The sequence below is a fragment of the Hyperoodon ampullatus genome (assembly GCF_949752795.1).
Source record: "Hyperoodon ampullatus genome assembly, chromosome: 13".
Classification (NCBI taxonomy): Eukaryota; Metazoa; Chordata; class Mammalia; order Artiodactyla; family Ziphiidae; genus Hyperoodon; species Hyperoodon ampullatus.
Window position 1 is genome coordinate 31,344,638 of NC_136926.1, and position 288,358 is coordinate 31,632,995.

The 288,358-nt window shown below is 46.2% G+C and overlaps 4 protein-coding genes, 1 long non-coding RNA gene and 1 pseudogene across 7 annotated transcripts; 1 reads left to right on the forward strand and 5 right to left on the reverse strand.

Annotated features, from left to right (window-relative positions):
* Positions 1–36,538: 36,538 nt before the first annotated feature.
* Positions 36,539–36,798, reverse strand: LOC307062026 (small ubiquitin-related modifier 2-like; the record flags this gene model as incomplete). Its single annotated transcript, XM_079717464.1, has 2 exons — positions 36,539–36,594; positions 36,690–36,798. 2 exons carry the CDS (start codon positions 36,796–36,798, stop codon positions 36,539–36,541), a joined length of 165 nt encoding a protein of 54 aa, XP_079573590.1.
* A 15,345-nt stretch (positions 36,799–52,143) lies between these two features.
* On the reverse strand, positions 52,144–52,634 carry LOC307062071 (large ribosomal subunit protein eL28-like). The gene has a single exon (XM_079717555.1). The coding sequence runs from the start codon at positions 52,596–52,598 to the stop codon at positions 52,185–52,187; it is 414 nt and encodes a 137-aa protein (XP_079573681.1). The 5' UTR covers positions 52,599–52,634; the 3' UTR covers positions 52,144–52,184.
* Positions 52,635–94,580: 41,946 nt separating this feature from the next.
* Positions 94,581–218,636, reverse strand: MTCL1 (microtubule crosslinking factor 1; the record flags this gene model as incomplete). Of its 2 annotated transcripts, XM_079717202.1 has the most annotated exons (15): positions 94,581–95,098; positions 100,293–101,760; positions 103,348–103,379; positions 105,226–105,522; positions 110,214–110,468; positions 115,156–115,323; positions 127,472–127,669; positions 128,881–129,111; positions 131,916–132,038; positions 139,203–139,358; positions 140,414–141,688; positions 147,010–147,069; positions 206,242–206,400; positions 207,809–208,033; positions 217,581–218,636. In XM_079717202.1, 15 exons carry the CDS (start codon positions 218,634–218,636, stop codon positions 94,904–94,906), a joined length of 5,898 nt encoding a protein of 1,965 aa, XP_079573328.1. In that variant the 3' UTR covers positions 94,581–94,903. The 2 variants fall into 2 exon arrangements, with proteins under 2 accessions (XP_079573328.1, XP_079573329.1); XM_079717203.1 differs by lacking the exon at positions 131,916–132,038.
* On the forward strand, positions 186,979–187,351 carry LOC307061728 (large ribosomal subunit protein eL33-like; annotated as a pseudogene). The gene has a single exon. The product of its transcript is annotated as a large ribosomal subunit protein eL33-like (transcript).
* Positions 218,637–254,868: 36,232 nt separating the features above from the next.
* LOC307061729 lies at positions 254,869–258,983 on the reverse strand. Its single transcript, XR_013811199.1, has 3 exons — positions 258,855–258,983; positions 256,887–257,290; positions 254,869–255,075 (listed from the first exon to the last, which is right to left on the reverse strand). It is a non-coding gene; the product is annotated as an uncharacterized lncRNA (long non-coding RNA).
* Positions 258,984–259,005: 22 nt separating this feature from the next.
* On the reverse strand, positions 259,006–281,807 carry RAB12 (RAB12, member RAS oncogene family; the record flags this gene model as incomplete). The annotated part of the gene is made up of 6 exons (XM_079717291.1): positions 259,006–259,119; positions 260,057–260,161; positions 260,773–260,862; positions 262,604–262,742; positions 268,429–268,489; positions 281,324–281,807. 6 exons carry the CDS (start codon positions 281,805–281,807, stop codon positions 259,006–259,008), a joined length of 993 nt encoding a protein of 330 aa, XP_079573417.1.
* Positions 281,808–288,358: the final 6,551 nt, after the last annotated feature.

Here is a 288,358-nt window from a genome sequence, read left to right on the forward strand (position 1 = left end):
CGGGTTATTTAAGGCTCTGTTTCCCCTTCTGCCAAATTAGTTGGTAAAACCAGTCAATTTCTCAAATGGCTGAAACTGCCTGGTTCCGCCATTGGAAAGTTTATATTTTTTTTTTTCAGGCTGCTTTCTCTTACCTGCCGACCTTGCCCATCTCAGGACCACATAGCAGAATAGCATAGTGCGGAAATGCTTTGTGCTCATGAATGAAAGAGGATATTTAAGGGTAAAGCCTAAATTCCTGCCCTTGTGAGGTTTTCTTTTTTTGTTTTGGTGACATATATACACCTTACAAGTTACTATTTTAGTCATTTTGAAGTGTTCAGCTCAGTGTAACTAAGAATGTTGTGCAACACTCATCATCCATCTTCACAACTTTTTTTTTTTTTGCAGTACACGGGCCTCTCACTGTTGTGGCCTCTCCCGTTGCGGAGCACAGGCTCCGGACGCGCAGGCTCAGCGGCCATGGCTCACGGGCCCAGCCGCTCTGTGGCATGTGGGATCTTCCCGGACCGGGGCATGAACCCGTGTCCCCTGCATCGGCAGGCGGACTCTCAACCACTGCGCCACCAGGGAAGCCCCATCTTCAACACTTTTTCACCCTCCCAAACTGAAACTACCCACCCATGAATGACTCCCCATCCCTTGCTCTCCCAGCCCCTGGCAACCACCATCCTACAATCCCTTCTGTCTCTATGAATTTGATACTCTACATGCTTCATATAAGTGGAATCATACAGTATTTGTTCTTTTGTGACTGGCTTATTTCCCTTAGCATTATTTCCTCAAAGTTCTTCCATGTCATAGCAGGTCAGAAAGCCCTTCCTTTTTAAAGGTTGAATAATATTCCCTTGTATGGATGGGCCACATTTGTTTATCTGTTCATCCATCGGTGGACACTTGGGTTGTTTCTGCTTTTTGGCTATTGTGAATAATCCTGCTATGAATTTTGGTGGACTCACACTTCTGTTTGAGCCCCTGCTTTCAATCCTTTTAGGTATACACCTAGAAGTGGACTTGCTGGACCATATGGTAACACTGTTTAATTTTTGGAGACACTGCCAAACTGTTTTTCTAACTCCTAATGGTTTCACGTCTACCATGTCAGAGTCCGGACCAACAGGGTTTGGTTATAGGGACTGTTAGGTTACCATTAGAATTGGCTTTTGTCTGCAAACTAGGAAGAGGTCCTCACCAGACACCAAGTCTGCTGGCACTCAGATCTTTGACTTCTCAGACTCCAGAACTAAAAGAAATAAATCTCAATTAAAAAAAAAAGGGTGGGTGGTAGAATTTGAGGCCCAGGCCAAGTACGAGAGTGGGACAGCAAGTGCTTTAAAAAGAGACTTGGGCTCATCACATCCCAGCTGCACGATTCTGGGGAAATCACCAACCAACTTGGCCAGTGTTTTCCTCACCTGTGAAGTGAGCACAATGCTTTACTTCCCAGGACCAGAGAGGGAAGTAAGACAGATGAAAATGCACAGAAAGCATTTTGTGCAGCACCTGGCACAGAATAAAGGCTCAGCAGAGGCTCACCCCTTAGTCCTCTGCATTGTGTGCCACACCCTCTCCACCCGGGAGCCCTTTCCCCTCGCTCTGCTGCATTTTCTAGAGAACACGCACTCCCTGCCCCATCCCCGTGCTTTCCGGGCCTCCCTCTCTGCAGGTGCCGCTGGAAAGGCGCCCCTAACACATCTCACCAAGGGGTGAGTGGGGTATAATTGAATGTGGGGGGCTCTCTGGGGCATCTGACTTCTAACAGCGCTCAGGCTCTCACCCTAAGGATGGATCCCTGACGATGATGATGCTTCAGACGCAGGGACCGGCCCTGGACAACAGCGACGGAACAGCTGGGCTCCACCACGCGCTTCAGATGCCCACTCTTCACGCGCTGGGAACAGTGTTGGAGCACAGGGGACGAACAGCCTGAAAAACTGAACGTGACCCGTCAGCCTCTGGAACCCGAGAGGCAGCACATGTTTCTAACCAAGCTGCTCAGAGGCAGAGTGACATTTCCATGCTTGAAATGTGCATCTCACAAGCCCCTAGGATGTGCTACTCAGTGGCAAGCAGAGAAGAAACCTTTCTGCTCAAGGATGGATGGAGCCACTAGTGACTCAGTGGGGTCACACCCTGCAACGCTCCAACCTTCAGTGACTCGATGTGCTGCCCTTTTGGCTGGAATTTCCTGGGGCAGAAATAAACCTCCTTCTCATATAGTTTGCTGGTATGTGAAGGCCAAGGGAGTTAGTTTTGACCAAAAATTGAGGCACAGGCTCTCAAAATGAATTTTTGTATTGCTTCCTAGTGTGAGAAGTTGTCTGATAGGTGTAATTTTGTATGCTAAATTGTTGGAATTTCTGGGACATTTTAATGGGTTACAGAGACAAGTAAAATATTAGAAACTGGGATGGTTTCGGAAACACTAGAGCATGTGGTACCCATCCTAGTAAAATTCACTGCCAACACAGGAACCGGAAACAAGTGGAATTTTGGAGGAGGTAAATTTAGAGACACTGCCAAAAAGTGGACTCTTCCTGTCCTTGCCCTACTGCCTGTCGTGTCCGGCCAAATGCCATCATAGATGAGAAACAAGGTATCCTGGGAGGCGCTCAGTGGGTGACACCCTGCAGCACACCGCAGACTCGACAAGCCACATATGGTGCTCGCTCCTGCAAATGTCAGCTTGTCGTTTCAAAACCTAAAAATGAAATAGAGTGCATTTTAAACATTTATGCACAGATCAGTCGAGGACATGGCTTCAAGGATGTGAGGATGACGCTGTTTTCAGAGTGTGTCTTGAGTATTCCCCCAATGATCTGTGTTCTAACTTGCGGTGCTGCAGGGCACTGACTCACTGTTCCAGCTGTCACACAAGTGAGACTGCAGGGTGGGCAGCCTCCCTCAAGTGGCTTTTGACCTTTAGATCTTGCCTGAGTAATGCGATGAGGCCACAGGACAGCCACAGTGTGAAGCATTTGTGCATTTTACAATGTATGCAAGCCTTTGTCTTCACCTTTAAGTGGCTATTGGCTGTATTCATCAGAATAAGCTAAGTTAGATGGCGGAACAAAAATCCTTCAATGAGCATGTATTTCTTGCTCATGGTATAGCTCCAACACAGGTCAGCAGGTGTGTAGGACTAATCCTTTGCACATAGTCACTCAGGCTCACAGAGGCTTTGCCAGCTGTAATGTGGCCTGTGGCCTAAGCGAGAGGAGAGCCTGCTTGGAGAGCTCATATCCATGGTTCAGACCAGAAGTGACACACATCCTTTCTGCTTGCGTGCATTGGGCAGGACCAGTCACACTGCCCCCTTGAATGGCAGGGAGGTTGACACAGGGTCTTCCATGCACCTGAAAGAGAGGAGGCTTGGAGGTGAGCGCTGGTAACATCTATCAGATTTTAGAACTTCATTCATTCATTCACTCAATCATTCATCTAAAGATGCTGCACTAAATACAGTGCTAGGCCCCATGAAGGATATAGGCACATATAGAATACACCCATCCTCAAAATCAGGAGACACTATCTCAGGCTGGGAAAGGTAAGGTCTGAGACCCTTGACAGCCCAGACTCAAACATTTACATCATTTTGAATAGCTCTTTCCTAAAAGATGGAGAATGATTGCCCGGAGGAAGGGCAGATCAGACAGTGCTTACATGCAAATGCAGGAATTACAAATGACCCCTCCCATCAAGGACTTAGCAACCACCATCTCCGTGTATCTGCCAGAGCTCCACTCCTGGGCCTGGCAACCAAAATTGGGCGGGAAGAGGCTGTATTCAACGAAAGTTGGAAGTGAAAACAAGAATACCCTGGTTGGTGATTTAGAGTTGGCTCTGAGGCAGGGCTGGATCTGCCATCATGATGGCTTCTCATAACATTGTCTCAAGAATTTCTTTTGATTTTGTCATCATGCTTGAAATGCAATGGATTTGAGATTCACCTTGGTTATTGGGCAGCTTCTTTAAAAAATATACATACTGCTCAGAGGATTCTGAAGCTGATGGTCATCGAGTGTGGACCCATTCAATCAGATATTATTCTTTTCTAACACCTAACTGAGCTTGGGGAGAGGGGTTTGGTGGAGGGCTAAGGATAGCAGGAATATTTGGGTAAAGGTCTCCGGGTACCAGTAGTAAACTGGGGGCCTGGGGGAAGAAACACACTGATCCAGGGAGAGAGCTGGCTGTTCAGACTCTCCTCTGGGGCTGACTGCTTCTCGGATGGTGGGGAGGTCAGGGAGAATAGTTCTTTGAGCACCTGTTCGGTGCCAGGCACAAAGCCAGCATCTTCACATACATTCAGCTCATCCTATCCTCACAACAGCTCCATTTTACAGGAGGGCAACTGAGGTTCAGAGATGATAAGGAGTTTGTTCAAAGGGCTGGCAAGGGTCAGAGTAGAAAATGAAGGCCCCATGCTCTTTCCCAGATGCCACCTTCCTTCTGCTCACTGACCTCCTGACACGGAGCAGGACTCTGCAAGGCTCTCCCAGGTACAAGCGCCTCCGGGTCCCCACTTCTTGTTTGTAGAAAAAGTTTTTGTCTCCTAGGCCTTCCCCAAGTTCCAAAGAGCAGACTTAAACAGTTAATGCTTAAAGGAGTGGAAATGCAGGAACATGGGAAAGCAGTCAAGCAAAAAAAGTAATAATAGGTTGAACAATAGGGTCACAGGACTCCTAGTTCCTCCTGAAGGGATATACATAACAATCTGAGGCATATCTTTGAATTGTTCTGCAGAAAATAATACCCCACCAGGTAGAGGATGGTGACTACATGTTGACCACAAGCATGCAGGCCCCAGATTGGTTGGAACCAGGAGGTTGATGATTAAGATTCCTGGAACATCACCTTTTTATCTCACCACCAACCAATCAGAAAAATGTCCACGAGCTGATCACACAACCCATAATCCTCACTCCTAATGTTGACTTTAAAAACCCTTCCCTAAAAGCCATTAGGGAGTTCAGGTCTTTTGAGCACGAGCTGCCTGTTCTCCTTGCTTGGTGTCCTGTGAATAAATGTTGTACTTGCCTTCACCACAACACCTGATGTCCATAGACTGGCTTTGCTGCATGTCGGGCAAGTGGATGTGAGTTTGGTTCAGCAACACTCTCTCTCATTCCTGCAGTGGTGGCCTCCTGGTGTCCAGAGATGACTCAGGCCTGGAAGGACCAGAGTTCTCCGACCTTGTAGTCCTTGTAGTCCTTGATGGGCCAGCTCAGAAATCTCCCTTCTGTGGTGGATTTTCCTGTGGCAGAAGGCACACTGAGCTGCAGGTTTGCTTGCTTACAAAAGCATTTGGGAGAAAAATCCAACTGATCATGCAGCCTGCTCATATAATTAACCTCCTTAAAGATAGCCAAGTTGTCTTAAAATGTTATTTTAATAGACAGTTCTGTAACATTTGACTGTCAAACACATGACTCTTTATTCTCAGCTAACTTCTTGGGGTGAAAAATTTGGAGTCTGACTTAATGAGTATCCAAACCCTCATCTTTCCTGAGTTTGACAAACACCACATACTTTTCTATAATAGATTCAGCTGGTTCAGATCTTCTCCCTGTTATCTATTGAAATTGGCTGGGACTGAAATGAAATGTCTTCATCCTAGTTCTGAAATAATAGAATATAATAATGAATAAAGATCACTTTTTCTTGTTAAGTTTGCAGGTAGAACGCCTGGATTCCTTCTAGAATTGGATCTGCTACTAGTTAGCAATGAATTGATGGGGATATTCTTTAACCTGTCTGGGTGTCAGATAGTTTAAACCTCAGCCTGAAAAGTGAGTGTCCTGAAGTGCAGGGTTCCTAAGTTTGCTCAGCACTCTGGGATTCTAGGATCTGTGAACAGTGGGATTGCTGAGAAGACGAGCTCAGGATTAATGTGAGGTTCTGGGCCTTTAAATTAGGAGATGCCACATTCTGGCCAACTTCCTGCTGCCTGGGTGGACATCTGGTGGATTATTTTCCCTTGGGCACCTGTTCTGGTGTGTGATCAAATATTCTAGACAGAATAATTTCTCAGAGCAGTGGAAAGGCTGCCCTTGGTTCTCCAGGGACTTGGAAGGTAACAAAAACAGGTGCAGGAAGAAACAAACCACCTAACGCTGTCACAGCCTGTTCTTTGGGAGGACTTGATCATCATTATTAGGCTACTAAGTCATCTTTTTGAGGACAAAGGAGCCACAAGAAGGTGACCTGCTGACAACTGCCTGTTCAGACAAGAGACTCAACAAAGGACTCTTTTCATGAAGGTCCAAGGACTTCGGGCTTAAAACAAGGATGAGAATTTGTTGTCCCTACACTTTTCTGTACCTACACTTCAGCGCTTTTGGAAACCTTCCTGCTCAAAGATAAAACTTCATATGCTACATGAAATTTACTTGTTTTCCTTTTTCTTTTTTTTTTTAAAATCAAGCCTTTATTTATTTATTTATTTTACATCTTTATTGGAGTATAATTGCTTTACAATGGTGTGTTAGTTTCTGCTGTACAACAAAGTGAATCAGCTATATGTATACATATATCCCCATATCTCTTCCCTCTTGTGTCTCCCTCCCACTCTCTCTATCCCACCTCTCTAGGTGGTCGCAAAGCACTGAGTTGATCTCCCTGTGCTATGCAGCTGCTTCCCACTAGCTATCTGTTTTACATTTGGTAGTGTATATATGTCATTGCTACTCTCTCACTTCATCCCAGCTTACCCTTCCCCCTCCCCGTGTCCTCAAGTTCACTCTCTATGTCTGCGTCTTTATTCCTGTCCTGCCCCTAGGTTCATCAGAACCATTTTTTAATTTAGATTCCATATATATGTGTTAGCATACGGTATTTGTTTTTCTCTTTCTGACTTACTTCACTCTGTATGACAGACTCTAGGTCCATCCACCTCACTACAAATAACTCAATTTTGTTTCTTTTTATGGCTGAGTAATATTCCACTGTATATATGTGCCACATCTTCTTTATCCATTCATCTGCCGATGGACACTGGGTTGCTTCCATGTCCTGGCTATTGTAAATAGTGCTGCAGTGAACATTGTGGTACATGTCTCTTTTTGAATTATGATTTTCTCAGGGTATATGCCCAGTAGTGGGATTTCAGTGACATTTTCTTTTTGGTCAATTCAGGCTGTTTTGAGATCCCCAAACTATTGTTTACTCAAGTCAATTCAATAATTAAAAAAAACAAGTGAAACCAATTATTTGGCATTCTAAAGACAAAACCATGTATTGCATGAATTACAGACAACTTCTACTACTTCCTAGATGAGATGGACCCAAAGTGGACACTTGCCTTTGTAGGGGAGGAAAAGTAATTTTCTCTCTACACTTCTAGGTTCTTGGCTGAGATGTTCCTATAATAAAAAAAATTTTTTTTAAAACAGATTAACACGAGAAAAACAAAGAGAAATTTAATAACATGCATACCTCCTGTATACATGGGAGACATCCAGGAAAACTGAGTAACTCCCTGAAATGGCCCAAGCCACCCCCTTAAATACCATCTTCAGCTAAAGACAAAAGATGTTGGGGCCAGGGCACCAGTTATGAGAGGTTTTCAGGCAAAGCACAGCAAAGGAAGGTGAGATTTAAGTCCTGCCTTATCCACTTGATAGAGTTTCTAGAGATTTGGTCATCCTCTCTCTGGTACAGAGAGAGGAGATTTACAAATGGAGATTTCTCTTATATGGTTTTTTTCTTTTCTTTTCTTTCTTTTTTTTTTTTTTTGTCCACGCCACGTGGCATGCGGGATCTTAGTTCCCCGACCAGGGATCAAACCCATGCCCCCTGCAGAGGAAGAGAGGAGACCTAACCACTGGACCACCAGGGAATTCCCAAGATTTCTCTTGTAAATGTAAATGTCTCTTACAAAAGGGTAACTTCTAGTCAGTTTTCAGAGTTTCTCCTGTGTCTGCAGTTTGTTAAAAATAACCAGCTCAAAATAATTCTTATACCAAAGAGGCATATTTTGGGATGGCAAATTCTGCTTCTCTTCTCCAAATTTATGTAAAAATCAAGAGAGGGAGTGAACAAAAAATTAAGAGAGGGAGGAAAACAAGTTGATGATCTACACATGGGGCTCTGCTTCACAGAGCTGGACACTTACAGAGTTACAAACGGTGATTCTCATTCCTGTTAAATGAATTCTTCAGCTTGCAAAACTATCTTGCTCTTTTGTTGCTTTTATTTGATTGATTCAATACAATGTAGTAAACCCTCTGCTAGGAGACGTGGGGACAGAGATGCTGATGAGACAGAACACCTACAGAGTGTTTGTATGTGTAAGGACCATGTCACCATTTTATAGGTTACAAAGAAAATCCGTGGAATTCAGGGGTGGAGGGGAGGAGCTGGGATTGAAGGGGGGCGGCTCTCAAAGGGCAGAGATAGAGCAGGCTGCACACAGCCAGGTGGTCTTCCATTCCAGGGAAGCAAGAGGAGAAGCCATTCCCCCTAAGCACGATTAAACCTCTTTTAAGGTAGGTTTACATGACCATTGTTAAAATCATGATAAAAGGATGTGAACATGGACTTCCCTGGTGGCACATTGGTTAAGAATCTGCCTGCCAATGCAGGGGACACGCGTTCAATCCCTGGTCCGGGGAGATCCCACATGCCGCTGAGCAACTAAGCCTGTGTGCCACAACTACTGAGCCTGTGCTCTAGAGCCCACGTGCCACAACTACTAAAGTCCGGGTGCCCAGAGTCCATGCTCTGCAACAGGAGAAGCCACTGCAATGAGAAGCCTGCGCACCACAATGAAGACTTGCCCTCGCTCACCACAGCTAGAGAAAGCCCGTGCACAGCAAGGAAGACCCAACGCAGCCAAAAATAAAATAAAATAAAAAATTGAAAGGATGTGAACAGAAAGAAAAAAAAAAACAAAGCAGGAGGATGAGACAGGCAGACGAAGAGGCCTTAAGGGTGATGTGGTTTTATGTTAATTATTCCAAACCCACTGAAATGCAGGACCTCCACCTTTCTTATGATCACCTCACCTCAGGTTGGCTCCTCCTAAACATTACACCTGGCTGAGCCTCTTGGGTGGAGGGGAGGGTGTTCCTGAAGTGACATCAGCAGAGGCCTGGGAGCAGAAAAAGCCAGCAGTGTGCAGGGCATATGGACTGGTTCTGTTTGGTTGGGAGTCTGAATTGCTGGAGGGCATAGCAGGAGGTAAACCTAGAAGAATGAAAAGGGATCTGACTTTGGAAAACCTAAAATTTCAGCCTGAGGACTTTGGACTTTGATCAGGAGGCATTGGAAAGTTTTGATCAAGGGAGTAATACAAATAAAATAGTGTTTTAAGAATAGAAACACCCTGAGTATATTTAAGAGTTTGTTTACAGATTAACCACTTGGCAGAAAGTCTTGAGTCAGCAGGGATGAGGCAGATATTCAGAGCCAGAGGCTTAGCAACCACTGCTGGTGAAACCATGCAGGACCTGTGTGGTCCTCCCGGGTACAAAAGCCTTTCTGTGTTCCCCATTTCTGGTTTGTAGAAAAAGGCTTTAGTTTCCTGGGCCTTCCCTGGGTTTCGAAGAGCAGATTCAGGCAGTCATTAATTAGGGAAGTGAGGGACTGCAGAAACAAAGGAATAGCAGCCAAGAAACAATAGTTCAGGGATAAAACAGAGTCCTAGTTCCTCCTCAAGGGATACACATGACAATCTGATGCATCTCTTTGAGTTGTACTTCAGGAACTAAGACCCCCAGGAAGGTAGAGGAAGGTGACTACCTGATGACCACAAGCATGCAGACCCCAGACTCTTGGAACCAGAATGCTGATGATTAAGATTCCTGGAACACCACCCTGTTACCACCAACCAGTCAGGAGAAAGTCATGAACCCTGCAGCCCTCACCCCAAATGTTGCCTTTAAAAACCCTTCCCTGAAAACCATCAGAGAGTTCAGGTCTTTTGTGCACGAGCTGCCTGTTCTTCTCGCTTGGCTTTGCAATAATCCTTTCTGGACCCCAAACTCTGGCATTTCGGTTTGTTTGGCCTCACTGTGAGCCTGACACACGATCTTGGGTTCGACAACACTAGGACCCTTGCTGACTGACCACTCAGGTGGCATCAATCACCCACTCTTTTGGTCTATAATTACCGGAGAGCTATGACCAGGCAACTAGCTTACAAACTCACTGGAATAATCAATGAATAATGCATGGTAAACACTTAGGACATAATTCTTATTAGAAATGATGATGAGACATGCAATTAAAATGGAAACCAATGGGAAAAGAACCAGATTTGTGAACCCTTGATTTGTACTCAACTATCTGTTGAGCAGGGAGTAGAATTTGTGCCAAATTTGTATGTGAGATATAAGCAGTATGTATGAAAAGTTATGCCTATTTCTCGTTATATGAGTATATTTTTGAACCCATAAAAATACCATTAAAAAAACCTGATCATGAATAACAACAGCAAATAGATAAATCTTCTGATAGGTTTAGCTCTTTTTTTTGCTCACATAACAATGATGCCCAAATGATCAACTTGGACAATGAAGACTAGTGCCAATGTGGCCAAAGTCTTCATCCACAAAAATGGACATTCTTATCAAAATCTGATTTTTCCTCGAGGTGCCCAAATAGCCCCAGTATACTAGATATTGTTCTTCACATCTCCAGTACAAGCATTGCATATTTGGCAACTATTTCAGAACCTGGAAAGGCCAGCCTAAAGTTAGTCATTAACTAACCACGATAAATCTTTTTCAACCAAATAAGTGCAGACAAAGTATATAGGATTCTAGCTAAAGGAAAGAGGGTGGAGTCATCAGAGGATGCTTACAGGAGTAGGAAATTCATTAATAACAATCATTATTGGGCTTCCCTGGTGGCACAGTGGTTGAGAATCCACCTGCCAATGCAAGAGACACAGGTTCGAGCCCTGGTCCAGGAAGATCCCACATGCCACAGAGCAACTAAGCCCGTGCGCCACAACTACTGAGCCTGCGCTCTAGAGCCTGCAAGCCACAACTAGAGAACTCTGCAACAACTCCGCAACAAGAGAAGCCACCGCATTGAGAAGCCCGTGCACCACAGTGAAGAGTAGCCCCCGCTCGTCGCAACTGGAGAAAGCCCGCGTGCAGCAATGAAGACACAACGCAGCCAAAAATAAATAAATAAATTTATATAAAAAATAATAATACCAATCATTATTTCCTCCCTTGGGTGAGACAGCCACTCTTTTCTTGAACCTCAAATGTGAAGTGTGTTTATTGGTATATTTCCTGATTTGTTTCTTTTATGTTTCCTGTGTTTTCTCTGTTGAGAAAAGGAACCGGTTGGAACTGACTCAGGTCAGCCACATCATAGGTGAATAAAGTAAAAAACAAACCCAAAACAGGTCAGCACCACAGTGAGAAACGTCTACTGTGTTAAATTTATTCTATTACTATTATCCATGTCTTTTTTGTGTTGACAGTGGTCTTCCCAAGGAGACCACCCAAAACACTTGTTGATCACGTAAAGCTAAGTGTATTAGACCTGCACCAGGAGAGAGAGTACCTCAGTGTCTGTCTCAGCAGTGTCCCAAATGGAGGAATTAGGGCATACGGCGGGCATTACGTCCTGGAGTGAGTGATCTAAAGGTGTATCTTGGAATGCCAGGAATGGGATGAGGTTGGGCAAAGGTTAAGACATCACAGCTTTGAAGTGAGAAGCATATGACTAGGGTCTTGCAGTGACTTTTGAGGAGCAAGCTGTTAGTTTTGATAAGAAGCTACTTTAATTGCTTCACAGTTTTAACTTCTAGAAGCAAGTTCAAAGGTGTTTTTGCTTGCTCCCAGTATTGTTTAATGAAGGGGCAGTTCTCACTGTCATTTTTTCTTTTCCACATTAAGGCACATCCCAGGAGCCAGGAGAAGAGAAGAGGTGGGGCTGCTCCCTGGGGGTGGGGAAGGGGCCTCTGCAGCACCTGCCTCACTAGGGAGGGGCCCAGGGGCACCGTAGAAGCAGCATCCTCAGGGCATCCATCCAGACGTCCCCATTTCAAGATCCCAGGTTTTCCCCACAGGGCCCTGTCTTGGCTAAGCAGTGGCACCTCTCCGGAGCGCCAGGACTCCAACAATGAGGTCCTCAGCCTGCATCCCGGCTGGGTCTGTCCTTCCTCTGCGGGAGATAGAGGCCCCTTTGTATGCTGTCACAGAGCCCCGATGTTGAGAGGCCTCAAAACAGCTCAGCGGCATCCAGCCCACCCTGCTGTTTTTGCAGGCATTTTTCCACCCGTACTTTTTAAATGCATGCATCAAGGCACCTGCCATAGCATCCCTTCCACCCGAACGTTTTCTAGGTCACCATCGGTGAAATCTTGAGCAATCAAGTCACTGCCTTATGCCAGGGGCTCTCAGCGCCCCACCTGCTGACAGGGACAAAGCTCCTACCCTGCTGCGGGGGTGGACCAGTCCACATCTCCATCTAATTGCTGTTTACTCGGAGCAGTCCTGCCTCCGCTTGTGTTCTGATTGTGGTCAGTCGGAAAAAATTCTCTGCTTTTTTCTTTTCTTGTGATATTTAAATTGAGATAAAATTCACATAACATGAAACTCATCATTTTAAAGTATATGACTGTGGATTTTAGTGTGTTTACAATGCTGTACAACTATCACGACTATCTACTTCCAGAGCATCCCCATCATCCCAAAAGGGGACCGGGTACATGTCCACAGTCACTCCCTGTTCCTCTATCTCCCTGTTCCCTGGCAACCACCAATCCTCTTTCTGTCTCTATGGATTTGCCTATTTGGGACATTTCATAGAAATGGAATCGTATGTGATCTTCATGCCTGGCTTCTTTCATTCGGCATGTTTTCGACATTCACCTGGGTTGTAACATGTACCACACTCCATTCCCCTTTATGGTCAAATAATATGCCATTGTGTGACTGTACCCCACTTTTTTAGCCATTCACCAGTTGATGGATATTTCAGTTGTTTATATCTGCAGCTATTGTGAATAATGCTGCTATGAACATTTATGTACAAGTTTTTGTAAAAACATGTTTTCATTTCTCTAGGAGTGGGATTGCTGGGTTATAAGGTAATTCCATGTTAAATTTTTTGAGGAACTGCTGAACCGTTTTCCACAGTAGTTGCACCATTTTACTTTCCTATGAGAATTCTAATTTCTCTACATCCTTGCCAACATTTGTTCTTTTTCTTTTTTTTTCTTATTATAGTCATCCTAGTGGAAATCTCCCCTTTTCTCACTTTCTACACTTCATTCATTGTCAAGTCCTCTGATTTTACCTACTAAATTTCATACATATCTGTCCACTCTCTCTACCTCCACCAATCTGATCCACCTCCTACTCTTACTAGTATTTTGACTTTTAATAAGTAACAGATATTACTACAAGTGTAACATATCTCTAAAGACTTCAGAAGTGTGACTGGTGCATGGTCAGCTTTCAGTAAGTGTTAGCTACTTATCGCTGTTGTTAGTTTCAGGTAGAGACAAAATGCCTGTGAGCCCTGTGTGGCTTGGACCCTCATTCTCTAACTTCATCTGGCAGCATCCCCCTTGCTCTCGGCTCCATCCGGGACCACCTTGCTCTGCGTCCTCCTATGTCCTGGGCTTCCTCCCACCCCATGACCTTGGTCGGCACCTTGCTTCTCTCTTCTCTTCTTCACCGGTAAACTCTCATCCTCTTCAAATCTCAGTGTAGGTACCACTTCCTCAGAGAAATCCTCCCCCTCCTCCTTAACGAGGCCACCTACCTTAGGCTCCTAGCATCATGCATGGCTCCTTGTAAGACTACAGTTTTACATTTGTTTGGATAATCATTTGATTTACAACATTCTCCCTAAGGAGACTAGAAACTCACCAAATGGCTCTAGCATCTAGCACTGTGATTGGCATGAAACTGGCTGCACAGTAAATATTTGTTGAATAAATATTTAAGTTTCTGTAGAATCTTCAAACACTGGGGCCATAGACTGATCACCTAACCTAGCACTTTCTCTCTTTTTTTTTTTTTTTTTTGCGGTACGCAGGCCTCTCACTGTTGTGGCCTCTCCCGTTGCGGAGCACAGGCTCCGGACGTGCAGGCTCAGCGGCCATGGCTCACGGGCCCAGCCGCTCCGCAGCATGTGGGATCTTCCCGGACCGGGGCACGAACCCGTGTCCCCTGCATCAGCAGGCGGACTCTCAACCACTGCGCCACCAGGGAAGCCCTCCTAGCCCTTTCTTATGTGGAAATAATGGAAGATCACTCAAATGAGAGCAAGTAAAGGCTGTTTAGTCAGAGCTTAGAAGGTAGTCAGCCACTGTCACTTGTGTTTTGTCAGAGACTCAAAGGCAGGTGGAGGAGTGAAAAAGCTTCTCAGTGGAAAAGGGGAAGGTTTCAGGTGTGCCCTGCCAGGAAGCTGTGGGCATGGGGCTGCTGTGGGCAGGCTAACCAGAAGCAGGGCATCCCATGTGGTTGGTTAGGGGTGCATTCTTGGTTTCCTCTGGTTGTTCCTAAATTGGAAGCAGGCACAAAAATTAGGGAAGCTGTCAGTTATTAATCAAGTCCTGGCCATTTGGGGCCAATTATTACAGAAGTTGCTGTTTGGCTTCCTGGACTGTTTGCTAGAGACAGTGGTCTGACTTCCTATGAGTCTGATTTACAGATAGTATGTTTGCTTCCTGGACTGGCTGTTATAGATAGTGGATGGTTTTCTGGGCTCCTTGCTGCAGATGTGGGTCAGAGCCCTATTTTTATATATGGTCTGGCCATTGTCTGCTTGCATGTTCAGACTCTCACTTTTACATACAAGAAGAGGGATCTAGGAGGGTTAAGAGACTTGCCCAAATTCACACAGCTTGTTAAGAACATCTGTCTGGTAATGTACACCTCCCCGCTCCCCACGTGGAAGGAAGGCATTCTGTGTCTGTGACACAAGTGATAAACTTCTGTCCTGTAATTTACAAACCAAGGGCTGGGAGTCTTTTACAATATTCTTAAGAGATTGAGGAGAGACAATAAAATAGCTTTGAGCTGAGGGTGATCATACGCGTTTAGTCCTACTGTTATGAAAATCTCCACATCTCCCCTGACCCAGGAATTTCCTTCCTTCTTCCCCGTGCAGGAGGGTCACGCTGACATTCAAACGCACCATTTCCCTTCAAGTATCTCAGGCCTGAGTTGCAGGATGCAGAGGGCAGTGCTGGGCATACATGTGTCTTAGGAAGGTGATGATGTCAGACATGGGAATAGAGACCTATAATTTGTGGACCTAGAAAAGGATCATTTTTAGTCAGGGACTTTGTCAAGGAAGCTCTTGTCTAGAAGTGGGCTGACTGAAAGTTGAGTGCATGGAAAATCTTAGTCCCTGTGGTTACCACCAGACCCCGTGGGGCAGGTGCTCCATGGAAACTGCATCGCTGAAGTATCTGTGTGGGTGAGTTCATTGGGGAGGGTGAAGGTGTGGGGGGAAGAGACTCTCGAGGACCCACTGAGTCCTCTTCAAGGGTGCGCCTGGGACACGCTCTGACCACTGCTGATGTCAGCCTAGTCTGGCTTGTACCAAGGCCTAGTGGAGAGAAAAACGCCTCCAAAATGATAAATATTCTCATTTTCAAATCAATATTCTTTAAAATTTTATTTTAAAATATAATTTAATTTATTATATATGTATATAATAAATTAAATACATAAATTAAATAAAATTAAATACATAATACATAAATATAAAATTATTATAGAATTTAAAAATAAATATTTTAAATAAAAGTATTATCAAAAGAACCAAGTGCTGCTTTGTATGATAATGGCCTCACAGGCCCCTAGATGTGGCGGGGGGGCAGGAGGTGAGGGAGGGAGTGGGAATTCACATTTTAGGACAAACCAGAAATCATGTCTTTTCACTTGTGAATACTTCACTGTGTATTTTTAACAGATGAAAACTTTTAAAACATTAAAAAAATACCATTATTACACTAAAAACCTCAACAATTCCTTAATATCATCTAATCCTCTGTCTGTGTTTGAACTTTCCATTGTCTTAAACATTTTATTCCAGTTGGTTTGTTTATGATTCATTGTCATAATGGTTTGTTTATGGTTCATTGTCATGAACCAAACAGAATCCACATATAGCATTGGTTGACGTGTCAGGAGGCCCTTTTGAATTAAGGAAAACATTTTCTTCTAGTTGGTTGACACTAGGGATAGAAACTCAAATACCTATGAGTCAGGCAAGTAATTGCAAATGAGTGAAATAAATTAAAAAAACAATACTCTTTCATTACTGACACACTTTGCATATTAAACATCGAAGAATGTACTTCACTTCCAAAGAAATACAAACTCTCCCCTCCCTCTCCCCACCCTGTTTGGGGAAGGGGTTCAGGACATGCTACCCAAGAATATGGCTCCTTGGCATAGTGAGAATCTTAAGCTGAAGGATTTTGAGAAAACGGCAGAAGCAAAGTCATTCTGACCTCCCGCCTTCTCCCCTGAAACCCTCATGTGAGAGGGGCTCTCCCTGTACCCAGAGGAAAGCATCATCTCATCTCCAAAGGGACTTGAGAAAAGTCCTAGCAAAGAGGCCTTGTTAAGTTTCCCCAGTTACTTACACTCCTCACCTGTCGTGTTCCTCCCCCTGCCCACTCGTCCTGGAACCCAGCAGAAAAGTCCACAGTCTGTGCCTTCTGGTCTCCATCTCCTTATGAGGCTCTCGTGTCACCTAAAACTTCCAGTCAATGAGTCTGCACACTTTTCTCCTGTAAATCTGTCTTTGTCAGTTTCACGTTCAGATCCAGCCAGATCCATGCTAAGAGGGCTAAGGAAACCTTTTCCCTCCCCTACATTGGTCTGTTTTTGGTTTCAATCGAGATGTGGGGACAGGAATTACCTCATTTTTCTGATAGCTCTGCATATATCAGTAATTAAACTGCACAATAACCATAAGACAGTTGACAGTCGGTCTTTGCCTCTCGTGGGGAGACCATGGGTTGTTGGACCATCAGTGATAAAGGAAGACCATCTAAAGGGGGCAGGTGTGCTCATGTCCATGACATGGCCCTCAGGAATGCTGGCCCCGTGTGGCCAGGCTTTCCTAGCCTTCCAGAGAAGATAGACATCCAGATATTTAGGGGGAAGCTCCTTAGTCGAAATGCTGACAAATGATTGAAATGGAAAGCAGTGCAGACATGCCCACTTGCCGTCTTCTGGCTATTTTTCTGATCAGAGTTTCCCCTGGCTGTTGTAGAAAAGTGGATTTTTTCTGGAAGAAATTTCCAAATGGGCTACAGGATAGTCTTTGCATCACTGCCATCAGCCTCATCAGGCTGACTGATCAGGCTCAGTAAAAAATGGTGTTTTTCCGTTGAGATTCAATACGTTTTCAGTCTTTCCAGCCCCTCTCAGAACAGTTCAATTGCTTAAAGTTACATCCTGACCACTGTAAACCCTCTTACTCGTTGCAGCTTAAAGAATCCAGCTACTTCTACCAGTCATGAATGTATGCAAATAAAAATATGTTTTTGCATATTTAAACCCAACAGGTCGTTAATTGAAATGATAGAAACTCAGTTTCTTGGTGTCTATATTCACACTGTGAACAGATAAGTTGCTGATTTGGATTTAGTGCGCTTGCTGGAAATCCTCAGGCTGGTCTCTGTGGCGAATCAACACATATAGAAACATGGTAAAAGTCCTCAATTCATATTGACTAATTTGATGCATGTTGTGATCTAGGGGGACTGAGGTTAAGTTTATATTTGGGCTCTCTGTGGGGGACACACTAAGTAGTGGAACGACTGGGGAACAAGATGCCTCCTAAGACAAGTTATTTTCAAGCATCACGGAAGCATCTTTCAGGCACGAGCAGCTGTGCCAACTGTCCATCCTTTTATCTGCACATTAAAGCAGCGCCCCTCAATCATGCAGAATTTGGTTAGCCCAGCCCAAGTCATTGTTTGTGCCTGAAAATAATAAAGCCGCATTCCCTAAAAAAAGAGAAGGAGAAGGGGAAGGAGAAGGGGAAGGGAAAGGGGGAGAAGGGGAAGGGAAAGGGGGGGAAGGGGAAGGGGAAGGGGAGGAAGAAGAAGGGGAAGGAGAAGGAGAAGGGGAAGGGGAGGAAGGAGGAGAAGGAGGAGGAGGGAGAGAAGAAACAGTTTGGAGTAAAGACTGAGTACTGCTTCTCCAAAATAAAATACATTACAAGAAACACGGATTCTCTGGTTTGTGTTGTTAAAAGATAAAATGAGGCATACTGAAAATGTTAAGAGTTTATTTGAGCAAAAATATATTAGGGTAGCACAAAACTGGAGATGGTTATCTACCCGCGGACAGGAGCTGGGAGAGACGGATAGAGAAAATGTGGAGGCAAAGCTAGGAAGTTACAGATGGGCTGCAGCTCACAGCCTGGCTGTTTGTGACTGGTGGTCCTCAGGTTTTGATTTTGTAACCTGGAAGCATTTATAGGCTTAGCTTTGGGTACCCTTAGGGAGGCATGAGAGCCTCCTCGTTTAATTAATTTTCCATCATCCTGGTCGGGCTCGCAGCTCTGGCTTCAGGTGTCCCCGATAGAATCCAGGTGCACCCATCCACCTAAGATCTCCTCGGCCGCCCCAGCCCCCCGCCATCAGGGTTGGAGGCAGCTTCCCCATCGCCTCCTAGAGGCCACTTCTGGGCGGAGGAGAGCTGCAGGGAGGAAGGCTGAAGCTGAGTCATCCTCCGTTTCTCCGGCTGAGAACATGTCGGTAGGTGGAACTCTGGCCACCAACAGGCCCCAAACGATGCTTCTGAATGGCCCAGAGTGAGAGTCCTGCCAGCGCGTCTGAACTGCGCTGCCTACCTTCAGGGTACGCTGCTCCCAGGGGGGTCCACAGGCCTGGTCTGGAGGAGATCAGGTCAGTGGGTGGCTGTCTGCTCCTGGGCTGACTCCGGAGGAGCACAGCTTCCCAGGCGGGCACTTCCTCTCCCTCCATCCCTCCTGAAGTCCTTCCCCTCTAGTCTTTCCTCTAGCGGTGAACCCCTCACCCCCTGCCCCCTTCTCGGGTTCTTCCACGCCAGAGGGAGGCCCAGAACCTGGTCTGGTCCTGGATCTTGTAAATCCTGCTGCTTCAGGGGTTTGCAGAATTTCAAAGGCTTAATCCTCAGCTCAGGACAGGGTGAGATCTGTCACCACACCTGTTCCGGGAGTCTGTGTCTTTGGTTTTCTCAACTCGTTATAAAGACATTTCTTCTCTCTGACCCTTGCTCCTCAAAGTGTGCCCCTAAGTGAGCAGCACTGGCCAGTCTAATCTCACTAGAAACACCTGGTATCAAACTCCAGCCCAGACCTACCCAAGGAAAACTTGCATTTTCACAGCAACCCAGGTGATTCATATGCACGTTCAAGTTCGAGAAACTCCACTCAAACAACCAGGTGAGGCCCGGTTCCTGAGGATGGGGCGGAGGTGTGAGGAGGAGGGATGCCAGGACGGAATCCCACCAGCCTGTCAGCAGGTGAGACCTCAGTGAGCCCGCCGACTTCAGGCTCTTAGAAATCTAGGCCCAGCTCTGGGCTTGTGGGTCTGAGGAACAGACCTCAGTGCTCTCATGTTGAAACTTTTCTGCCAATTAGTCTGTAATGCCCAAATGACTCTAAAACTGACCTTGACATAGCAAACATTTAATCCTGAGAAGTACTGGTGTTTTGCCTTCACACTGTCTACAGCACACCCTTCCAAGTAGTCCGGGTCCTTTGAGAGCTATTTCAGAGACTTTCCTGGTGGTTCAGCGGTTAAGACTCCACGCTTCCACTGCAGGGGGGCGTGAGTTCAACCCCTGGTTGGGCAACTGAGATCTTGCATGCCCCGAGGCATGGCCAAAAACAAAAAAACAAAAAAACCCCCCAGCTATTTCACAGTTTTGTGCCCTCTTGGGGGCTGATGGATTCCGTCCTGTCTTGTAGAGGTTCGGCCTGCTTCCCTCCCCCACTGTGGAAGCCCAGTTTTGCCTCAATTTGCATATTAACTTCAATACACCTGATCTACAAATTTGTTCTTCAGTTTTTTTTTTTTTTTTGAATTGGCTATAACATTTGCTTCTCTCATGAGTTAAATAAAATCTTTATCATGGGTTCCTTTTTTTATCTGTATGAGAGTCATGATTTTATCTTTTTTTTGAACATTCTCTCTTAACAGTGATACCTTTCTTCTCTTGTTTTAGTTTGTGGTAGGGTTGGTTTCTCAGCCTCTGCACTGGTGACATTTTGAGCTGGCTCTTTCTTTGCCGAGGGACTGTCCCCAGTGTAGGAGGTTTATTTAGCAGCATCCCTGGCCTCCACCCACTAGATGCTCATAGCATTCCCCTCCCCGAGTTGTGACAACTAAAAATGTCTCCTGACATTGTTAAATGTCCCCTGGCGGGGAAAATCACCCCCTCCCCACCCCCAGTTCTGAACCACTGGTTTATAGTTAATAAATGAGAACCCACGTCTTATCACCATTAAACTGACTGAAAGCCCCGTTGACATAGAAGTAACATTTTTCTCTTGATATTTTCCTCATTGGAGCAGGGATGAGCAAATCTGCAGGAAATATCACGTTTCAGATGTTACCAAAGGTCGTGAGAGCTTTGGGAAAAACAAATGTCACTGAAATCCAAAACGGAAGCCAAGGGATTCCTCTTTCTTTTCTTTTTGCAGAAAGCCTTTGGTTTAAGGGTAGCTTGGGAGGTTTCAGTGCCCTGAGGTCCCGAGGAACCGGCTGGGCAGACCGCCAGCTGCCTACTTGGACTTCGAGAGGCGGAGCACCTGCGGTTGCACGGGGGGGGGGCGGGGGGGGTAGTTTACCTAGACTGCTCCTCCCCTAGGAGAGCCTCCTGGACAATAGGACCTTCATTCATTCACCCACTTGCTCATTCATTCATTCATTCACTGGCCATCTGGCATGGGTAGAGATGTGTGTCCTGCAGGAGGGGAGAGGCAGAGATGCCGAGGTTTGTTTCTTCCCTCCTGGGAGGATTCCATCTACTAGCAGAACGGAGACAAGGTCATCACAGCCATGAGTGTAGCCCCTATTTGTTGAGGGCTGTGAGCTCACTGTGGACATCCTTTTATGTGGTGAGAACCTCATGAGAACTCTAGGAGACAGGAATGAGCTGTGATGGTGTCCTTGTCAAAAATCACTTGACCACACGTGCGTTTTCTTCTGGATTCTCTGTTCTGCTCCATTGGTCTGGTGTGTCTGTCCTTCTGCCAGCATCACACTGATTACTGTAGCTTTGTAGTAGGTTTGAAATCAGGAGTGTGAGTTCTCCAACGTTTATCGTCTTTTTCAAGCCTGTCTTGCCTATTTGAGGTCCCCTGAGATTCCATATAAATTCTAGAATGAGTGCCCCTGTGTGATATAATGGCACAATCTCCAGAGCACTTTCTGGTATTCAAAAGTGTGGCTTCTCTCTGATGCTTTGAGTTTTCTCTCCTAAACTACCTGACCAACAGTTTACCTCATTGCTTTCGATTCCTCATCCTTTTGATTAAAAGAAATTTCACATTTTCTGGGACTTTCCTTGTGGCGCAGTGGTTAAGAATCTGCCTGCCAATGCAGGGGACATGGGTTTGAGCCCTGGTCCGGGGAGACCCCACATGCTGCAGAGCGACTAAGCTCATGTGCCACAACTACTGAGCCTGCTCTCTAGAACCTGCGAGCCACAGCTACTGAAGCCCTCGTGCCTAGAGCCCGTGCTCCGCAACAAGAGAAGCCACCGCAATGAGAAGCCTGCGCACCACAACGAAGAGTAGCCCTTGCTCACCACAACTAGAGAAAGCCCACGTGCAGCAGCAAAGACCCAATGCAGCCCCCGCCACAAAAAATATTTTTTTCACATTTTCTGAAGATTAGGTTATACCCCCGATTGAGAATTACTGACTCCATGTATCTCTAGAGTCTAGAAGCTTGTTTTGACTAATTTATTTTATTTCTATCTTGAAAATATTTTTTTCTGACTTTAGAACACTGTAGTATAATAATGAATAGGCTTTTAAAATGCGATACCCCCTTGGTTCCGACTCGGTGATACAGATTCTCTGCCCCTCCCCCATTAGAATGGCTGACCTGCAGGACAAGCTGGACCCCACTGTAGACAGCAATTCCCGTCAGAAGGCTCTCAACCCTCTGAGGGCTGTGACTAGAATCATCGTGTTTTGCTTCCTCAGGTAAGAGCTGGCTATGAGGTACTTTCTAAGAAACTGGGTGCTGCCCAGAGACCCTGTCCCCACCATCCTCCTCCTTGGCTATAAATTCCCCTTATCCTTGTATCTGGAGTTGAGCCCAACCTCTCTCCCCCATAAAACCTCACTGCGGTGGTCCTTCACCCATCATGACAGTTCCCTGAACGAAGTCTGTCTGACCGTTCTTTAACAAGTACCATGAACGATTTTTTCTTTAACAACCTTTTCATGGGGAGAAATGGAACCACTCTGCTCAGGTCCCAGCATCAGAAAAGTTGTGCTTCTTGTGAATATCTGGTTTGTTTTAGCTTCTGGAAGAAGTAAATATCTCGCAATATGGCATTTTTTTCCTCCGCCAAGTGTACAGAGCTATATGGCACATATCTCTGTGTTATTCTCATTTTATTTTCCTACCTATTGTTTTTCTGACATCAACTCCCTCAAAAATTTATTTGTCTTTAAATATCATATGTATTTTTTGGTAAAGCTGTCTCAAACTTTTATGGAACAGACTTAACATAGGTTTGAAGAAATAGATTGAATTGTTGTCATTCTCAATGAAACTTGGTCTCACTTTTGCCCCCAGAGCCACACCAAACCCACCCAATTCTGTGTCGGTTTGAAGGGTCGCTACATGTTAACGCTAAGCTTTTCTGGGATGAATCTTGGTTTAATATAAAAACAGGGGAAACTTGACTTCCAAAAAGAGTTTCACATGGATCTAGTTGTCAGCGGGGTGGGTAGAGGCACCTGCTAAGTCTCTCCTGGTGTGAGCACACAAGTGGCCTCCCCACCCTGCCCCGAATGCGTTTGTTAATGCTATGGAGCCTGCCTTTTATTTCCACAGAACAGTGTTTGTTTGGAGAGAATCTTGAGGCATCTGAGCTCTTACAGTACAGTGTAAAACAAAACGTTCTTAAACCTGTCAGTGTTTTTAAAATGAAAAACAACCAAACACAACTTCAGTCTTTGGCTTTCTTAGAGAAGAAAACCAGCATCTGCCGGTAACAGGCTGCTCTGGGGACGGCTGATCACAGGCCCCAATGCCACATTCGTAGTAATTAGTGGCAGCACAAGAATGGAAACCTCAGCAGTGCTCTTCCTGTTGCTATGGTGACAGCCCCCCAAACAGCCCTCCCCTCCCCTCCCAGGCACTCAGCACTCCCCCTGACCTTCCATCTGTTGTGCGATCTTGTTGAGAGCAGAGAGATTAAATTGACTGCTCATTTGTCATCCAGAGTTTGTATGTTTGTGTGTGTGTGTGTGTGTGTGTGTGTGTTGGGGTGTCAGGAGGAGGAGGACGTGGATTGGAAGGAAAGGGGTCTGGGGGCTGGCTGTTCCCTGTGCTGAGCAAGAGGGACAGGAGAGCAGCTGGCACGTCCGCCCAGATCACAGACAGGTGCTGTTGAGGGGCCCAATTCTCGCGGCGGCCCGTAGTGCCTGGTGATGATGAGTGAGGCCCCGGCAGAAGCAGGCTCTTGACCTGATGGAGGAAAAGCGGAGCCCACACCCTCCGTTTTTACCAAGACACCCTCCACACTTACCCTCTATTGCTGGTTTTTGAGTAGTTTCCACAGGTTCTTTAGAACCTGGGAAGTGCCAAAAATTCTTGTTGCTCTGCTAAAAACCTAAGAATTTGGCCAGATTTGCTAAAGATATGTAAAGATTGTAAAGTAGAAATTGGGATGCTTATTTTCCTGGGGGTCTTGTTTGTTTCGGAGGTGGATGTGAAGAGTGTTGATCTGATTCGCGGTATTGTATGCTGCTGTCAAAGGACCGTCTCTCCAGGGGCCCCCAGGGCTGTACACTGAGACCCTGTAGGATGTCCTCCATTACCCACCAGGAATTATGGGGATGGTACACGGACGTGCTTTGGAAGAAATGAGTGTTGTGCTCGGGAAAGGGCATGGTTTGCCTGTGGCATAAGATCAGTAGGTTTTGGTTGTTTTATTCCCTTAATAAATCTTCCCTGTACTGTGCTGCCCTGTGGCCTGGAATGTTCGTGTACTGCGGAGCATTGAGACCATTTGTCTGGGCTGCTGAGTGAAGAGATTCCTGAGATTTCGGGGTGGAGGGAACACACCTGCCCTGCTGGGTATGAGTTGCAGCCTCAGGTCTGCCAGTTAGATGGTTGGTGTCTTCCTTGACAAGTCTTTGTGATGTTCATAGCCAATTGTGAGGTTCCTGCACTTGATGTGTCCGGGTTTATCTTCATATTTCCGTATTTAGGAGCCAGACTCTGCAGTTCATCACACATGCTTATTTCTAAGGACACATCTCTGGTGTGACGTTTTTAAACAGGGCCTTGTTGGGGTTAATAACCTCCACATAGGTTGGAACGGTCCTGTGAGAGGGAATCGTTTGTGTAACAATTCCTGAACCGTAAACTCTCAGAGCTGCAAGCAATTCGGGATCAACCAGTCACATTTGGCAGAAACGCAAACTCAAGTCCAAGGGCTGCTGCCTGGCGTTGGAGCTGAGCTGGGGTCTGGGTAGCCCCTCCCATCCCTCTGCTGTCCACTTTCATTAGAGATGTTTGCACAGGGACAGTGGAGGAGGGGTGCCATCAAGAGAGAAGGCGTGTCCATTCCTGGTCTAGTCAGAATGACGGGGCTCAGGATCACGTCCCAACTGGGGAGGCTTCCAAGGCTGCAGGAAGCCCAGTTCTTGTAAGGATGAGTGCTGGCTCCGAGTCTGTGGACACACCCACCTGCTGACCTGCTGACCTGCCTTGTAGGCTCGGACGGCCTGGGCCCAGCTCTCCAGCCACCTATTGCTGGCTCTGTGTTCCTGGGAAAATTACTTGAACTCTGTGACTTACGTTTTCTCAATTGTAAACGGGGACTGAATACCATCTTTGGAGGGTTTTTGTGAAGATTTGATAACACAGAGAGTCTGGGCGTCCTGCCAGCTCGGAGTAAATGCGCAGCCCCCTGGTTATCCTTGTTAGTCAGCAAATCCCCATTGCCCCTTCTTCCCAGCTCTTTACTCGCTCATTTCACAGACTTTCAGCCTCCCCTCAGGTAAGTAAAGGGTGTGCTCTGCCTGCCCACCTGCTGCTTGGATCCCAGTAGCAGACGGCCAGCATCCTCGTGCCGTTAGCTTCTGACAGTCTTTGTGAGCCGTGGTTTCTTGACCGGCATGACCCACAGCTTCAGCACCACTACCCCCAGTTCCTGTTGGCACTTCCTGGCACCATGGGGCCCATCCAGCCTCACCCACTGGGGAGGGAGGCTGGTCCATGGAGGCAGGGAGCCAATGTGAGTCCCTGGAGCTTCGTTCTCCAAACTGCCCGCCAGTGCTTCTGGAAGCCTGGGCTGCACACCTGCTTATCTTTATCTTTCAGGGTGAATTCATTCAACAAATATGTGCCCAGCACTAGGCTCAGTGCCCAAGACACAAAACCGAGTAAGACTTTGTCCCTGTCCTTGAGTTGCCTGTGGTCTATGAGCTGGATGCCTAGGCAACAACTCAGGGAAGACAGCCATCTGTGGAGACTTCGTGGTGAGGTCCAGACGGAAGGAACACCTGCCACAGGTTCCGGGCCAACTCCGGGTCCCGCACCATCCCTACAAGTTCTTGTGTCATTAGGTCCTCTCCACACGGCTCTGACGCACGTGCGTTAGCCTCACGGCACAGGTGGAGAAGCTAAGAGGTTAACCCTGAGCAAGGCTGCCCCGGTGTGCATCACAGTGGAAACTTACAAGGCTCCTCTGCCTTCTGTGACCAAGCGCATCTACGCTGGATACTGCTGCTGATTGTAGCATGAACTTACAGGTGTTTCTTACCTGTATCTCCACCTCTCCCAGCCCGTTTCAGTTGAAAACAGTAATTTGAAGTTCAACTCCCCACCTGGGCTCTTTCTTCTTCCTTCTCCTCCTTCCTAAGATGCATCTGTGTCCGGGAAAGAGCTCGAGTTTCCTCCTGGCATGTTCTTCTGCACAGGCTCCCGCTGGCCGAGGAGGGACCCCTTGGCCCTGGCATTTGGGTGATGGCCTGGGGATCTCTGCTCAGGTATGAGTGGTCCCGCCTGATTCTTTGGTAGCTGTGCAGGCCCTGGTGCTGCAGCTGATCTGAGTTGAGGTCTGGTTTCTCAGCATGATCAGAGTCTAGGGTCTCTAGAACCCACCCCCTTCCCACGATCCTATGTCTCCTTCCCTCCAGCGGACATTCCCCCCACCCCGGCCCTGGCTGGTGCAACAGGCCTTCCTGGTCTCAGCCCTGACCTGCTCTGACGCTGAGGGTGACCATCCAGCTGTCCTGCTCCGGGTCAGCCCAGCCTCACCTCGGAGCCCCATAGTGGGCCAGTGGTCCCCAAGTCACAGCCCCCTGCAAGCCTCCTCCAGAGGTCACCTAGGACTATCTGGACCCCAAACTTTCTAGTTCAAGTTGGCCAAGCCTGGCTATTGAGCTGTTAGGGGAGTTTTTGGAATTTAGAAAACACTTTTTCTCTCTGTAAGAGAGAGTTCTCCCACTATGGACTCCAGAAATTCAACTTGTGGCTCATAGCAGACGAAGGACTGTGTTCCAGAAGCTCCTGCCCATTCGTCTTAGTTGGATGAAAACCCTCATGGCTGCATGTCAAGGGCGGGAAGGCTCCAGGGGAACAAGCCTGTCAGTGACGAGGGAGGAAACGTTAGCAGATGGTCAAAGAAACTGTCCCCCCGACACGCAACGGAGGCCCGATGTGCATCCTGTCCTCATGTGCTGTCCCTGCTGCTGTCACCCACGTCCATGCACAGCTGTTGGGGGATGTGTGGGAGGGGCCTTAATGACCAGGCTGGGGGCGGGGGAGCAGGGGTCCCCTGGGAAAAGGGGACTCCCAGGTTAAAGATAAAGAGTTAAACTAATCGATCAGGAGTGAGATTGTGTTGGAAGAGGCAGCATGGGGAGTAGAAATGTGAGAACTCAGAACCGCCTAGGCTCATTGATCCTTCCAGCACCCTCGCCAAGCCAGGTCCGAGTCCTGGGGAGGGAATGACATTGGTGTCACAGCTGAGAACCTAATGCGTTTCCCCCTCCCCAATCCTGTGGATGGTAGTGCAGAGCTCACTAGGAGGGGCACGGGGTGGGGGGGATGCAGGCTTTGGGAAGATGATTCCTTCAATTGTAACAAGCTGAGTTTGTGAAGTTAGTGGAAAGTAAGGCAGACATGCCATTTCTGATGGAACTGGTCTGGGTCTGTGTCCTAGTTGTCTCTGGGGTTACAAACCACGCCACCACTCGGTGGTTTCAAACAACACTTTATTACCTCCCATGACTCGGACTCATCAGGGCGGTTCTTCTGCTCCTGTGATGTCAGCTGGGTTGCAGTCACCCAGGTGCTTGGTTGGCCTGGAGAGATGGCTCACGCCCTTCATGGGTGGTTCCCGCCCATGAAGCCTTGGACGGGATGAATGGAAGTTGGGGCTCAGCCAGGATGTGGGGCGGCCAGTCCCCCTCCCCCTCTCTTTGTACAGTGATGGGGCTTCTCCTTCCACATGGTAAGTCCATGTACTGTGTCCTGTGCTCTCCCCAGCAAGGTAGCCAGACCTCTCAAGGCAGTTTGAGGGCCCTACAGGCACTTGAGCTAAGCTGAGAGGCAGGTGCTCGCAGCCTCTTGGAGGCTGGAGTTGGCCCAGTCATTCCTCCCACATTCTCCCGGTGGATGCGAGTCATAGGCTGGCCCAGATCCAGTGTGAAAGGGGAGTCTCCAAGGCAGGAATCCTGGGAATGTGGGTCACTGGGGGTCATCTTTGGAGACAGCGATTCTGTCTGTGACTGTGGAAATGCACAGAAAATGAGGAATGGGTTGTAACAGTATAGTTTTCAGGGAACAGTAACAGTTTAGTTTTCACTCATGTGTGTTATCCCATTTAGAACTCACAACAACTTTGTAAGGAAGTCAGGAAAACTTTCAGAGATGTGGAAACTCAGGCTCATCGAAACTAAGTGAACTGTAAAGGTAAGTATCAAATGTGTCAAAATATTCTTGGTCCGTTACATTACCTCTTTTTTTTTTCTTCCAGTTTTATTGAGATATAATGGACATACAGCACTGTATAAGGTTAAGGTGTACAGCATAATGATTTGACTCACATACATCATGAAATATCTATTGCCTCTTTGAGGTTGACCACACATACACACACACACACACACACACACACACACACACACACACACGGAAAGGGGGGCAGCTGTTTGGCCAGAGCTTTATATGAATGATTTTATTGAGTATTTCAGCAACCATTTTGGAGTTGGTGACATCATGTGACCATTTTACTGATGAGGAAACTGAGGCCCAGGGAGGTGATATAACTTGCTCAAGATCACACAGGTAGTATTGGCAGAGTCAGGATTCAAACCTAAGTCCCTCTGACTCTGGAGACAGAGCTTTCCCTATTATCTTACTACCTTATCATGTAGTGATTTGCACAGGTTGTCAATATAGAGAGAATATTTGAATAAATAAATGTTATTAAGTTCTTCAGATACTTTTGTCAACAAGTAAGTTCATCAGTGTCATTTCCAAAATAAGTTACCATGATGCTGTATTTGTCTTTGACAGGAAAAATGAGGCATAGTGAACACACAATTAATATTTTAAAACTCTATTTTCCTGGTATTCTGAAAAGTGACGTGTTGTCTGGGGTTTTTTTTGTTTTGTTTTGTTTTGTTTTGCGTTACACGGGCCTCTCACTGTTGTGGCCTCTCCCGTTGCGGAGCACAGGCTCCGGATGCGCGGGCTCCGGACACGCAGGCTCAGCGGCCATGGCTCACGGGCCCATACGCTCCGCGGCATGTGGGATCATCCCGGACCGGGGCACGAACCCGTGTCTCCTGCATCGGCAGACGGACTCTCAACCACTGTGCCACCAGGGAAGCCCCATTGTCTGGGTTTTGATCATGACTTTCTAGTACGAAAAAATAAGAGAATCCAGAGAGATGTGCTAAGGTCCCTTTTGCTGGCTCTCTGAAATTTGGAGGCAAGCCAGGATTCCATAGAGAACAAACGATAGAAACCATTATTTCAGAACTTGCGTCTAGGCTAAGCCTGGAAGCAGAGCTGCTTTGGTTACTTTATATTATTTCCTGAACACGCTTCCTATCTCTGGTTAGTCCATAGCCAACTCAAGTGAATCCCTGTAGTTACAATTACAATCAGATCTTTAACTGGTAACCAAAGCTAAGGAGTCCATTATGTCATGCTGAGTGGATGGTGGGCTGGGACCCTGTGAGGGGCTCAGGACATTGGAGATAGGCTGTGACTGACTTCCAACACTACAGTGCTGATCACTGAATATTTAATTCTTGGGGAAACAAGAACCTTTTCACGTTCAGTTACTACTCTGTCATTGGAGTTCTATCACATACCTAGGTTTTATACTTCGTAGGGTTTTAGGTGCATCTCTGGATATATATTGAAGTATTCAGTAGCATAAACAGAATGTAAAACAGGCTTCATATTATTAAAGACATTATATTATTAATATAATGCTTCTTTGAGGGTTTGTGATAAGAACTGGCCTGCATATTTCCCGTGGTAATGATTAAATGAGACAAGCTATGTGAAAATGCTTTGCATACCACAATTATCACTCAATAAATGAGTGCTCATGTACTGTTGGAGATTTTCCCTTCTCTTGTGTGTTGTTTAACTTCATGTTTTGGTCCCTGGATCACATTTTCTTGGTATTTGGGCAGACCCACTGGCCGAAAGGAAGTTGGACCAATTTATGCAAATTGGCAATATTTCTAGATACACATACCAAACAAACAGCCTTTGAATTACAAGATGACTCAGAATTGATGCTGGCCATTTTCCAGCTACACTGACTCACATTTTTCATCAGTAAAATATGAGCCAAAGTGTATGCTTTGAAGAGTAGTTACAAGAAATAGATGAGCTCTGTGTAAAAGCACTTCGCAAACATCTAGCACCGAACAATTGCACCCTTTACTAGTTGCTATTATTATTCCTCAAAATATCCTGGGGTGAATTTACCAGTCCTGTTGTCTATACTCTACATTGTTTCAAGAGAAACTGGGAAATTTATTTTTATCACTGAAATTTTTTAAATCTCAGCTTTATTTCCCCATCTTATGGCAATACAGGATGTATTATGTAGCTATAGCTAACTTATGAAAATGTTGTTCAGCTACACATATCTTAGTCTGAGTGAACATACATCATTATGCACCATACTTTACTATTTGTAAAATAGTTGTCAGCTACAAACACATTATCCTACGCAATAAAGCTAGTGACAGAAAAATGCTGTTGTCACAGAAAATTGGACTCTGAGAATAATACATGTCCAAATGCTTATTTTGAAAATAAGCATTAATCATGTGACAACATTGGCTTCCAGTAGCTTTAATGCGACTACGTAAGTGCCAGGCAGACAATTATCAGCCTTGAAGAATGTAAGGACTAGTTCTTTCATCAACAGAGAAACAGTCTTCCCATTAAATGCCAGATGCAGTCTGAAGTCCTACATGCCAACTCAACTTCTTTTTTTTTAATATTTATTTATTTATTTGGTTGCATGAGGTCTTATTTGCGGCAGGTGGGCTCCTTAGTTGTGGAGTGTGGGCTCCTTAGTTGCAGCTTGCCAGCTCCTCAGTTGCCGCATGCATGTGGGATCTAGTTCCCTGACCAGGGATCGAACCCGGGCCTCCTGCATTGGGAACTTGGAGTCCTATCTACTGTGCCACCAGGGAAGTCCCCCAACTCAACTTTTTAATTTAAAATTTAAGAAAGTTGTATACCCTTTTGATCCATAATCTAAGTAATGATACAAAATCCAGTAGCTTCTAAAGGGTAAGGAATGAGACATCTCCCTCCCCTCCCCATCCTCCAGCCACTCATGTCCCATCCTTGGAGGCAAATAGTGTTCATGGTTTCATGTGTATATTCAATAGATATTTTATTCATATACAGACATGTATCTGTATCTATAGCTATCCCCCTTTTCTACCCTCTTAGGGACTGAATTGCCCCTGACCCCGCAATTCATATGTTGAAACCCTAACCCCCAGCACCTCAGAATGGGACTGTATTTGGAGAGAGGGACTTTAAAGAGGTGATTAAGGTAAAGTGAAGTCTTATGGGTGGGCCCTAGTTCAGAATGGCTGGTGTCCTTATAGGAAGAGGAGATTACGACCCAGACACATACAGAGGGAGGATCGCAAGCCAAGGAGAGAGGCTCAGAAGAAACCAACCCCAATACTGTGATATCAGTGCTCCAGCCTCTAGAACAGTGAGAAATATGTGTCCGTTGTTTAAGCCCTAAGCCTGTGGAACTTTGTTAAGGAAGCCTGAGGAGACTCATGTACCCCCTCCTTTCACAAACTGCCTGCTTTGCTGTGCCCTCTTTTCACTTACTGTATTTTAAAGAAGCACATAAAGCAGGGGTCCCCCACCCCTGGAAGGGGTACCGATCCGTGGCCTGTTAGGAACCGGGCCACACAGCAGGAGGTGAGCGGCAGGCAAGCGAGTGAAGCTGCATCTGTATTTATAGCCGCTCCCCATTGCTTGCATTACTGCCTAAGCTCTGCCTCCTGTCTGCATGATGGTGAGTTGTATAATTATTTCATGATATATTACAGTGTAATAATAATAGAGCTAAAGTGAACAGTAAATGTAATGTGCTTGAATCATCCCGAAACCATCACCCCCCCACCCCAGTCCGTGGAAAAATTTTCTTCCACAAAACCGGTCCCTGGTGCCAAAAAGGTTGGGGACCACTGCATAAAGCCTTCTTACTTCATTTTGTTGTCTGGATACACAGATTCTTTTTATTGTCTGGATGTTGCATAATTTATCTGACCTCTCTCCTACTGATGAACATATAGATTATTTCCAATATTTTGCTATTAGAAATAACACTGCCATAAATAAATAAATTAGCTTGTACATAAATAATTTTACACATGGACAAGTCTATCCATATGATCAATTTCCAGAAGTAGCATCACTGGGTTGAAGGTCATGTGCAGCAAAATTTTTGTAGTCATTGGCAAATTGCTCTTCCTGGAGGTTTCACAGATGGACTCTTCCACCAGAAAGAGTGAGAGAACTTAGCTCCAGCTTTTCCCACAGGCTGTTTGTGATGCAAACTTTTGATCTTTCCCAACCTGGTAGGTAAAAAAATCATGTCTTGGGAAGTATCATTTTGCATTTCTCTTATTATGAGTGGTGTTATATCTTTTTATAAGTTTAAAAGATTTTTGTATTTCATGTTTTGGTTAAGCTTCTTTTTCTAATGGTTTTGTTTTGTTTTGTTTTTGTATTGTAGATATCCCTTACTTGTTAGAAAATTTGGTCATTTTCTGTGGTATGAGTGGCAAACATTTTCCCAGTTGGTATTGGTCTTTTTACATTCTTCTGAGGAGCCCATGTAGAAAATTCTGGCGTTTAACATAAGCAGTTATTAGTCTCCTTGTTAATGGTGCCATGACTTCTGACTTCAACTACAGAGTCAGGCCAAACCTTGCAGGTGAGGGCGCCATCCCCTTCCAGGCTTCAGATGTCAGTCGCGGGCTCGGGGCTCCCCAGGCATCCATGCTTCTGACCAACAGGCTACAATTTGGGGTCCCCACTCCCCACTCAGTTTCAATAATTCTCCAGAATGTCTCACAGAACTCAGGAAAGTGTGATACAGTTTTTTTTATTTCAGTTTATTATAGCAAAGAGGATACAAATCAAAAGCAGTCAAAAGTAGAGACACTGAGGGCAAGGTTTGGGAAGGTCCCAGATGTCCTCTCCCTGTGGAGTTGGGATGCATCACCCTCCTGGCACAGTGATGCATGACAACATGCTTAGGATTGGCAGCGAAGGGTCCTCACCTGAACATTGATGTCCAGAGTTTCCATGGTTTCATTGTGTAGGTGTGAGTAAGTGAATCATGGGCCACTTGATTGAACTCAACCTCCAGCTCCCCCTCCCTTCCCCAGAGGTTGGGCTGATATCATGTGACTCAAAGCCCCAGCCCTCTAATCACCTGCTGGTCTTCCTGTCCTGGCCAGCCACCATCTGAGTCATCTCCTTAGTATAAACTCTCAGGGTCCACCAAGAATGACAAAGACATTCTTATGACCCAGGAAATTCCAGGTATTTAAAGGTTACCTCCCAGGAACTGGAGACAGGCCAGCCCATTTCTTTATTACCTAGGATAATAGGTAATAATTTCTGGATTTTGTATTGTATATAGAAGATTTCTGGATTTGGATTTTGTATTTCTGGATTTTATATTGTATATAGAAGATTCTTCCCTTTTCTAAGGGAAATTATTACAAAAACAAATTGCCCATGATTTCCTCTGGTACCAGAATGATTCCACTTTCCCCCCAAATGTATTATTTCAGCTTTTTGAGATGTAATTGACATCCAACATACATTTTTGATCCATCTGGAACTCATTCTAGTTTATAGGATACAGATTCAACTTTATTTCTTTTTTCTAGATAAGTTGTCCACAAACCACTTATTGAATAAACTATTTTTCCTCCTTAAATTGAAATGCCAGCCTTATACTGAATTCCTGTATGTATACAGATCTACTTCTAAACTGCTTAGTGTGTTCCATTGATCTGTTTTTCCTGTGTAGCTCACGGTTTTAATTATTGTAGTTTTGTAAGTTATTACTTCAAATTGATACCACTAGTAAATTTCTTAAACTTTTATAAAACATTCTTCTGAAACTGGATTTAAAACCAAATACCGGGACTTTCCTGGTGGTGCAGTGGTTAAGAATCCACCTGCCAATGCAGGGGTTCGAGCCCTGGTCTGGGAAGATCCCACATGCTGTGGAGCAACTAAGCTCATGTGCCACAACTACTAAGACTGTGCTCTAGAGCCGGCAAGCCACAACTACTGAGCCTGCATGCCACAACTACTGAAGCCCACGCACCTAGAGCCCGTGCTGTACAACAAAGAGAAGCCACTGAATGAGAAGCCCACACACTGCAACGAAGAGAAGCCCCCCGCTCGCTGCAACTAGAGAAAGCCCATGTGCAGCAACAAAGACCCAATGCAGCCAAAAATAAATAAATAAATAAATAAATTTATATATTTTTCAAGAAAACAAACCAAATGCCAATTAGAGGTAAGACACCAGTATAGCTGTCAGATGAGTAACCAGCAGTGCATTGATCTAGCTTGCGAGCCACTTAGCAGCTTAGAGTAGGAATTGTTTCCAAGGCATTGCTTACTTTATATGCCAGAATGTAAGGGAACTCACACAGTTGTGCCCCATACATTTGCCTTTTATAGGAAGTTATTCAGACTTACATGGACAATTTTCACTGCACTGGAAACAGCCCAGCCACCTGCAAGGCAGTGGGAGCCTTTGGCCTTCTCAACAGTCAACTGTGGCATGAGCTGGGCACATGCTTTCCTCAGAGCATCTCACCTCCTGACCATCCTGACCTGGGCTGAGTCACTCACTTCCTCCCAGCGGGATCCGTGGTCCTCCCTCTGCTCCTCACCAGGATGGGTCTGAGTCAGATGGTCATCCTGCTCCAGGGTTGGCAGAATCTAGTTCTTTGGTTGTCAACTCTGCTATTTTCATCTTCAGGCTTTCCCTTCACACTGGGCAAAGAAAATTCGTGGAATCTTGCAGAACCAAACCACTGTTTTACAAGGATGACAATTTTTTTTGGAGAAGCATAAAGTGACATTATCCTAGTTATCCTCATACCTGTTCAATTTCAGATAAATTACTGAGCAAAAATTTTAAAGTGGTTTATTAAAAACTTTTCATTTTTATTTTGGCTATAGATGTGTAATTGTCACAAAAATTTTAGGATCATTTTGACTGTTTTAGACTGTATATTTCTTTAATTCTGCTTACTACTTCATGAAGAAATATCAAGAAATTTCTCAATTAAAAAAAAGGTTTGAGATCAGCTCAGTGCTTTGTAACCACCTAGAGGGGTGGGACAGGGAGGGTGGGAGGGAGATGCAAGAGGGAGGGGATATGGAGATATATGCATATGTGTAGCTGATTCACTTTGTTATAAAGCAGAAACTAACACACCACTGTAAAGCAATTATACACCGATAAAGGTGTTTAAAAAAAAAAAAAGGTTTATGGGTGAAATAATATAATGTCTGGGATTTGCTTCCAAATAATCGGGTTGGGGTGGGGGATTAGTCGGTTTATAGAAGACACAAGTTTGGCCATGAGTTGATGACTGTTGAATCTGGGGTGATGGGGGCATAGAGGGGTTCACTGTATTTGTTCATTGTGACAAATACTTAATCCCTTTTTATTTTGTGTGTTTGAAATTTTTTCTTAGAGAGAAGCCCACTTTGGTCCCACTCTGGTTGGGATGACTGCAGTGCAGCCTGGCTGCACCCAGTGGGCACTGGAGCCTCTTGAGGGCTGCATCCTCCCCAGGCAGGCGCTGGCGGAGGCAAGAGGTCTTTCCCAGCTCCCTTTGTTCCTCCCAAGGCTTCTGGCAGAATTCCCACTGCTCTTCCTTCACATCATCTTTCTTTTCTATTTCTGAGCTCCATTTTGTGATTTTTCTAATTATTCCCAGCAAAGAAGAAACTTGAAAATCACATATGCTGTGACTGAAAATCTTTTTGCTGAAAGCACATTCAGAAATAGCCCGAGGAGTAAAATTCTTCCCAACAAGAGCATCTGGGGAAGGATTTCTGCCTTAGTTTTCCTTAAAATAAGGTGATTTAACAGTGATCTGAAGAAAGCATAGTGAGCAAATTTCCATTTTCCTGTTAATTACACACTTGAGCTGAGAAGCAGAAGTAAAAAAGCATTAAAAAGAAACCCACAAAGTTTATTTAAACAACAAGATGCTTGACCTGAAGGGGAAAACTATCTAGGATTCATTTCTTTTACAGTAATTTATCCTTGCTTAAAGACAGATTGTCCTACCTGTAACAGCTACATACAAAAAAGTTACAAAATTGTTCTTGGTTTTGAAATGAAAATGAAAAACATTAAAATCCTCCAATCGAACAAGGTATGCAATAATTTTTACATTGTTCTTTTCTCGTTAAACAGGGAAATCAAAAGAACTTACTGGCATATAAAGAGATGAGCTGAATGAGCATGCCAATAATGGAGAAAGGGACTATTTTCACAGAAGCAGTATTTTCCCCCATCCCATCTCCTTGTGATGTTGATCAAAATGTACCATTGGCCATTTAGTTAAAAAAAATCAATATGCTTGTGCACATACCTCCATTACTTAATGTACAACAAAGGAGTGGGGGGGTGGAAATGAAAGACTAGAGAAAACTGTACTGCAGCAGTCACAATGCGGCGAAACCAAATTGTGGTTTTCTAACTCAGAATGACTTCTTGATTCTGGAGTAAAGCAGCAGGTTCTCTCTTTAGTAGACACCTCCTGTCTGCTATTGGGACACATCAGCTGTATCTTCATCCTTCATTTCCAACTGTGCAGGTGTGTCTGTTTCGTTGATTGGCTACCCATCAAATCAGAATCTGATCTGCCTCATGGACAAACCTTGTCATTCACAATAGGCTTTCGTCAAACGTGGTTACGCCTCCCAATCTCAAACTGCACCACAGAACCATCGTGCCTCACCACCTTCATGTTAATGTGATCGTGGTCCTCTGTCTTGACTCCCTCCTGGGGCTCTTCATTGGCCATGGTAACCTCTGGAGCCTTCTCAGTGGCTGCTTCACAAAAAAGGTACCAGGATTGGCACCAAACAAGCACAGAGCAGCACCAGTAGTGGCAGAAGGAGGAGGTAGCAATCAGTCAAAGGGAATTTTCTAAAATAAAAAATAAGTCCCTTGAGAACATAAATTTAGTTAGAACCTGTTAGACCAGGGCAGGGGAAGATCTTTATTATGGAGTTTATTTCCAGTTCATTAATTATGAAATAGCTGAGACTTAACCAGAGAAGTTTGAAACTCCCAGATAACTGAAACACCTGTGTCAGACAACGCTCTTAGCATGGAAGGACTTCTCCATCAGCTGAGAAACAGGAACTGCTCACTTACAATAGCTCCAAAGAGAATAAAATACTGGGGAATGAATTTAACAAAAGGAGTGCAAAACTTACACTCTGAAAACTGCAAAACATTGTTGAAAGAAATTAAGGAAGACCTAAATAAATGGAAAGATATCTCAGGGTCAGAAGACTTAATATTGTCAAGATGGCAACACTCCCCAAAGTGATCCACAGTCATTTGATGCCATCAAAATTCCAGCTGAGTTCATTCAAACATGGACAAGATGGTGCTAAAATTCATGTGGAAGTGCAAGGCACTCAGAGTAGCCAAAACAATCTTGGAGAAGAACAAAGTTAGAGGACTCACGCTTCCCCAAATCAAAACTTACTATAAAGCTACAGTAATCAAGATGGTGTGTTACTGGCATAGAGACAGACATATAAGTCAATGCAGTAGAATTGAGAGTCCAGAAATAAACCCTCACAGTAGCAGTTCATTGATTTTCAATGGGTGCCAAGACCATTTAATGGGGGAAAAGGATAGTCTTTTCAATAAATGGCTCTTGGGTAACTGGATAGCCACATGTAAAAGAATGAAATTGGATGCCCTACCTTACTCTATATATAAAAACTAACCCAGAATGGATCAGAAACCTAATCGAAGACAATAAGACTCTCAGGAAAAAAAAAAAACAGGTGTAAATCTTTGTGACTTTGGATTAGGCAATGGTTTCTTAGATATGACACTTAAAGCACAGGCAACCAAAGAAAACATAGATCTATTAGAATTTATCAAAGTTAAAAGCTTTTGTGGTTTGAAGGACAGCATCAAGAAAGTAAAAAATGACAACCCACAGAATGGGAGAAAATATTTGTAAATCATATATCTGATAAAGGGTTGAGATCTAGAATATATAAAGAACAACTCAGTAGTAAAAACACATATAACCCAATTTAAAATGGGCAAAGGATCTGAGTGGACATTCTCCAAAGAAGATTTTCAAAGGGCCAATAAGCACATTTTGAAAAGATGCTCAATATCATCATCCATCAGGGAAATGCGAGTCAAAACCAAAAGGAGATAACACTTACATACTAAGATGGCTATAATCACAAAGACAGATAATAAAGTGTTGGCAAACCCGCATACATTGCTAGTGCGGATGTAAAATGGTGCAGCCATTGCAGAAAAGAGGTTGGCAGTTCCTTAAACGGTCAAGCATAGAGTTACCACGTGATCTAGCAATTCCACTTCTAAGTATATACCCAAGACAAATGGAAACGTATGTCTACACAAAAACTTGTGCATAGATGTTCACAGCAGCATTATTAATAGTAGCCTAGGGTCTAGATGACCACTTCCAAGATGGCTTCCTTACAGGGCTAGCTATTGGCTGGGAGCTCAGCTGGGTCCACAGGCCTGAGAACATGGGACCACTCATCACAGGCGTCTCCGTGGGCTGTTCAGCTTCCTCATAGCATGGTGACCAGGTTTCAAGAAGGAGAGGGGCACCCCAAGAGACAGGCAGTAGAAGCTGCTAGTTTCTTGGGGCCTGGGTCTAGAAACTGGTACCATTACTTCTGTTGCATTTTTTTGGGTCAAGCAGTCAAAGAGCCTAGATTCAAGAGCAAGGAACACAGACTTCAGCTCTTGATTGAGGAGTGTTTAAATTCAGATGACATGTTTTATAACTGCCACACCCCACAGTAACTTCCAGAGCTGGGATGTGAATTCAGGTATGTCTGAATCACGGAGTTCATAGTCTTAAAAATTCTGCTTTGCATTGCAAATAGGATGGGTGGAAGACCCTGGGCTGGAATAGTGAGAAAACTACTTAAAATATTTTTAGTTGGCATTGGGAAGGGTGGTGGTTGTTGCTGTGTTACCTTGCTCGTAGTCAAGATCATTTTGGGAAAATATTTGCACCATTTATGGCAAATTTCAAAGATATCATTTTAATGCTGAGTTTCTAGAGGTGGGAAGGTCCTTATATGGCGCTTTTAAAAGAACAAACAGGAGAAGGGCTTTTTTCCCCTTTAGCAATAGATCTGAAGACAGGACTCGCCATGAGCAAAAATAACTCTGCCTATGCTTTGGTTTCCACAGTGAAGAACAGTCTCTTTATTGTGGGCATGCCTTAACTCAATACCACGTTACTCAGCTCGACTTTAATCCTGGGACTACAATCCAACCATTCAAAACCCCATTATTATAGCTGAGAGGTGGGGCAGTGCCAGCATGATTCAAACCTGGTAGCACATCAAAATGAGGCCTCAGGGCTCCATTCAGCTGTTGGTTTTAAGATGCAGGTAGAATCCAGGCCCTTTCTCGTTCTATTGTTATGGTTCCCAAAAATTGCTGCCCAGAGGGTAGGGAAATTCCAGCCATTGCCCACATTTGCTTTGGGGATCTTGGATTTTGATAGCACTAGACATGAAGATTTGCATACATCACAGCTGCTAAAGGATGGGTAAAAGTGAATACGAAGTGCTCAGTAGGATCTTGCTGCCCGGATAACAGGAGGTGCTCTGGGGTGAAACTGTGTGGTCGTGCTGCGGTATTGGAGGTCACGACTAAAAGGACGCACTGGGAGGTCTGGGGTACAGAAGGATGACTGTTTAAACAGACAATTCCACTAAAAGATCAGGCGAGAAAGCTGCCTCGTGGGGCGACTCTCTGCCAGGCATTGTCTCCTTAGGGCCAGGGAGGAGAAGGAAGCTGGCACAGGACAGAGCAGAGGGCCCAGAGAGAAGCTTTTCCCTTCCACTGTGCCCTGTCCTGAGTGCTCAGGGAACTACGGAGCATTCCCGGAATCTTTCCCTGGTGGGGCCGATAAGCAACTTGCTGCTGCCATGCACAGGCTGGAACCCTTTCACCCCTAATGGACCAGAAGCCATGAGCGCCATCGACCACCGTGCAGGATGCACACCCAGCCCCTCCCGGGTGACGGATGAGATGGGTGCTGAGGCAGGAGTACTGACTGACAGATGGCCTTTCCAAGTCGTGGTCAGGATGCGCTAGAATCCTTCCGCACAAGCCTGAGTCAGGAGCAGAGACCTCAGAAGTGGACGGAGGAAAAAGAGCCGGGAAGAATGTGAGACTGACACCTGACATAAGAGATGGTCTGAGGCAGCAGACGTGGAAAAGCTGCTGAGGGGTTTAGGAGAACCTGGCTGGTAGAAAGGGAGCCATTGGATGAGCAAATTCATCTCAGGGAAATTCAGGGTCAGGAGTAAAGTCTCAAAGGCCCCATCCATCTCGCCTTCTCTCCACAGCCTCTGCCTTCCCCGTTGCTTCTGGACGAGACTGTGTCCGTCACCTCCAGGCTCAGTCCTGTGGGGTTTCTGCTCCAGTCCTCGCTGGGCCAAGAGCACTGCAGGCCCAGGGGATTTAGAGATCAGAGCTTTCCTGGGGGGCAGGGGGAGGCCTATTGGTTACATAGTACAATTCCTTTTTTATTATTGTGGTAAAATATATATTAACATTAAATGTACTGTTTTAATCACTTTTAAGTGTCTAGTTCAATGGCATTAAGTATATTCACATTACTACACAACCATCACCCCCATCCATCTCTACAACTTCTTCATCTTCCCAAACAGAAAAACTGTCTTCATTAAATACTAACTCCCTATCTCCTCCCCCAGCCCTTGGTAACCATCTTTCTACCTTTTGTCTCTATGACTTTGACCCCTCTAGGTACCTCATTTAAGCAGTTTCATCTATTTGTCCTTGCATGTCTGGCTTGTTTCACTGAGCATATTGTCCTCAAGGTTCATCCATGCTGTAGAATGTGTCAGAATGTCTTTCCTTCTTATGCCTATATACTATTCCATTAGATGTTTACATCACAATTTCTTTATCTATTCACCTCTCGATGGACATTTAGGTTGTTTCCAACTTTTGGCTATTGTGAATAATGCTGCAATGAATGTGGGTGTACAAATATCTTTTTGAGTCCCTCCCTCTTTTCAATTCTTTTGAGTATAAACCAGAAATGAAATTGTTGGATGGTGTGGTAATTATGTGTTGAATATCATTAGGACCTGTTGCACTGTTTTCCACAGGGGTTACATTCCCACCAGCAAAGCACCAGAGTTCCAATTTCCCCACATGCTTGCCCACACTTGCTTTTCTCTGTTCCACCCCTCCTTTTTTTTAAAATGATAGCCGTCCTAGTGAGCGTGAAGTGGCATCTCACTGTGGTTTTGATTTGCATTTCATGTTGAGCATCTTTTCATGTGCTTATTGGCCATCTGTGTATCTTTGGAGAAATGGCCATTCAAGTCCTTTGCACATTTTTTAACGGTTTTTTGTTTGTTTGTTTGTTTGGTCTTTTAGTTTTAGGTGGTCTTTATATATTCTGGATATTAAACCTTTAACAGATAGATGATTTGCAAATATTTTCTCCCATTCTTTGAGCTGCCTTTCATTCTGTTGATAGTGTCCTTTGATGTATAAAGTTTTAAATTTTGATAAAGTCCAATTTTCCTATTATTTCTTTTGTTGCCAGTGCTTTTGGTGTCATATCAGAAATCATTGCCAAATCCTATGTAATAAGCTCTCCCCTAGGCTTTCTTCTAAAAGTTTAATATTTTTAGTTCTTAGGTTTACGTCTTTGATCCATTTTGGGTTATTTTATATATAGGGTATAATGTAAGGGTCCAACTTCATTGTTTTGCATGTGAATATCCAGTTTTCTCAACACCATTTGTTGAAAAGACTGTCCTTCCGTCATTGAAGGGTAGTACCCATTCTGCTTTGACTTCGGTAGATTTTGTCCCCCTAAACCCTACGGATTCCATGTAGCTCTAGGTAGATTTAAATGTCCCTGTTGCAAGTCTGACTGTGCTTTTTACCTTTGGGATCTGCCACCCCCTCCCGGCATTCATAGGAGCCAAACCTAGAGTGGACATTAGGTTGTCCGGTCAGTCCATACGGTAAAATTTACAGTTAACATTAGCCTTGAAAATCCTTATATCACCTCAAGTTACACTGAATGACACCTCTCAGTGAGACAGTCAGAGCTGGTTTCCCCTCCTGTGTTGGAACTGACTGCTTGAAGTGGGGGAGGTGGGAGAGTACTGAGCATCAGATGCAGTGGTTGGCCTGCATTATTAAGCCATTTTTTAATTAAAAATATGGATCTAGATCAACAAAATCACTTCCAGATGGCAAGATGCTCACAAGGTGTGCTGCCCAGATGCAGAGGCTGCCCGCAGGAACAGCAGAGCCCTTGCTCCCACTCACTGCTCGTCCCAAGACACCTACCCGTGGGGTAGCAGGTGTGCTGGCGGCACCAGAACGTGGTTTTCTCTCACTCTGCAGCTGAAAGAGGTTTAATTGTGCCAGCTAAAAGGCATCTAGTGTGTCTCCACTATGAGCCACAGGTGTGGGCCCCTGGCTTGTGGATTTGAGAATCACTCCTGGTCTACATTTGTCCTGCTCCGCTTTGGGGATACCTTGCCCTTCCGACCTCGGTGTGGCTTTGGCCTTGGCTCCACTCCTGGATTAACTGCTCCCTGTGATTTGGCTTCTGGATGGCTGGAACTCTTTGGTTCTTGGATTGTTGTCTGTTGAGGCTTGGTTTGCCTTCAGATTAACTTCTCGGCTTGGACTGCCGGGTGTGGAGCTCAGGTTCACAACTGAAGGGGCTGCCCTGCCTACTGTGCCAGGTGCTTCTCCTCCCTCCCTCCTTCTCCAGAGAGCCCACGCTGGAGGGTTCCCAGACTTTTGGACTTTCCCACATTGGCCCCATTGCTACTTGGATTCTCGGGGCTGGGCTCCTCTCTGGGACATCGTGGTCCCTCCTGAGTGAGGAAGAAAACTGTCCACATCACTTCTGAAATTCCATCTGAGTTCTTGTTACCCAGCCTCCTAGTGGGGCCCCAACAAGGGTCCTCCTGCTGGTGTCACTCAAGCCAATGGAAGGAGGCTCTGGAAGATGTGATCTTGAGTCAGGCGGTGGGCGGGGCTGCTCTGCAGGGGTCCAGTCCTCGGGGAGGAGCGGGGAGGAGCGGGGAGGAGCGGGGAGGGGAGGGGCCGTCTCACAGGGCTTGCGCAGGTACAGCTGCTGCTGATGGCCTTGATCACACAGCACGGCGCAGCGTCTCTGCACGCAGCCCACCCGCGCCCGCCATCTTGAACTGAGTGTGGTGGGCGGATCTTCTACACACGGCCCTGAGCCGAGCGGTCGGCGCCGCAGTTTTGCGCCCGGAACCCCGGTCTGAGGTGTTGGCGGTTTGCGAGGCTCCTGCACGCGGTTCCCTGGGCGCTGGTGGACTAGACTCAGCGCAGAGGAAACAAGGTTAGACTTTGTTTTTTTACCCAGGTTCTATTTTTATTTCTCGTGAGTTGTTAATGGAATTTGCCAGTGACAACATGAGTGGCCACCGTGGACGCTGAAGCCACCTCTTCTGGATTCTGTTTCCCTTTGCTCTTGGTTTGGCTCATGTATCCACTAGTGAAAGGTCACAGCTGGCTCCTCAGGGGGATTCTGCCCCCGGGGAGGTTGGCCCTTCCCAGTGCCGCCGCGGCCTGAGGTTCCGGGCTGACCGGCTCATTCCTCCGCGAACCCCGAGGGCCTCTCACCACCGGTTCACGGTCAGAAGCCAAACCCGACAAACCAAATCATAGCAATAGTTTCCAGGTGCGTGGTCACGGCTGTTTCTGCCGAGAGGCTGGGCCTTCCATCCCAGGTTAGGCCGCCTCCGGGGCTGGTGGGGAAGCCAGTGAAGCAGAGGCTGCTCCTCAGCGGCGGGAGCGGAGGCGGACACCTGTGGTTCCCGCCCGTTCCCAGCGCCCAGACTTCCCGGTGGGGTCTCCGCGCAGCTCATGAGGGGCCATTGCCTGATCACCTCCCCGCGCCATCCCTGTGTGCGATGGACAGTGGCTCACCTCCACCACCCATGGAGGGAAGGCCTTGAAGTCCCCAATTCGTGGTCAGTGGGAGCAGAGCTCCAGAAAGCTCCAGCACCTTGCCCCGGGCACCCAGCTGGTGTCCGGACAACCCTGTCCTGCCTGATTGCAAAGCTCGTCTTCTGACGCCCCACCACACAGGTGCCCAGCAAAATGCTCTAGTAAGTAAATCTCTGCTGCTTTCAGCCTTTTTTGCTCACCCCTCACACTCCATCCACGAAGCCACAATTCACTACAGGGCCTCATTTGGCCCTGGGCTCTTGGGTGGAATCCTAAACTACAGTTCTTCCCCTCATTTTTCTCCTCTTTCTGAAATAATTGGCCCCGGGGCCATCCCAGCAGGCTTGGCGCTGGACCGCATAATTCACAACTCAAAATGGCTGCAGTGTTAATAAGAGATAATGGCTCCAGATGTCTTCCCTTTTCTTAAAATGTTTCCGCTTTAACAAAACTCTAGCTGCGAGGACTGTTGGGAGGAATTCAAGGTAGGTCACAACCCTGGAATGGAAAATATTTTTGCATACGCCTCGTTGATATCCTGCAAATCTCAAGTCACACAACAGGCCAGTGCAGATGGGTGGGGACCACAGCTTGACAGGGAGAGGGAAAGCCATCCTCTCCTTCCCGGCTCCCTTTCCGTAAGTGCTGTGACTAGATGGAAGGATTTTGTGGTCAGCACGGTAAGCACTTTGATGGGATATATGAGATCAGAGACATTGAAATCACCTTCAAGGAGCCAGACAGAAAGGCAGGGTGATAGAGCGGCAGGCGACCAGCCTGGAGCAGGCAGACGGGGTTTATACCCAAGATCTGCATATGCCCTGTGCAGCCACCACCCTCTCTGGGCCTTAGTTCCTTGAGGCAGGGATACTACTACTTACTTCACAGGTCTGCAAGATTAAGGGCGTGCTCTGCACAATTAGTTACATTAGTTACATGTCCTGGAAGAGCCTTCAGCACATGACATCTCAGAAAGCACAAAATGCCACTGAACTGTTCATTTTTCATGTTATGTGTGTGTTATAGGCCCCCCCATTCACATGTTGAAACCCTAATCCCTAATGAGATAATGAGATGGTATTTGGAGGTGGGGCCTTGGGGAGATTACTAAGTCATGAGAGCAAGGCCCTCCTGATTGGATTCGTGCCCTGATAAGAATAGCGGGGAGAGAACTAGCTGCTTGTCTCTGCTTTTCACCAGGTGAGGGCTCAGCAGGAAGATGAGGACGAGAGCTCGTCGGACAGTGGATCTGCTGCACCTGATCCTGGACGTCCAGCCCTGAGAACTGTGAGAAGTAAGTAACTGGTTTAAGCCCCGCCGTCTGTGGTATATTTGTTATGGTGCCCGAGCTGATGAAGATGGTGTATTTTAGCACAGTTTTAAAAGTTCGAGTGACACAGTTGACCTTCTGGAGTCCTTTCCTTGTCCTTCCCAGTTAAGATAATTCCTTGGGGGCGATACCTACTCCTTCTGTCACATTTTAGCCAGATGTCACAGTGTCTGGGGTGCAGGCTGGATCTCCTTTTCTGGAGTGGCGATTTAGGACTTGTCCAGGCTGGGCCTCGTTCTCACCCTGAAGTGGCAGTTCTGACATAGACGATGGCAGAGTTGATACAGGCATGAGCATAAGCCCTTTGTGGGCCTTGTGATGGGAGGGGGCAGCACATGGGCTTGTTCACCCAAATGTACACTGAAAACCAGACGGAGTGACTCTGCCAGCCAGGAAGCCACCGTCCCTGCATCACGAGCATTGGCCGGTGGGAGCCGGCCCATCATTATCAGGTGAGATCACCTGAGAACCCCTAAGATGTAGCTGGCACAGAGCGCTGCAGAGCCAGCAGCCTCTCCCTTTTGTGTGGCTCCAGTCACACTTGCCTCTTGGCAATGAGTGGACATGAGCCATAGCAGGACATGGGCCCAGAGGCCCCTGGAGAGGTGACTGTAGCTGAGGCTCAGGAAAAACAGATTTGCAAAGAAACAGTGGAGATGACATCTCCTCCTGACAGATGGGGGCCCTACATGGGAGCATAGAACCTTGGAGCTGGACAGCAAGGTCTTGGGGAGGTGGTGGGGAAAACAGTCAGGAACTATCTGCTTTCTGAAGGTGGCTGGAAGGCACAGCGGCGATGTGGCGGAGGCAGAAGTGCCAGCAAGAAAGAGCGACAGGGCTTCAAGGGAGTTCCTTGATTTGTGAACAACCTGATAGCAGGCAGGAAGCAAGCCCAGGAAGTCCGAATGCCGTTGACTCAGGGAAGCCCGGGGCTGGTGTAAAGTCCAGTAAAGCAGGGCTTCCTTCCCACCATCAGTGGATTCTTTAAGAGGCTATTTCTAACATGTGGCAACATGGATGAATCTCAAAAACATTACATTGAATGAAAGAAGGTAGGCAGAAGAGTACATGTGGTGTGATTCCATTTATGATGAAGTTCAAGAAGAGACAAAACAGATCTAGGCTGGTAGAAATGTGAGCAGTTACATTCTGGCTAGGGATTGGTTGTTGGTAGGGATTGGCTGGAAAGGGAACTAGGGAACATCCTGGGTTGATGGGAATGTTCTCTGTCTCTATTGGATGGTGGTTACCTGAGTGTAAAATTGAATGAACGGGACACTTAAAATCAATGCGTTTTACTGATGTAAATTATAACCTAATAAAATTAATAAATACAGACACAGTCATGTCCAGTTATACAGAGCATTGTGCTAGGTGTCTATAAGCTACAAGCATAAATCAAACAAGAACCTGCCTTAAGGAAGTAGAGAGTAAACAATTGTATAGATAAGATAAAAGACATGGTGCCCACAAGTCGTTGTACAAGATAGCCGGGACTTCCCTGGCGGTCCAGTGGTTAAGACTCTGCATTTCCACTGCAGGGGACACGGGTTTGATCCCTGCCTGGGGAACTAAGATCATGCAGGCTGCTCGGCATGGCCAAAAAAAAAAAAAAAAAAAAAGAATGCCTGGGGCACTCACCTGGGCCTGTACTGCTTGTGGTGAGCCCCACAGACATTTCCCCAGCTGGAGCCAATGTTGTAGCTGGACGCCCTTGTGGTTCTTATTATAAAAAGAAAGATAGCTGATAATATTGTCCCTAAGAGAGGTAGGTACAAAGTGACATGTCAGAAGTCAGAGGAAGGAGGATGACTTCTGGCTGGAAGAACCGTGGTGGGCTTCATAGAGGAGGCAGCGTTTGAGCTGGACTTGGAAGGAGTTGGGAAGGAGTTGGGCAAGAACATTCTGGGTAGAAAAAGCAGCAGAATAAAGGCAGAGTGAGGGAATGTCTTGGAAGCCGCAAATAGTTCCATTTGGTTGAGATGTAGATCATGAGACAGGAGCAATGGAAAAGATTAGGAAGCAGAGAAGTAGGTGGGATCTATTTGTACAAGGTCTTGAATGTCGGGCAAGAGTGAATTTTATTAGTAGGCAACTGAGGGGTTTTTATTTTTGCATTGCAGATTTGTTTTTATTATTTTTTGGTTTATATAATTTTTAAATTGTATAAAAAATTTTCCATTTATAGTTATTACAAAATATTGGCCATATTCCCTGTGTAGTACAGTACATCCTTGAGCCTATCTTACACCCAGTAGTTTGTACCTCCCACTCCCCTACCCCTATATTGCCTGCCCCTACCGTAACCACTAGTCTGTTCTCTATATTTGTGAGTCTGCTTCTTTTATGATTTATTCACTAGCTTGTTGTATTTTTTAGTCTACATATGGGTGATACCATACAGTGTTTGTCTTTCTCTGACTTATTTCACTTAGCATAATGCTCTCCAAGTCCATCCATGTTGCTGCAAATGGGAAAATTTTGTTCTTTTTTATGGCCGAGTAGTATTCCAGTGTGTGTGTGTGTGTTTATCCATTTATCTGTTGATGGACACTTAGGTTGTTTCCATGTCTTGGCTATTGTAAATAATGCTGCTGTGAACATTGGGGTGCATGTATCTTTTCAAATTAGTGTTTTTGGGTTTTTTTCGATATATATGCAGAAATGGAATTGCTGGGTCATATGGTAGTTCTTGTAGCTTTCTGAGAAACCTTCATACTGTTTTCCATGTGGCTGTGCCAATTTACATTCCTGCCAACAGTACACGAGGGTTCTCTTTTCTCTACATCCTCGCCAACATTTGTTATTTGTGGACTTTTTGATTATACCTATCCTGACAGGTATGAGATGGTATCTCGTTGTGGTTTTGATTTGCATTTCCCTGATTAGCGATGTTGAGCATCTTTTCACGTGCCTGTTGTCCATCTGCATTTCCAACTGAGGGGTTTTGAGCAGGGATGTGACATTGGTGTGATGTGCAGGTTAGACTTGGGGAGGGGGGATCGCTATGCTCGGTTTTTATGGCCATCTAGTGTCTTGCTACCCAAAGAGTGATCCATGACCAGCAGCACTGGTACCGCCTGGGAGCTTATTAGAAAGGCCCACTATCCAGTCAGTCATACCTAGTGAGTCAGATTCTGCATTTTAATGAGATCCCCAGGTAATTCTCATGCACATGGAAGTTTAAAAAGCACTGGTCTACATGTCAGATAATGGAATCGTGGTCTTGTGTGGGGACAGGGGGCTCTGAATTAGTCCTTCGTTACCTAAAATCCTGAGCACTATAGTGGAATATGTGTGGATGACAGATCTTCACGGTGTCTTCTGAAGTGACTGGAAGAATAGTTCATTTCTGGAGCCTGGGGAAAAGCAAACAAAATCCAGGGTAAGGAAAGGGGTAAAAGATCCGAAGCAGAAATGCTATGCTCCTCCATTTCACTGGCTTCTTACAGTGAAAGCCTCTGTGGGTTAGTAATGGGAGAATCAATATTCCTGTACCACGGTGAGTGGAAGCCAGGATTATTTCATTTGAATAATTTATCATCCCCCTGCATTAGAAATTGAAGACTTGCCAATTATTGAGGCTTTTAAAAGGTTATGGTCCCTTTCTGTCCCTTCCTGGCTTCCATTTTAGACCAGCTCTCCATATGCTTTGCCAAACTTTGTCAAAATAATTCCAGTTTAAAAAAAAAAAAAAAGGGGGCTTCCCTGGTGGCGCAGTGGTTGAGAGTCCGCCTGCCGATGCAGGGGACACGGGTTCGTGCCCCGGTCTGGGAGGATCCCACATGCCGCGGAGCGGCTGGGCCCGTGAGCCATGGCCGCTGGGCCTGCGCGTCCGGAGCCTGTGCTTCGCAACGGGAGGGGCCACAGCAGTGAGAAGCCCACGTAATGCAAAAAAAAAAAAGCAACTTTCTCCTCTGTGAATTCTTCTGCTTTGGATCCCCAGTTGGCCAGCACCATAGTCTTGACTTGTTAATGAGGAAGCAAGGGCAAGGAAAAGATAGGTCTGCTCCACTCAGAGACCAGCTCCCTTCTCCTTCTTTCACAGGGTGGTCAGCCTCACTGGGACTCTTGCATTACCTCCCCGTGAGTGATGGAGAAAAGACGGAAAGGGAGAAGACTGGACTGCTCTGAACACACTAGGCACACAGTGCGGGTGTAGGGATCTACATTTTCTATCCCACCCAGACTCACAGGGAATATTCTGGAAATGTCATGTTCTCCTTGACCCCAAATCTGACATCAAGTCTCGGGGAGTGCCTGATGGTTCCTAAATAAGTCACGAACTAAATAGCAAAAACCCACAATGCTGGGTACACACTCCCAGCCTGCCCTCTGATGAGCTTTAGCAGGTGTGCTTTAGTGACTGGATTGGGTCAAACAAACCCGTGTACGACAGAGAAAGGAGCTCACTGAGGGCAGGACATCTCGCCTGGGCAAGGGGTCAGCCTGCAGCATCGTTGTGCTCTTCCTGGAACCAGCTGCATGACTTTGATGAATTATTCCATTGATTGGAGTCTTAGTTTGTCATCTGCACAATGTGGATAAAACAATGCCATGTCGTAAGGACTAGGGGAGAACCACTGAGATGGGGTTCTACAGCCACATTAACACCAGCAGCCACTGACAAAATCCAGGCCCATACGAGCATCTGTGGAGCCCACGAGGCTCTTAGTTAAATGCCATGAGGAGCCCATTCCTCTTGTACCAAGAAGCAAATAGGCTCCCATCTCCTTCAAAGAGTGGCTTGGGGGCATTGGGTGAAGAAAATGGAAATGGACTAAATTTACTTTGAGTTTATCTTTAGGGGAGGTATTCTTTTCCATGACCCAGCCCATCAAACACCACTGTCCCCAGATTGGCTCAGGCAGACCACGCTTCACTGGATGCCCAGGATCTGGACCCCGACCTCCCTGCCCTTGGAGGCTCCCTCAGCAGCTCTCTCCTTGGGGATTGTGGGTAGAGCAAGAAGAGAGCTCTGGGGTCCTCATTCATGTTACTCCTGTTGGGTTAGAACCTCCCCAGGAAAGAGGGAGAAAAGTGATTACAAGACTCTTACCTTGGCTTCCCTGGTGGCGCAGTGGTTAAGAATCCACCTGCCAATGCAGGGTTCGAGCCCTGGTCCGGGAAGATCCCACATGCTGTGGAGCAACTAAGTCCGTGTGCCACAACTACTGAGCCTGCGCTCTAGAGCCCACGAGCCTAGAGCCCGTGCTCCGCAACAAGAGGAGCCACTGCGATGAGAAGCCTGTGCACCGCAACAAAGAGTAGCCCCTGCTCACAGCAACTAGAGAAAGCCCATGTGCAGCAACAAAGACCCAACGCAGCCAAAAATAAATTAAAAAAAAAGAGTCTTACCTCCTACATTTGGTAAGTTGCTAACCTAAACCATCTCTAAAGACCTTCCAAAAGTCAAAATTGTGGGACTGTTTCTGAACTCTTACAGATTTCCTGGTCTGTGTTAGAATGTGTGAAAACTACCTCCAGTGTCAGGAAAAGAAGAATCTTCCCAAGAATAAGTCACTCAAAAGAAGTTACATTCTTTGGGGGGAATCTCAGAGGTGCAGTTTTGTTGAGAAATAAGATTGACCTAGAAAGATGATTTTTCCCATTCATGTGGTCACATGTCTGCTTGTGAATTTATAATGTCTGCCTGCATTCCTGTTTCTGTATGTATTCAATGTATGTATTCATCCATTCAGTAAGTGTGTTTGCCATGCACTGTGCCTGTGGGGTGACAGCAGAAATGAGAGAGAGAGATGGTCCCTGCCCTCAGAGAGCTTACCCTGCAGGATGTCAGGCCGTCGGCCTGGTCCTAAGCTCCGGAGTCCATCCTTTGCCCAACTGGAAGAAAGTTAAAGCACTCTCGATGGCTTCCCATGTCATCTTCGCTGTCAGCCCCGCTCTGACCTTGAATGCTGGTTTCAGTAAGCAGGCGCTCATGTTCCCTCTGCAGGTGTCAGGTGGACCGTGTGGTGGGCGACCTCTGGGACCTGACAGGTAGGGCTCCAGCCATGTCTCAGCTCTTTACGAGCTGTGGGGTTGGACTTCGGATGAGTTACAGAAATCCTCTAAGCTTTAATGTCTTGGCTGTCAGATGGGTTTGTTGGGAGGCTTACACGAGCTGACTTTTGAGAAGTGCTGGGTTCAGGGCCTCACACAGTGAGTATCTGATAAATGATGGCTGCTGTTGCTATTATCCCCTGTGTTTATTTGACCGGTCCTGTCCTATAACCGGGTGCTGGAGTCTCTGCCCTAGTATCCTGGCCTAGCTGAGACTAGCATCTTGCCATCAATTTCCACATCAACTTAACATTATGAAATGTGCAGACATGAAGAAAAGTTGATGGAATTTTAGATGACCACCCATCTACCATCCACCTAGACTTTGCTATTAATATTTTACCACCCTTGTTTTTTCACATATTTATCTATTTATCATCCCTCTTTTCATCCATCAATACTTGTATGTTTTTGGATGTGTTTGTTTTTTCTTTTGAGGTGGTTGTTTTTTGAGTTTTGATAACTGCCGGAGTCCAGCTCCAGCGAGTCCAGGGATACCCGAGGGATGGATAGCGTCAGTGAAGGAAATAATTCTATTACACTTCTTAAAGTATCAGCATTGCATGTTTCTCTTTCTCATTTCTTTATTCTTCATTCTTCTTCTGTTGTTTACAATCACAGGTTTATATATTGTAGTTGATTACATTACCAGGTACGTGGCCAAACAATCTTAGCACAATCAAACCTCAAAATGTTGTATAAAGATTTTTTTTTTTAAAAAAAAAACAGCTGGCAGCTTTATTGCATTGAGGAAGGGGACAGATTGCTCAGGAGCTCTTGGTGGGGCGGGTCCACTTCCTCTTCACCATCACAGGCTTCTGGCTATGCAGGATGGCACTGGCTCTGCGGATGGCAGCCATACGCAAATCCGGGCGGTACTTGTTCTTTCGGATCATGTGCCGGATGCTGCTGAGGGTGGCCCGGGCGTTCTTGTTGATGGTGGTCCGCACGTAAGAAGTGGCCGGCTTTCGCTGGCCGGATCTCCGCTTCATGACCACCACGACCCCTTTGCTGTCCGCCGCCGGCTCCACGCCCACAGTCTTGCGGTGAATGAGCCCGTTGTAGCGAAAAGAGTTGCGGGCCTTCAGGTTATTGGGTTCAGTGCTGTACGTCTGCTTATTCCTCTTGATCAAGAAGCTGGAGCAGTTCCGCATGACCATCCATTGCAGATGCGCGGACATGGCGGCAGCACCTCTCGTGGCGGCGGCCGGATACGGAAAGAGTATAAAGATTTTTTAAAACAAATATCCCCTAGTTTCTAGATGTCCTATTAAAATATTTCCCCAAGTTCCCATTAATCACAGGTTGTTTCTTAGTAACCAAGTCAAGCAGTTATATGATTATTTCAATTGTAAAAGTTGGAGCTACTTGTTCCTATTTCTCTTCTTGCATGGGCAACCTATTACAATGGTTCCATGAAAATATTTACAATATACCCTGCATGCTCTTTCTCGTTGTTTCCTTCAACTGAGACAGCGTTTTCTCCCTACCCTAGCAACCAATTCTGCTCTAGTCATTTGCTTTTCTATAATTAATCTTCCTTTATAATAGAACCATAAATTTCCTATGTCATCAGAAACTCCGGCCCATGGCCATAACTCCATACTAGAGGGTGTTTTTCATAAAAACATCCCCTTAGTTCCAGGCTCTTAATTCTTTACCTATTTCCCCGGGACTTTAGTGGGTACTTCCCATTCTGTGGTAGTTTCAGGAAGGGGAGTCCTAGAGGAATTTTTCTTTCACGTGGAGCAACATCCCCCCAAAATTGCCCCTGTAGGTAAATTTATTATAAAACATAACAACGGAGCTGTAGTCCACCTTCCTGGCATGGTGCTGCCTTGCAGTTTCGCCTTCCATTGCTCATGACTTTGTCATGGTGCAATGGCTCCAGGATGGCTTCCGACAGATAACTGCCTAAATCAGTGTAACTCAAACTCCGACCTGTCAAGGTCAGGACATTCACATACCCTAGAAAGTCCCCTCACACACTTTCCCATGATTCCCAGCTCCTCCCTCCCCAGAGGCACCACTGATCTGATATTTTTTGTATCGTAGTTTTCTTTTTTTTTTTCTTTTCATACAGTAGTTTTGCTTATTCTAGAATTTCAAATAAATGGAATCATACAGTACATACAATAACACGTGCTCTTTTTGGTCTGGCTTCTTTCACACAGCATGATGTTTTTGAGAATTATCCATGTGGTTTTGTGTATCACTAATTTGTTTCTTTTTCTTGCTGAGAACTGTCACACTGTATGAACATACTGCAGTTTGTGTATCCATCTCCCTGTGGACAACACCTGGGAGTTTCCAGTTTGGGATGTTATAAATATGAGTGATCTTTCATAGGTCTTGTGTGGACAGATGTTTCATTTCATTTGGATAAACGCCTAGAATGGAATTGCTGGGCTATAGGGTGGGTATGTGTTTAGCCTTACAGGAAACTACCAGCTACTGCTCTACACCCTCCAGTGGTACATGAGGTCTAGTTGCTTCACTTCCTCCCCAACGTTTGGTGTTAGTGATTTTAATATTAGCCATCCTGGTGCCTGTGTAGTGGTATCTCTTGTGGTTTTAATTACTTGCATCTCCCTGACAACTAGTGATATTGAGCAATTTCTCATGTGCTTATTGGCCATTTGTATACCTAAAGTATCTGATCAATTCTTTGACCATTTTAAATTGGGTGTCTTTTTATTATCGAGTTACAGGATTTCCTTATTTATCCTAGATTCTAGTCTTTAGTTTTCTGTTTTATCTACGTCTATGGCTTGCCTATTCATTTTCTTAACAGTCACTTGATGATCAAAAGTTTTTAATTTTAATGAAGTCTAATTTATCTTTTTTTTTTCTTTTATGGTCACTATTTTCTGTTTACTGCCTAAGAAGTGTTTCCCTATTTTTAAGGCATAAAGATGTATGTTTTCCCCAAAAAGCTTTATTAACATTTTCTGTATAGTGGGAGGTAGGTTTTGAGGTTTATTTTTTCTGTGTATCGGTTATTTCTACACCATTTGTTGAAAAGGCTTTCCTTTCTTTGTTGTGTTGCTTTGGCACCTTTGTCAAAAGTCAAGTGAACTTTGGCTTCTGTCCAAGATGGTGTAACTGGCACCAGATTTATCAGAGCCATAAAACACTACACACCTGGACAAACTCTAGGAGACAGTGGTTTCGACACTGGACAAGAGGCAGCACAGAAAAGTCAGCCCTGAGTGAGGGGAGACGAATGAGGTGAGCCCACGATGGCTTCCACTGACCACCTGGAGGGTCTCCAAGCTGCAGCACAGGAAGAGGGGGCCCAGACAGGGCCTAGTGGTCTCCCTGAGTTGAAGAGTCAGAGGAGAGGGGAGGTGAAGGCAGGTAGAATTTCTGAGGCAGAATGCCAGGGAGGGGAGAGGGGCTCTGAGAGCTGCAGAGGGACTGGAGGTGGGACTGCGCTGGCCGGGCAGTGGGTGAGGATGGTCAGCCCATGATGTCGGCACAGGTCAGCTTTGGGTTTGTGGTTCCCCGGATGCTGCATTGTCCTGCCCTCCAGTGCTGGGCTGCTGGTGCTTGCACCTCCCGTGGGGTCCGTGGTGTCGGGGGTTTCCTGGGTGCCCCTGTGCCCACCTCGCAGAGGCCTCTCTCCAAGACTGTTGCGGTTCCGTACCCTGTGTTAGGCTTGTGGGGGGAGGTGGGGGCTCTTGGTTCCTCTGGTCCTTCCTTCTGCTCGGCCCCCATCTTTGAGTGATGCCCGATAGAGGCCATGGAAAAGAGCTTGTTTGCAAGTGCAGACCACCATCCTTGTGCCCGGGCATCTGGTTACTCTGAATTGTCATGCTGAGGCCACACTTAAGAATTTGTTCACATTTTAGCTGTTTTCCTCCCCCCTGATTTCTGTGGCAGCCGTGCCTCCCTCCGCCTACGCCAAAGGTGAGTCAGCAGCGTGTCCTGTCTTTCCTCAGGGGACTTGTCACTCTGGAATTATGTTCACCTCTCTGATGGGCTCAAGAAAAGCTGTGATATTTTACTGTCTGGCCTTTTCCTGTTGTGGTGGTGGAAGCCGAGTTCTCTCCCTGAGCAGAGGGGAGCCCTGCCTCACTCATTTTAACAAACACTTGCTGAGAGCCTTGCTTGCCAGGCTGTGCACATGCAGAGGAGAGAAAACATGGTCTTTGCTCTCTGGTCACTGAGCGTCCAGTGCATCGGGCGACTGGCAGTCACAACGGGATGTGTTCGCTGCTGGTGTGATGATAATGCTGGGAACGAGCCAGCACGGGGACCCACCAGCACCGGGACCCATGGGGCCGTGTCAGTGCCAGTGTCTCACCTCATGGCAGAGCAGCAGTTTCCAGGAGGATGAAGGGGGTGAGCACATCCTGGGCAGAGAAGCACCACATGTGTAGGCACCATGGGATGTAAGAGCACGGCTGTCCTTGTGAGATTCCGGTCCTGATCCCCAGGTTTGCTGCTGGAGCACCCGACAGTCACTGCCTCAGAGCCCAGGCTCTCCTAGATACCACCCGGTGATCCCGATTTTCTACCACACAGCACCCCACACAAACACAAGCTCAGGCAAGTGGGCTTCCCCTGTCCTTGTCACAGCCCTGTGTCCTTGTCAACCCCACCAGATCACACGCCTCTCAAGGGCAGTGAGGGTTTTCCCGCCTTGGTACGAGCCCAGAAAGTGCCGGATGAACTGAAATCAAATAACCTTCCTGTGCGCCCTGTTGGGGTGGTCGGACCCCTCTCTGGCTCTCAGGTCTGAACGGTGCTCCTATCAAAACAGCGGGGTGTCTGGATTCTGGGGTCAGTTTATTTATTTATTTTTTTTGCGGTACGCGGGCCTCTCACTGTTGTGGCCTCTCCCGTTGCGGAGCATAGGCTCTGGATGCGCAGGCTCAGCGGCCATGGCTCACGGGCCCAGCCACTCCGCGGCACGTGGGATCTTCCCGGACCGGGGCACGAACCCGTGTCTCCTGCATCGGCAGGCGGACTCTCAACCACTGCGCCACCAGGGAAGCCCGGGTCAGTTTATTTTTAATTGAAGGGAGGAGATCATCTTATTCCAGGCTGTCACTCCCTCCTGGAATTTGCAGGCCTGGTCTTTTCTGAATGTTACCTTTTAGTGAGCTAAATTATTCATCCATCCCCTAACCCAGCGACATTCTGATTGCGGCACTTACTGTGTAAATCTGGAATGATTTCAGATTCTATTTGAGCCCATCTCCACATAGGAGGGTAGGGAATTGCTTGCTCTGCAGCACAGGTTTCAACTGTGATTTTATAGAGCAAGTAACTTAGGCTTAAACCCAGGAAACCACGGGGGCATCTGTTTTCAAATGTGACATTCTTTCCTGTAAGAACTGCTCTCAAGTGTGTTTGTTTTCTGTCTTTTGCTTTCACCTGCCTCCTTGCCTGTTACCAGTGTCATATTTTTCCAGAACATATGTAGCTCACTCTTGGGTACATGGGAGAGAAGGATGACTTGAGACAGAAAACACTACAATTTTCTTAACTGGTTAATTGTGGAAAAGTTTAGGTTATCAGATGAAATGTAAAGAATAGTTTATATATGCACAGTTCAGTAATTCCTCACATGTTTAAGATAAGTAAAACAACACTTACTTATAGTGATACTCATATTCATAGTTGTTGTTACAGAGCTGAGGGAGAAATGAGATCTGGGCCAGTAGGATGGGCACATCCAGAAATGGCTCCGGAGCAGTGACAGCGAGGCTGGTTCTTGGAGGCGGAGGGAGAGCTGGCTGGGGCTGGCCCTCCAGAGAACGAACAGCAGGTGCTAGGGCACTGGGTTAGCTCCGTGTCAAATTTTACCCACCCAGTTGTAGCTAAATGCCCATTTTCTTTATGTCTCCCATCTTATGTCCTCTGTATTTTTCCTTTTGTTTTTAAATGAAACCACTCCCACCACCTAAAACATGGACTCTTCCCAGATTATAGGCTCACATTATTATCTCCTTCCTTATTTAAACTTTCTGTCTCATTTCCATTTGACTCCCATTCCTTTGGGGGTTTGTCTTCACATCTCTTCCCACACACTCTTGAAACCCACTTTCCCTTACTGCTGTCACGTGGCTGGTGTGCAGTGAGCCAGCATGGAAGGCTCCATGTGAAGATGGAAGTAGCCTAGTCTGAGAATGGTGGAACAATTAGCAAATGCACAAACCTCTGTTTATGTTTCCATTATTAACATACATTTAACAAATGTTTGAATACCTACTGTTGAGACCAACGTATGAACAGAAATCCTTGTTTGTCTTATCAAATCAGAGGTGAGCTGGTAAGCCATACTATAATGTGTGAGGGATTGGACATAAGAATAAAGTGCTCAGGGACCCCAGAGGGCTTCATGTTAGGGAGGTCCTGGAAAGCTTCACAAGTAGTGATCAGAGCAGATCCAGGCTTAGAAGGGTCTGAAGGTTATACAGTTGGATGGCCCTTCAACAAAAAAATCTTAATCCTGTAATTTTACCTAAACAACAAATGTCCATGTGAACACATTGCTAGAATCTCTCCCTTGGTCTCAGTAGAGGCCTATGGAAATGCAAGGCCTGGAGCTTAAACTTCATTGGCTTCACAGTAAACCTACCTGTGGAGATGACATTTCAATTGGGTTTTGAAGGTTGTCTAGGAGTTTGCCAGACAAAGAAGGACTAACCCACCTGGCAAAGCTATTAGTATTTGCAAGGGCCAAAGATGTGAAAATGTTGTGTATCACAGCATTGATTGCATAGGGTTTAGTGACGGGGGATGATGTCAGAGGAATGGTCCTGGGGTCAGATTGACCATGACCTGATGTACTGAGGAGCTTTGGTTTTAGTCTGTGTCATGTGCTTCAAGAGAGTTTTACACAAAGGAATAATATGACAACTCTTCTAGAGAAGGATGAATAATAGCTTTTCATTGGAAGTGCCTGAAACTCTTGAAGACTGGTATCTATCATCTAATTGCTGAGGCTGGAATTACTATACTGAAGTTTCAGTGAATGAATTAGAGCTATGTTTCCATGTAAATAGATCTTGAAAACACAATTAAGTGGGTAAAGCAAGTTGTAGAACATTGGAAGAGTGTGATATCATTTACGGAAAAAGATGTATTAACCTACAGAACCATACCACATTCTGTTTATGAGTACACACACCAGAAGCTCCCAGGAACCTAACCGTACTTCCCCTAGGAAAACCGTGTTTCTCCTAGGAAAACTGTATTCCCCCTAAGAGCAGTGGTTCAGTATTATCTAATTAAGGGGTTCATGGTAAACTTGTAGAACATAAATACTGTGGAAAATGAAAATCAGCTGTAATTTGTATAATAACGTAAATGTTAACAAAGTTAACCATTCATTTTTAATAGTGGTTACGTGAATATTGTTTTTTAATTCTTGGTTATTATCTCTATTTTGTCGTTCAAAAAAAAAGAGAAACAGTCTGCTTTGGAGTGTAAGCACAGGATAATTTAAGAACTATTTTCTTTTCTGTTCTCGATATTAGCTTGACAAATACACTTAGAATGCTCACACTTTAAAAAAAAAAAAAAAAAAAGAGGGGACAGGGCCTTCCTAACTCCTAATCAAGGGTTTCTAGGGAGAAGACTGCCAGGGCAGTCTTCACCACCACTTAGACCATGAAAGGCTCTTTTTCAGTCTTTGTCTTAGTCTCAGATTAGACCTGAACCCCACTCACTGTAGAATCTGTGTTTCAATTTGCGCGAGGCACTTTCAAGGTTCTGATCTGTCTCAGCTGTCCAAACCTCACCTGCTTGTCTCCTAACCCTGACTCGGAACAGATGAAGCCTGTTGTCATGAGAGCAAAGGTGTCCACCTGCCAGAGAGGGGAAGAGGGAAACCAGTCAGAGGAGGCCCCAGCCTGGGGCACTGTCCAGGGCTAGGTCTGCGGAGCAGGCGGCAGCCAGGTGTGGAAAGTGGCCCCTCCACCTCCAGGCTGCTTAGATGGTTGTCTTTTAAGTGCACAGTTTATACGGAAGCCAGTAGGTTTGCTTATCATCTTCACAGTAAGGAGAAAGAAGTTGCTCTGTTCTTCTCTTCCCAAATCAGCAGTTCTGTTATTTAGTAAAGAACATAGGAAGTGAATCCCCTTCGGTTTGGCTATTTTGGTAACAGGTGCTGCACTGAGATACTTGGGCCTGTTCTCAGTCTATTACAACAACACAACACACATAAAACTTCCTTATTTTTTGTTTTATTTCTTTTCCTTTAGACTATTTTCAGCCTTCAAAGAACAAATGGGTAGCCTGTTAAGCTGGGCAGTTTACCAAATTGCTGCACCAAACAGAAAGAGTGTTTATCATTTTTCGAATGCTGAGTCAGTGAGTGTTGTGGGAAAGAGGACATATTAGGTTATCTTCTGGGCCCCAGCGAAGTGTTTGGGATTCACTGGCTCAACTGTGTGTTGTGTGCCATGCCTCTAGGACTGCAGGAAATCAAAGGGGATGTAGCAGAGACAGTCCCTGATTCCTTAAGGTGTATATGCGTCTAGTGAGACAATTAGATGAAGTAATTTTTAGGATAAACGTAAACCAGTGGTCACGTGGTTTCGAGGTCTGCCTTGCTGCCAGGATTTCATCCCAGTGGCCTCGGGGTCCTCCTCTCCACCCTGACTCCTTCAGCCAACCCATTTGGCTTCATCTTCTACGCTGTTAAGGATCCACTCAGTAAATCAACCTCACTGTCCCCAACTTCAGTATGTCCATGACCTTCACTTTGTCTGCCTTTCAGCTGCCTACTCCTGGGGTCATATTTATCATTGTGTTAGTACCTGGAAGTGCTCCGTCTCTGAGATCTTAAACTTCACCGTTTGGCCTTTTGCAGAGACTGCTAGAAAGCCTTCAGCTACCACAGAAGGGTACAGGCTGTTCAGAAGAAAGCCTGTGTTTTCTAGTCTCCCTTTCAATTAGGTATGGCACTGTGACTAAGTACTACTTCGATGGGATGTAGGCAGAAGTGATTGATGCAGCTTCTGAGAACCGTCCCCATAGGAAGGGGGCAATCCATTCTGTACTCCTTCTTTCTGCTTGCTGGGTGGAATAAGGCTCTGATGACAGGGACTTGAGCAGCCATTTTGGAGCATGAGTTAGAAGCTAGCGTGTTGAGGGTGATAGAGCTACACTATGGAAGGAACCTGGGTTCCCTGTGATTGTGGTGCCCCATCCCAGCCCTGCATTGCCTGTGTTTCCTTGGGAGAGAAATAAGCCTCAGTCTTGTTTAAGGCAATGTTCTTTTGGGTTTTCTGTCCCTTGCAACCAGTTTCAATCCAAATTATAGCTCTTTTTTCTCTACTATGTTTATATCTCAAGCTTATCAAGACTTCAGTTTTGCTTCATCCACATTTTCTCTCGGTATTATTTCTTCCACTATCCATACCCTTTCCAGTCTCTGTAGCGGATGTGATACACATCAGGAAGTGACTCAGAGATACACTGACCTGTGATTCAGCAGGGTGCACAGACATTGTTTCACTGTCCTTGTGTCTGTGCAGTGGGGGATCTGTCTGCAGAGTAGATACCATGCTTCTGTCATGGCTGCAGCTACAGCCCAGAGGATGGCAGTTTCACCAGGACCCCTGATCCTGCAGAGGGGGCAGTGGCACCAAGCAGCACTGGGGCTGGGGTGTGGGGTATGCAGCTGTATTGACAGCATGTAGTAGAGCCCACTGGTCCAAGGAGACCAGTGGATAAAGACAGTTCCATAAGTAGTGGCATCAGCAGAACTGGCAGCTGAGACAGGGAGTGTTGCAGAGAAGGTGATGGGACTCGACCCTGCCCCCGCCACGCTGGGCAGGAGGGTCACCGCCTCCTTGATGAGAAAGAAGGCGGCCACAACCCACAGTCAGTGTTCACGACTCACTCATGGCCTCTAATGTGGATATATGCTGTAACACTTCAAAATTTAGGTGTGAGTTCATAATTTAGGTGTCAGTCTTATAAATCCTTTTGCTCTCTTCATAAAGTTCTGAATTGAACCTAGCTAGACATTTTTAATAATATCCAGAAAGACTGAATTAGAAGGGGTTGAATCAAGAGTCTCATCCCCAAAGTGGACTAAACTGAGACAGTGATGTCTTGGTGGGTTTCACTTTTTTTCGAATTTGCTGCCCCTGAGGTAGAACTAGGCCCAGCCTCCTCTGTGCTCCATGATACCCTATGGTTTAGTGAAGTGCAACTGTGCCTTTCTCTTCCCCTGGTCTACGAGGGGCTCGAGTCAGGGTCTCCAGTGACTCATCTCCACATCCCTGGAACTGAGACTGGGATGTAGTAGATGGTTAATAAATGTTTGTTGATTGGGTGAAAGAGTCTTGGCAACAGTATGGATGTGTAATTATTCTTTACACTAAAAACATAATCACATGATAATCCAGCTGACTGGATTTACTGGAAGGGGACTACGCACAGGCTGTGTCAGATGTCAAATGGGTATACAGTGCAATTCAGTAAGAGCATGTGATCAGAAGTTGGAAGGATTACTGTTGGAACTGTGTTCCATGTTGGATGGTGTTATGGTGTAGAATGGCACCAGGGCCCCACACGAGCTGTATTCATGGCTGTCTCGTGTTCTTCATGCACGTGAGAAAAAGCACAGGGTACAAACAGCATAGCTCCTGGCCCCAGAAGCTCATGAACAGGAGATACCTGGGAGGGAGGGGAAAGGTTTGCCCCAGCTGCTCAGGGCAGGGGAGTCACCTGGCCCAGAGCCATGACCCCCTGAGACATGGGCTGGCCCACTCAGGAGGGAGGTGAGGTTTTGGGGTGACGTCCCTAGGGGGCGTCTTTGGTGGGACATGACTGCTAATGCCCAGGTGGTGGTGACCACATGGCTCTTCCTTGTGGTAGCCATGGATCTATGGTCAGGGCTTTCCAGAAAACATCTTCTCACAAGCTGCATCAGTGTTCTTTTATTACTCACATAAGCTTCCCCACTATAACCTTCCTCATTTCTTATTCTGACCTGGGAGGATGTACTGGGGAATCTCTTACTAACTGGTGCCCCGGCATGAACAAGAACAAGAAATGAATGGAGGATGGACGGATGGGTGGACAGAGAGATGATTGGACTAACAAGAGGAAATGAGTGATAATAATAATGAGGAGGAGGATGATAGTTAAACCAGGAATTGAGGCAGAGGCATTTGTTTCTTTATCATTTGGCTTGGATGGCACGTCAGGCACCTCAAGTTATCAGTGCCCTACAGTAACTTAAAACACAGTTAGAATTTGAAGCACACCATCCAGGAGTTGTAAAGTCTTCATGGTGGCTTAACCTGCATAATTTTTTTTTCCTCAGAAGTTATGTTTATTATCCTACATTACCTTCAGAAGTAAAGAAACCGAGGGGAGGGAGATTACATTTATAACAAGTATGTAACAAAGCAGTTCAATTACTGCATTCTCAAGGAGTATAGAAATGGAGCCAGGCGGTATATACTCTTAATTTTTTATTTTTATTTAAAAAATGTTTTCTTGGAGTATAGGTGATTTACAGTGTTGTGTTAGTTTCAGGTATACAGCAAAGCCAGTCAGTTATACATATATCCACTTTTTTAGATTCTTTTCCCATGTAGGTCATTACAGAGTATTGAGTAGAGTTCCCTATGCTCTACAGTAGGTCCTTATTAGCTATCTATTTTATATATATCAATAGCATGTATATGTCAATCCCAATCTCCCAACTTATCTCTCCCCTGCTACCCTCCTGGTAAACATAAATTTGTTTTCTACATCTTTGACTCTGTTGTGTAAATAAGTTCATGTGTACCATTTTTTTAGAATCCACATATAAGCAATTCATATTTATCTTTCTCTGACTTACTTCATTCAGTATGGCAATCTCTAGGTCCATCCATGTTGCTGCAGATGGCATTATTTCATTCTTTTTTATGGCTGAATAATATTACATTGTGTACATATACCACATCTTCTTTATCCATTCATCTGTCATTGGACACTTAGGTTGCTTCCACGTCTTGGCTATTGTAAACAGCGCTGCAGTGAACATTGGGGTGCATGTATCTTTTCTAATTACAGTTTTCTCCAGGTATATGCCCAGGACTGGGATTGCTGGGTCATATGGTAGTTCTATATTTAGTTTTTTAAGGGACCTCCATACTGTTCTCCATAGTGGTTGTACCAATTTACATTCCTTTCTGCAGTGCAGGAGGGTTCCCTTTTCTCCACACCCTCTCCAGCATTTATTGTTTGTAGATTTTTGATAATGGCCATTCTGACTGGTGTGAGGTGATACCTCACTGTAGTTTTGATTTGCATTTCCTTAATAATTAGTGATGTTAGCCATCTTTTCATGTGCCTGTTGGCCATCTGTATATCTTCTTTGAAGAAATGTCTGTTTACATCTTCTGCCCTTTTTTTTTTTTTTTTTTTTTTTTTGCGGTACACGGGCCTCTCACTGCTGCGGCCTCTTCTGCCCCAGACGCGCAGGCCCAGCGGCCACGGCTCACAGGCCCAGCCGCTCCACGGCACGTGGGATCCTCCCAGACCGGGGCACGAACCCGCGCCCCCTGCATTAGCAGGTGGACTCCCAGCCACTGCGCCACCAGGGAAGCCCTTCTGCCCATTTTTTAATTTTTTTTAAATTGAACTGTATAAGCTATTTGTATATTTTGGAGATTAATCCCTTGTCGGTTGCTTTGTTTGCAAATATTTTCTCCCATTCTGTGAGTTATCTTTTTGTTTTGTTTATGGTTTCCTTTGCTGTGCAAGAGCTTTTAAGTTTCATTAGGTCCCATTTGTTTATTTTTGTTTTTATTTTCATTACTCTAGGAAGTAGATCAAAGAAGATCTTGCTGTGATTTATGTCAGAATGTGCTGCCTACGTTTTCCTCTAAGAGTTTTATAGTATCTGGCCTTACGTTTAGGTCTTCAATCCATTTTTAGTTGATTTTTGTGTATGGAGTTAGAGGTGTTCTAATTTCATTCCTTTACCTGTAGCTGTCCAGTTTTCCCAGCACCACTTATTGAAGAGACTGTCTTTTCTCCGTTGTATATTATTGCCTCCTTTGTCATAGATTAGTTGACCATAGGGGCATGGGTTTATCTCTGGACTTTCTAACCTGTTCCATTGATCTGTATTTCTGTTTTTGTGCCAGTACCATACTGTTTTGATTACTGTAGCTTTTTTTTTTTTTTTTTTGCCACACCGTGTGGCATGTGGGATCTTAGTTCCCTGACCAGGGATCAAGAGTTAGTTACCCTGCAGTGGAAATGTGGAGTCTTATCCACTGGACCGCCAAGGAAGTCCTGATTACTGTAGATTTGTAGTATAGTCTGAAGTCAGCGAGCCTGATTGCTCCAGCTCTGTTTTTCTTTCTTAAGATTGCTCTGGCTATTTGGGGTCTTCTGTGTTTCTACACAAATTGTAAAATTTTTTGTTTTAATTCTGTGAAAAATGCAACTGGTAATTTGATAGAGATTGCATTGAATCTGTAGATTGCTTTGATTCTTCCAATCCAAGAACATGGTATATCTCTCCATCCATTTGTGTCATCTTTGATTTCTTTCATCAGCATCTTATAGTTTTCTGAGCACAGGTCTTTTGCCTCTTCAGGTAGGTTTATTCCTAGGCATTTTATTCTTTTTGATGAGATGGTAAATGGGATTGTTTCCTTCATTTCTCTTTCTGATCTTTCATTGTTAGAGTATAGGAATGCAAGAGATTTCTGTGTATTAATTTTGTACCCTACAACTTTACCAAACTCATTGATGAGCTCCAGTAGTTTTCTAGTAGAGTCTTTATGATTTTCTCTGTATAATATGTCATCTGCAAACAGTGACAGTTTTACTTCTTCTTTTCCAGTTTGGATTCCTTTTGTTTCTTTGTGTTCTCTGATTGCCATGGCTAGAACTTCCAAAACTATGTTGAACAAAAGTGGTGAGAGTGGACATACTTGTCTTGTTCCTGATCTTAGAGGAAATGCTTTGAGTTTTTCTCTGTTGAGAATGATGTTAGCTGTGCATGTTGTCATCTGTGGTGTTTATTATGCTGAGGTATGTTCCCTCTATGCCCACTTTCTGGAGAGTTTTTATCATAAATGGGTGTTGAATTTTGTCAAAAGCTTTTCCTGCGTCTATTTTTTTTTTTTTGCTGTATGCAGGCCTCTCACTGTTGTGGCCTCTCCCGTTGCGGAGCACAGGCTCCGGACGCGCAGGCCCAGCAGCCATGGCTCACAGGCCCAGCCACTCTGTGGCATGTGGGATCTTCCCAGACCGGGGCATGAACCCGTGTCCCCTGCATCAGCAGGTGGACTCTCAACCACTGCGCCACCAGGGAAGCCCCTTCTGCGTCTATTGAGATCACATGGTTTTTATTCTTCAGTTTATTAATGTGGTGTTTCACATTGATTTGCATATATTGAAGAATCCTTGCATCCCTCGGATAAATCCCACTTGATCATGGTGTATGATCCTTTTAATGTGTTTTTGGATTCGGTTTGCTAGTATTTTGTTGAGGATTTTTGACTCTGTTTCATCAGTGATATTGACCTTTAATTTTCTTCTGATATCTTTGTCTGGTTTTGGTATAAGGGTGATGGTGGTCTTGTAGAATGAGCTCAGAAATGTTCCTTCCTCTGCAATTTTTTGGAAGAGTTTGAGAAGGATGGGTGTTAATGCTTCTCTAAATGTTTGATAGAATTCACCTGTGAAGCCATCTGGTCCTGGACTCCTTTGTTGGGAGTTTTTTAATCACAGTTTCAATTTCATTACTTGTGATTGGTCTGTTCAGATTTTCTGTTTTCCTGGTTTAGTCTTGGAAGACTGCACCTTTTTAAGAATTCTTCCATTTCTTCTAGGTTATCCATTTTATTGGCCTAGAGTTGCTCTTAGTAGTCTCTTGGGATCCTTTGTATTTCTGTGGGGTCCATTGTAACTTCTCATTTTTCATTTCTAATTTTTTGATTTGAGTCCTCTCCCATCTTTTTTTTGATGAGTCTAGCTAAAGGTTTATCAATTTTGTTTATCTTTTCAAAGAACCAGCTTTTAGTTTCATTGATCTTTTCTATCGTTTTCTTTGTCTCTATTTCATTTATTTCTGCATGATTTCTTTCTTTCTACTAACTTTGGGTTTTGCTTGTTGTTCTTTCTCCAGTCGCTTTAGGTGTAAGGTTAGGTTGTTTATTTGTGATTTTTCTTGTTTCCTGAGTTAAGATTGTATTGCTATTAACTTCCCTCTTAGAACTGCTTTTGCTGCATCCCATAGGTTTTGGATCATCATGTTTTTGTTGTCATTTGTCTCTAGATATTTTTTTATTTCCTCTTTGATTTGTTCAGTGTTCTGTTGGTTGTTTAGTAACATTGTTTAGCCTCCATGTGTTTGTGGCTTTTACAGTTTTTTCCCTGTAATTTATTTCTAACCTCATAATTGGAAAAGATGCTTGATATGATTTCAATTTTCTTAAATTTACCAAGGCTTGATTTGTGACCCAAGATGTGATCTATCCTGGAGATTGTTCCATGTACACTTGAGAAGAAAGTGTGTTCTGCTGCTTTTGGATGGAATGCCCTATAAATATCAATTAACTCCATCTGGTCTAATGTGTCATTTAAGGCTTGTGTTTCCTTACTGATTTTCTGTCTGGATGATCTGTCCATTGGTGTAAGTGGGGTGTTAAAATCCCCCACTATTATTTTGTTACTACTGTCAATTCTCCTTTTATGGCTGTTAGCATTTGCTTTATGTTTTCAGGTGCTCCTATATTGGGTGTATATATATTTACAATTGTTCTGTCTTCTTCTTGGATTGATCCTTTGATCATTATGTGTAGTGTTCTTTCTTGTTTCTTGTAACAGTCTTTATTTTAAAGTCTGTTTTGTCTGATACGAGTGTTGCTGCTCCAGCTTTCTTTTGATTTCCATTTTCATGGAATATTTTTCCATCCCCTCACTTTCAGTCTGTATGTATCCTTAGGTCTGAAGTGAGTCTCTTGTAGACAGCATATTAGATGGGTCTTGTTTTTTTTTATTATTATTTTTTATTTTTGTCTCAGGGCCTCTCACTGTTATGGCCTCTCCCGCTGCGGAGCACAGGCTCCGGACGCGCAGGCTCAGCGGCCATGGCTCACGGGCCCAGCCGCTCCGCGGTATGTGGGATCCTCCCGGACTGGGGCACAAACCCGTGTCCGCTGCATCGGCAGCCGGACTCCCAACCACTGCGCCACCAGGGAAGCCCCGGGTCTTGTTTTTATATCCATTCAGCCAGTCTATGTCTTTTGGTTGGTGCATTTAATCCATTTATATGTATGTTCTTATTGCTGTTTTCTTAATTGTTTTTGATTTGTTTTTGTCAGTCTTCTTTCTTCGCTTCTTTTGTTCTCTTCTGGTTTGGTGACTATCTTTAGTGTTGGGTTGGGTTGCTTTTTCTTTTGTGTGTGTGTAACTATTGCAGCTTTTTGGTTTGCAGTTCCCATGAGGTTTTGATATAACAGTATATATGTACAATGTTTTCAGTTGTTGATCTTTTAATTTCAAATGCAATTCCTATTTCTTGCATTTGTATTCTCCTCTTCTCATGGTTGCTCGTTTTGGGATCATATTTGTGTGTGGATGATTTCCTACTTTTACTGTGTGTTTGCCTTTACCTGTGAGTCTTTACCTGTGAGCTTTCTCATTTGTGGCCTCTTTTTTTTTTGTTTGTTTTTCTGCCTAGAGAAGTTCCTGATTTGTTGGTGGTGAATTCTCTCAGGTTTTGCTTGTTTGTAAAGCTTTTGATTTTGCATTGAATCTGAATGAGAGCCTTGCTGGGTATTCTTGGTTGTAGGTTTTTCTCTTTCATCACTTTAAATGTGTCATGCCACTGCCTTCTGGCCTCTGCAGTTTCTGCTGAAAAATCAGCTGATAACCTTATGGGGATTCCCTTTTATGTTGTTTGTTTCTTTTCCCTTGTTGCTTTTAATATTTTTTCTTTGTATTTAATTTTTGTTAGTTTGACTATTATGTGTCTCAGCATGTTCCTCTTTGGGTTTATCCTGTAGGGGACTCTCTGCACTTCCTGGACTTGGGTGACTGTTTCCTTTCCCATGTTATGTAAGTTTTCAGCTGTAATCCCTTCAAATATTTTCTCAGGCCCTTTCCCTTTCTCTTCTTCTGGGACCTTTATAATGCTAATGTTGGTGCATTTAATGTTGTTCCAGAGGTCTCTGAGACTGTCCTCATTTCTTTTCATTCTTATTTCCTTATTTTCTGTGGCAGTGATTTCTACCACCCTGTCTTCCAGCTCACTTATTCGTTCTACCTCAGGTATTCTGCTATTGATTCCTTCGAAGGGTTTCGGTTTTCTTCAATTCAGTTATTGTGGTGTTCATCTGTTTGTTCTTTAAATCTTCTATCTCTTTGTTAAACATTTCTTGTATCTTCTCAGTCTGTGCCTCCATTCTTTTTCCGAGATTTTGGATCATCTTTACTGTCACTACTCTGAATTCTTTTTCAGGTAGATTGTTTAGCTCCTCTTCAGTTAGTTTTCGTGGGTTTTTATCGTATTCCTTTGTCTGCAGCATATTTCTTTGTTGTCTCATTTTTGTCTAACTTTCTCTGTTTGTGGTCTCCTTTCAGCAGGCTGCAGGATCATAGTTCCTCTTGCTTCTGGTGTTTGCCTCCGGGTGGATGAGGTTGGTCCAGGAGCTTGTGCAGGCTTCCTGGTGGGAGGGACTGGTGCCTGCCCTCTGGTGGGTGGAGCTGGGTTTTGTCCCTCAGGTGGGCAGGGCCATGTCAAAGGGTGTGTTTTGAGGTGGCTGTGAGCTTAGTATGACCTTAGGCAGCATGTCTGCTAATGGGTGGGGCCGTGTTCCTGTCTTTGTTTGTGTGTGTGTGTGTATGTGTTTGTGTGTTTGTGTTCCTGTCTTGCTGGTTGTTTGGCCTGAGGTGTTCCAGCACTGGAGCCTGCAGGCTGTTGGGTGGGGCTGGGTCTTGGTGCTGAAATGGCAACCTCTGGGAGCACACACACTGATCAGTATTCCCTGGGGCCTCTGTTCCTGGTGTCCTTGTCCCAACAGTGAGTTACAGCCAACCCTCGCCTCCCCAGGAGACTCTCCAAGACCCCTAGGTAGGTCTAGCCCAGGTTCCTGTAGAGGTACTGCTTTGTGCTGGGTCCCAGTGCATGTGAGACCTTGTGTGCGCCCTCCAAGAGTGCACTCTCTGTTTCCCTCAGCCCTTTGGAGCTGCTGCACTGAAGCCCTGCTGGCCTTCAAGGCTAAATGCCCTGGGGGTTCTTCCTCCCAATGCCAGACCCTCAGACTGTCTTGGAGGGCTATTTTTATGTGGGAACATCCCTGTGTAACCTTCGTGGGTTCATTTATTTATTTATTTATTTTGGTGTGAGGCTTGTTTTTAGTGTGGATGTCTGCCACCTCTTTCCTCAGTGTATGCTGGCTGTTATCCCCTTGATAGGTGTGACTGATGTTGTGGTGACCAGAGCCTGCACTGTATATTGATTAGTGGATATTGAGCAGGGCCTCACCTTTGTTCTGTGGTTGTCACTGTCCTGTCAGGGGTGGGGGCTGCTCCCTAGTTGTTGGAGTAGAGACCCCCAGGTCTGTTTCTTAGCTGTGTTTCTGATCTGTGGTTCAAGGTAGGTGGGAATGGAGCACTGCCACTGGGAGAGAAGCCACTGAGTATTCCTCCTCTGGAGCTGTTCACCTGTAGGTGTGCTCTGTTGTGTCAGTGGCGGCCCCTCCCCTTGCACATCACTCAACAAAGGCACTTCACTTCTATGGTGGTCCGGGCTTCCTCCACGAGCATTCCTGGTTGAAGAGCTCCTCACTCCCATTCCCTGTGCCAACAGCAGTCCTCTCCCTGGGACTGCTCTCCAAACCCCATGTTCCAGCACCCAGCCTCTGTGCACACCGGCAGACACCCCTCTTAGGCTGGGGCGTGCAGGGCTGTGGCCCAGACCATCTGAGTGGGTCTCACTCTGCCCTGCCTGCCACAGACCCATTGCTGGGCTCTCCTCTGATAGCCCCCGAAGGTCCCCTTCTGTTCCAGCTGATCCGCTCTCCGGTGAGGGGGCTCCCCTGGATGCAGGAACCTCTCCTCTCCTTCAGCTTCCCACCAGGGGTGCGGGTCCTATCCCGCTTCCTTTCCTCTTCCTTTTCTATTTTTTCTTTCATTCTGCCTGGTTACACAGGGATCTTTCTTGTTCTCTTAGGTGTCTGAGGTCTTCTGCTAATGTTCAACAGGTGCTCTGTGAGAGTTGTTCCATTTGTAGATGTATTCTTGATGCATTTGTGGGGAGAGGTGACCTCCATGTCCTCTTACTCCTCTGCCATCTTGATTCCTCAACCCACACAGTGAATAGAAGAATAGACATTGGAGGATAGTGATCAAGACAGGAAGGAAATGTCTGTTTTCTAGAAGATTTTGAGAAATGGGCTTATTCAAGTGGATCACCTGTTTTTGACAAAACGTCGTCTTATGGAAGCACACCACTTGACAAATGTCAGCACATCACTGCTCTTGGTCCCAGGCCACCACAGACACTGGTATCTCTGTCCTCCGTCACCCTTGGCGTCTGGTGCAGTGGCTCCGGTTTAGAGCAGCTTTGTTTGCAAGCTCCTATGAGCCAGCATTTGCAGATTGCACCACAGTAAACCTCCGTATGTGTTGATGCCTTAGCAAATGCCAGCTGGGCAGGTTCTCTGTGTGGTAAGTCTGGTAACAAAGCTGTCTGCCCTCTGAGGGCAAGAGTCGGGTCTGTCCTGCTCCTGCCATAGGCCCAGCCCCTAGCAGAGTGCCCACTACGTGAGAGAGGTCAGCTGTTTGCTGACTGGCTGAATGAAAGGGACCACTGTGGGGAAACCAAGCAGATGGTTTTGTGTTTTCAGGACTAAGGGAACTGTCTGTTGTAAGGTCTCCGAGTCCGAGCCCCTTATGTACCATCTGTGGGGCTTCGCCAGTCTTCTGTGACGTCACTGCTGAGCCACCAGCTGAATGGCCAAACCTTCCTGGGCCCTGCGGCACTCGGCCTGCTCCTGTCCTGTCTAGATGCTGTTCTGAACAGATTTGCTTGTGTCTGTGTCTCCTTTTCCCAAGGGCAGGAACCAGATCTTATGTGACTCCTGTCCTGAGTCCAGCAGAGCGACCCATAGGGGTGGGTCCTCACTGTGTGTTTGCTGAGTGAGTGGACAGATGCAAAGCCTCACCGGGGACCCCCCAGATGATGTGGGGATAGGGAACAGATTACCAGCGATGTGTTTCTGGAGATACTCAGCGATGCTACAGAGGGATTTCTGCACTGAGCCAGGGCAGGGGATAAGCAGTGCAGGAGGAGCGCATGCTGGCCACAGGCTGTGAGCGTGGCCTTGGGTCAGATGATCCAGGAGCTGGTTCCATTCTTAACTGCCTGTGAATGACCTAATCTCTCTCAGCCTCGTTTCCTCATCCGAGAGATGGCTAGGATTGTTGTATTAAATGGGACAGTACCTGGGACACAGTTAAGGGCTCAATAAATGATTGTTATCATGTTTATTAGTAAGTAAAATTCCTGGGCATATCAGGCCCAGCCAGTAATGGTGGGGCCCTGGTGGAGGAGGATTACAAATTGGAGACAGGGGCTCGGAGACGTGAGTTTTCTGACGCCTCTCTTTTCCGGTTACCCCATCCTTCCCCTGAAACAGCTCAGGGTCTGCTTCTGAGTCTCCTGGGTGCAGGGTGGGCCAGTGCCTCTGAGGCTCCTGGAGAGAGCAGTTCATGGCTTGGGAGGCAGCCAGGTGACGTGAGCGAGAGGGAGTTGTAGAAAGGGCCGGGAAAGAATGACTAAAGGGAAACAGGCTCGAATGAGGCGCCCAGATCCTCACTGTGTTAAAGGAAAGATGCGGCATAACAGCACTTTGTGAAACCGTGAATTTGTATGCAGACTAGCTGTTAGCATCACAGTGTTCTTATCCTTGTGTTAACGGGTATTTATGCTAGGCAGTGGGTCTTAAGTTTTAATGTACCTTCTCTAAAAAATATTTGGAAACGAGAGTATTGGATCCCACAAGCATTTATTTCTTGAGGGTCTACTACACTGTGCAGGGCACTGAGAGGTTATAGGGAAGAGACCCCTGCCTTCATGAGGCTCACAACCCACTGTGCCTGTGAAGCCATAGGCATTAATTCAGGGATCCACCGAGGCCAGGAAGAAGTCTCCTTAGCTTCACCTCACTGCAGGTGGCAGAGCAGAATTAGGCTGGAGGAAGCTGGAAATATAAATTGGCTTTCCCGGGCAAGAGCACAGCAGCCTACCAGGCCTGCCACGTGCCTGGGTTGCATGGGGGTATGCTCCTGCCCGGGAAAGGGAGATCAGGCCATTTTTAATGCAGAGGAAGAGATAGGGTTCCGGCCTCTAATGCACATGCCCCATCCGCTGTATCTCCCACCTGGAGCAGTGACTCAAAACCCATTGTACGTTCTGTTGAAATGCCAGAGTGATGTCCTCATCAGGTATGGTACTGATGCTCCTGAGTGACATCTGTGTGGTGTTACTAGGCAACAAGCCGCATGCCTTCATCATGGTCCAGCCCACAGCTGCCCCCCAGATACCACTGCACACAGGTGCTGACCAAGTGTGGCCTTGACTGCCACAGAAGCAGTTTGCTGCTCATCTGGTCTCCCAGGTGGTGACTTAATATTGGATCTAACCTCCAAATTGGTCACTGGCTGCTTTATGGGCCTCTGTGCCTTGAGTTCAGTGTCCCAAATGTCATTTTAAAAAGGTCCACTTTGTTCTGGCTCCTCCCCTAAGTGGGTCAGGGTAAATTTAGATAAGATCTTTAATGGCTCTGAGAATTCAGTTCAATTTGGACTTGACTCTTGAGGACACAGAGTTCTTAGGGGGAAGATGTTCCTGCCTTATTTTGAGACTCTGCTTTAACCAGTATGGTCTGGGTATGACCTCCTTCAGGACTGAGATCAAGGCAAAAAGTGACAGGAGAGGTTCCCTCTGTGGCCTGGAGAACGGTGGCTTTTCACACCAAAAATCCCTTCTGCCTTCCTGGGGCGTGAAAATTGTGTGCACAGGCTGCCTTACAACCCTGCAGCCCATAGCCCATGGGGGATCCTGCCTTAGCCAGGCTGCGGCTGCTCCAGGGTTCCTAAAGAGGGGCGACTTAGGGGACTAGGGAATGTCCTTGAAACTGTGTTCATATCACTTTACGTAGTAGTGAGAAGTCAGTTATTCACACCTGAATAAAGTGTAAGGGGATGATGGAGATGAGACGAGGTGGGCTACACGCCCGTCTCCCCCCACGCCAGCCCACCCCAGCCAAGCCTGGTGCTGCCTCCACCAAAGTCACGGTTTCAGCTCCTGCTCATGAAGGTGTGGGGGTGGGACAGTGCCAGGACGACCCCTCCTTAGTGACGAACACACATTTTAAGTAAACGAAGTACTCCTGTGGTCACATCTGTGGCTGCTCAGTGCCCCCTCCAATCCTGTGGTCTGTGTTTTTCTTCACTTGGGTCAAGGTATTACACTTCAAGTGGTAGCAGTGCTTTAGGCAGTTTCCCTGCCTACATCATCCATGCAGATATAAATACTGTGTCACCTGTGTCCGAGTTCATCCTTCTGTGTCAGTTATGTTAGAAAGAACACCACATGAATAGAAGAAACTGGTAGGTAACTGCTGCTTTTTGAGAACACATTGAGAAAAGAATTCAGGTCCGACAGGTTGGTTGGGGCTATTTTACAACCTTGAAATAAATGAAGTCAATGAAATTCAAGACATGATTTAGTCTGTTAAGCTCCAGGACAGAAGCAGGTGAGCTGAGTTGGGCCAGGTCCACCTGACAGCCTAGGCGTGTCCCACAGCAGGGCCAGTTCAGCCCCACTTGCTCTGTGGGGGGCGTGTGGGTGTGGGGCCCCTGCAGCCTCTCTGCTCAGTGAAGCCCTGGGCTGAGTCCTGCTTTCCAGTTATTATCGTGTAATCTTGAGGCAGCCAGTGACCTTTCTGATCCTCAGTGCCTTTAGCTATCAGATTAGGACAATCACCTTGATGTCCAGGATTGTCCACTTATATGAGACGATGCTGTTTGTTGAGCAAGTGTCATCTGACAGGCCCCGTGCTAACTCACTGTCTCCTCCAATCCTCACAGCCACCTTGTGAGGTAGCTGTTGTGATTCCCACTTTACATAATGAGAAAACCAAACTCCAGACAAGGTGAGGAGCATGCCCACGACTGCACAGTGAAGAACCCATGCCTGTCTGATTCAGACCCCGAGCTCTTAAATCTGGTTGAGACTGGCTCTTGAACAATGCTGCAAAACAGAATTAGTTCCAGTGGGGATTAATTCTTTAAAAAATTCCAATGCCCAGGTCTCACCCCAGACCGATTGCATCATGAGGTCTGGGATGGGAGGCAGGTGTGGGATTTCCGAAGGCCCCCCAGGTGATCCCAGTGTGCAGTAGGTTTGGGAACGTCTAGGTTAAGCAATTCTGCTCTACTAGTAGTTCTCAATCTTGGCTGCCCAGAACCAGCAGGGGAAACATATAGAATGTACTGATGGCCATGCCTAAGGGAGTCTGATTTATTTGATCTAGGAAGGGTCTTAAGTTACTCCCGGTGACTCTGATGCAGCGAGGCAGAGGCCATTGTGCTAAGTTTCAGGGGAAGCACCCTCTGAAAATGGTTGCCGTTGTTAAAATCATGTGTTAAATGAGGGCTTGGTGAGGACGCTTTTTACCGTCTCTTCCAATGTGCACTTGCAACTCCTTAGGAAAACCACTTTTCACCTTTTATCTCAGTTTGCTGGCTCAAGGGAGGGACTCAGTCCGTACTTTTCCAAAAAATGTAGCTGGAAGGAAAAGGGAAGGGGCAGGAAGCGGCATCACTCGACCCGTTTGCCTCTGCTTTATCCATGTAGTCACTTCAGTTCAGTAATAACATCTACCCTTTTAGGTAAAGGAACTGGAAGTTTCTTCTACAGTGAATTTAAAGAATTCAATAAGGAAAATAATAACTGTTTGCATAGCTTTAAATTCTCATACATCTTTTTTTAAAATTTATTTTATTTATTCATTGGTGGCACCACGCGACATGCAGGATCTTAGTTCCCTGACCAGGGATCGAACCCATGCCCCCTACAGTGGAAGCGCAGAGTCTTAACCACTGGACTGCCAGGGAAGTCCCTCTTACCTCTTTGTTAACATGAAGTAGCAGTTTTATCGATACATGCTGTGAAAATTTGATCTTCCCTTTTTTCATACTTTTTAATTGTGTGATTATTTATTGAAGTATAGGTGATTTATAATGTGTTAGTTTCAGGTGTACAGTAAGATGATTCAGTTATGTATGCGTATGTATGTGTGTATATTTATTCTTTTTCAGATTCTTTTCTGTTATAGGTTATTACAAGATACTGGATACAGTTCCCTGTACTATATAGTAGGTCCTTGTTTATCTATTTTATATGTAATACTGTGTATGTGTGAATCCCAAACTCCTAATTTATCTCTTTCCCCCTTTCCCCTTTGGTAACATAAGTTTGTTTTCTATGTCTGTGAGTCTCTTTCTGTTTTGTAAATAAGTTCATTTGTATCATATTTTATATTCCACTTATCATATGATATTTTGTCTGACTTATTTCACTTAGAGTGATGATCTCTAGGTCCATTCATGTTGCTGCAAAAGGCATTATTTCATTCTTTTTATGGCTGAGTAATATTCCATTGTGTGTATATATATATATATATATATATACCACATCTTCTTTATCCATTCATCTGCCATTGGACACTTAGGTTGCTTCCATGTCTTGGCTATTGTAAATAGTGCTGCAGTGAACATTGGGGTGCATGTATCTTTTCGAATTAGAGTTTCCTCCACATATTGGGTCGGCCAAAAAGTTTGTTTGGGGGTTTTTCCTTGAATGAACTTTTTGACCAACCCTGTATATGCCCAGGAGTGGGATTGCAGGATCATATGGTAGCTCTATTTTCAGTTTTTTAAGGAACCTCTATATTGTTCTTCATAGTAGCTGCTCCAGTTTACATTCCCACCAACAGTGTAGGGAGGGTTCTATCTCCATACCCTCTCCAGCATTTATTATTATTATTATTATTATTTTAGAGCTATGATGATTTTATTTCATTCTCTTGGACTTTGACAAAGAAATTATTTTCCCAAGGAAATTAAGTGTTGTCTTTTTTTTTTTACAACTTTATTGGAGTATAATTGCTTCACAATGGTGTATTAGTTTCTGCTTTATAACAAAGTGAATCAGTTATACATATACATATGTTCCCATATCCCTTCCCTCTTGCGTCTCCCTCCCTCCCACCCTCCCTATCCCACCCCTCCAGGCGGTCACAAAGCACCGAGCTGATCTCCCTGTGCTATGCGGCTGCTTCCCACTAGCTATCTACCTTACGTTTGGTAGTGTATATATGTCCATGCCTCTCTCTCGCTTTGTCACAGCTTACCCTTCCCCCTCCCCATATCCTCAAGTCCATTCTCAAGTAGGTCTGTGTCTTTATTCCTGTTTTACCCTTAGGTTCTTCATGACATTTTTTTTCTTAAATTCCATATATTTGTGTTAGCATACGGTATTTGTCTTTCTCTTTCTGACTTACTTCACTCTGTATGACAGACTCTAGGTCTATCCACCTCATTACAAATAGCTCAATTTCATTTCTTTTTATGGCTGAGTAATATTCCATTGTATATATGTGCCACATCTTCTTTATCCATTCATCCGATGATGGACACTTAGGTTGTTTCCATCTCCGGGCTATTGTAAATAGAGCTGCAATGAACATTTTGGTACATGACTCTTTTTGAATTATGGTTTTCTCAGGGTATATGTCCAGTAGTGGGATTGCTGGGTCATATGGTAGTTCTATTTGTAGTTTTTTAAGGAACCTCCATACTGTTCTCCATAGTGGCTGTACCAATTCACATTCCCACCAGCAGTGCAAGAGTGTTCCCTTTTCTCCACACCCTCTCCAGCATTTATTTATTTATTTATTTATTTATTTATTTATTTTCATTTCCCCCAAATTTCTTTTTTTTTTTTTTTTAATTAGTTTCTGCTTTATAACAAAGTGAATCAGTCATACATATACATCTGTTCCCACATCCCCTCCCTCATGCATCTCCCTCCCTCCCACCCTCCCCATCCCACCCCTCCAGGCGGTCACAAAGCACCGAGCTGATCTCCCTGTGCTATGCGGCTGCTTCCCACTATCTATCTACCTTACGTTTGGTAGTGTATATATGTCCATGCCTCTCTTTCCCTTTGTCACAGCTTACCCTTCCCCTTCCCCATATCCTCAAGTCCATTCTCAAGTAGGTCTGTGTCTTTATTCCCGTTTTACCCCTAGGTTCTTCATGACATTTTTTTTTTTTAAATTCCATATATATGTGTTAGCATACGGTATTTGTCTTTCTCTTTCTGACTTACTTCACTCTGTATGACAGACTCTAGGTCTATCCACCTCATTACAAATAGCTCAGTTTCGTTTCTTTTTATGGCTGAGTAATATTCCATTGTATACATGTGCCACATCTTCTTTATCCATTCATCCGATGATGGACACTTAGGTTGTTTCCAGCTCCGGGCTATTGTGAATAGAGCTGCAATGAACATTTTGGTACATGTCTCTTTTTGAATTATGGTTTTCTCAGGGTATATGCCTAGTAGTGGGATTGCTGGGTCATATGGTAGTTCTATTTGTAGTTTTTTAAGGAACCTCCATACTGTTCTCCATAGTGGCTGTACCAATTCACATTCCCACCAGCAGTGCAAGAGTGTTCCCTTTTCTCCACACCCTCTCCAGCATTTATTGTTTCTAGATTTTTTGATGATGGCCATTCTGACTGGTGTGAGATGATATCTCATTGTAGTTTTTTTTTTTTTTTTTTTTTTTGTGGTACGTGGGCCTCTCACTGTTGTGGCCTCTCCCCTTGCGGAGCACAGGCTCCGGACGCGCAGGCTCAGCGGCCATGGCTCATGGGCCCAGCTGCTCTGCGGCATGTGGGATCCTCCCGGACCGGGGCACGAACCCATGTCCCCCGCATCGGCAGGCGGACTCTCAACCACTGCGCCACCAGGGAAGCCCTCATTGTAGTTTTGATTTGCATTTCTCTAATGATTAATGATGTTGAGCATTCTTTCATGTGTTTGTTGGCAGTCTGTATATCTTCTGTGGAGAAATGTCTATTTAGGTCTTCTGCCCATTTTTGGATTGGGTTGTTTGTTTTTTTGCTATTGAGCTGCATGAGCTGCTTATAAATTTTGGAGATGAATCCTTTGTCAGTTGCTTCATTTGCAAATATTTTCTCCCATTCTGAGGGTTGTCTTTTCGTCTTGTTTATGGTTTCCTTTGCTGTGCAAAAGCTTTGAAGTTTCATTAGGTCCCATGTGTTTATTTTTGTTTTTATTTCCATTTCTCTAGGAGGTGGGTCAAAAAGGATCTTGCTGTGATTTATGTCATAGAGTGTTCTGCCTATGTTTTCCTCTAAGAGTTTGATAGTTTCTGGCCTTACATTTAGGTCTTTAATCCATTTTGAGCTTATTTTTGTGTATGGTGTTAGGGAGTGATCTAATCTCATACTATTACATGTACCTGTCCAGTTTTCCCAGCACCACTTATTGAAGAGGCTGTCCTTTCTCCACTGTACATTCCTGCCTCCTTTATCAAAGATAAGGTGACCATATGTGTGTGGGTTTATCTCTGGGCTTTCTATCCTGTTCCATTGATCTATATTTCTGTTTTTGTGCCAGAACCATATTGTCTTGATTACTGTAGCTTTGTAATATAGTCTGAAGTCAGGGAGCCTGATTCCTCCAACTCTTTTTCGTTCTCAAGATTGCTTTGGCTATTCGGGGTCTTTTGTGTTTCCATACAAATTGTGAAATTTTTTGTTCTAGTTCTGTGAAAAATGCTAGTGGTAGTTTGATAGGGATTGCATTGAATCTGTAGATTGCTTTGGGTAGTAGAGTCATTTTCACAATATTGATTCTTCCAATCCAGGAGCATGGTATATCTCTCCATCTATTTGTATCATCTTTAATTTCTTTCATCAGTGTCTTATAATTTTCTGCATACAGGTCTTTTGTCTCCTTAGGTAGGTTTATTCCTAGATATTTTATTCTTTTTGTTGCAGTGGTAAATGGGAGTGTTTTCTTGATTTCACTTTCAGATTTTTCATCATTAGTATACAGGAATGCCAGAGATTTCTGTGCATTAATTTTGTATCCTGCTACTTTACCAAATTCATTGATGAGCTCTAGTAGTTTTCTGGTAGCATCTTTAGGATTCCCTATGTATAGTATCATGTCATCATCTGCAAACGGTGACAGCTTTACTTCTTCTTTTCCGATTTGGATTCCTTTTATTTCCTTTTCTTCTCTGATTGCTGTGGCTAAAACTTCCAAAACTATGTTGAATAAGAGTGGTGAGAGTGGGCAGCCTTGTCTTTTTCCTGATCTTAGTGGAAATGATTTCAGTTTTTCACCATTGAGGATGATGTTGGCTGTGGGTTTGTCATATATGGCCTTTATTATGTTGAGGAAAGTTCCCTCTATGTCTACTTTCTGCAGGGTTTTTATCATAAATGGGTGTTTAATTTTGTTGAAAGCTTTCTCTGCATCTATTGAGATGATCATATGGTTTTTCTCCTTCAATTTGTTAATATGGTGTATCACGTTGATTGATTTGCGTATATTGAAGAATCCTTGCATTCCTGGGATAAACCCCACTTGATCATGGTGTATGATCCTTTTAATGTGCTGTTGGATTCTGTTTGCTAGTATTTTGTTGAGGATTTTTGCGTCTATGTTCATCAGTGATATTGGCCTGTAGTTTTCTTTCTTTGTGACATCCTTGTCTGGTTTTGGTATCAAGGTGATGGTGGCCTCGTAGAATGAGTTCGGGAGTTTTCCTCCCCCTGCTATATTTTGGAAGAGTTTGAGAAGGATAGGTGTTAGCTCTTCTCTAAATGTTTGATAGAATTCACCTGTGAAGCCATCTGGTCCTGGGCTTTTGTTTGTTGGAAGATTTTTAATCACAGTTTCAATTTCAGTGCTTGTGATTGGTCTGTTCATATTTTCTATTTCTTCCTGATTCAGTCTTGGCAGGTTGTGCATTTCTAAGAATTTGTCCGTTTCTTCCAGGTTGTCCATTTTATTGGCATAGAGTTGCTTGTAGTAATCTCTCATGATCTTTTGTATTTCTACAGTGTCAGTTGTTACTTCTCCTTTTTCATTTCTAATTCTATTGATTTGAGTCTTCTCCCTTTTTTCCTTGATGAGTCTGCCTAATGGTTTATCAATTTTGTTTATCTTCTCAAAGAACCAGCTTTTAGTTTTATTGATCTTTGCTATAGTTTCCTTCATTTCTTTTTCATTTATTTCTGATCTGATTTTTTTTTTTTCTTTTTGCGGTACGTGGGCCTCTCACTGTTGTGGCCTCTCCCGTTGTGGAGCACAGGCTCCGGACGCCCAGGCTCAGCAGCCATGGCTCACGGGCCCAGCCGCTCCGCGGCATGTGGGATCTTCCCGGACCAAGGCAGGAACCCGTGTCCCCTGCCTCGGCAGGCGGACTCTCAACCACTGCACCACCAGGGAAGCCCCTTCTGATCTGATTTTTATGATTTTTTCCTTCTGCTAACTTCAGAGGTTTTTTGTTCTTCTTTCTCTAATTGCTTTAGGTGCAAGGTCAGGTTGTTTACTCGAGATGTTTCCTGTTTCTTAAGGTGGGATTGTATTGCTATAAACTTCCCTCTTAGAACTGCTTTTGCTGCATCCCATAGGTTTTGGGTCGTCGTGTCTCCATAGTCATTTGTTTCTAGGTATTTTTTAAATTTCTTCTTTGATTTCTTCAGTGATCACTTCGTTAAGTAGTGTATTGTTTAGCCTCCATGTGTTTGTATTTTTTTACAGATCTTTTACTGTAATTGATATCTAGTCTCATAGCGTTGTGGTCAGAAAAGATACTTGATACAATTTCAATTTTCTTAAATTTACCAAGGCTTGATTTGTGACCCAAGATATGATCTATCCTGGAGAATGTTCCATGAGCACTTGAGTAAAATGTGTATTCTGTTGTTTTTGGATGGAATGTCCTATGAATATCAATTAAGTCCATCTTGTTTAATGTATCATTTAAAGCTTGTGTTTCCTTATTTATTTTCATTTTGGATGATCTGTCCATTGGTGAAAGTGGGGTGTTGAAATCCCCTACTATGAATGTGTTACTGTCGATTTCCCCTTTTATGGCTGTTAGTATTTGCCTTATGTATTGAGGTGCTCCTATGTTGGGTGCATAAATATTTACAATTGTTATATCTTCTTCTTGGATTGATCCCTTGATCATTATGTAGTGTCCTTTGTCTCTTCCAGTAGTCTTTATTTTAAAGTCTATTTTGTCTGATATGAGAATTGCTACTCCAGCTTTCTTTTGATTTCCATTTGCATGGAATATCTTTTTCCATCCCCTTACTTTCAGCCTGTATGTGTCTCTAGGTCTGAAGTGGGTCTCTTGTAGACAGCATATATATGGGTCTTGTTTTTGTATCCATTCAGCCACTCTGTGTCTTTTGGTGGGAGCATTTAGTCCATTTACATTTAAGGTAATTATCGATATGTATGTTCCTATTCCCATTTTCTTAACTGTTTTGGGTTCGTTATTGTAGGTCTTTTCCTTCTGTTGTGTTTCTTGCCTAGAGAAGTTCCTTTAGCATTTGTTGTAAAGCTGGTTTGGGGGTGCTGAACTCTCTTGCTTGTCTGTAAACGTTTTAATTTCTCCATCAAATCTGAATGAGATCCTTGCTGGGTAGAGTAATCTTGGTTGCAGGTTTTCTCCTTCATCACTTTAAATATGTCCTGCCAGTCCCTTCTGGCTTGCAGAGTTTCTGCTGAAAGATCAGCTGTTAACCTTATGGGGATTCCCTTGTGTGTTATTTGTTGTTTTTCCCTTGCTGCGTTTAATATGTTTTCTTTGTGTTTAATTTTTGACAGTTTGATTAATATGTGTCTTGGCGTATTTCTCCTTGGATTTATTCTGTATGGGACTCTCTGTGCCTCCTGTACTTGATTAACTATTTCCTTTCCCATATTAGGGAAGTTTTCAACTATAATCTCTTCAAATATTTTCTCAGTCCCTTTCTTTTACTCTTCTTCTTCTGGAACCCCTATAATTCAAATGTTGGTGCGTTTAATGTTGTCCCAGAGGCCTCTGAGACTGTCCTCAGTTCTTTTCATTCTTTTTTCTTTATTCTGCTCTGCAGCAGTTATTTCCACTATTTTATCTTCCACGTCACTTATCTGTTCTTTCTCAGTTATTCTGCTATTGATCCCATCTAGAGTATTTTTCATTTCATTTATTGTGTTGCTCATTGTTGCTTGATTCATCTTTAGTTCTTCTAGGTCCTTATTAACTGTTTCTTGCATTTTGTCTATTCTATTTCAAAGATTTTGGATCATCTTTACTATCATTATTCTGAATTCTTTTTCACATAGACTGCCTATTTCCTCTTCATTTGTTAGGTCTGGTGGGTTTTTATCTTGCTCCTTCACCTGCTGTGTGTTTTTCTTTCTTCTCATTTTGCTTATCTTACTGTGTTTGGGGTCTCCTTTTTGCAGGCTGCAGGTTCGTAGTTCCCGTTGTTTTTGGTGTCTGTCCCCAGTGGCTAAGGTTGGGTCAGTGGGTTGTGTAGGCTTCCTGGTGGAGGGGACTAGTGCCTGTGCTCTGGTGGATGAGGCTGGATCTTGTGTTTCTGGTGGACAGGTCCATGTCTGGTGGTGTGTTTTGGGTGTCTGTGGCCTTATTATGGTTTTAGGCAGCCTCTCTGCTAATGGGTGGGGTTGTGTTCCTGTCTTGCTAGTTGTTTGGCATAGGGTGTCCAGCACTGTAGCTTGCTGGTCGTTGAGTGAAGCTGGGTGCTGGTGTTGAGATGGAGATCTCTGGGAGATTTTCACTGTTTGATATTATGTGGAGCTGGGAGGTCTCTTGTGGAGCAGTGTCCTGAAGTTGGCTCTCCCACCTCAGAGGCACAGCACTGACTCCTGGCTGCAGCACCAAGAGCCTTTCATCCACATGGTTCAGAATAAAAGGGAGAAAAAGAAAGAAAGAATTAGTAGAAGTAGAAAGAAAGAAAGAAAGGAGGAAGGAGGGAAGGTAGGAAAAAAAGAAAGAGAGAAGATAAAGTAGAATAGAATATAGTATGATAAAATATAATAAAGTTATTAAAATAAAAAATAATTATAAAAAAAAGGACGGATAGAACCCTGGGACAAATGGTGGAAGCAAAGCTATACAGATAGAGAATCTCACACAGAAGCATACACATACACATTCACAAAAAGAGGAAAAGGGGAAAACAATCATAAATCTTGCTCTCGAACAAAGTCCACCTCCTCAATTTGGGATGATTTGTTGTCTAAAGGAGGGAAGGAAGGAAGGAAAGAAAGAAAGAAAGAAGATAAAGTAAAATAAAATAAATATAAAATAAAATAAAGTTATTAAAATAAAAAATAATTATTAAAAAATTTATAAAAAAAAAAAAAAGGACGGATAGAACCCTAGGACAAATGGTGGAAGCAAAGCTGTACAGACAAAATCTCACACACAAGCATACACATACACACTCACAAAAAGAGGAAAAGGGGAAAAAAAAATCATAAATCTTGTTCTCAAAGTCCAGCTCCTCAATTTGGGATGATTCGTTGTCTATTCATGTATTCCACAGATGCAGGTACATCAAGTTGATTGTGGAGCTTTAATCTGTTGCTTCTGAGACTGCTGGGAGAGATTTCCCTTTCTCTTCTTTATTCTCACAGCTCCCGGGTCTCAGCTTTGGATTTGGCCCCGCCTCTGCGTGTAGATCGCTGGAGGGTGTCTGTTCTTCGCTCAGACAGGACGGGGTTAAAGGAGCAGCCGCTTCAGGGACTCTGGCTCACTCAGGCCGGGGGGAGGGAGGGGTACGGAGTGCGGGGCGAGCCTGCGGTGGCAGAGGCCGGTGTGACGTTGCACCAGCCCGAGGCGCGCCATGCGCTCTCCTGGGGAAGCCGTCCCTGGATCCCGGGACCCCGGCAGTGGTGGGCTGCACAGGCTCCCCGGAAAGGGGGCATGGACCGTGACCTGCACTCGCACACAGGCCTCTTGGCGGCGGCAGCAGCAGCCCCAGCGTGCCACGCCCGTCTCTGGGGTCCACGCTTTTAGCTGCAGCTCGCGCTCATCTCTGGAGCTCCTTTAAGCAGCGCTCTTAATCCCCTCTCCTTGCGCACCAGGAAACAAAGAGGGAAGAAAAAGTCTCTTGCCTCTTCGGCAGGTCCAGACTTTTTCCCTGGACTCCCTCCGGGCTAGCCGTGGTGCACTAACCCCTTCAGGCTGTGTTCACGCCGCCAACCCCAGTCCTCTCCCCGTGCTCCGACTGAAGCCTGAGCCTCAGCTCCCAGCCCCGCCCGCCCCGGTGGCCGAGCAGACAAGCCTCTCGGGCTGGTGAGTGCCGGTCAGCACCGATCCTCTGTGCGGGAATCTCTCCGCTTTGCCCTCCGCACCCCTCTTGCTGTGCTCTCCTCCGCTACTCCGAAGCTTCCCCCTCCGCCACCCGCAGTCTCCTCCCGCGAAGGGGCTTCCTAGTGTGTGGAAACCTTTCCTCCTTCACGGCTCCCTCCCACTGATGCAGGTCCCGTCCCTATCCTTTTGTCTCTGTTTATTCTTTTTTCTTTTGCCCTACCCAGGTACGTGGGGAGTTTCTTGCCTTTTCGGGGGTCTGAGGTCTTCTGCCAGCGTTCAGTAGGTGTTTTGTAGGAGTTGTTCAACGTGTAGATGAATTTCTGGTGTACCTGTGGGGAGGAAGGTGATCTCCGCATCTTACTCTTCCGCCATCTTCCCCTGAGCTCCAGCATTTATTACTTGTAGACGTTTTTTGAAGATTTAAAAACTTTTAAAAAATTTTATTGAAGTATAGTTGATTTACAATGCTGTGTTAATTCTGTGCAGCAGAGTGACTCAGTTATACATATATATACATATACACACACACATATATATATTCTTTCTCATATTCTTTTCCATCATGCTTTGTCACAGGATATTGAATATAGTTCCCTGCGCTATACAGTAGGACCTTGTTTATCCATCCTATATATACTAGTTTGCATCTGCTAATCCCAAACTCCCAATCCTTCCCTCCCCTCTGCCCCCAACCCCTGGCCCTTGGCAACCACAAGTCTGTTCTCTGTGTCTGTGAGTCTGTTTTTGTTTCATAGATATGTTGATTTATGTCGTATTTTAGATTCCACATATAAGTGATATTATATGGTATTTGTCTTTCCCTTTCTCATTTACTTCGCTTAGTATGATAATCTCTAGGTCCATCCATGTTGCTGCAAATGGCATTATTTCATTCTTTTTGATGGCTGAGTAATATTCTATTGTATAAATGTACCACATCATCTTTATCCATTGTCCATCTGTCGATGGACATTTAGGTTGTTTCCATGTCTTGGCTATTGTAAACAGTGCTGCAGGGGACATAGGGGTGAATGTATCTTTTCGAATTATAGTTTTGTCTGGGTATATGCCCAGGAGTGGGATTGCTGGATCATATGGCAACTCTGTTTTTAGTTTTTTGAGGAACCTCCATGGTGGCTGCACCAATTTACATTTCCACCAACAGTGTAAGAGGGTTGCCTTTTCTCCACACCGTCTCCAGCATTTGTTATTTGTTGACTTTTTAATGTTGGCCATTCTGACCAGTGTGAGGTGGTACCGCACTGTAGTTTTGATTTGCATTTCTCTAATAATTAGTGATGTTGAACATCTTTTCATGTGCCTATCGGCCATTTGTGTGTCTTCTTTGGAGAAATGTCTAGGTCTTCTGCCCATTTTGTAATTGGGTTTTGTTTTTTTTTGTTGTTGAGTTGTATGAGCTGTTTGTATATTTTGGAAATTAAGCCCTTGTTGGTCACATCATTTGCTGTTTTCTCCAAGTCTGTACATTTTTGTTTTGTTTTGTTTATGGACTTTTTTTTTGATGTGCAAAAGCTTTTAAGTTTGATTAGGTCCCATTTGTTTAGTTTTGCTTTTATTTCTATTGCCTTGGGAGACTGACCTAAGAAAATATTGCTATGATTTATGTCAGAGTGTTTTGTGTATGTTCTGTGGTGTCTTGTCTTATATTTAGTTCTTTAAGCCATTTTGAGTTTATTTTTGTATGTGGTGTGAGGGTATGTTCTAACTTCATTGGTTTACATGTGGCTGTCCAGCTTTCCCAACACCACTTGCTGAAGAGACTGGCTTTTCCCTGTTGTATATTTTTGCCTCTTTTGTTGAAGATTAATTGACTGTAGATGTGTGGGTTTATTTCTGGGCTCTCTGTTCTGTTCCATTCACCCATATGTCTGTTTTTGTGCCAATGCCAGGCAGTTTTGATTACTATAGCTTTGTAGTATTGCCTGAAGTCTGGGAGGGTTATGCTTCCAGCTTTGTTTTTTTTCCTCAGGATTGCTTTGGCAGTTCTGGGTCTTCTGTGGTTCCATATAAATTTTAGTATTATTTGTTCCATTTCTGTGAAGAATGTCATGGGTAATTTGATAGGGATCACATTAAATCTGTAGATTGTTTGGGTAATATGGCCATATTAACAATATTCTTCCAATCCAAGAGCATGGGATATCTTTCTGTTTCTTTCAATCATCTTCTATATCCTTTAGCAGTGTTTTATAGTTCTCAATGTGTCTTTCACCTTCTTGGTCAAGTTTATTCCTAGGTTTTGTTTTTGTTTTTGGATGTGATTTTTAAAGGCTTTTTTTTTTTTTTTTTACTTTCTCTTTCTGATATTTCTGTTACTATAAAGAAATGCAACAGATTTCTGTATGTTAACCTTGTATCCTGCTACTTTACTGAATTTGTTTATCAGTTTTAATAGTTTTTGTGTGGGGTCTTTAGGATTTTCTATATAGAGTACCATGTCATCTGTAGATGACAGTTTTACCTCTTCCCTTCTGATTTGGATATCTTTTATTTCTTTTTCTTGTCTGATTGCTGTGGCTAGGACTTCCAATACTATGTTGAATAGAAATGGTGAGAGTGGGCATCCTTGTCTTGTTCCAGAATTTAGTGTAAAGGCTTTCAGCTTTTCATCATTGACTATTATGTTGGCTGCAGTTTTATTTTATTATGTTGAGATATGTTCCTTCTATACCCACTTTGGTGAGAGTTTTTATCATAAATGGATGTTGAATTTTATCAAATGTTTTTTCTGCATCTATTGAGATGATGTGGTTTTTGTTTTTTCATATTATTTGTATATGCATCCCCATTTTTTGACAGTTATTGCAGTCAGGATGGACTAAGTTGTGCTGCCTTAATGAACAGTTCCCAACTCTCAGTGGCTTAACACACGAGGACTTATTTGTCCCTCATGCTACATATTTAAAGTGGGTCTGTGTATGACAGCCACTCAGGGGCCCAGATGGAGGGACATATGCTCCCACAACTGCTGAGGCAGAAAAGGAACATAGCAAGTGGTGCATTGGCTCTTAAAACTGTCAGCAGAAAGTGACATGTGTGGCTCTTGTTCACACTTCATTGGCAAAGAGCCACACCCAACTTCAAGGGGCAATGGGGAAGGGTGATCTTATAATGTGCTCAGAAGTTGATGGAATATTCATGAACAGTTCTAATGACTACACAACAAAATTCATATGTATGTCATTTTTATTAGCACTACCTTGAGAACGTTGACACCTGTTCAGAGTCTAACTCACAAACAGGCATGAACCACAGGAAGACAGTGCAGATGTGGCTGCTGGTGTCACTAGGAACACTTCAGCAGTGAGAGTCTTTCAGTGGATAAAAGCGACTCTTCCTGTGAAATGCCATAGCAGATGGGTGCCCAGGAAGGAGTAATTTGCTTTCTGGATATGGCAGCCCTTATTATGGGATTCTTGTATTGAGATGGGTGGCAGGGTCCTGAGGGGGTCAGGATGGATGAGCTACTTTTCACCCTTTGCTTTTCTTTCCAGTAAAGCTTAGCATGGTGTCAACATTTGATAAAAACACCAGTCCAGTATACAAAAGTAATTGAAAATAAATTTGAATCTCTCTGCAGAGACCCCAGAGGAGTATTACATGCACAACCTAGGCAGTATTTCTTGAAGTTCTCTTTCTCAGTCTCGTCCCTCATCAGTTCCTCCAAGACTCTTACCATACAGGTCAGCATGAGGTCTTCCCAGACCACTCTTCCACCCACCACCACCACTCCTGTGCCCCAGCCCCGGGCAGAGTCAGTCCCTTTTCTGTGCCCACTCTACACTTATATATACTCTTATAGCACGTATCATATTGTTTTATAATGTGACATTTGTATAATCATTTTACTTAACAAATCTTAGTGCCAGGCACTGTTCTAAGTGCTTGACAAGTATTAGCTTATCCAGACCTCATAACTTAACCTAATTTAGCTATTAGGTGATAATTATTAATGCTTTTATTTTGCATAGCAGAAAACTGAGACTTAGGGGGCACAGGTAACTTTCCCGAGGGTGTTTTGTTAGAAAGTGGTGAAGCAGGATTCGAGCCCAGGTAGTTGGACACCATTGACCAGGTGATGAGCCTCGTGGGGGCAGTTGCATCACATTTATGTTTGAGTCCCCACAGGTCCATCCAGTCCCTGGTCACTAGGAATGTTTTCTAAGTGAAGGAGCACAATTTTCAAATCTGTTGATGAACCATAACTTGTTTAGCCTGTTTGCAGATTTTTCTGTATAATTTGTGCTGTTATGAATGTATTATACAAACTACATTGGTTTCACTGGAGTTATTTGGGGTAAGTTCCTCTAAGTGAAATGACTCAATAAGTATAAACAGTTTTATGGATAATTGCTTAGTGATTCTCAAGAAATTTGGAATTCAGAATTTATAATTCTGCCAGCTATTTTCAGGTGCACCTACTTCATCATAGTGTCTTCAGTGCTTTGTTTTTATTTTAATCAGTTAAAGTCACATGTACTAGGGAGGCTGGAGTTGATGAATAATGAGTGGTGAATTTGTCCCAGGATTACTATGGGGATTGTGAGGTTTGGATTCCTGGTGTCCTGTTGAAGTTTATTAGCTCACTAGGAAGTTATAGAAGCTTCTGTCTTTGAAATGGACTGGGTTCATTGAATCTTATGGACAGAACTGGGCCTAGAACAAATGAAGTCGGCTTTGTGTTCCTATCCCATTCTCTTCTATTTCATTGTGCAGCACTTATAACTGGGTGCCTCCCCCACCATCTGCACACCCAGAGCCGGAACCCATTTTTACTAAATCACAAATGACAGTAGCTTAGAAGGTGCCACCTTCCTTTTGGAGAAGGAGCAGACCTTAAAAACAAAACAGAAATGAGAAGCTTGCTGTGTGATTTTGTGCCCCGAAGGGAAGGGGGCTAAGAGGGTGACTGTTCTTCTTGGCCCAAGGCCACTGACAAGGCTGCTGGCCCAGCCTGAGAGGCAGCAGAAGAATAAGGGCTTCGTTCAGCTTTTATCTGAACAACTGCAGTAGATTCTGGAGTTGGGCAGTGGGTCCCGCGGAATCCTCAGCAGCAGATCCTAAAGCCCAGCTCTTGATGAGTGGCATGCGGCAAGCCTGGCGGTGTGATGCTAATAATAACAGTAGCAGAAACTGTCCGAGCCGCCGCCAGGCTTCTCTGGGCCAACACCACAGTCTTTTGTCGGGAAGCCTTCCAATCTTGCCCCTCCTTATCCTCACATCACAGTAGTCTTCCAGAAAGTAACTCCCTTGCTTAATACCTTTCAGTGGATTTCCCCCCACCTAGCGTAAAATTCACTCTTTCCTGTGCACCGTGAGGCTTCCCCTTCCCCTCTCAGGCCACAGTACCCGTCCTTCGCTTCCAGGAACAGGCAGGCTCTGCTTCTCGTCCCAACTTTGCACCAGCTACGTGCTCTGCCCGGCTGACAGCTGCTTCTTGCCCAGGCTTTTAGTTAGCTATTCTCCATCACAGTCACACCTGTTTACTACACATTTCTCATCACCAGGACATAAGCTCTGTGAGAGCAGGGAGCCTCTTTTCTGTTCCTGGTTGAAAGTTGGTGTTCACAACTCTTAGCGTAGTATCTTGCACACAATAGGTACACAGTAAACCTTAATCCTTACATGTCTGGGAAGTAGGTATTGTTGCTATTTTTCACATGAATCTCAAAGAGATGGCCTAAGGCTGCATTACTTTGTGTTCAAACCAGGATTCAAAACCAGATTTCTCCACTGAGTGGAGTGGCCCAGAGTTTACTAAAGACCCAGTGTCATCAAATTCACTGAAATGGCCAACTTGCTTATGACTCAGCTAGATTTCCTGCTATTACTGGTTTCCAGTGCACACTGCATCAAAGAATGATGCTGAAAGGACTAAATGCAAACAAAAGCATAAGTATAATATGTACTGGTGACCCCTGGAAACAACTATGTTTGAGTTAAAGATGCCAAAGTGCCTTAATTTTGCAAACTGATTGATGAGTGTCCTGATTATTCATTGTGACTTGCTTCCTTTTGGGGAATAATCAAGGCTGTTTAAGGTAAATAAAGCATTTTGTTTTAAAAATGAATAGATAAACAAAATGCAGTAATCCATACAATGGAATGTTATTCAACTCTGAAAGGGAAGTACTGACACAGGCTACAGTAATGTAGGTGGACCTTGAAAACATCATGCTTGGTGAAAGAAGCCAGACATGGCCACACTGTATGATTCCATTTATATGAAATGTCTTGAATAGGCAAACTCACAGAGACAGAAAGCAGGTTCGTGGGTGCCAGGGACTGTGGGGGGAACTGCTGTATTTCCTTGTAGGGTGATGAAAGTGTTCTGGGATTAGGCAGTGGTGATGATTGCACAACATTGTGAATGTTCTAAATGCCACTGAATCATACACTTTAAAATGGTTTTGAAAGATGGTTAAAATGCTAAGTTTTACGTGTATTTTACCACAATTAAAAAAAGAATCAGTGAATTAGAAAAAATGATAGTTGCACTTAACTATTTTTTGAACAAAATAAAATGCATAACTGTGGCAAGCTTAATAAAAAAGTAGATGAAGCACAACTGTGCTAAAGAGAATCAGAATTATGATATGCACAGATATATTTTTTGAGAAGACACGTAATACTGAAAACCTTAATGTCACAAGGTTATCTTTTCATCAGAAGAGAAAAGGAAAGTTGCACTGTGGCTGCCCCCAGCCATACTGACAGCAGTTTGGTGAGAATGTCAGGCTGGTGCTGGGTGAGACCAGTGGGCAGGGCACGCCCAGCGTGTGTGTGTGAGGGCTCTTAGCTGGGTTTGAGGAATCTGCTTCTTTGTTTAGAACATAAAAGCGAATTGCACATTAAGGATGGCGGGTGGGGACATGAACAGACAAGCAGCTGCTCTTACCTACTTAGTGCCTCGCCGTCCATTTGGATAGGAGCATAGAAAGTGATTTCATCCTCTGGTCTTTGCCTTTGCAAAAGTTGGAATGGTTCCACAGTAAATGGACTCAAGAATACATATGCCTAACAATTAGAGAACTGGATGGTTAGAGAAGTTCCAAAGTGCTTTCAAGGCACTGGTGCCACACTGACGTGGCTTTGTCCCTGCAGGTTCTGCCTCCAGCAGTGACCACACCCCTGCCCTGCTCAGGGGTCCCATCACCACCTCCCCACACCTCTGCCCCTTCTCTTCCCCCACCTGACAACCCCTCCTGCCTTCACAGTTAAATCCTGCTCTTCCTCCCAAGCCCAGCTTAAGCACCGCTTGGATTTAAACCATGCCATTTCTGCATTTGTGCCTGGGATTCATCTCCTCCAGCCAGAGAGCAAGTTCCGTGATGACCAGAACCTCTCCTTGTAATTCCGGGGTGCCCCACCATCACATTCAGCCTTCCCTGCCTTCTAGGCACCCTTTCCCCTCTATCCTAACCACTCCGGTGGTTTTCCTTTGCTGGGCCAGTCTGGCAGTGACAGGCTCAGGGTGAGATGAGTGAATTAAAGCAGAACCATGAGATTCTTCATCCTGGGGCTTTTGTTGGTGCTACCGGTAAGAGATCCTCTTCCTCTCGGAGTTGCTAAACTATAAGAGCTTCTGGGAACGAGGGTTGCCAACTTTTAGGATGCTTGTCTGAGAATAAAGCGACACAGTAGAGCAGAGCCGGGAGACAGGGCATGTCCTGACGGAATGATGAGAGTCCTGGATTGTAGCTGTGCTGGGTGCTGGCACTCTTCCAGTTATGAGCACCAACAACTGGCCTGCTTGCTTCCGACTGGAAGAGTGTTGTTGCACCTCCCAGCACTTACTGTGGGCAGAGGCTGGGCCTGAAAGAAATCTTTGTCAACTTGCTGATAGTTTGTCTACAGCTGTGTCTAGGGGGTTAAGTAGAATATTTCCTTTTTTGCATTAAAAATTATTACTGTGGTAAAATATACACAACACTCACCATTTTAATCATGTTTAAGCGTAGAGCTCAGTGGCATTAAGTACATTCATATTGTGCAACCGTCACCATCATCCATTTCCAAACTTTTCTACCTTCCCAAACTGGAACTCTGTACCCATTAAGCACTGTCCTTGTTCTTTCCTCTCACTAACTCCTGCTAACCCTTATTTTACTTTTGTATCTGGAATTTGACTCCTCTAGGTACCTCAGATAAGTGGAATCATACAGTATTTGTGACTGGTTTATATCACTTAGCATAGTGTCCTCACAGTTCATCCACACTGTAGCAGGTGCCAGAATCTCCTTCCTAAGGCTGAAGAGTATTCCAGTGTATGGATGGACCACATGTTGTTTATCTGTCATCCATCGATGGACACTTGTATTGTTTCCACTTTTTGGCTACTGTGAATAAAGCTGCTATGAACATGGGTGAACAAATATCTGTCCAAGTCCCAGCTTTCAGATCCCCTGGGCCTACACTCAGAAGTGGAATTACTGGATCATATGGTAACCGTTTAACTTTTTAAGGAACTGTCAGGCTGTTTTCCGCAGCAGCTACAGCAGGCTCCAATGTCCAACAATACTTTGTGTTCATAAAAAAAATAGTTTAATGGAACTGTGGTGATACTGGGAAAATAACTCATACCATAGCCGGTTTGTTACTGAAAGATTACAGCTAGAAGCTTCGGCCTGAAATAGTTCTTGTTTTCTTCATCAGCACCACTTCTTCATAAACTCCTACTTATCAAACACTGGCAGCTTGGGCTGCATCTCGGTCCAGGGATGGAAACGGCCTCTCCCACCTTCCAAGGAGGGAGAGGGTGGGTGCATTCTGACTGTGGATAACTGTTTTCCTCACACCGCCTCGCCCACCCATTTTGGCTTTTTTTAGCAGAAATGTAGTCGCCTGTTTATCTATTCCAGGATGCCCTTGCAGAGAAACTGCAAGGTCGTTGTGCACTCACAGTGCATCCCAGTCAGATACGTGAGTGGCTGTATGACCGCCCCCCCGCCCCCGCAATGGGAAACTCTTGCGTGAGCCGTTAGGAAAAGGTGGAGGGTGTGTGAGACACAAGGTCTGGGACAGGCGCCGTCTTGTAAAGGCTTTATTTCTTATTTCTTCTTCATCATCGTCTCATATAGACTCCGAGGCACCACCCTCTCTCTTTCCATTTGGTATCCTCAGGACTTTCTGTAGTGTTTTTCCTTAAACAAGGAAATTTGGAGTAAACACTGTATTGCCTGTTAATCTTTTAACAATAATTTTAAAATGCCATTGCTGTTGTATCATCAATGTGAGAAGACAACAACAGTACAGTACGAGGGGGTTCACACCGTATCACAGCGGGACAGAGGGCTCACACATAGGCGGGGCGAGACCACAGCAGCGGTATGTACATGCACCCCAGTGCTTCGAACCCAAAGACGTGCAGGTCGAGAAGAGTATGTGGATTATACAGCAGGTCTGGGCAACCCGGCTGAGGCCTCTCTACCTTTCCAGAATGCTGCCATCTATCCCCTCAAGGGTATAGGAGATCTGCCTTGTCTACTGGCTTCATGGTTTTTTCATTACAAAAAGTTCACTGAATCATACAGTCTGAAGCATTTCAAAAATTCTTAAAAAACAAGAACACTGACAAAATAAAATTAACTTAAAACACTCTAATTCAACGTGGAAATAAACCAAACCAAATGTTAACAGTGCAAATTTAACAGTGAGGCAGTCAGTATCGCGCGCGAGGGTGTTCAGAATCTCTTAAAAACTTTGTTTTTAAATGTATATCTTATTTACTTTTTTGTTTAATATACTTTCTGTAAAAAAGATGGAGACAAAAATAGTTTTCTGAGCTATGAAAAAAATTAAGTTCTTACAGGCACGTTTACTGTTTCATTCTAGAAACATCTCAGATTCACAGGTTGAACATTCAGCAGCTGTGTTATTTTTTTAAAATAAAAACATTCTTTGACCTTGGGAAAACCAGATCTCTCCTTTTGGGGCAGAGTTCGGTTGATGATGACGGTGTGGTTATGCAATTACAGTGAATTATTCCAGATAATCCATGCGAGCCTGCATCACAGGTGTGGCTTCTCCCCGGGCGGCCCCTCGTCGCCGAGCTCCTCCAAGGAGGTCGGGTCTCCGGGTGACAGAGCCGGTGAGGCAGTGGGGGAATGTGGGGCCCAACGGGACGGAGGGCGACGGTTTGCTGGTCTCTCGGGCCTGGAGAAGCAGGGTTCTAGGGATGGAGCTAGTGCAGAACAAGGGAGTTCCTTCAAAGCCGAGGAAGAGAAAGACAGGGTTACTCAGAGGGACAGGTCCTCCAGGCGGTGATTTCCCCCAAACAAACTTCTCAGTAGACTCAAGTGCAACAGACCAGGGTGTCTGCAACTTCTGAATGCTAAGTTATACATTGCTCATGGAGTATAAGTTAAAAAGGTAAGTAAAAAATTCAACACGAATGACCAGTGACGACAGTAATGGGAAGATAGCAAATTATGATGAAAACGAGGCATGAGATGGGTGTGTATACGAGGTGCCTTCGGAATTGGGCTGCAGCGGATGGAAGGGGGGAGCCTGAGTGGCCTGCCCAGTCCTAAGAGGCTGGCCATGAAGGGATCTATGACTCCATCAGGCTGCACCAGCAACGGGGCTCACCTTCAAACCAACTCTGCTACAGTTTATTCCAGGTTGACTGGCACTGGGTTAAACTCCCACAACATGGAGATAATGCTGCAGGCAGAAACTTTAATTTAGGTGGTTTTATCTAATGACTCTTCCTGGCAGCAGCATTTAAAAAGTGGAGCCCGGGCTTCCCTGGTGGTGCAGTAGTTAAGAATCCGCCTGCCAATGCAGGGGACACGGGTTCGAGCCCTGGTCCGGGAAGATCCCACATGCCACGGAGCAACTAAGCCCGTGCGCCACAACTACTGAGCCTGTGCTCCGCAACAAGAGAAGCCACGACAATGAGGAGCCCGCGCACCACAAGGAAGACCCAACACAGCTAAAAATAAAAACAAACAAAAACTTATAAAATTTTAAAAAGTGGAGCCCAAGTGTGCTTGTGCTTCTACGCTGCAGGCTCCTGCACCTTCTGAGGACCAATAACCCCGGGATCAATCACCTACAGTACGTCCTCTCGAGGCTGCTGCTCCTTTTTTGGTGTTAGAGACTGTTGAGCTACTTGTCCTTACTCTGCACGCCAGGACACTGACTTGGGATCTGTGGGCACAGAGGTGTGGGCAGCTGTGGCCTGAGGAAATGGTGAGTTCTATCCACCCAGACACCCACACGACAAGAGGCTGAGGTGGGAAACCACTGTGATGGAGAACACAGAACAAGGACCCTCAGAGCCACTCAGGAAGTAAGTCGAGGGATGTAAAGAGATGAGCAGAGCAGAATGAGGAGCATGTAGTTATCAGAGCGACAAAGAGGCAGGGAGAAGATGGAGGGCGGGGCACAGGAGGGATGGGGAGTGGTCGCCGCCCAGGGGCAGCAGAAAAGGAGCATCGACACACACACGATGACTCTAACATCCCTAGACGTGCTGGTGGCACTTTATGTGACTACAGGGAGGCCTCCTCAGCAGAGCACTTATACTAATGGAAACCATGACAACCAGAGATACCTCGCCTGTGAAAACACATCAGCACTGAAACAGCCAAAATTAAAGGAAACGTCCTCACCTTAGTCCAGCCCAGGGCACGAGGGACAGTGGCTCAAGAGATGTGTGGTTTGTGTTGTGTATATAAATGTGTTGGTGTGTTGGTTTGTAATATGTGTTGTCTAGCAGTGTGTGGAGGTTGCTGGCATAGGATTTTTGGACACCACTGCAGCCTGTTTCTACCAAGTGTTGCTGAGTGACAAGGGTTTTCTGTTAATTTGTGCCACCTCGTCACTAGCGTCTGTGTGCACAGAAGAAATGCTGTGTGGCCATGCGTTCAAGGGGACAAAGTTCTCTTTAGTATCACACCAGCACATCTGAGCAAGCAGTGCTGTTTTTTCCGGAGAAGCCCCTGCCACAGGCTCTGGGGGCGTCTCATCCTTGCAGCACCTCTTCTGGAAATGGCCTCTGGAGCCATTCTTTGTCATTTTTCGTGGGGCATGTGCTTAGTCTTTGAGAGCCAGTTGTATTTCAGGCCAGTGGATAAGGGGGGTGGGTGACTATATATCCTTGATCAGAAACAAGGTTGGTCTTTTCTCACAAGCCTTGATTCAGGCTCTGAAGGTGATTCTGCAATTTTGGAGCAGGGACGATTGTGTTGTTTAGTCAGTTACCACAAATCTCTTGAGCACTTACTATGACCCCTATGGTGACCACTGGGAAGGACAAGATACATTTGTATTTGTTCCCTCTGGTGTGGTTTTTGAAAAAAAAAAGAGAAAAGCGTTATGCGTAATGGTTACACCTTATTATAGCACATGGCAATGCACAGCCACCGAAATGTCAGTGAGCAGGCAGGCCTACTGGGAACACGCTCGGCTCAGAGACCCTGCAGGCTGGACAGTTCCCTCGCTGGCCAATGTCCTTTTAACCCCTTCGGGAGCATACTGGCTGCAGACTGAACAGGAGAGGGGAGATCTCAATAGGATCTCTCCTGAGCAGTCAGTACCCCGGGGGGCAAGTGGTCCTGTCCAGGCCTGCCATGGGTCCCTGCAGGTGGACCCTGGGCCAGCCTGGAACAGAGCTGCCCGGGATGGTGGTGCCTCATTCTGTGGGTCAGATGCCAGCCCTGAGCTGCATGACAACCTCTCCAGACAGTGTGGAAAGAAGGAAGAAAGCACTTACGGCGTGAGGCAGGCAGGGCTAGAGTCCCCAGGGGGCAGTTAGTAAGACAGTGTGGTTCTGGACAGAACAGACAGACAAAGAAGAGAAAAAGCAAGTAGGTTGGAAAGTACTTTTTAAAAAAGAACAACAGTAAAGGTTTAAAGTCAACAGGCCTGGTGGCAGCCATCTGGAGAAGCGAGGTCCTGCAGAAGCGGGCACACAGGCCGGTCCCCGCCTGGCCAGAGCAGGAGGGGCCCTCACGACAGAACAGCTCCAGACCTCTCCCTTCCGCTGGCTATTCTTCTCTTCTTCCCGAGCTGCCCCTTGGCATTTAACATTTCCAACACCCTACGACTGCTGTTTTTGAAACAGAGCCCATTAAATAGCTAGATTGTTTTAGTCACAATGACCAAATGACTGCAGCTCAGACTAAAACTTTCCCTTCGAATTTTCCACTGAGACATTTCCAGATTATCCTCTCTCTCCACACCAGACCTGCTCACAGCTTCTCTCTGCATTGTGCATTGGTGCTATGTCTTCAAGAGAAACAGAGGAATAAGTAGCTTGTGGGGTGAGAGTGAGGGGAGAAAGGGAGTTTCCTACTGTGCCCGTTCCTGGCTAGGGATGACTCCATCACCCGCGTTTAGATGTCCCATTGAGCACTCCGGGAAAAATTCTCCCACATGGGCTCAGAGGAGGGTGGGAAATCTGAATTTGTTCTGATTTTGAAACGAAAAAAACTACCACAAGTCTAGGGAGGGATGGGAAGGGGTCTCCAATGGGCCTAATATAGTAAGTCAGTTCAGGTGAGGAATAATTCCACTGGAGTCTAGAATAAGCCAAATTCCAACAGTAAAGGAAAAAGAGCCCATGACATTTAAACACTGCCCGTGAGAGCTCCATGCCAGTTCTGAACCCCTGACACCGTGCCTCGGCCCCCTTTAAATCAGCCATCACCTCTTTTGGTAGTAAACACACCGAGTGAGAAGAAAATCTACACAGACACTTCACAGAGCACCAAAGCGGGGCACAGCTTTATACGGATAAAGCCATTTTCATGCCTTGGTTTAATGACTCAATCACAGCACTATTTTCTTTCTAGTCTCATAGATTGCCTGCAGCATTCATTCGTGACTCAAAACGAATTTAGTCGCTAATATAAATGGACCCCACAGACAAGCCAGTTAATGCTTGGGACAAAGCTCTCATTCCAAGAAGGTGTGGCACTCACCCAGCTAGACCCTCTGCAGCAGCAAACCACTTACCTGAGGGGCCCTGAGGGGTGGGGTAACAGAAGCCTGCAGAAGACACCATTTGCTACCTGAGAACACAACCTCCTTCTCAGAGCACACAGATTTATCACAAAGACGCGTACCTTTGGCAGGCGTAGGCCACAGACTGTCAATATTATTAGGTTGAACCATATGGTGTTGCCATTTCTGTAGGGCATTGGCAATTTCACATGGTTTAATCTATTTCAGATTTAAACTCTATATTTTGAGTTAAATGCCTCTTGTTGGGTTATACTGGGAAGCTGAGCATTCCTTTTCCCACTGTGGGAAATGTGGGGCAGCAGGTGGATCAGGTGACACAGGAAATACACCTCCTCCTCTCCTCACCTGTGCATCTGGGGCTGCAGAGCCTTGGGAGGGAGCGTGTATGTGTCTTTCTCTAACCTTCGCCATCTGCTGTCTGCCCAGCCTGGAGAATGCCTACCGTTGTCTGGATTCCACTGCTGTGGAGGTTTTGCATCTGGGTTCCTGGTGGGTCAGGCCTCATCCCCAGGTCTACACATAAGGGTGTCTGACCAAGGGCTGAGAAACCTCCTCTGGCACTGCGTGAACGATAAGGCTAACGTCACCACCGTTTTCACCCCCGGCATCATCATCTGGCTTTGTTTTATTTTGCTCATCCTTGCCGTGGTCCAGTTATACCACATGTGGGTATGATCAGGGCAGAATTCAAGATCGACTGATTTGCAAATAACCTTAAGCGGGAGGGATACAATAATAATAATAATCACATAATAATATGTGACTATGGATAATAAGTGTGGTCATAGGTAACATAATAATAGGTGATGTTTAAGGGGATAAGGATAATAATCGCGTTGTATGAAGGCAGGATTTTGACCTTATCCATTCGTCTCACCCGGTTTTACTGCTAAGAGAACGCACGCACACAGAGTGGATAATGGGATTTGTGAGACGTGAACCCGCTGTCTGCACTGAAGCCAGCGCTGGGATCCAGACACCCTTCCTGTAGGTCCTGACGAGAGGTGTTCTATGTCCACCCTGTCAAAACCCTCTCTCTTCATCACACACACAGCTGGAGCAGAAAGCCTGATGTTGCCCACACACGCTCCCAGGACACAAACTCATACGGAAGGAGGGGAAATATGACCCCCAGCGAAAAGCCCTGATAAACAGACAAGCATGGATCACTGAGGCCAGAGTGGAGGACCTGAGTCAATCCCCGAGCTACTTAAGGAAACCATCTCATGGTCCTCAGAGGATCACTGACGGAAATAAAACCAAGTTCTCTTTTAAGAAGCAGCTCAGGGTTTGCGTTCCTGCTTTCTCCATCCTCCCCTGAACCTCCTGAACTCACGTAACCTGGTACAGCCCCAGGGTCAGCTGTGCTGACACTGAAAAGGACGAGCCGCAGGGGGAGGGGGTGGGATACTCAGCCTCCTTTACCTCGATGGACCCTGGCTCGGCTCTGACCGCCATTTCTCCTACAGGGCCGTTGCTGCTGAGACTGGGGGTGTCGTGGGCGGCCTGCCTCTGCTCCTCCTTTAAGGCGTGTTCCAGCAGCTTCCGGTGGAGGATCCGGGCGACGTTCTCGGTGAGTGTGTAGCCGGGGGGAGCGGACAGGTCCTGCCTCGCAGGCGTGCCCTCTCCCCCTTCCTCCCTGCACGTCTCGGAGCCACCCCCGACCGGGCTGGGCGACCGGCCTCGGGAGCTGGGGCTCGTGTCCTGGCCCGAGCCCAGCTCCAGCGGGGGCTCTGCCGAACGAGACCGACTGGCGGCCCGCACCCCTTTCTGGAAGGGGTCCTGCACCATAGGGCTGTGGTCGATGATGCTGAAGAGGCTGGAGAGGCCGTCGTTGATGGCGGTGTGCACGGGGCTCTCCCGAGTGGTGGTAGAACGGGCCCAGGCTGACTCACCGCAGCCCTTCGGGGCCAGCCCCGGGGAGGTCCTGCTGCTTGGCTGGTCCACTCTGGGGAGGGGCTTCCTCTGCAGCTTGGGAGACCCGTACTTGGGGGAGCAGCATGTGCGTTCAAACTTGGCCTGCACCTTCTCGATGGCGGGGGCCACCTGCCTGTTCCTGAGGCCGCGGGAGGGAGAGGACACGGGTGTGGTGCTACCCCCTGCCTTGGGTGTGAGACACTTGTGGGGGCTGCTGGTGACGGCGCTGCCCCGCAGGGCTTCGGTCTGCAGGCCGATGCTGATGGTCTGGATGGTCTGCGTCCCTGTTGTCCGGGACCCATTGGTCTGGCAGGCCGTGTCCTTGACCAGAGGCTCCCCGGGGCTGGAGCAGACGGCACTGACGGAGAAGGCCACCTCCTTCATGTCATCACTCAGGTTCTTGGACATCTCCAGGCTGTGCAGCGGGGAGGAGAAGCCGAGGGTGCTGTCGAGGGGCCAGAGCCCACCCTCTGTGTAGTCTCGGGGGTGCTTGGAGGGGGCACAGGGCCACCTGCTAAGAATGTGTTCAGAACAGCTCCCCTTGGTGTCCCCCGGGCCCCCTCGGGCCCTGCCCTCACCGCCTGCCACCACGGTGCCATCCAGCTTCCGGACGGCGGGCGGGCTGTGCAGCATCCTCACCCCGGCCTGCTCAGCGCAGACGAGGCTCTGCGGGAACTGCTTCTGGCAGTGCTCCGGGCTGGTCACGGTGTCTGTGGTCAGGGTGATGCTCGTGGTGAGGCACCAGGAGGAGTCGGAGAAGGGGTGGGTGCTGGCCTCAGTCCTGTCCGCCCAGGCGTCTGGGGGTCTCTCGTCCCAGCTCCTGCTGCTGAACTCCTCGATGTACTTGAGGTCATCGGGGGAGAGGGGCGGGGTGACATCCTCCTTGCTGCTGGTGGCGGGCAGGCCCTTCTCTGGCAGGAAGGGAGAGCCATCCATCAGGCGCTGGAACTCAGACATGGATGACACAGACACGGCCCTGGGGAAGGGGAAAGGAGAGGTGTCAGCTGCCACCGGCTAGGGAGCCACGGCCCTGGAACCCCCGACCCCGCACAGCCTGTGTCCTGCCCACATCTCCACCTGAAGGATCAGGACACATTCCAGCTGCCTGATGTTTTCCACTCTTGGGCTGACCCTCTGGTGTCCAACAGGCTTTTATGGCTCTGGAATTGCTGCAGGAGCCTTGTATTGGTCAGAATTTACTACAGCCGACCCTCAAAACCGTGGGAGAGGTGGGGCTCCAGGGCAGTCAGAGCTAAGCTCTAACCCTGCTCTGCGATATTCTAGTTCAGTGCATGGATGCTCCACAGGAAGGAGGGGGAGCCTGGCTGTGGCCTGGCCTCTCCACGTACTTGATGGGCACCTTCAGTGTCGACGCTGCGGGAGCTTCCCGAGTTCCCGCCATTAGAGCAGGCGCGCATCCCACAGACGTGAACACACCACAGTCCCAATCCAAACGAGAAACTGGAGCGGCGGGGAGGGAGAGATGCCACCACAAAGCAACTGTGACCTGAAGTCTTCTCCGCCCACGGGCCTCATCCTCTATTGGCTTAAAGCGCTAACAGTCTCCCAAGGCCAACAAAAGATGTGGAGGAGAGTCAGGCTGGCGAATGATTTCAACACCATTTCAAACAGAAATCCCCTCTGGCCCTGCCCAGACCCACCCACAGGCTTAGTCCTCCCCTTCCTTCTCTACTCAGTTTAAACAAATTTGCTTATATGTGCCTTTTCAGACCTGTCCGGCCATACATACATGGGTTACTAGAATCAGACTTTAAATTAGAAGAAAGGGTTTCCATGGACTTTTCAAATACCATTTAACACAATCATCTCCTTATATACACAACTCTAATCACACAGCTCTTACTGTGACACTAACACACACATGAATGCAGCATAGCACTGGCCTTTTTGTTGCTAATAATTTAAAATACCGTATTTATGAAATTAATAATAAAGCAACTATCCAGAAGTTTTACTCTAAGTCATTTTTTTTTTTTTTTTTTTTTTTTTTTTTTGCGGTACGTGGGCCTCTCACTGTTGTGGCCTCTCCCGTTGCGGAGCACACGCTCCAGATGCGCAGGCTCAGCGGCCATGGCTCACGGGCCCAGCCGCTCCGCGGCATGTGGGATCCTCCTGGACCGGGGCACGAACTTGTGTCCCCTGCATCGGCAGGCGGACTCTCAACCACTGCGCCACCAGGGAAGCCCTCTAAGTCATTTTTGAAGAGTGTCACAGTACACTGCAGTGACAAGATAGAATTTTAAGACCAGGAGGTTTTTTCAATTTTTTGTTGCATTGGGTCTGTGTTGCTGCATGCGGGCTTTCTCTAGTTGCAGAGCACGGGCTTCAGTAGTTGTGGCTCGAGGGCTCTAGAGCACAGGCTCAATAGTTGTGGCGCACAGGCTTAGTTGCTCCACGGCATGTGGGATCTTCCCGGACCAGGGCTCGAACCCGTGTCCCCTGCATTGGCAGGCAGATTCCTAACCACTGTGCCACCAGGGAAGCCCAAGACCAGGAGGTTTTTACTGCAGTAGTCTACTATCATTTCATCAATCTTACTTACCTTTGAAGATTTCCCTTGTGATTTTCTTCTTCCTATAAAGAAGAAGTAAGTTTATCTGAATTGGTTAACATTGGCTGCCTAGGGGCCTTCAGGGTGCTAAGTGATTTGTTTTTCTCTTAGGACAATACCATTTAAAACGTACATGGGAGCCAAGTGTGGGCCAAGAGTGCCTCTGCCTCTCAGCCCTTTGAAGTACAGTAATGACACCAGAATCCAGGGGTGATGAGGGGTTAGAGCCTCTGAGTCCAGGGAGGGCCCACGTGAATGAGAAAAATTGTCTATAAACATTGTCACAAAGTGGCTCTCCTGTGCTCCTCAGAGGGCATCACTAAGCACGTGAGCTTCAAAGCTGCCTCGTTAATGACTGAATGTGTGTGTGTATGTGTGTGAGAGAGAGCGAGCGAGCACAAACGCATGCAAGAGAGGAGGGGGAGAACGGGGAGAAGGAGGAGATGGAGAAGAAGGAAGGGAAGACAAGGGTGAGAGCAAGTTAGGGGAGAGACATCTCTTGGCCTCAGCCTGTCTATAGAAGTCGGTGTGAGAGGTATAGACTACTACATATAAATAAGCTACAAGGACGTATTATACAGCACAGGGAATACTGCCAATATTTTATAATAACTAAAGGGAGCATAACCTTTAAAAATTGTGAATCACTGTTGTATACCTGCAACTTACATTGCACGCCAACTGTACTGCAATAAAAATGCAAAAAAAAAAAAGTCAGTGTGACGTCCTTAGAGGGCTCTTTGTTTTAAATATCGCCCTTGGGAATCAGGGAAGGTACAGTGACCTCTGCTAAAGAAGAGAACATGCACACACACGGTCCTCCTGAGGACACCCCCGTGCGGACCAGTCCTGAGGGAGCGAGGCCCAGTGAGCCTTGGGGGTATTGCGACTGAGTCCTGGCACAGCAAACCACCTGAGCATCCGCCAGGGAGCCCTCCCATGGGATCTGGCCACTGCTTTGAAGATGGCATAGGAGACGATACCACTAGATCCCCGGGGTGGCATGCTGGTGCTGTCACCTCTGCTGGGTACAGGTGCTGAGGAGAAGGCACTTGACCTCGCCGACCTGTGACTGAGGGTGATCCCCCACTTCAGCATCCCTGCCTGACGGGCACCCCGTCTGCTGAGCATGTCAAATGACAGGTGCAACCACTGTGAGATTGGCTCACAGGTATGATTCCTAAAATCAATTTTTAAAACCCAGTTTTTCAAAAGTCATAACCAGAAAAACCCAGTGCTGTGCCGTGCAGATTTCTGCACAGAGCTAAGCTCTTCTATTTGCTGATCTAAGTTACATAGGTTTCTAGTGTTGGATTTTTTTCCCTTTGCACAGATAAGGTATTTATTGTATGTCATTGGTTAGTGACATTTGTTACTTTCTTTAAAGCAAAATTTTTTTTCTATTATTAATGTTTTCTGGAATCAGAAGGCCGTACTATGATTTTAAGAAAACTTGCAGCTGTACACTTCCCAGGATGATCTATTTGGTTTGCCAGAAAGTTCGTTTGGTTAATGAATACGTCGTTAAATAAAGTTCTTGCTGAAAATGAAAAATGTCTTTTATTTTTACTTAAAACTGAACGAACTTTTTGGTCAACCCAATATTTCCTCTTGTGTTTCACTGGACACTCCTGTTCCCTAGACTCCCATTCACACAGGACACAAGCCCTGAATTTCTGAACCTGAGACAAGCAGCTAAGTGAAGCAGGGAGCCTGGGGTCAGGACCACCAAGCAAAGCTCCTGCATCATGAAGGGTTCGTTTTTACTGACCCCAGAGGCCGTGATATGCAAAACCAGGGGCCTGCCAGCCACTCGGCCGGCTTCCCAAGCCCCTGCCGCAGGTAACTAGACCCCAAACCCAGGCTGACCTCGGGGAAGCAGTTCCTGAACTCCCTCTCGGGCTTGCGGTCTGGAGGCTCCTCTGGCTCGTCGTCCAAGGACAGGGCGTCCAGGTAGAGGTTCTCCCGGGCCGAGCACCTGTCCGATTCCTTCAGCTTGGACAGCGGCTGGTCCTCAAACGTGCTGGAGTCAGTGTCCATGCAGGGCCACATCCCCGTGGGGTGGGGTGCCCAGGGGCTCCCCGTGTGGGCACAGGGGCGGACATCACCTTCCTTTTGATCACAGAGGAAACTGCCACCTCTCCGGGGACTGTTTTCTTTCTGCAACTTGAGGGTTTTAAAAATGAAAACAATTAGCCTCATTTTTCTGTCTGTTGCTCCCTAAGGTCATGGTTTCTCCACAATTTGGAATTAACATATGGTCTGTCTGAAAGACGGTGAGAAGTCTACGTTCTTAAAGTTCTGACCTTAATTTCAAAAATAACACATGACAAATGCTTTTTGAAAAGAAAAATCACAATTTTATATGGACTAGAAAAATCATTAACCACACGCAAGCCAGCTCCTTCTGATGAGAATATGTTATTGTATATAACTGAGTACTGTGCTCACAGGAAATTATACATGTAGTTTTTTAATCTAACATTACCAAATGACACATTTAGAACTCCCTTTTAGTAATTACCTTCAGAACGTAAGGCACACTCAGTGGAAAGCCATCAGTGATAGCAAACTTCTGAGGGTGAATCTGATTTTCCTAACTAGCAGGGTTTCTAAATAACAACAGAGCATGGTCTCCAAATTATTTGAAATGGGTCCTACATAAATCCCGAGTGATCACCTGGGTTATAACCACTGGGTGTCGAAAACATCTTACACTTTGCTTGAGAGGATTAAAATTTAGCTCCAGAGGTAATTAAAGATCTGGTATGACTAGAAAAAGAAACAAAAACATGAGCCACATAGTTTGGAGTCATACCTTTCTCTGACTTGGTAAATGCAAGCAGCAGCAGTGGGGAAACCTCAGGAGACCGGGAACCAGTGTGTGTGGCTGGTCGTCTCAGCTCAGTGTCCCCACCTGTAAGAGGGGTGCCCCTCTCTCTGGGGCTGTGGGGGGGCTGCAGGCCGGGCCCAGCGTAAAGCTCGCTGTTCGTCAGCGGGACCACCACCGACCCCCGCCTTGAGGCCTGCGTGATTCCTCGGGCCTGGGTGCACTGATAAACGAACACCTCATGTCCTCACAGCATGGGGGCCCTTCAGGAGGAGCCGCGTGGAACCACAGGGACGGGCAGGGACACGCAGCCTTCAGTGCCCTCTCCTTGGAGGAGCCCTGAGGGGCTGCTCTGGACCCTCCCGAGCTCCCCTCCAAAACAGGCAGAAAGCACCTTTGACAGGTCGGCTCACACACTCCCCTGCCCTGGCTGCTCTTTGGACTTGAACTCCAGGGCGGGGGCAGCAGAACTGGTGCTGAGACAGTGCCCGGAGGCGACCCTCCCTTGGAAGCGCATTCATTTACCCTTCAACAAGGCATCTTTCACAAACTACACCTCCTGTCCTAACTCAAGCCTTCATCAGCAAGCTGGATAAGTGTGGCCTGTGTGTCGTAGGGAACAAAGCCATGAGGAGTCATGGGGACTTTTACTCATTTCTAGTAATTTCTGAGGTGGTGGAACCAGTCTCAGAGTATTTTCATTTTAGGAGAAAGATGGAGATTCAAGCAGCTGGAGCTTAAATGTTAGAGTTTGAGGCAGAATCCCAGTTGAATTAGGGAACAAGCAAGTCACCGGGGGTTTCAGCTCAGCCCCCTCTGCTCTCTACCCCCTTCCCAGTGACAGAGCTCTCAAAGATGCTAAATGCTTTCTTTTTTTAAAAAATGAAAAGTTTTTTATTATGTTCATCTAATGCATGTCAGTGTAATTTAGTTTCAACATATGATCATCTCCAAGCTATTTCGGGCACAATTAAAATGCAAGAATCACATTTGAAGCTGTAAATGTGCACGGAGGGTGTGTGTGAAGAGAGGGGAGAATGACTGACTACAGGGGAGAGCTATGATCCAGCACATTCTCACTCAGCAAAGTGGGGTTTCAAAAATAAACCTGGGCAGCCAGGAGCAATGTGCACTAAAGCTGTAAGAGTTAGGTTCCCTAAAAATGAGCTGGAGTGGTTTCATCTGGAGGTGCCTGCTGCCAAGATGCCTCTGCAGTGCTGTCATAGAATAAATGGTCCCTAAAAGGATAGGGTTTCCTAGGAGAGTCATTTCAAACCAGGCATCAGCACCTACTGTACTTAGAGTCCTGCAGTAGAACAACTTATAAAGCAAACGACAAATTTACAAGATTTGCAGGCAACAGTAAACCCTTGAGAATGTCACTTTACCTGAATTGGTCACAAGAAAAAAGGTTACTTTGTACACAGGTTTTAAAAGAACAGCCTTTCATGCTGTAGAGGTAACTGATTTAAGGAAGTCACTGGAAGAAGAATGGAATGACATGTGAGCTTTCGTTTAGTTCTTTAACACAGCCAACTCCTAAGGCCTCTGCAGGCTAACTGAGACTGAACAATTCGGAGGAGAAATGTAGTGTAACTCCAGGAAAGTTAACTCTCACCCATCAGATCTGGGTTGAGACAGATGCTGATAAGATAGATGGTGTGTGTTACATGACCTTAACCACATTCCCACAGTCATTCGTCGTATCAGATGCCTCACATGGCACAGAAATTATGTAGGAATTCAACACCACCGGGCAAGTACGAAGCATGTGTTCTCAAAGTGGAAAATGGATTTAGTGTTACTTCTTTCACCATCTGTATTAGGTCATCACAGACAAGGTTACACGGCCCACCACACAGTCAGATATCGAGGGGCATACGTTATGAAGGATGTTTGTCTACGTGTCTTGTTGTAGGTGTCTGCACATCTACGGAATGTGCAGCTAAAAGTTAAATGAATGAACAACTCAATAACTGATTAAAAAAAAAAATCTACACACACTACACTTTAGCCAATTTCCTCTTTTACAGAGAATGCCTATAACTGCTTTTCCTCATTTTCAGGATTGGGTACTGTGATTTTTTAAATGTCAAATATTTGGGGGGGGGGAAGGCTGGATTTATTTTTGAAAGCCACAATTGCATATCTGCAGCATCAACAAACCCTCTTCTAAAAACAGCAATGAAATCATTGTACAAAGCCTGTGGGATCCACCACACAGATTTCAGGAACAGATGAATGAACGCCCAGAACCCACGTGTCTTGAGTCCCTTTTGCTCAAAGATGTTAACCTTGATGACTGAGGTTCTGAGGCTGTCATCGTGGTAGGGCCATGGCAGTAGTGACAGTCTGGAAATGGAGTTCAGCTCCTGCCCACTCACCTTTCCAAAGATAGTCTTAAAATGGGGTGGCTGTTCATCCCTAGGGCATTAACTCTTCGAACATTGAATGTCACTGGATGTCTTACTAATTTTTCCTTTACTAGAAATACCTCATTCCCCAAAGTAAAATGAAGCCCTTAAAGACTTGCTTAACTTACATCCAAGGTGTGACTTCCAAAATGAAGCCATGATGAGACCAACAAGCCTACAGCTCACGGGCAAAGGGGTGATGACGATGGCCTTGCTGGGGTGCGGGAGGGACAGTGTGTGCGGTCCTGGAGGGACGGCCAGGAGGGGCCCTCCCTGATCATGAGGTACCTGGAGGAGCCAGGATACTGGTTAACGAACATTGGATGAATCCGTGACCACTTTGTAAGAGTACGTGCTGCATCTGCCCCTACGATTCCCACCCGACAGCTGATCCTCTGCATAGAGCACAGGCACACAGGGGATTTAAGAGAGAAGATTCTTCTCAGGTGCCACATTTCTAGGCCAAACAGGAAGTGGCCAACTTTCCTTCGATAGAATTTGGGGAATTTTGAAATGAGCCATATCATCTACCAGTCTGGTGACTCAGCTGTGTGAGTAACCAAACCCAGGAAGGACATCGGGCCTCTTATCTGCAGTGCACTTCTGCTCAGAGGTTTCAGACCCAAAGGTTCCTGGTCCTTTTCAGTTCTCTCCCTCGCCCCCTCCCTTCTCAGCAGTGAGCAGAAACGGACCTTTGTCCCTGCACCTGCAGAACACAGGTCCCATGTCTAGGGATAATACAGCACATTTTCCAAAAGGCAGCATGGATATTTATAATAGAATAATGAAGTTATTTTTCCTGCATTCAGCTTATTGATTAATACATTTCCTTGAGGCCTCCTGAATTTGTAAGTGTGACAGGCTGAACTACAGTGCATGCTATGTAAAAATCCAGCCAGGGTAGAATCCCAGTCCTTCATCAGTTTCATGTGAAAATTTAATTTGTGCACTACTCAGGCAGGACTGCAGCTACACAAACTGTCCTAAGTCTGACGCAAGGCAGGGAGTGATTAACTCTAGAACAACAACTCCCCCTTTCCCACAGAACTCATCTACATTTTTCAGTGTTTGTTTAGCTGAAGATGATGAACGATCAGTCACTTCCCCTGACTGTGTCCTGTCTAATCACAGCTCCACAAGATCCACAGCAGGTGCAAACAGCCTGACTTCCTACTGACTTCAGCAATTTCTTTACTAGGACAACAATTCCATTCAAGCTGGAGCAGTCACCATGACCGCATCTTTAGTGGCAGACTTAAAAGCTAGTTTGCTTTTTGGTAGACATCACTTCCTAAGGCCTGAAATAATCTCATCTTTCAAGTTTAGTCTTTAAACACCTTTAAAAAGTTACCCCCCAGCCGTACACACACAGGGAAGTTATGCACAGACTTTGCAATGAAAAGGTCTGTGTCATGGGAGGGCTGAGCCTAGGTCTCCAACACCAGAACTCCTAGGATTTCTTCCTCTTCCTCTGGAAGCCCCTACATCAGCCTGATGCAGCAGAGACCTCCAAGCTGTCTGATTTTCCCCTTCTGAGTGCTCTGATTTCCAGGTCAGGCGTCTCCACCTCCTCCCCTGGGGCATCCTCCCCTCCTCCCCTGGGGCATCCTCACCTGTTCGATTCTCCACAGGAGCTCCTTCTCCTGCCGCCCCCACTCCTGCCGCTCCCGGTCCAGGCGGTCGAGAAGCTCTACCTTCTCCCGCTTCCAGTTCTTCTCGCTGTGGTGGATCTGCCATCGCAGGTCCATGACCAGCCCATGACTGTCGGCCAGAAGCTTCTGCTGTGCCTCCCTCTCCTTCCTGAACACCCCTTTGCTGTCAGCAGAGGGGCCCGGGTCTCCCAAGTTTTTCTCAGTCTTTGCTTCCAGCTGTCAAGGAGAACACTTAGGAACTTAGTCCCTGACAGTCTCGCGTCAGTAGGTGAAGAAAATCTCAGCACGATCATGTATTATCCCTGGAAACATGTTTAAACCAAGATCTGACCAATCTTATGGAGGAAGCAGTTTTCATCTTTAAAGTCCTAATTAAAAACATCTGACATGGGAGAAAATGTGTAAACAAAGCAACTGACAAAGGATTAATCTCCAAAATATACAAGCAGCTCATGCAGCTCAATATCAAAAAAAAAAATCCAGTCCAAAAATGGGCAGAAGACCTAAATAGACATTTCTCCAAAGAAGATATAGAGTGCCAACAAACACGTGAAAGGATGCTCATCACTAATAATTAGAGAAATGCAAATCAAAACTACATGAGGTATCACCTCACACCAGTCAGAATGGCCATCATCAAAAAATCTACAAACAGTAAATGCTGGAATGGGTGTGGAGAAAAGGGAACCCTCTTGTACTGTTGGTGGGAATGTAAATTGATACAGCCACTATAGAGAACAGTATGGAGGTTCCTTAAAAAATTAAAATTAGACCTACCGTATGACCCAGCAATCCCACTACTGGGCATATACCCTGAGAAAACCATAATTCAAGAAGAGGAGTGTACCGCAATGTTCACTGCAGCTCTATTTACAATAGCCAGGACATGGAAGCAACCTAAGTGTCCATCAACAGATGAATGGATAAAGAAGATGTGGCCCATATATACAATGGAATATTACTCAGCCATAAAGAGAAACGAAATTGAACTATTTGTTGTGAGGTGGATGGACCTAGAGTCTGTCATATATACAGAGTGAAGTAAGAAAGAGAAAAACAAATACTGTATACTAACACATATATATATATATATATATATATATATGGAATCTTAAAAAAAAGTGGTTCTGATGAACCTAGGGGCAGGACAGGAATAAAAATGCAGACATAGAGAATGGACTTGAGGACACAGGGAGGGGGAAGGGTAAGCTGGGATGAAGTGAGAGAGTGGCACGGACATATATACACTACCAAATGTAAAATAGATAGCTAGTGGGAAGCAGCCGCATAGCACAGGGAGATCAGCTCAGTGCCTTCTGACCTTCTAGAGGGGTGGGAGGGAGACACAAGAGGGAGGGGATATGGGGATATATGTATACATATAGCTGATTCACTTTGTTGTACAGCAGAAACAAACAACATTGTAAAGCAATTATACTCCAATAAAGACGTTAAAAAAAAAAAAATCTGACAGAGTCACACAGAAGGTGAAGCAGTGAATCCACCCAGCTTCCCAGAGTCTGCTTCTTACTCTTCCTTCCCAACTGTGAGTCACCACATCTCTTGCCTGTCCTGCTGTACAGCTCCTTGCAGGCAGGCACGTGTCTGTCCCTACATCCTTAGCCCCCATGTGGAACCTGGTGATGGGAGAGTGATGTAACCTAGCAGTCTATAATAACACCCAGGAGATTAAAGACCAAAAACTCTAACAAGCAAGCAAAAGAACTCCCATCTAGACATCACATGCAAACTGCTGAAAACCAAAGAGGAAACCTTGGAGGCAGACAGAGAAAAAAAATAAACCACACATGGAGGCGCACAGATGAGAATGACAGCAGACCTGTCCTCAGCAAGTATGTAAGTCAGGGGAAAATGGAGTGACATCTTGAAAGGGCTGGAGGGGGAAAATGTCAACCTCAACAGAATTCTATACTCAGCAACAGCATCTTTCAAAAATAATAGAAGAAAAATGCTTTTTCAACAAATGAAAACTTTAAAGCAGGCTTACATTTCAAGAAACAATAGAGGAAATTTTCAGGCACAAGGGATATGATATCAACAAACACTTTGCACAAAAAATGAACACTGGAAATGACCTAAATAAATGCAAATATAACTCATTTTCTCCTGTTTTTAACTGCTTTAGAATACTACTGAGTGAAGTAAAAATAGTTTTGTCTTTACAGAATGTGTAGAAGTACACTGACAACAGCACAGAGGACAGGAGGAGGGATGGGGGTGCACTGTTGTTGGTGAATGTGATAAAGTTTAGTGAGAGATTCATGAACATAAAGATGTATCCTTTGCCTATTCTAGTTCAGCACATCCCTGAGGTCTACCCATGGACCCATGTTAATCCATTCAATTCTAATGGTTTCTAATCCATTCTCTACCTCGATACCAGAATAACTTCTTAAAAATGCAAGTCAAAATGCTTTACTCCCATGATAAAATCAGGATTAATATTTCAGTTCCTTGGCCATTCTGCTTTCCACTCGTATGTGACAAGGTGCAGCTCCTCCGGTGTGCCATGCTCCTTTCTTCACGATGTCCCTTTTTTGTCCGAAACACTGTTTCTCTCCTTTTCCATGTGCCTACTCCTGTTCATCCTCCGAGATTCATTCTAAGCGGGGCTTTCACAAACAACCCTTCCCTGAACCCTCAAGCCGAGGTGTGTGCCCTGCATGCCCCGCCATCCCTGAGAGCCTGTGTACAGGCCTGGTGGGGCACTTACCACACTAGTAATAACTATGGCCCTTGTCTGGTGTCCCACTGCACTGAGAACCCTTTCAAGATCTGTCTTATTTGTTGGGGGATCCCTGGCAGTTAGAGCAAGGTCTGACCTAGGAGTCAATTGAAGGAATCACAGATTTGGGAACTGACACAAGATGGCCTCCACTGAGAGAAAATACTTCACTTTTGGTAGAATTCAACTGTTTTGCATTTAAGTAGAAAAGGATAAAGATGAGTGAAGTAGCATCAGCCCACATCCATCATTCCCCGGGCTCTAAATGTTTGAGAAACTGGCTCACATCAAAGATTATGCCTCCTCTTTTTAGCTATGCTTACATCTCTGAAAATATTTAGGTTTTTCCACTATAAACATAGTTTTAAGTAAGTTTAAAGGCAGCTCATCAGAACGTCCTTACTCATTTCTTCACTTCCAGCTCTTCAGACTGTGAACTAAGATAAAGAGAAAATCTAGTAAGAACCTCCTACCCAGCAGTAGGCAGGATTCGTAACTGGGTTAGCAGCTGCATCCCTTGCCCAGCCTGGCCCGGTGCTTTGGTCCAGCTATGCTTTGTTGCTTCCCCTGCAGAGGAGGCTATGCCTGTGCTCCACCCAGGGATGTGAGCCAGACACTACTGCTCCCTTGGACCAGGCAGCAGTGCCCGTGAACGTGTGGGTACCACAGGAGCTGTCTTTTGACAGGACAGGCCCTTTAATCTTTTATCAAGGCCATTTGGAAGATGTCTTCTTTCCAGGCAAGTTTTTTCTTTCATGACTGAGCCAATTCATATAAAGTTCTGATTACTTTATGGTTTGCCTCAAAACAGGGCCTAGAAAATAGATTATCAAAGACGTGCAGGCCTTTCCTCCCTTATCATGATCAAGGGGCTGGAAGAAACCTGGAGAAGCAATCTGAGCGAGCAGACCCTACATGGGAAGTGACACCGCTTTCAAAGATTTCCAGGGAGAAAGCACTTAGAAAACAGCGTTCCTGGCCCAGCCCGATCTTAACGACCAGGGCCGGGGTCTCAAATCTCCGAGAGGCTCTGCTTTCTTGTGGGCAGTGGAGGCAGTAACCTGCTCTCAGCTCCAGTCGCACTAAAGGCTCTGTGGTATGAGACGACACGCTTCCTCTGGGCCTCGGGCTCCTTCCATGTAAATAAGGACACCGAAATTGATCAGACTTCTAGGGCTGTAGTGGGAGGTCTACAAGCTCTTTCTGGTATTGGGAGAAATCTAACGGAAAGCATTCATTTCCTTTTTTTCAGAGGTAACTAAACCACAATCTGCTTTTTCTTTGCCCCTGTCTGAATTCTGTCAGTGCACTCTGGTCACGTTTTTCACCCTGGCTGTGCTTCAGTGGCACTAAAGACAGCCTTGCTCCCTTCTCCCCACCAACACTTGATATTTCTAGTTTTCCTGATAAGAACCATTCCAACAGGTGTGAGGTGACAGCTCATTGTGGTTTTGATTTGCATTTCCCTGGTGATAAATAACGTAGAACATCTTTTCATGTATCTTGTTATCTGAAGAAAACGAAAACACTAATGCAAAAAGATATCCCCCATGTTCACAGCAGCACTATTTATAATAGCCGAGAAATAACGCATAACCTAAGTGTTCATCAAGAGATGAATGGATAAAGAAGATGTGATACATTTGTATAATGGAATACTACTCAACCACGAAAAAGAATGAAATAATGCCATTTGCAGCAACATGGATGGACCCCAAAGGCATTATGCTAAGTGAAATAAGTCAGAGAAAGATAAATACTGTATGATTTCTGGTATATGTGGACTCTATAAATATTATAAATGAAGCCAAGCTCAGAGATGCATGGAACAGATTGGGGGTTGCCAGGGGAAGGGGGCAGGGAATGGGTGAACTCTTTTTGCTTTTAAATAAATTGAATAATAATAATAAAGAGAGACAACCTTGTTCTACACAGAATGGGAAAATAAACGCTACTTTTGAAATGCTGCTGGGTTGGGGCAGTGTTCCAGATCTGGGAGAGGTAATAGTAGGGAAAAGACAGCACTGTGGGAAGGCAGGGACTTTCTGGGGTGGCAGAGGCAGCTGCTCCTGGCTTTCTCCTCGCACCCTCTTTCCCTGGCAGGGCCCTGGGATCCGGACCCTCCCCACGGTCAGAGCGGAGCCCTGGCGGCCATACCTGCTCCAGGCGGCATGTGAGCGCGGCCCACTCCACGTCCCAGGAGGCCTTATCGCCGGCATATTGTTGCTGCAGCCGCCGCCGTGCACGTTCGTCCTCCCGCAGCTCCACGCGCAGCTCCTCCAGCAGTGCCTTGAGCGCGCAGAACAGCGGCTGGTTCTCGGCCACCTGCAGGGACACCGGGCGGCTCTGCCATCTCACAAGGGCGAGGACAGGAGCCTGGCAAGCAAAAGGGCACTGGTGCCGGGCTGTCTCCAAGGTGGGTGGGAGGGAATTTGCACAGTTAGTGGCAGAGCTGGGTTCCCTGGTCGCCTGCAGGCTCTGGGGCTGACGGCTGCCAAGGGCTCATTCCATTAGGATGTTAGCGCCACAGGAACCCGGAGCAGAGACGGGAGGAAGCTGTGGGAGGCCAGGGGGAGCCAAGCCAGGGCTGCCAGGACACTCTGCTTGACTTCAGATGTCCCTGCTCTGGTTGAGGAGCAGAAATAATGAGATACCTACACTCACATATGTACACTGTCATTTGAGTGCCAGCTGTTGAACCAGAAGGGAATTAATAAAGGGCTCGTGTCTCCCATCAACATAGGTGGTCATACTCAGACTTGTAGTTACTAAGAGGTCATATATTACAATATATGACAAGCATAGTCATGGGGTGGGGGTGACTTTTGAGGTTTAACAATTAAAGCCAAAGGTAGAGGGTGTGGAGAAAAGGGAACCCTCTTGCACTGTTGGTGGGAATGTAAATTGATACAGCCACTATGGAGAACAGTACGGAGGTTCCTTAAAAAACTAAAAATAGAACTACCATACGACCCAGCAATCCCACTACTGGGCATATACCCTGAGAAAACCATGATTCAAAAAGAGCCATGTACCACAATGTTCATTGCAGCTCTGTTTACAATAGCCAGGACATGGAAGCAACCTAAGTGTCCACTGACAGATGGATAAAGAAGATGTGGTATATATATAGAATGGAATATTACTCAGCCATAAAAAGAAACGAAATTGAGTTATTTGTAGTGAGGTGGATGGACCCAGAGTCTGTCATACAGAGTGAAGTAAGTCAGAAAAACAAATACTATATGCTAACACATATATATGGAATCTAAGGAAAAAAAATGGTCATGAAGAACCTAGGGGCAAGACGGGAATAAAGACACAGACCTACTAGAGAATGGACTTGAGGATATGGGGAGAGGGAAGGGTAAGCTGTGACAAAGTGAGAGAGTGCCATGGACATATATACACTACCAGATGTAAAACAGATAGCTAGTGGGAAGCAGCCGCATAGCACAGGGAGATCAGCTCCCACCTAGAGGGGTGGGCTAGGGAGGGTGGGAGGGAGACGCAAGAGGGAGGTGATATGGGGATATATGCATATGTATAGCTGATTCACTTTGTTATAAAGCAGAAACTAACACACCACTGTAAAGCAATTATACTCCGATAAAGATGTTAAAAAAAAAAAGGCCAAAGGTAAACAGTTAACTTGTTCATGAAGGCTTCCTCATGGTCCCCGAGATAGGATCACTACCCCTCTCTTTTCTGCTCACTAATGGCAGGAAGAACCACTGCACCTACTTGTTTATCCTGTTCCTCCCGTCTCCCAGATCTGTAAGTTGTGGGAGGAGACAGTGCTTAGCTCATGGGAAGCATGCAAACAGGTCTGATAAATGAAGAATGGATTTTTATTACTAATCTGCTTATACCTAAAAGATTTTATATTTTCTAAAACCTGTCCAGCCCTTTGGACACACATTTCAAACCTGTGATTGCTATCTTAGTATGCTTCAGCATGGGCATTTTCCCAGAAAGGTTTGGCCAAACGAATTAATACACACTGAATCAATTATGGTACCTGGATGATAAAAGCCACACGAGCCCATCTCTTCCAATCAGACAGAAAACACTAAAAGCCTATCTTGAGCTCCCAGACCGGTCTCAGGGCAATCCTGTTTGGTATATTTATGAGGCAGGAGAAATAAAAGCTCTCTCAGTCCTGCTGGAGGCAGGTTGTCTGTAATATGGGAAGACAGCGAATCCCCTACATGGTAAACCTCCAGTGCCAGGGCAGCGAGGAGTGGACCTCCAGCCTGGATCTGCATATGCCCATCAGCCTTCTGTCCTCCATCAGCTCGAGAGCCAGTTGTGCTGCTAAAACCATCTAGTCAGTGCACGAAACATACATGTACATATACAAAAATGGCTAACTGCATTTGGGAAGAATTTGAGATACTTCACATATACGTTTGGATTTAAATAAAGTTGAATTAGAAAAGAGAAATTCCTTAACATGAGCTTTACCACTGAAAACACTCTAGTTTTCTCCATAGTTTATCTGAAGAATTTTAATATTAGATACAGTAGACTTTTGGTTGAGTGGAGTGGTCTGTTTGTTAGCATTTATTGCTCCTTGATTTTTCTCACCTTGAACAGCAATTTTCACTTTTAGCTCTGAGATGAAAGGCACTAGAGGACAATTCAGTTAACATTTGCAAAACTCAGCAGATAGAGAACATTCTAAAAATCCTACATGTTCTTTCCAACCATCTGAATATAAGTAAATTACCTCTATTCTCAACGAGATGCTCATAAAATGTGTGAAATTGTATTGATAATAAATGCAGAAGTTCCTTTCAACTCTACACCAAAAGTATTTAAAAATGGTATAAGTGCAAGTGAGTGACAAGACGTGTTGCAACAATCTTTTCACAAATACACATCTCCCTAAGTACAGGATTTGTTTGCTGAAAAATTAGATATGGTTTATGATAGATTGATTTGATTTTTTCATCTTTGGATTTTAAATTTTTAAAAAAATCACTTCAAGTCAAACAGTTTTAAGCATAAAATAACTAATAATTTTGATCCACTCTTTGGAGTAGTCATCTCATTTTCACTTTAGAAAAAGCAGAAAACCACATAATAAATTCTTACATGTTATCAATAACTCCCTGTGAAGCCCAAGTCGTGTATGTGGTCAGCTGTGGGCTTCTTAGGCATATAACAAACAGCCGTGACAACATTAGGACCAGAACTTTGTGCTCCCTGAAAGCAGGTTCACATGACAGTCCTTTTGCAGATTGAAAATTTGCTTTCTCTGGAAGTAAGTACTTTTTGGCATTAACAGATATCAGATTAAATAAAATTAAGCCTTAATGTTTTCATGCACATTTGGGTCAGAGTAATCAACATAATGTCCTGTTATACCAATATTATATTTAATCATCATGGAATGAGCTCAAAATTGCTTCGGGGTGAGGGTGGCCAAAGGGAACAAGAGCCCAGAGAATTGATGCTATTTGGTACCTGTTCCCATAGTCACCCGGGAGCAGCAGTGTGGCCTGGCAAGCAGCCAGCCTAGCTCTGCCACTGGAGAACAATGGCAAGAGCTGATGTCCCAGGGAATAAGCCACAGATGGGCATGGTCCTTCCAAATGACCATTACACACACAAAAACCCAATGATAGTAACTAATGCTAATGGTTTCTAATGGGCCAGGGTGTGTTAATCATTCACCTACAGAAAGTTGCTTGCATCTCACATCTATCCTGAGTGCACACTGTCACGTGCCTGTGTTACAGGGGAGGAACCACAGTGACTGGGGACCTGTCTGGCCGTGAGGAAGTGTGGAGCTCGAGTGCAATCCAGGCCTGTGCCACCTGAGGCCAGACAAGCCCACCAACATATGTGAATTCTGGCATCATACCCTACCCGGGCTTCTTTTTTATTTTTTATTTTTTTAAGATGCCTAATCTCCGTGAAGCAAATTCCATCCCCCCACATCAGGAGAAATAATAATAGTGAGCCATCCTGAAAGAATGCCTAGAAGTTACTCCTCTCACTTTTTCTCTCAGTGGTGGCCCTTTGCTGGGCTATGTTTTTTTTTTTTTTTTTTTTTTTGTGGTACGCGGGCCTCTCACTGTTGTGGCCTCTCCCGCTGCGGAGCACAGGCTCCGGACGCGCAGGCTCAGCGGCCATGGCTCATGGGCCCAGCCGCTCTGCAGAATGTGGGATCTTCCCAGACCGGGGAACGAACCCGTGTTCCCTGCATCGGCAGGCGGACTCTCAACCACTGCGCCACCAGGGAAGCCCTGGGCTATGTTTTTGATAAAAAGACCCAAATCAAGTCGAGAATGGAATCAAGACTCTGGTCCATTTCGAGGTCTTCAGGTGAAAGTCTTGGATACAGAGCTTTCTGAACCTTCTGTGCCAGGGGCAAGGCTCTGCAACCTTTTAACTTATATATCTGGTAAGTGTGGTCAATTAAAAAGACCAACTTTTTGATCTCCTTAAGATCAGCTGGTTGGTTTTCTTGCAAAGAAACAGGATAAAATGGTTCCACTATTTCCTTTTCCTCGTTCTAAGGGCATTTCAGCCCTTCCAAGCTCATCTCTCTTGGGGAAGGCTTAAAATAATCCCAAAATTGGCATCAGGAGCTTGACTGTGCTATAACCTTTTAAGCTTATAACAGGTTCAAGGTTGGGCTTCAGCCAATAGGACTGCTACCCAATTATAGGACATAAAAAATATTAATAGAAAGTGAAAAAGAAATTTATAGAAAGGTAGCATACCAATTGGTGAGACAATACTAGCTACTTTACAGAATCACTTTTGCCTAAGATTTCTAAGACATGTGCATCATAATTCTGTGAAAGAGCTAAACTACCATCAACTACTTTGCTTGCATCAGAGCCATTAACTTGGAGATGGGTTTAATCTAAAGTTGGAACAGAGGTACTGACCTGCTGCTATGGGCTGACCCGCAAAAAGCCAGTCACAAAATAGAGGTGCTGGCCTCCACTCCTACTCACTTGGGCAGAGAGTTCTGGAATGCTGTGGTGGCTGCCCCTGACCCCCAACACAGGCATGCACAGTTCCTACTTGATACATACAAAGAGAGGGGCCTCCTGCAGGTTCAAAATAAAAGTAACTCTTCCACCAGCAGGAGCCCCAAGACAAGTCCTCTACTGAGATTAGCCAGAAAGGATACATTTACACATCCAGCAACATTTTAACAGATAAGCCATTTGTCATTCCTACCTTCATTGTTACATTCAGATCAAGATTCTTTTCTAAAACCCGTATTCCCCCACAGATAAAAGAGAATGAGTCATTGAAGACTGGCCTTGAAAATATAATCTATGATGGAAGTTTGCAGAGATGACGGACTCATCTATGGACAGAACTCCTGTGTTCACTGGCTGAGGATACACCAGGTGGTTTGGGCCTTGCAGGCTCCGTGCCTGCAGGTCACCATAATTTTCACCAAGAGCCTCTGGGGAATAAAGATGGGTGTGTGAGAGAACAAACAGATGTAGGTTGAATAACGTACAAACCCAGAGCTGTCGCCAAAGACTTCAAAGAAACAAGGGTAGGTCTGATGAAAGTCAAGTGGCCAGATGGGAACAATGAGCTTATTAGCAAGCTTCTTAGCGTATTTAGATTCTCCTGACACTCTCTGAAAGATATGTCACAAACTGCCGGCCACAGTTAGCTCTGGGAAGTGGGACTGGGGCCAAGAGAGTATTTCCTCGGGTACCTTTTGGTACTGTGACCCTCCACGTCCTGCACATATTATTTTCACAGTAATAGAAACAAACAATACACAGCAAGAATAAAGTGTTTCCTAACCTTAAGCTGTGGTCTGGTTCCTTTCATACAGAGTTAGTTGCATGTCTCCTAGGCAAGGTTATAAAGTTGAAGAGTCTGAAGAATAAATCTGGTGCAGCGTACACAAGTGAAAGATAAAAGCTACCTAGGCTCAAGTGGAGCACTTTCTTATTTCAAAAATTAAATCAGGGCAGATCACAGTCCTGATGTGCAGAAGTGCTCTTTCCAGAAGTTTTTGCATCTTAGGCAGAGCAGAAAGGGTGGGCTGCCAGCAAGTGGGCTGCTGGGCACCAGGTGAGTCCAAGTCCAGGAGGTCCTGGAACCAAAGGCATTCTGTCTACAGGGGAAAGGCTGGCTTTGACCTAGGGCAGCCCCCAAAGGCCCTATACTGAAGATGGGTCCTGGGTCACTGGCCAAGGTCCAGGGGATCAGATTCCACCTGGTCCTCAGGCTGGATCCCTGGTGAGGCTCCTCAGTGACCAGGGGCAGTGGAAGGAAGACTTGAAGATGAACATGAAACATAATTGCATTAGATCATGCTCTGAAGTTTAGGTTCTTCACATTTACACTTAGATGCTTTATCAGATCAGAAATAAATGAAAAAGAAATGAAGGAAACAATAGATCAATAGATCAACAAAAGATCAATAAAACCAAAAGCTCGTTCTTTGAGAAGATAAACAAAATTGATAAACCATTAGCCAGACTCATCAAGAAAAAAAGGGAGAAGACTCAAATCAACAGAATTAGAAATGAAAAAGAAGTAACAGCTTACACTGCAGAAATACAAACGATCATGAGAGATTACTACAAGCAACTCTATGCCAATAAAATGGACACCCTAGAAGAAATGGACAAATTCTTGGAAAAGCACAACCTTCTGAGACTGAACCAGGAAGAAACAGAAAATATAAACAGACCAATCACAAGCCCTGAAATTGAGACTGTGATTAAAACTCTTCCAACAAACGAAAGCCCAGGACCAGATGGCTTCACAGGCGAATTCTATCAAACATTTAGAGAAGAGCTAACACCTATCCTTCTCAAACTCTTCCAAAAACTTGCAGAGGAAGGAACACTCCCAAACTCATTCTATGAGGCCACCATCACCCTGATACCAAAACCAGACAAAGATGTCACAAAGAAAGAAAACTACAGGCCAATATCACCGATAAACATAGATGCAAAAATCCTCAACAAAATACTAGCAAACAGAATCCAACAGCACATTAAAAGGATCATGCACCGGGCTTCCCTGGTGGCGCAGTGGTTGAGAGTCCGCCTGCCGATGCAGGGAACACGGGTTCGTGCCCCAGTGCGGGAAGATCCCACATGCCACGGAGCAGCTAGGCCCGTGAGCCATGGCCGCTGAGCCTGCGTGTCCGGAGCCTGTGCTCCGCAACGGGAGAGGCCACAACAGTGAGAGGCCTGCGTACCGCCAAAAAAAAAAAAAAAAAAAAAAAAAGGATCATGCACCATGATCAAGTGGGGTTTATCCCAGGAATGCAGGGATTCTTCAGTATACGCAAATCAATCAATGGGATAAACCATATTAACAAACTGAAGGAGAAAACCCATATGATCATCTCAATAGATGCAGAAAAAGCTTTTGACAAAATTCAACACCCATTTTTGATAAAAACTCTCCAGAAAGTAGGCATAGAGGGAACTTACCTCAACATAATAAAGGCCATATATGACAAACCCACAGCCAACATCATTCTCAATGGTGAAAAACTGAAACTATTTCCTCTAAGATCAGGAACAAGACAAGGTTGTCCACTCTCACCACTATTATTCAACAGTTTTGGAAGTTTTAGCCACAGCGATCAGAAAAGAAAAGGAAATAAAAGGAATCCAAATTGGAAAAGAAGAAGTAAAGCTGTCACTGTTTGCAGATGACATGATACTATACATAGAGAATCCTAAAGAATCTACCAGAAAACTAATGAATGATACAAAATTAATGCATAGAAATCTCTTGCATTACTATACACTAATGATGAAAAATCTGAAAGAGAAATTAAGGAAACACTCCCATTTACTACTGCAACAAAAGGAATAAAATACCTAGGAATAAACCTACCTAAGGAGACAAAAGACCTGTATGCAGAAAATTATAAGACACTGATGAAAGAAATTAAAGATGATACAAACAGATGGAGAGATATACCATGTTCTTGGATTGGAAGGATCAATACTGTGAAAATGACTATACTACCCAAAGCAATCTACAGATTCAGTGTAATCCCTATCAAACTACCAATGGCATTTTTCACAGAACTAGAACAAAAGATTTCACAATTTGTATGGAAACACAAAGACCCCAAATAGCCAAAGCAATCTTGAGGGGGAAAAAAAAAAAAGAACAGAGCTGGAGGAATCACCCTCCCAACTTCAGACTATACTACAAAGCTACAGTAATCAAGACAGTATGGTACTGGCACAAAAACAGAAATATAGATCAATGGAACAGGATAGAAAGCCCAGAGATAAACCCACGCACATATGGTCACCTTATTTTTGAAAAAGGAGGCAAGAATACACAATGGAGAAAAGACGGCCTCTTCAATAAGTGGTGCTGGGAAAACTGGACGGCTCCATATAAAAGAATGACATTAGAACACTCCCTAACACCATACACAAAAATAAAAAAATAAAATCCACTCAAAATGGATTAAAGACCTAAATGTAAGGCCAGACACGATAAAACTCTTAGAGGAAAACATAGGCAGAACACTCTAGGACATAAATCACAGCAAGATCCTTTCTGACCCACCTCCTAGAGAAACGGAAATAAAAACAAAAATAAACAAATGGGACCTAATGAAACTTCAAAGCTTTTGCACAGTAAAGGAAGCCATAAGCAAGATGAAAAGAAAACCCTCAGAATGGGAGAAAATATTTTCAAATGAAGCAACTGACAAAGGATTCATCTCCAAAATTTACAAGCAGCTCATGCAGCTCAATATCAAAGAAGCAAACAACCCAATCCAAAAATGGGCAGAAGACCTAAACAGACATTTCTCCAAAGATATACAGACTGCCAACAAACACGTGAAAGGATGCTCAACATCACTAATCATTAGAGAAATGCAAATCAAAACTACCATGCAGTATCACCTCACACCGGTCAGAATGGCCATCATCAAAAAATCTACAAACAAATTAACAGTGGAAAGGGTGTGGAGAAAAGGGAATCCTCTTGCACTGTTGGTAGGAATGTAAATTGATACAGCCACTATGGAGAACAGTATGGAGGGTCCTTAAAAAACTAAAAACAACTACCATACAACTCAGCAATCTCACTACTGGGCACATACCCTGAGAAAACCTTAATTCAAAAAGAGTCATGTACCACAATGTTCATTGCAGCTCTGTTTACAATAGCCAGGACATGGAAGCAACCTAAGTGTCCATCAACAGATGAATGGATAAAGAAGAAGATGTGGCACATATATACAATGGAATATTACTCAGCCATAAAAAGAAACGAAATTGAGTTATTTGTAGTGAGGTGGATGGACCTAGAGTCTGTCATACAGAGTGAAGTAAGTCAGAAAGAGAAAAACAAGTACCATATGCTTACACATATATATGGAATCTAAAAAAAAATGGTCATGAGGAACCTGGGGGCAAGATAGGAATAAAGACGCAGACATACTAGAGAACGGACTTGAGGACACAGGGAGGGGGAAGGGTAAGCTGGGACGAAGTGAGAGAGTGGTATGGACATATATACACTACCAAACGTAAAATAGATAGCTAGTTGGAAGCAGCCACATAGCACAGGGAGATCAGCTCGGTGCTTTGTGACCACCTAGAGGGGTGGGATAGGGAGGGTGGGAGGGAGGGAGACGCAAGAGGGAAGAGATGTGGGCACATATGTATAACTGATTCACTTTGTTATAAAGAAGAAACTAACACACCATTGTAAAGCAAGTATACTCCAGTAAAGATGTAAAAAAAAAAAAAAAAATTAAAAAAAGAAAAGAGAGTATTAGGTCACAGCCTTAAATGAAAAAGTAACTTCTCTCTCTCTCTCTTTTTTTTTTTTTTTGTGGTACGCGGCCTCTCGCTGTTGTGGCCTCTCCCGTTGTGGAGCACAGGCTCCGGACGCGCAGGCTCAGCGGCCATGGCTCACGGGCCCAGCTGCTCCGCGGCATGTGGGATCTTCCCAGACCGGGGCACGAACCCGTGTCCCCTGCATCGGCAGGCGGACTCTCAACCACTGTGCCACCAGGGAAGCCCAAGTAACTTCTCTTTTAATTAATCCAATTCTGGGAAGATAGGCTGTTGGAACCCCAAGGTCATACTTTTGGCCCTATTAACCATCCTGTGTTTAAAAACCTGATTTCAGGACTTACTAATAAGTATAAAATGCATACATAGCCATAGCAGTTCTGGCCTCAGAAGCTTAATGCAGTGGCAGGCGTCTTGGAGCTCATCCCCAGCCTGGGCCCTTCCTTGAAGGCTGGGCGAGCTCGAAGTGCTCACTGCTCCCAGGACAGTTGGGTCCCTGCCGCACCATCAGTCAGCAGGGAATGTTCACAGAGCCAGACATTTTCCAACCTGGTGGTTTTTTATCAACTATTTCCAGGGTCAACTCGGTACATGTAAATTTTTCCCCCCTCATTTTGACATGATAAATGTTGCCATCCACTGTGTTCAACTATAAGAATGTTCAGTATGACACAAAGCGAGGCCTGGGAAATTCTGTTACTTGCTAAGTTATCCTTGGGAAAGAAGTCAGGCCACGTTTCCCACTCTGCTTATCACCTTGGGAGGCTCTCTTGGGAGTTTCTGAGAAGGTGCGGCTCTGCGGGGCACCTCCCTTGAGACACATGCTCGGCTCTTGCATCCAGGCTGCCTGGCTGGTACCCACTCCGCAACAGGGCAGACAAACCTCCTCCCGGGGAACGTGCACTCCCGGGGAGCCAGCTGTCGTTGCGGTGGAGCTCATTAATCTTGTGTCCTCGGACAGACGGATGGCCTTGTGCACTTGACTGCCATGGGCAGACGGGTCCAGTAACGGCAGATCTGAATCTGCCATCTGGAAGCCGCCCTGTTAGCTCATCCACAGCCTCTGCCCCACACCATGCAAAGTGGAGAGTCACTGGTCATTCCAAGCAGAAGAGCTGAGAAGTGAATGTTGGAAGGAGGCGGCAGCAAAGAGAGAGGATGTTAAAATACACTGAACGGGAGGTTCCAGATGAGTGACTTTCCATAATTTTCCATCTCACGGGGAAAATTTTCCATGACTGTTGTTTGGGAAACCAGATGTGTTACATTGTTTTCCTCCCCCCGCTTCCAAAGCATTTGGATGCACGCGTGGGAAACACCCAATAGGCGCCCTCAGAGGCAGTGGGTTTGTGGCTAAATGGCAATTGAGGAATACTATGTGAATTAATCACAGATACTTCATAGGACTGATTGACAACATCGCTTTTAAAAATAATAAAACTGGTAGATTTTAGAGGACGTTTTTGCAAAGTAGCATTTTACTTTCTAACTGGATCTTTGCTGGAAAACACATTCCATGAGCTAAAAATCTCCCCATGGACACTGGCCTAATGACAAACTTCCTAGTAATGGTAATTAAAAGTTCCTTTGAAAGTATAACCTCTTTCTTGAGTCATTATTCTGGGAAAAATGAAGGGTGGATGAGTATGTGTAGAAATCAGGTCTTCAGTTGTGAAAATCTGAGTTGTACACGGAGAGAAAGCAGTAGGGGAAAGGCACACTCCCTCAGGCCTGAGCTCAGACAGCGCCACTTTCCTCCTCTGGATCTGAGCCCAGGTTCTGCTGCCATTCCTCACCCCCTTGATGCCCTGAGGCTCTGGGCGGAGGAAGGGGCCGCAGCTGTGGAGCCCGGTGTGTGCGCAGGGAGCACCCGAACACCTGTGGTTGAGCAGCTGCAGCTGTGTCGGGGCCACCCCGCCCTGCGCCTCACCCCAGAGCCAGGCTGTGCTTGCCGGACCCTCAAAGAAGCAACACAGGGTCAGGAGGGACTCAGGCCACGATGCCCAGGAGCAAGAAAGCCTTAGTCTCGCAGGACCTCAGCACTCCAAACCCTCTACGGCTGCCATTTTGTAGAAAAGCGCAAAAACTCTGGGGGCCATAGTATCTTTTGGCTTATTCAGCAGGGTCTGTCTACTTATACAAATGAATGGGGCGTTTGGCAGCACTAATTATTAAGGTTCTACACTGAAATCCCACCTCTCTACACACGCTTTAATTTTTTTTCCAAGTGTCGTCAAATATTTTTATTGGGGACATTATGTTTCACGTGGCTTAAAAAGATCCTGAAACACTTTATACATGTTTTAGGATTAAAAAAACCAAACTTGTTATGTCTTTCCTCCTGTGCGTTATGTTGCCAGTTTAGTGATGATGCCGATGCCCACTCAGCAAACGACAGCAAAGCCCTAAGTTCCTTTTTTGGCCATGGTCATGGCACTTCCTCCTTGGAAGAATGGTCAACCTTTATAAGGCACAGGCTACTCCATCCAATACTGTTTTTTCTTCCTGCTGAGGTACATTCGCTGGCCTTGAGGGGACACAATCCATGTGACCTTATCATGTCCTTATTTATGTGAATAAGCCAAATAAACGAGACCTTTCTGCCCTGGGAACAACAGCACGTGAACTGATGACAGACAGACTAGGGGTCTCCTCCCCCCGGCGTGGGCACCCACCTGCCTGTGGAGCTGTCCCCCGTCTGTGGGCTGCAGCCGTGATCCGTGGTCACCGATCTGCACACCAAACTGTGGAGGATGCTCCCCCAGGGAAAAGCCACAGCCTGGACCACCGTCATCTTGGTCTGGACTGTCCACCTTTGCATCCTCCTGAACGCCAGGCTCCCCAAGCCTGTGGAAGGTCTCTGGAAGCTCGCTCTGAAACGGCAGGAGGGGATGATCACAGCTCCACCCGAATCCTTTTGCCCTGAAGCCTGATTTTTAGTGTTTGAGGATAATTACCCACTTTAGGGGTTATCATGTCTTTGCTTCTCAGCCCTTTACCCTAATAGGCTCATTCTGGCCATGGCACTCATTGGCTACTTTCTCCATTTAAATTTCATAGAGTGGGTGCCCAGGTTTATTAGAAGAGATTAGAAATATTACTATTTATAAATTATTACTGCTCACAGTTAACAGTTTTATAAATTAGAGGAGGAGGAACTCCAAAGTACTGATCAACAGAAAACTTTACAACTATTACTAGGTTTTGCTTAATGGTGGTTTTCTAGGTCATGGCTATTTGGAAGCAGGTTGAATTCATTTTTGAAGACATCCTTTACCCTGAGGCAAGAGCATCACTGTATCTTCCCATTCATAGGGTGTCCTAAAATTACATACACTGTTTGTGAGAGTAGGAAGCAGAGGAAAGGTGTTTAGGGGCTAAAAGGAACCAACACACACACAGAGCCCCGAAAGCAGCCGACAAGGTAGCCAGCGGCATGGATGTCCAGAACACATGGACACCAGTGGCTCCAGCCCTTTGTTCACCAGAGAGCAAGGCCAGGAAGGAGCCTGCAGAGCTAGAGGTCACTCTGCCTTAATCAATAAAAATCAGAAAGCAAATAACTCAGTTCTGGTTCTGTTGTGAATCTGGGAATTGAGGCGTAAGAAGGAAGTGTATACAGATTTCAGAGGTGGCAAGAAAGTACCCCCTGGAGCTCAGAGAGACAGTATGAAACTGCACTGGCAGAACGGGCTCTGGCATTTAGAACCAAAAATTGAAATGGAAGGAAGAGAGAACAAGTTAGAACTAGGTTTTACAAACCATCACTGTGGAAGGAACCGATAAGGACATTCCACAAATCTCTCGGTGGTAACTAACGAATTCATCTATCAGCAACAAAAGACACGGCAGCAACACTTGTCTGCAGGATGATGTTACAGACCAGCGTGCTCTTAAAATGAGGTCAAAGGGCAGCACCGGACAACCCACTGCATTTCCACTGCCTGGATTGGACTTGACAAAATACTCTGAAACAGCAGAACATGACTGTACGTGTCAGGGGAGGGGGACAGCAGGGCCTGGCTGGGGGTGGGAGCAAGAGCAAAACAGACGCAAAGAAAAGGAACTCCCCAGGCAGAGGTACCTCCGTGAAATCCTCTGTGTCCTCCTCCGCCTGCTTCCCTTGCCGCCAGTGTTTCAGCAGCCACCTGAGTTTGACGTAGAAAAGGAAGATGTTCTGCTTCAGGGAGCATAGCTCCCGCTGCATTACGTGCCTCTCGTCACTCCAGGTCTGCTCGTGCAGCGAGTTCTGCAGGGCCAGGCTGTGTACCTCCAGCTCCCGCCGCCGCAGGGCACACAGGTGCTCCTCCTCCATCTTGAACGGAAGAAAAGAGACGGTGTGACAGGTACCTGTCCCGACCTGGCACCCAAACCAAGGGTCTCTGCAAACTGCCATCCAATCTGTGTCATTTTGCACGTGGGACGTGAAACGCAGAAGCTCCCCCACGTTTAGTAAACTCCTTGAGAGGTTCGCTATTTACAAAACCTTGAGCGTTTTCTGATTCAGAAGCAAGTGCTCTTTCAAGGGGACGTGTCAGGATCAGTTTTCATTACGGAGTCTCTCGTGGTGTTTTTAGATGTTTCTAAACTCCGTCAGGAGAACTGTCTCTTGGATAGAGGGCTCACAGGTGACTTATATGCAGACTCCGTTTGCCTTCCACACAGGGGCTGGTGCCCAAGGCAGATTGCACTTGTCAAGGCCGAGCAAGTGGGAATCCTTCCCCTTGACTTCCTGGGCCCTGTGGTCCCCATAGCCCCTGACAGAAAGAGGACAAGCTAGTACTAGACTGCACACAGGGTGAGCGCACAGAAAAGACCAACATGCTACTTCCACGCTTGAGACCTCACCTTCCCACCAGGTATGGAAGACACTCAAGGGAAACAAAAGCATTGCTGGGAAAGAAACGTTTTCCATCATTATGTTAGTTGCTGCCTTTTCCACATGGGTATAGACACTCTTCCAAGCGGTAAACAACTGTTACGTGTCAATAATGACTAAGCAAAAGGGTGTGAATAAAATCTTAACTTACAGATAAGGGCACAGGAATAACACCCATAGTAGCTAAAGGGATACCTGGGATGAAAGCTTTCTGTTCCACAGACCAAAGAGAGGGTTAGAACGCCAGTCTTATCGTTATCCTAACTTAATACCCCCTCTTGTGCCAAAAGCCAATGGGTGGGTTTGGTTTTGTTTCCCTAAAGAACTTGATGGGTGCTCAGAAGCCATGGGACCATGGGAGCATGACTGTGGCTGCCTGAGGTCGATACCGGTCTGATCGACGTGCTAAAGGCCGGTGACCAGCGAGGCCACTCTGTGAGGCCCTGGGCTATGCCGTCACTTGCATGGCCACTGTTGTGATACCAGACCGAGTTTGCACTTGAAGCTGGGATAACATAAAGCACTGGCGATTTCATTCACGCTCTCAGCAGCCCTGAGTCCCACCACCGGCTCGCTCCCCTGTGGATGCAGGACAGGACGGAGTGACGAAGCGGCAGCCCACCTGCTGGAAATCCAGTGTCTGTAATTTATTTTTGTGTTATCTTAGGCTATCGACTGACCCTGGTAAAGTTCCAGCTGCTGAGTGCCGCTACCTCATGCTGTGCAGCGCCCAGTGCATGGCGGGTGCCCCAGAGGGGCCCCAGGATTGGCCGCTGGAGGCGCAGCCCTGGGAAGGGGCTGTTCTCTTGGTTTTTTCATCCCTAACCTCCTGGAAACGACCCTTCCTGACTCGCTGGCTCTGACCTCTCCTCCAGGACCCCACACACTTCCCAAGTCTCAGAGTTCTGGTCCTCTACCCTCGGGGAGGTGAGGGGACCCCTTCCATTCCCCTCTGAACAAGCCTAGATGCCATCTCTCCACCTCCAACTGAGGACTGGGATACTCTTCACACCCACGCCTTTATCCTGAATCCAAGTACTAGAAACACCTGGGACCCTGCCATTCTGCTAACGGCGTCTCCAGGGATAAATTCACTCAAACATGATTTCTGGTGCAATGCAAAAAAAAGTTAAATTACATAGTTTACCCTTTACAAAAGGAAAATTATTTCATGTTACCTAATAATACATGAAACTTGACCTATAAATGTAACTTTTAAAAAGGGGTGCATGTCTAGTGGTAAAGGAGGGTACCCGGCTCAGCTCTGCTCTGCGTGGCAAGGTGTAGAAGGGGCTCCCTTAATCAGTTTTTTGACCCATTTAGATAAGCACGACCACGGCAACACGGGGCTTCGGTGTAACGCACATTCCTTGCCAGAATAAGTTCTTGGATACACAGGTACCTTATTTTGCATAGGACATGCATTTAAAATACCATGGTGCCATTTCAAGATCAACTGGTTTTTGGTTTTAAAGATACAGATATCTTTCCAGAACAAATACAAAAAGCAGCAGCCATGGCAATTCCGAGCCTGGATATCTGTTTACAACTCAAGTAGATCCGGGGTGGCAGGAACTGGATGGTCCTCGGAGGCCTGTGGGCAGTGAAGTCCGTGTCCTAGGAACTCTAGGGAAGGACTGAGCCGGTGAGGGATCAGGGGCCAGGAACAGGTCACTCTAAAGCAGCTGGAAGAGCTGATAAGGCCACAGCTCAGTTAACAGCAGCTTTCTGAAAACAATGGGTGAATTGTTGATGTTTCTCAGAAAATTAACCTAATACTGACAAAACATATCAATCTGCAGGACTGTGAAAGTTATGGACACACTTTAATGTCCGGCGTTTAGGGCCCTTACTTTACTTTGCTGGTTCTGGCTGCAGGAAAGTTTAGATTAGATATTAGGAAGACCTTCCCGAGACCACAATGTCAGCATGGAAATGCATGTTTTCGGGCAGGGAGGGAGATAGTGATCTTTATGAGACCCCCAGGGGGCAGCTTGAAGGGATGTCCCTTCCACACGCCCTCCAGCCCCGAGCCCAGGCTGCCCAGCCTGTGTGGGAGACAGAGTCCTTATAAAACACCTCTTGTTCTCTCTCTCTCATCTCTCTCGTCTCTCTCTCATCTCTCTCGTCTCTCTCTCTCTCTCTCTCTCTCTCATCTCTCTCTCTCTCGTCTCTCTCTCTCCTCTCTCGAGGGGCCCTGCAGACAGAGAAGGTGGTACTGAACCGTGGTCCGTATTTACCTTCCGGATGGTGTCTGTAAATCTCTCTGCCTCCTCTCGATGCAGTCTGGCCACCTGCGCAAGCTGACCCTGCAGCTCCTTTATCGATACACTCTGTTCAGGTAAAACGGGGGAGCCCCTGAGCTGATTGGTGGGACAAAGGAAGGGGTTTAGTGGCAGCAAGAACTCGGTCTGAGCTGAAGACACAGGACAAACGTGCACAAGGCAGGGACGCACATGGAGTGACATGGCACGCGTGGGCGTGGCGGCAGAGGAGTGACTCTCGGCAGCTCCCCCAGTGCCTCACCTGGGCCCCGCCTGCCCTGCATCTCTCACCCAGCAGACAGGTGGGTAAGCGGTACCCATCACTTGAGCTTCGGCCACCACAGTAAGACAAACCAGGCCGAGAGGAGGCAGCCCCCATAGCAGCTTCGAGGCGGCTTTTTAAATGCTGGGGGCACCAGAGCTGGCAGTCCTGATGGTCAAGCATGACCCCCTCACACATGGCCTCTTAGATTCACTGCCCAAGTTCACATGTGCCTCTCAGTTGCATCATGAGTTCGTACACTTTCCTGTTAGAGTTTTCCCTGCCCCATGGGAGGCCTGTCTTTCCTCCTCACATTCCCACCCAGGATGCTCTAGGTAACCGGCCTGGGGCTCCTTTGCCGAACAGACACACACGGTGCCTTGGAGGAGGAGCTACGTAAGATCTCCTTGCTACATTTTAGGTTAAAATACTTAAAGGAATCTTTAACATAATTGTTATTGGTAAAATCCATCTTTTATGTGCAAATGGCAATGATAGAGGCCGAGCTTCTCCTTTTGAAATGTTTTTTAGAGATGGAAACGCTGTCCTATTGAAAATCTCAGTCATCATTAAAATTGAGGCATGCCGTGCTACTCACTGGTTTCCGCTGCGTGAAGGTAAGTGATTTATAAAGCTGGGGATTAGAGTGGTCGGTTGCAAGAAAAACAGTTGTCACTTCGCTAGTTCATTCTGATTACATTGAACTAATCTGTTACTTCTCACCGAGGGTGCCGCTGTTCTCCTCTGATATAAGCTGGTGTTGCCTGGATCGTCATGAGTGAAGATCACATCCCAAGAGTAGGAAATGCAGACAATAAAAGAGCACAGCACCTGCCCTAGCACAGGGTTGACTGCAAGAGAACTTACAGAAAGGAGGACGGAGACCGAATGTCAGAGACACTGGGAACTCACCACTCTTGAGATACAATTTTTGAAAGCTACAGATTTAAGGTCATCCTCTTTTCAAGAAACTCAAGAACTACTGAGAACGTGAATGCCTCCGTACTTTGCTGGTTACTAGATATTATTACTGCAGCCTTTTATATCTACTAGGCAGAGTCTGGGGTTCTCTCTGAAGAGGGGTATTTCTCTACACATCGAATTTACCCCAGTGACTAATTTCTCATTTCTAAGAGTTCTATTCTTTTTTAATATGTGGGACCTTTTACAGTTACAACTTACTTTTTTGTCCTGTTTGCTGGCCCTTGGTCAATCTGAGAGCGCTTCTTTTACAGTCTCTATCTGCTAATTCTAGGATGTGGAGGTCTCAGAGTGGCTCCAGCTGCTGCTGCGCTAGCGCCATGAGCGCATCTGCGGTGGGGCATTAGCTAGGATCTCGAGTGTGGCCTGGGCTGAGGATGTGCCCACAGGTGGTCTTGAATTTGCAGAAGCCAGCAGCTGAACAGAAATTCTCCTTTCCTCGGGGGTTCTGCAGCTCCAGGTGGCATCAGCTTAGAGCCTGGTCCTGGTGAGGCCGCTGTCCTGATGGGTACCTGGGGAGGCTCCACGCTGCTGAGCAAGCTGTCCTATTGCCCCCCCACCCCCCGTCATGGACAGATGCTTCTTCAGCCTTTCATAAAGGGCAGTTTGCGGGGGTGGTCCTGGTTCATTTCTCTCCCTGTCCATTTTCAATTCTGAAGTCAATTCCAACCCTTGAAGATTTTCCTAACTTTCTTGGGAATAGAGCTCTATATTTAAAAGGACATTAGATATTTTATGCAGCACTTTCTATCTACTGAGTGCCTATAGCTTTCGACTCTATGCTGGGGACAAAGCAGTAAGTAAGCGGCCCCCGACCTCTGCCTTCCTGGGGCTTCCCTCCGGCCCCTCTAGGAGTTTGGCACAGGAGTGCTTCCAGGTCACCTGGTTGCTCTACGGCCAGCTTTACTTTTTTTTTTTTTTTCCTTTTGGCCATGCTGCACGGCTTGCAGGATCTTAGTTCTCCAACCAGGGATTGAACTTCGGCCTTCAGCAACGAAAGCGCTGAGTCCTAACCACTGGACCACCAGGGAATTCCTCCAGCTTTACTTTTTCTTTTTTTTTTAAAATAAATAAATTTATTTATTTATTTACTTTTGGCTGCATTGGGTCTTCGTTGCTGCAGGCGGGCTTTCTCTAGTTGCAGTGAGCGGGGGCTACTCTTCGTTGTGGTGCGCGGGCTTCTCATTGCGGTGGCTTCTCTTGTTGCGGGGCACGGGCTCTAGGCGCGTAGGCTTCAGTGGTTGCGACATGCAGGCTCAGTAGTTGTGGCTCACGGGCTCTAGAGCGCAGGCTCAGTAGTTGTGGTGCACAGGCTTAGATGCTCCGCGGCATGTGGGATCTTCCCGGACCAGGGCTCGAACCCATGTCCCCTGCACTGGTGGATTCTTAACCACTGCATCACCAGGGAAGTCCCAGTTTTACTTTTGAGTTACATGCTACTCTGTACATTTAAAATATGAAAAGCCTCCGTATTTTAACACGTTTGGTACCAGCCCAAAGCTCTGAATTATTAGATGTTAAAACAAGCATTGAAATCAAGCTGATCTTTTAAGAAAAGCAAAGACCTATTAATTTAGTTTCTACATATTACACTATTTCGTTTGGTTGTCATCTTAATAATTATATAAACTTTTTATTTTGAACAAATATACAGGCCTCCCATTTCAGTGTTGTTTGATTAAAAATGTGTTCCTCTGTTTGAACCTCACCTTTGAAGGGTCACAGAAAAGGACCCTTGAAGTCCTATGAGGATGTTCATCTGGGACATTTGATTCACCTACAGCGGCTCCCGTGTCGTCTGTGGAGGCTGGTCAACGACAGAAACTTCTAGATCCTCATCTACGACACATTTTACTCTTTTCTGGTCTATTTTTGCTAATGGAACATTAAACTCTATGGACAACTAATTGCTCCTTGTCAGGATGCCGTTATTCCATTGTTACAAAAGCCAAAATACAAACAGGCTGTGGCAGAAATTTCCATCCAGGGCCACACAACCGCCACATTCACAGCATTTTCACACAACACAGAGATCGCCTCCAGAAAATACATACTTCCCCTTTCATCGCCAAGTTCCCGAAGGTTAGATTCTGAAACCATCCTCCGCCCACTCACCTGAGATTCTGATTAGACATCGAACGCACTGACCTCATCCTGTGCAGACCGTTTACGTGAATGGACACCCTCCTCAGTGGCCCCCAGACTGTGGGCTCGTGTTCGTCTCGACACCACAGCCACCTCCCTGTGTTACTGCTGGGAAGCCCGCAGCCCACACCTGCCCCTGTGTGGCGTGTCCCACGCCGATTTACACTAATTTCCTGGCCATCTTCAGAGATAGTGGCTTATAAGTTACTTTCCACACTTAAGGAGACAACTTCACTATCTCGATATACCAAAAACAAACAAAAAAGCTTTTCATTGTAGCCACTTACTAGACACTAGCAACACTACTTTCTAACTAGGACTCCGTTCCGCCTGCATCCCTGTGACCTCATCTCCCGTGACTTCCATTTTGTTCTGGCCGATTTTGCTACTCCTTCTTCCCAAAGTGGTTTATGGGGTCAACACCTGCGCACACATACTTGGCATAAACCCCACGTCGTTTTATCGAGGCTGGTATGTCACAGCTGAGGCCGAAGGGATAGCTCGTTGATTAAAGGACAAGAGGAGGGGCTCAGGAGAAGATCTCTGAGATTTCTGACCCAGAAACTCAATCCTCTGGGCACAGGCTCGGTGTCATTTATGTGTGTAATCTGACCAGTGCCCGTGCTTGGCTACTCCTCATTCAGAACTATTTTTAAGGCACCCCACACATTCCAAACCACATATTCCGTACCCTGCTCTCCTTAACAAGTGGGAATCTCTCAGCAGATTTGCCGGGAGCCGCAGGGAGCAAAGTCAGGGAAGAATCCAGTGCCACATGAGAATCTTGCTGATATCTACCGAGAGGAACGGGCAACAGCAATACTGGTCCTTCTGAAGTCTGGTTGCTTTGTTCTCCTCTGAGCAGCTTTTATGTGGTTGCATTAGTAGGTTAGTGGGTGTTAGCAGGTTGTGACTCCGGCTCTCTCTGGCTGTGACAGTTCTGAGAGGCTGGGCAGATACACCTTCCCCTCCCCTGAGCTTATCGTGTGCAGTCAGGGGGCAGGCCTCTCACTGCACAGATCTGTTACCTGCTAACACAGTACCCTGGAGGAAGGTAGTTTTTTTTCTTTTTCGCCTTGTTGTTACCGCTGCTACTGGTACTGCTAGTACCAGTAGTAGTTAAGTTTGGGTGTTTGGCCAAACACCCATATCTTGTCAAATAAACACTTAACTTCTTTCCCCTTTCCCCAAACTTGAAAATCTATAAGGCAAGAAACATAGAAAGCACTTCACAAATGGAACTTGAGAAATTGGAATTGAGAAATTTTCTGAACTCCAGCTTAAATTCAGAAAGTTGTTTCTTCTTTTAAGCCACTGATCCTGGGTGTCCTATCAGTCCCTCCACCACCCCCTCTGAGAAGCTAAGGGCCAGGAGCTGAAGGAAAGTCACACGTGTACAGGAGTAGTTGGCTATGCAGACAAACCACGGTCATTTCAAGGGCAATGGAAGAGGTAGTAAAGAAAACTGCTAACAAGGGGGAGGGATGGATTGAGAGTTTGGGATTAGCAGATGCAAACTACCATATATAGAATGGATAAACAAGGTCCTACTGTATAGCACAGGGAACTATATTCAATATCCTGTGATAAACCATAATGGAGAAGAATATGAAAAAGAATATATATAACTGAATCACTTTGCTGTACAGCAGAAATGACACCCATACCATGTGACGTGTGTCTTTAACCCAGAGCAGCTTCTCTGGCTGGGCTTCCCTGCTACCTGACAGAAGCTTTGTGCACTGTTTCCATTAGAGCCTCACAGGAAAGCAATTGTTGGCAATGAATTCGGTTACATTTTCATTAAAAGGTTTTAAGAGTTCTGCTCCCTAGAACTGTCCATTGTACAATTCTTTAATCCAAAGTAATATTCAAAGACCAAACTGAGCAGTCTGTCAGGGTGATATCCACCCCAGGGACGCAGCAGCTCCACTGAGTCCAGACCCTACAAGCGATCTCCGTGCGGCTCTTCTCATAAAAGGGAAAACTATGGAGCCATCAGAGGGGTCCTAGAATATGTTTCATCTTTTAGAAAGTATTTTAATATACAATGTGTTTGCACCCATAATTGAGTTTTCTCTTCTGTGTGAAATGCCTTGGTGAATAAAAAATGAGAACAAAGGATGTTTAACTCCTGAGTAATTCTATTTCCCCTTCTAGAAAACGATGCTCCTGGACCTTGCCTTTCACTTTGAGTTTTTTTACTTCCTCATTAAAATGTACAAAATTAAAGGAAACCAGACAGATGCTTAAAAGAAGAAACATTCCATGGCAAGATAGCTGGCCATACAATTAGTCCCCCGGGTGATCTGCATTTGGAAATACTGCCCCCAAGGAGACAGGGCTCATGTTGGAGGTGTCCAGGCCCAGTGGGGACCAGTCCCTGCTGTACAGGCAGCACTCCTCACAGGAGGGGTCGGGGTGGGGAGAGGACTGACCAGGCCCGAGGAAACGGTTCTGGACCCAGTTCCACCACCAGCCGGCTGGGGGGGGTGGGGAGAATTTGCTGACACTGCTTCACACTCTTTCTTCTCATTTGCACAATGAGGGTATTCGTCTGAAGATCCCTTCTGAGCTACACTGTTCAGTGACCCTAAGTCACACGGCAACAACTAACTCTGCTAATTGACCTATTACGAAGGTTTAGTTTTCCCACAACATTGTTTGATTCAACGAAGCATCTCCCTCTGTCCAAAACCACTGCCAGTTTCTGAAGCTCTGCAAAGCACACGTGTCTGGGCAAGCGAGGAGCACACTCATCACTCCCGCAGGATCCAGCAGGGCCTGGGGTGTGTGTGGAGAGGAGCCCTCTGACACTCACCAGAGTGAACCAGACATGGTTACATGGGACACGCCCTGAACGGTGCATCAGAGGAAAGAGGGCTCCAGGGACAGGACCAGGGAGCAGCCCGTGGAAAACGAGGAAGGGCCACTGTGGGCAGAGAAAACTGGTGTCGACACCCCGCCTCTGGCCATGGGTTTTGGTGCCAGTACCCCGTGTGCAGGACAGGATGCAGACGGGCCGGTCGTGGCCTTACGTGTCCCATCATTTGATGTACTCTGATTGACTAGTTTTTGCTGTACATTTATAGTTATAAAATCACACAGGAAAAAAAAGAAAATCGGTACCAGCTACAAGAGCCGCAACACTCCTCGTCCTCTCCCCTGCCTTTTGGGAACTGCTATGATGCCTCAGAGCTGAATGGTAACATCCCCGCTGGGACTGATGACTGAAGACCCTTCATCCTGACCTTTTCTAATGCAGAACATGCGGCTCTAACCCTGCAGTAACCTGCCTCAATGGGCAGTACCAGAGCCAGACACTCACTCCTCGGGGCCACCTGTCCTTCTGTACTGGGTCGAATTACTTGCAGGGAAGAGCATTCACTGAGAGGACAACTGTGCATACAATGGAGTATTTGTGGTGGCTGCGAGCTTTGTGGACATGGGTTGCTATGACAACAGACTGCTGAAGAGCCGCCGGGTCAGGAGAGCATCCCTGATTCTGCCCTACGACTGGAGCACCGGCATGGAAAACGCGGGGTGGGCCCACAAGACACAGGAGGGACATGCTTGGTTTTCAGTCCTGCTTTCCTTACTGCCCGACAAGAAGCCACAGAGCACTCACCCATCGGTCTCATACGCTTTGCCAGCGGACCCAGGAGAACCAGTGCCCCTGCCCTCACCCTGTACGGACCCCTCAGTTCAGTTGCATGCAATGGATTCTGATTCAGTTAAGTCTCCCCTGGTTCCACATCGCCCCCCACACCGTTCCATAGGGGCCTCGGACCCAGGTAGGAACCCTCACACCGACACACGGCAAAGGAGGGGTAGGAGGGGAGGGGGCGTGGCCACTGGGACCCGCCCCTGCTGACCTCCAGGTTGAAGCAGCTCTGGGCTCCGGGCCGGCAGCTCCCCGCGTCCCCGTCCGCTCGACGGTGCAGCTCCCGTGTGTCTCGGAGATGCAGGGGCCCCCGCTCCTCCCCTCGCTCCTGCCCGGGCTGCCACTCCAGCTGATCTCTCAGTTTGGACTGTTAGGTGCACGGGAGGGATTTGTTTTTTGTTTTTGTTTTAAAATTTTAAACAAAACACAAAGGACAAGAGGGCAGGGTGGGGTGGGGAAGGTAGACAGACGGCTGGAAAACTACGGGATGAGGAAAAGCATGACCAGAGAAAACAACGTAAACACAGCGGCCTCAGAGAGAGAAGAGAACAGAGCCAAGATGAGGCTGAGCAAAATGGCGGGCTGAGAGATCTGAAAAGCAAAGAGAAAGAGGGAGAAGGCGGCAGCACGCTGGTTATGAGGCGCATGCGATGGGGACGCATGAGTCAGACTCGCCCGCAAGCGCACTACCCACGAAGGATACGGAAACAAGGCTCCTGCTGCTTCCTCTCTGTGGTCGCGCAGCGAAAGCCACAGTCCAGGGCGGCGGCGCACACGAGAGCAGTCCCGGGGCTACTCCACTCGCCGCCCGCTGCTCCGGGGGTTCTCCGCCGCGCTCCTCGCCCGGCCGGGCTGTGTCGCAGAGGGAGCGGGTGGGCTGGCTGCCTACGGCCTTCAGGGCTGGACTGTCCCTGGGGCAGTGAACCCAGGCAGGGGACACACGCGCTCCCAGGAAGTCCGCTAATTATCCTGACTGTGAAGAGCGTTTGCACTGCGTCTTAAACTCCTCTTTGCTTCTTCGTTGGGATGGCTGGTCGTTCGGGACGCCAAAACAAAAAAGGGACAGACTGCGACGATCCTAGCGCTGCCAGCAGGATTAGCCTTGTGTCAAGAGGGAGGAGCTCTCAGCTAAGAGCGGTGGCGGCGCAGTTAAAAATAAGAGGAAAAGGGGGAAAGAAGGCGACAAAAGAGAGCTAAACCAAACCAAACCAAACTGGGGCAGGGGGGGTGCAGGTAAAGAAAAAAAAAAAAAAAAAGGAGAAACCCAACCAATAGAAAGGTTTTGGTTGAAACTTGAGGCTTTAGTACAATGCAGGTTTGCGATCATAACCAAGCAGCCGTGAGCAGGATGAGCTGGAGTGCGGCAAGGCCAGCGAGGAGGAGGAGGAGGGAGCAGGGAGGCAGAGCCGGGAGCCCCCTTACCTGCAGGCCCGGGCCCAGCTCCTTCCCTAGGTTCCCAACGGGGGAGTCCCGGGACACGGAGGTCACAGAGGACAGGAAGCTGGAAGACTCGGTGAGGTGGGGCAGAGGGGACAGGCCCTCCCCCAGCCGCTCCACCTGCTCCAGGAAGGCCTGGAGCTCCTTCCTGAAGGCCTTCATCCTCGCATTGAGGGTCCCCAGCAGCTGGGGCTCCTCCTTGGTGCCCTGGACGCCGGCTCCCGACAGGGCCCCATCGCCCTGCAACGCCGTGTCCGTGAAGCCGTCGGTGTCGGTGATGATGCTCTCCACGGTCCGCTGCAGCCGCTCGGCCTCGTGCCTGAGGCTCGCCAGGCGCTCCGAGTCCTCCCGAGCGCGGAGCAGCTCTGCCGGGCACTCACCAGCCTCCGATGGCTTCCCGCTGCCGAAGCCCGACGTCTTCTCGAAGGTCTCCTCGGAGTCGCTCTCGCCGCCGATGGGACCCTCCCGCCGGGTCTGCAGCACGCGGCCATCCTCCCCGTCACTCTCTTTCTTGCCCGCGTCGCTATCAGCGTCGCTGTCACGGGGGCTTGGGGCGCGCGGGCCCTGGGGCGCGGCCGGGTCACAGCGTGGGGCGCCCAACAGCAGCGCCTGGTTCTCATGCTGCAGCGTCAACACCTTCCCACTCAGCTCGCTGATCTGCAGCCGCGCCGCTTGGAGCTCGTCCTGCAGGGGCGCCCCGCCGCCCGCGCCCCCCGCCGGCCACGCGGGCTCCGGCCGCGGCTCGAACTTGAACTTGCTCAGCTCGTGGGTCAGCTGTCGGTTGTGGTCCTCGATCTCGGAGATGGACCTCCGCAGCAGCTCCGCCTCCTCCTCCACGAACTGCAGGTGCCGGCGCAGCTCTGCGGAGGACTCCAGGGAGTCCCCGAAGGGCGAGGTCGGAACGCCGGGCAGGGGCTCCCGGCCCGCAGCGTCGCGCTCGTGCTGGCCCCGCAGGTCCTCCATCTCCGCCTTGAGGCCCCGGTTCTCCACCTCCAGCTCCACGATCTTCCGGCCCAAGATGCTTGCTTCCTCCTCCACCAGCTTTAGCCGCAGCTTCAGCTCGGCCTCCCGAGTGCTGGGCGGCCCGCCGGCCTCCCCCGTGGGGAGCGGGCTGTCCACGTCCCCGTAGAGGGCCTTGTACCTCTGCAGCTCCTGTTCCAGCCCGTCCTTCTCCCGCCCCAGCTTGGCCATCTTCCTGAGCATCAGCGAGCCCTCCTCTTTGGCAAACTGGAGCTGGCACCTCAGGTCGGCGCTGTCATCCTGCCAGGAGAGAGCAGCCCAGAGGACGGTTACTTGAAAATACCTAATGTTCTTGTTTGTGACGATTTCCCTCGCACCTCGCCCCCAACACACGCACACACAAAACACCGATCTTCCCGTCAGTGCGTGGAGTCGCTCGTTAGAGGGACCACGACAGAGCCAGGGTGAGCCCGGCGCCTTCACGGGGGCACCAGGGACTGCTAGTGGTGGCTTTGTCACAGAACAAAGGAAACCAAACAATTAGTTTGGAAAAACGTGCACATGAAAACCATCACCCAGGAGATGAGTGGAGAGGAGTGAATGAGATGAAACCCAGCCCCGTCAGCAACATGGCGACCCCCACCTCCGCCCCCCATTACTTTGTGGGTCCACCCTGACCAGTAAGAGACCCCAGACCCGTTGCTCAGCCTGGGGCAGGTAGACAGGCCTCTGTGGCCACTTCCACCTGTTGCCACTTACCTCCTACCTCATCAGAAGGGCGGGCCAGCACCTCACAGGTCTTAACAGGATGGGGAGGCCAGGTGACCCCAAATCAGAGCCCAGCTTTGCTGGAACCTGAGACACGGCAACCCAACTCTCCTCCTCCCCTGCCTCCCCTCCCCCAACGAATCACAGAGATGGCATGAGGACAAATCACGAGATGATGGGCATGAGGGTGCTTTGGAAGCCGAGTTGCACAGTAAGTACCAAGCTCTGACGGTTAGTATGAAATGGTTACTGCAAACCTAAGCCCGGGTGACTCGCACCCTCCTCTCCCCATGCGAACTTGAGTTTGGTTACGTTCTGCGCCTTTAGTGGCTGTAACACAGCAGGAAATTAAACTCAGAAACCCAAGGCAAGGTGTTAAGTGGTTTAAAACCTGAGAAGTGGTGGTCATCGGGATCCCAGAGGATTCTGGAGGGTCACTGGAGCAGGCTCGCGGCTACTAAAAGCCCACACTGCTCGGCTGAGGTCAAGAAGGCAGGTTCTGGACCAACTGGAAAGTGGACTCTGCCTTCGCAGTGCAGGTCTCAATGCCCTGAAGCTGCATGAACTCTTCATATTCAGTGGCTGGCAACAGTGACCAATTTCATGAATCATTCCTCTGTGACTGGCTACCAAGTTTCAAAAGGCTGTCATGGGGACAAAGACTTAGGCGAAGGCTCCCCCTGCCACACAAATTCAGTGATGCGCTGGGTGGTGGTCACACCCCATCAACCCAGGGGAGGGAGAGTCATCAAACCAATCTCCATGGCAAGTCAGCCCCCAGGGGAAGGATGACTCTTCCAGATCACTTGTGCGCAAACAGGCCAGCAGGGCTGGCGCAGCTTCATCCTCAGAGAACGTGGCTCATTCTCCACCCTGTTCTTGCCGCTCGCTTACCATTGGGCACAAAGACATAGAGACACCTCCCCGGGTGCCCGCACCTTTCCTCCTTCCACCCCTAGACCCCTCCTGCCCGAGCCACAAACCCATGAAAGGAAAGAAAAGCAGAGTGACAGGTAAGATTCAAAGAAGAATCACAGGCCAGCTGTGAGCCAGAACCACACGGAAAGCAGCCCTGGTGCTGCCCGCGCACCCTCTGAGGGACTATCTCTCACGCCACCTCTTAGCAGAGGGCCTACCGGTCCCACTCCTTCTATCCATGGCACCAGGGGCTGAGCGCAGAGCCCTGGGGAACCGGCCCCTTTTGTCCAAAGCAGAACCCTCAACTCAATGAAGGTTGTTGTGAAGGTCAAAAGGAACAGCATATAGCTGACCGGTTTGTATGTGGTCAATCTCCACACTCTAGCACGCTGAAGCCAACCTTCTGCTTTGTCTGAAACTCAATTAATTTGGGGAAAAGGAGCCAGTAATTCTGTTTTTTATTTTTATTTTTCCCTGTTCGCACATCAGGAGAGTTATATATAAATGTCACTGGGAGGAGAGCACGGTCTTCGTGATCTAAGAACTTATCACATTAAGGATCTGGGTTGTTTTTGGTTAGGCAGACATAACAAGGGTTTCTGTGACTAACTGGAAATAAAGCTGTCTGCTCTGCTCAGTGGAGCAAGATGGGTTATCACTGCTGGGGTAATGATATATATTTTTAAAGGGCCCACATAGAATACACGGGCTGTAAAAGACATACTATATTTAATCCTAAGGGGAAAAGCATACTTATTTGTGGATTCATTCATTCCTTCGGTAAATATTGAATACCTACTATGTACCAGAAATTGGCATGTTAAACAACCCAGTTTCCTACAACTTTTGAGAGTAGAACAATCAAAAGCATCTTTTCAATTTTGGTAAACATAGATTTGTAAGAAATCTATTGTATCCAAATACACAGAGAGGTCTTTGTTGTCACAGGAAGGAATGGAGTTTGAATAAACTAAAATACATATCAGTGGAGACAGATTGTCAATACGTTGTAAATGAATCAGTTTGGGGGTGACAAGTCTGGGATAGGAAGACCCTTAGCCCCATCATTAACTTGATAGCCAGTGTTTGTCCTGTGTGCAAAATCACCTAAACGATCCTATCTCCCCGGAAGCACAGAAATTCACCTTCGTGCCTGGGGACAGACGCGGAGATCGGAGAGGAGAATGTTGCCAGCCACAAGGGAACTCCACCTCCAGCCCAGGACTCAAGCCTGGGCGGACCCAGGAATAGGCAGGGCCCCAGCCGTGACCAGTGTCCTGACCCTACTTCCCTGGAAACTCACAACTGGTGAGGCCTTGAGACGGTGGAGGCCAAGGGGCAGAGTCACCTGCACAGTTCAGGATGCTTCCGTCTCAAACCAAGATCAGAGGGTCTCAGGCCATCTCTCCTGAGGGTTTCCCCCAAAAGTTGAACTGAGAAATCGGGGAAGGCACACGAGAGGCACATGGAGACTGGGCCTTCCCCAAGGGTTCTGTACTTGGTTGTAAGTACTCATCTGTACCCCCCTTATACAGGTAAAAAAAAAAACCAGAGAGCCCTCAAATCACTTTGATTTCTAAAAACCTCACACCATCGCCCCCCACCCCGCCATTCCCCACAGTCTGATTATAAACTACAACCATCCTTCTCTGTCTCCTTGAACTTAAACCCAGGTCAGGTAAAGAAACAAGATTCTATGATAGGGCTTCCCTGGTGGCACAGTCGTTAAGAATCCACCTGCCAATGCAGGGGACATGGGTTCGAGCCCTGGTCCGAGAAGATCCCACATGCCGTGGAGCAACTAAGCCCGCGTGCCACAACTACTGAGCCTGTGCTCTAGAGCCCGCAAGCCACAACTACTGAAGCTCGTGCACCTAAAGCCCGTGCTCCACAAGAGAAGCCACCGCAATGAGAAGCCCGCCCGCCGCAACAAGAAGCCCACTTGCCGCAACTAGAGAAAGCCTGCTTGCAGCAACGAAGACGCAACACAGCCAAAAATAAATAAATTGAAAAAAAAAAGATTCTATGATATACCCTAGTGAGCGTCCAATTCATAGATTACCTGAGGATTGATCAAATATCCAAAAAGCCTTCCTGTTCCTTAAAGAAACTACCCACATACGAGAAATTCTAATAGATGATTAAAGCATGCTTCATTTCTATGCAACACCCATGCATTACTAGGCCTGACTAAACCAAGACTAATGCAGTTTTTGACAGAAAGGCCATCTTTGAAGCCAAGGGAGTATGTGGCTTTAACAAAGGGATCAGACTTCCTCACTCAGTGGAGGCGGCTGGAGCGGTGTTTTTGGGGGTGGGTGTGCGGGGAGCTGGACTCAGCCTATTCTGGGGCGGGAAGCCAACTCCTTCTAATAAGATGGGGAATCACAGCCTCAGCTAAAGCAGCACGGGCTGGATACCCATCTTATCTTGTAACTGAAGACTTTCTAAAACTCAGCCAAGACTCCAGGGGAGGGGTCTAGGCTGATCTCAGGCTCTAGTTTCAGGAGATGGTCCGATAGCTCCAGGAATGCAGTATGAAAGCAGGTCCAGTAACCTTCCCACGTGACGCACCTGGTGCAGGCAGAGAAGGCAAGCCGGGCATGGAGGGGAGGACACACACAGGGCCACCGCCAGCGGAAAGGCCTTGACAAGCGACAGAAATATATCGCTACGGGTATATATTCTTTGGCTTGCAAGTCTGCCGTCTGGTCAGCCCCCCAGCACTGACTGCGCGTGCGCCTACCTTGCGCCGGGGCGCCAGTTTCCTCTGAGTTCTGGCTGCAGACCTGCAGTTCCCAAGGCGCTCCGTTCCACCGCTCTGCCAGACAGAAACTCCTTGCTCAACGATCCCGCAGGCTGGGCACTTAACCTGCTCCCGAGCCCGGGTCTCCCCTCTCCTGTCCCCAGCCTGACTGACCCTCGGGTGAGTGCACTGCACGCTGTCCATCCCGCGATGGGTAGAGATGACCCTTTTAAAGAGAAGCTCTTCCCTGGTCAGGAGCCAGTACGTTGCAACAGACTCAAAGCCCAAGGGGGTTGAAGCTCCCAGTAGTGGGGACGACAGATTTTAATGTCGCCCTTCTTAGCGGATTCCAAAGTGAGATTTGGGGAGCAGAGACGTGGAGAACAGTTAACCTCTGGCATTCCTCCAGCTCACGCAGCCAGGCCCTCCGTGAAGGCTGCTCTGGGGATGGGGGACTTTGGAGAGGGGAGAAAGCAAAGGGAATCAGGTGTGGGATTCACAGGGAGGCCGCCCCGGGCCTCAGAGCTCATAGTTTCCTGGACTTACTGCATCTCTCTAATTAGTCCTCGCTCTGAGAGCTCAGGAAACTGACACCCCAATGATGCCTTGTTCTCGCCAGCACCTAATACTAGCAGCAGTTTTTTTTTTTTTTTTTTTTTAAAGAAGGAATGCAGAAAAGCGAGTGTTCAGAAGGCCACGTGCCATGTGCACAGAAAGGGCCCCACTCTTACCACCTTGGAGAGAACACCTTGTTCTCAATTAGGAAAATTTAAGACACCCTTCAGTTTGTGCATTAAAAAAAAAAACCAACACTCAAAACGATGCTTTTACGGATGACCCGACACAACGGCAGCTGTGCTATTTTACTACTTTACTGCGTAAATGTCTTCGAAGGCCAGAACGCCTGCCACCAGCCGTGAGCACGGCAGAGCCCTGCCTGAACGGCACGCAATTATGCTGCTCAGGAAGACAGTTTGCTCCTCTCCTTCTTGAAGAAACCACCAGCTAATCGGTGCGAGAAACAAAAGAGCTGTTGGTTTGGGAAGACAGTTTTCACCCCACAGAGGCTCTGGATGAGTCCAGATGTTTGGGCAGCTCATGTTTCTTTGAAGATATTGAAGGTGACACTAACACTTGAGAAAATGCAAAATGAGGAGACGTCGTAACATGAGAGTGGAACGCTGCTTACCTGAGTGAAGGCTTTCTTTTCTTTGTACATTTCCCGGCTGCCTCTTCTCTTCAGGGAACTCTGAAATAGATCCAGGTGACATTCTGTTACGGAGGGGGGTGGTCACACGTGGGAGCCGGCACTAGGTGGCAGGTCCCCACTGGGAGGGGACACACACAGTGGACGGAGGCTCTTTTTGTCACTGGAATCAAGAAACAAACTAGTACACCATTGTGAAGCAATTATACTCCAATAAAATCCATTGTGAAGGAATTATACTCCAATAAAGTTGTAAAAAAAAAAAAACCCCAAACTTGGCAAACCAAAAACAAAAAAGAAACAAACTAGAGTCAACAATGTAAAGGCAGTTGGGGGAATTCCCTAGTGGGTCCAGTGGTTAGGACTCTGAGCTTTCACTGCCGTGGCCTGGGTTCAATCCCTGGTCAGGGAACTAAGATCCCACAAGCCACGTGGCACAGCCAAAAAAGTATGTAAATATAAATACAAAAGAATACAATACAACACAGTAAAGGGAGCTGGGTGAGCTCAGGGAGGTCTTCGCATCCTGAGAGGCTTTAAGTCCTGATTATTGGATTTGGGGTTTTCCCCAATCCTTCAGTTTCATGAAGGAGGGAGTCTTGGGTCATTGTGACTGTGGAGGGGAGATGGGAAAAGGAAGAGGGTGGGAAGTTTTGGGTAAAAAATATGTAATGTTTCTGGAGCTGCCTTACCTTCCGAATTATGTTTTGTTTGGGCTAATATCAAAATTAATTGCCATTTCCTGAGTACCTGTGGTAAGCAGTGAGGTAAAAAGTGGTAGGAGGGAGAGACGGTGGCCCTTGTTTACGGCGAATCCGGGTTGCGACATTCTCCACGAACCCACGCCAATTCCTGATTAAACATACCTCTTAGGTCTTAGCGAGTTCATCATTTCTTCATGTGGGAAGCGGCCAGGCTGGGTCCCGGCCTAGTTTTACATGCGTTACAGCGCACCTTTGCCTGCTATGGGCAAGAAGTGTGTCTGAAGTAAATCAAAGGGCCAAGAGATGTCTGAGACAGGAGCACAGGGAGGCATGGCAGCTCCTGCTCACGCCAAGTGCGGAGACAGAAAGAAGGGTTGGAAGGAGAGCCAGAAGCTCTGAAGGGAAGACAAAGGAACTTGAAACCTGAAAGGATGGGTGTAATCACAGCACAAGTTAGAAGAAAGCAGTTCGGAAAGTTAAGAGACTCCCCCCCGCTACGGCCACCCCCTCCCCTCTGCAGCTTCACCTGAATGAGGGGGACCGGGGTCCCCTGGGAGCCGACCCAGAGAGGGGCAGTGCCCTCCCTGCTTCGTACCTTTGCTGCACCCCGCACACCGCCCAGCCTGGGAAGGAGGCTCTTCTGCAAGTCGCCTCCATGACATCAGATCTTAACGTTAATTCACTCAGTTCTGTGTGCATTACAGTGTCTGGATGTCAGAAGGTTAGACCGTGCCATTTATTGGATGAATTTCAGGATTAAGAAACAACTGAAATTCTAGCTGCCCCTGAGCCTCTCAGAGGCTGGAGGCCGGGGGGAAAGGTAACTGAGAGAAGGGATGAGAAAGTAGAGAGTCAGCATGGGGTGTGGGCGCTCCCCGGCCAGCCAAGGCGGGTGGAGGCTTGTCCCTAAACCCCAGCTGCAGAAGTGGCTTTCTTTCCTTTAGCTTTTTTTGTAAAAGGAGGGTCAGACTACAAAGAGAACCACCATCTCCTCCAACAGGTGAAGTTGAGCCTGTCTTAAGAAGGGCTTGAGTTTTTGCACCCACTGTAAGTAGGTTTTCCAAGATTCTTCACGCTGCAGTGAAGGAGTTTCTTTGATCTGAATGAGCTGAGTAGGATTCACTATAGAGAAGAGTTACAATAAAGCATCAGGGAGAGAGGCTGTTCCCAAGGCTTCAGCCTGAGGGGTTTAATTCTGGGACTGTGGTCGCAACCAGGGCCCACAGTGACTGCAGCAAGCCAGCCTTCTGCAAGCCGCCCTCCCGCATCACATCTTCCAAGGAACAGAAAACAGATTCTGCACTTGCTGAAAGAAAACTGTCTGGAAGCCAGAGGAAAGCTAGAAGTGGAGACAGAAGTTTCTGAAAATCTATGCAGAATCACGGTTGCTGCATTTCGGTGCTGGAGGAAGGGGCGCTTTCTGGGGGAGCTCCTGCTGGAGGGGCCCGGGCACAGATTCCTCTGACCCGCCCGGGTGTCTTTTTCCCTTGCCCTGCCCTGAACAAAACTGCCTGAGTCCTGTGATCCTTCTAGCAAATCAGGGAACAGGCAGGAGTTTGTAGGACCCCCGACACAGATCTCAGCCACAGTGGCAACTACAATAAAAAGCACTGCAAGGATTGAGATTAACCAGCAATTAAGAAACCATAAAACTTTGGTGATGGACATAAATGAATGCTAGATGTTGTCTGATAGGAAGACCTATGTTACAAAGATGTCACATTTTTCCCAAATAATTTTATAAGTCATTTTAACCAAACTCCTCTCTGTCTCCATATATACATAGTGCAACATATATACACAAAGTATGTGTGTGTGTGAGTATATATACATACACACACACATACTTTTTGTATATTTGTAAGGGAGATAAGAGGATGGACTTGACAAAAAGATTAAAAATTCAACTAGATCAGGGATAGGCAAACTTTGGCCATCAGGACCAATGAACCCACAGCCTATTCTGTGACTAAGTTTTACTGGAGCACAGCCTCACCTATGGATCAGAAAAAAATAGATCTATACCATGTATTTTTAAAAATTCCAGATGATTTAAAAATCTAAATGTAGAAATCACACACACACACACAAAATCCCAGAAAGAAAGAGATGAATTTCTATTTGTTCTGGGGGCATGAACTTTAAAAATACAAGAAATAAAAGCTGAAACATCCAAGGAAAAGATAGAGTGGATTTATAAGATTAAAATATTTTTATATTATCAAAATAAACCACTTACAGTATTAAAAAGCAAATGATAAAATGGAAAAAAAGATTTTTCAAACACAAGACAGACAAAAGAATACTATTTGGCAAGCAATAAAACCATCTTAATAAGAAAATAAACAAATGGCCAATAAACACGATGACTAGTCATTAAAACAAGGTATTGTTTCTCACTTCGAGATTTATGGACCAAAAGAAGTATGACATCCAGCGTTAGCAAGTATCCCCAGAGGCAGCCGCCCCCCACCGATCAGCATGAGTCAGGGGCCGGCGGGGGGTCCTACAGAACTTCCAGTGGGCAGCTCAGCCTGACAAGTGCATATATCGTCAGCCAGGAACCCCACCTCTGGGAACGTACCCTAAGGAAAAACGCAGAGATCTGTGCGAAGATTTGAATGAATCAAGAGTGCTCATCACAGTACCTTTTATAATAGTAAATGAATACCGCGCAGGTTATTAAAATGATGTTTTTGAAGAATACTTAAAGATTCCAGAAACATAATACATTAAAAGGAAAATGCAGATGACAAACACCATGTATTTTGTGACTTCACTTTATATCTAATAAGTTATAAGTATGCATATGGGGAAGGGGGGTGGGATGAATTGGGAGATGGGGATCTACATATATACACTACTGATACTATGTATAAAATAACCAATGAGAACCTACTGTACAGCACAGGGAACTCTACTCAATGCTCTGTGTTGACCTAAATGAGAAAGAAATCCAAAAAAGAGGGGATATATGTATACGTATAACTGATTCACTTTGCTATACAGCAGAAACTAACACAACATTGTAAAGCAACTATACTCCAATAAAAAAATTTTTTAAAGTATGCATATGCATTACATGTGTCTGTGAGAAAAGTAAACTAGAGAAATGTATATCAGAATGCTAATAGTGATCCTCTTTGGATGATAGAATTATGAGTGAGTCAATAATTTTCTTTTTTGTGGCTTTTCAAAGTCTCCAAATTATCTACAGTGAACACTATTTCCTCTGCAATTAAAAAAAACCAAAAAAACAGGAAATTAGAATCCCTTTGAAAAGAGGTCAGAAGAAAGAGGCTATCGCTGATGTCTTACGTAGGGTTTCAGTAGCACTTCATTAGAAGTTATCTGCCAACTTTTGGGTCTCTTTCCATAAGTTTTTATTAGTCTGGTCCTTGAGGTATGACTGGTACATATACGGTTGATGAAAAAGACCAGGAAGCCCCCTGAGGGTAGCAGGAACCGGCCAGGTACCCCACGGCACTGCAGGCAGGTGCCAAGCCGTCCTGAGCCCCCGGCTGGGGTGCAGGCCCCTCTGCGCTTGCGCCTCGAGTCTCACCCAGGCAGGGATCTGTGCTCTGGGTGCACTGGCTTGGGACCCTGGGTACAGGAGGAGTTGTATGAGCATCATGGCCGGTTCACCCCTCTGGATGACTCAGATCCAGTGGAGTGTCTCTACCAAGAAACAGTAAGGAAAGGGGTGAATGCTGACTATCAAGTAAACACAACCCAGAAGGGCGGCTCCCCTGTGATTTAGTCCACTCTTCCTTTATAGTCTGGCCAACTGCCAGCAAATCAACTCTCAGTTCCTACTGAGAAGGGAAAAAAATTGAGTTTGAATCCAAATTGAATCCATCTACGCTGATGCATTTGCTGAGTACTGAATGTGATTAAATAAAACATGAAGTTAGGCAATTTGGACTTGAACGTCAATTCTTAACACTTCCTACTTTAAGTGAGCCAGTTTCTTCCAAGCAATTTCAGAAAAACTAACAAGCTCTCAATTGCTACAACGTTTCAGAGACAGGCTTTGGGCTTAAAATTTAGATTGGGAGTAAAAGGAGGCAGACAGCCCCCACTTGCCACAACTAGAGAAAGCCCTGGCACAGAAACGAAGACACAACACAGCCAAAAATAAATTAATAAATAAATAAATTAAAAAAAAAAAAAGAGGCAGATGAAATTTAGAATGCTGTAAATCATGAGTCAGTATGGGAAAGAGTAGGGATGGAAGCAGAAGATTTCAGAATTCTTACAGATTCTTATTATTTAGAAAGTTGTTTGGATTTGGGGGGCTGATTTGCAGCACACAGTTATACCATCAGAATAAGAAAATGAAGGTGCCTAGATCTTCTTCCTTTTAGGAGGACATTATCAGGATTCATTTAACCCACATTACAGTTCTCGTTATGTTAAGAGATGTGAAGGAAAGGGATTAACCAGGTTCTCCTCCAGCCGGAAGCACGAGGTCCCGGCTGGCAGACGTCTCCTTCCCTTTCGTCTTCTCCACTGGCCCCTACACATCTCCCAGGGAGACTGGTTCCTTCACTCTGCTGAAGTTAGCTGCACCACAGTTACACTGCCGGCTCCAATACACAAAAGCCCCTGGGATTCTGTGGAAAACCCTCCAAGGCGGCAGTGGGAAGGACACCTTTCTCCTCGGCCTGCCTGGGAGGATAGTTACGATATTAACAACTGCCTCTTGCTGGATACTTACTCGTGTCAGGCCGGATGCTGAACTTTCTCCATACATATAACCTAATTTACTTCTCACAGAGCCCCGAGATATATAAGGTATATGATATGCTCTTATCACTGGTTAACAGACAAGAAGACACAGAAGTCAGGTCATGTTTCAAGGTCCCCCAACTTGGAGGTAGGGCACCAGCCTGACCCTGACTCCTAGCCCTCTGACCCTCAGAGCCACGCTCCAGGCCCAACAGCCCAATCTCCCCATTTGGTCTGGTTTTCTTTTTGTCTTCTTGAGGCTTCTGAGCCCCAAATGGCTGGGGTTTTTTCATCCAACTAGTCTCTCCTTTCTTTAGCAAAAGAGCACCAAGGACTATTACAGGAATGGTTGCAAACTGCTAAACTCACGAGGTACCTCGAAGCAGTGAAATATTTGCTGGCCCTCTTGATGATTTCCGAAGGATCTGAGGCTGCAGACAGCAAAAGTCCTTATTTGGAAAAGACAGAAAACTCATTATCAGAGGACAAAATACCACAAAGTAAATGAGGAGAAGAGGAGGAAAGTTATACTGAGCCGCTTCGGCAGAAGAAAGGTACAGCCATCAGAGTCGGAGCTGGGTGGGGATCCCTCAGCCAAGACTCAGAGGGGGAGGCCAGGGGAGCAGCTGCCCGGCCACACGCCACACCGTCCAGGGCCACGAGGCCCACTCGGACGGATGGGGACCGCCAGCACACCCAGCCTATCAGACGCCACTTTCTCCTGGGAGAAGAAAGAACATGATGATAAAAATGACAATTCGCTGCTCATGCAAATTTGGGGACTGTGACATATAACATGATTTGTAATAGGGCTGGTGGATTCATTTTAAACCTTAGAGACACGTGTCTGGAGGCCCAGTAATCAGAAAATTGGCTGGTTAAACCATGTCACAGCACAGTACTCTCAACCAGACATCACAAAATAGAGACGGTAAAGTAAAACTACAAATTATTATTAATACGTGAAAAGAAACATGAAAAATCATGACTACTGGAAGACCAAAATGATGACTACAGCAAAAACAAAGTGTCCGTTTCCCAGATTATAGGAATCTCAACTCTCGTTGTGCACATACACATGTAGGCACTCAGCCACACCACCAAGCATTACATGAAATACTGAATTAGAATCCACATTTCAGAAGCCTCTGACTCACTTAGTAGGTGATCAGTAAGGCCCTTGGGCATTCACGGAGGCTGCAAATCTATAGAAACGTTTCCCATTTGCCTGTCAGAACTGAAGAGAAAGCTCGTGCATTTTTTAAAATAATCTGTTCCTGGCTCCCACTGGTCTACTGGAAAGAAATATACTCGCCCGTCCTTTAAGAGAGGCCAATTATTTCCTATTCTGATGAATTACAGAAGAGTTAGAAGTACTTTGAAAAACAAAACCAAAAAATACAAATAAATGATATATTCAAGTGTTGCCCCCTTTTCAGAGAACGTTCATCACTGATTTTTTTTTATTCAGGTGCATGACACATGAGAAAATACTTGGCACTCGAAAAGAGCGTAGGGAACAGTTCTGATTTACTTACGATTCTATTTCATAATCTGCCATCGCACCCTGTGGACCTTCTAATGTGACTTGAGTATTGTTCTAAATAATAGACGTCACTGTTATACTATTACAGTGTATACACATATTTGTCAAAACTCAGGGGGCTTCCCTGGTGGCGCAGTGGTTGGGAGTCCGCCTGCCGATGCAGGGGACACGGGTTCGTGCCCCGGTCTGGGAGGATCCCACATGCCGCGGAGCGGCTGGGCCCGTGAGCCATGGCTGCTGAGCCTGCGCGTCCGGAGCCTGTGCTCCGCAATGGGAGAGGCCACAACAGTGAGAGGCCCATGTACCGCAAAAAAAAAAAAAAAAAAAAAAAAAAAAAAAAAAAACTCAGGGAATATAAACTTAAGATGTGTGCATTCAGTATACGTAAATTAACTCAAAAGAAGTATCAGCAAAAATTAAGCTCCAGTTAACAATGTGTATTGAGGGAAAAGTGAATTGGTGTCTACATTTTCAAATGCATCAAAAAAATAATATGGGTTAATAGATGGATGAATGAAGATATTTGATAAACAAATACAGTAAAATGCTGAGGTAGAATATAGGTGGTGACTATACAGGTGCTCACTAGAAAATTCCTTAAACTTTATGCTTGAAAACTTTCATAATATATAGAAGGAAAACATGCACGTTTCCAATTTTACTGAAAACAGTTAATATAATATTGCATCGCCATTATAAATGATTACTAAAACATTTTAATGACATCAGAAATTTCCCACAAAATGCCAACCTTTGAAATGCAGGATGAAAAACAAATTTAATATAATCTCATCAAGATTAAATATTTTTGTCTTTGAAATGTTTAGAAGCAAATATTACACTAAAATGATAACAGGTCTGGGCTTCCCTGGTGGCGCAGTGGTTGAGCATCCACCTGCCGATTCAGGGGACACGGGTTCGTGCCCCGGTCTGGGAAGATCCCACATGCCGCGGAGCGGCTGGGCCCGTGAGCCATGGCCGCTGAGCCTGCGCGTCTGGAGCCTGTGCTCCGCAACGGGAGGGGCCACAACAGTGAGAGGCCCGCGTACCGCCAAAAAAAAAAAAAAAAAAAAAATGCTAACAGGTCTTATCGATGGGCAGTAGAATTATGAATGACTTCATGTTTTTCTTCATAGATTTAAAAATTTCTCTAAAGAGTCAAAATTCATATGCTATTTTTTTGGATCAGAAAAGATGTTATATTTTGGAAACAACAGAATTGACTCGTGATGCAAACACCCGGCTACACCGAATGCTGCAGTGGACAGATCTGATGGACCGAGAGCCCTGAAGCCAGGTAGAAGTGAACAGGAAATGAAACTGGAGGATTAGTCCCCTGGGCAGGATTAGCACTGTGCTGCTGGGGATTATCAAGTGCATCTTTGCACAAAGGACAAGAAAGGGACTAATGGACATTTGGGGACGGCAGATGGCTCAGATTCTAATTGCCCTCCCGGGCTGATGGCTTCCTCTCCAAGAGGCTCCCCCGCAGACCAAGGCCGACTTGCTGACCCATGTCTGCCCGGGAGCCCTGTTGTCTGGAGCCACCACTCAGCTCCGTGAATCACTCACCAAAAGGCTCTGAAATCTCCAAGTGTCCCTCCTAGCGCTCTGCACAAAGCCACTCCCGTCCCTTGGGTAAATCTTCAGCGATTCTCATCTCTAAGCTGTGGCTACTTGGATTCCCAACTGACACCAAGCACACGCTCCACGCGATTTAAGGGCAGGGGGGATGCCTGCACCACGATTTCACGAGGGAGCAAAGGCTCTCCGTATTCTCCACGAGCCTCCAGCACCTTCGGGGAACTACAGATGATTCAATTAGCCAAGGGCAGGATGCTGCTTGCTGTTGCAGTGTGAAAATAGCCCTGGAGGCCTGAGGGCTGCTGGGGCCATGGACGGGCCGCCAACCCAGCCTGCTGAGCTGGGCCAGCAGTGAGCACTGGGGGGAGAAAAGTGCTCCCAGGGGGACGTAACCCCGGGCTCAGGACAGGCCGGAGAAGCAGAGGGAGGGCGGCCCTGCTCCCGCTGCCCAGCCGGACCCAGCCTTGTCCCTGGACAGCCCCTGGCAAGGCTAGAGCTATGGGGCTAGGAGCAGGCCTCCTGTGGAAGAATAAAAACAGCCCTGGTTCAGGTGATTAAAAGCAAAGAAGCCAGGTTTACTGTCTAGGTGGTGCTGTCTTTTGTGAACACACAGGCTATGAAGCCGGCCGCCCAAACCACCCATATTTCTGCCAGCAGATGACAGCATAGAACTTCCCAGACGGTGTTTACAAGCCCGATTGGCTGCCAGACCAGGTGTTTCCACTGCAGCCCCTCAACGGCCAGAGCAGGGTGGCCAAGGTTAGAGCCGCCATCACCTGCAAGTCCCCCCTCGGCCCTCCAGGCCCGAGGCTCTGACTCGGCGGCCACGTCAGAGAGCCCCAGGAGCTGTCCTGCAGCCGAGTGGCACTCCCTGCAGGGAGCTCTCCTCTCCCCCAAAGAGCCCCGACAGCTCGTGTCTTGCCGAGGATGGAACATCCTGGATGAGACTCTCTGGGAATGATGGAGGTGGCCTGTGAGGTATCACTTCACGGCGTGGCACTGGGGACACGCAGGGCTGCAGGCCTGCTGCCATCTTGTGTGTGGCATCTGTTCTGTGCTGTTGCAACCACTGCAGTCTAGCTGCTTGTCTTCTAAATGACACCAAATCTATTACCAGCTTCTCCCATGAAAAGCCAGTCGGAGAAAATCCAGATGTTATTAGATGTTTACACGCAAGCCATCAAAACAGAGATGACCTCATCTAGGTATAAAGGGCAAGACGGTTCTTTATTGGTGGAGCATCTTATGACAATGGCTCCTCCCCGGCTGCCTGTAGACCCATTTGTTCAATCAAGCCGGGTTCTAATGGTTTCTGAATTGACAGAGGAAAGGGCTTGATCAGGAAGTACCATCTGCCTGAGAGCTTGGTCCTGCCTCCTCCCTGGACGCAGCTCCCATGGCCGTTCCTGCTGGGACAGGCTGCTCACCCCTAATAAGCCTGCGTGCCCGCCCTGAGCCATCGCCTGCCCAGAGGTGAGAGCAGATGTGCCAGGTCCTTCTAACCTCTAGATTCTCTGATTCTGCCGTTCAGCAAAACCACTCCCACCCAAAGCAGACTGGGGTAGGGGAGGGTGACACGGGCCTGGAACCGCATAGGTGTTGGCACTGCACCAGGATAGAGAGCAGGGCTCGTGGTCCCCCAGGACCAGGAGAAAACCGAGGCTTGAAAGGTTGCCCAATGCGCCCAGGACATCGGGAGGTGGCGGGGGTGGAGTGGGGAGTCCCAGCTCCACCTGGGGTGCTTGGCTGGACTCGACCACCACAGCTGCCTCTGGAGGGCAGGAACGGGGCCACGGAGAGCTCGGAGTTGAGGGTCTCTGCTCTGCCCACGCAATTTACATAAAAAGGAAATCCTGACACATGGATGAACCTTGAAAACATTACACCAGGTGAAATAAGCCAGACAAAAAAAATGGCAAACGTACGAGTCCACGTATATGAGATACCTAGATTAGGCAAATTCATAGAGATGGAAAGTAGAATAGAGGCTCCCAGGGACTGGGTGGGAGGATGCAGGGGGCGGCTATTATTTAATGGGTACAAAGCTTCTGTTGGGATGATGGATGAGTTCTGAAAATAGCGGTGATGGTTGCACAACACTGTAAGTGTATTTAATGCCACTGAATTATACACTGAAAGAGGATTAAAATTGTAAACGGGATGTTACATATATTTGACCACAATAAAAAAACTAATTATGTCCAAAATTAAGAGCCATGACAAAGCACTCCAAACAAAACTCTATGGATTGCTATAGCTTCCATTTTGGGTGTCCCTGTAAAGTCCCTTGATTGATTTCACTTTCCATGTGTACAGTACTATGCATTCTTTTTCTCCTTTTATGGCCAAGAAGCTAAGATTAGCCAGTACTGTTTTTAACCTGTAAAATATACATTCAGATAGACTCAAACTGTTTATAAATGTTTTGAAGGCAGCTTTTAAACTGTGACCTAAGCCTTAGCAAGCTTTTTCTCCAAGAGACTTATTTTTTTTTAAATAATGGCACACATTAAAAAATTTTTACTTTATATCTTGAAGGGTAGTTTCTCCTCTACTGATGTTTAAAGTCACTATATTTTAATCAACTATTACTATTACACGCATGGTTTCTTCATAAGAAGTCAATACCTTCTCTCATTGATCGTAGTTTATTTGTAGAAAAAAAAAATCTAAAATTTACCAGAGAATACTAGTGGTAGAAATTTTACTTGTTTTCACAAGAGTTCAAAATCTTAACACTCAGTAGAAGCAAAGCAGGAGTACCTTCTACAATATTTTATATTTGCTTCTTATACACACACACACACACACACACACACACACACACACATATTTTGCTTCTTATGGAAATAGAGGAAGAAAAAAATGAAAGGGGTTAAGGAAGTTGGAAAGAAGAAAGGGAAGTGAATCCAAGCGTTATATTCTAGTTCCAGACAGAGCTCTGGCTGACGTGGACCTTGGCCTCAGGGTCAACCGACACTTTGAGATAATGACCCAGCTTTCTGATGGGGGAGTCAGGCAAACCTGATGAGGTGACAATACACCCACTGGAGGGTCGTCACCAATGTACTGTGTATCTGATGACGTGTTCCATCAGAGCCAACGCGATCCGCCACCTGTCCTCACGGCATCCCCACCGGGGGGTGTTACTGTTCTCATCTCAGATGTGAGGGAAGCTCGGAGAGCCTACGTTGCAGGATCCGCACACACCACTCCCAGCCTGACTCTGCACAGAAGAGAGGCGGCCTGGGTCCTCGCCGCTGCCCACTGCCCTCCCACTCCAGGTGGCCTGGGAAACCGGCCCCCAACCCAGCAGAGGATGCAACAGGGGACGGTGCTCTGCCCTTCACGTCTTGGGGGCACAGAGGGGCCAGAAGCACAGACTAGAGTCGTCTCACGTTCGCCTCTCGTACAAATGGGAGAAAGGACTCCATTCTGCAGCGTGCCCAGTGAGCAGACCAGAGCCCCCTGCGAGGCGGCCCCTGGAAAACCCTGGGTCCCACCCCATGCACCGCCCCCGTCGTGACCCCTTCCAAGCTCCCCCACTGTCCCCTCTCCCCGCTTCCAGTTTGGGGACCCTGCAGACCTGGTCTAGTGTTTTCTGGGTTACTGGTGGGCACAGAAATATAATATATATCATAATAATATATTATAATAACAGCTGGTCATGTATGGATGTGACACCCTAGAAATTTATGCCAGTTACATGCTTCTCCACAAATCCTGGGTTGGAGAGGACCACCGCCTTCTAATTAGGGTCTCATGACGGCTGGCATTCTGCTCTGTGAACCTCCTTTCTTCCCAGGAGATTGTTTTCACATCGTGACAAACGAAAGCCTCTCCAGCTGCCCCATCAGAGGGGTCTCAGGGGGTCCTTGGGGGAAACAGTCCCATGACAAAGTAAGGACAGGAGGAGGTTCAGCAGCTCTGTCGGAATTGAATGAACCCGGCAGCGGGAGACCAGCTAGGCCTGAGGATGGACGAAAGCACTGAGCTCCGGAAGAATCCTGAGGACCCGTCACGATTTCCTCCTGCCTGCCTTCACTTCCAGACCGTAAGCCACACAGATGGGTGCGCTTCACAGACAGGCCTGCTCGGCAGCCTGGCAGGCTTTACACTGAATTTCAAGGCACTCAGTGGAAAACAGTATGGAGGTTCCTCAAAAAACTGAACAGAGAGTTGCCATATGATCCAGCAATCCCACTCCTGGGCATATATCCTGACAAAACTATAATTCGAAAAGATACATGCACCCCTATGTTCATAGCAGCACTATTCACAATAGCCAAGACATGGAAACAACCTAAATGTCCATCAACAGATGAATGGATAAAGAAGATGTGGTACATATGTACAATGGAATATGACTCAGCCATAAAAAAGAATGAAAGGATGCCAGTTGCAGCAACGTAGATGGACCTAGAGATGATCATACTAAGAGAGAGACAAATACCATATGATATCACTTATATGTGGAATCTAAAATACGACACAACTGAACTTATCTACGAAACAGATTCGCATAGACAACAAACTGGTGGTTGCCAAGGGGGAGGGGGTGGGGGAGGGAAGGATTGGGAGTTTGGGATTAACGGATGCAAACTATTACATATAGGATGGATAAACAACCAGGTCCTACTGTGTAGCACAGTGAGCTATATTCATTACCCTGGGATAAACCAAAATGGCAACGAATATGAAAAAGAATATACGTATAATTGAGTCACTTTGCTGTACAGCAGAAATTAACACAACACGGTAAATCAACTATACTTCAATTAAAAAATTTTTTTTCAGTTAAAAAAAAAAAGCGCTGGGCTTCCCTGGTGGCGCAGTGGTTGGGAGTCCGCCTGCCAATGCAGGGGACATGGGTTCGTGCCCCGGTCCGGGAGGATCCTGCGTGCCGCGGAGCAGCTGGGCCCGTGGGCCATGGCCGCGGAGCCTGTGCCCCGCATCGGGAGGGGCCACAGCAGTGAGAGGCCCGTGTACTGCAACAACAACAACAACAACAAAAAGCGCTCGCATCATCTGTGTGTGCCATCTGCTACTGAAGTCTTTCCACTCAAGGCACTTTTCCTCGCAAAGTGATCCCAAGTGCGGCATAAAACAGTAACCCCACCTCACAGTACATTCCCCATCCCTCTGGGTCCTCTCCTTCTGCTCCTCTACTATTACTATCCTGGACTGAGGTTCCGGAGGAAGTATTTCACCATATTTTACGGTCTGCAGTAAGGGGAGAAAAAAGGAGGACTCTTTGAGAGAAATCTACCATGTTGGTATATTCAGCTCCCCCTCATTCTCTATTTTGAAGGCCCTGCATTGGCTTGCCAGGGTATCAAGGACAATCTGCAATAATAGGGTTTTGTTTCCTCGTGCCACTTAATGATCGTCTATCTATTGTTTGATCGCAAACACCTGATAACAAGAATTCACAATTCATTGAGGCGCTGGGGTTCCTGAGAGAAAAAGTGCCTCCGTATGTAATTAGCACAAATGGTTTTCAGGAAAATGTCAACAACACAAAGTCACCCAATCGTAGTTCATGCAAGATCAGACTTTTATCGACGTATCAAGTCCTATGAGCCTAACTAGTACCCTAAGGCAGAAATGCTAAGCTCATCACAGATGAGATTAATCAGCCTGAAAAAAGTATCTACTGTCCTTGACCCTAAATCCTAAGGATTAAGGAAAACCCAGGTGATGGCTCCACCGTGATCTATAGAAGAACATGAAATTATTTCCACCTGGGAAATGTGAAGTGAGTCACAGATAACTAGGAAAACCTTTCCGGGATGTCACGCATAATTCCAGAGGGAAGGATTAGCAGCGGGGGTGCTACCATCTAGTTTGAGTCATTTTTGCAAACACTTCTTTTATCTTTCTTGGATAAAAAGCTGATGAACCAATCTTTAAAAACCTTGTTTAGCCAAATCTATAGCTGTAAAACCAGTTACAGGGGCTTCCCTGGTGGCGCAGTGGTTGAGAGTCCGCCTGCCGATGCAGGGTACATGGGTTCATGCCCTGGTCCGGGAAGATCCCACATGCTGCGGAGCGACTGGGCCCGTGAGCCATGGCCGCTGGGCCTGCGCGTCTGGAGCCTGTGCTCCACGACGGGAGAGGCCACAACAGTGAGAGGCCCGCATACCGCAAAAAAAACCCAAAAAACCACCACCACCAACAACAACAACAACAAAAAAAAACAGTTACAGGAAGAATGTCTATATCAAAAGAACATGGACATTTTATTGATACCAACAATACTGAAGACAACGACAGTATCTAATACAGTAAAAACATATTGCTTTTAAAGAACTATGACACTTTACCAGAGCACCTTCATTAGAAGACAATATTCCACTGTGATACTGTGATGTATAATAAGGAATATATATTTGGTCTTCACTGATATTTGCTCTTTCTGGCACGAAGCTCCAAAAACCCTTGGAATTTCCTAAGTGATGAGAGCAATAAAGGTGTCTTGATATTCCTAATAAATGCCTATCAAGCACCCTGAGTTTATGTTAATGAGGTGACTTTTGGACCTAAGGATGGGGGCTGGTTGCCAGAGGAACCAATCATGTGATTAGGCGATGGGAACTTTCAGTCCCAGGTCTCTGACCTCTGGGGAGGGGACACAAGCTGCAGATCGAACCAACTGCCAATGTCAATGACTTAATCACAGTCGTGCCTACGTAACGAAACCTCCATAAACCCCCAGAAGGATGGGGTTCAGAGAGCTTCCGGGCTGGGGAACGTGTGGAGATTCAGGGACAGTGGGGCCTGGACAGAGCACGGAGGCTGTGACTCCCCTCCTTGTGCCCCGCCCTGTGCACCTCTGCCCCGGCTGTTCCTGAGTTACATCCTTTTCTAATAAACTGGTATTGCAGGGAGTAGAATGTTCCTGAGTTCAGTGAGCCACTTGAGCAAATTCATCAAACTGAAAGAAGGGGGTTGTGGGAAACTCCATCTATAGCTGGTCCATCAGAAGCACAGTAACCACCTGGACTTGTGACTGGCATCTGAAGGTGTGGCTGAGCCCTTAACCTGTGAAGTCAGACGTCACCTCCAGGTAGACAGAACTGAGTTAATTCCTTGGTGGTGCGGTTGGGGGGATCACACGTTGGAATTGGTGTCAGAATGAGATCCTCACAAACCATTTCAAAACCACAAATGACCTCCTTTTTCTACACGTGCATCTCCGAATATACCTTTGTGTTCGCCGCAGATGTGCTTCTGCACCAGGACGTGGGTTAGAAGGTGGAGCCTTAATCCTTCCTGTTCCGGAGCCACTATGACCTCCCAGACCCTCCTCATCGCTTCTGACTGACCCCCAATAGCGGTAACACTTGAACTCCACTTGGACACAGGTCTCCATGCCCCCTGCCTCCTTAAAGGGGTTTACAGGATACAGGTCAACCTGTCGTCCTGTCTGGAACCCCATTACCAGCCTCGTGGGCTCTGCCACGGGCTCTCTGGCTGACTGTGCCCGGGGCCAGAGCTGCCCCCTCAGTGGTCATTAGGACATCAGTGGAGCCTTTGCCTGGCTCCAGCTGACCGGCTGGTATCAACTGATTAGGGGCTGGGGGACCGGATGAGCACGAGCAGGTAAAATCCAGCCAATATCAGGGAGAAGGGCTCCAGGAGGAGACCTCGCCCCACCAGATGCGTCTCGTGGCATTCATGACAGCGCCTTTGGGGCTTCGGGGCATTTTTTAAGCACTTTGTGGTTCGTGACCATGATCTAGGTGTTTAAAGCTGACAACACCTGAATTCCAGGTAAAGACCCCTTCTCTCCTCTTTCACAATCTATCTTCTCCCTCTCCCTCCCTTGTAAAGTCTGTAAATTTTTTATATCCAAAAAGTTTGCCTCCCTCCTTCAATAGTCCTGAAACTCTTGAGTGAGAAGTTTAATCTCTTGCCTTTGCTACACTCAATTCTTCATGGCTGGCGAGGGCTGAAATCCCACACTGTTTTATAATGGAAAGAGACAAGAGGCCACAACAATGAGAGGCCTGCATACCGCAAAAAACAAACAAACAAAAAAAAGAGATGAGGGCCCAAGTCCCCAAACTGCCTCGCTCCCTCTGGAAAGGCCCAGCTCCCTATAAGAGAGGCCACAGCCTCGTGTGCTAAAGCTCAGGCACCCTGCTCCCAGGACAGAGCCTACGGCCCTCACTCCACGCCTGCTGGTTCTATCACTGAATACAAGCCCAGCACAACAGATGAGGGTAATCACACTTGTGTGATGTGTTGTAACTTGCTGTATGAACCCCCATCCAGCCTGCTCCACACACGGCTCCCTGTGACCTCACGGGACTATGTTCTCTCAGAGGGGGCTTGGACACTAAAAATAGTCCTGACCCTTCACAAAATAGGGCAGGTTGTCTTGGGGGCCCCGGAGAGATGTCCTGGAATCCTAAGAAGCTGTAGTGGCTTCCGGGGGATTTTCTGGGACAGAGTTGGTCCCAGGGGAGGCAAGGACACGGCTGCGTGATGCCCTTGGAGTGCCCCCAGCAGAAAGGAAGCCCTGCCGGGTCATAGCGCCCTCATAAGGAACGGCGCCTGTGCATGCTGTGTCACCACTGTCCCCCACCACTGACTAAACTTGAGCTCAATGAGGGGAGGGCATCAAGGACATGCCAGCGTTTTGCACTGACATGGCAGTTTTCACCTCAAATAAATCCTGGTTTACAAAACAACAATAACAGCCAAACACCCAAAAAGCACTTGGGACCTTGGCATCAGAAAGCTTGAGTCCTGGACATTGTCCTGCTGCTAGTTGTATGACCTCAGGCAAGGCCCTGGGCCACGCCGTCTCATGGGTGGACGCCCCCCAGAGTGGAGGTGGGGAGGGATCGCGTGGCACGGATGTGCTCGGCATGACTCAAAGGTGCTACATCGTTATGTAGTGTGTCTACGTCACAGGTTCCCGGAGACTCTAAAGTAATGATTTCAGTGATTTCAGCTTCAGTGTCGGCTGACCCCCTCCTGGTCAAGCCAGCTGCTCCCAGCCAGGGGGCTCTGACACTGTCGTGTGAAAAGGACCAAAGAGCCAGTGTGGCCTTGGGGACATTTTCTGATGTGTGAGTTCCACCCGCGAGCAATCTCCTCCCACCAGAAAGCCTGAGGAACTAAACCCCTTTCCCACGGATACCCCTATGCTTTGTGCCTGGGAGACAGAGACAGAGAACAAGACAGCACACAAGACACAGAGAGGGGAGTTGGGTGGCACTATCAGGTAGCAGATATGCTGCAGAACTGCACGCACCTGCACTATAGCTGTTAGGAACCACGGTGCCTATGGCTACGGGAGTGCAGACCGATTAAAAAATATGGAACCGAGGGCTTCCCTGGTGGCGCAGTGGTTGAGAGTCCGCCTGCCGATGCAGGGGACACGGGTTCATGCCCCGGTCTGGGAAGATCCCACATGCCACGGAGTGGCTGGGCCCGTGAGCCATGGCCACTGAGCCTGTGCTCCGCAACGGGAGAGGCCACAACAGTGAGAGGCCCACATAACGCAAAAAAAAAAAAAAAAAAAAAAAAGGAACCGGGACTTCCCTGGTGGCGCGGTGGTTAAGAATCCGCCTGCCAGTGCAGGTGACACGGGTTCAAGCCCTGGTCCAGCAAGATCCCACAGGCCAAGGAGCAACTAAGCCCACGAGCCACAACTACTGAGCCCATGTGCCTCAACTACTGAAGGCTGCGCACCTAGAGCCCGTGCTCCACAACAAGAGAATCCACCGCAGTGAGAAGCCCACACACCACAACAAAGAGGAGCCCCAGCTCGCTGCACCTAGAGAAAGCCCGTGCGCAGCAATGAAGACCCAATGCAGCCAAAAATAAATAAATAAAATAAAAATAAATAAAAGATAAAAAGTATGTAACCACTCTTGATGGAAATCGTACAAAATAATTTGGTTCACTTTTCTCTGGCCTCACTGGTATTGCATTATCAAGCACTTGATAGATTTATTTTGGCTGCTTCACAGAAGCCTACCTCATCATCCTAACGTCATAAAACCAAGAGCTAGGACTGAATCACCTACTTGCTTCATAGGCCCAATGGCACCTGGGAGAATGCTGTGCACACAGCGGATATTTTATACGTGATTGTTTAAAAATAAAGGTGAGAGTAAGAGACGGAGGGGAGAACATTTTTCAAGCAGTTGTTTATAACACAGTCTGTGGGAAAAACAATAGGATTTTCAAATAGTTTGAAATAAGAACATATATTTTAAATTTGAAATATATAGCCAAATTACATGCTGTGAAATGGTCCTTTATTAAATGCACAAATTTTTAATACTCTTCCCAGATGTTCACCTATAACATCATGATACTTATATTTTTATATCATTAGGAGATGGTATCTGTGGGCCTCTCACATACCTACACATTTTGTTGGGTGCGCCATGGATGCAAGGCTCAGGCCAGTCTATACCTGGACCATTTTTCAGCACTGTGTCTGCAGGAAGCAACCTTGAGGGATTCGGTAACATCTCCCTCTGCAACAGACAGCAGGCTTGCCTACCGTGTGCTATGAAATAGTGGGTCGCTGCAGCTCAGTTCCTCAGCAGGGACACAAGCCCACTGTGAGCGCAGCATCCATCTGGGCCCATTGGGTCCTGCTCCCTAGACCTGGGGACCTGACTGGTGATACTGCCTGCTATGCCCTGAGTAATAAAGTCCTCTGTTTCTGACCCCAGAGTCTCACGTCAGCATCCCTGGAACACTAACAGGCTAGCTTGTTGGCTTGTATCAATAAATCCCATGTCTGTCAATATCTTTATTTCAAATAATGATTGCATGTTTCCTATGGACTTTATATTTGAATGAAAGGGAAACCACTAGATTCAAAGGTCATGCCTACAAGAGAATTTAGCATCTGATCCTTTAAAAAGGGATTTGAACTGGTGGTGAAAACTGCCTTGCCTACCCCGGGCTCCTCCACGTGCGGCTCCGAGCGTGCATGAAGTCGCCCGTCGGGGACGCCATCAGCCCAGCCAGGTGACCCTACTGCCTGACTGGGGGTTTAGCCTCACCGCTTCTCCTCTCATCCCCCTCTGAGGGCCCCCTGGCTCTGCTACGCCAACTGGTTTCCTGGCCTAGGGACCAAGAGAGTAAGAGTTCAAGTGTAGCCAGCCTCTGCCTTGGCTCAGTTCCACCCTGGCTCCCTGCAGAAACAGATCAGAACGGGCACAGTAGGTACGGCAGTGGTGCCCAAGTTCACCCTCTGCAATCCCTGAGGCTTCTCACAGCCCAGTGCTTCTGCCTCCCCTATGGTTTCTGGATAAACCCTCCCCCGCTCATCCCTCTTGCAGGGCAGGGGCCCTGTGGTCCTGCAACAGCCTATGTGTCCGGCAAGAGGGTGCCTGCACCCCCAAAGCAGCTCCACCATCCTTGAGGAGTGCCTAGATCAATGATCATCATTTCTAGAAATCACCTGCGACAATACTCTTCAATAACATTCTACTGGGCTTAAAAAGTGGGAAAGTAGCCAGTAAGATTTTTAAACAGTTACCCCCAGAACCTTAGAAGTACTCTGCAGCTGGCGTAAAAACTACAGTGCACCTAAGACTAGACATATTTTCACTCTTTGTTTCATCTGCTCTTCTGTGTGGTTTTCTCTGAGACAAAGAGCCAGACCTGCCTGGCCTTTCTTAAACCTTCCTCCAAATAAACCTGGAAAAACAAGTCACAGTTGCTAGAGACAACTATAAAACTTAAAAAAATGTTTTTTCTACTGAAGTTATCAACTGTCAGCTCTCTTTCCGTTATTATGCAACTAGTATGTGGAAGCTTTAATGTTAAAAAAAAAAAGTTTAACAGTCTGCAAAACTACTATCCAGTACTTCTAATATGCAGATGATTCTTACACAGAGTAATGAAATGTACACATCTTCATCAAAATAACATTATTTAGCTGTTCTCACTTAAAACATTGATGATGTTTGATCTTCTCGTTCTATAAGCCAACCCTGACCCCAGCCTCTTCACCCCAAATCAGCCCTCTCCATTTGCCATCAAGATGTTCCAGATTCAAAGCACTGGAGTCCTCATAACCTCTTCTCTTCCGTTCCATCTTATCAATTCATCAACAGACCCCCTTTCAAGATACCCCCACCATATGTATCAGTCCCCCTCACTTCCAGCATCACTACTCTAAGCTAGGTCTTCAACACCTTACACCCAGGTTAATGAAACAACTTTCCAGAGACAATATCATCAACTTCACCTGTCCCAGCACCAAGCGTTTCTAATTTAATCTCATCTGCAACATGACAACCAAAATAGAACTATCTTTTATTGTGATGTCCCCTCTCAAAAAGCAGTGGCTCGGGCTTCCCTGGTGGCGCAGCGGTTGAGAGTCTGCCTGCCGATGCAGGGGACACGGGTTCGTGCCCCGGTCCGGGAAGATCCCACATGCCGCGGAGCGGCTCGGCCCGTGAGCCATGGCCGCTGAGCCTGCGCGTCCGGAGCCTGTGCTCCGCAACGGGAGAGGCCACAACAGCGAGAGGCCCGCGTACCGCCAAAAAAAAAAAAAAAAAAAAAAAGCAGTGGCTCCTCTTTGGGCAGCGGCGGACCTCACTTGCCCTTCCTGCAGACCCCCTGTACACCCCTACACCTGCCCTCCCCGCACTGGATATGCGGGATTCAAAACAATGAGAAAAGTTTGCCGAGTGTCTCTTTGGCTGTTGAAGGGCAAGGAGCAAACCCCTCCCCAAGAACAAAAAGCACTTGTTTTTAGTGTTGACGTATGGGCAATGAGTGTCAAAAACAGCATCCCAGTGAGAAATTTTACAGCACAAAATTTAAATGATCTTGTTCCCAAACACCACCAACCTATTCTGGAAGGGCTGGGACGGCCATCTTTTGAGCACAACCCAGAACGGTAGTAACGGCATCGGTCGCATCGCCAGAAGCACAGATAAAATATCACGTTACACTCCTGGGTGGTCATTGAAAGAGACGTGTTTAATGTCTCCTCACACAAAACTTAAAACAGAGAACCAAGCGCCTGGTGGAATACTCTTCTGGACCCTGCTTTTGACAGAGCACACACAAGCTATGTCCAAACATGTTAAAATTCCTTATAAACGTTCAAGTCAAAGAGCAAGGTCGGTGGCAGCGTGAGCCTTACAAATCTCTTATTTAACAAATATTTTCTTCTCAACAGAATCCAGACACACACAACCCGAGTGCGGAGAGGGGTGCACGTGGAGCATGAAAAGGCACAGTCACCTGTCCACACGCACTTGTTCTGCTTTGGGTCCGGTGCCCAGAGCACCGCGCATCGCATCTTCCCCGCGTGGAGGCCGGGGAGGGACCCGCGGAGCTGCGCACGCGTGGTGAGGCGGCACCGCCCCCCCTCCACCCCCCGCAGCTACTCCCCCACCCTCTCCAGTAACTCTCTTCCGATGCTGGTCCAATAAACACATCAACACACAAACAGAAGGCAGCTCCGCAGGCCTCAACCCCAGCAAACCCACAGATGCCTATCTTGTGACTCCCTAAAATAAACTTCTACTGGCAAGTCGCTAAACTGTAATGAAGAAAAGGCTCTTTAATAAACCAAGAACTCCCTCAAGTCAGATGAATAATCTGATTATAACCGCCATGCATTCAAAAAGCATTTCAATAATCTTGCTACGACTCCTCCCACGCTGAGAAAAATTGTTCTCAAGCCTGTGGCAGAGCGGCATCCCTCCAGATGTATGCATTTGGGGTCCAGGTTTGCAACCCCAAGGAAGAGCTGGGCCATTCTCTATAGCTGCTCCCTGCCCTGCATCCGGTCAGATAGAAATTTCCTTCCTCGCCCGGCCAGCCAGCCAGGCGACAGCTCCTGCGGGGCTGGGTACTGGGTGCCCAGCCCCCAGGTCTGGGCTCTGTCCAGGCTGGTCCGGCAGTGGCAGTCTCATGGCCAACTGGCTGACAACATTAATATTCTCACAGATTAACAACAACGAATTCAAAATATAATTTTATGTTAGCCCAGACCTCCTCTTGGAGCAAAGCTTTATCTCACTTAAACGCCAGAACAAGCTTACGAGGTAGGGACAAGTCTATTTTACACTTGCAGATGCTTAAGTTCTAATAATTAAGCAATCTGCCTGAGACACATGGTTAGGAAGTGACAGGGGAACAGACCCTGGGCTCCCCGGCACTGTACACTGAGGCTGGTGCCACTACAGTGGGAGGTACTGTTCTGATGGGTTTTAGCAGGTGGCACAGCCTTTACGAGCTCAAACCCGTCACTGCTGCACCTGCCTTGGTCCAGGCTGGTGTTTCCCGTTTAGACTGTTCCAACGGCTTCCAAACTGGCCCTTCTCCTCCGGCTTCACTCTCCTGCTGGTCATCTCCCAAAGAGGCAATTCTAATCGTGTCACTCACCTTTTAAAGCCCTCCTGGGCCAACAATCCGAGCTGGACACGCGTCTCATGTGGTCTGCCCTTGCCCAGCTCAACCCGGCCACACCACACCCTGTGCCCCCAGGGCGGTCACACTGCATGGCCTGAGGCTCCGCTCAGGCGGTCTGACCCCTCCCTCTCATTCCAGCATATCCCTCTCTGAAACGATTCCATCACTGCCAAGGCCAAGGCCGGAGGCTGGGCAACTGCAGCCAGTGTGCCACAGAGCAGCTGTTATTTTCTAATGGCTTTTCGATGCCTTTATGAAATGAGTTTGGGGATACTGCACAGGGAAGAAAGCCTCAGAAATTAAAAATGCTGCTGGTTGATCAAAACCCCCACATTTTACTGCCGCCAAACAAATAAGGTGAGTGGCCAACTGTCTCCTGAGGTCACCCGAGGCGAGCCCTGGGTCTCCATTTATAACAGGACTAAAAGTAGAGATGAGGCCTGACACTGCGATGGTGGTGTCATGTGCTGGTGGTGCTACCAGAGGACACTTCTTTTGTCCTTGTGCATGAAAGTGCTTTGAAAGGACAGAACCCCTTAGGTCACTGACAGCCCCTGAAAAGCAGCTGTGACCACCTATGACCTCAGGTTGTAAGATACGAGGATCTGGTGTCTGTCCCAGTTTACAAACCAAGTAGTTCCCTCACCAACATCTCACCCTCGGGTCCAGTGATTCCACCCTAAAACACAGAAGTGGTTGACCCTGAACTGACGTAAAAGAAATTCTGAAGAATCTATTCTAATCCATCCATTTCCATAGTTCCAACAGAAATACATGTTACACATATTTATATATCTTATATATGGTATATATCTCACACCCTAGCATCTGAAAACGTGAGTCAGTGATATTTTTCTGTAGCTCTGAATTTTCATTCATCCTGTTATTAAATAAGTTGCCATCAACTATTTTCGTTTTCTTTCTCTTGGTTATAAATATTTGGTTTCTTTAAGCTTGTCGAAATTTTTGTTTAGTATTTTCTCCAAGTGGGAGTTTACCTTGCTCATTATATGTATTGTACCAAAGTCATAAAACATTTCACTGTCAATAAAAAGCAGAAACCATGGTGAGTTTTAAGGGACTTAGATAGAAATGTTTATACTTAAAAAAATTATTTTTATCAACTTAGTGTGTTGGTGCCAACAGCTAATGTAGTGGTGATGCATGATGGCCCTGTATTCTCAGCGGGGGAGGGAGAGGGTCTCCACCTGCCTGCATGGGGGTGCACGTGCCAGGGGCCCTCACCTTCACCAGAGCGGTCTCAGCTGCTCAGCTTTAGTTTACACAGATATTCATTCATTCAGCAAATAGTCATTTGAGTTTGACTATATGTTAAATAAAACTCCACTGTGATGGAGATAAAAATGCCTAAGACAGTGCCTGCCTTCAAGGAGCTTAGGGTCCAGCAGAGATGTCCAGATGCACACCCAAATAAGAACAAAACAGGGCAGTGTGTGATGCGTGCTGGAGCTCCCAGGGGGGAGCACTCACTTCCAGAGGGTTCTTCAGGGATCTGGGAGCCTCAGCACCAGGGACTGGAGGGGAGAGGGCCCTGCAGGGGCAGCCGACCAGGGGGCTGCAGCCTGGAGGCAGGAGCAGGTGTATGGCACCTGGGCGGTCACCAGGGCTCCTGGGGATGGCGTGGAAGACAAAGGTGGAAGGGGCTTCCTGATGCCCGGCTAAGGAGTTTACTTCATCCACCGGAAAGCCAGTCCCCAGTGATTGCTGGGCCCGGGAGAGACTGTGCAGAACTGGTTGGAGGGCGGGGCCGGGGGGGGGATGGGACCCCTGCAATAGAGGCCGGAACCAAAGGGGCAGGACCAGGAGACCCTGCGGTGGAGGAAGCTGACTGGGCCCGCGGGGCCCACAGAGATGGCAGTCAAGGGCAATTCTGAGGGTTTGGCTTTGAGAACTGAGGACTAGTGGACCCACCACGACATGGAAGTGAGGAAGGGGAGCTGGGGTGACGTCCAGCCAGCTGTCCTGACCCCCGTGGGAGGCCTCTCTCGGGGGACCCCAGCGTGGGGGACTTGGGGGGGAGGCGGTGAGGGCCAGGCAGCCCTGCTCAGGCAACCCCTCCAGTTTAAGAGAAGTACAGTAAAATGAATTACCAAGAGAAGAAACGGAACATGCAAGCCCACTGACCCTGCGTGTGGATGTCACATTCCTACGAGAGTTTCCGGGGGCTTTCTCTCCATCTCTGGGCGTCCAGTGCTGTGGGGTGAACTGTGTCCCCCAGAAAGATCTGCTCAATGGGACTTCCCTGGTGGCTCAGTGGTTAAGACTCTGCGCCCCCAATGCAGGGGGCCCGGGTTCAATCCCTGGTCAGGGAACTAGATCCCACATGCCGCAACTAAGGAGCCCACCTTCTCTAGCTAAGACCCGGCGCAACCAAATAAATAAATAAATAAATAGATAGATAGATCTGGTCAATCCTAACCCCCGTACCTGTGCATGTACCCTTAATTGGAAACGGGGTCTTTGCAGATGTCACTGAGGTAAGATGCGGTCACTGAGGTAAGATGCAATCACCTGGAGGAGGGTAGGTCCTAATCCAGCGTGACTGGTGTCCTCGTTAGAGGAGCAGAGAGAGAGAGAGAGAGAGAGAGAGAGAGAGAGAGAGAGAGGAGGGAGAGAAAGAGAGCAGCTTGTGGGGCGCAGACACATAGGGGAAGATGTCTTTGTGAGGACGGAGGCAGAGATGGCAGTTAGGCAGCTGAAGCCAGGGAGCCCGGGAGCAACAGAAGGGCAGAGAGGCCTGGACAGACCGCCCCCCGCCCCCCGAGCCTGCAGAGACAGCGTGGCCCTGTGGCACCTTGATTCTAGACTCCACAACTGGGAGAGAATAAACTTCTGGTTTTTAAGCCAACACCCAGTTTGTGGCACTTTGTGATGGCAGCCCAGGGGTCCCTGGTACCCGTGTGGATTGGCAGCACCTGGGGACCCGCCAGGGAAGGTCTAAGGCTGTGGACATAGTCACTCCAGAAAGCTGAGCATCCTCTCAGATTTCCACTGGGAAGAGCCAGGCCACTGCAGGACACTCAGGAAGAATGACCGCTGTGATTATCAGTGGGCCCTAGGCAACAGTTGTCATGGAGAGAAGTGAACCTGCAAGTTTAGCCAGATTCCCAAGCTAAACCTACAACTGGCTCCCTCTCCATTCAGCTGCTGTCTGCTTTCTCTGAGAACAGAACACCCCCCTTTTTTGCATTTACAGTGAACTTGGCGTTTTAAGTCTCTTAAGGACAGAGTTTCCCCATGGGAAGCCCAGAGAGGTCAGTCCAATTAAAAAAAAAAATCCCATTGTAGGCACACCCAATCCTCAGGTATTTATTCATTACAACCAGATATCATGAGATAATTATCTGTTTAATCATCCTGCATCAATAACCCACATCCATCGCTCCAGGAGCTCTGGGCTCGGCCACAGTGAGGACTAAGCTCTCCAGGGGTGGGGGATGGTGAGCAAGTGTAGCGGCGGGGAGGTGCCAGCAAGGTCTGCAGCTCCTAAAAGCACCTTGGGAGAGAGACTTCCTTACAAGAAGGAAGACCACTGATTTACCCCCAACCTTTACTCCAAAGAGGACAAGGAACCACATGGGGGAGCACCCACTTTAGCATCTCCAGGGTTTTGTGGATTGGAATTGCATGGAATGCCCCCCATCATGCCCCTCACCCTGGCCCAGAATAACAATGCCGGTAACAGCAGTGACAGCCATGGCTGTATCCCCTAGGCAACCTAGACACGCCTCCCAACTCCTCATGACCACCTGCCTAGGGAGGGAGGCAGGAATGACCCCAACTAAAAAAGAAAATGCTGGCCCCCTAGGAAACATCATCTCCAGGGAGGACGTGGGGGGACAGGTCAAGAAAACATCTGCCAGGTGGGAAAACCAGTGCCACCACCCCTTTGGCTACGCACAGCATGCTGCATCCTTACATCTGCCTCGTGTTACCTGTGATAAACTTGCCAATCAACCCTCTTCATTTCTTCAGAACACAGACATGTAAAAGTATGTAATACAAGACAAGGTTCCAGGTCCAACCCTGAGAGGGCAGCCGGTTAGCTCTGAACAGAGCTGAAGACACGTGACTAACAGACCAATCTACTAATACACTCCAGCAGCCCGTCAACAGGTGAGATATTCCCCCTCGTGGCAGCGGTTCCCAGGCAAGAGCAGAGCTGAGTCCACTGGGTGTTTTTTCACAAACACACACACACACACTTCAGGATTCACTTGTCAGAATAGGGGGAAGGGGTGTACAGTTTGCAAAAGGTCCCTGATAATGGGCAGACTGCTCTAAGAAACAATTCAACAGGTCATCCACCTGGGGAAATGAGAAAAGCTCCACGCACACCCTACCTCACAGCTAAATCCTATTTGGGTGAAGAACCTAATTGTGAAAGTTGGCAAACCTATAAATAATTATAGGAAAATATGTTCATGACCTGGGAGCATGTGCCATAAACGAAAAGACTGATCAATTTAACCACATTAAAATTTAAACTTCTGTTCATCAAAAGATATTACCAAAAAAAATGAGAACGATACATCACAAACCAGAAGATGACACTTTACAGCATCTGCAAGCTAAAACCATAAGGATATATCATTTCATTCAGCAGATGGCAAAAAGTCTGACCATACAAGAGTTGGCACAGATATGCATAATGAAATTTTCATAAATTGCTGGTTAGGTATAAGCTGTTACAACCACTTTGATAAACCATTTGGCATTTCTTAGTAAAATGGAACATATGCAAAGGACTTAAATAGACATTTGTCCAAAGAAGAGACACAGATGGCCAAGAGGCACATGAAAAGATGCTCAGCATCACTAGTCATTACGGAAACGCAGGTCAAAACCACCATGAGATACCTTTTAACACCCATTAGGATGGATGCTATGAAAAAATTAGAAAATAACAAGTGTTGGTGAGGATGTGGATAAACTGGAACTCCTTGTGCATAGCTGATGGAATGTAAAAGAGTTCAGCCATCATGGAAAAGAACAGAGGTCCCTCAAAACATTAAAAATAGAATTACCATCTGATCCAGCAATTCCACTTCTGAGTATGTACCCCAAAAGAATTGAAAGTAGGACTTGAAGAGATATTTGTACACCCATGTTCATAGCAATATTGTTCACAACAGCCAAGAGGTGAAAGCAACCCAAGTGTCTGACAGATTAATGGGTAAACAAAATGTGGTCAATACACACAACAGAATATTATTTAGCTTTAACAAGGAAGGAAATTCCAACATGTGTTACAACATGCATGAACCTCAAGGACATCATGCTAAGAAAAATAAGCCAGTCATAAAAGGACAAATATTGCATGATTCCACTTAAATGAGGTACCTAGAGTAGCCAAATTCATAGATACAGAAAGTAGAATGGTGGCTGCTAAGGGCTTGGAAGGAGGGAAAATAGGAAATTAGTGTTTAATGGGTACAGAGTTTCAGTTTTGTAAGATGAAAAAAGGCTCTGGAGATGGATGTTGGTGATGGTAGCACAATAATATGAATGAACTTAATGTCACTAAACTGTGCACCAAAAAATGGTCAAAATGGTAAATGTTATGTTATGTATATTTTGCCACAATTTTTAAATAATAAAAATAACATAACTTGAACACGTACACATCCTATAGCCCAGCACACCTCCTCTTAGGAATATACATTGAAGAAGTTATGACACACAGGAACTGGGAGATGCCAAGGCATGTTTTTATGGCATGGTTATATAATAACCAGAAACACGGTTTTATAATAACGAGAAGCAACCAAACAACCCAAAAGACAAGAGGAGAAATCCAGACAGTGCCCATAACAAAGAGCAGTGACAATGAATAAACTACAGCTACCTGCATCAGCATGGATGAATATCAAAACTGTACCATCCAGCGATATAATATGTCACAGAAGACTATCTACAGTATGACTCCATTCCATTGCTTATTCAAAAATACGCAAAACTAAACAATATACCTTAGGAAACACGAAAAACCTCAAATCAACAACCTAACCTTACACCTAAAGCAACTAGAGAAAGAAGAACAAACCAAACCCAAAGTTAGTAGAAGGAAAGAAATCATAAAGATCAGAGCAGAAATAAATGAAATAGAGACAAAGAAAATAGAAAAGATCAATGAAACCAAACGCCAGTTCTTTGAAAAGAAAAACAAAATTGATAAACCTTTAGCCAGACTCATCAAGAAAAAAAAGGGAGGGCTCAATTCAATAAAATTAGAAATGAACAAGGAGAAGTTATAACAGACACTACAGAAACACAAAGGATCATAAGAGACGACTGCAAGTAGCTATATGCCAATAAAATAGACAACCTAGAAGAAATGAAAAAATTATAGGAAAGGTACAATCTCCCAAGACTGAACCAGGAAGAAATAGAAAATATGAACAGACCAATCACAAGTAATGAAACTGAAATTGTGATTAAAACACTCCCAACCAGAGTGAAGTAAGTCAGAAAGAGAAAAACAAATATTGTATATTAACGCATACATGTGGAACCTAGAAAATGGTACAGATGAACCAGTTTGCAGAGCAGAAACTGAGACACAGATGTAGAGAACAAACGTACGGACACCAAGGTGAAAGCAGTGGGGGTGGGGGTGGTGGGATGAATTGGGAGATTGGGATTGACATATATACACTGATGTGTATAAAATGGATGACTAATAAGAAAATAAATAAATAAACATTTTTTTAAAAAGTTGGCAAAAGCCTTCCCTTTTACTTTTAAAAATATCACTAATATCTAAGTTTATATGTAACTGCAAGTGGAATTGTACAAAAATTTATGAAACAGCTGGCATTTTTAAATTTGGAGTTACCTAGTTTAGAATATCAAATTTCCCAAAAGGGTGAAAAGAAAAAAAAAACTCCCAACCAACAGAAGTCCAGGACCAGATGGCTTCACAGGCAAACTCTACCAAACATTTAGAGAAGAGTTAACACCTATCCTTCTGAAACTATTACAAAAAATTGCAGAGGAAGGAACACTCGCAAACTCATTCTATGAGGCCACCATCACCCTGATACCAAAACCAGACAAAGATACAACAAAAAAAGAAAATTACAGGTCAATATCATTGATGAACATAGACACAAAAATCCTCAACATGATGCTAGCAAATTGAATCCAGCAGCTCATTAAAAGGATCATACACCATGATCAAGTGGGATTTATCCCAGGGATGCACGGATTTTTCAATATCCGCAAATCAATCAGTGTGATACACCACATGAACAAACTGAAGAATAAAAATCATATGATCAACTCAGTAGATGCAGAAAAGGCATTTGAAAAAATTCAGCACCCACTTAAGATCAAAACTCTCCAGAAAGTGGGCATAGAGGGAACATACCTCAACATATATGACATACCCACAGCTAACATCATACTCAATGGTGAAAAGCTAAAAGCATTTCCTCTAAGATCAGGAACAAGACAAGGATGTCCACGCTCACCACTTTTATTAAACATACTTTTGGAAGTCCTAGCCATGGCAATCAAAGAAGAAAAAGAAATAAAAGGAATCCAAATTGGAAAAGAAGTAAAACTGTCACTGTTTGCAGATGACATGATACTATACATAGACAATCCTAAAGATGCTACCAAAAAACTGCTAGAGCTCGTCAGTGAATTTGGTAAAGTTTCAGGGTACAAAATTAATACACAGCAATCTCTTGCATTCCTATACACTAACAATGAAAGATCAGAAAGAGAAATTAAAGAAACACTCCCATTTAACATTGCATCAAAAAGAATAAAATACCTAGGAATAAACCTACCTAAGGAGGCAAAGGCCTGTACTCTGAAAACTATAAGACAGTGATGAAAGAAATCAAAGATGACACAAACAGATGGAAAGATATACCATGTTCTTGGATTGGAAGAATCAATACTGTCAAAATGACTATACCACACAAGGCACTCTACAGATTCAGTGCAATACCTATCAAATTACCAATGGCATTTTTCACAGAACTAGAACCAAAAATTTTTTAATTTGTATGGAGACACAAAAGACCTCAAATAGCCAAAGCAACCTTTAAAAATGGAGCTGGAGGAATCAGGCTCCCCAACTTCAGACTATACTACAAAGCTACAGTCATCAAAACACTATGGTACTGGCACAAAAACAGAAATATAGATCAATGGAACAGGATAGAAAGCCCAGAAATAAACCCATACACCTATGGTCAATTAATCTATGACAAAGGAGGCAAGGCTAGACAATGGAGAAAAGACAGTCTCTTCAATAAATGGTGCTGGGAGAACTGGACAGCTGCATGTAAAGAATGTTCTAATTTCATTCTTTTAACACTATACACAAAAATAAACTCAAAATGGATTAAAGACCTAAATGTAAGACCTGATACTATAAAACTCTTAGAGGAAAACATAGAAAGAACACTCTGACATAAATTGCAGCAATATATTTTTTGATCTGTCTCCTAGAGTTATGGAAATAAAACCAAAAATAAACAGATGGGACCTAATTAAACTTAAAAGCAAGGGGCTTCCCTGGTGGCGCAGTGGTTGAGAGTCTGCCTGCTGATGCAGGGGACACGGATTCATGCCCCGGTCCAGGAAGATCCCACATGTCGCGGAGCGGCTGGGCCCATGAGCCATGGCTGCTGAGCCTGCACGTCCAGAGCCTGTGCTCCGCAACGGGAGAGGCCACAACAGTGAGAGGTCCGCTTACCACAAAAAAAAAAAAAACTTAAAAGCTTTTGCACAGCAAAGAAAACCATACACAAAACAAACAGACAACACTCAGAATGGGAGAACATGTTTGCAAACAACGTGACTGACAAGGGATTAGTCTCCAAAATTTACGAACAGCTCATGCAGCTCAACATCAAAAGAAAACCCAATCAAAAAATGGGCAGAAGACCTAAATAGACATTTCTCCAAAGACATACAGATGGCCAAGAGGCACGTGAAAATGCCAACATCACAACATGATGCTCAATATTGTTAATTATTAGAGAAATGCAAATCAAAACTACAATGAGATATCACCTCACACCAGTCAGAATAGCCATCAAAAAGTCTACAAACAATAAATGCTGGAGAGGGTGTGGAGAAAAGTAAACCCTCCTACACTGTTGGTGGGAAGGTAAATTGATACAGCCACTATGGAAAACAGTAGAGAGGTTCCTTAAAAAACTAAAAATAGGACTACAATATGATCCAGCAATCCCACTCCTGGGCATATAACTGGAGAAAACCATAATTCGAAAAGATACATGCACCCCAGTGTTCATTGCACCACTATATATTACAGTAGCCAAGACATGGAAGCAACTTAAATCTCCATCAACAGAGGAATAGATAAAGAAGATGTGGTGCATATATACAATGGAATACTACTCAGCCATAACAAGAATAAAATAATGCCATTTGCAGCAACATGGAAAGACCTAGAGATTATCATACTAAGTGAAGTAAGTCAAACAGAGAAAGACAAATATCATATGATATCGCTTATATGCAGAATCTTAAAAAAATGATACAAATGAACTTAGTTACAAAACAGAAATAGACTCACAGAGTTAGAAAACAAACTTCTGGTTACCAAAGGGGAAAGGTAGGGTGGAGGGATAAACTGGCAGTTTGGGATTGACATGTACACATTGCTATATTTCAAATAGATAACCAAGAAAGACCTACTGTATAGCACAGGGAACTCTGCTCAATATTCTGTAGTAACCTAAATGGGAAAAGAATTTGAAAAAGAATAGATACATGTGTACGTATAACTGAATCACTGCTGTACACCTGAAACTAGTACAACATTGTTAATCAACTATACTCCAATATAAAATAAAAATTAGAATAAACAATATACTTCTTTGGGATACAAACAGTTGGCAAGCTATGAAGAAAAGCAAGGAAAAAAATAGAATTCAAGAGAATGTTGACCTGAGGGTGACAGATTATCTTACATGGATGGTGAAACAAACTGGTAACATTCTACTGCCTAAGATGAGTATTCTTTTTACTTTCTTCTTTAAATTTTATATATATTATATGTAATATATATAATGTATACATACATATATGTATACATATTTTAAATACATTATTTTTCTGTATAATATAGTTTGTAATGTTTTTTAAAAATAGCATTTGCAAAAGATAATGAGTTTAGTTTACGACTGAGACACTCCAAATCTCAAACCCTCTCACACATTAGGAGGTGACTTTGTCCCTCTGATCCTTTGTGACCAGCCCAGACCTCTCCCCAGCTCTTATCCCCTTGTGGATCATGGGATTAGTGGAGACCAAAGACCATGGCTGGACAACTTTCTGTGGGGTTGGCTGCCCTGTTCTGGTCCCTGCACAGGTGTCAGAACAAGGGAACCTATGGGGCTGGGTGGGGGAATGAGGGACTCTTCAGATTTTCAGTGCAGCTCAGCCCAGAGCCTTACAAAGATTAAAAGGAACAGAAAACAGGGCTTTCCTGGTGGCGCAGTGGTTGAGAGTCCGCCTGCCGATGCAGGGGACACGGGTTCGTGCCCCGGTCTGGGAGGATCCCAACTGCCGCGGAGCGGCTGGGCCCGTGAGCCATGGCCTCTGAGCCTGCGCGTCCGGAGCCTGTGCTCCGCAACGGGAGAGGCCACAAAAGTGAGAGGCACGCGTACCACAAAAAAAAAAAAAAAAAAAAAAAAAAAAGGAACAGAAAACAATATGTGAGGACCCTGGTCTTTGACAAAGGGGCTGCTGTAGCTTTTCACAGAACCTGACAGATACTACACCAGGGTTCAAATGGGTCATACACACATCGGAGTTCATACATTCATTTTTAAAGTATCCAAGCTTGTTAAAGAAAAAACAAAACAGACAGAAGAAACAAAACAGACAGAAGGAATGTGCCAAAGACAATAAAAGAAATACAGGATTCAGTCCGAAGAAACAGCAGGAGGTAAGGAGAGGAATGGGGACCAGGTGAAGTTTTCATCTTAGAATTTCCACATAAATAAATCTTCTGATGTGTTTGAACTGGGCAATTTATCAATACAATAAAAAATCATGCTCCGAGGGGATGAGAAAAACATGGTGCCCCTTAGAGAAGGCAATCAGGAGTTACAAAAGTTTAAAAGGCTTGAAATACCAATGATACTGCAATCTTCCTTGAAAAAGGAACTTCTGGAAAATGTATTATTGCTCCATCACTGGAGGAAAATGTGAGCTGGCAGAATGGTATAACGGAAAAAGAACACCAGGCAGGAAACCGGCGATCTGTTAGGGAACTACACCCACCCAGCATGTGGTATGTGGTAGGAAGGGTATGGATGGGCTGGGCCCTCTGACACCTGGAGGTGTGAGATTCTCAGCTCTGCCACTTACCGGCGCTGTGACACAGGGCAGGCTGACAGAGGGCAGGCTTGTCAGCCGTGAGCCTGTTTTCTTATCATTGAAGTGGGAACATAAAAATGCCCACTTCAAAGGGTGGTCGTGAAGATTAGACAAGCATTGGAAGCATTTAATACCCAGTGGTGCATAATAAATGTTACGCCCCAGGCCTCAATTTCCCAAGTATGCAATTGCAGGAAGGAATAAATGAGCTCTAGCCTCACCAGCTCTAAAGTTGTTTCCCTGCCGCGGTAGGCAGAACAATTCCCTCCTCCCACAAAGGCCCGCTTCCTTAATCCATGGAACCTGGGACTGCATGATGCCATATGCCAAAGGGTAATTACAGTTGCTAATCAGCTGACCTTGAAATAGGGAGACTCTCCTGAGTTATCCCAATGAGCTCCATGTCATCAGGGTCCTTGGAAATGGAAGCAGGAGAGAGAATCCTGCCATTGCTGGATCTGAAGATGGAGGAAGAGGGTTTGAGCCCAGAAATGAGGATGTGCCTGGGGGCTGGAAAGGGCAAGGAAACGGATCCTCTCCTAGAGCCTCCAGAAAGGAACACAGTCCTGAAAAACCTTCATTTTAGCCAGCAAGTGACTTACTTCTGCTGCAGCCCCCCAGGGGGGAGCTGGACAGGCAGCAATGGAAGCAGCTCGGAGCAGGGGCGAGGGAGCCTCCCGTGAAGAGCGCGGCCAGGCCCCGGGACACAGGACCCAGCTCCCAGCTCCTCCAGCCAGCCTGTTTCAAGAGCCATTTAACTCTCCATTAACCTGATGTGATGAGCACAGAGAAATGAACTCCCGGCAGCAAGCGCATCGCCATTTACGGCACCCGCTAACTGATGTGCGAGTTTCTACCGCGTAAGTCGAGAGTAAACCATTGGTTTGCTTACTTCCCTCACGCCCTTCCTGGACGGTGGGTGCATCGGGCCTTCTCCTCTCATCTCCTGCAGTTTTCTATTTAGCTGTTATTCTACTGACATTTCCCATCCCGCAGTCTTTTCTCGGTTGTGCAGTTTGCCATCAGCACCCATATCATTTTTGCAGACCTGACCGAGGTTTCACAACAAAAATCCCAAGACCCTCCAACCTTCCACTCATCCCACTTCGAAGCGTTCGCCAAAAGCAAGTATCCTCCCGCATGAGGCGTGCGGTGAGAAGACCACTCGGTTGGCACTTGATGCTCCGTTTTTAACTTCACTGACCAAGTATCAGAGCAACTTCTGGCCCAGGCACCACCTTGGCATTCAGGACACAATGACAGCCACAGTCCCTGCCCTGAGCAAGCTCACTCTCTGCAGCCACAAGGCTCTCGCAAGGAACTGTCTTAGGTTACACGCCTTCATCTCCTTGGGCTCGGGGGCATCTGTCCCATGGGAGTGATGAAACAGTTCCCCTCACAGGGGCTGAAAGGTGCAAATAAACCCCAAGCCTGAAGCACTATCTTAAAATGGCCATTATCTTATTTGTTAAGGATTTCTCATACTTGAGCAGGTTTCCGCTTCCCTTAACGCAGTAAGAGAGCTCTAAAGACTGGACTTTGGTTAATGGAAAAAACAAGCCAGATGGACATGAGTGAGTAAAAGAGCAACATACAACTATTTCTTTTTTTTTTTTTTTTTGCAGTACATGGGCCTCTCACTTTTGTGGCCTCTCCCGTTGTGGAGCACAGGCTCCGGACGCGCAGGCTCAGCAGCCATGGCTCACGGGCCCAGCCGCTCCGCGGCATGTGGGATCCTCCCGGACCGGGGCATGAACCCATGTACCCTGCATCGGCAGGCGGACTCTCAACCACTGCGCCACCAGGGAAGCCCACAACTATTTCTTTACTAACCAATTACTAGGACACATTCGCCTCCAAACTCGCTCAGCAGAACAGGCTCTGGGAGACGCTCAGTTGTTTTCCAAGGAGATGGTTGTTTTAATAACCCAGAGACAAGCTACGTTACTCCCCCCTCCTCTTTACAATCACAGCCATCGGGGGCGACCCTCCGTCCAGCACATCCACATGCACACAGCCTTCCGTGACCAGACTTCACCAAAATAAATAATGCTCTCGTCCGTTCTTGAATTACTCTGACCTCTCTGACAGATGCTGGCATGCACCTCTGGAACATGCGTCCTTAATAACGAGGGAAGAAACATCCCAGGCAGCATAGGATCTCTTATAGACGCCACAGATAGGCAGAGGGATTTCTACAGGAAGGCACGTTCATGCTCCTGGCAGGCAGCCCTCGGTCACTGCCTCTCCCCTACTGTGCACACACCCCAGTCCTGCCGGGGAACCTGCCTCCTGGCAGCAGCCCTCTGCCACCCCTTAGTGTCGCCCCCACCCCTTAGCTCCCACATTTCAGGGATGTTTTCTCAGATGTGCGTGACAAGCACTGAAATCCACCAGCAGTTCCAGGCTTCTGCGGTGTCTTCCACGAGTTAACTGGACCCTCCCTCCAACACAGCACCTGGTGCTGAGGTTTTCTTCTGTGATTTCTCGCTCCGTGGAGCCTGGTCTGTGGATACGCTGTAGTGGCAAGAGCCAGGCAGGGTAGAAGTTGGCCAAGAAGGAGTCGTTGAGCTTCCCTCCCAACTCTCAAAGCGCCGTGTTCTACTCATCCATGGACCGGGTCAGTCCAACCTGACTTGAAAAGGCAGCTCTTGGGCAGAATGTGTTCGGGGGCGGGGTGTTGCAGGGCAAGCTCACAAGAGGCAGCTCTAGTTTCCGTTCCAAAAGCAAACGAAACACCATGCTTTCATTCTCTGCAAATGGTCCGCTAGATTTCCCAAATCTCCCAAGGTAGTTTTCTAATTATTTGTGTTTACTGGCCAACTTGTCTCCAAATATTAAAGACAAGCTCCTCAAAAATCATGCTATCAACCCACGGGGCTTTGCATTAAGAGTACATACAGTGCTGGGAAAACTGGACAGCTGTATGTAAAAGAACGAAATTAGAACACTCCCAACACCATACACAAAATAAACTCAAGATGGATTAAAGACCTAAATGTAAGACTGGATGCTATACAACTCCTAGAGGAAAACAGAACACTTTTTGACATAAATCATAGCAACATCTTTTTGGATCTGCCTCCTAGAGTAGCGGAAATAAAAACAGATATAAACAAATGGGACCTAATTAAGCTTAAAAGCTTTTGCACAGCAAAGGAAACCATAAAGAAAACGAAAAGACAACCTACAGAATGGGAGAAAATATTTGCAAATGATGCGACCAACAAGGGAGTAATCTCCAAAATATAAAAACAGCTCATACAGCTCAATATCAAAAAACCAACAACCCAATTAAAAAGCGGGCAGAAGGGCTCCCCTGGTGGCGCAGTGGTTGAGAATCTGCCTGCCAATGCAGGGGACACGGGTTCGTGCCCCAGTCCGGGAAGATCCCACATGCCGCGGAGCGGCTAGGCCCGTGAGCCACAACTACTGAGCCTGCACGTCTGGAGCCTGTGCTCCGCTGCGGGAGAGGCTGTGACAGTAAGAGGCCCGCGCACCACGGTGAAGAGTGGCCCCCGCTCTCTGCAACTGGAGAAAGCTCTCGCACAGAAACGAAGACCCAACACAGCCAAAAATAAATATTAAAAAAAAAAAAAAAAGCGGGCAGAAGACCTAAATAGACATTTCTCCAAAGAAGACACAGAGATAGCCAAGTACATGAAAAGATGCTCAACACTGCTACTTATTAGAGAAATGCAAATCAAAACTACAATGAGGTACCACCCCACACCGGTCAGAATGGCCATCATCAAAAAGTCTACAGATAATAAATGCTGGAGAGGGTATGGAGAAAAGGGAACCCTCCTACACCATTGGTGGGAATGTAAATTGGTGCAGCCACTATGGAGAACAGTGTGAAGGTTCCTTAAAAAACTAAAATAGAGCTACCATATGATCCAGCAATCCCACTCCTGGGCATATATCCAGAGAAAACCGTAATTTGAAAAGATACATGCACCCCAATGTTCACTGCAGCACTATTTGCAATAGCCAGGACATGGAAGCAACCTAAATATCCATCAACAGATGAATGGATAAAGAAGATGTGCTGTATATACATATACAATGGAATATTACTCAGTCATAAAAAAGACTAAAATAATGCCATTTCCAGCAACATGGATGGACCTAGACATTATCATACTAAGTGAAGTAAGCCAGGCAAAGACAAATATCTTATGATACTGCTTATATGCAGAATCTTAAAAAAAAGATACAAATGAACATATATACAAAACAGAAATAGACCCACAGACATAGAAAACCAACTCATGGTTACCAAAGGGGAAAGGACTGGGAGGGATAAATTAGGAGGTTGGGATTAACTGATACACACTACTATATATAAAATAGATAATCAACAAGGACCTACTGTACAGCACAGGGAACTATATGCATTCTTTTTTAATAACCTATAATGGGAAAGAATCTGAAAAAGAATATACATATATATACATACACATATGTGTATATATACATATATAACTGAATCATTTCGCTGTACACCTGAAACTAACACAACACTGTAAATCAACTATACTTCAATTAAAAAATAAATTTAAAAAGAGCACCTATAAAAAATAACTATTTAAGAGAAAACCAAAATCGCCTACTCACTCACTCTGAGTTTCCTACTTTAAATTGGGGACAAAAATACATCTGTTAGACCCATAAATGCAGAGACTTATTAGTATATAGAGTAACTTAGCTAGAATGACAACATTGCCCTCTAGCAAATGGTTAATGCATAAAATTATCTTTTAAAAACTGCACTAGTAAGCTCAGAGCAGAGGGTTCCTAAGCTTTTTAGTTGGATGGCGGTGGCAGCTCCAGTGAATAGCTACAGACAGAAAGGAAAGTCCTCCAGTATGGGAAAGGGAGACCAGGCAAAACGTTTTTGGAGGGAAATGCTGTTGACTATGAAATTGACTAAAACTGTTATTTCATGAAGAGCATTAGAGGTGAAATAAGAAAAGTGAAATATATTTATTCTTTTAGACCAATGCACTCCCGTAAGATTTACACGGTGGCTGCCTCAGAGAGCCTGTATTTTGGGGACACAGATCTTCACTTCCAGAAGCTCCGACTGAGACCTTCTGCTACCAGTCTCTGCGTCATCAGCTATGCCTGCCAGACACTGCCGGGCAGTTGGACTCAGACATCAGCAAACATATCCTGAGCTAGACAGGCTGGGCCACCACAATCAATAAGAAATGAGAACACATTGCAAGTCCCAAGGTGGATAAATAAGAAGAAATCCACATATAGGACATTTGTTCTGAGTAAATCCTAAGAGTTCTCATCAGAAGAAAAAATATTTTTTTTGATTTCTTTAATTTTGTATTTATATGAGGTGATGCGTGTTTACTAAACTTACTGTGATAATCATTTAATGATATATGAAACTTTGGGAGCAAATAAGTGGGGTAGGCTCGGCTATATGCCTCAACGAGGCACTGGCGTGGCTCCGGGGCTCCACCAGCTAATGATTTCTATGGAATCCAGCAACAGGGAAGACAGAATGGAGGAGATATGGGACTGACAGTGCTGGTCCCCTGAACTCCGAGAATGGGTGCTCCAGCCTGCTGGGAACAGGACTTCTAAAATGACAAATATGTCTGGAAGGCTGTGGTCCAAGGCCATTTTTGCTGACTATAAGCAGGGTCTGTGGAACCAGAGGGAGCACACAGCTCTCCTGAAAATTGAAGGTGTATATGCTCGAGATGAAACTGAATTCTATCTAGGCAAGACATGTGCTTATATGTACAAAGCAAAGAACACAGTAACTCCTGGTGGAAAACCTAAAACCAGAGTAATCTGGGGAAAGATAACTCGCACTCATGGAAACAGTGGCATGGTTCGTGCCAAATTTGGAAGCAACCTTCCTGCTAATGCCACTGGACACAGAATCCGTGTGATGCTGTACCCTTCAAGGATTTAAACTTATTGAAAAGTAGATAAAACTGTGGATTTGTTCTCTTGTAAAAAAAAAATGATATAAGTCAAATCATTATGCTGTACACCTTAAACTTATACAGTGCTGCATGTCAATTATATCTCATTAAAACTAAAGTAAAAATTACAAAAAAAAAGAAATCCACATCAAGATGAATCACTGCACGTGAAACTGCAGTGGTAACAAGAAAAACTTAAAAGGAACCAGAGGGAAAGTCAGATTACCAGCAAAGAACAATTAGGCTGACAGTTGCTACAACAGCAACAGGTATCAAAAAATAATGGAACTGTATCTTTAGAAGTGCTGAGGAAAACAACTGTTAACCTAAAATTCTCTACCCAATTAAATTACCATTTGAGAGTATTTTTTAGATAGACAGAGGCCTCTGTGCAGAGATTACCTCCTACTTATGCTTACTGAAATAACCCTGAATGCATCCCAGCAAGAAGAAACAGAACCTGGAAAGAAAAGTGGTAACCAAAGTTGGTAAATTTAGATGTAAAAGGTGAATCAGCATAAGTACTTACAACTAAAATAAAATGGAAGCTTAAAATGGGGTAGCGGGGATTTGACACTAAATTATTTTCAGCAAGTCACAGTGTCAGAAGGAGTTTGTGTCCTTCAGGAGAATGGTAAATACACTTTTAAGTATGTTTGTTAAAATCTGCAAAGAACAGAGATATAAATTCTAAACCAACAGAGAGAGAATTAAAAAAACAAGCCCAGTATTTTTGATGGAATGCAGGGAGGTTAAAAAAAGAAGAAAAAAAACATGGTGGCAGGAAAAGTAAATAACATAGCAGAACAAGTCCAACTCTAAGTGCAATCACAATAACTCTAAATGGAACAAACTCACTTATTACGATAAACGTCAATTACCTCTCACACACACTCAGCCTTAAACTGCTTAAAACATGACACAGAAAAGTTGAAAACAAAAAAGTAAAAAAATTATACCAGCAAACAATACTGCAAAGAAAGCCGATGTAGCAATATTGGTACAATGTGATACTGAGAGCAGCATCAGACATATTGGAATCCAAGGCAAAAGCACTAACAGAGATAATGCATTTAATAATAGAAGAACCACCTACCAAGTTATGATAATCGTGAATTTTTATGCACCCAATAATAAAGTAGCAAACACTTTCCCAAACCAAATTCACTTATTCTGCTGAAATGGCCCCAAAAGCAAGAGACAAGAAAGCCAACCCACTGGTCAGATGGGCCCACTGGTGGGACAAATCATGGCCTTGAGTGAGTTTGACCATTATAAAAGAATCATTATTTTAATTACAGAAATGAGACTATTTGGGGGAGTTAAAAGTGAACAGAAGGCTATGTATTATTCAAGAGTGACCATAGAAATTATAGATCTAGACTTCATTCAAGAAGCAAGGAAGGGGCTTCCCTGGTGGCGCAGTGGTTGGGAGTCCGCCTGCCGATGCAGGGGACACGGGTTCGTGCCCCGGTCCGGGAAGATCCCACATGCCTTGGAGTGGCTAGGCCCGTGATCCACGGCCACTGAGCCTGCGCGTCCGGAGCCTGTGCTCTGCAACGGGAGAGGCCATAGCAGTGAGAGGCCCCCGTACCGCAAAAAAAAAAAAAAAAAAAAAAAAAAAGAAGCAAGGAAGGACTAGACCCATAAGGTAAATGAGAATTAGGCAACTGTGGGGTTCAGAAATCAACTATTTTATGTTTTCCCTACCGATTCCCGTTTGTTTAATGTAAAAGTCATATTTTTATATACATTAAATTCAAGAGTGTCCTTTTATTCCCTTTTTAAAAATTAAAAAGAAAATTTTTGGCCTTGCCACGAGGCATGTGGGATCTTAGTTCCCCAGCCAGGGATCAAACCCTCACCCCTTGTAGTGAAGCGCATGCTGGACCACCAGGGAAGTCCCAAGAGTGTCCTTTTACTGACAATGTGTTCAGTTGAATGAAACAAAGTCCCAGTGCTCAGGTGCGTGGTTTCAAAGTCCCCATGAGAGGCTCAGAGGCTACCAGGAGGACAGGAGAGACTGACCACACAGCCACCCTGCCCCCTAATGAGGGTTCCTGTCCCGCTGGTCACCTGGAGAACCAGAGTCACACACAAACACCACAATCCACAACAGCTAGAAGTGTGCACGCTGCAGATGAGCAAAAGAGGGAAAGGATAGAAGAGAAAAAAGACAACTAAAGGGGCAGAGAGTGGCAGGTTCCAAGGAACCTGAGAGAGATGGAAATCCACTGTCATGAGCAGGCTGGAATCCGGCCTCTGATGTGCTTTAGGAAAACTATAATTAACGGCCAGGAAGCCCCATGGTCATGGCCCTTTAGGACTGCCGTGGTCATAAACACACAACTCGAGGCTGGGCACCGACTCACGCCCAAGGGCAGTTACACGCTGCCGCCCGTCGTCTGGGCCTCTGCTTCGATGGGAAGAGGTCACTCCAAGGCCTCCTCTTCCCCAAACACCTGTCCTGCAAATTCTTATTTTACCCTGCGTTCATCTCACCAACCCACAGCTCCACTCCTAGGTGGGAACTATTTAGCTACAATTACAGAGATGCTCCAGACACAACATCCTCCCAGGGCAGTGACAGCAGCTGATCTAAAAGCACCGGGAAGTTTTACAAAACACAGATGCCTGAGAAACAGAACAAAACCAACCCCTCAGATGCCTGGGTCCCAGCCCCAGATGTTCTGATGCAACTGGTCAGGGGGTAGCCTGGCTTCCGGGTTTGTAACCTCCCCAGGGATTCTTCTACCAGGCAGCTGGGGCGAGTGTCACAGGGCTCAAGGGCTCGTCCTCGGCATGGGTTTACAAGACCCCTTTCACCTCCTAATAAAAGCCGAGGAGCGGGGAGCACCTGATTCCCTGCTCTGAGCACTGCTGGTCTCTAATCCTCCTGCAAAGAAAGACCCAAACGTCTACCCTCCCCCCTCCCATTTCAAAGGGCACCTCTGAAGACATTTGTCAAGAGGTTGAGAGCAAAGGCGAACGAGCAGTGTCTGCTTTCTGCACATCTTGTCACCAGCCTGCCCCCAGGAAAATCTAATAATTAGCGGAGCTCAGGCGTCACTGGGGAGGCTCGGTGGGGTGTGTGTGTGTGAACCCGTACAGAGTGAGGAGGGAGGCGAGAAGGCTTCCGAAGGTACCAGAACAGCCTATGCAGCCCCTTGCAATCATGTCAAACCATCCCTCCCTCGAGAGGAAGAACAGGACTCCGCTGTCAAGGCCAGGGGCATGTGGACAGCACCACACGCCCATCTGGTTGCAGGGATGCTTCCCTCCGAAGCTCCAGGGGAGCTGGGGGGAGAGATGTCCGGCCAGCCTGTGCACGTGGTCTCTCTCTCCCAGCTGGTGGTGCTCAACGGGGGGTAACTTGGGGCCCCTCCCTCCCCAGGGACACTTGGCTTTGCCCATAGACACTGGCACAAATGGAGGGTTGTTACTGGCATCCAGTGGGTGGAGGCCAGAGACGCTGTTATGCATCCTACAAGGCACAGAGTGGCTTCCCGCGGCAAAGAGTTATCCAGCCCAAAACACCCGCAGAGCCAAGGCTGAGAAACCGTCTCTGAGCAATGGCTCAGCAGTGATTCGTCGGGCAATCCCCATGTGCAATGTCATATGACAATGTGAGGGTTATGCGACACCTGGGCCCCATCACTTAGTGACCCTGTGAGTTACGTGGTTTAAAAATAAATCCAAACCCAAACCCTACACAAGAGAACCCTTGGAAACAACAAGAAACGCCCAGCGACACTTCAAAGTTGAAAAGGAAGCGAGCAGCCCAACCATGGACTCAGTTGGCCAGAAGGAAACTGAAACTTCTCTCATTTCACCCAGAGAAGTTCCTACGACTCCTCCGGGAGGAGCGTGTAAAGCTCTCGATCATTAAGAGTGTTTTAAACCACATGCATTAGACCCAGACAGACAGGCACTTGTTGCATAAAATTACATCATCTTTAAACTGTCCTGTTTGCTAGGAGTCACAAAAATAACGGAGGATTTTTCAGAAGTGACTTTGTTTCACTCATGAAAAACATTATTGCTAATCCCCGTGAATAAGCACAGATGATGGAACATCCACAAGCCTCTTCGCAGCCCCCTCCCAGCGCCTTGACCAATAGTCCTGGGGCGGGGGGCATAGAAACGGTACCCGGTGCCGCAACATCCCACCCCTGGTTTCCCCCAAACAGCCCCCCGCCCCGGCTCCCAGCCCTGCTCAGACTGTGGTGAAACCTCCAGCCGGAAGAGGGGAAGCTGCGTGAGATGGGAAAACAACGAACAAGAGGCTACTCCAACTGTTCAGGGTTAAATCATCCACACACGTATGGGCTTGGTGAGTAAATACAGCTTTGCCTGGGCTCCCAGCGTCCAAAGATGAAGAACATCTACGCTCCAACACCAACCATCTGATGAATGCTTCTGTGTTTTGGACATTCCCTTGTCCCAGTCAACCTGCTGTGTGTGGGTCACAAAAAAGAACATCTGTGATGCTGGGGGACAAATGAGAACCAAGCCTCCCACACAAGCCTTCTCTCAGCACAGGAACTGACCAACCCAAGGCGAAGCACCCTGGAGGCTCAAGGTCTCTCTCTCATTTCTCCCAGGCTCATCCTTATGTCAGGGATTCAAATACTGGCAATCAACTGCTCAACAGCAAGACATTCTGCACAGATGCGTAACTATATATATAACTTGGCGTCTTTTCAATGCTGAATAATTTCTGACGACTGAAGGGGAAAAATGAAAACAGCTTCTCTGGCTCATGATCATACCACTCAATGTCTGATGGTTCTCACTTGAGTCAGAGAAATGCCAAGAAAGTGTACTCGGGAAACAGTCCTACCAGGCAGCATCTTCTAAGCATTTCTATTTCTCTGACTCTTGATTCTGCATTTGAGGATGAAAGTTATCCAAATCATACGACATCACTAACACCACGAACAGTGTATAAATTTGACAGACCACCCCCCCAGAATCAAATGTAAATTTTGAAAAGAGAAATGTTTGTTATTTATTCACGCATTACAAACCGGATGCAGTTAACCATCTAGTGGAGTTTAAATTATCCAGAAATACGTGCTATGGCTACATATATATATATATATTTTTGGCCGTGCTGTGCAGCATGTGGGATCTTAGCTCCCCGACCAGGGTGTGGAGCCTGTGCCCCCTGCAGTGGAAGCGCAGAGTCTTACCCACTGGACCGCCAGGGAAGTCCCTCTGGCTACATTTTAATTATTTTTTAAGAAAAGCCACATGAGTGGTGTCTGTGTCACTGAAATTCACAAGCTCCTTACTTCAACAGCAGATGACAGGCTGACAGCCGCCCTCCACAGTATAAAAGATTCCCACGTGCCAGGACAGACCATGCTGAGGGCAGAGGAAGGGCTGGGTCTTACATCTCTGGGGGGAGTGAGTGTGGCCTGAAGCTGATGGCCGCTCACATAGCATCGCTGCTTCTGCCTGAAAGGCCAGCTGGGCGCCCACAAGGATACAGGAAACAGGCAGAGAGGAGGCTGCCCACTCAGAGACAACCGGGTGTGGCACGACCCCAGCGAGGGACCCCCTGAACCTCAGAGCTAACAAAACAGGGCAATCTGATGGCCCTCAGTCGTCATCAAAATATTAATACTTGACCTCAACTGGAATCTCAGGTCTGTATGAACTGTCCTGGGGTGATCACTTACAGAGTCAGAAATTCCCCGCCAAGAGATTTTAAGATAATGTTATAGCTTTTTCTCAAGATAAAGATGACAAAACCTTCACTCATTCAACAAATATTTACTGAGTGCTTGACAAGGGCAAGGACATGCAGACACATATATATACCCGATAAGTCAGAGATGTGAGGTCCGAAATGCCACTGAGGGATCCCGTGAGACCCTCAAACTGCAGGTTGGAGTAGACACCTACCAAGGAAGCACTTTCGAGATTTATACAGCTGAGTAATCGAGGCTGTGTGGGCAGAGATCAACAGAGCAGAACTGCACCCAGAAATAGACCTACACACAGGTCCCCTGATTTCTGACAAACATACTCAATGGAGCAAAGATAGCCTTTTCAAGAAATGGTGCCAGAACTGGAGGCCCATAGGCAAAAAATGAACCTTGACCTGAGTCTCACACCTTATACAAAAATGAACTCAAAATGGACACCATGGATTGAAATGTAAAACGTAAAACTGTAAAACTTACCCCCACCCCCCAAAAAAAACACAGGAGAAAATATTCAGAATCTAGGTCTAGGCTAAGAGCTCTGAGAATTGATACCATAAAAGGAAATATTTATAAATTGAACTTCATCAAAATTAAAAACATTTGCCCTGGGGAAGACCCTGCTGAAAGGATGGAAGACAAACTGCAGAGTGGGAGAAAATGCTTGTAAACTATTTATCTGACCAAGTATCTAGAAGAACTCTCAAAGCTCAGCAGTTTAAAAAAAATACACAAGAGTAAAATAAGCAATCTAATTAGAAAATGGGCAAAAGACATGAAGACACCAAAGAGCACATACAGGTGGCAAATATGGCATGAAAAGATATCCAACGTCATTAGCCATTAGGGAAATGCACATTAAAACCACAAAGAGATATCACCCATCAGAATGGCCAAAATGAAGGAGTAACAACACCAAATGCCAGTGAGGACGCAGAGCAATGGAGCACTTGTGCATGCCTGGTGAGAACATTAAACGTGCAGCCACTCTGGAAAATAGTTGGGCACTTTCTTAAAAAAAAAAAAAAAAAGAAATATGCAACTACCATATGACCCAGGAACTGAGCATTTATCCCAGAGAAATGAAGGCTGATGTTCCCACAAAAACCTGCACACAGACGTTCACAGCAACTTTATTCATAATAGCCCTAGCCTGGAAACGACCCAGGTGTCCTTCAACCAGACTGGTTAAGGCCCCTGTGGTGCATGGTCACCGTGGACCACTCCTCAGCTATAAAAAGGCGCTGGACTTCCCTGGTAAAGCAGTGCTTAAGAATCCGCCTGCCAATGCAGGGGACACAGGTTTAAGCCCTGGTCCAGGAAGATCCCACATGCCGCGGAGCAACTAAGCCCATGTGCCACAACTACCGAGCCTGCGAGACACAACTACTGAGCCCGCGTGCTGCAACTACTGAAGCCCCCACGTCTAGGGTCTGTGCTCCGCAACAAGAGAAGCCACCACAATGAGAAGCCCACGCACCGCAACAAAGAGTAGCCCTTGCTTGTCGCAACTAGAAAAAGCCCACACGCAGCAACAAAGACCCAATGCAACCAAAAATAAATTTTTTTTAAAAAAGGGGACTTCCCTGGTGGCACAGTGGTTAAGAATCTGCCTGCCAATGCAGGGGACACGGGTTTGAGCCCTGGTCTGGGAGGATACCACATGCTGCGGAGCAACTAAGCCCGTGCGCCACAACTGCTGAGCCTGCGCACCTAGAGCCCGTGCTCCACAACAAAAGAAGCCACTGCAGTGAGAAGCCCACGCACCGCAATGAAGACTAGCCCCTGCTCGCCACAACTAAAAAAAGCCCGCACACAGCAATAAAGACCTGACGCAGTGAAAAATAAATTTTAAAAAAGTTTAATTAAAAAAAAAAGCACAGACCACAGATGTGTCCACAACCTGGGCAAATCTCCAGAGAATGATGCTGAGTGAAAAAAGCCAGTCCCCAAAGGTTACACACTGTGTGACTCCATTCGTCATATTCTTGAAATGACACAAATATAGAAACAGAGACCACAGCAGTGGGTGCCAGGGGTGCAGGATGGGAGCTGGGACAGGAGGGAAGCGGGTGCGGCCATAAAAGATCAACGTGAGGGATTCCTGTGGTGATGGGACCGTTCTGTAGCTTGACTGAACCAATGTGATATCCTAGTTGTGAGATCATACCAGTGTTTTATGTTACCTATTAAAACCTGGGGGAGGGACTTCCTTGGCGGTCCAGTGGTTAAGACTGCGCTTCGCATGAGTTCGATCATGCAAAGGGGGCATAGGTTCGATCCCTGGTTAGGGAACTAAGATCCTGCACGCCCGGCAGTGCGGCCGAAAAACCAAAACAAACAAAAACTTGGGGGAAACAGGGTAAAGGGTACATGGGACCTTTCTGTATTATTTCTTACAACTGCATGAGAATCTGCAAGGGCCTCGTGAAAGAGTTCAGAAAAAGAGTGCTGGGGAAGGCTTCAAGAAGGAGGTGTTGACACTGCATGCACATGCACACACACGAATATGCACACGTACACACACACCCCAGACTCATGTTGCAGCGTTTGGGAAAAGGACTTAACCAGACACCTCCAGTTCTTCCTGCTTCCACTCCATCCCATGTCACCTCGTTATTAAGTTAGCAGGCACATAACAGACCACTCAGGCCACCGGAATGCTCTCCCCATCCTGCTCTCTAGCTTGCCACCCTCCCTTCCAAACTCAGGTCAGCAAAGTAGAGCAGGTGCTGCGTGTTCCCTGAGGCGCCCACAGAGCCCGCCAGGCTCCCAAATAGGACGGCTGCCCCGTCCACCCAGCCTGCCCGTCCTTCTGTCCACTGCTGACCGGCCAGGGCCGAGGCCTAAGTGACTCCGCGGCGGCCAATGACAACCTGGTCAGGGTCCGGGAGGCGCCCAGGCACGAGGACTCTGCCCATACATGCTTCACACCGACTCACCCACACACATCTTTTTCTTACAAGGGGGACCATAAACTCTGAAATCACAGACAGTGCTATTAAAGTGTAGAATGACAGCAATAAAACCCTTTACTATGTTTGTACACCTTTGTTTCCAGACATTATGGACACCTGATAGTTTGAATATAATGACACACAGAAAAAAGTTCTCACCCACTGGGTGAGAAAAAAGACTGTCTTAATCCATTCAGGCTGCTCTGACAAAATACCAGAGACTGGGGGGCTTAAAGAACAGACATCATTTCCCACAGTCCTGGAGGCTGAGAAATCTAAGATCAAGATGATGGCAGATTCCTTGTCTGGTGAGGACCCGCTTCCTGGTTCATAGACGGCCAGGTCCCAGTGTGTCCTCACATGATGGATGGAATGAGGGTGCTTGTATGGGGTCCCTCTTAGGGGGACACTAATCCTTGTGAAGTGGGAGAGGCTCCGCCCTCATGACCTAATCACCTCCCACAGGCTCCACCTCCTCATAGCATCTAATTGGGGATTAGGATTTAACATGAATCTGGAGGCAACACAGACATTCAGGCTACAGCAGCCACCCCAAGAGAAGACAGTGAGGAGGAGGCACAACGTGGAGAAGCCATGAAAAGGAAAGGCTCTGAGGTCATCAGGGGTCAGGGAGCCACAGAAAGAGGCAGGGATGAAGTGCTGGGTCAGGAGACAGAGGACACACGGGGTTACTCTGGGGCCCAAGAAGGGTCACATCCTGTTTTGGCAACACGGCACAGGGAGCTATCGTGAGCCCCGCCCCCAGTAAACAGCTAGGAATGCTAGAGAAAATATAACAAGCAAAAATTTTTACACAGCCGAACTCACACACACAAAGAAGGAAAATTCCCTAATGTCCGCAGTGCCTAAGGGATTGGAAACCAGAGCCATGAGCACAAGGGTATGTGTTAAGGGGGGCAGGAGGGGATGGTGGGAGTTACCAGAAATAGGCCAGGGGTGTAAGAAGAGGCTTCAATCAATGCACCAAGGCAACCCATTGCAGAGATGCACCCCCACAGAAAGTAAACTAAAAATCACTCGAGGAGGGGAGAGTAAGCTTCTGCTCAGGACACTGGGTGGTGGAAAAAAATCTCCTTTGAAATATGAAAATACCCTAGGCCTACACAAGTTCAGTGTCCAACTGACACCCATTTGATACCAAAATTTGATAGCCAAAAATTAAGGACTGTATTTGGACCAATGATACCACCAAGGCCTCCAGAAAAGACCAACACAAAAGCTCCCTAAGAGGACATTTCGACAAACTTCACGGAATTCCTACTAAGAAGGACTTGTAATAAAATCCACTGTAAGAGTCACCAGATCAGACAAACTGAAGGCTTAGTAATACCAAGAACTCAACAGAACTGAAAAAGACTGACTTTAAAATGTTTAAAGATTTAAAGCAAGAACTATGAGATGATGAAGAAAGAAGAAACTATGAAAAAGAACAAGCAACTTTTTAAAACTTCTAGAAATGAAAAGTTAGTGGATGAATAAAACTGTAATTCTCTTGTAAAGAAGAGAATTAGTAACTTGGACAAGAAATTATCCAGAATGTAGCACAGAGAGATAAAAATATCTTAAAAAAAAAAAAAGAATAGGTAAGTGAGATGGCAGATGGAATAAGAATGGCCAACATAAGGCCCACATAAGACTAACAGGAATTCTAGAAGAAATACAGAGGATGGGGAAGAAACATGACTCAAAGACATAGTTTCGCTACAGAAGACTATTCAACGAGTGAGAATTTTTCAGAGTTTATGAAAGACAAAAACTCAGATTGGCAATGAGTGTTGAGCAAAATAAAAATAAATCTAGATACATTTGATTCAAACTACAGAATACCAAACACGCAGAGAAAAGCATAAAAGTAACCAGGAAGTAAAGAGATTAACTACAGAAATGAGAATTATCTAACAGCAGACCTCTTGATAAGCAAAATAGAGCCAAAAGATAATAAAAATACTATCGTCAAAGTGTTAGAATTCTATGCCCAACTAAATATCTTTCAAGACTGAGTATGAAATAAAAGTATTTTAGACAATATCATTTACTGAAATAAACCACTAAAAGATGTATTAATAGATCAGCGAGAAGGAAACTGAACTCAGAAGGAAGGAGCAACACTCAAGAAGCAGTGATAACAGACTGGAAAATGTGCAAATGAATCTAAATAAGAATTAGCTATGAAATTAGTCAGCTTAGGTGGGGAGATGATTTTAAAAAGATGAAACTGAAATAGTAACTGGGTAACAATAGTATGCAAGGAGTTGGAGTTGAAGCGTTCTAAGATGCTTGTATTATTCAGGAAAAGAATTTAGTGATTAGTTTTAGACATTGAGAAACATGCATGTTAAAAACGTAAGAGTGATCATTAAAATAATAGTAATAGAATGTATAACTTCCTAACCAAGAGAGAGAACACAGGAATTAAAAACTCAGAGAGAAATCAACATTAAAAAATAGAGGGATTTGCCTGGCAGTCCAGTGGTCCTATGCAGGGGACCATGTGTGGGTTTGATCCCTGGCTGGGGGGCTAAGATCCCACATGCCTTGTGGCCAAAAAAACAAAACATGAAACTGAAGTAATATTGTAACAAATTCAGTAAAGGCTTTAAAAATGGTCATCAAAAAAAAAATCTTAAAAAAAATAAATAGAAAAAAGAAACAAAGAAAAGGCATGGAGGGTGGGATAGAGATGCAAGAGGGAGGAGATATGGGGATATATGTATATGTATAGCTGGTTCACTTTGTTATAAAGCAGGAACTAACATATCATTGTAAAGAAATTATACTCCAATAAAGATGTTAAAAAAAGAAAAGGTCGGGTTTCCCTGGTGGCACAGTGGTTAAGAATCTGCCTGCCAATGCAGGGGACGAGGGTTCGTGCCCCGGTCCGGGAAGATCCCACATGCCGCGGAGCAGCTGGGTCCGTGAGCCATGGCCGCTGAGCCCGCGCGTCCAGAGCCTGTGCTCCGCAACGGGAGAGGCCACAACAGTGAGAGGCCCGTGTACAGCAAAAAAAAAAAAAAAGGGCATGGAATATAGAGAGCATAAAATACAATGACAGAAATAAATTCAAACACATTAATAACCATAATAAATGTAACTGGATTAAATTCACAAGTTAAAAAAAGATTCCCAGATTCCATTTTGTTTAAAAGGTAGCTATAGTTCATTCAGAAGAAATACACCTAAAACATAATGGTGTAGAAAAAATAGAACTTACAGCAAAAAGCAAGACATCAGAATAAAGAGGTCATTATCAAATGATAAAGGCAACAACTCATCACAAAAAAAAGTTCTAAATCTTTATGCATTCATATTCAAAATCTAAAAAGCAAAGTGACAGATTACAAGAAGAAAATTTAAATGTAGAATTATAATGGGTGATTTTAACACATCTTCATCTTAAAGAGATGTATTTAGCAGACAAAACAAAATTATAAAGGATATAGAAAATTTGAACACCACAATTAACAAATGATCTGATACTTTTTTTCCCCCAAATTGTGGCAATCTAGTAATGGATTAAACTTACAACCATCAAAAAAAATAGAACTGAAAATATCAGAACGCATCCTATACGGCAAAAAAATAAGCATTTTTGTGAAAACTTTCCATTTGTTTATTCAGTGATGGTATAAAATGTCCTTCCTGCTGCAAGTTATAGTTGAAGTTTTAAAGTCTTCAATCTAATGGATTCAACATCTTCACCCAAAAACTGCAGCATATACAATTCCTCTCAAGTACTCAAAAAACAGTTACAAAATCTGATCATTTACTTGGCACAAAAGGAGTCTCAACCAAACCCAGGGAATCAGTATCATGTCCTGCATGATGACGAAGGATGTCCCCCAAGAGCTATCTGACAGCTAGTTGGTTCCTGTGTCTCCATTCACTAACCCTAGTTCCCAGGAGTGATCTAAAACACGCCTCTGTCCCTTGCAAGTGTCAGCTAACTTGGTTAGTTATTATTTGTGTCTAGCATGTACTCAAAAAACCTTTTGGTAGAACGAAAGAAATACAGTTGAGTGAAAGCATTTGGGCAATCTTCAGGAAGTTGAAACTAAACTAAGGTTAACTATTTTCAACCTTTTGAGATATTCCACCATAGAGAGAGTACTAGAAGAAATATACGCCCCCCAAAAAGGGCAAAAAATTTGAGCTTTGCACAAGTGAAGTGGTATATGGGGGTTTGGGTGCATGGACATGGCGTGAACAGCACAGGAAGCCAGCCAGCAAGGAAGCTGTTAACCAGAAGGGACAATTCCAGAGGGGTTAATACTATCAGCCTTCTTTAAGCGTCTCATCTGTCTGTGGAGAAAGCGACTTTTCCAAGACACACCTCTACAAGTTCAAGAGGACCAGAGGGCCCGTCTCTTCTCATCCTTCTCAACTGCCTTTTAGTTCACTGCAGGGTTTCCTGCCAAGGGGTGGGAACCCCAGCTGGGAGACAGGGATGGGCCAGGCAGGAAAGGACCTCTGTGTCTTGCTAAAGGGCTAGACAATCCGGCCCAAGGCAAGTTTGTTTGTTTAAGCCACGGTCTGATTTGGGGAATACAGAAGGTAAAACAGAAAACGGAACGACTAGAAGTACTGCATCCTTTAATGTGGTGACCACAGAGTGTCTGCCCTCAAATACTCATTTGAGAGGTGAGTGAAAGCGTGGATAAAGTCAAAATGTTTAAGAGGTTAAAATTAACCATTTTAAAGTGTACAATCCAGTGGCATTTAGTACATTCACAATGCTGTGCAACCATCACCTCCATCCAGTTCCAAAACACTGTCATCACCCCAAAAGGAAACCCCAGCCAGTCTCTTTTGTCCCTCCCCTGGTCCCTGAAAACCACTAAGCTGCTTTCTGTCTATGGATTTACCTGTTTGAACATTTCCTATAAATGGACTCACACAACATGTCTGGCTTCTTTCACTTGGTGTATTTTCGAGGTTCGTCTATGTAGCACGTACCAGTGAGAAAGAACTTCTAAGACCGTGAAAGCAGAGCAGCAGGCAATTGAGGGTGGGGAGAAGCAGGGGTAAGGATAATTGCCATCGCTTAAGCCGGGGTGACTAAAAGGACAGTGGCACCATTAACACAGCTGGGAAAGACAAAAGAAGGTACAGGTGGGGGCAAAGGTGACAAGTCTGTACCTGGACAGTCTGAGTTTGAAGGGTGACCAGAAACCCACCCTGGAGGAGGCCACCAGGCCGCTGAAAGCACAATCTGCAGCTGCAGAGAGAAGCCCCAGCGACAGAGCCGAGGGGCACAGAGATGCACCGTGTGACTGTCCTCCGAGGGGCACAGACACATCTGCAACCACGCCTGTCGTGGAGACACACGCACAAACTGCCCTGGCCTTTCTCAGAATGTGGCACATCGTCCACTTACCAGACTTCAGAGGTGAACAATAACCACTACGGCTCAGGACAGAGAAAACATTATCCTCCCTCTAGAGCGAAACCCACAAGAAAGTTTGCTCTGGCTTTGCTACAAAGGGCCCATTCACGGAGACCCCAGCTCGAATTCTCTGATAAGCATCTCCTCTGCCACCTCTGAACCCTGTGTGGCTGGTTCATCCTTCTCCGCTTCCAGACGGTCCACCAGCGTACGACCCTCCTCAGACTCTCAGTTTCATGCTTCGTTGAAAAGTTTGGTGTCAATATGCAGCCCCACCAGTCTGACTGCGACTCTGGAGATAAAATACTGTGATTGTGTCCCAAGTGAGCAATCCTTCTGAGTAATTTTAAGCTGTAAAGAAAGGGAGGGGCCAGCGCCCCACCCCCTGCTCACAGCCAGCCTGCGCCTCCAATGTCAGTGATCATTTCTCACCCCAAAGAGCTTTTTGTGACCTGATGCCAGGTCCTTCACAAATCCATTTGAATGTGTGCAAAAGAATCCCTGCTCGCTTTCAACACATGTATTTACTTATGTATGCTATGCGTAAGTTACCTATTTATACAAAAACAAACACGCATATAAAATTTATAAAATATAATTCAAAGTTGTTGTCTGTACCCTTAAGGTCAGGCTCAAACTGGAAATTTTGAGAAAAGGAACCATTACGGCCTGCCTCATGGCAAACTCAGACCAAAGGGAAAAGAGGGAAGTAAGTTATTAGAACACGTAAGTGTAGAGGTGAGATCACAACCAGAGGAGGGTCACCCACCAGGACAAACCTGCCCAGGTTCCCCCTCCTCCGCCGCGAAGCTCGGCACGGCTCCACGCTCTCATTTTCATCCGCCACTCACCCGGTGAGTCCCCGATGTCCCCCGAGGGCAGGCACTGCTACAGGCACCCCCAGTGACCCGGAAAGAGCCCACAGAGTATTCACAAAGGGGACAGTGACGAGGGACGAAGAAACAGAACACGCAGCACTTTCACGGAAGTGGCGACATACGCAGAATTTACCCAAATCCATAAGGTGTCGGATCAGTAAACAGCTTGAGGGCAGCACCTGTGCTGCCATGTTCACATCCGCTTCCCCCAGGGCCCAGTCAGGGCCTGAGGGAAGTGTGGGTGGAAGGGCAGATGGACGGATGACCAAGGACTGGATGAATCAGGAAACAAATCCAAAGGAACCATGAAATGCTAAGTGAGGCTGTTGGCAGGTAACACACTGGCTTTAGCCATCATCTTAAAGCCCTCACCAACAGTTTTTAACTTCATCAATAGGCAGGATACTTTCCAAGAGAACATTCAGCTTTAATCTTGTAATGGAAATCAACAACAAAGCAGGATTTGCATTACTGTAGCAAATGAAAAAAAAATACATATGCATTGTCTAGACTGCTTTGCTAGAACACATTCACTCCTTAAAATTTTAAAGAAATCTGTGTTTAAATCATATTGGCTACATCATTCTCAATGGTGAAAAACTGAAACCATTTCCACTAAGATCAGAAACAAGACAAGGTTGCCCACTCTCACCACTATTATTCAACATAGTTTTGGAAGTTTTAGCCACAGCAATTGAAGAAAAAGAAAAAAGGAATCCAAATCAGAAAAGAAGAAGTAAAGCTGTCACTGTTTGCAGATGACATGATACTATACACAAAGAATCCTAAAGACTCTACCAGAAAACTACTAGAGGTAATCAATGAATTTGGTAAAGTAGCAGGATACAAAATTAATGCACAGAAATCTCTTCCATTCCTATACACTAATGATGAAAAATCTGAAAGAGAGATTAAGGGAACACTCCCATTTACCACTGCAACAAAAAGAATAAAATACCTAGGAATAAACCTACCTAAGGAGACAAAAGACCTGTATGCAGAAAATTATAAGATACTGATGAAAGAAATTAAAGATGATACAAAGAGATGGAGAAATATACAATGTTCTTGGATTAGAAGAATCAACACTGTGAAAATGACTATACTACCCAAAGCAATCTGCAGATTCAATGCAATCCCTATCAAACTACCAATGGCATTTTTCACAGACTAGAACAAAAAATTTCACAATTTGTATGGAAACACAAAAGACCCCGAATAGCCAAAGCAATCTTGAGAAAGAAAAACAGAGCTGGAGGAATCAGGCACCTGGACTTCACACTATACTACAAAGCTACAGTAATCCAGACAGTATGGTACTGGCACAAAAACAGAAATAAAGATCAATGGAACAGGATAGAAAGCCCAGAAATAAACCCATGAACATAGGGTCACCTTATTTTTGATAAAGGGGGAAAGGATATACAATGGAGAAAAGACAGCCTCTTTAATAAGTGGTGCTGGGAAAACTGGACAGCTACATGTAAAAGAATGAAATTAGAACACTCCCTAACACCATACACAAAAATAAACTCAAAATGGATTAAAGACCTAAATGTAAGGCCAGACACTATAAAACAGAGGAAAACATAGGCAGAACACTCTATGATATAAATCACAGCAAGATCTTTTTTGACCCACCTTCTAGAGAAATGGAAATAAAAACAAAAATAAACAAATGGGACCTAATGAAACTTCAAAGCTTTTGCACAGCAAAGGAAACCATAAACAAGACGAAAAGACAACCCTCAGAATGGGAGAAAATATTTGCAAATGAAGCAACTGACAAAGGATTAATCTCCAAAATTTACAAGCAGCTCATGCAGCTCAGTATCAAAAAACAAACAACCCAATGCAAAAATGGGCAGAAGACCTAAACAGACATTTCTCCAAAGAAGATATACAGATTGCCAACAAACACATTAAAGGATGCTCAACATCACTAATCATTAGAGAAGTTCAAATCAAAACCATAATGAGGTATCACCTCACACAGGTCAGAATGGCCATCATCAAAAAATCTAGAAACATGGGCTTCCCTGGTGGTGCAGTGGTTGAGAGTCCGCCTGCCGATGCAGGGGACACGGGTTCGTGTCCCAGTCCTAGGCCCGTGAGCCATGGCCGCTGGGCCTGCGCGTCCGGAGCCTGTGCTCCACAACGGGAGAGGCCACAACAGTGAGAGGTCCGCGTACCGAGAAAAAAAAAAAATCTACTAACAATAAATGCTGGAGAGGGTGTGGAAAAAAGGGAACCCTCGGGCTTCCCTGGTGGCGCAGTGGTTAGAAGTCTGCCTGCCAATGCAGGGGACACGGGTTTGAGCCCTGGTCTGGGAAGATCCCACATGCCGCAGAGCGGCTGACTCTGTGTGCCACACTACTGATCCTGCGTTCTAGAGCCTGTGAGCCACAACGGCTGAGCCCACGTGCTGCAACTACTGAGGCCCGCGTGCCTAGAGCCCGTGCTCCAAAACAAGAAAGGCCACCGCAGTGAGAAGCCCATGCACCGCAAAGAGTAGCCTCCACTCGCCACAACTAGAGAAAGCCCGCGCACAGCAACAGAGACCCAACACAGCCTAAAATAAATAAATAAAATAAATAAATTTATTTTTAAAAAAAGGGAACCCTCTTGCACTGTTGGTGGGAACTTAAACTGATACAGCCACTATGGAGAACAGTATGGAGGTTCCTTAAAACAGTAGAAGTAGAATTACCATATGACCCAGCAATCCCACTACTGGGCATATACCCTGAGAAAACCATAATTCAAAAAGAGTCATGTACCACAATGTTCATTGCAGCTCTATTTACAATAGCCAGGACATGGAAGCAACTTAAGTGTCCATCGACAGATGAATGGATAAAGGAGATGTGGCAATATATACAATGGAATATTACTCAGCCATAAAAAGAAACAAAATTGAGTTATTTGTAGTGAGGTGGATGGACCTAGAGTCTGTCAAACAGAGTGAAGTAAGTCAGAAAGAGAAAAACAAATACCATATGCTAACACATATATATGGAATCTAAGAAAAAAAAAATGTCATGAAGAACCTAGGGTAAAGACAGGAATAAAGACACAGACCTATTAGAGAATGGACTTGAGGATATGGGGAGGGGGAAGGGTAAGCTGTGACAAAGTCAGAGAGTGGCATGGACATATATACACTACCAAATGTAAAATAGATAGCTAGTGGGAAGCAGCCTCATAGCACAGGGAGATCAGCTCAGGGCTTTGTGACCACCTAAAGGGGTGGGATAGGGAGGGTGGGAGGGAGATGCAAGAGGGAGGAGATATGGGGATATATGTATATGTATAGCTGATTTACTTTGTTATAAAGCAGAAACTAACATATCATTGTAAAGCAATTATACTCCAATAAAGATGTTAAATAAATAAATAAATCATATTGGCTGAATAACAGACACAGACAGCACACACCCATCATCTGCTGACACAGGGTAATGAACAAGCGTAATGTATTTTCCAGCTCACTGGAAGAGAAGCCTCTCGAGAAAAATGCTACCACCTTATTTTGTATTCTAGTAATAATATACCTCGCTTGGACCCATAAAGGGAATTAACGGCCAGTTCATCGGAATGGAAATTATAAAAAATAGCTTTAGAGCAGGGTTCAACAAGCCTTTTCCATAAAGGGCCAGAGAGCAAACATTTCAGGCTTTGCAAGCAAGACAGCCTCTGTCACATCATCATCTTTGCTTTTTTAGGTTTATTTTCTGTGTGGTTCTTTTTTTCCCCCCAACAACGCTATGAAAAATGTAAAAAACATTCTTAGTTCCCAGGCCATACAAACCGTTGCTGGCCGACCCCTGCCTTAGACCACGGTAAGAAAGAATAGGACATTTGGAGTCCCAAGTCCCTCACAATTCAACCCAAGGGGCAAATCCCCGTCCATGTCTGATTTACCTCCTTCAGTCTCTCCAGCTCGTTTTGGAGGGCCTGTTTGGATATTTCCACTTCAATCATCTGCTGTCGTAGAGTTTCATTCTCATCTTCAACTTTAGCTCTCTTTTCCTCCACAGTTTCAAGTTCATGGTGCAACCTGACCGACACATCTTTGGCCACCTGCATCAACCCACGGAGACTGTCATCAGGATGGGAAGCTTTCTGTGTGCTAAGGGTACCTCCAAACAACTTCAGAGGCAGAATCATTAAGGAATAATATATTACACCAAAGAGCAAAGATCCTGGCAATATTAACAAGCCTAGTTTTAAAGGAGGAAAGTATTAGTTTGAAACATGAAATCCACATTAAGGGAAAATATGACATTCATCTGGATTAAAGGCCACTTTGCAAGGCCCTGCTGCTTCTAGAATATCAATATCCCAGGAGCACATGCTTTAAATGACAAGTTAAAAATCATCACCATCATCATCAAAAAAATAAACATTTCTGTTCCCCAAAATTATATAAAACCTACCGGCTTAAGAAAAACAAATGAAGTAATTCTGTATGCAGTAGATGTTTCATGTAGTCAAGTTTTAAATTGTCTACTCTGGTAAAATATTTGAATGCTAAAGGCAGTTAAACATTTTTACTTTCTAAAAGGAAATACGGAAGGAGATTTTTGTGAGAGAAATATAAATCACCTTTTTATCACATTGAATGACATTTTGTTAGTGGTTTATAAATTTGATAGAGTTACAAAGATTCTTTTCCTGTTATCATAATGAAAGGCTAAATGAGATTTCCTAAGGACTCGTCTAATAAGGAGGACATTATACATAATTCATCTCTAGATAAATGACTTGAAAATTGGGGCAGGAGAGAAGCCATGGTGGAGAGGACAAATGGAATAAAGTCTGGGATTTCTTCACCTCATTCCCACTTCCACCAATGATTCTCAAAGACACTTTAGACAATTAGTTGTGGTCCTATTTCTCTTTCAGTTAAATCACCACGACAAGTCTTACTTGGGTTATGGTACTTTCAGGTTTTCTGCATCCTAGAAACTTAAATAACCAAAAAAAAAAGTTAAGTGACTATGATCAACTTTTAAAAGTGGTCTTTGACTATAACTGAATTGATAATCCATCTTTAAAATATTCCAGATCGGTAGAAGGAGTTTCTGCACAATTTCTAAAGAATGGTCAGATCAATGGGCAGGTATTAATCCTTTTTTTTATTGACCATCTATTACTATAATTTCTTTTCTTTTTTTGGGTGGTGGTGGTTAAGATTCCAGTTCATATGAGGGATTTAAGTATTGGTCCAAAGCCATATGGCTACACACACCTTATAAACCATCATGTGAATGAAGAAGGTTTAAGCTGAATTCTGCTGAAAGAGAGAAACACTAACAGAACGTCGTGTAAGTGGGTTCTGAGGGTTGCGTTTCAGGTCTGAAACTGTACAGAAATGGTACAGAAACCTGTATCTCTAAGACACAATCTAGGCAAATCTGTGGAATTGTACAGAAACTCCCAGCGGCTCCTTTGGGGAAGGCATGTCCCATCCACCCCGCTCACTCACCTTTAAGTCCTGCTCCAGACTTCGGATGAGCTCGCCATCCACCTGCCCGGTCTCTGCCACCTTCAGGCTCTTCTGCTCAGCCTTCCTGAGGCGGTACTGCAGGATTCGACAGTTTTTATTGGCGCGGTCCAGTTCCCGCCGAAGCTCCTGCAGCTGGTAAACATCTTCCTCTAAGTAACTGTCTCTCATCTCTTCCATTTCAGCACGGAGTTCATCCAACTCATCCTACACAAGCCAGACAGAGGAGATTGAGAAGCCAGGTCCATCAGAAAGGACGGAGTCGTCCATCCACCCCTGCTCTGCAATACTGTGAACTTTCTGCACTGTTACCTGTCAGCTTCTGGCCACAACTGTGTGATACGACACAGGGACTCTGGAAATTCTCACACAAGACAATTATCACCAGATGTCTGTTCAGATCTTATGGATCCAGAAGCCAAAAACGAGCATGGATTTATTCATTGCAGGCTCTCAGCATTTACCCTGCTCCCAATCTTTCCTTACATAATCATCACCATAAACGAAGTCATCTCTGCAGATAATTAAACCTTTAGATTCAAACCAAACGCTGACCTAAACCCTCATCTCTAAGACACAATCTAGGCAGTAAGACAGACACTGCCTGCAAAGAACACAGACTTCAGTGGGGTCATAACTGTGAATTGTCTGGGAATCAACATACCCGCAAATGTCCCTAAAATTCTGTCTTGACTCATGATTCTAAAGATAAAACCAGGAGATCAGCTCAGTGCTTTGTGACCACCTAGAGGGGCGGGATAGGGAGGGTGGGAGGGAGACGCAAGAGGGAGGAGATATGGGGATATATGTATATGTATAGCTGACGCACTTTGTTATACAGCAGAAACTAGCACACCACTGTAAAGCAATTATACTCCAATAAAGATGTTAAAAAAAAAAAAAAAAGATAAAACCTTGTGCGCTGTTTTTTTCCCATTCGCCTGCCCTGCATTTCCCATCTCCACTCCACTCTGGTGTCAACATGAAGACACGTGGGGACAGGAGAAACCCAGGAGTTATTCCTGGCTCCCTCCCCGCCGCATGCCAGGCCACAGCCAACGCAGTGCTGTCAGCTCAAAGTCCAAATACCTGCGGCTCTCCCGCTTCCATCCCTCTCAAGAGAGCCACAGGTAAGACTTACACAGGTAAGCCCATCACCTGGGTGCCCCGCTTCCCCTCTATAGCTCAGGCTCCACCCAGACTTCCCCTTTTCATAAGTAACTCAGACCTCCTCCCCCTACTCATGCCCTCCAGGGGGCTCCGCATCACACAGAGAAAGTTCTGCCAGGTCCTCCCAGTGCCTGCATGCGACCCCCTCCTTCCCTGCCACCCTGCTGCTTCCACAGGGTCCAGGCACCTGGAGGCCTTTCACCTGTTATGGCCTCCCCTTCCTCCCCAGCTCTTTGTGGAGCACACAGTCACATGGTCACACAACTTGGAAGGCACACAATGCCACCCCCTGCCACTCCCCACCCCCCAAGTCTCTAGTCCAGGCCCTGCCCCTCCCCGCCACCTCCTACCACAGCCTAAGGTTATCTGTTTCTTCCTGTTCATCATCTGTCGCCCACCCAGGAAGGTAAGCGCCAGGAGGGCAGACACCTGGTGTCTCCCAGTGTCCAGGACAGTGTGAGCCACACGGCAGGCCCTCAATAAATATTTGTGGAATGACTACCCATGAACCTCGGTCAACACCTAGAAAGACCAAATCCTAAACAGGACCCAAACCAGACATCCCCGCACATGGCTTTGTTCCAGTCTTGTAGTCTGGTCCTAGGAAAATTCTTCCCAAACCCATAGACACAGCTGCAGCATGTGATGAGATATAAATTCTATTATAAAGACTTCAACAGGAGCAATTTGGAAGGCGGGAGATTAAGGAAAGCATTCTAGGGCTTCCCTGGTGGCGCAGTGGTTGAGAATCTGCCTGCATTAGCAGGGGATACGGGTTTGAGCCCTGGTCTGGGAGGATCCCACATGCCATGGAGTGGCTGGGCCCGTGAGCCACAACTACTGAGCTTGCGCGTCTGGAGCCTGTGCTCCGCAACGAGAGGCTGCGATAGTGAGAGGCCCGCGCACCGCGATGAAGAGTGGCCCCCACTTGCCACAACTAGAGAAAGCCCTTGCACAGAAACGAAGACCCAACACAGCAAAAATAAATAAATTAATTAATAAACTCCTACCCCCAACATCTCCTAAAAAAAAAAAAGCATTCTAGAACTGTCTTGATTAGTTTGATAATTGATGGCATAAATGCCTCCAGATTAGGGTACAGTCGTTCATCTTTTTTTTTTTTTTTTGCCACACCACGCAGCTTGTGGGATCTTAGTTCTCCGCTTCCTCGGCAGTGAACATTAGGAGTCCTAACCACTGGACCGCCAGGGAATTCCCCATTCCCATTTGTTTTGCTCAATTAATACTGAGGCTCAAGGGAAAAACTCTCCCAAACGTGGACACTCTAACTTGTCAGCTCTCACCCTATTCAGTTTGTTCCTGGAGTCTGACCACCCTTGCTAATCCTGCATTTATTCTTAAAACCAGGGATTTATTTACAATAAAGAACAAGAGCTTCCCAACACCAGAGCCTCAGGTAGACAAGAAATTGACTAGAAAGGAATCTCCTGAAGAGTATCTTACCCTAGGTAAGATTAGGTCCAAGAAGCGTAACAAACGAATTGGGAAACTTTGTGGAAAAAGGCAGACTGGTGCCAACCAGGTGAAAACAACTGTCCAGCCAACCCCACCTGTGTGCAGCCATCACCTATACGGGAAAGGGCACAGATGTGGCACCTCACTCCCCCAAGCCCCAGTCTGTAGGTTCTCCCCCTCTGTCCACACCACCTGACCAAGAGCATTACCTACTCAGTTGACCATGACTCCAAGTGGAGCCTGTTTCAACGGACCACCAAGGAGAACGGATGTTAAAGAGGAAAGCTTTACCACCATTCCTAGTAGTCAAATGAATAAAATGTTTTTGTTCTCATATGCTAAGTGTTCTTACAGAATTTCTGTACCAGTGATGACAGCCTCATTAAAAATATAAGATGTTCTCATGTGTCTTAAGAAAGGTAAATCTTAACGTTGAAAATGTTATGTATAAGCAAGTTTCATTGCTGTTTCTTTTCTTCGTGGAGATCTCTTCCTATCAACCTTGTTCCTGGTAGGAAAATTTGTGGGCACTGGGAGTTACTGGGCCGAGCACAGAGGCCGGTCACTGGAACATCCATGAAGAGAATGGACAGGCTGGGCTCTTCAGGTGCTTGGAGAACTCACCTATTTCAGGAAGGTCCTTTCAACCTGCAGCAAAGAGGTTGTTCCTGATGCCCAATCCCTGCACTGAGCCATGGAAGCTGTGCCCTTGACCCAACCCACGCTGGAGGAGAACAACTACTGGCTGCAAGCTTCAAAACAGGCCTGTGCATGCCATCCACCCATAAAGAGTAGAGAGTTAGCCCTGAATCTTCAAAATCAAGGTCAAGCTTCACTCAGATCCCATCTGTGAATCTGATCTGACTTTGAGAAAAAGTCTCACCTCTACACACGTCTGAATACAGTTAAAAGTTAACTGTTACACTGGGTAACTAATAAAAAATAGTTCAATACAGGCAATAATCACTATATGTATGTAGACATACAAATATCCAGTGGTGCTGGGCATTCCGTTTATGGAAGGAACTGTTTATGATTGCTTTTCCTTCTAGAAAGCTTCTCAAGTCATTAATGCCTGAAATGATCTATTATTCAAACACGAGTTTTAAAATGTGACATAGCCATAAAAAGACATACGATACGACTTCCAGGTAAAAAATGTTCTCTGGTTTTCAGACTTCGTAATGGGGGTGGCATGGGGTTGGCGGAGGCCCTCACTGGCCCAATGTTAAACACTGGCTATGTCCTACGGATGCCTACACCCCTGCTGCAGGCTGAAAGTCTGTTCCAGGGCTAGACGAACCCATACCTCCAGATCACCGAGTAGGCCACATGTAAACAGCTAATATTTTTTGGCATAAATAATCACTAACATTAGTTGCATTGAAAAGAAAATTAAGGAGAGACCATAATTGCATGTATTTGAATCATTGCTTTTGTACCTCATTTTATCTAAATTTGTAGAACAGAAGGCATCCTTTATTAAGCACTTTACCTTCATTACTAAGCCTACAATAACCCTGCCAGGGACACATGACCCCCATTTGACAGACAAGGAGGCCAAACCCAAGCTGGTAAACACATCCAGATCCTCTCAGCTAATAAATGGAAGCCCAGCTACAAACCCAGGTTGTCTGGTTCCACACACATGCTCTTTCCGGTAAGTGCTAGAAATTATCTGCAACAACCAGGACAAATGAAACAATGAGCTTTAAATCATATTTTTAAAAGTCCACCGTCGGTGTAAAATAATAAAAACAAGCTAACGTTTAGAACTTGACATTGTCAATGTGCAGGTATACTTATTTTCACACTTGGTCCTCACGAAAGCATTATAATATGCAGAAAAGGTATCAATACCTTTGTTTTTAAAATGAGGACATTGAAATTCTAAAAGTTTAAATGCTTCCCAACACTAGCCTGTGGCAGAGATGGTACGAGGCCAGGGTTTCAGCTCTTTTCATAGAGCCTTGAAAAAAGCAATTTTCAGGTTCAATGAAAAGAAGTTCTAAGAAAAGCGAATTATGAACCACGTAAGCTGGCAGCAGATACTTGACAAAGCCAAAACTGTGATTATTCAGATTCGGGTCATGATCAGAGTGATTTTCAAACTAACATTACATTAATTTTCCGACAGCATGCTCTAATTTAGAAAACATTAAAGAATCTTAAAGATGTCTGCCATTTAAATGCTTAAAAAAAAAACCAAGTCAAACAGAACACATAATGTTTCTGGCAGACAACATTTACACACAGTAAGTAAAAGTGGAAAATTGCTGTTGCTTTTTAATACAGATATTAAGAGAAAATTGCCCTTAATCAAGTTTTATATTGAATTAACATCAGGTCTGTCAGATACTCAAATGTTAGATCATTATCATATTGAAAAGCTAATTTAGTTTTAACTAAATATACTTTTCAAATTTTGTATGTAAAATGAAACCTTGATGTAGTGGGAAGTTCCCCAACTACCCCCCTTGGCCTGCAGATAACAAATCAAGCGTTATTTTACATCTATTTGACACATATCAAATTCGAGAAATAATGAGGTACCATGTGTGCACTAGAATAAACCAAGATTAAAATTTCAACGAAAACCTCTTTGCAGATAGTTTTATCCACCAATATAAAAACCAAATCCACATGGTAAAAGCGGTGAAAACTCTTGATTATACTGACAATGTTATCAGATCTTAATCACCTTTAAACAACCTGAAATCAATAACTAGTCCTATTTTAATCACCCCTCCCTAAATAGACCCCACTTAGACAGTGAGAGCAGTCAGCTGGCTACTGTTGCAATAATTCCCTCTTCTGGGAGTTACAGACCTTATCCTCTGTTGTAATATACAATGAATCCACTTCGCTTCCCTCCGGACAATGGAACTGTTCTCTGCAGAGTCCCAGCTGAGACTCAGAAGGCTCAGGGACCCTCCCATTGTTTACCAAGCACAGTTCATCCAGCAGCGACAGCGCTGGGTTCCCTGGTCTACATGATCTTGCCACCTAAGGTGATTACAGCCGCTTTGAAGGCTGAATAAAGAGTGGGTGTGGAAAGCAGAAGGTCAGCAAAGAATAGGGATACTGTCTGCTTTAACCTTCCAGAAGAAGGGAGGAGTGCCAGGGGCCGGGGAGGGAGGGAGGGGCTGAAGCGCTTTATGCTCAGAACTGTTTATTCTTGCCTCAGTGTCCACCCCACCTCCACCCTTTCCAGGCGGCTGAGCATCTGGACTCTGAGCGGGCAGATTTAACCAAATCCTTTCAGACCTTGAAACTCCAAAGACTCCAAGTGAGACGCAGGATGGTGAGGCTGGATCGGCGCTGATGCACTGCAACCTCTCAACCCAAATGGCCTCACCGGCGGTCTCCCTAAGAAATGACTCCTCTCCCAGAATCCCATAGTACCTGCTCTGTAGCTAGCGCTGACTTTTGTTTTAACCAGAAATAATTCTTCTGAAGTAACTGAAAAGGCAGAGCAAATTCAGCAGCCCTTCCCCCACTGACCTTGCAGGCCCCGCAGGACACGGGCACTTTGGGGTACACTATTTGAGGGCAGGGGAAATGGTGTCGTGCGAGCATCCCCAGTAACTCGAGAAGCACTTTCAAAATAGGCCAATAAACTCAAAGCGATTAAACCCTCCTGAAAAGCCTGTGAAAACAGAGAACATAATTAATATGTCCACAATGAGCTCTAGGGCTTGTCTGATTGTCTTGGAGCAATCGGGCAAAAACGCACAGGCAAGGAACACTCCAGCAGTGTTTCGTGGACGCCCTCATCACTAAGATGTGCCTGGGTCTGGTCTGAGAAAGCAGCAAATGTCTTTCGATAACTGAACTCAATCTCGCACCTTAATTCCTGAAGCCTTCCGAATACATGCGAGTTCATCAGCGGTCAAGGGCCGAGAGTGCTTTTCTGACTGTGCTTTCAGACAAAAAGCCAGCTACCTGGATTGAGTCATTATGCACTTCTCATCATCTAGTCACCACGTTGCCCTGTGATGACAGTAGGGAAGCAGGGTCAGGGATGGCCCTGTACAGCTCCACACAACAGAAGGGGGCACTTCTCTGACAGTTGATTTTTAAGAAAATACAGCAGGCTGGTAAAAACCAAGAGAATTCCCCTCGTATTTCCTGATCCGTAACACATCCTCCTACAGTTTTGAGGCCTTAGTTTTCTGCTTGGATTACTCTTAGGTCATTCTAGCTCAGAAACCGTCTTATACAGTAATGGTGACAGAAGTGACTCAGGAAAGCTTGTAATACTTGTGGTCACCATCCTCCAGTATATATCAAAGTAAAATTTCTGGGTGGAGTCTCCTTTCTAATCTCGAGAGTTCTATGCAGCATTCCCTAAGAAAGCAGTAGGTCAAGGACTCGCTTCTATCTACCATCAAAAAAAAGTACCAGTGAGAACAAGAGCAACAAAAAGAGACGTTTGGGCTTATAATGCACACGCTCTAAACCTCACGTGCAAAGGCAGGCCTACAGCAAAAGTCATTGCCCATGAGGTCACTGATGCTCCCAGCCCCATTTTGCACAAGTGGGTGGGCTCGCTGACCTTTAGAAAAGTCTAGCAGGGTTGTTGTCTTTCTTTCCCACATTGAACTACTGTCATTTAAGCTTTTGAATGGCCAGCCATGTAACTCACACGTGTTTGTGATCATTCTTCTGACTTCCTAGCCTCCGCAGACCTCTTCTATCTCCGCTTCTCTCCTGCTGGCGGAGGAAAGGCTGGGAGATGGATTCAGGCATCATAAATGGTCGGCCGTGACCTTTTCTCCACAGGAAATGGCAACTGACATTTCCCACAAATTAAACATTGCCAGTGGTGTTTATGGGACCATTTGTCCACAGGCTAGTGGAGAGGTGTTCTTGGTGGCCCTTTCACCTAAAAAGAGGGCCCCTAGGAAAGCTAAACACTGGGAACATTTTGAGCTAATAAAAAACTCTAAGGCAAGCGTGGGCTCAGAAAAGGAGCCTTCATGGAAATAGGGTTGCAGCCTGGAGCAGGGAAAGAACAGAGGTCTGGGGGCAGGGAAAATACAAGCTGCATCGCTTACTAGCTGGATGACCTTGGGCAAGTCACTAAGTTTTCTCAGCTCTCAGCATCCTTGTCTGTGAAACTGGGGTTATGATAAATATAACAATGATACCCTATGTTGCTGTGAGATTCACTAAAATATCAAATACATCAGATTAGGTGCCAGTGTCAGACACCTATTTCCTTCACTGAGAATCTAACATGAAAAAATAAAGCAAATAACCAGTCATCTAGGAATGAACCCCGAAATGACTGCCTACCTTAAGATCAAAGATATAATGAGAAACCTCTTTTCTTCAAAAAAATTTTAAAAACTTTAAATTTTAAAAACCTTAATTTTCTGTTACTTAGCTGTCATGATTTGGATAAACATCATTCAATCAGAAACGTTGTGGGTCAGGGATTAGGCTAAGAGATGAGGCTACAAAATTCAATAAGATATCTTTCTTGTCCTCAGGGAGCCAATGCAGGGGACACGGGTTTGTGCCCTGGTCCGGGAAGATCCCACATACTAAGAAGCAACTAAGCCGGTGAACCACAACTACTGAGCCTGCGCTCTAGAGCCCGAGAGCCAGAACTACTGAGCCTGGACGCCACAACTACTGAGCCCGTGTGCCTAGAGCCCATGTTCCACAACAAGAGAAGCCACTGCAATGAGAAGCCCAAGCACCACAACGAAGAGTAGCCCCCGCTCGCCGCAACTAGAGAAAGTTCACATGCAGCAACGAAGACCCAACGCAGCCAAAAATAAATAAATATTAAAAAAAAAAAAAAAGCAAATGTACTATTTGAAACGTCTCACTCCAAGTCTCCATCTGCTCTGTTTCCCCACCACTCTCCTCCTCTGCCTCTTTGAACAGGATAAAATAACCACTGGGCTCAGTGGGTTAGAGCAGCTTCTGCAGCTGGGGTTTAGGAATACTCAGCAGTTCACTGCTCTGATCCCAGTTTGAACTGCACACTTCACCAACAAGCACCTTAAAAGCTCACATCCTTGGTCCCACCAGCCAACACTTGGCCTCCATCAGGGACTGTCAGCATTTGCTGAGAACACAGGGCCAATCACAAAACCCACTGATAAAGGAGGTTTCGGAGGAAACATATTTAACTGTCTTAACAGAAATAGGAGATTTACACCGGTGGAGCTATTTACCAGGTGAAGCTATTTACCAACCTGCGTATCACAGTAAATTAAAGCAATTGCTTTCAGGACAGCCCTCCTTACTTTCAGGTGACCTACCCCCACCCCCAACACTGCCTAAATCCTCTTTCCTGCAGCGCCAGCCCTCCTCCTCCTGGAAAAGATGGAGTCAGACTTGCGCCCCAAAGCTCACAGGACCCAGAAGCCCCTTAGAGCGGGCCCCGCCGCCAAGTGCTCAGATAGGACGCAGAGGCTGCAATTCCCTCGAAAGTGCCCCGGCGTGAGCAGGGCATCAAGTGGCCTCTCCTGACACGGAAAACCCAGCTGGTGGACGCTTACAAAAGACCGGCCAGCAGGACACAGTGGTCCCTCCACTCAGGCCGCACTCAAGAGACTCCTGAACTGCAGGTTTATCACTGAAAACGCCGAGGCCCTCTGTCTGCTCTGTGAGCCCCGGGGGAGACACGGAGGGCGCCCGACTTTCTGTAACTGGGTCTGCAGCCTGGGCCACCACACCCTCCGAACCCCACTCTCCTCCCATGGAGCCCAGCCCAGAGCCCTTCGGCCGGGGAAAACCCGCTCCCACACGATAGGGGTCTGGGGGTCGGCTGCACATCCAAAAAGTGATCAGAGCCGACACTCTATAATCAACGCAGCATCAACAGGGGCAGAAGCATCCGCGGAAAGCAGCAAGACTTCTAGAAACAAGCTAAGTGGGTTGAGAAGCAGCCCGGACCCACAGGTCTTGCTGCTCCTTCCAGAAGTTTTGGCTCCAGTTCCCAGCGCCCGGTGTGTGCGGGGGGCAGGAAAGTGAACGGCATCAAGAGAAAGCACTTTCGGGACCAGGAGGCGGGGCTCGCGGGTTCCAGCCCGCACCCAGACGTGGGGTCGCCTCCGAGCCACCGGCGGCGGGGCGGGCTGCGCACCTTGAGATAGTCGTTCTCCGAGCGCAGCTCCTCCATCTCCCGCAGCAGCTCCTCCTCCGCCACCGCCGGTACCAGCCGGGGCTGCTCGCCCGGGCCGTGCTCCTTGGGGTTCCCGGGGGCCGTTCGCTCCGGCGGAGCGCACCCCCCAGCATCCTCCGCCACGCCAGGCCCCGGGGACCCCGCGGGGACTCCGCTCGGGCTGCTCCGACCCCAGAGGCAAGCGGCGGGGGGCGCGGCGAGGAGCGCGGGGGACTCGGGGCTGCCCGGAGGCGCCCCCCGAGCCGCGGGGCTCGTCGTGGGGGTTCCCCGCAGGGGTTCCCGGTCGCTGGAGCCCGTGCCGGACTCGGCGTCGCTGCTGGCGGCGGGGATCAGGCGCTGCTCGTCGGACAAGGGGTCGGAGGGACAGTCGGAGAGATCGGAGCTGCTGTCGGTATGGCTGATGCGCGAGCCGGGGGCCGGGGAGCCGGCCGCGGAAGTCACGGCGAGGATCACGGCGGGGACCGGGACGATGGGGACCCGGGGCCCGGAGGCACGGGCGGGGACCACCCCGGAGCCGCGTTTGGCTTTGCGGCCCTTGGCAGCGGCGGGCGGCGGCTCGGCCCCGGGCGGCGGCTTCCCGACCCGGGGCAGCGGCTCGGCGGGCGCCGCGCGCGCCGCCCTCCTGGGGCCCGGAGCGGCCTTGGCGCCGCCCGCTGCTCTGGCCCCGGCGCCCGGCGGCGGCTTGTCCTTCGAGCCGGGGGCGCCGCCGCTGCGCCGGGAGAGGCGGCCGGGCGCGGCCGGGGGCCCCGGCGAGGGCGGCGCCTTGCCCGCGAGGCTGGGCGAGCGCGGAGCGGCGGGCGCCGGGGCTCGGCCCGAGGAAGGGGCGGCCGGGGCCGGGCCGGGGGCCGCGGGCCGGCCGTGTAGGTCCTTGAGAAATGGTCTGGCGGGCGAGGGCGCGCGGTGCAGCCGCCTCCGCTCGGCCAGCGGGTGGAGGTGGTGGTGGCGGTGGTGCTGGCCGGGCGGCTGCGGCTTCGCATCCGGGGCGCCGCCGGCCGCGGGGCCATTCAGCGTCTCCATGGCCGGGGCCCGGGCCGCGAGCAGCAGCTCAGGCGGCGGATGCTCCGGGCGGCGGCGGCGTGCAGCCTCCCCGCGCGCCCGCTCATCACTGTCCGCCAGCCCCGCCCGGTGTGCTCCCCGCACTCCCGCGCCGCCGCCGTCCCCCGCACCCCGGCCTCGAGGATCCCCGCGGGGCTCGTGGCCTCCGTCTCCCGGCTCTCCTCCGGCTGAGGTCACCCGCGCTCGCGTTCTCCGGGCGCGGCGGCGCGGCGGCTCCCTGCTGCTCGCATCCCCTGCGCGCGGCGCGCCGGGCTCGCACACCCGCCCTAGTCCAGCGGCAGCGGCGCTGGCGGCGCGCTCCCCGCTCCCGCGCCCCGCTCCCCGCCCAGCCCGCTCCCCGCAGCACCGCCCGCTCGGGCCCGCGCCCCCCTCCCAGCGCGGGCCCGCCGCCCGGTGCGCATGTCCCGCCTCCCGCCAGCCGGCGCCGCGATGGGGGCGGGGCTGCGCTCCCGGACTGCGCGCTGGCTGTGGCCCCCGGCCCTCTCCGCCCTGGGACCCTCGTGCTTTTCGAGGCCGGGGAGGCAGTACGGGAGCTGGGGAGGTAGGGGGAAGGGGCAGAGGTGAACTGGGGGGCGGGCGCTAACCCCCGGGGTGGCGGGAAGCTGGAGTTCCGGGAGGGTGCCTGGGCCCCTCTGCGGGGTGCACTCTCGGGGCGCCGGCGTCCCCTCCGCAGAACAACGCCGCCCCACAGGCCCCCGCATCCAGGCCGGCCTCCCACGGCCCCTTAGTTCCGCCCCGCCGTCCTTTCCCTCAGGGCCGAAGTCTTCACCCTCCTTTAAGGAGTGCTGGGACCCGACGCAGCTACCTATCGGGTCCAAAGGCGCACGGGGCTCCAGAGTTAGCACCCCAGTGGCCTCTGGAGCTCAGAGGAGGAGCCGCTGTCGGAGTAGGAGAAGCATCTCGCCAAGCTTGGCGTCAGAAAGGGAACTCACATTTAGTGTCGGCTGCGAGCCAGGCCCTGTTAGACACTCCAGCAGCTCGGGCAACGGCATTGTTTCATTTCATCCTCATAACAAACCCGACTACAGATTACTTCTGTCTTTTTGAAGGATGAGGACATGGGTGCGGGAGGTGAAGTCAGTGCCGCAGCCAGTGCACGCTGGCTGGGACCCACACCCGAGCCTGTGCAGTGTTCAGTCCTACATGCTGTCCCCACGGAGAACCCGGAGCTTGAGCGCCGCTTCGACCACTGGAGATTCTAACCTGGCTCACTGACCTTTTCAAGCCTCTGTAAAATTAGAAAATACCTCCACCTGAGTGTGGGGCGTGAATCAGCAAGGATGAGAAAACACTGTGTAAGCTGGTAAAGTGCTGTTTTATACCACTGAGTGCAGCTTTTGTCCCAGGTGTTGGATTGTTATAGAAAAGAAACTTCGTGTCCTATTACAAATTAATCACTAAAGGGATGTTGCCTATAAGCTTAAATTATACATAATGACCCGCCCATCTCTGGTAACCCCACCTCCCAGGAAACGAGCTTTAAGCTAAAACACCTTTGTTAAGCTCACAGGAAACCTCCTGACCAGGCCCACCTGTGAATGGCTGCAGGAAGGAAGAAATTAACACGTTCCCCTCCGATTCCCCTCCGAGTTTGGCCAGAAACACGACTCTATCTCCTTCCTCTTTTAGTATAAAAGAATTCTGAATTCTAACTTGGAGAAGATGGCTCTTTGGGACATTAGGCCACCATCTCCTTGGCCTGCTGGCTTTTTGTTTGTTTGTTTGTTTGTCTGTTTTAAGATTTATTTATTTTTATTTTTTGGGGCTGTGTTGGGTCTTCGTCGCTGTGCGTGGGCTTTCTCTAGTTGCGGCGAGCAGGGGCTACTATTCGTTGCGGTGCATAGGCTTCTCATTGCGGTGGCTTCTCTTGTTGCGGAGCACGGGCTCTAGGCGCACAGGCTTCAATAGTTGTGGCTCTCGGACTCTAGAGCGCAGGCTCAGTAGTTGTGGCGGATGGGCTTAGTTGCTCCGAGGCATGTGGGATCTTCCCGGCGCAGGGCTCGAACCTGTGTCCCCTGCGTTGTGGCCTGCTGGCTTTCTGAATAAAGTCGCTATTCCTTGCCCCAGCAGCTCACCTCTGGATTTATTGGCCGGTTGTGCAGCTAGCAGTACAAGCTTGGACTCAGTAACAGGATGGTGGACAATACTCAGAGGAATAAGGGCCAGCCTGCCGTCTAGACTTGGCTTTGCTGGGAGGCAAAGGCGGGCAGTGCTTACAAGTTGCTGGGGTCGGCATGGACCCTGACCCCTGAAGGATGGGCTGGTCTAGTAGATGAGTACCCAGGACCTGCCAGGGCAGAGGCTGTAGGTGGGACATTATCCTCGAGGCTTGGGGAGCCTTTGGAGGATGCTGAGCATGACTGATCTCTACTTAGGAGGATCCCACTGGCCACAGCAGCAAGGAGAGGGAGGCAGGTGACGGGGAGCAGTTAGCGGCTGCGGCCAAAAGCGCAGATGAGGGCAGTGGTAGTAGGAATAGAGAAAAGGGGACAGATTTTTGAAGATAAAAGGAAAAATAGAACCTATAAGGGAAAAGAATCTGAAAAATATATCTATATGTATAACTGAATCACTGTGCTGTACACGTGAAACTAACACAACATGGTAAATCAACTATACTTCAATAAAAATATATGTACATAAAAAATAAATAAAATGTTAAAAAAAAAAAGGGAAAACATAGACTCTGAAGTCTGTGATCTTAACCTTAAATCACCCTACTTAGCCACCTCCTTCAAAAAGTGTGGGACAGGGCTTCCCTGGTGGCGTAGTTGTTGAGAGTCCGCCTGCCACCGATGCAGGGGATGCGAGTTCGTGCCCCGGTCTGGGAAGATCCCACATGGCCCGTGAGCCACGGCCGCCGAGCCTGCACGTCCGGATCCTGTGCTCCACAACGGGAGAGGCCACAACAGTGAGAAGCCCGCATACTTCAAAAAAAAAAAAAAAGTGCGGGACAAAGTCATCACTGACGCAATAGCTAATAAGACCACAGCCATCTATCATGGGGTATCTGGAGAAAAAGGACACAGGTGGTGACAACAGTGCAGAAAGGCTGACAGGTGCCCTGCTCCCACGCCAGGCCCTCCAGCTCTCCCTAGAGGGCGCTCTAACTCTCCCTGGTGCCCAGTGATTAATCAGAAAGTGGCCGCCATCAGTCCCCAGAGCACAGCCCCCTGGAACTCTGGGACCTTCTCCTCGACCTTCTTCCAGAGACACAGACGTCCCTGACACCCTCACATTTCTCGAGAATTATGTCCAGGACTCTTAGCACAAGTTTGCCAGCTCCTCACACTGCATCTAATCATGCAAAAGACCAGCTCAAAAATGTTTCGGTAAGCTAGTCTTCCAAAAATATCAGCCAGGTGACCATACTCTTTGTCGCCAGCTTCCTTTCCCTCAGCTAGTAAGTCAAACAAACTTCATCCTCTGAACGATTAGCCTGGCGATTGTTTCCATTGGACCTTGGCAAGGAGGTGTCCAGGAATGCTTCCTTTGTTCCCAGCAGTCAGTGCGTTACAGGTGTACCAGATACCTGCTTGCATCATAGATGTTTTTAAAGTCACAGATGATTTTAAAATAACGTTTTGTTCTTGTGAAATCAACTTAGTCTTAAGGCATTAGGGGTTTGCTATTTAAAGGCGCCTTAAAGTGCTTTGTTCTGGAAAACAACAACAAAATCCAGTGTGGGTGTGGCTGTTCGGGTCTGTCTGCCCTCAGACCCTGCCCCCTGCTCTGGGTAGCCAGGGAACAACCCACAAAGGTGGGCTTCCTGGGCTCCTGGGTTTGCTGATTGGGTTTGGCTTCTGGGAGGTGCAGTCAGGAGACTGGAAGGTAACAGCAAGGAAGAAATCAGGGGATTTCTTATCCTCTCTCTGTGCCTCAAGTGGCTTCTGAGCGGCTGGGTCTCCTCTGTGGACTGGCCTGTTGGGGTTCCAGCTTTCCCCAGATGACCTGCTCGCACCGGTAACTTCATCTCCTCACAAGCCTCTCAGTCAAAGATGGTCATGGCTTCCCGGGGCTGCAAATCTGTGGGTGACGTCACTGCCCCTGTTTGGCCGTTGATCCCCCCAGCCCATAACCAGTCCCTGCACTGCAGTGCCTGTCTAGGGCCTGCATGCAGCACTGGTGTAAAGAGTAGTTTGGGGGCTTCCCTGGTGGCGCAGTGGTTGAGAATCTGCCTGCCAATGCAGGGGACATGGGTTCAAGCCCTGGTCTGGGAAGATCCCACATGCCACGGAGCAACTAGGCCTGTGAGCCACAACTACTGAGCCTGCACATCTGGAGCTTGTGCTCTGCAACGAGAGGCTGCGACGGTGAGAGGCCCATGCACCGCGATGAAGAGTGGCCCCCACTCGCCGCAACTAGAGAAAGCCCTCGCACAAAAATGAAGACCCAACACAGCCAAAAATAAATAAATTTTTTAAAAAATTTAAAAAAAAAAGAGTAGTTTGGGGAGATAAATTAGGAGCATGGGGTTAACATACAGACACCACTAAATATAAAATAGATAACTAACAAGGACCTACTGTATAGCACAGGGATATACTCAGTATTCTGTAATAACCTATAAGGGAAAAGAATCTGAAAAAGAATGAATATATATATGAATATGTATAACTGAAAAGAAAATATATGACAAATATTCACTGAAAAATAAAGAGAAAATTCAGATTAAATAAATATTTAATTTTTTTCTAAAAAACGGAGTAATTTGCTATGACTGTATCCACAGCCTTGTCAAAGAGCAGCGTGCTACAGTAACAAGAGCTGAGATTTTGCCACCAGGCAGATCTGGGGCAAATCCTGCCTAAGTCACTTGCACTCTGGGTGGCCTTGGGTAAAGTATTATCATCAATATCATCATCATCACTATGATTTAATACCAGTGGAATAATCTCCAATACTTTAAAATGTGAGCAAAGCGAACTTGGAGTGAGAGTTAGAAATCTAGTCTGTGTCTGTACAGTTATATAAAGCGAAATACTTTTTTTTTCTTGTTTGACTCAGAGAGGGGAAAAACATGACTTCCTCTGGACGACAGAGTTTTTTGCAGAACTTCTGCACCCTCAAAACCTTGTCCACAGTACGTATCTATTTTCCAGTTATTTCCCTTATTTTAACACAAAGGCACTTTAGAATATGAAATCATTCCTGGTCTAAGTCAGAAGAAGTCAGCCTCTTTGAAAAGGGTGGAAAGAAGAGACTTTTAACAGAGTGGGCTATTTTTTGGTGCTTCGGGAAAGGTGGGGTTGAAAAGGGTCAGCTGGAAGTCAGGTGGCCCTCGTGGGGTACAGGTACCTCCCAGCTGCCCCTGCAGGGTTACTGCCAAAACGCCACGTGGGACTTGATGCAGGCCAATCCTACAAGGGCCCACAGACCCCTTCACATGGCCAGACTGGCCCCTGTATATGGCATGCTGGTCGTCATGATGATGGCTTCAGAGGCTCAAAAATCTTGAGGACACCAGAAGCACCTGGGGAGCTTGTTACAAATGAAGGTTCTATAGCCACACGCCCTGGAGCTCTGATTTCAAAGGTGTGGAGTGTCGCCCAAATCTGAACTTTTAACAAGTACTTTTGATGCTGATGACCCTCTGACCACACCCGAGAAGCCCTGAGTTAGTGTTTCAAACTCAGCTCCAAGCATTACAGGCTTGTCATTTGCATTTCCTCCTGGTTCTGTTTGAGAGTCCTTCCAATTTTGGTATGAGATTCTGGCGGATAAGAGATGCAGAGACCACGATAAAGGTTTAGCCAGTGAAGCCCCAGCTGTAGACAATGTCAAAGTCCAGGCCTGTCCTAGAGCCAGTCTTAAGTGGTAAGTGTCTCTCTGATCCAAGAACCCAGAGGAAGGGGCTAGATGGTGGCAAGGAGGCTCTTTGCTTGTGAGCAGTGGTTCTTTTTTTTTTTCTTTTTTGCGGTACGCGGGCCTCTCACTGTTGTGGCCTCTCCCTTTGCAGAGCACAGGCTCCGGACACACAGGCTCAGCGGCCACGGCTCACGGGCCCAGCCGCTCCGCGGCATGTGGGATCTTCCCAGACCGGGGCACGAACCCGTGTCCCCTGCATCGGCAGGCAGACTCTCAACCACTGCACCACCAGGGAAGCCCTGAGCAGTGGTTCTTTATGAGGAGGGAGCTCCCTCTTGGAGCATTTGGGAAGTTTGTTATGGTATTTTCTGTCGTGGCAAAAACTGGGTTGGGGAGCAGTAGCTGAATTTAGGAGGGGAGTCAGGGATGCTGGATGTTCTGCAATAACCCCAGAGAATTGCCCCATGTGCTGCACAACTTCCAAATGTCCTCCTGAAACATTCATGAAGGTAAAAAAAAAAAAAAAAAAAAAAAATTTGCTTACCATCATCTGAGCCTAGAACGGAACTGTTTATCTTAGTCCAGCCGGGCTGCTATAACAGAATCCCACAGAATGGGTGGCTTATAAACAACAGACATTTATTTCTCACAGTTCTGGAGGCTGGAAGTCTGAGCTCAAGGCACCAGCAAGGTCAAATTCTGGAGAGCACCCACTTCTGGGTTACAGACCAACATCTCATGTCCTCACTTGGCAGAAGGGGCAAAGGATCCCTCTGGGGCCTCTTTTATAAGGACACTAATCCCAGCCATGCAGCCTCCACCATCATGAGCTAATCACTTCCCAAAGGCCCCACCTCCTAATACCATCACCTTGGGCATTAGGACTTAACATGAATTTTGGGGGGACACAACATTCAATCTATAGCACTGTTTCACACCTAAACACAACACTTTTACATATAAGGCAGTATTTTTAGTTTGTTTTACTATATACTTGATTTTTTTAAGGCATGCAGCTGCAATAGAAATCAAGACTGGACTTCATTTTATTTGGAGATTTGCAATGAGTTGTGTTTTTTTTTAATTAAATTTATTTATTTATTTTTGGCTGTGTTGGGTCTTCATTGCTGCGCGGGCTTTCTCTAGTTGCGGCGAGCGCGGGCTACTCTTCGTTGCGGTGCGCGGGCGTCTCATTGCGGTGGCTTCTCTTGTTGCGGAGCATGGTCTCTAGGTGCGTGGGCTCCAGTAGTTGTGGCTCATGGGCTCTAGAGCACAGGCTCAATAGTTGTGGCGCCCGGGCTTAGTTGCTCCGCGGCATGTGGGATCTTCCCGGACCAGGGCTTGAACCTGTGTCCCCTCCATTGGCAAGCGGATTCTCAACCACTGCACCACCTGGGAAGCCCTGCAATGAGTTTTTCATCTTTGATCATTTCATCATTGATGGCAGTGCCACTCAAAATATTTGAGTCATCAGTATAACACCTGTATTTGTCTGCATTTTTGCAATCATCTCTATGTATAAGATCTGAGTACTTCATTGTATATATTTTCTAGTATATTTGTAAGCTTTATATGTTAAATACATATTATTTTGTTATAAATAACTTTATTATTTCTCTTTTATATTACTATCAGAGCATTGTATTGATTTTTTAAAAATACATGTTTTGGGGAGATGTTCACACACTAACTGATTCTCATTTCAGGAAAGGAAAGGGCATTTGTAAGAAAAGGCGGGGCGTTGTGCTGCCTTGTCGGCAAACGGGGCTCCTGCCCAGAAAGAGCTGAGCTATTGCGGAGGGTGCCCCCTCGTGGTGGGTGTTGGGATGACATCCCTTCCCCCACAGGAAGAACACTGCAGAATCTAAAAGTGTCCCCTGGGGGGGAGGAAGAGGAGGTTGGTGATTCTAAGACGTGTCCTTGCATTAAAGGAAGCAGTGTTTCATTATGCAAGCTTTTGCATGTTTGCTAAAGTTGAAATTAAAAATTCAGACGTCTTTCCTCTCACAACATAACTGCTAAAATTTGTAAAATTATTTTTAAAAAACGATTGTGGGATTCTCAGCTTGATGCGCATGGAAAACATATTGCTAAAAAAAGTAAAACTCGGGACTTCCCTGGTGGTCTAGTGGTTAAGACTCCGCGCTCCCAATGCAGGGGACATGGATTCGAACCCTGGTTGGGGAACTAAGATCCTGCATGCTACCTCGGCGTGGCCAAAATAATAATAATAATAAAATTTTAAAAAGGAAAACTCAGCAAAGTACTCTATCTTTCCCGATCGGCAGCATGTGGACTCGAAAAAAATTCAGGGAAATTAATAGGTTATGTTGTCACCGCTTTAATTTAGAACATCGCTCATTTCCTCACGCAGGTTCTGAAATGCATGGCATTTCTTGTTTTATTGTAATTCACCATTATTTATTTCTCTGCTTACAGAGTTACAACGCTTCAGAACAGAAATGGAGATATGAGGCCAATAACTACTTCCTCCTGCTGACTCTGGGGTTCCTGCCCAACTTCAATGCTCATCTTTCCATACAAAATAAGAGTAGGTTCACATGGAAAGCAGAAACAGAACAGGCATTTGTAGGTTTCATAGCAGACAGTACTTAGGGCATAAATTTCCTGATTAATACAGAAGATGGGATACTGTTTAAGACAACACACACAAGGGAATTCCCTGGTGGTCCAGTGGTTAGGACTCCACACTTTCACTGCTGAGGGCCCAGGTTCAGTCCCTGGTTGGGAAACTAAGATTCCCCCAAGCCGCATAGCATGGCACACCCCCCCCAGAAGAAAATCACACATAAAATACATTTTCATTATTAATTCTAATAAAATTACCATCAAGCTCATTTTAGGAATGAGGAGATAGAATGATGTGGGTTCTATGCCTGGGCACAGTGGTTTGTTCAGATACCTTGGACAAAAGAGCTCAGTCTTCCTGGGCCTTCAAGGCCTAATCTACCAAGTTAGAGAGTTGAACTGAAGCTTTAGTGTATGTCCCGGCTTCACATATCTGAGGACTGAGGTAAACTTTTCAGTACTATTTTAATTATCAACATGGAATTATTCATAGGAAACTGTAGGTCACCTCTGTTCATTCTCAGACAAAATATCCTCAAAGAATATGAACTAATTTTCATACAAGAATAGTATAATTTAGAAGGTTAATAGGATGGAATAAGTATGACAAACGTTAGACATATTCCTACTTACCGTACTGGGGCAGTCTATTGAGAGTTAATCATGTTTTTAAGAGATTCTCAGTATTATTTCTTAGGATAAGTCCATTTCATATTTGCCTCTTTAAATATTTAAATATCAGGATCTAGGAATTTGAGCGCAGAGAGAAAGCACTGCAATCCTCTTGTTCATCAGCTCCTTTCTGGGAAACCCCGTGGCTGGTATCCACTGGTTGTAATTCTGAAGCAGACCTCCCTTCCATAATTAGGGTGATTGTATAATTTATCGTCCAGACCGTAGAATATTTGAGAATGAAAGGGGGCACAGTTAGTAATTACACGAGACAACAGGCCTGAAGTGGACCAGGGCAGCTGGCTCAGGCTGTATGGTCACCTGTGATTAATGTCCATTCCTCAAGGTAAGAATGTCTCCAGGTTGGGTCAGACTGACTCACGTTTACATCCACCTACTCTAAGAACATGAATTCTTTTCACTTTGTTTATCTCTTTTAAATATACTTGGGAGAGAAGCCTGTTAAAGAATCTCATAGCCTGTTCATCCACTCACTCATGTACACACTCATTCATTCAAAGATTATTTATTGGGACTTCCGTGGTGGCGCAGTGCTTAAGAATCCGTCTGCCAATGCAGGGGACACGGGTTCGAGCCCTGGTCCAGGAAGATCCCACATGCTGTGGAGCAACTAAGCCCGTGTGCTTACTGAGACTGCACTCTAGAGCCTGCGAGCCACAACTACTGAGCCCTTGCACCTAGAGCCCATGCTCCGCAACAAGAAAAGCCACCACAATGAGAAGCCTGCGCACTGCAACGAAGAGTAGCCCATGCTTGCTGCAACTAGAGAAAGCCTGCGCGCAGCAACGAAGACCCAATGCAGCCTAAAAAAAAAAAAAAGAAAAAGAAAAAGATTATTTATTGAACCCCTTCTAAAATGCTCGGCTATGTATAGATATTGGAAATAGCAGGGATGAAAAAAACATGGCATCTTCCTTTATGGGGCTCATCATCTCATATAGAAAATATAATGAGGAAGAGAAAAGCTGCCCCAGGTACCAGAGCTGGCCTCCATATCACCTAGGCCTCCACGTTCCTAGGGTCTGGCCTGGCTCTCAAAGCCAAGCCCTGGCAGTCTCCTATCAAATATAAACCATGTTACAGAACCTCAACATCAGACAAGGTCACTCTGGGACTGTGATGGGTCAAGACAAAAACAAGACCACTCTGTAGTCATGTCTGAACACAGACAAAACACAAATATTTTCTAAACCACAGAAATGACCAAATATCCCTTTCTCCCTGCTATATGAGCTGCTGTTTCTTACCAATTACAGTGTCAGGCTTGCTCAAGTGGTCCCTCCTTCTAGGTGAGATTAAGATACCCAGTCATAGAATTATCCCTGCTTCCTGACAGCATCCAATCCATCCCAAAGCCCTGCTCCATTGGACCCTCCCCAAATCACCTAACACAAGTCCAAATCCATGTCCTGCAGAGGGCTTCCCACAGTGTCCATCCCTCTACTGCCACGGGCAATAAACCCAACGTACTCAACCATGGTGTGTGAGCTCCTGGTGAGGATAATTATGACTCCGGAGGAAACTTAACATAGCATCCATTCTCTGTTTTACAAATATATCAATATGTGAAACATAGTCTTTGTGCTTTAACGGGTCTTGTTTCTCTTTGAAAAAGACGGCATAAATACGGAAAAAAAATTATCGATATGTTTAAATGCTATAAATCTCTGAGCAGCTAAATCTGCTTACTGTTTGCCCAGATCAAAGCCTGCTTTGGAGATGAAGAGAAAATCTTTTAGCTCCATGAATTTCTTTTGTTCCACAGTGAAGCAAGGATCTTATCTTTTGCACCAACATAATGCCATTTTATAATCTAGGCTACAGCAGTCAGTGATTTCATGAGTTCTCAAGTCCTCTCTGCCGTGCACTGAAGTTGTGTTTATCCATTTCTATTTTCTCTGCAGGATGCTTCTAAAATATAATTTGAAGGCTGTAATTGTTTTTGTCCCTAAAAAGATAGGGGAAATAGAGTGGAATGGGCTGTCTCCGGAAGTACAACTGGATGGCCTCTGGAAGGATGCTGCCTAGGCTGATGGTCATCTTTCAAGGATGCTGTAGAGAAGATTCTTATCTGGGCAAAGGGTTTGCTTTCATCTCTATAGTTACATTCATGCTTCTTCCATAGAGTGTAACCTTCTCTAGTACAGAGCCCCAGGGCAGTACAGAAATCCGCTAACAGTAGGTAGTTAATGTGTCTTTGCCTGTTATATAACTGATGTCAGTCACCAGGGGAGCAAGTGTATGCAGTCATAAAAGTAGCCTTCATTTTTCTTTCCTTGCTCTTACTCTTAAAAGTTTCTACACAAGTATCAAGTTCAAAGGAGTTATTACTTAGAACTTAGAAAAACTTCAAACTGTCCTCTGCTTAAATCTCTCCTTCCAACTAGTCACCCTGCAAGATTCTAGAATCTTAGACTACATTCTATCACATAGAACATTCTAGATTTCATTTTTGCTTTAGTCATGAAAATAATGGTGACCAAAGTTTTCCTTTATATCATTTCTTTTTTTTTTTTTTTTTTTTTTTTTTTTTTTTTTTTTTGCGGTACGCAGGCCTCTCGCTGTTGTGGCCTCTCCCGTTGCAGAGCACAGGCTCCGGACGCGCAGGCTCAGCGGCCATGGCTCACGGGCCCAGCCGCTCCACGGCATATGGGATCCTCCCGGACCGGGGCACGAACCCGTATCCCCTGCATTGGCAGGCGGACTCTCAACCACTGCGCCACCAGGGAGGCCCTATATCATTTCTATATATATGTCCAGGGAGGGAAGATGGACCAGAAGTTCAGTTATCTTACAGCTTTTTCAAATAGAAACTCATTTTCATCTCAACTAATAAAGTATAGAGAAATCAAAATCAAAAGCATCAGCAATTAATACCTCCTAGATACCTGGAACTTTTCAATGTGAACTACAAAGCAGATTCATACCCTTTAAAGAATTTGTAAACTCAGGAACTGCTGAGAGCAGGCAATTTTTGAGGTATGAAAGATACAAAGAGTCACAGTGTGTAATTTTTATATAAATTTTGGGTCTTGTACCTCCTGAAATGGACATAAAGTGGACTGAAAGATGCAATTGAGAGACAACTTTCTTCACTAAACCACAGTTGGTATTTTCATACCATGTGGTCCTTCCTGTGAAACCTCAAGATGCCTAGAACCCTTGCATCCAGCTGGAATCCACTAACCCCAGCTTACCTCTCGGGAAAACAACACATGTAAGAAACAAACAAAAACAAAAATTCAGCCAAGTTAAGACAAGCAAACCATTTAAAACTGACAAAAGCTATCTGATGTGGAAAATACAAATACTGAACCAATCTCCCTGGTTTATGAATGTAACTAACTAATAGCTAATCACATAGAGCATTCAGACTCAGGGACAGATTTTTGGCTTTGTGACCTGGTCTCTGGGGACTGCTGACTGGAGAAACAACTCAGAGGGGCTCTGTGACCTGTTCTGTAGACATCTGTTACCTTCATTTATTCCTACACACTTTTCATTTATTCTTTCAAAAGATGTTGTTGTCACAGGCACTGAATTTATATAAAAGATGAAAACGACTGGCCTCTGCCCTTGAGAAGTTTCTGGACAGACTTTTTTTCTTCTTTTTTGAGACAGACATTCAAAAAAATGAAAATATTGAAAGAAAGTTTCTATGCTAGTAGAACCCAGGGTCAGCTACGTAATTTGCAGGGCTCAGTACAGGAACCCTTTGTTCTAAAAAGCAGGGGGAAATTGCCATGAAAGTTCAAAAAACAAAGCTTTTCCTTTCATCCAGTCCCTCTTTCAACTTGTCCTGGTGTTTTTATTTGCTATTTAATGTTGCTCTAAGTAAAGAAAAGTTAAGATTTGAAATCAATAGCATGAACTTTGCCTTAAATCTTTATATTGTGCAATGCCACTTCTAAATGCAAAATCAGGAACTCTTAGGTCATACGTTGAATCACAGAAATTACACAATTTGTATTTTGATTCTCATACATGTATATGTGTTTCATTCTTATTAAGACAGTGGAAACATTTCCCCAAACTAGCTCAACTGTTTTTATTTTGCTTCTCATTATTCACACATTTCCCACCATTCCCCACCTTCAGGGAAAGCCCTGAAAGGAGAAGAAATGATGGATTGTCCTTTCTTCCCCTTTCCTTTTATGTTATTTTCAGTGGAATCCGTGGCTAATTCAGGGGAGTGGCACAAGTAAGAAATACTATGATAGAGTTCCTTGGCCATTCATGTTTCTTCGAACATCATTACCTTCTGCATTTTGAAGCTAGTTCTGGTCAAAGCAGTTTCTGATTTGAAAAGAAAGCCTCTAAGAGCCGCCAGCACCCTTGCTCACTCATAAACAAAACACACTTACCTGGATTCGCTTGGAGTCTGCTGAACGCCCTGCATCGTGGGTCTGCCGTGGATCTGCCGGGAACTGCCTGCTCTCTGGGGCATCACGGATGCAGATGCAAAGGAGGCTCGGGGAACAGCAGACGTGCAGGTAGCATGGGCTCACTCTGCTCATCCATCTGCTTCACTGTCCCACTGGACTTCCCTTAAAAACACAGGTTCACACTGTTGGTGGGAGTATAAATTGGTACAACCACTATGGAGAACAGTATGGAGGTTCCTTACAAAACTAAAAATAGAAGTACCGGGGGCTTCCCTGGTGGTGCAGTGGTTAAGAATCCGCCTGCCAATGCAGGGGACACGGGTTCAAGCCCTGGTCCGGGAAGATCCCACATGCCACGGAGCAACTAAGCCCGTGCACGATGACTACTGAGCCTGTGCTCTAGAGCCCATGAGCCACAACTACTGAGCCTGCGTGCTACAACTACTGAAGCCTGTGCACCTAGAGCCCATGCTCCGCAACAAGAGAAGCCACTGCAATGAGAAGCCCGCGCACCGCAACAAAGAGTAGCCCCTGCTTGCTGCAACTAGAGAAAGCCCACGTGCACCAACACAGACCCAATGCAGCCAAAAATAAATAAATTAATTTTTAAAAAAAAGAAATAACTACCATAAGATCCAGCAATCCTACTCCTGGGCATATATCTGGAGAAAACTATAATTTGAAAAGATACATGCACCCCAATGTTCATTGCAGCACTATTTACAGTAGCTGGAAGCAACCTAAATGTCCATTGACAGAAGAATGGACAAAGAAGATGTGGTACATATATACAATGGAATATTACTCAGCCGTAAAAAAGAATTAAATAATGCCATTTGCAGCAACATGGATGGACCTAGAGATTATCATACTAATTGAAGTAAGAGAAAGACAAGTATCATATCACTGATATGTGGAATCCAAAAAAGATGATACAAATTAACTTATTTACAAAACAGAAACAGACTCACAAACTTAGAAAACAAACTTATGGTTACCAAAGGGGAAAGGTTGTGGGGAGGAGGGATAAATTAGGAGTTTGGGATTAACAGATACACACTACTATATATAAAATAGATAATCAACAAGGACCTTCCATATAGTGCAGGTAACTCTACTCAATATTTTGTAATAACTTATATGAGAAAAGCATCTGGAAAAGAATGGATATATGTATGTGTGTAATTGAATCACTTTGCTGTACACCTGAAACTAACACAACATTGTATATCAAATATACTCCATTATAAAATAAAAAGTAAATTAAAAAAACAGGTTCAAAGTTCAAGGTAGTAAGGATGTCAAGTTTAATGCAACAGCAGAGCTATAAGCCAAGGATGGGGCCCGTCTAAGCAGGGATCCTGCCTGCCTGCCCAGGTCATGTGCAGGAAGCCCGCTCAGGGGCATGAAAGTCCATGATGAAAGGTGTGGTAAAGGGCAGCCCGGAGCCCAGCAGGAGGCTTCTTTCTGCAGAGATAGCACAGCACAGTGGCTGAGAGCTTGGGCTCTGGGGCCAGACCCCAGCATTGCCTGCTTGCATCCTTGGATAAGTTACTTACTCTCTCTGTGCCTCAGCTTTCTTGCCTGTAAAATGGGCATAATGCTGGTTCCTAGATCATAGAGTTATCGTGAGGATTAGATTTTAATGTACATATAAATATTTAGAATCATATGACTTGGCATCTAGCAAGCCGTGAATAAAGATGAGCTGTTGCTAGTAGAGACGAATGTATGAGATGATGCTTCCAAACACCAGCATCTAGGGCTCCATACTCAGTAACCAACTTTCTGAGAGTAATTTAACTTCCTATATCAAACTGCCTTCAGGCAACAGATATGCTTGATAGTACCTTCCTCACTGGAAAATAATAAATAGATATTCTGGTTTGCAAATTTGAAAAACAAGAACAAAAACATACAGAGGGAAGTAAATAAGTCTGGTGAGGCTCTCTGATGGAGGAAGAAAATGAGCTTTATCACAAGGCATGATGGGTCCTAGACATGATTGCTTTCAGTTTTACAGATGAAGAAACCAAAGCACAAAGAAGTAATTCACCGAACACAAGGCTGTTATGTAGCAGGGCCAGGCTTACACTCAGAAGTGCCGTGTCCACGCACACCCTCCACCCCACTGTACTCTGCGCCCCACTCCTAGCACGCGCTGCACACATACCTCCCCCGCATCAGAGTGGCTGTGGACCTTTCCCAGGAGTGAAACAGCCCACCTTGCAAGATGCAGAGGAGAGAACTTCTGGAGAGACAGCTGGAGGGAAAGAACTGACGACTGTCAGGTAGGTGATGCCCACGGGTCTGCCCTCTTCAAGGGAAATGTAATGCTAGACTGTCTGCCCTCTGGGTTCTAAAACCTGGGAGCCATTCTGGAATTTCCACTCCTAGGTGAGATGATAGTGGGAGGAGGATTTTAGATTTATCGGGAATTTTCAGGTCTCTGGGAGTGCATGGTGTCCGTACAGGAAGAACAAGATCTGCTAAACGAATTCTATATAAGTTAGAATTTGAAAAGGTGGGGAAACAGTTTTTGAAATAAAAATGTAAATAGGGCCAGCAAGTGTGGAGCAGTATCACCCACACATGGGAAGCCTAGCCTAAAGCTATGGAAATAACTCCTTGACTACAGATCCCTCCAGAAGTTTAAATGTGGTCCGGGGAGAATGTTATCTGAGAGGACCAAAGGAGGAAGCAGTTAGATTCTTTGAGACTCGGGGAAACAGAGACTGTTAAGGCATCAGGGAACCTACTCATGATTTTCCAGTGTCTGTTCAAGGACACTCCTGTGTTTGGACAAGTTTCCCTCATGCTGCATTGTGAAATAAACAGTGGACCAGTGTTGGCCACCAAGAGTGGTCTTGGGTTGCATTATGTGCTATAGGGTGAGTAAGAAGCAGGACTTTGACCCACAGCTTCAAAAACTATGAGTATCTCAATCCCAGACATTCATTTGAGCACAGAGACAATGAGATCAGATCGAATGCTGATTTAACCAGATATTTTAGGAAAGCCCTTGAAAATAGTAATAGTATCACAGATGCAAAAATCCTGCCATCAGGGTGCGTGATGTTATGGATGCTTTTGCACGTGTGTGTGTGTGTGTGTGTGTAAGTGGCTTAGCTTATTAGGTCCCAGGTGTGGACGTGTTCAGCTCCCTGTCTCCCATGGCAGTTTTTCCACATTAAAGATTAGGGGGAGGGCTGCCACAATCCCGTTCTTCCTCTGTTTGTCTGTTTTGGAGGACACTGAGGCCTACTGGGGCTGTGTTGTATCTGACGGTTGATCTAAGGAGAAAGGAAAAGGATGGCCAGGCACGTGCCCCTGAAATTTGAGTAGGAAGACCTTCTAGAGGACAGAGCAGCAGGAAGATGCTTAGGAGAGAAGGCCCTTCTCATGCCGCTTTCCTGCCTCTTTAAGATGGTACAGGTCCCACGAGTTCACCTTCTCCTTCTGCGTTCCCAAAACTTCAATGAGCATTTTCTTTACACCAGGCACAGGCATCACCTCCCCTCCTGGGTCCCCATCCCAGCCCCTCAAGCTCCACCCTGCCCCCTACGAATGAAAAATGTTGCTGCCGTATCAGTACAAAGGATACTGCAGCCATCAAGCCATCACATTACAGCCACCCCATCGGTGAGCCCTGAGGGCACTCAGGATGGACACAGGATGCCCACTATCAAGCCCTCAGCCACTGCAGCCACCCCCAAAGGTGCACCCTGAGGGGCCTCAGGATGGGGAAGCACAGGATGCTGGCCCCAGAAAGCTGAGGTGCACGTCAAAGGAATGATCTCAGGGAGCCCAGACTCACATCTTCCCATACATAGAAAAGCGCTAAATTCCTTAACTTGAGATGCCTGGTTTTCTTTAATTAACAGTAAACTTTTGATGTTCCAACTACCTGGTCTTTGTGGCAAAATCCCCTATAGATCCTGGCTTCTCCCTTACCTCTTGGGAGCAGTCCATCAGAGCAATCTGAGAGGCTGGGTCCTGGGCTTAAGTCCTCAGTTTTGTCTGCCAACTAAAACATTCTTCTCAACTTTTAGGTTGTGCTTTTTTTTTTTTTTTCAGTCAACAACCCTATTCAGCTCTCTTAAGGCCTCTGGGCAATGACTACCACCTGCTTCCTCTGCTGCCTGGCGGGCTTCAGGAGGGGAATGCCTGACTAGGACTGTGGCATATGAATCGCTTTCCTTTATTCCCATATTTATCCTGCACGAAAAACCAGGACCAGGGCGTGTTCAGATTTCAGGATACGTCTGACAGATGCCCTGCTAGGCTGAAAAATGATTAAAGGAGAAATGTGTTTATCTATCCATGCATTTATTTATTTATTACCTTTGCTGTGCAAAATATAAGGACTCCTCTCCAAAGATGTAGATGTGAATGTTGACTTTTTTAATTTTTTTTTTTTTTGCGGTACGCGGGCCTCTCACCGCCGTGGCCTCTCCCGTTGCGGAGCACAGGCTCCGGACGCGCAGGCCCAGCGGCCATGGCCCACGGGCCCAGCCGCTCCGCGGCACGCGGGATCCTCCCGGACCGGGGCACAAACCCGCACCCCCTGCATCGGCAGGCGGACTCTCAACCACTGCGCCACCAGGGAAGCCCAACTTTTTTAATTTTTAAAAGGACAGAGAATATGTCACACCAATCACCAGTGGATACACTGCCAATCTCAAATGAAGGGGGAAAGGGAAAAGACATACAGTTTTTGCTCCTGATTTGCAATATTAATAAAACCTTTCTCGCTAGTTAGCTTGTGAGTAGAATGAAATAGAAATATCTTGTTAGTGGTAAATTTATTCAGGAACTAACTGGAAGGCTAATTTGAATTTATAGAAAATGTATAGATTTTTTTTTTTCCTTCTGGCTTAAGAAACCAGCTTTAATGTATACAGATAGTGGGAACTAGGCGGCATATGTTCTTTGCTGGTTTAAGAATTGGGACACCCAGACTTAGCTCTGCCCCGTAAGGGAAGAATGACCTGCAAACGCCCGGCTTTGGGACCAGACAGAACTTGGCTGAAATCTTGGAGGACCACAGTGGATCCCTCACTCACTACCTTTGGCTTCCCTTCTCCACCAACAGCTAATAGTAATGAAATACTCATCTGAGAGTCATTGCAAGGATTAAATGAGATACTGTATGTAAGACCTTTCGTGCATTTGAAACACACAGAAAATTTTCAATTAATCAGCCCTGTGACCTTCAGGCAAGTCAACCTCACCGGGTTTTGCTCTCTCCAATTCCAAATTCTCTTTGCAAACAGCCTACAGATATTAGAGAGACTTGTAATTAGCATATCAAGCACCAGCCTAATTCTGCCAGCTCCTCCTCTCACTGCAATTACACTGTTTATATGTAAATGGCACTGCCAGTCCCTGGGTTGTGCCTGCAGAGCTCAACCAAGAAAGTAGTGTCCCATCTTACTGACCCTCCTCCCTTCCTTAGCGAACGCTTGTTCACTGGGAACACAATGGTCCACGTCTGACCAGCCCCTAAGGAACTGACCAGGTTGACAAAATGCAGTTTGAATTCTCAAGATTTTTCTGTGGTTCAGTGATGGGAACAGACATGACCCCACATGTGAGCAGTAGCCACCTGTGGTCTGGAGGGAAGCCGGAGGAAGGTAATTGTACTTGGATGGAGTGTTGCAATGAGCTATGACAGCCTCTTGAAGCTTTTGGAAGCTAAGGGAATTTTAACTGACCTGAAATCACCACCAAGATGTGTGTTTGTGTCTGTTGGTGGGAATGTAAATTGGAGCAGCCGCTATGGAGAACAGTATGGAGGTTCCTTAAAAAACTAAAAATGAAGCTACCATATTATCCAGCAATCTGTCTCTTGGGCGTATATCTGGAGAAAACTATAATTTGAAAAGATACATGTACCCCAATGTTCACAGCACCCCACGTTCACTATTTACAATAGCTAAGACATGGACGCAACCTAAATGTCCATTGACAGAGGAATGGATAAAGAATATGTGATACATAGACACACACACACACACACACACACACACACACACACACACACTGGAATATTACTCAGTCATAAAAAAGAATGAAATAATGCCATTTGCAGCAACATGGATGGACCTAGAGATTATCATACCGAGTGAAGTAAGTCAGAGAAAGATAAATATCATATGATGTCAGTTATATATGGAATCTAAACAAATGATACAAATGAACTTATTTACGGTAACAGACTCACAGATACAGAAAACAAACTCATGGTTACTAAAGGGGAAAGGGGTGGGGAGGGATAAATTAGGAGTTGGGATTAACATATACACACTACTATATATAAAACAGATAAACAACAAAGACCTACTGTAGAGCACAGGGAACTATATTCAATATCTTATAATAACCTATAATGGAAAAGAATCTGAAAAAGAATATATATATATATGTATAACCGAATCACTTTGCTGTACACCTGAAACTAACACAACATTGTAAATCAACTAGACTTCAATTTAAAAAAGGATGTGTGTGTGTGTGCACACGTGTGCATGCGTGTAGATTCCAAGAGGAACTTGTATAGTCAGGAAGCTTTGCTGGAATGGGTCTCAGGACTTGCTGGCTGACTCCATTTTCCACCCAAACGTCTGAATCAGCCCTAGTTAAGCCTCATTCATTCAGCAAATAATTTTTGCCAAACAGAGAACACAAATATGACTAACCATTGCTTTGGCCTCAAAGACTCTTGTTAAGCAGCCAGGGAACAAGCAACGTGGACGTGTTACACTGTGTCGGGGAGAGGGGTGCAGTGGGCACAGAGGAAAGGGTGAACGATTGTCCCTGATGAAGGAGGAGGGGGCTGGTGAGAGATGGTCTAGAAAGGAGGTGACAGCTTTTGTCTTTTCCAAATTTGCGTTCCCTTGATTATTAAGGCTCCTTCCCTGCTCCGCATTCTAAAGAAAGACGCTAGCTCTTGCCATCTGTCAAGTTGAAGCCTCCCAACTGGGGACATGATGTTATCCCCAAGCTAAATGTGTCGGGGTGGGGAGATTGCACAGCTGAGAACCGCAAGCAGATCCCGGTCTCACTGCCTTGCTGGGGCCTGTTCCCCATGAGGAGGGCCCAGCAGGCTCTCATTAACCTTCTCCCAAGCGAGCCGGGAAACTGGGCAGCCAACAGCTTGGGGTTACCACGGGGCAGTGAAACAGCAACCGGCTGTGCTCCCCAAACAAAGCTCTCAGCTAAGTGTAAACAGCAGGTGGGCTTTTCGCTGGGTCCCTGTCTGGGCCTCTTTCAGTGAGAGAGGGCTCATTTCAGTGGAATGAGGCCTCTCGGAGTCAAGAAGAATATGGAAAAGCGGTTTATGGATGGGTCTGTCATTTCCATGCAACCCACCCAAGGGCAGGCCTGACAGGTATCCCGCAGCCACCTTTAGGAGCTTCCGAGTCCCCGGGGCGGTGGTTCTTCAATTTCCCCCGAGTCAGCATCACCTGGAGCTCCATTCCAGGGCCCTATTCGTAGGTCTGTGGTGGGACTTGAGAATCTGTGTTTCCAGCAAGTTCCCAGGTGAGACCATGTTTGACCACCGCTGCCCCTGTGCCTAAAGCAAACCTTGCAGATCAGGATCTGAGATTTAGTGCAATCTTGCACACAAAGATAAAGGCCCCTGGTAGAGAGATACGATTCACTCTTGCCAGGGACATTTTATAGGAGAAGGAAAAGATTATTAGATGATTGTTGTTAGACCAGATAAGAAAAGGCTGTTTGATTAAAGATCACTTTTGTCTCACTTGACTGGGTGGGTGGGTGACAGGTTTCCCAGTACAAGTTCTTTATCCCATTAAAGTTGATCATTTGTTAAATTGTTGTTTTAACTTTTTAAAAATCAAGAATGCTGGGACTTCCCTGGTGGGCCAGTGGGTAAGACTCCATGCTCCCAAAACAGGGGGCACAGGTTTGATCCCTATTCCGGGAACTAAGATCCTGCGTGCCACACAGCTCGGCCAAATAAATAAATTTAAAAAAAAAATAAGAAGAATGCTAATGTCTTCCCAGAAGTCGACTGGGTTTGGGACATACACTCTTTTACAGCAGGATCACAAGCCTGCTCAAGGTCACTAAGGAGGACCCAGAGCTACCCCTTCGGACCTCCAGGAAACGGTGCCCCGCTGCGTGGCACGAGGGAACCTGAGCTTTTGCCTTCTGCACAGCAGTGGAGTTCTTTGTCTCCACGTCTCTCTGCCAGCGATCTGTCTGGGCTCCCTGTGGCTGTTTGCTCTAGTACTTTTTCCGCTGGCTGTGGGTTTGGTCTCCTGCAGTGATGGCCTGGACTGCTGACCACACCTGCCTTTGCAGCTCTGCTTCCATCTATCCGACACAGCCGCTGCGTCCCTGAGCTCCCAGGAGAGAAAATCTGGTTGACCCAGCCTGGGCCAGGTGTCTGCCCCTGGTCCTGTGAGGGCGGCTGCCAGCTCCCGGGGTGAAGGGTAGTGCACTCATCCTGAAAGGAGCGTGTGGGCAGCGAGGCTGAGATGGACGCTGTCAGCTACCACCAGCCTGGGGACCCTACCTCCACAGGACTCTGTGTGTAAAGCACGCAGGCACTCAGTAACTAAGGTAAGTTTCCTCTCTTCTTCATTTCTTCCGCCAATTCGTAGGGGTTTAGAGAACCAGTTAGAGGTTTCTGGTTAACCGCCTGTTAACCAGGATGGCAGGGGTAGGATGGTCTCCTGAGCCCTGATCTGCCCCCTTAAAGCCACACAACTAGTGTCACCTCAGGGCTCGGGCACATCCTCAGCCCCGGCTCCATGAGAGCAGGTCTGTCAGCCAGGGACACCAAGGGAGTCACACATCTCTTCTCTTCACACTCCCGAGAAGTGTGACCATTTGTCAATTTTTTTTTTTTTTTTTTTTGCAGAAAAGGTGACAAAAATTATGAATGTGTAAAATTATACCTTGATCTCAAGGGTCTAAACCATATCGTTAACTGTAATCCAAATGTTTGACTGAAGGTGTGGATTTCATAGCATGTGTGTTATTTGGGGCCAGTTTATGGGAGAAAAAAAAAAACCTTTTGTAAGCCCGACAGGGACAATGGCTTATAAGAGTCAGCACGAGGCTTTGGTTCTCTAGGGGAGGATTCCTTTCCTTTCTTCCCCTCCACTCCCCTCCCCTCTTTCCTTTGTTTGTGCGTTTTTTAATTTAAATTTTACCAACATTTCGAGGACTGTCAACAGAGGTTGTGTTTTTATTGGTAGAGTTTTGACCTATCACAACTTGACACAAAAGGTAAGGCGGGGACTCTGCTACAGTCAAAGGTCAGGAGGACACTCATGTCCTAATACCTGTGCTCCCAGCCCCTCCCTGGGGGTCGGCAGGTAGACAGGAGTAAACTGTTATTGGCCACGTGTCAAATCAACCATTAGCTAACCAGGCACCATAAGAACATAGGGAAATTATCTCCTTTGGGAATTCTGACTAGTGTTTTTAAGCTTTTTTTTGGCCACACTGTGCAGCATGCGGGATCCTAGTTCCCTGACCACGGATCAAACCCGTGCCTCCTGCATTGGGAGCGTGGAGTCCTAACCACTGGACTGCCAGGGTATTCCCTGTTTTTAAGCATTTTCTTATTGGGAGGAAAGAAAATCCTGAAGATATATGTCACTGTGTTTATACTTAAAAGAGTGTCTCCTAAATTTACACCACTGATTCCTAGAAGAATTTAGCAAAGGAAAAGGCAAAGTGAAAAGTTCTAACTAGAAAAGTAGCATTTTCTCTTTTGGATTTTTCAAACCATTTGAACAAAAATTATGGAAAATAACATCTTGTCCGCCAGCTATAATGAACATTCGTGCACTGTGGTGACGTCTCTTCCACGCTTCTCTTCTTGTATATTTTAGAAAGAAAAGCTTTTATCCAGTATTATTTCCCTTCGTGTTTTGTTTTCCTGCTTTGAACTGGCATCTGAAGAGGCCATAGCGCCTTCTTAATTTGAAAATAATCTTGTCTTTGGGACTATGGGGTCGTGATTCTTAATTCTTAGTGTGCATCCGAATCACCCGGAGGGTTTGTTTCAATACAGATCACTGAGGTCCAAACCGAGAGTTTGTTTTTTTTTTTTTTTTGCGGTACGCAGGCCTCTCACTGTTGCGGCCTCTCCCGTAGCGGAGCACAGGCTCTGGACGCGCAGGCTCAGCGGCCATGGCTCACGGGCCCAGCCACTCCGCGGCATGTGGGATCTTCCCGGACCAGGACACGAACCCGTGTCCCCTGCATCGGCAGGCGGACCCTCAACCACCACGCCACCAGGGAAGCCCCAAACCGAGAGTTTCTGATTCAGCAGGACTGGGGAGAACCTGCATTTCCAGCAAGATCCCTGGTGATGCTGTGGCTGCTGGTCCAGGGGCCATACTTTGAGGACTGCTGGTCTAGAGAAAACAGGCAGCAGCTGAGCAGCTTTCCCTGCCCGACTCCTGCCTACCTGCCTGCCCCTCCATCCTGAGCCCCCTGTCCCACCTCGTGGGACTTTGCACAGCGGTGGGGGGAGGGCTCCGGAGAGGAGGAGCAAGGGGCTCACATCTGACACCTTCAAAAGGGGGAAGAAACCTTTTACGTAAATCCACCTTTCGGTAGTTTACAAACACTCTCATTAAATTATAGAAAAAAATTAAAAAGATTTTGTACATCATATTTAGAGATGAAAGTACACAAATCCTATGAAACAGAGTTTTAGCCATTCATCAGCCTCACCGCATCGCCTTACCTCGGTGCAATTTCCTTTCCACCACACCTTGCTAGCTCCCATTTATTTGTAAATACAAGTTCAGCCTCACAGTAGCAAGTCTTTCCTAAGCACTGAGAAATTCCTGAAGGAAAAGGGGAGCAATAGCTATAGCATTCCACTGACGTTTTGGCAAGGAAACTCCAGGTGAGAATTTCGAGAGACAATAAAAAGCATAGACTTGGCCTCCAGAATTCAAATACTTTTTGTAAACTTCCCCTTCCCTCCTATAACGGGAATATGGCAATTTTGCAAATGAAGGTCTAAAAAAGTTCATAAGTTAAACCTTCTCTTAACCATAGGAAGTTTAGTCAACTGCTGATTTAAGGAAACGTCACATTTTATATCAGCTGGAGAAACTGACAACACGCATGTTTTTCACTTATAAGTGCAAAAATTTAGCCCTGTTTTCTCAACCTTATTAAAGTTGAGAACTTTATCACTAACACCTGGATTAAAACTGTAACCACCCAAAGATGAGACAATTAATTAACCAGTGAAAACAGCAGTACAAACTTCTTTAGCTCAGAAATGGGAGACGGAACAGTGTGAGGGAGGGCCTCGTTTTTCACCATGGATTACACACGTACAGAACAAAAGTCAAGGGATACATAAGTCAAAATGCTTTTTTACTTAGTTGGATTATATAAAAATCAATAAATAAAATTCATAATTTATTTTTGTTTGTTTTTTTTTTTTTTTTGCGGTACGCGGGCCTCTCACTGTTGTGGCCTCTCCCGTTGCGGAGCGCAGGCTCTGGACGCACAGGCCCAGGGGCCATGGCTCACGGGCCCAGCCGCTCCGCGGCATGTGGGATCTTCCTGGACCGGGGCACGAACCCGTGTCCCCTGCATCGGCAGGCGGACTCTCAACCACTGCGCCACCAGGGAAGCCCCATAATTTATTTTTAATAAAAACAGAGAAGAAAAAGTTTGCCTACTGCCCTGGGAAAGTCAGCTCGTGGGCGTGGGCCCATGGCTGTCTGCTTCCCAGAGCATCACCTGGCTAGGAACTCCTACAACGCAGGTTAAAATCATTGATTCCATCATTGTTCTCCTGGGTATAAGACACACACACACACACACACACACACACACACACACACACACACACACACACACACACACACACACACACACACACACACACACACACACACACACACACACACACACACACACACACACACACACACACACACACACACACACACACACACACACACACACACACACACACACACACACACCACCCCCCCCCCCCCCCCTTTAGACAAGCAAGAGGCGTCTTTTCCCTGGAATCTGGACTGTCCTGCGGGGAGCACCCTACTTTGGAACTGCCCTTGGCCTTGCAGCTGGCCGTGCTTGGGACTGGGAACGCCAGGCGGGGAGGACGCGGCAGTTCTGGGTTCAGGCCCGGCGGGTCACCCTAGACGGCAGGGGACAGACAGGCCCGACAGCCAGTGAGGATGGAGGAGCCACCTGGAGGGAGCGTGGCCCTCCCCACTGGGCCCACCTCCCCCGCGGGCACGCAGGCAGCCTGGGAGTCTGTGGTCCCGCGTCTGAAATCAGAGCACACACCGTGCCCATCCCTAGGCTGTGGTAAGAATCAAGTCCTTTCACCAGATGAAGGGCTTAAAATAGCACCTAGTAGCCAAAGGTGCTGGTTGCTGTTATCACATAAAGGACGGGAGGATGGTAGGGAGGCTGTGACAGAAGGACAATGCGCTGGGCCCCCTCCCCGAGCCCTTGGCCGCACTTTGCATACAGCTGGAGCGCAGCCCCGAGGTCCCCGAGCCAACAGCGACAAAGGGCCCAGAAAGGAGCCGTCACTGCCAAAGCTGCAGAATAAAGACTCAGCCCGCAGACAGCGGCCGCCCGGGCCCCACAGTCCCGGCCCTCACCCCTGTCTTTTCTCTCAATTAACATAACTAAAGGAGGAACCCAAGGCCTTTGTCCTCAGCTCACCCAGTCTCAAGTCCAATGCTAACCCTCGGCTCCGGGGAACCCGGTGAAAAGGAAGGTGGTCAAAGTTAGAGGCCCGGGGTCTTGCATGGTCACAATCCAGAGCATCAGGATTATTTCTTAATCATTTTCAGAATGAAACCACTTTGCAGCCTCCTTCTTAAGGGAAGAGATGGGCGTGTTTAGCAGCTTAAACAGGCAGATCCCACCCCTCAGCCGGGCCCTCAGGACGCCAGATGGGTGGGGCTGGGCCTCAGTTCACCGGCACCATCAGATTAGCTTTCTGTCCTTAGCAAGGTCACCCAGAGCCCAGCTGCAAATGCAAATTTGTAATGAGACAGGGTGGGGTCGCCCATCTCCACCTGCCTGCGTCAGAGCCAGTTTCCTAGGTGACAGGCGGTGCTATTTTGCTGGGTAAAGTCACAGGGAGGAGGAGGAAGTAAAAGTGAAAATAAAAATGAGCCGGGGCACTGGCCTGACCGCCCCCAACTGGTAAAGGCTGACCTCCAGCCATCACTGAGGACTGTGGGCCTTAATCCTTCTCCCAATCAATACCATCAATGGCAAGTTTGATTGTTCGCCATTTATTATTCAATTTGCGTTCAGAGGCCAAATAAATAAGTAAATAAAGCACAACAGTGCAATTTGCCTCTTCACAAGTGAGTTACACTTGCTTTCTGTGTAGCAATTAATGCTACATTCTCAAGTTACAACATGACAGTGAAGCTTGTAAGAGTGTAGACTTCTGTCTCTGAAGGAAACAGAATTAGCATTTCTTCAAGAACTTTGCAGGGGTGTGGTTTACATGTATCTGTGTATCCAGCCATGTACCTACAGAAATGCCCCAGCTCTGTACAGTCACATGGCTTGCTTTGCTTCCTCCTTTCCTTCCTCCCTCCCTCTCCGTTCTCCCCTCCCCGCTTTCTTTCTGTCCAGAAACATTTATTATCAGGGTACATTCACTGAATGTTTGCTCTGGGTCAGAGACATTTACAAAGGTTGAAACCTCCCAGGCTCTCAAGTACTTTACAATCTAGTTGCAGGGGACAGACTCAAGAAGTAATTATAACTCAAATACCAAGCAGCCTACACCAGCCTGTGGAGTCAAGAAAGTCACCTTAATATTCACAGTCAGTTCCTGTTCTTGCTCCCGCCCTGTGGCTGACAGCTAAAGCAGGATGGGCAAATAAAGGAACAAATAAATGAATGAAAACATAAATACGGTCCAATCAGGTATGTCTGGATAGACGTGTGGATATGTTCCTGAAAATCGGTTCAATTCATTTTAGGTCACGTTGGCAAAGCAAAGAAATTACCATCATTTGGTGATGACTCTGATTAATCAACTTTGTTTGGTCTGGATTTTCATGTATGGATTTTCCTCCAGTTCACAGGTCTCATAACATCCAAGAGAACCACCTAGGAAGCCACGTAGAATCCGAGACACCTGCAGCCAGGTCAGGGGCCCACCTGAGTGGCCACAGTCCCCGCGGGGCTGTGCGTGCTCCATTCCCATCGGGCATTCAGTGGAAAGCTTTTTACTTTTTTCAACGCTTCTCTTTCCAGAAGCTGGTCCTGACTGGGCCTGCAGGCAGGTCGGGGTCTGTGAGCAGGGAGCTTACCTGCCTCCAATTCCAGAGCTGATGGGAATGTACCCAGCATTTTGTAAAAGTCCACCAACAGCACACTTGGTGAGTCCATTTGCATGAAGTTCAAAAACTGCAGAGCTGGTCTGCGGTGGTAGAAGCCAGGGGAGGAAAGAGCCATCCAAGGCAGAGCGTGAGAAAGGCTTTAACAGAAGAGTTAAGCACTGAAACCAGCCTACGGGTGAGAAATCATTGCCTGCGATGAAGGAAGGAGGGAACCAGGGTCGAGGATGTACATCTGAGCCGGGCACAAGGAGCGTGCAAGCTGCCGGCAGCAGGAGCAGGAAGGAGCCTGGGCTTCTGGCACCGCTCAGCCCCCGAAGTCCATGAACCATTCTGAGGCTCCTCCTCTGTGATGGGGGCTAGGACATCTACCCAGGGGCCATCCACACATGCCTGGCTCCCAGGGATACGCCCTTTTTTCGGCCCCAAATGGGGGAAATGTGAACACTCCCAGCCAGTGTTTGTCTCAGGCAGGACCCTGCATATATGCTCTTATCCTCCTGACAATCTCATATTATAGAGGAGAGGAAATCGAAGGTTCAGGGAATCGGGTGAAACTTCCAAATTCATAGTTCCTAAGCGGCAGACCAAAAACTACAACCAAGATCTATCGGAGTCCAGGGCCTTTTCCTAATTACAGTCGGTGGACGTGATGGGCTGCGCTGGCTTCGCCCGTGCCCTGGGCAGACGAGGTGCGTCACCACCGGCCACCCCGTCTCCAGCTGCCCCTGCTTCCGTCTGCAGCCTGGGAGGAAACTGAGTTTCAGGTTGAGGCTTATTATTCATCTCAGCATCATTAGCAGGAAAGTCACATGAAGCAAAGAGTAAGGCCTTTCTGCTTCCTGATCTGTGAGTGCCCAGACAACTGTCGATCAATAGGGATTTTATCTTAAGGTCAGACCGTCAGCTTCTGCCGCTGGGGCCACACAGGACAGCCAGTCGCCGGCCCAGGCGGCCTCCCTTCCCCGCTGCCCTGCTCCCCAGCTGCCTCTGGAGTGTCTCCCAGTGACCAGCGCCTGTGAGCTTCTGTTTCAAAGTGGTTTATACATGAGCCATCCATGTCGTGTTCAAGCTGGTTGATAAGCAGCATTCAAGACAGACAATGCCCAGGGCCCCCTGGAAGCCTTCCCTAGGAAGAACTGCTATGGTTTAAGGATGGCAAGATGTTAAAATAAAAACTGCCCTTGCAAATGAGGTACAAAATCTGTCCGGTTTTCCCCTCCAATTTCTTTTCTTTTCTTTCTTTCTTTTTTTTTTTTTTTGCGGTACGCGGGCCTCTCACTGTTGTGGCCTCTCCCGTTGCGGAGCACAGGCTCCGGACGCGCAGGCTCAGTGGCCATGGCTCACGGGCCCAGCCACTCCGCGGCACGTGGGATCTTCCTGGACCGGGGCACGAACCCGTGTCCCCTGCATCGTCAGGCGGACTCTCAACCACTGCGCCACCAGGGAAGTCCCTGGACATTCATTCCTGACTTCGGAATAAACACACTGAGGACAGAGTGATGACTGATTCCTTGCAGAGAAAATAGTCATCACTTTCTGTGGACCCTCCCCGGCTGTGGGCTTCACCCCAAGTAGCTGCTAAGACCAGTGAGCACAGAGCTGGGAGAGCACGCCAGGACTTGGGGGCCACCCAACGGGGTTGTTTCCGGTAATGCTGGGGAGGGCCCTCAGGCTGGGCCAGGGCCCCAGGCCTGAGCTAGCACACCCTCAACTAGCTGACTTGCAGGTTGCTGGTTGTCATGGCAATATGACCCCTCCCCCACCCCACAGGGTGGGGTCCCAAGAGGAGGAAGGCCTGGCAGCTGCTAAGCTTGCATGGGGTCGGGGTAGGGGGGTATGGTGGGCCCAGCAGTTCCAAAAGACCTTCAAGCATCTGTAAGACTTACAGCATTTTTCTTCCTAATGAAGGGAAAAATCATAAAGTAGTGATGATGAAAAATATTGCACAAATGGTGAAGAAAAGGAAAACCAACAGAAAAACCTGAAAGGGACCAGGTGCCAGGCATTAAAAACGAAGACCTGGGATAGTGAGAAAACCTCAGGGCGCAATTTAAATTCCTGCCCAAGGATAAAAGGCAAAAGAAAAAAGGAACCTGGATCTTTTGGGCCAAAGGCAAAAGGAAATGAGAGTCCGAGGCAGCTCCCTCTGCCTGCAGCCCGGGGCAGCGTGTGACCGGGAGGGGCTGGAAGTGACCTTGGCATGACAAAGCCAGGTCTGTGATGGAAATGAAAGGGCTGAGGCCACCGGCACCCAGGAGTTCACCAACTGCTTTGTATCAGTGCTGGCAATGGCTGGAGATTTTGCACTGCCTTTAAACTTCAAGTATTGATATTTCTTCCTATGAAATCAGACCTTTCTTGCAATGTGAAAATGGCTTTAATTTAAATGAAACTATTTAGTTCCAAGTAGTCATCATAAATTATGCCAGGGTCAAAATGCAAAAAAAGGGTCAGGCTGGTTTTGAGCAGTTTTGTTTTATTGTCAGGTTAAGGCCAAATCTGCAGGAGTTCCTGTCTTTTATCAAATCTGTTCTCCAAGCCCTTATCCACCAGGTGAGAGATAAGATACTCCAGGGGGCCAACTGGGTGAGTAATTGGCTGTCATTGTTGAAGTAAGAGGACCCCTGGCTAGCCTGCTGGGCTTGCAGACCAGGCATTAGAGCCTGATTGGGAAGGTCACCCCTGAGAAAGCCTCCAGCCTTCCTGACTCTCACACAGCCTAACCTGAAAGGCCTAACTCTTGAGTGACAATGGCCAGTATTTATAAATTCATCTGAGTGAACCTATGTTACTGTTTCCCGAACAGTGAGTCGATGCCAGGATTTTGCTTAGTGCCAAGTGGGGCTCATTTTAGAGCAAGTCGTTAGCCAGATATGAAGCTTGCTTGTTTTGCCAATAGATCACGTGGACCACAGTTTGAAGGAATGCCTCATTCTAGAACCTGCTCTCAACACTGTGACTTTCTTTGGAAGATGAGACAAAAAAAGTTTTCCAGTAAATCAGAGTCACATATTCCTTGGGTTGCTTTTAACTTACACCCTTGTTTCCTGGAAGTGACCCAGACAATGGCATTGGCACCTGCAGCTTTTTGAACCACAGTCCTGGGAAGGCCAGCTGCCACTGAGTAAGAGCTTTACCATCTATGATTTTCTCCCTGAGGCTCTGTCTGCTCAAAGACATCGGTTTCTCTGGTATCATGAGTTAGCATTTATAGCTTTATACGAATACTTCAGGAGAGTATCCAGGATATGTAGAGTATCTACAAATCAGTAAGTAAAAGGCAGACAACTTAATAGAAAAAATGGAAAAAACCCCCATTAAAACCACAATGAAATAACATAATACACCCATCAAAATGGATAAAATGAAAAAAGATGAGCAATTTCAAGTCGTTAGGCTGTACCCCACAGGCCTACAAATCCTCTGCTTGCCCAGCTTCAAGACTGAAGAAAGAGCCCAGAGTCAGCAAGAGACATAAGTGGTTTAATGGATGCGGGAGCGTACGCATCTGAAGCAGGGTCCTGTAGCGACACCCGACCGTGTGCGGTGGACAGCAGGCAGGACATAGTGGCAGTCTTCACTCCCCGGGGCGGGGGAAGGGGAGACTGCCAGTTATAGGGGAATTGACTTCAGGTGGGCTCATTAGTTACCAGGGAAACCAGCAGAGGGGCACGCCCCTCACCACCCACTTTGATAAGAATAATCACCAGCTGGGGCCTGGGGCAAGTACATAGGGAGGTCAGTCTTGTAAGTAGGGCGTAGGTGAAGCAGGCCCTGGTCGGGCAGGGGATGTCCAGAGAGCAAGAGAACAGCCATCTTGAGTGGCCTGACCATATACAGTTGTTAGGAGATTCTATTAATATAATTATCATTAATAATTATATTAAATATTTGATCATTTGAATAATTATAGTATTTTATTATAAGCTAATAGATTGTTATTATTACAGTAATATTAAATGCCAGTAGCTTAATTATAGAGCCACTGGTATTAAAATGGAGCAGGACCCTATGGTCCTTCTCCACCATGTCCTCCGCCTGCCTTTTGTCTGTAGAAAAACTTTAGTCAGAGAATAAGTTTAGGGACTTTCCTGGTGGTCCAGTGGGTAAGACTCTGCGCTCCTTATGCAGGGGGCCCGGGTTTGATCCCTGGTTGGGGAACTAGATCCCACATGCATGCTGCAACTAAGACCCGGGCGCAGCCAAATAAATAAATAAATATTTTTAAAAAAAGAATAAGTTTAATCAGAGAAGTGGGAAAATGCAGAAGCAAAGGAAAACAGTCCAACAAGACTAAATAATAATAATAGTTTAGTCATTAAGCACTGTCAAGGACCTTCAGTTCCTTCTCAAGGACTATAGATAGATATATTCAGAGCCATCTCCTGTGAGCTGTATTGTAGATACTGAAACCTCCACCAGGTGGATGACCAGACTGTAGCCATGACATAGGCTGCCCCAATTCCGAGAACTGGCCTCAAGGAAGTGGGAACCAACCAACCCTGGAACTGAAGACTAACTGTACTTAAAACAATCAAGACGACGCTGGTCAGACCACCGATGACCAATTTCAAGATGACAGTCGGAGCTGACTCTGCTGTTTCTGCATGTAGCCCCCTCCCTCTGACTATACACCCCTGAAACACCCCTCTAAAAGCTCTCGCCCACTGATGTCAGGGGGGAGTCAGCCTCTGGACAGGAGTCTGCCCTCTCTCTCGGTTGCCGGCCTCCGAAATGAAGCAAACTTTCCTTTCCACCAACCTTGCTCTTTATTGGCTTTTGAGCGGCGAGCAGCCAGACCCCACTTTCGGTAACAGGATACACAGACACTGTAAATTGGTACCAGTCCTGTGGGAAACTTCTTCGTTGGTATCTATGAGTATATAAGCACACCCTATGACCCAGCAATCCTCCCCCAGGTGTTCCCAACAGGGGTGCACACCTGTGTCCACCACATGAAAGAGCAAGAATGTGTCCCTAGCAGCCCCTTTCTGTGCAACAGAGCACCTTACAAACGACTCATTTACATAAAGTTCAACAGCCGGCAGACTAGGCTCTGGCATTAGCAGTTAGGATGGTACGTCAGAGGCAACTTCTGAGGTTTTGAGGCTACTCTCTCTTGTCCACTTTGAGAAAAACCTGTCCTCTGTACAACTTATGATTTGTGTCCTTTTCTTTATGTATGTTATATCGCCATAAAAGTGACTGGAATAGCGCAGAACAGAACCAAACCAGAAAATCTCCTGGAGAGCCTGCGGGCTGGGAAGCCCTCTTCCGTCCAGTCCCTGGGACCCCCGCCCCCCTGGTCACCTGCTATTATTTCTCTCCTCTTTCTCCTGTCCACCTCTCCGTGGCCTCTCCAAGCACTCCCTCTGCCTAAACCCAACTGCCAAGGAGAGAGACCAGAGGGAAGTTCACATCCTCTGCTCACACTCTAAACTGAATCATTACCGAACACAATCCTGTAGCCAGAGGAGTCCTGTTTTACGTCCTGCTGGTGTAAGTTAGATCATAACCCTCCAAAGGGATGCCGGCCAAGGGTTACGTACTTACAAAATTCACGTTGGCGTCTCTTTTTCTCTCCCTCGGAGAAGGGTTTGTACTTCTGGCCTCTTTGCTCCTCACGCTGTATCTGACATTAATGTGTCCTCTTTAAACTCCTTCCCCAGGCTCATGGGGACTGTGCCACTTGGCGGAAACCGGTCCCTTGCTTCCCTCCCTTTCAGCCTTCTGTGGACTCCTTACCCAGCAGCACCCACTCCTTTCCTTAACTGGTCCTGCAATATACGCCCACAGCTGTGAGTCCTAATCTCTGAGTGTGGTCTGTGGGCTACAATTTAAAAAGTAAACGCCAGGTAGATTTAGTGAATAAAATACATTTTTGTCTTCCTTCAGTGACAGATAAAAAGCAAACAACACATTTTACCAAAAGAATTGTCTTTAAAACTCTTATTGTACTCTGTTTACCTCTAGAACATTTTTAGGCTTAAAAAAACTTCAGCGTTTGATTTAGGAAAATTCCCGAGTTCAAACCAAATTCATCAGGTCTGTTCAAAGTACTGTTAAAAAGTAGGGCATAAGTTTTAAGATTCACGTTCCCCTCCTAAATTATATCATATATTCAAATGATACCTTTAAATTATGTATGCCTTTTATACATAGCGGAAAACATGAAAATAATAAAGACTAATTGAGAAACAATTGTGCAATTTGCAAACGATGTTATTTTAACCTGCAGTATTTTTAGCATTAGTACTCTAGCTCCCCCTAATGGAAAGTTTGCATCATTGCAGAATTCCTTCAGAGATCATCCTTGGACCACTAAGATATTTCGTTGCATTATACAGTCCATGTGGCTTCCCAAGGGATTTTAGAAGGCTTAATGAATACATGCACTAGAGTAGAGTAAAAAAAAATAAATAGAAATTCAGGCTAACAGTGCACTCAACCACATCCCTTCACTCAAGGTAAGCATGGGTTCCATGAGAGGTTTCCTGGGGTTGCTCCATGTTAGTTGAAGGCATGACATCAGGGCACAGTGAAGACAATTCCTGGAAGTGAAGACCACGGGTTCCTTACCCAGCTCTCCTATGAGCTGTCCCGACTTGGGGAATAACAAGTAAGAAGGGAACGGAGACTACGGCTTGTCCACTACGAGCTACGGAATTTTTGACAAAGTCGAGCAACAGATATTTGAATTTAACACCTTGGAGTATGGGTAACCGCAGCTGATGAAGAGCAGTCCGTATGTTTAAAAGCACCAAGCATATGGGAGGGGTGCCTTCAATCCTGATGGAAAATAAAAAGCCTAATGCAAGTGCTAGACGGATGGGGGACTCCTCCAACATCGTTCTCGGCATCCAGTTTATTTGCAACCACTGTATCTTCTATCTAAAACAGGCTGTGGTGAGTTATTTTTGGATCAGTCCTGGGGGAGATGGAGAAGTGGTGACAAATAAGGGGGAGGGGCAGCCACCTTTGCTTTGCCATCTCGTTTATTAGTTCTAATAGCTTTCTTGTAAATTCTTTGTGAATTTCTACGTAGACAATCATGCCATCTGCGAACAGAGCGTTTTATTTCCCTTTTTTTTTGTGCTCTACTGCAGGCTAGGATCTCTAGTATGATGTTAGTTAAAGAACAAATATCCTTGCCTTATTCCTAATTTTAGAGGAAAAGTGATCATTCTTTCACCACCAAGTATGAGGTTAGCTGTTGGGTTTTGTAGGTGACCTTCAGCAGGTTGAGAAAATTTCCTGTTTCTTTCCTTTCCTAATGAGCTCTGGCAGTTTGTATTTTTCAAGACACTTGTTCATTTTATCCAGGCTGTTAAATTTATGTGCACAGAATAGTTTTATGGTGTTTCATTATCATTCTTTTGATGTCTTAAGTGCCTATAATGATGTCCCTCTTTTATTCCAGATATGGGTAACTCGATCTTCTCTTTCTATTCTTGATGAGCTTGGCTAGAGGTTTGTCAATTTTGTTGATCGTTTAAAAGATACCTTTCCCCCCCCATTTCTTTTAATTTTTTTTTCATTGTGGTAAAATATACATAACTTAAAAGTTACCAGTTCAACCATTTGTAAATGTACAGCTCAGGGGCATCAAATCCATTTCACATTACTGTGCAGCCATCACCACCATCCATTTCCAGAATTTTTCATCTTCCCAAATGGAAACTCTGCGCCCGTTAAACACTAACTCCCTATCCCCTGCCCCAGCCTCTGGCCATCATCATTCTACTTTACGTCCCTGTGAATTGGACTGCTCTAGGTCCCTCATACAAGTGGAATCACTCAGTATATCCTTTTGTGACTGACTTATCTCACCACAATGTCCCCAAGGTTCGTCCATACTGTAGCACGTGGTGTCAGAATTTCCTTCCTTTTTAAGGCTGAATAATACTCCATTGTAAGTATATATCACAGGACACATTCTTTATTCATCCATCAATAGGCACATGCGTTCCTTCCTTCCATCTTTAGGTTATTTTGAATAATGTTGCTACGAACATGGATGTACAAATATCTATTTGAACCTCTGCTTTCACTTCTTTGGGGCAGATACCCGGAAGCGGAATTGCCGGATCATACAGTAATTCTATGTTTAATATTTTGAGGAATTGCATACCATTTTCCACAGTGGCTGTACCATTTTACATTCCCACCTTGCATAAAGGTTGCAAATTTTCCACATCCCTGCCAACACTTATTTCGTTCTTTTGATAATAGCCATCCTCACTGGTGTGAAGTCATCTCATTTGTGGTTTTGAGTTGCATTTCCCTAATGACTAATTTTTACCCATTTAAAAATGAAGTCTTTTTTAAAATTGTTGTGTGGATACAGTTCTTGGTTTATTGACTATTATTTTTATGTTCTTAATTTCATTTATTGATGCTTCATCTTTATTATTTCCTTCCTTCTGCTTGCACTGGACACATTTTCAATGGTCCCATGACAGGCCGCAGTAGGTGGCAACCACCCAAGAGTGAAGAGCAGCAGGGCCTGGGGCAGACGGTGGTGTGGTGAACGTCCGTAGTCTGTCCAGCCTGGCCAAGGAGAGAGCCAAATGGAAGTTGGCCCAGTTGTTTTTGGCCTCATTCTCTTTCTAAACCATTTTCTTACCTATTCTCATGATTCCCCTTCAGGTACCTAACACTCTCCTGCTCAATTCAATATCCAGTTATTGGTACTTGGCAACACCAGATTACACTTTGATGGGGATTCAAACTAACAAGTTATTTATACTAAAATCTTTTGGTTCAAGTTATGGACTGAAAAGCTATTTCCAGAGTTAAAGGGCATTTCAACAAGTTGAGGTACATCTTTAATGGGCTGAGGGGCCCCTGAGCTAACCACGGGCTTAAGCAGCTGACCCTACAGGTAAAGATGATGACCCCTGTAGGCCTGATGGGTCTGAGACGCACCCTGAGGCCAGTCTCTTCCAGAGAGCTTTAGCCCCGGCAGCACCCCGTCTTTTAGAAAACGCACTCTTCCATACAATAAAATGCATTTTAATCACAAGCATTTGCCGAGCTGTCTTTGGAAAGGTCTGCAATTTTTTCAAGAAAGAAACCCAGTACAATGTAGGGATTCTACTGTTGATCTTGCCCAGCAGCCTTAAACCCCCAGCCCTGCATCAGTCAACAGGGGTGATTAAGTCCTCACTGCCCTGGGGCCCTGCTGTCTCTGCTGGGAGGGCACCTGGGAACTTCCACCCACTGGGCGTGTGCGGTGAGTGGTCTGTCAATAGTGGGTGGATTGGGGCTGGTTTATCCTGTTCTCACATTGTCCAAAAGGGTTATGGTTTAAGCCTATGGAAGAGCGGACCTGTTGGCAAATGGGCCAAACTCATCAGCTCACAGAGGCAGATCTCCAGAACCTTTTTCAGTAATAACTGTCCATTTATGGGAATGAGACATGCTCCAGGTTTTGCAGGCAAACGGCTTGACTGCATTTCCAGTCACTGCCTTGTCTCTACCACGAGAACAGGCTTAACTGAACATTTCCAAGGAGCGGCCAAGTGTTTAGGAAGCTATAAGCCATGGGGATAGCAGTGCATGCTTTACTATGAGGTCTGCTTTTTCCAGAGGGTCCCTTTGGTTTCAAATCAACAGCCTGTGAATACAGCATCCCTCCAGGCACCGGTCAGTAGCCTACTCATTCCTGAAGGCCCAGGAGGAGCACCCCCACCTCCCTCCACCCCTTCTCCCCACACCGGCCGTGCTTCTCCTCCTCCGCTTCCCAGACTCTGCACCCGTCCTTTCATGATGGAAGCTCTGCCCGGCACTCCTGTTAGGGGTCCGTCTGTTGCACCTGACGAACTTATCCTTATGGGCAGGGTCTGTCTATGGTCTCTCTCTGTCATGTCCCTACAGCTCCAAGCACAGGGCCTGGCTTAACAGCAACCATGCGATAAACTTCACCTTTGTTCACCACGGTATCGTAGCATAAATACTAGCCCGTATATCATGTCCTGACCCACCCTTAGCTGCAGTCTGTGGCCTACTTACAACTTCTAGGCAATAAATAATCTGTAAGACAAGTACTTTCTCTCTCCCTGGTAACGCAAGTCATTTGTGGGGGGGAAAATACCCACCAGCTAATTCTAGGTAGTTTTACAGCTTGAGACAAGCAAGACGAATCTCTTGTTTCGTTGCGTCCTCAACTAATAATTCATCCCTCAGTTTTTTTTTTTTTTGGCTGCACTCAGTGGCATAAGGGATCTTAGTTCCCCAACCAGGGATTCAATCCCCTGCGGCGCACGCGTGGAGTCCTAACCACTGGACCACCAGGGAAGTCCCACCCCTCAGTTTTAATAGTCAAAACTTTAATTAAACCGTTAAATAAAACCACCTACCAACTTGAAACCGCACTTCAAGGATCCAGGAGGTAGAAAAAGGAAGACTTTGCAAGGAGCAGTGTAGCGGTGCCACTGCCCTGGCCCCTCTGGTGGGTGCAGCCAGGCTCAGCTGAGGGTCCACAGGGAGCTGGAGCTGAAGGTCAGCTGTCTCTGCAGGGGAAAAGAGGTGGGGGAAATGGCAAGTCCCGTCCCCTCTCCTCCCAGCCCCCCGAGTTCCTCCCAGCAGCAGGTCTAATGGGAAGAGCAGGGGTGTTGGTGGGTGTCCTTCAGAGCTGGGGCCCTGGCATCACAGGGCAGAGCACAGGAGGGCCGTCGTGGAGGTGAGACAACAGGTAAATGATCGGCACAATCCATGACTGGTTGTTGGACGGTAGAAGGCAGACATTAAACAGAACATTCTCCTGAGGATAAACAGAACATTTTCTTGAGGACACTATCTGTAAACAGACATATATTTAACCATTTAAAGTGTGCAGCCCTGTGGCATGAAGTACATGCACATTGTTGTGCAACTGTCACCACCATCCACCTCCAGAAAGTTCTATCATCCTGCACTCAGACTCTGTATCCACTCAACAGTAACTCCTCATTCCTCTCTCCCCCCAGCCCCTGGCACCCACCAGGGCTGCGTCTATGGATTTGACTAGTCTAGGCCCTTCGTGTGACTGGCTCATTTCACTCAGCATGACGTCCTCAAGGTCCATCCATGCTGCAGCCTGTGTCAGAATCCATCCCCTGCTGATGGACACTTGGGTTGCTTCCACTTTTTGGCTACTGTGAATAAAGCTGTGAACATTAGTGTACAGCATCTGTTTGTGCCCCAGCTTTTGATTTTTTTGGATGTAGACCCAGGAGTGGAATTGCTGGGTGGTATTGTAATTCTATGCTTGAAACTCTTGAGAAACTATCAAAATGTTTTCCATGGAAGAGGAGGCTGCATTTTTCTTATCTAAGACACTCAAAAGATTAAGATGTGGAGTTTTGGAAGAATATTGTCAAATATGTAATTTATAACTGCACAAGTAAGTGTGGCAACTCAACTGTCATTCATAAATACAAAATTTTATTTGCATTTCATTAGTGTAGAAAGACCACAATGCTTCTCATATCACAACACTCAAGACACGCCAAGTTATTCAAATACATAATGACTTATTTACCTTGACTAAACAAACAGTGCAGTTTAAGAAAAGATATACCAAAGATAGAGTTCACAAATTCATTATCAGACCGGGGGGGGAAAAAAAAGAACACAGTCTAGGCTTAATAGGAATAAGCTTCACCATCAAGGGGAGAAGTTTTATCATTACAAAGGTATATAGAATGTTTAGGCAAATACATGTACGTTCTTTGATATAGTAAAATGTATCTCTTTAAAATTCCTTTAAACAAGATTTGTTTAGGACAGCAGTGTTCTTTTTAAATCTTCTATAGTTTCAAAAACATTTCTTTATTGAATCTTTGTATTTCTTAAAAAGCACAGGGTATGTCCATCAGGAAACCAGAGAGATTCGGGCCTCGGAACCAATTCAAGTCCTACCTTCTAACTAGTCATATTCTACCAGTAATATGTAATGTGAATAAATAACCTTCAAGACGGCTATGAATGGGCTTGCTTTGTGGGAAACACTCCAACACTTCAAAGATGCTACGGCTGGGAGAAATGTAAATAAAGAAAAAGCATTCAAGATCGCTTCCCCCCCCCACCAAAAGTCTTTAGTTTTACAAATTTTCTTTAAAACAGTAAGCAAAGCACCACGTTCTTTCTTCTTATCAGAATATCTCTGTCCTCATAATATAATTAACAAGGACAATTATTTATTTCAAGAAACATTATAGCTCTCATTTCTCCTGTTCTTCATATTAGAAGTACTACGTTTCCCAGTGTACATACACTAGGCACTGGGATAATGCATGAAATATAACAATTTGGAGGGAAATATGTCATTTATAACCAAAACTTACCCAGGATTGCATATCTGCGTATTTACAAGTTAGTGTATAGCTCTGACTTGGATTACAAAGTGCGAAAGGAAATGGTCAAAATGATTGTAGTGCAGAATGGAACCTTTCTCCTCTCCAGGAATCGCTCCCACTTTGTCTCCAAAGTAGCGAATCAACAGCATCGGACGTGTGGTCTGGGTGGAGGCAGTTCTGGTGGGATCTCAGGCTCTGGTTGTAAGGAGAGGATGCTATTGGACAGCTCGTTCCTCAGCATGTCCAGAGGCATCTGAGGATAAAGAAAAAGACAAGTACATTTTAACCCAACAATGTATATGTAAAGACTACAAATCGTACCATTATAGAAGACCAAAGTATTTTGCACAGAAAACTCTTCAATCATCAGAATTTAATTAGGCATGAAAATATTAAGCCAAAACCTAAGAACCAGGTTCAGGGAGCTTCAACCATCACACAAACGCTGTGCAGCCTATTTCACACCCTATGGAAGAAGAGAGCCGATGGACCTCGTAAACGTTTATTTTCACAGTCCAGTATAATGGAAACTTAACGTACCAAAAAATGAAAAAACAGTTCTGTGTTCTCCGGGGTTACACCATTACTAAAGAAAGAAGCACCTTCTCCTGGTAATTGTACAGACAGCTATTGTATTAGAAGCTTCTGAATTACGTCTGAACTGAGTCGATTATGTGTAACAGTAATACAAATACACTTAAAGATCTCACTAAGAAATCTTTGGATGCAAGCCCAGAGACGCCTGAACTAAGTGTTGCTGTCCAGTGAAGCCATCTTCCTGCCAACTGGCGCCACAAAAGGCCCCAGGACGGCCTCAGGCCCCGCCGGACAGCAGGGCCCCAAGGCGGGGCAAGACCTCCACTGTCTGTATCTAACTTAGTCCTTTGTGGGAAAACTCCAACGAGGGAGGAGCAAAAGTCAAATAACACGGCTCGCGGTCACACCCGCTCCCCAGACCACGTGTGAGGCTGAGCGAGGACTGGAATGCGGCACTAGGTACGCGGGGAAAGGCTGCCACGGCAGCGAGCTGGCTCCTTCGGCCGGGTCCTCGCCCCCTTGGTCTTCAGCCTGACGATGACCCCCGTGCTTCCCTTTCTACGTAAAAGTTTCCCAACCAAAAAACTGCAAAGGAAACAATGAACAGGTTTCAGATGAAACGCCTTTCACGATGTACGATTCTCTCTTTTTACCTTTTTCAGGATGTCATCAACAAGCTTCAGGAATATTTCGTCCACGTTGAAGTTATCCTTGGCACTTGCTTCACAGAACCGCATCCCAGTTATCTGCTGTGCAAACTAAGAAAACAAATTATTTTTCTCTGCGCGGATGCAACACAACCTAATGTACAAGCACGGGGCCTGTGACGGGGGACGGACAGCTCTGGGGCTTCGGCTTTCAGGGAAGGGCTGGGACGAAAGGCCTGGAAAGTCCTGTTTACCCTCAGATGTAAAGTTCACAAGTGTAGCCAATTTCCTACATGATAAGAAAACTACAAAACAAAATCTGTAAGGTGACGCCAAGTCAAACTACGTGCCCAAGTTTCTAACCTGTAGTGTATCTGACATTTAAAACATGAATATCACCGTTTCTCCACGGAAGGTCAGAGTGAGAGAAAAACCACGAAAGCGATTATATGGTTTAAAAGAATATTTCTCTGTATAAGATGTCAGGTGAGATACTAAATAATGCACGATACACTACTGTGTTTTTCTCCCCTCCATTTCTAAGTGAATTTAAAGGAGCAGGAAGTTAACAAAAGCAAATGAATAGGAAGGATGCAACTGAGTGATTACTTTTTTAAAATTATGACATAATTATAAAGTCGTTTATTAAAAGGGGAGCACACGGGGTGCTCACTGTACAGGGCGTGGGTGCTGAGACCCCCTCTCTGCCCCCCTTTCCTCACCTTTTCACCTTGTTGTCTGCTGATTTCTCTGTCAGTTTCACAGTCCAACTTATTTCCAACTAAAAGAAGCTCCGCGTCTTCTGAAGCGTACTGTGGGATTGTAAAAGAAGCCGTATTTCAAAGACAGGCACATCACACACGACGGGAAACATAAACCAAGGCAACACGTCTCACCCTTCCGACCACTCGCTTCACGATCTCTGAGCATCTACTCTGTCCCGGGCAGGGTTCCTGCCGGGCTCACAGCAATGTGGTCACAGGCCTGACGAACCACAATGTTCTCAGCCCTTGACCCATGATTCCTAAGAATCTATCCTAGGGAAATGACTCAAAATATAGGCAAAGTTTTACACTTAGTTGAAAAAAACCTAAGAATCCCACAAAGCAGGTGAAGAATGAAATAAAGTACACAAAAGAATGAAGCCATAAACAAAACAAAACAAAACAAAAGCTTCGGAAGAACATTAAGATGACACAGGAAGGCCCCTGTGACAGAGTATTTAGTTAAATAAGCAGGGTGTAAAACTAAACGGAGCAGGGACCCAATCTGGTTTTCCTGGATGACAGAACTAAAGATCTGAACAATTTACTTTTGTGCTTTTCTAAGTTTTCTATAATGACAAGGTATCATTAATTTTACAATGAGGAAAAGTTAAGCTCCATTTCTAAGTTTAAAAAAAACAGCAGCCCCTAACATGGAGGCCACTGCCTTCGGTTTTAACTCCATCCCTCAGTTCTGTGCTGTCAGCTGGCAGAGAGGGCGCCCCGTCTGAGGTCCTTAGGAGCACACTCTGCGGCTTCAGAAGGGGAGAATATCACATCCGGAGACTCACCATCCCAGAGCCCAGACCCGCCCCGGGTCCCCACATCTCCGTAACCCTGGCAACCCTGGTCCCTAACACACTTTCAAGAGGCACATGTTGAAAATGTGCTTAGTAAGACCTGCAAAGGAACATGCTCCAACATCATGTAACAGATGGGTTTAATACAATTTGTAAACAAAATCCAATTTATAATATACCAACTGTGCTTGTTACACAAAGGAACATTCTCCAACATCATCTAACAGATGGGTTTAATACAATTTGTAAACAAAATCCAATTTATAATATACCAAGTGTGCTTGTTATACAAAGGAACTAAACATCAAATTACTGAATAAGGGGGAAAAAACTCTCAAAATGTGGCCACTGTTGACCACCACATCTCACCCTCAGCGGCTGTGTCGTCTACATGTGTATTTTGGGTCCCCACTTCTCAGAGGGGAACCCACAGATTACATTATTCATACAGACTTGGGTTGTCTCTATATAGTCAAGCGTGGTCCAAAGGATAAACTCTTCTTTAGTTCAAAGTGAGGAGGTGAAGGCCATCTCTCATTTGAGGGCAGAGGTCCCGTGGTGACCGAGGCCCTTGGCGTCTTCCACGGGCACAGTGGAGACGGCTGTCCCTGGGAGGCTGTCACTCTGTGGACACTCGCGAAGCGAGCGTCCAAGTGAACTTTCTGCAGAAACAAGGAGTCCTGAATATGATTCCACGGATGCAGCCGGACAGTGTGCAATGAGCATGTCTGGGCTTTGAAGTCACACAGCCCAGGTACCAGAATAAAAATCCTGGCTCTATTATTTATAAGGGGATCCTGGAGACATTTTAGTTCTTCTCTGCCTCATCTATGATGCAGGGCTATATACCTACTTTGAATGCTGTCATCTGGATTAAATGACATTCAGGATGGAAAAACATGCTCCATAAATGTTTCCCTTCCTCCTTTTGTAATGATTAACACCTACAAGCAAAGAGTTCACATCTGAGAGAGAAATGCAACACCTACCTTATCAATCATCTTCATCCATTTTGGCAAATCATCAAATGTCTCCTTCTTAGTGATATCATATACTAATATGATCCCCTTGGCACTTCTGTAATAAGCTGAGGTAATGCTGTTGAATCTCTCCTGACCTGCTGTGTCCCTAAGAAACAGCAGCAAAAATTAGTTTCTGAACAACAACAGGGAGAGCCTCAGCCCAATTGTAACTCCTAACACATCTGTGCATATTCACTCTTAGTGGGGGTAGCTTTTCTGAGCTAAGTACATCCAAACAAAATCATAAGGAAGCCCCAATTTCTTTCAAACCAAGATTTTGAAAAGAAGTAAATGCTGTGTAAAATGGTGGTAAGTATTAACACACCATAAACTAGGTGGTTATCAACAATGACAAAATGCATGGATGGTAACTGAGAAGATTTAAGCCTAGAACTCTTTTAACTGAACTCGACGGTGAATATCTGATTTTGCTGATGGAGTCCCCACTAATGAAAAACGCTACAGAATTGGTCTTGTTATCTTCTTAATCCCTCCAGAGTAGTGGTCAAAGGCAAAGGGAGACGAGGTACCAAATAGCTTTGCAAAAATCAAGCTCATCACTCTGACTGCTACCCTGAAATCTAAAGCTTTATTTCCTCTCCAGGAAAAGTTGTCCATTTCCACATGAAGATATACACACACTAATAGTGCACAGAAGCTGGCTGAAACCCATTTTCTAAACCTAAGAAGCCAAGAAACTGCTTGAGAATCATCACAAATTTACAAACGAGGCTCAACAGAGCAGGCCTTCAGATCAGGAAAACTATCTTTAATTACAATCTATAGTTGTAGACAATCTATAATTAAAGACAATCCACAGACTGTCTTTAAAGACCAACTATAATTTAGTTTTTCCTGAAGAACCCTAACTCACGGCATACTCCCAGGGCCACATGACACAGGTGGCTCGTGGTGGAGGAAGCGAAGGGGTGGTGGGGTACACAGAAAACGGGGTTCTCCCCTGAAAGGCGCCCACAGCCTCTCACAGGACAGCATGTGAGCTTCTGAAATGGGGAGACGGTGTGACACCTCTTCCCAACGCATCAGATGGGGTGAAACTTGTGGGGCCGTGTCCCTAAAACACATATGGCAAAGGTGCTGTAACTTATGGCTTTGATCAGACTAGACTTGCCACCAAATTAGCTCCGCTTAGGGATATGTCATTATGCCCAAACAAACAACGAAGCTCGCTGGGAAATTCATTTGAACGTAAAGCAAGGCGACTTGCTTTGCTCCAGAGGCTCTAAGACTGCCCTGTGCCCTTGGCTGGAAGGCCCAGGACCTGAGGCTGGTCTGTTTTGTCCACCAGGGTCCAGTGGGTGCCTGGCCTACTGCGGGCCCTCGATCCACAGGTGTTGAACACAAGGTTACATGGGTAAAATGCAGAAAGTGGATGCCACTTCAAGGCAAAACAAACTTTATTTATTTTATGTTTTTAAGATTTTTTTTGATGTGGACCATTTTTTTTTTTTTTTTTTTTTTTTGCGGTACGCGGGCCTCTAACTGTTGTGGCCTCTCCCGTTGCGGAGCACAGGCTCCGGACACGCAGGCTCAGCGGCCATGGCTCACGGGCCCAGCCGCTCCGTGGCATGTGGGATCTTCCCGGACAGGGGCACGAACCTGTGTCCCCTGCATTGGCAGGCGGACTCTCAACCACTGCGCCACCAGGGAAGCCCCTGATGTGGACCACTTTTAAAGTCTTTATTGAATTGGTTACAATATTGCTTCTGTTTTTTGTTTTGGTTTTTTGGCTGTGAGGCATGTGGGGTCTTAGCTCCTCCACCAGGGATTGAACCCTCACCCCCTGCACTGGAAGGCAAGGTCTTAACCACTGGACCGCCAGGGAAGTCCCCTGAACTTTATTTTTTGACCCAGAACTGCCCCAAAATTGGAACACTGAAAATGATGGGGACTGAATTCTTCAGGATTCCTAAAACCAACTTAGAAACACAAAAATGCACCTTCAAATCAGGTGAGAAGGAATCGATTTAGATACCATTCATTTATATAAGGAATCACTGAACAATTTTATTTCCAGGATCCTAGACATTTAGGGGCATAATTAATACTTCCAAACCAAAAAAGAGTGAAATATTTCAGACTGTGGTTTCTCTTCCTATCACAAGTGCTGGCTTGTTCAAGTTGGGATTTGATAAAACATTTCTCACTCATTTCTTTAAAAAGCAAAAATAACACACACTTTTCTACTCTGAAATCTGTGGTTAGCACATGATAGCTGCACCACAAATTCAAACAGCAATCAGATACAAGGTCTTCACTGAGCATTTTGGGAATTACGGACTTTCATGAATCTTTATGTTAAGTAGTTTTTTTTTTTTTTTTTTTTTTTTGCGGTATGCGGGCCTCTCACTGTTGTGGCCTCTCCCGTTGCGGAGCACAGGCTCCGGACGTGCAGCCTCAGCGGCCATGGCTCACGGGCCCAGCCTCTCTGCGGCATGTGGGATCTTCCCGGACCGGGGCACGAACCCACGTCCCCTGCATCGGCAGGTGGACTCTCAACCACTGCGCCACCCGGGAAGCCCTATGTTAAGTAGTTTTAAGCTGACTTTTAGCTTAAATCAATTTCACATTCGTTTCTATACATATTCACTGAATCAGGATACAGAAATTGGGGGCTCAAGAACAGAGAAATTAGAAATAATACAAGTTTTTGAAAAATTATTTTGATTGTATTGTGGTAAGAACACTTAACATGAGATCTGAAGGCAGACTTTTTGAGTGTACAATACAGCACTGTTACCTACAGGCACGACATGGGACAGCAGATCCCTAGGAGAAGTTCTAATAAAAACCCAACAATCAAGGAATCAAGATAGTAACAGGCATTTCTGATACAGTTTCAAAAAACCCGCTACATGAGTAGCACGCTTAGGGGTCTTAGAAGTTAGCTGATTGTGAAGGGATTGTGAAGTTAGCTGACTCTCGGCTTTAAGTCAGACACACAGAAAAAGGGCGGAGACCTCGAGAGGCAAACTCTGAGGCGACCTGTAACACAAATAAGTCCAAATATGGCCAGCTCACAAGACCCCAGAGTGGAGACATTAAGGCCATTCCTTTGACTCCATCTCTTTGTGCCTGGTTCTCACTGCTTGAGGCAGAAAAGCGTCTTCCCTTGAGAGACTATTCCACATTTCCAAAATGTCTGGGTTGCGAAAGTTAAGCGTATATTAAATACCTACGCTGAGCCAGTATCACAAAAATTCCACACTACTCTCCACTTTTCACACAGCTAGATGATAACACGATACCAATGCCCAGTTCATGGTCTATCTATGAAGATGTAGAATCCTAGTATTTCCCATCTTTATCTCAATGGACCTGAATTTTCACTGTAATGACCAAGAGCTGATTCTTACAGATTTACAGCTTATTACTGTCAGCCAAATCACCATTTATTACCAGTAGACTGTGATCTCATTATTATTTCTCTCTCTGCTTTTGGTGCAAATTGAAAACTTCCTGCTATCCTGTTTCCACAGTTGGGTAATACAACCATGCTTTGAAAATTCAAAGACTGTCATTTAAAAAATTTAATATATCAGTTTAAATGACACAATTCTTAATTTATAGGAACCAAAGTCAGTGTATGAACCATTCTACCTCTTCAAGCAGAGAATGAAAGGAAACAAACTTGATGTCAATGTAAGAACGCTGGTGAAGACCAAATTCCCTGACAGTGAGCACTGGACAGAACAGGAGGCCTTCATATGAAGCATCTTGATTCTGTGTTTGCCTAAAGGTGGGAGGCTAATTTCTCAGCTTCAAGTCCATCTCAACACAACAGACCTAAGTCTCTGTGAATAATTTCCAGACAGCATGTGGATATAAATTCATGAAACTACATTCTGGTCGACATCTTATTTTAGCTATACTTACACCAAGTTCTATACACACACACTTGGAAACGCTTCAAGCAGACATGGGAAAATGGTCCTTTTTCTAACCACAGATAATCAAGGGACTTAAAAATGTGGCAATGACATAAAGTGTGCCCTAAAAATACGACAATGACGTCTGCAGCTTTTGGTACCTTAAACCTTTAGGAATCTGTAGTAAATAATACTTTCTTAGATTGGCTATATCCAGAAATCATCAGGAGAAAATGCATGTCTACTAACACGACCTCCTCGTGAAAACCGGCCAGCAGCGAAGCTTGCATGGATTGAGTCTAGGTCAGAGCACAGGGTCTCTGAAGAGCTCTCTCCCCCACACCGCTCCCCCTACGCCCTCCACCGGGACAGAGTAAAGTGATGACAGCACACCCGGGACGCAGCAGGTCAGAACAGCCACAGCTTGAGGACGGCTCCCAGGGAGGAAACAAGCCCCGCGTCCCTTTACCGGCTGGGCCGCGGCTCCAGTGCTTCCTTCCTACCTACGGGATCACAGTGATGGAAAGAAAGTTTTTCCTTCCTTTAAATAATAAACTCCAGAAGATAAAAATCCTATTTCAGATAAGAATCCTATTTCAAGTACTAAGGGACTAGCAGGTAGCTGGCGTCAGTAGGTACATTATTCACTGGTGAATAATAAATAAATAAAGAGTGTAGGGTTAGAAACAGTGGCTCATGTGAAAGGTACTCTGCTGCTATTTCCAGAATTCAAAACCTGGGCAGCAATGCACACACACAGCCTGCTGCCTTCCCAATCATGGGCTAACAGAGTAAGAAATACCCATTTTCTGTTACTAAGTATTTAGGCAAGACCATAAATGTCTCATAGTCAAGCCCCAAACAAAAATACGAAAAACAAAAACACAAAACAGAAAAGCAACACTCCCCCACCCCAATCCTTCAAGTGGGTTAACAGTCAGCAGTCACCAATGCAGACATTACCTGACGGCTGGCGAGCTCCTCTGCTGGTTCGGGGGCAGTGGTGCCCCGGACAGGGACACGGGTGAGGATGAGGCATGGCACTAACACGCAAGCGTTAGGTGATGATGGAGCCACCGACGTGGCAGCAATGAACGTGGATGAAAGCAACACACACACGGCGGACAAACACTCAGAGATGAGGTCTACCTGCGGGAGGAGTTAGTGGCTGAGATGCTGCCGCGCGACCGTGTTAACAGCAAGGGCGACTCGGGACACCCCCGGCGGGGCCACTCCCACTGCCGCCGCCCCTGGGCCCTCCTCCAGAGGGGTTCTGAGGGTCCCCGCAGGCGGCCGAGTGCTGAGCGGCCTGCACACGGCTGGTTTAGTCTCTCACACGCTCCTGACGTGCAGGGAGGGGGCTCTGGGCTCCCCTCCATGGGGCACGGAGGGCCTCAGGGCACATGGCTCTGGCAATGGAGCTGGAAGGGCACACATGGCCCGCGGTGGCCACCACGCGGTGCCACCAGGGACACAGCCTGTGGGGGACTTGCCAGGAGAGAGCGCAACTCCGGGGAGGAACACACTGGCCTTTCTCTGAATGCTCGCAAAGCAATGTTAAAAACATGCAGACGAGCAGCGGAGCCATCGTTTTAGTGATGACGGTTTTGTCAAATGATGTGAAACTAGAGACTAAAGGCTCCAAACTAGTTGCCATAAAAGTCACATTTTTCTCCCCACAACTCCCGTGTGCAAATGGGATCTGAGACAAGTGGACTCTTTCCTGAACTCTCCCTTGACAAGTGAACCCTCCCCCGAAGGAAGGTCCGTTCATTCCACTTGAATGTGAGCGAAGGAGCGGAGACGTAGGAGCGACAGACCAGCTTGAACGGTTAATTGTATTAGACAAGCACGTGGACTGGTAAACACACGTGGCAGGACTGGGTGTAGATGCCCACTTACCAGATCTGTAACCTAATTTTCTTTCCTCTTAGCTCTACGGTTTTGATTTTAAAGTCAACACCTGTAAATAAAACAGACGTAGATGAAGCAAAAACAATGCAATTCGTCAGAAAAATAATACTACTTGTACATTTTTATGCCATTATAAGAAAAACCAAAAAAACTGATCACACTAAATCCTAAAAGGAGAAAGCAGAAGTTTGCCAGTATGCGTGACGACCATCACTCTGTGCTTCCCAGCACAACTGAAGAGCCAAGGTATGTTCGGTTTTACCCTGAACTTGAGATGCAGCATTTGCTATTCATAATAGAGTTTATGACTACTAGAGATGTAGCATAAAAACCATTTAAAAATTACAACTAATCATTATATGAACAAATGAATGGCTTTATAAGCATGCTATCTCGGGGAAAATTCTTACATGTTACACTGGAAACTCAATCTTGATTTCAAACAGCCTTAGTCTGAATTTAGAAATTATTGTATTAAATTTCTTAGCATTCACAGAAGTGACTTTATTATATTGTCAATAGCGTGGAAGAGGAATTATTTTTTAAAAATTTACTCATACAACTTAATTTCAATTTTTATTTACTTTAATGGTAACAAGTAAACCATCATGAATCATCACCCATTTCCAATTCAGCCCTTAAAGCTTCAGATAATTTTTTAAACCAAATTTTCATCTGTGGATGTTACCTTATATACTTCTCACTTATAGAAAACTTCAAGATTTCAAAACAATATTTTTTACACAATTTTCACAGCTAAGAAAAAATAAACCAAAGGGATGCCAGCTAAATTTGGGAACTGGAAACATAATCTCTACAGGAACTATATCGTGACTGCTTCATGGATCCAGGGTCCCAACACTGCCGGGTCTCTACCGGGGCGGGGCTGGGGGGTGGGGCAATGATGCAGCTCTTCAAAGTCAGATGACGTTCTTGAGGTGAAGCCCAAGGCATGTGGCTGACTTTTATAATTAGTAACACACTGCAGACACCAGTGCAACCAAAAGACATGTTTACAACCCTGGGTGGGACCAGGGTCTGTACAACAAAGAAAAGTGGCAGGAATATAAAATGTCACAGCTGGGGAATAGGCTACTGCATCTTGGTTCTTAATCTCCTGCACCTGCCCTGATTTCAAAGGTCACAGCATACGGGTGGTTAAGCCAATTTCACTTGCAGTTCTGGAAAAGCTTTGCTTTTCCGAGTCAACTGACTCTCAGACAGCCTTGAAACAGGAAGCATGTCTGTACACGACCAACATCCTCAAATAGAGACCAAGCAGAATCCCTCATGACTCAACCACAAGGTAAGAGCAGAGCCTAACGTGATATTCTACAAGCCTGGAAACCAGCCTGGACCTATATGCTACGTTCTGATTTTAAAAAGGCACAGCTCAGACAAAACCCTTTCTTCCTGATATTAGAATAAAATTAGGGCCTCACCATGTTACTCTGTGATGGCAATTTACAAATCAAATTCATATTCTGCCATGACTACTATTCTGTTTTACATTTTTTTTTTTTTTTTTTTTTTGCGGTACGCGGGCCTCTCACTGCTGTGGCCTCTCCCGTTGCGGAGCACAGTCTCCGGACGTGCAGGCTCAGCGGCCATGGCTCACGGGCCCAGCCGCTCTGCGGCATGTGGGATCCTCCCGGACCGGGGCACAAACCCGTGTCCCCTGCATCGTCAGGCGGACTCTCAACCGCTGCGCCACCAGGGAAGCCCCTATTCTGTTTTACTTTTGTTTCTAGTTCCTTTTTTATTTTATTTTTTATTTTACTTAAGGGAGCTGCAACTTGTTAAGACTTGTTGCAGTGCCAGCTACATTTTATTGAAAAGAACTGGCAGATGATACTTCTTTTGTGAGCTCTGCTTCACGTCAACTACAAGAATCCCTTGAAACCGCCAGCACAAACAATTTTTGTTTTGATTAGGCTGTTTTCTCTGCTAAGAACCGTTCTGAGCCTGAACATGTCAGACCTTTTTTTCAACCAACCTGAACAACTTTCCAACTTTAGCAGTCCTGCACTGTGGTTATTTTGTAACCACAAAGTTTAATGAGTAAAAATAAAAGGAAAGGGCATTAATAATCAAAATCAGGAATAAGTGGTAATGTTATCACCATGTGATTATAAATACACTACTAATTTCAATAGGAGAACATAGCAAAGATGAACGAACAGCGAATAGGATTAAGAATCTGTTTAGACAAAATTACCTAGTTTTAGTGAGTAGATTAATGACATCACTAACAACAGAAAAATATCCAGCGGCTAAATCTAAAATTCCACAAAAGGAAACAGATAATTAAAATAGTCCTTTCTCTTAAATGAAATTTCCTTTACCATAACAAATAGCCACTAAGTACCTGGTAATGGTTGGAAACTTACTCCAATTTATAGCTTAGAAACAAATCCTTAAAGTATACAACTACACATTTTTTAAAAGCCTTTTTACATCAAGTCAAAAATATCTCTTAGTGCTGTCTATTTTTAACATTTACATGTCACAGAAATTATAAATTATCCTTAACAAAAGGTAACAAGTCACCAATAGCCTCAAATAGGGGATTAGTTTTGGGAAAAGTCAGCACAGAGACTCCTGACTGAGCAGGGCCGCCCAGGACCAATGTTTATATACAAATAAGGGACAAAAAAAGTGGCAACTTTTGTTGAAAACCAAGTTTCCTATAGTGTCAAATTTTTTTTTTGGCTGCACCGCCTGGCATGTCCGTTCCAACCAGGGATCGAGCCCCTGCCCCCTGTGTTGGAAGTGAGGAGTCTTAACCACTGGACCGCCAGTAAAGTCCCCTCCTATAGCGTCTTAAGCAACAGGGGAAGCAGCCAGCCTACCACTCCACCAGGTGGTGGAGACAGTCCTGCCCGTAAAGAGCTGAGTCATCCAGACCTAAATCAACAGCCCAGGCACTTGGCAAAGTGCCTTCCTCTGCTCTTCTCTCTTGGAGACCCTCCCTTCCTGCCCAGGAACCTTTTCGGTCCTAGGTGCTTCCCATCTGAGCCCCCCGACGGCCCCATGCCTTACCCGCGTTCCTCATCCATGTTACCAGTTCTGCCCCCTCCAGCCCTGACCCATGGCTCCGTTGGTCTCCCCCATGTGACAGGAACAGATGCCTTCTGAGCACAGTCACCTTTGGCTCCCTGGAGCCTAGAACACTGCCTGGCCCACCACAGCGACCCAGTAAACCTGGTGAATGGAAACCTGCCCCCCTTCTCCATCAAATGCTGGGTGGGTAAGGAGAAATGCTGACTCTTCTTGGAAATATGAGGAAATTGAGGACTGATGATGAAACACACACACACACTTAAACCGTAGGAAGGAAGGGTGGATGTTCTGTCCTGAGTATGCCTGGTGTGCAGAGTGGTGGAATTCAGGGTGCCTAGCTCACACACGTCACCCTGGAAATGGAGCATTTCATTTCTCCTACAAGTCCTGTCACTGATGGTAAAACCTTAGAGAATGGTCAGTCTTAATACGTCCAGATCCTCTCCCTACACATGCCCCTCCCAGGGGATTATTACGGTATCAGTTTACTCAGTCACATAGACAGGAAATGGTCTGCTAAGTGAATGTCCTGCCATGTGACAGGGGCCTACCCTTCTTTGAGCTTAACCAATGTATGAAGTCTTCATAAAAATATATATATATTTTTTTGCGGTATGCGGGCCTCTCACCGCTGCGGCCTCTCCCGCCGCGGAGCACAGGCTCCGGACGCGCAGGCCCAGCGGCCACGGCCCACGGGCCCAGCTGCTCCGCGGCATGTGGGATCCTCCCGGACTGGGGCACGAACCCGCGTCCCCTGCATCGGTAGGCGGACTCTCAACCACTGCACCACCAGGGAAGCCCTTCCTAAAAATATTTTGATCAGAAAGGACACAGGTCACAGGGCTGTAATCCCTCTGTCAATGGGTGTAGCTATGTATTCTATTCAAGTCCACTTGATCTTAATTTCCTTTAATAACAATGAGAATGGGCATCTGTCAGACACCCTGTGCCTGACATGCAGCATGTGGGCTCCTTCAGAGCCCAGCAAGCCAGGCACTACTATACTCATCTTAGAGAGGCCAAGGTCATTTGCTTGAAAGTCATTATCACTTCTGCCAGTTGAGGGGCAGAGCCTAGATTCAAAATTGTAACACTGCCCACAACCCAAGGTTGTTAACATAAAAGTCAGATGCGTGGCAACAAGGAAAAGTGCGAAATCTGCAAATGGCCCAGAGTCACTGTTAAAGAACGGTTAAAGGGCTGCTAAAGAACAAAGTTTAACCTTGCACTGTCATCTTTGTATTTATCTTTCATAAATCTCAGCAAGAGCATAAAGAATTGTTGTACTTGGTGCTGATAAGATTTCTAAGTTCCCTTGAAGGCAAAACATTTACAAAAAAAATTACCGTGTTACGTTTTGCTGGGGCATAAAAAGTTACAAAAATGAAAATAGCAAAAATAAACAGAAGCTTTTCTTCACATTCCCTTCCAGCAAAAAGCAAAATAAAAGCAAAAATAACACGGTGGCCCATGCCTGCGATGACAGCCGAGTGTTCCTCCTCCTCTCCCACACCCCGCCCCCAACAACAACGACCTGCAGTTGGCACCAGACTATGATTCTAGTTTACTTAACATGTTCAGGAGGTTGACGGATTTCACAGACTCTGAAGTCTCAATTCAAGCAGTGGTTACGACGTTACTGCCAATTTATAACAACTATCTTAGGTGCACACACTGGCTTTTCTTCCAAGGACATCTATCCTTGACAGTGTTACCCAATCCTGGACTACTGATGGAGAGGATTCCCAGCATTTCCACTGAGTTGACAGTGAGAAAATAAACTAGGAAATGTGTCAAGGTCACACAGATAGAGGCAAATTTAACATTAGGAAACCCTCTCTTGAACATGAGGCCAGCCTTCTGCCTGACCACCGCCTTTCGGGGAGAACACCCGATAAAGAGCAGGCAATGCAGACCACCTTCCCGTAGTACTGACCCCAGGAGGCCCCCGAACCTCTGAAACCCTATTGTTTAATATTATGGGGGGGCTTTTCCTACCTAAGCCGAGTTATGAGAATTCAACGAAACGGAAACTAAGTTCCTGTAACTGTAAAATACTTTGATCATCTCAGAAGCAGGTACTATTAAAATAGTTTAAATGACTGCGTGTCATTAAAAATGCTCTCAGGTCTGAGGATATTAAATGTCCATCCCGAGTCTAACAAGACCTGCCCCTCTCAGTCCAGACTGGATAGCCTGCACCTCAGCAAATACCACCCACCATCCCTGACCCAGACACACGCAGGAGATGGCCCTGCACTCGGCTGGAACAGACATGGACACACATGAACTTCATCCGGCAAGGAGAGGGGAGGCTGAGGTCACGCACTCCAGAGGAGGTGGGTGTTCGCTGTCATGAAAGTTTCATGGGCAAGGATGTGCTCCCCTTGCAGACAAAGAACAATGTCTCCTGGGTTTACTGCGTACAGTAACTCATTGCAGAGATCTTCTTGATGCTTTTATAGGCAGATACTGTCATTGTCTCCATTCTACAGATGAAACACCGAAGCTCCGGCAGCTGGTACCTTGCCCAAGGTCAACAGGCGGATAAGTGTGAGAGCACAGATTTGAACCCAGGCAGTCTGGCGCCTCCCAGCTCTCTGCACAGCCTCACCTGAAGGCAAGAATGGAGGCAACTACTGGGAGGGAGCTGTAAACATGTTTTTAACGTCAAAAAAGGAATTCTGCGCTGCTAGGGAAATATATAAAAGCAAGAGTGAGGGACTGGCCGGCTCAGACTGCTCCCACACCAGCAGGCCTGGCTCTACCCTCTCTGGCTACACACAGACCCTGGCTGAAAAGCATGGAGTCATTTCAACCTCCTGGTCACCAGAGGAAGAGAATGTCGATGAGGGAGGAAGATCTGGAAAAGAAAACCCCCCAGATGATCAAATGGCAGATCAGTAACATTTTCTTCACTTGCTAAATACTAAGTTTACCACTATCAGATGGGCCCATAAAATATGCAGGGAAATTCAAAGGGCCTTTCTACTTTACCCAGGTCCTGTGCTTACATTTTGACACCTCATGCTCACCTGTATGTATTTCAATATGTACCCTTAAAAGATAACAATTATATTTTGGAGTGTTGCAGAGTTTTTGCATCTGTAGTGTAATTTAGGAGGATAAGGGAACATCTATAGTTGTCTTTTCTGCTCCAGGTACATAAGCTATTTCGTTCCTGTAGCACCAGACAGGAACAGAGAGTGAGTTGTCTGTTTTTTCTTTTCATGAAGGAGGAAACTGAAGTTAAGGTACTGCCTAAAGACAGTGACAGCTTGTGAGTAGAGCTGGGACTTAAATCCAGGACTGTCTGCCCAGCCCCCAAGCCCACACTCTTCCTCCCTCTCACCCCCACCCCGTGCCCCTGCCAGAAGCTTCAAGAATGACAGGAGTGGCCAAGGAGACAGTCCAGTGTCTTAAATGAAAAATCAAAAGTGAAAGTTTGGTTGCGGGTGCGTGACCGTGTAGCAGGCCTAGCTTCTGCATTACATTACACTGGAACAACTAGGAGACTTGCGTTCACGGGCGACTCCCATCACCGGCTTGCCGGAGGTGGGTGTGCAAGTTGCGGTTTGGTTTTGTAAACTAAGAAGGCCTTATGTCAGCACTAGACACCAAACAGAGGAGGCTGTCAGATTTTGGGGGAAAAGGTTTCCTGCGGCATACAATGTTCTGTTAAGCCTGTGGTGTATTTTCTGGTTTTAAAGTTCAAGGGTTAAAAAAAAAAAAAAAAAAAAAAAAACCCATCCAATTAAGGGCACTATTTTAGGCTTATAGTTCTGGCTTTCCAAACCCTTTCTGAATATCAAAGCTGTGCAATTAAAGGACAGAAGAATCCCCTTCCTCCTCTGTTAAAGTGTAGCTTTTTACATCCTCCCTAATGTTTTTTTCACAGCCATCTTCAGGACTCACTTCTCCTTCTGAAAAGGACAAGCCAGGTGAGCAGGTGTGCTTCCTGCACCATGAAATGGCCTGCAGAATGGAGTCTTACAGAAGTACCAGCAGCCTCTCATGAAAGATCTGCTGACTAGTGTACAAAACCCTGCTTTCTTTACAAATGCAAGCAAATGCTTCCTAAGAACGATGTTTCTGGCATGCAAGGCTGGAGAATAATTTGGCCCTATCAGCTCTCGAAGGAACCCAAGCTGCCTTTCTAAAGCTAGTCCACAGACCCTCGGCCAATGGTTCCTCAGAGCCCACAGCTGCAGGACAGGCAATCCTGAAGAATCTGGATTCCTACCATCGAGCATAAGCAGAACTTTCTTCTGCAGTGTGAGTGCACGACACTGAAAGAAAGGCTGAATGCACACAAGCCAGGTCTTTAAATAGATTTTTATTCAACCTCAACAACCGGGATCGCCAACTTTACCACACTTATTTTGAAAGATAGCTACTTTATTTCCACAAACGCGCTCTGCACAAGCCTATCAGCGTGCCCTGAATGCATTAAAAAAGCCAAATCACACACTGCACAGCATATGCTGGCATAGAAACTGACCGTTCCTCTTCCACTCCCTTCTCCCTGAGTCATCTTGTTACATCATCCTGGCAGGGGAGGGGCTGACACTGAGAGCTTCAGAGTCTGGGCTTCCGAGTGGGAATTCGGACGACTCTCCCTAACTCCCTCGTGAGTGAAACACTTGGGCAGCTCAGCCATGGCTGTAAAGACTGCACACAATCACAGAAAAGCAACATAAAACACACAGCTTATAATTTTAATCCAGTATGAAACGATCACTCTGGGTTTCTGAACAGAAAATCTGTGACCTAAATTTCCAGAATAAAGTACAAGCAGTCGATTTCCCTTGACAGCAGCTCCACTGCCTGTAGGCAAAGTGGACCAGAACCTGATGGCCTGCATCTCATCCATCTCATCCCATAACATTCAAGGCCAATCCACAGACAGCCAGTCCTGCACAGGATTTACATCCACCTGTTCCTTGGACCTCTCGATTCTGCTTCCGGCCCTGACGAACCAGTCACCTGCACCACGAGGTTTCCCCGCCCTGGGAACAGGCTTCCCGACTGCACATGGGACCCGAAGAGGTGCGCTCTGAGAACAGAGACCACGGCACGTGGCTGAGTGGGAACGGCACTTCCAGCAAGTGCTATCAACCCTCTAAGACCACTTACTCTCAGGGGCCAGGCTGTGAAGTTTTGTTTTGGTTTGGTTTGGTTTTTTTTGCGGTACGAGGGCCTCTCACTGCTGCGGCCCCTCCCGTTGTGGAGCACAGGCTCCGGACGCGCAGGCTCAGCAGCCGTGGCTCACTGGCCCAGCAGCTCCGCGGCATGTGGGAACTTCCCACACTGGGGCATGAACCCGTGTCCCCTGCATCGGCAGGCGGACTCTCAACCACTGCGCCACCAGGGAAGCCCAGGCTGCCAAGTTTAATGCATGGATGCAAAATGAGAAAAATGAAGACAGAGTTGTGAGGTTCTCAAACTGAATTCAAAAGAACTTTTAAATTCTGATATTCTGTCTTTCCTAATTTTTTTGGTCTACCTCATATTAAGTCTTTTTTTTTTTTTTTTAAGTCGGTGGTAGTGGATTGTTAAAAAATGTCCTTACATGGCAAAGTAAAAGAAATGGCAATCCTATGTTGGCCTCCGGCACTTTGAAACAAACTTTACTGCCCAGGAAATGAGAATTCTGGTCCAAACTGTCTTACTCCTCCTTTTCCTCTATTTAAATATATTTTAATAAATATGTAAAAGACGTAAGATATTTGGATAATTGAATATTTAGGTAAGAAATGCAATTTTCAGAGCAGTATGTTAATATCCAGAGGAAAGTGACAAATGATAGGGGCATAGTTAAAGAAAGTCAATGTCAATGATACCATAGATCGATGACATCACTACCTTCACAGGGCTCTCAGGGGGATCAAATTAGGCAAGTAGGAAAGGGTTTCATGGTGTCTGATTCTGAACCATCCAAATTTTCAGAATAAAGTGAATTTAAATCTCAAAGTAAGCTAAGGAACAGACAGATAGAAGGAACTCACTTGCAGCCCTGGCCCTGACCACTTGCTGACCGCTGGGCCACTGTGGATGAGCTGTCTACCCTCTGGGACTTTGCTTCCTCATCTGTAAAATGGGGAAACTTTCAGGATTGTTGTGAGGTTTAGAAAGAGTATATTATTGCTGGTACACAGTACATGCTCAAGAAATGTAGCTACCACTAATAGACCGTAAACTTTTACATGCAAAGACAATAAATTAATAGACCGTAAACTTTTACATGCAAAGACAATAAATTACTTATCCAAAGTCACAAACTAGTTCATGGCAAAGCTTATATCAAGAGCCCAGGTTTTCTAGAAATTTAATGCTGCTGGGTGGGTGGAGGCAGGGTGCTGCCTGGTAAAAATATTTCGGTCCAAACAAACTTAACAGTTAGCTTCCAACAGTTAAAAAACAAAGGTTGACAGATACATAATTTTATGTTTTTTTTTTAGAGACTTGTGAATTTCTACAGCCAACTAGTTTTTTTTCCATTTTTCAAACTTCAAGAAGCTGTTCCTGAGGCTTTTAAAGCCCCTGTCAAACCATGCCAGTCATATCAGGCTAAGTAACTCAATTCCACGAACACAAAATCCCATTTGAAAGTAATACTCCACTTAGACAATTTCCATTAAATAGGCCATTTATTTATTTATTTATTTATTTTTGGCTGCGTTGGGTCTTCATTGCTGTGCATACACAGGCTTTCTCTAGTTGTGGTGAGTGGGGGCTACTCTTTTTTGTGGTGCGCGGGCTTCTCATTGCGGTGGCTTCTCTTGTTGCGAAGCACGGGCTCTAGGGCGCCGCTGGCTTCAGCAGTTGTGGCACATGGGCTCAGTAGTTGTGGCACGTGGGCTCAGTAGTTGTGGCTCGCGGGCTCTAGAGTGCAGGCTCAGTAGTTGTGACACATGGGCTTAGCTGCTCTGCGGCATGTGGGATATTCCTGGACCAGGGCTCGAACCCACGTCCCCTGCCTTGGCAGGCGGATTCTTAACCATTGTGCCACCAGGGAAGTCCCAATACGTCAATTATTAAAAACAGTTTTTTCAGTTTCATACCCTGGTGAGTTCTGTGTGTCTGGTAAACCAAATCAACTTCTGACTTGGTTAATAATACAACAACAAAAAAATCATTTTGTTCATTTGTAACTTTACAAAATAGGTTCATTATCTCAAATCCCTCAGGATTTCTGCTACGATCTTTTACAGAAAGTCCAGTGAGTCTGACTCACTGGAGATGCGTGCTTCCCGCCTGAGGTTGGCTGAGCCATTACTGGAGCGACCCTCCTGGGTCAGCACCTGTGCCGGGCTGCGGGGCGCATGGTCTTTTCCAGACTCTGCCAGCCGTACAGGGTGAGGGCAAGGGGCCTCGCGGAGCAGAATCTGCAGAGCTGACTGTGCTCCGTGGACACGGAACTCAACAACTGGCCTCAGAAGGACCCTACAAGCCACCTGCGGGAGGCATTCAGGTGAGGCAACCCCAACTGTACAGCACACCCAGCGCCACATTTAAATGCTCTTTTCTAAAGGAACGCGGGGAATGAACTTTATCTCTACAGCATTCCAGTGCAGAGGAAGCCTCCCCCTCCAGCTCTCATCCCACCCCGACTGGGGGGGCTTCCTCCACGCTCCCCAGCCTGTACACATCTCTACACTGCCCTCATCACCCCGGGGCATCCCGGGCCCCACAGCTCTGAGCCACATCTGGACAGAGACTTTGTCCTCGTCACTCAAGCCCCCGTGGGTAGCACAGCACCAGCACACAGTAGGTGCTCAATAAGTGATCTGATAAGTGGAAGGGAAAAGCAGCTCACAGGCAGAGATGGAAGGGGGGTTAGTTAACTTTCTTAAAGTGTTCTCACACTCTGGGTCAGACCAGAAGTTAGCGTCTTTCTCTGAACTTCCCACAACTAATAAACACTTATCAAGCCAAGTACTACAGGCTACGTATGGAGGAAACAAACATGAGCAAGACAAAGTCCAAGTTCACAGGGAACCCCACAACAGCAGTGGTGTGGGGAGGCGTGTGCATTTAGGTTTGTTTGTTAAGGGGACAGAGAAACCGACTGCCTGGTCCTGGTCCCCTCACCTCCTGGTTTCTTCCCGATTCCGAAATACCTGATGCAACCCTGCCAGGGCTGTACCCAGAGGCCTTTATGGCTCCTGCTGCTACAGGAGAAGATGCACACTCCATGGCCTGGCAGCCAAGGTCCTGAGGCATTCATTCCCGATGTCCCCTAATGATTCCTTCCCAGATTGTGCGGGTGTTGCTCCACTGTGGCCCCGGCTTAGAAAACCCCTCCTCACCTCTCCTCTGCACAGTTCTAAGCACACCTGTGCTCATCCCCCATCTCGCCCTCCAGCCACCCAAGCCCTGTTATCCACCCATTATTCCTGTGCTAGTTTCTTTTCACCTAGTACAGCTATGTTACTCTTCGTTTTTACATATTTTTAAGCGTGGAGCCATAAAAGATGGATAATTCTGAATTGCTTTTAGTTCTATTTTACTTATGCCAGGTACTAAAATAACAGTATAAACCCTCGCTGGATGGTTTAATAACTCCCTGTACTTTATATGGTCCAAGATTGGATGTTTGAACCAGGTCTAAGGTACGCTACTGAACTTTAATATCATGACTCCAAGGCCAAGATCTTAAAAACACACAGGGTACAGAAAGCACAAATATGTCCAAAATAATCTATTATAAAAAAAAGCATGAAGGGAAACACATTCTCACAAACAAAACAAAAAGACAACACAAAAACTGGGAGGTTAGTCTTCCAATAAGACATTTTAAATGTAGTAGTGTTTTGTTACATGACAACTTAAAGCCAGTTCATCCCCAAATTGTATCACCTTGGAACTACCACTGGTTACAGTACTAAATATTTGTACAAGTGTGTGGAATGATACTTTTAATTCTGAATTTCATATTTACATACCACTTATTCACTGTTTCTTGGACCTCCCCTAGGGGAATCCCTCCCTATTACTGAAGGTGACTGACCTTCCTTTCGAAGAACTATCTCATCTGCGGGGGTCCCCTACCTTTGACAGCTTTTAAGGGGTTTTCCATAGAAGCAGCTGTTACCGACTGTGACCTGACAGACCTCAACGCCAAGGCCTGTACATGTGACTTCACCAGAAAACTTCCCTGCAGTTTCAATTTTACATCCTGAGGACACGATACTTCCCGACCCGGCTGGTTCTGTAGTTATACTTCGCTATACTTCACGCAGCCAGCGGTGCCGGAGGCCTCCTCCCCACTTTCGGAGTCCCTGGGGGGTTATTTGAGGTCACGGACAAATACAGCTGAAGTTCTTCTGCCCCGCAGTTACAGTTAAAAGAAGAAACTTAGTGTAGCGTTAGTTTGAATATTCCCCGGAGATCCTCCACAAGGAATTTAAAACGTCATTATTTCAGCGCAACATAAAAGTGACTTCAAAATTAGAAAATAAGCCGGGTTGACAGTGGAAATACCCCTACTCCTAGGACGGCAAAGTTAGGGCATCAAAATTCACCGGACATGACGCACTCTGGCCATCTAGCCAGGGCAAAGTTCGAGTCCACCACGCTGCCCACCTGCCCCCCACCTGTCACCACCTTTTTCCTGGTAACGAGTGGGCGGGGGGTTTCCGGGGAGAGATGCTCCGGGCTGGACGGGCCCCGCGCATCACCCGGTCTCGTGACGGCGCAGGGCGGGGGCGCAGGACGACTCTGCGTGGGGACGGGGGTCTCCGCCCGGCGCGGGGCAGAGGAGGAAGGGGCTCCCCGGGGCCGACCCCGAATACACGGCCCGTCCGGCCAGCCTTACCCACGGTGGACTTGCAGGCCTCGCAGAAGGTGTCGTCGGTAAAGCGCTCCATCAGGCTGGTCTTGCCCACGCCGCGGGAGCCGATGATGATGACCTGCAGCTTGAAGTCGGCCGGCCTGGGGGGCTGCTTCCTCCGCCGGGACTGGGCGCCCGACAGCGCCGGGGAGCCCGCGCCCAGGCCGCCGCCGCCCGCGGGCCGCCTCTGCAGCGCGGCGCCCGGATCCATGCACGCATGCGGCCCCCGCGCGGCCCGCCGCCCGCCGCGCGCCCCGGGCCCCCACGCTCCCTCGGCCTCCGCCGCGCGCCTCGGGTCGGCCCCGGGCTGGGCGAGCGCGCGCTCGAGCGGCCCCGACGGCCCGCGGGCTCCGCGCTGCAGTTGCGCCGCCGGCCGGCCCCCCGCGCCCGTGTCCGCTCCGCCGCTGCCGCCGCCGCCGCCGGGGGAAGAGGAAGGGAAGCAGCTACTCCGCAGCAGCGGCAGCAGCATCCCGGGCGAGGCGGGGCGACGGCGCAGGCGCGGCTGGCGGGGAGGAGGGGGCGGGGCGCGGGGCTGCCGGGAGCGCGCCCCCTGCCGGCGGGAGGACCGCCCGCCCGCGCGCCTCCCCACTGTGTTCTCGCCCCCTCTGCTCTGCCTGCCTCCACTGCACTCTTTTCCCTGCCCTTTATTTCTGCGGCTTTCACCTTCCCTTCTCCTCCATCCCCATCCCCCCTTTCCTTTTTCCCTCCTCCTGTCCCTGCCGTCATTGAGCACAGCCCCCAGACACCAGGCCAGTATGTTAGCCGTTTTCCCCCTAACCTGTTGAACTCTGAAATATTCCCCAAATCACTGCCACAAACTCGCACTGTCACCGGGCGCTGGAAGTCCCTGGCCGGCCCCCGCCTCGACCCCCGTCCCCTGGGAGTCCCGTGCAGACCCGCCCTCGCTCAGGCCCAGACCCCACCTACCCCGCTTGGGAAGGAGACTGATCACCTCTATCTTACATTTTCCATAGGAAACTCGCGAAATCAGTTATTTTTAGCCCTGATTGCTGCCTAATTCAAAGTGCAGAAGTTTTCATTCCGTTTAACTTTTAAAATAAATAAACAGGCTGCTCCTTTGGGGAAGCGAGTGAGTTCAGATTCAAACAGTAAGAAACTTCAAGATTGACACTCCAAAAGTTTAGGCATTGTGGACTCGGGCAGTGTGTTTTGCCATTTCTATTTGAAAGGATTTAAGGATACAGAAAACCACTGCTCTGACTCCTTGCCAGGGATTTGTTTAGCAAATTCCTCAGCGTGAACTTGAGCACCTCAGAACACAGGGTTCTAAACATGATAGGAGCTGGCACATTTGCCGAGAATCATCAGGTAACCCACCAAATTTCAGCTTTATTTAGAAGCGGATTTAGTAATGCGTACCCGTGTGGCTATTGCTCTATAAACGTGATTTGTAAAAGTATAGCCTTGCCCACAAAGTAAATTGGAAGCTTACACTGATAAGAGAATTCTTAGCGTTCCAAAAGCAATCACAGTAGGAGTCTTTTCATTAGTTAGGATGTTTGAAATATGGTCAGATCTCTATTATTTTAAGCACAGCTCGCTCACAATCAGGGAGCCTCTCTGAGCTGTGGATTTCTCTCATCTTATATAGGAATGAGAGCGACCCCTCTTGCTAATCAGCATCGTCAGGAAAACATCTACTAACAACCTATGCAGAGTCTGTTATTAACTCACGGTGTTTTTCTTAAAATAAATTTATTTTATTTACTTACTATTTTTGGCTGTGTTGGGTCTTCATTGATGCGCGCGGGCTTTCTCTAGTTGCGGTGCGCGGTATTCTCATTGCCGTGGCTTCTCTTGTTGCAGAGCACAGGTTCTAGGCGCGCGGGCTTCAGTAGCTGTGGCTCACAGGCTCTAGAGCGCAGGCTCAGTAGTTGTGGCTCACGGGCTTAGTTGCTCCGCAGCATGTGGGATCTTCCCGGACCAGGGCTCAAACCCGTGTCCCCTGCACTGGCACGCAGATTCCCAACCACTGCACCACCAGGGAAGCCCCTTAACTCACTGTTAATGTAAGGAATTAAAGAACCTGATTTACTCAAGACTTTCCGGGAATACTGCAGTTTCACAAAGCAAGACACATATGCAAAGGTAATCTCAAGATTTTGAATTCAGTCCATCCTGATTTATAGCACTGCCTGTCCCTGTAGGCAGCTGTGTCTGGTGTGGGACGTGCAGCTGAAGGCCCTCTTGTCCATAACAGAAAATCTTCCTCATAAAGCAGCCCTGTAATTTCCTCCACTAGGATAATTAATGGGTTAAGTGACAGGGAGTTGGGTAGTACCCCCAGAGGACACAGTTAAAATCCATAGTGTTGCTTTATACTATCTGTTTGTTGATACATAGCGTTCCAGAACATAGAACCAGAGACAGTACAATTCAGTAGATGTTTGTGAAAGAACGAATGACATTTCATAGATATTCATATTGATAAAGGTAGACGGCTCTGTGGGCTTGGTCCTAAATCCAGATTGTGAAATAAAGAGGATACCCTGCCGTCCTGCTTTCCCCCCAGAAATTCCTTCCTATCATTTTGTAAGACCCCCCCACCCCGCCTTTCTTCACTGTCACCTTAGCGCCATCATCACCACCTAAGACCAGAGAAGCTGTCACTTTTACAGACAACCAGAACTGGAAGAGCATGGAAAGTAAGAAGCAAAGTCAAGGACAGAATCTGGGGTCACCAATGCCCAAAAGACAGGCAACGGAAGAGAAGCCACCGAACCTGGGAAAGGCAGGTGGGAGGGAGGATTCTGGAGACAGTGGGTCCTGGAAACACAGGCAGGACTGTGGTTTACAAAGGTGGGACTAATCACAAGAGTTAAACATTACAGACCAGTCAGGTCAAATTAGTGCAGGCACTCCTAACTCTGCATGGCACTGAGGGACCATAAGAATGATTGTGCAAGTTCAAAGAGTTCAAATGATCTTCACATCAATGGGGAAAATCAGGATTGTTCCATGACCTTCACAAATTTTTGTTGAGATGCTGAAAACACTGTCAGTTATAAGTGTATAAAGAAATGATAGAGATGTGGATGGACCTAGAGACTGTCATACGGTCTCTAGTGAAGTAAGTCAGAAAGAGAAAAACAAATATCATTAACACATATATGTGGAATCTGAAAAAATTGGTATAGACGATCTTATATACAAAGCAGAAACAGAGACACAGATGTAGAGAACAAATGTATGGCTACCAAGGGGGTAGGGTGGGGTGGGACAAATGGGAAATTGGGATTGACACATATACACTATTGATACTATGTATAAAATAGATAACTAATGAGAACCTACTGTGTAGCACAGGGAACTCTACTCAGTGCTCTGTGGTGACCTAAATGGGAAGGAAATCCAAAGAAGGGATATATGTATACATATGACTGATTCACTTTGCTGTACAGTAGAAATTAACACAATATTGTAAAGCAACTATACTCCAATAAAAATAAAAAAACCAAAAAAAACCCCTAAAAAATAAACAAAAAAAGAAATGAAAGAAATAATAAAACTAGCATTATTTAGGACAGTGTCATTTAAAACATCAGAAACATTGATAATTAAACTGTTCTGTGTCTTTGTAGAAAACTTATCAAGAATAGCTCGAACAGTGCTCATCTTGTCATGTGACTTAGGATAAGGAGTGGACATCCTTTCCATGCTGTGGTGAATTGATACACTCCTTCCTAAGTTTGGATCAGCTTCCAACATTTTGTTCTTTGCATGTTCAATGTTATGAATTATCTCCAAAAGTTCATTGAATGTTAAGTTTTTTGCTGGCATTCGTTCCTCTGGGCCGGCTTCATCCTTTTCACCACAACCATTTTCCTCCGCTGTGTTGATAAGCTGGTCTTCACTGAGCGCCTCTGTGAGCACATCTAAAACCTCTCAAAAGGCAGCAGGGTCACTCATCCCACAGTCAGCCATTTTTTAAAATCTATTTTATTGAAGTATAGTTGATTTACAATGTTGTGTTAATTTCTGCTGTACAGCAAAGTGGCTCAGTTATACATATATATTCCTTTTCATATTCTTTTCCATTATGGTGTATCCCAGGATATTGAATATAGTTCCCTGTGCTATACAGTAGGACCTTGTTGTTTATCCATTCTGTATGTAATAGTTTGCCTCTGCTAACCCCAAACTCCCAATCCTCCCCTCCCCCCCGCCCCCAGCCATTTCTTCTCTAACTCCATTCCCGTAGATTGTTTCCCTTCCTGCATGAACACTTTTCATTTCTTTGATGCACCTTCCTTTTTGGTGACCAAGTTCCTCTTTTGACTATCCATTTTTGTGAGATGTCATGGGGGTCTCGCGCTGGGAGACAAGGAGGCAACACAGTGACACACTTTGCCGTCAGGGGAAGGAGGCGGCACTGAATAACACACACAGCGACCAGTCACCAACAGACTTTGAAAGAAGTGACATTGTAAGGGAGACTCTGACTCCATTGTTTATGTTTGACTACTGACATCTTTTAAGCCTCACCCCTTCCTCTTCCCCTGCTGCCCCACATCTGGACAAGTGAAAAGAGAGCCCAGGCACTCCCTCTTTTGGCTGCGTTGGGTCTTCATTGCTGCACGGGCTCTCTCTAGTTGTGGTGAGCGGGGGCTACTCTGCTGTAGTGCACAGGCTTCTCATTGTGATGGTTTCTCTTGTAGCAGAGCACGGGCTCTAGGTGCACGGGCTTCACCAGTTGTGGCTCACGGGCTCTAGAGAGCAGGCTCAGTAGTTGTGGTGCATGGGCTTAGTTGCTCCACGGCATGTGGGATCTTCCAGGACCAGGAATTGAACCCGTGTCCCCTGCATTGGCAGGCGGGTTCTTAACCACTGTGCCACCAGGGAAGCCCTCAGGTGAAGTTTTAAAATGTTATCTTTCATTTGACCTGAGTATTTTTACCTTTGTGAAATGGCTCAACCGAACAATATTTGTTTCCATTTTATTATTTAATAACATATCATTGTAAGTTATGACACTTAAGCAAGTGATCCTTAGAATGTGTATCTGTGGTGGGTGTCATGTTCCTTCCTGTCAAAAAGATGGGAAATCTAGACATCTGGGAAGTAGCTGACACAAGGCAGTCTACATCAAAATCTTGAACTCTGCATTATGAAAAAAAAATGTATTTACACACACAATGTTTTTAAAGAAAATCCTATGTGGGTTCTTTCAAAGGAACCATCTTTGGGTCAAATGTTTTAAATGTAAGTCTTCTTCTTCAAAAGAAATAAAAAAGGATAAGCCAATTCCAAGTTGGTTGATAATGAAGCTCAGCTCCACATAGGGAGTTTACAGAATCAGAATCCATTCCTTCATTTAATCAGAAGCTCCATAATCGTATATTGTTTTTCATTAATGACTGGCCTTTCTTTTTAAAATAATAAAACGTGTATGACTTACATCCTTCCTCTTTCCAGCATCCCTGTCTCCTTGTCACATGGATGAACCCAGGTGGCCTTGGTATGTTGGCCCCAGAGTGTTAATTTCTTCTCGGCAGCTGAGAAGTGTCAGCTCAAAAGTTTGCAGGAACCAAACTCAAATTTTTATACATTCTAAAAATTCTTGTACTAAATAGGATAAACCTTGACTCCCTTTTTTCATTTGTAGATTAAGTGGGATAATACCTAATTTTGGCATTTACACATAGCACGTAACCTAGCTGCTTTGGGATGGTCTTAGAATTTTTTCCTGGCAATTTGTTCCATTTCTTGACTTCTCCCTGCAAACAAAATGACAGTGACACTTCATCTTGACTTTTTCCCTTCTTTTTGGTTTATGCCTATTCTATTTTAATTAAAAATGTATATACAGTTAAATTTTAGGCTGTTAAAAATATTTTTGATACATTCAGTTGTTTTAAACATACCCCCAATAAGCAGATTTTTAGCCATTTAGAGCTTGCCTGCTTTGCATACCCTGAGAAACTGTGCCTAACATCTGCTAACTAGAAGGATAAAGCTTCTAGGAGCTATAAAGACCCCAAGCTGCTGTGCCCTTTGGAGCTCTCTGATCCACAGACTCTCTGCCCAGAGACATCACCTACCATGTGCCCTGTATCCCTGGGGGAGGTCCCTTGCCTTCCTCCTCTTCCACGCTGTGGTCTCCTGCACAGAAGTCTCTGGATGGTCCCAGCCCAGAGGGACTTCCCGGAGCGCAAACCTGTCAAAGCCCACCTGAGAAGCCTGTGTGTACTACTGCCACCTGGTGGTCATGTCTATTTCTTTGATCAACCCTGAAATCCCTAGAACCCCCTTACGCTCCTCTATCCAAAAACTATCCTCTATTTTTCCTTGAGGAAGTCAAAATTCTAACCAGGACAGTGCATCTAACATCCCCAAATTCAGAAAGTGAGAACCAGAGGGTGACTTCCAAGTGTCTGTGAAGATGCAGGAACACTCATGACAGCACCTTGGATTTGGCATCTTTGAAGGAAGCCCAAAGGTAGATTTCAGCTGGAAGAAGATGCTTTAAGAAGTTGGTGCTCAGTTCAAAATCAGAACCGAGAGAGGGACTTGGAAATTGTTGCTATTTAAAATTCATGTATGGGGACTTCCCTGGTGGTGCAGCGGTTAAGAATCTGCCTGCCAATGCAGGGAACACGGGTTCGAGCCCTGGTCCAGGAAGATCGCACATGCCGCGGAGCAACTAAACCCATGTGCCACAACTACTGAGCCTGCACTCTAGAGCCCACGAGCCACACGACTGAGCCTGCATGCCACAACGTGCCACAACTACTGAAGCCTGCACACCTAGAGCCCGTGCTCTGCAACAAGAGAAGCCACCTCAATGAGAAGCCTGCGCACTGCAATGAAGAGTAGCCCCCGCTCGCTGCGACTAGAGAAAGCCCGCATGCAGCAATGAAGACCCAATGCAACCAAAACTAAGATAAATAAGTAAATTAATTTAAAAAAATAAACAAAATTCATGTATGAAGGCAGTAGTCACATTTCTGGTCCTCCCATTCTGGAAAACCACAGAGCAGTTTTTGCTGTACAAGACTA

Coding starts and splice junctions, on each gene's coding strand:
- LOC307062071 (XM_079717555.1), bottom strand. CDS start 52,598: ATGTCCGCGCATCTGCAATGGATGGTCATGCGGAACTGCTCCAGCTTC.